This window comes from Pararge aegeria, chromosome 7, assembly GCF_905163445.1.
Source record: "Pararge aegeria chromosome 7, ilParAegt1.1, whole genome shotgun sequence".
NCBI classification, from domain to species: domain Eukaryota; kingdom Metazoa; phylum Arthropoda; class Insecta; order Lepidoptera; family Nymphalidae; genus Pararge; species Pararge aegeria.
Window position 1 is genome coordinate 508,769 of NC_053186.1, and position 277,559 is coordinate 786,327.

Sequence of the window (277,559 nt, forward strand, 5' to 3'; positions counted from 1 at the left end):
CCGAAACAGGCCGTGGCGACGCATCGCCATGCTATATGATGGAATTTATGTACCATACGTAGTTAAGTTGTCGCGATTCCAAATAATTTTTTAAATTTTATTTTTTATGACTGCTCACCCCTTTTTTTTGTACTGTATTATTTATTATACAAAAAACTTTTAAGCCTAAAATTGATAATAATCGCAAAATCATGAAAGCCCGCCAGCCCGCATAGAAGCAGCGTGGATGATCTTAGCCACCTATAAGAACCTCTTATGTATCTAATGAGACTAGTTACCTATATCTTATTTTGCAAATTGAAAAATTTAATAACCTTGTATTTACCTTGTTATTAGTATATCGTCATCGGTCCTCGATATATCTACAAAGTTTGAACGATATCATATAGATTGATGAGATTCAAAATCAAGTCCAAGGAATCGGTTACAAACATACAGGTGAAGCTAATAAAAAGCATGTTAAATCAAAAGGTCTACAGTCACAGTTCCCCCCAGACATTAGTCAATGTCAAACTTCGAAGACAAGTTACAAATGAAAATAACAATTTTAAAGGGTCCCTGTCTCCCTTATATATTGAGAAATACATTAACTTATGTAATACCTACCAAAACCTCTTACTGGTACTTCTCGCTTGATTCTTTTTGTGGCACACAAATATTACATGATTAAGCGAAACTATGCTTTAAAACTAACCCATTGCGTTTGAAATTCAATGAAAATGAATAAGGCACCCTTGGCGCCACCCAGACACTAGTTCGCCAGCGAAAATATCAGTGAAAACGATTTTATGAACAAATCAATTAAAATACTTCTTTGTAGCCCTTTGTTTAAAGCTTAAATTCGTTTGCACTTGTCTTTCAGTAGCCGAAAACGTGTGGATTTGATGAAAAGTCGATACTGAAACTACGGAACGTTTTTTTAACGAAATTGGAACTTTATCAGAATTAGTATAAGGTAGAAGTTTGTTTGATATAGATGGATTGTATGTGACGTTACAAAGGCGCGTTCTGGAAAATTTTGGCGCCCGACATCCCGGCGCCATTTTGTCGTCGTTTCGAGGCAAAGGCATTTTTCTATTCAGCTTCCGCGTTTGGGCCTATTATGGCTAATTTACGGTTATCGCCCAACTTTTACTGTAATCCAGAGATCTTCTTATCCGCAAATGTGTTTATTGTGCAAAACGTATCTACTGCTTGAATTGCCTAATCTTGAAAGATAAAACGTTTTAGATATGAGCCATACCCTGGGGGAGAAGAATGCTGAATTAAGACTTTCTACATAAATATGACATTCTTTAACAGTAGGTTTATTATTTCAAAAAAAATAGTAAAAGTATATACAATACATTGATCGCCACCTAGCCCCAAAATAGGCGTAGCTTGTATTATGGGTTCCAGTATAATTGATGATTAGAAAGTATGTTCGATTTTAACTTCAGTTAACTCAACTATTGTTAGGATTAAGGTCCGTATTAAATAATAAACCAATATCTAACTAAGAACACGGAACACGAAGTATCGGTGAATGTAACATTGAGAAGTCTTTAAGAGAAATTCGACACAACTTTTTTGTATAGTTGAATAATCCGATGCGGCATTTATTGGTGGTTTTGCGAGTAACCGAAAGGAATAAAAATGTGGGTGACTATTGGTTCCTTGGAAACCGATTTGGGGCGATTTGTTTGTCCGTTAAGGAGTTCCAATCTGTCTCCGAAGAACTACCAGCCTAATACCCTAAGCCTAATAATAATAATAATGTCCCACGGCTGGGCACACCCTTCCTTTCATAGTTCTTACAGTTTTGGAACATAAGCCCAGTATGCTGCTGCGGCGAGCTTTGCCCATTATTATCACATGTTGGACTGACGTACACTCGGGGGTGTTTTTAAAAAATCATGTGTTTTCCTAGAAAATAAAATAAACGCAAACCATTAAATTAGTAAATCATTTTGATCGCAATTGTTAGAGCCGTTTAAGCCCAAGGTATCTATCGGTATTTGGGTGTTATAGCGCCATCTAACAAAATGTGATTAATTACATCCATAATTATCGACTGTGTAAATAGCGCAGTTACTTATTACCAAGCACTAAGCAGTTGCATAATGCGTTCTAGAATTTAACAAGGCTGCAAGTACCTACCATACAGATTCAATACAGGGTGACCGGTCAGTTTGGAAAATGTATGTATGTCAAAAATTTAAGTTCCGTGAATTATTACTTATATTTTTAATTTTAGTTGAAAATTTAAGTTAAACTTTTGACTTAAATTTTTAACTTTAGACCAACATTTTCATAACTTTCATCAAAGCTACGAAGCTGATTATTTTATGCATAAAATTACAACACATGAGAATTTAGTTGCAAAAAAAAAACTCTAAAAAAGTATTAGGCTTTTTTTTAGAATTTTTTAAGATGGTCATGTCGAAATCCCTAAAAAATCGAAAAAAAAATCATAACTCCAAAACTATAAATAATCGCGGAACATATTTTTTTTATGACGTCAACTGACTGGCCACCTTGTATAAAATGATTGAATAAAATTCGAGGATCGAGGGGTACATGGACTATGAAGATATCGGCGAGCAGGATTATGGAGAGGAACACGTGAACTATTATGTGGTCGACGGTATGGAGTGCAAGATGTTTTAGAAACGTGTCTTGGTTTTTGGTATGCCTTCTAGAAATCGATTGTGTGTGCCATTCCCCCAATTGATACAGGTTAGCCCGCTATCATCTTATTAAACTGCAACATCACTTACATCCTGGTGATATTGCAATCAAGGGCTAGCTTGTAGTAGGGGGAAAAAGCAAAAATTTTGAAACATTAAACCAGAATCCTCGGTTGTGATCATTATACCGTAGTCCGTATACGAATATACCTACTGGCTCGTAGGTATAAATAAATTCATAAATAAATTAATAAATAAAATTAGCTTCATGGTCTTATTTAAGGTCAACTGCAGACAAAATCGCAGCAATCGTTAAAATCGGATGCTATGATTAATCGCTATGCCTCATTTACTTTGGGACGTGGCATCATAGAAAGCTGAAGAAGGACTTTTAAGTGCGTCTGTGCAGAGAGCTTTAAATGAATTGTTTGGCTAGCGTTTAGTATTTTTTTTAAAAGAAAGCAATGCTTGTACTAACTTACGTGAATACACTCGCCTATCACTTCAGGATTATTTGTAATTGCCTATATTACTCTTCGCCCTCTTATTCTATGCCTTAATTCTTGTTGATTCGTTACTTAGTTAAGGCGTGAAGGAGGTACAAAAAACATACTTTTGCATTTAAAATATTAGTGAAGATTATTCCGGTAAAAACTTTATTCCGTTTGATTTTTTATAACTAACGCAGAACATCCTGTAATGTCATCGGGAGTCGCCAACAATAACCATGATGACGCCATTAACAACAGGATCAGGCGAGAGCAGGATGAGGAGGCGGTAAACCGATACACTCTGAGCCCAGAAGACCTTGTTGAAGTTAAAGGTAAGGGTTCATCATAGTTATCGACATCAGTATCCTTTGCATCCGCATGTCATTCTGGACCCTTTAGAGTTCAATAAGTGCTTTAAAATATAATCCGATTTTAGTCTTAAATAAGTAGTAATCGACTTTTATTTCAGGAGCTTTAAAGAAGATGCTTTCTAGAATTTGACCTGAAAACCCATTTACTCCTCATTCAACTGCTTCCCTAACTTTTAACCCCTATTTAAAAGTTAAAAAGCTTTTCTCTCTACGTCGTGTTCCTCATTGCTGAGGGTCGTGACCCCTTCCACTTACAACCTTTTGGACGATGTTGTGCCAAAAAGCTTTTAGCCTTCCTAAAATGTGAAAGACTTTTCCTATTCGACTTGTAGTTACAAAGATGATTTCAAACAGAAATAATTAATAGTTTAATAAATAAATAAATTTAACTTCTACCTTTTAGTATAGTTTAATTATATGAGCACGTTTTTTTAGTTTTCCTTTAAATATTATTTTTATTAGAGCAATATTAATCGGTAACCCATTCACAAACAAATTTGTTAATATTAGAGAAATCGGCTTAAGATAATGGTTGGAAATTAAAATCATTCCTGCCTTATCGACTATAGATGAAAATTATTTATATTAACAAAAATGTTATTTTGAAAATTGAAAAATGGTATAATCTTATAGAATTAGTGAATTGTCATCGGTCATCGATATATCTACAATGTTTGAACGAAATCAGACCGTTTAAAGAGGGTCAAAATCAAGCTCCAAGAAATCGGTTACAAACATACAAACAATATACAGGTGAAGCTAATAAAAAGCGTGCAAAAAAACTCAGTGTTCAGCTTTGTTTGTGTAGATAACTATAGACATAACTGATTATGAGTAGAAATTAAATATGGCAGACCTTGGCAATGACAGCGCCCGTGTAGTTGGCTACACGGGCGCTGTCATTGCCAAGGTCTGCACCACGGTGCAGGCCACCGTCAGCGATGAGTACGACGTCAGCGGGATGCTGTCGTTCAGCTTGCGCGTCAGATTGGCCTCAAACTCCTTCGCCAGCTCCGCTATGATCTCCAGAAGCTTCTCCGCGTCTATCTGGGGCGTATTCGCCGCTGTGGGGTATTCATTATCACCATCCTTTCAAGCGATAGACGTCCACTGCTGGACATAGGTATTTATAAGAACTTCTACACTTCACGGTGAAGCCTTTGCTGTATGTGCCCAGCGACTGTCTGCAACTCGCTTAATGTCGTCTGTCCATATTATTTGTAACAGATTGTGCTTCCATCGCTTCTCCATTTTAGCTTCAAAACTCAGCTTTGTCTAGCAGCTGTTGCTTTGTACAGCCACTTAGCTACTATCGTCTACTAACTTAACTTAGTCTGTCTGTTTTCCAAAATTTATAATTTGACGGCCGATTGGCGCAGTGGGCAGCTACCCTGCTTTCTGAGTCCAAGGCCGTGGGTTCGATTCCCACAACTGGAAAATGTTTGTGTGAAGAACATGAATGTTTTTCAGTGTCTGGGTGTTTATATGTATATTATAAGTATTTATATATATTATTCATAAAAATATTCATCAGTTATCTTAGTACCCATAACACAAGCTACGCTTACTTTGGGCCTAGATGGCGATGTGTAATGTGACGGCGAAATATATTGTCGTAGTATATTTATTTTATTTATTTATATATTTTTCATAGTTTTGCAAACAGACAGACTAGAGGTTTCACAAAAACGCTTGTGAAGTAAACCTCGAGTGAGATTTTTAATACTGTGGATTTCTGACAGTTGCAACTTTATGACATTGCAGTGGTTTAAAATCTTAGCTTTAAAGTCATAATGAATTTAGAATTTTTTAATTCATTTATTAATTCATTGACTAAACACATGTAAAATAAATCGTGGTACGGTGTGATATGCAGTCTCCAATACGAGTTTTCTAGGCTTGGTTTTTGGTTATGTTTTAGTCTTAATAGTGCTCTTTCAGAAACGAAAGAGTTCTTATCCCTTACCCCTAATCGGTTTGTACGCGACATCGCACCGGAACACTAAGTCGCTTAGCGGCACGTCTTTGTCGGTATGGTGGTAACTAGCCACGGACAAAGCCTCCCACCAGGCAAATTGAAATTTGCTAGTAGCTTTATTTCTGGAACACAGCTAACATGTCATCTCAAGCTCCCAGGTTTTCAGGAATTCCACTCAAAAAGAGCCCGGGCATCCGCTTAAGTCATCCTGAGGTGTACACTACTAATATCCTTTTTTTATATGCAGTTTTTTAACAGTATTTTTTAACTTCGCTTTTATAAATCAGATGTAGTACTAATATTATAGTCAGTATAGAGAGTTATAAATAGTAATTCACTGAACAGATTTTAAGGTGCTTGTAATAGGCGTAGGCGGTTCCGCAGGTTTCATTTGATTTCGGGGCAAATCAAAATTGCATCGAGGACAAAGTTCCGGGCAAAGCTAGTATTGCATATAAGCAATATACAATATGTACAATTGAAATAAATGAATTTTGAATTTAGAGTTTAAATCTAGCACCTTCAAGTAATCGATACGCGACACGGAGCCCGCCTAGCGGGGGGTGTGCCCACCGCGACCAATCCGCAGCGAAGACAACAGGTGGGCGAGACGACACCTTGTGCACACGGCCCCTGGAAATGTGGGGGTGAAGTTTGATTTACAATTTCCACCATTTCCATTTGAAAAGCGTTTCAATATTGGATAAAAGCTACCGGCCGCAGATTCTGCCTAGAAAAATCTGGAGAGTATTAAAATCAAAGGATGAGTCTGGGAAATCATCGGCATCATCAACCCTCTCACGGCTCGGACATGCCGACTTCACCGTTAAAGCTAGTGAAATTAAATTGCTTAAATCGCATATACCTAACCCCGAAAAGTAAAAGGTGCGTGCGTTACAACCGTGTACCTACACTGTCTTGACTTCTTAAATCAAATAAATGTACTTCGATATCAATGTTTTAAGTGATTGACCTTTTGTTAACACATCATCGCGGGGAATAGCTCAATATTTAAAAAAAACAAAATTAAAAAGTCAATTAGGTATTAAAAGTAGGCCCAGTTTATATGCACTTTTGAAACGTCAAGTCAGTCTGTTTGTAGTGACTCTACCACTGGTTCGGAAGGCAGATTCTATCGAAGGAGCCGGCAAGAAACTCAGCACATTGCTCTTTTCCAGCATCATTTCACAGTTTACATTATTTAAAAAATTTTATCTTGTGAGAGATGAGAGCGGAGCCTGCTTCCGAGCAGCCTTATCGTTAAGAAATTCATCAATCGTATAGTATCCATAATTTATTAAATATTTTTAACACATTGTTTAAACTTATGCATTGGTAGGTCCAAAATTAACTTGGGAATCATATTATAAAGTCGTATACCCAATCCCACAAATGACTTCTGCACATTTCTTAAACGATGTGCAGATGTCACTAACCTATCCATACTACAAGCCTAAGAGATCTTAAAATAAGTGAACGATAAAGATATCCGCCCGCTAATTTGATGAAAATGGGCAATAACAGTGGGGTCAATGCGCTGCCCCCTTGACCAGATACTGGCCAATAATTGCGTATCCCCAATTAAAGTTTATGGCCTATCAGATATCTGAGCCTTATCCTAATGGGATCGCAACAATGACTTCAGATTCAATGCGACATGCAACAACGTTAGACAGCAACACACATTTTCTTTGTTTGTCCATCAATTTTATCTTTTAGACTTCGCACTGTTATAAATAGTCATAGATTTTAAAAATCCTATTGAAACTGTTGTTCTTCCTGGTACAACTTATATTTACGTGCATTATTTCTCTGATCAAAGATGAAGTGAAGGTAATCCATGTTTTGTAAGAAATGTAGAAAGTACACACCACACACACACACACACTACAAACTTATAACACCCCTAATGATGGTGATGAATGGCTGATCCTATATGATCATATTGGAAATTAAGAGATTCGTAGAAGACCCAGGGTTACTTTTTTATAGCAATAATTGACGGACCGAGTAGATGGCCCACCTAATAGTAAGTGACGATGCTATAAACAGAGCAACACTTTGAAGGGCATGCAAGGAGCACTTCTTGCAACATGCCGCCCGGTGTCCATCAATTGAGGCGTAGGTGGTAAGCCTCACGCAGCTGTAGTAACACCAGCAACCACGCCCTTCAGACCGGAACACATTGCAACAATGCTGTTTAGCGGCAGAAGTAAGCATGGCGATAGTACTTCCCCGGAGCTCTGTCACAGAAAGCTCTACTACATATACAAAATGGCACAATGTTTACTGTCTCTGAGTCTTATCTGTGAAGCCATAGTCTCTACAGAAAGGAATCAGATACAGCCTTAACATCACATGCAAAATTAAAACTAAGGGACTTCACACATAACAAAGAACATATAAGGATGCACATAGAACCTCCTCCTTTTTAGGGGCCGCTTAAAAATGGGAACGACTAGCCAGAAACTATCCAAATCGGTTAATTTTTGACGCAGCGTCTGTATCATCATAAACTTATTGAGGGTCTTGGATCTTTGAATCACCACGTCGTTGAAATGGTCTTTTTCGGGAGGTAGAAAGGTACTTACTGCAAACCTTTGTTAAATATTTGAACTATCAGTAACAAACATTTTGGTATACCTACTTATTTTGACGTGACAACGTCTTATAAATTGGTTTGCCGGGTGACACTTCAAGAAACTGCGTTACGCTCCGCTCACGTTATGCGCTCACAATGAGAGCGAGTGAGAGGCACGCGTCCCTTCCACTCGGGCATGGTTAGCCCGCCTAAGAGCGAGAGAGACAGACATATAAAGTGAAAGGCACGCGTCCCTTTGTAGTAAACGCTGTTTCATTGTACGCAAATGTATTGCAAGTTATTGTATGTATATTTGTATATAAATACGTATGTATGTGTAAAGGTAAAAATAAAATTTTGTTAATATGAAATTCAGTGCGAGATTCTTTGTATAAATTAATGTTTTAAATATAATTCTTTGTATAAATAAATGTTTTAAATTGTTACTATTATTTCATCCTTCTTCCTACTATACGAATGAATATTCACATTAAAATTATTTTACCACTCAAAGTCGTTGTCACGTAAAACTTTCGCCCGTATACCGACTTTACAGGCAACCAATTTTTTTTATTTAGGGTAAATTCAGGATGCCTCATTAGGAGGAACGAATTGCTGGATGAATGAGTTAAATAAAATATACAGATATTAAAATAAGAAAGCATTTATAAGATTACGTGTAATTTTATTTTTCTTTAAGTATCTTTTTAGTTATCATCCAAGTATAACTCAATGTTTTATAAATTAATTAATAATTAACATAAATTTTTGATATTTTATTTTCTTTTTAATCGACTTACAAAAAAGAAGGATGTTATCAATTCGGTTGTATGATTTTTTATGTTAGTTAGCTCAGAACTCGGTCATTTATAAAAGAAAATATTTTTTTTGGTTTGAGCAGGTATTAGTCCAATTTTCAATAGGTCAGGATCTGCAATATTTTGTGAAAGGTTATGAGCTTGACATTGGGGTATTATAACTTAGATATGATTGCAAATCTACCGACTCAAAAGCGCGAAAACAAAATTACTAATATTTACCTTGCTACTATATATATATACATAGTAACTTCCTAAATTTTACTTGGCACCGACTCAAAAATGTTGTAGAAAATATTTATTTATTTGTTTTAGTTGTATTAACTAAGTCGGTTCTGTTATGTCTAAATTAAGATCCCCAGAATTTTAAATTAAGGATAGAAATTGTAAGAGTTCTAAAAAGTCTACTCTTAAGTATTTATAACTCGTACTGGAGATTTAAGTTTTTAAGTTATTGTATCATAATAAACTTATGTAATTAACGAAATCATTCAAAAGCGCAAAAGTTAAATCGTATAACGTCATCAAGCCGCCATTACGCCATCTGCTCGTTTAGCACAAATCCAATAAAACTAGGAATAAATACGAGTTAGAGCCCCGCGCACTTAGCGACTCACGCTTCACCGGTTTGCGTCCCCCGCCATTAATCCGGGGATGCAATAAAAAGTTTGTCGTTCACTATCTGATAGAGTTTAGCAATAAATTTTATAGTTATGGAGTTTCTGCTCTCAAAATTCTATGTACAGAGCATCGCCTTATACAACTATAGGGTTCTTTTTATGTCATAGCTTTCTGGGAGAGGTCGCTTTATCCAAGAAGACCGCCAAGTCAGTGGCGTGCATAGAGGGTATTCACAGGGTATGCAGCTGATATAAAATCTCCAGTACGAGTTATAAATACTTAAGAGTAGACTTTTTAGAACTCTTACAATTTCTATCCTTAAGTTTTTTATAACTCGTACTGGAGATTTTCTTCATTTCATATCCTGTGCATACCCTCTATGCACTCCACTGCACCAAGTTATACCCTTCGAAAATTCAAAACTTAAAATTAATTTATTTCATATGGTGGGCCCATATAAATAAATGAATTTTTATAAGAACTTTTGAAACGTAAAGTCAGTCTGTTTGTAGTGACTCTACCACCGGTTTGGAAAGCAGATTCGATTTCACCTTTCATACTCTGTTATTTATTACATAAGTGGTAGTAATCAGTAAAGCTTTTTGTGTGATCATATCTGAAGAGCGTGGTTGCCAGTTTTCATTGTAATATTTAGACAGAGTCTAGCTGGTTTTTATAAATAAAAAAAAAAGTCATTTATATAGACCGACTTGGTGAGTATCATTATCTACACCCATGAACACCCAACAATACAATACCATCACAGTAAATAAAAGCTGTTATTTGACAGTTTGACAGTTCAAAAATAGGAGTGCTCCGATCGTCACCAAACTTTACAAGATTACTCGCCAGGTCAATCCGGAGATTCCCTGAAAGTTTCATTGAAATCAGTCCAGCCGTTTCGGAGCCTATACGCAACATACTCTCACACTTTCTCTTTTTTATATATATAAGAGATAAGATAGATAGATAGATAGATAGATATGCCATAATGTTGTCTACCCATATACCAATTAACATCTGTTATATATGTCACGATGTTTGTCCGGGATGAACTCCGAAAGTGATGAACCGATTTTAATGTGAGTTTGGTAGACACAAGAAGAGATAGGACAGTTTATATCTCAATTTATAATTGCAATATAATTGTTTAGTTTTGCGAATTATTTGTTATTATACCAATAAAACCACAGCAACGCGAGGTCGGGTCTACTTGTCCTACTATATAAGAAAATAAGTTTATTTTTGAATAGGTACTTCGACATATAAGTTTTCCAAGGAAGGATTCTGTCAGTATATCTCCCACGCGCAGTGAGCACATACATCGCTCCGACGTATGTAAATGCTGCTCGATGAGCCGTGGCCCCTAATGGAGAGGGAGGGCCTGATTTACGAGCCCCTCTTCTATTTTGAGAGATGTCAAGATTTTCATCGAAGATAGTTGTATAGATGTGATTGGTGTATTTCAGTTTTGTATTTATAACAAACTAGCGGTACTCCGTGACTTAGTCCTTCTTTGTTTTTTTCAAATACAAACCGTTATCCACAATTTTATTATCCATTATACACTATTCTACACCCACCTAGTCGTAATAATTCATGGTTTTCATGACTTTGCTTAGCTTTTGGAATGTTCGTATTGTGTAATGTTACATAGCTTAAAGGATATAGAATAGTTTAAGATAGAGTATGAAAGTTTGTCCATATCTAGAAAGAATTAATAATACGTTGTTTTTTGGTACATGTACATGTCCTCAGATTCGAAACTAATAGTGTGTGCTTAAGACCACATGGCAGAAGTGAAAACAATAACTGTGTTTATAATAATCTTTAATGTTTAAATAAACCGCTTATTAAAACTCTTAAGAAAGGTAAATAATATTTTTTTAACATCACGCTATGATCCTTGACAACCGAGGAAACTTAGTAATACAGAAGGCGGGTAACGCTACGCGGTGGGTCGGGTTGTATTGCAAAACCTGACGTGGCGAGATCCTGAAATTTCACTGTCAATTATTGTCGTTAAAAAATATTTGGAATCGCCAACTTAATAATGTCCAAGTAGGTAACGTTGCAGATTTAAGCTAGTATAGAACTTGCAATTGACATTGTCCGTGAGTCCCGGAAGATGTCAACGGGAGGAAATGTGCCTATACAGTATACATAGATTGAACGACAAAAGTGCAATTCGGCAAAAAACATCTCGGAGCAGATCGCCCAGCATCCGGCGGCGTGCTTCCGGCGTGACGAGCACCAGAGCTGAGGCCAGTGGGGCCAACGGTTTTGACGTAATGGGACGAGTCCGTTTTCTTAATGAAGGGACAGATGATTACTGTTAGTTACAATCAAAGTTACACCGAGAAAGGCTGGAGAATTCTCAATATATAGAAATAAACTAATTCTCTCACTCGTTTTATTTAACTTCGTCCTTTAACTGGAAAAAAGGAGCTGCTGCATAGGTATGCAGCAGGTTTTTTTCTTCAAAAAAAAAATTTGGTAATAACAAAGAGAAGTTTTTTTTAATGTAATAAAGCCCTAAAATCTTTAGAAAAAACTTCTTTTATAGCTACTAATAAATAAATTTGCGCGAACGTCATGAAGATCCAGTTGCAGGCTGACCAAGTAAGATCTGTAAGTAGAATAACGTGGGAAGGAGACATTTCTTCCCAGGGAAGGGACAAAATGTTATCTTCTCCCACAGCTTTATCCACTCGCCGAACACTCTTGGCGCACAAGTGGAAATAATATTCAAATAATTTACGTGTAGAGGGGTTAATTTCTCCTATCCCCGCGTCGCGTTTACGTGCTCTGGCGTCAGGTGGACACGTTAATTGTATTCCTTTTCAATGAATATAATTTTTGTTTCCTGCCTATGTATGCTAGCCGTGTAGGAATGTCTTGCTTCACGCAGCTGCCATTGCCACCGTACCATTGCATCAATTTGTCTGCGCCACGATCCATTGTGCTAGAATCTCGTAAACTTTTATTGTCTACTTTATGTATTATATTTAGGTATATTTATTAATATTTTCTCCACGCTGGGACGCAAGTCATGCCGCCTTTGTAGTTTCGAGTGATTGATTCCACTCTATTGCCAACTTTCCGAGAACATTAGGATATTATTTTTCATAAGAAGAGTGTATATTATATTTCTTACGTAATGAACTGCAAATATGGGTACTTTGTAATTATTTTTAGGTTATCAAAATTTATTTATTTCAAGGAACCCTACTTTAAAAGCACTTTTGAAACATGAAATCTGTTCGTTTAGGAAACAAGGTGTCGTGGTAGAAACAGTCTTCTAACGCATTTCGTAGTTACTCTACGGACACCGGTTGTATTATAGATTATAAACTCAGCAGATACTCTTTTAAAATTTAAATGCCATTCGTTCGCATGTTGGTTACAAGGGTATTCAAAAATCATTGATTTCAAGTCGGCTTACACTATTAGGACTTTTGAAACCAGTCAGTCTGTTTGTAGTGACTCCACCACCGGTACGGAAGGCAGATTCTACCGAGAAGAAGTCGGCAAGAAACTCAGTAACTTACTTAATTGGAGATAAAAACCATTGGAGATAGAATAAGAAATCAATTTACTAACAATTACAAGATCTCTACTACTATATGTTAGGTGGGTACGTTGCAGAGATTTCCCTGCGATACCCTCCCTGAGTAATGCGACAAACACACTTATAGAAGAAGTCACATGTATATATTTCCTACTAGTTGTTTTTCGCGACTTTGTCCGCTTTACATAATTTTTTTAGAGTTCCGAGCGACTCGTTTTTCCGGGCTAAGATTATCGTAAGTAGATATATCCGTCTGAAGGAAACAAGATGACCTGTTTTTATTCAATTTTAGGATAAGAATTTGTATTGTAGACATAGCTTTTCTAGCGGTATAAGAATATTGTACCGCGACCACTCATGGCACTCAAACAAAAATAATTAAGAACTGTTATTTGAGTAGCAGTAGAGCTTCTTGTCGCAGAGCTCATCCGGGGAAGTACCACCATCAGGCTTATTCCTGCAGCATTGTTGTAATGCTGTGTACTGGTCTGGAGGGCGTTGTTGTTGGTGTAATTACAGGCACATGAGATTGGCTCTGCCTCTGTTTAAAGGCGCTGGTTTTCCACTTACCATCAGGTGGGCAATCTGCTTGGTCGGACAACTACTAATGTAAAAAACTACTTAGCGTATAAATATCCACCATGCGTCGGATTCGTAAGTGCTCACTGGCAACACGCACTGCGCACTTGACAGGTACATATACCAGCAGGAATATAGCAATTTCTGTGAATTGTCATTCATTCATTTCATTCGTTCTACATTCGGGAATGACGACTGTCTTTCAGGCATACTTACAGTAGCTTCGCAATATATTTATAACAATTTAATCTTTGTACTACAAAACATCAATCTTTATAAAAAAAAAAGTGCATCAGCATATCCTCTTAGGAAAGCTTAGAAAACCTTTGTGGGGCTGGGACATGCTTTTATAACCTGATACCGAAAGTATATTAGATTGACCATTACATAAGTTTAAAGAATGTATAAAAACACATTTAATACATACTCTTGATGAATTTCTTAATGACAAGGTTGCCTGGAAGCCAGCCGCTCCGCTTTCATCTCACACAAGATAGAAAAAAGATTGTTAGATTGTAAAACGGTGTTGGAAAAGGCTTTCAAAAGTGCTTGTATTATTTAAGTACCTTATCTGTTATTTAAGAGGAATGTAAAGTAAAGTTTGACAAAAAAAAAAAAAAATATATCATATTCTACACAAGTCGACAAGACTTAGTGTAGAATATGATATATTTTATTTCAATAAATAAATAATTACTAATTCACTCCATTATTTCTACAGGGAAGATGTGACCATAAACCCATTAATTGGTGACAGGAAGACAAAAAGACAAATACTAATGCCGACAGAAGGCAAGTCATGTTCGGCACTCCGTTAAAACAATATCCTTTGTGCCCGCTGCATGGTCTGCGGGCCCCGGCCCGGTGACAATTAAAACGCTGTTAATGGTTAAAATAACAAATGTTATTCCTCCCGCGAGGGTGGTTTCGGCAATGGGGGGTGGAGGGTGAACTGGTATTAATGTATGTGGATTCAGCCTAATACAATTGATGCAGTTTTTATATAACGTTTAATAAAACTTTCAATGTATTAAATACCTTTTTTCTATTGTTAGTGTCGTTTTTTTCTACAAACGTAGGATAAGGCGATAGATGTAATTATTTAAATCCGTGGCTTTGTTGCTGTTCTTTTCATTTATTTCAAGTAGGCCTTATTAATAAGTACTTTTGAAACGTCAATTCAGTCTGTTTGTAGTGACTCTACCACAGCATTTAGCATTTAGAATATCAGTATGGATTATACCTTCCTCAAAAAAAAAACACGACTGATGTTTCCAGATCGCTCTCGTTTCTTTAATAATATTAATAGAGGTTTATTATAATCGTATTATAATCGTTTAAAGCCAGCCAACACGTACATTTAGGTAAATCGTGTTGTTCGTAGAATAAGGAAGCATTGAATACTTCAACATTAACGAAACTCTGTTCTCCAAAAACTTTGTATTTTTGCAACTCTATTAAGACATGATCGTTGATGTGGCAATAACAGCTATATTCTAATTAATTTGTAGGGGACAAACGTTATAATATATGGTGAAACAAGGGATGAAACGCCGTCGTAGATAAATGACAAAGGACAATAATTGCGGAATGTTTTTATTGTCTCTACACAATAAAAAAGTTTTGTTCTTCACGCCATCTTATTAGACTAACGGCTGCTGTGGTAAAGAGTAATAATATAAATGGAATGAATAAGAAGAATTAAGACTATTTGAATACCATAGAAATATTGGACTTTGACTCTATTTATTTTTTATATCATGCATACCCTGCAATTAGATACTGGGAATCAATCAATACAGTTACGAGGAGGGCATCCAAGGAACACGTCCAGCAGAGTGCTTCTTTGTTTCCATCAACCTGCGGCGTAGGTGGAAAGTCTCAAGACCGCGCCCTTATGGCTCATTGTGACTGAGCTCTACTACCGCCATTGTTATTTCTGACACCAAGCCGAAATTTACTTGCAATACTGTATTATTTCCGAAAGGTACTGTTTTCTGTTTCTCAACCACGTTGTGTTGTAATAAGAGGCACATAAGGCCTTACGCCTCAGGTTGGGGGGGTACGGGTTGGCACTTTGAAGAGTACCCTAGTGTTGCTCTGTTAAAAGTCGATGGTTTTCCATCGACAAACAGGTGAAAATAACTATCATGGTAATTACAAGGTACTGAGCGCTTTTGTAACCAGATCGTTTGTCTAATCAGCGTTTGGCGAGCCTACAGTTACACATCCAAGAAATCTTATTCACAGCCTGAGAATGGATTTAAAGCTAAATAGTTGTTCATCATAAACAATCGCACAAACCACAGAGCATCGCAGGGTGATTTCGTTGGGTCTCCTCTACGAATGAACAGGGCTCAGGCCGTATTCCACCACGCTGGCCAAGTGCGGATTGGTAACCTCACACGCCGTTGAGAACATTATGGAGAACTCTCTGGCATGCAGGTTTCCTTACGATATTTCCTTCATCTTCGAGGCAAGTGATATCTAATTGTAGCCTCGTAGCTTAATTTTAAGTTTACGAATGTGGTTATCGCCATCAACTCACTACCGTGTAATTCTTATGTACGCATCAAAAGTGCCACCTATGGGCCTACTTGAATAAAGATATATTTTACTTTGACTTTGAAATTGCTTAAATTAGAAACGCACATAACTCCGAAAAGTTTGATGTGCGTGCCGGAACTCCATACTCCGAAAGATAAGCCGAAGCCTTACTCACTAGGCTATCGCCGCTTTAAATATTGTAATAGAATAAAAACAATATCAGTGAGTCATCCTCACTTCTCCCCCATCGATGCGTATTTCGCAAAGTTCCATACACAACTTGCAGATAGATATCTGATAGACGGACCACCCTTGAAGCGGCGAGATTTATAGCCGCGCGTTTCAAATCGATCTGTGTGAGACAATTAAATTACAATGACATCGATGTTTTGTTCATATCTCTATAACATGATAATTTATTGATGTTTTGGTTTTCTTTATCGAAAACGTGGCGTTTGAATTCTACCCTAAAGAATATCAGGCTAACGTTGTTGTGGGCTTCCTCTTAGAGCAAAGCGTTTGATATTTGGATCCTGCGTAAAGTCCTGAACCAAAGTTTCGTAAATAACTAAAACGTTGCGCCCTTTAGTATTTAAAATTTTAACTTACTCACTAATATTATAAATGCGAAAACGAATTCGATATAGCTTCGGGTCAAGACATTGGCCAATGTCTTGACCCGAAGCTATAACTTCGAGGTACCTGCTTCCGTCCTCGGATAGTAGGTACAAAGTTATGTGCGTTTTAAGCAATTTAATATCAGGGAAAACATCGTGTGAAAATCTCTCTATAATGATCTCAAAGGCATGTGACGTCACCAATCGGCACTTGGCCAGCGTACTGTACTACCGCCTGAAAACTTCACCTTCTCATTCAGTGGGTTAGCACGGCTAGCATGGCAGGAGCCAATAATCTCCCCGGGGAATGGATAAAAAATTTTTCTTCTGCCGCAGCTTTATCAACTCTTAGAGCCGCGGTGATAGCGCAGTGGGTAGAAGCTCGAAAACAACATAGAGATAGGCTATCGGTATGGTAGATAGATTGACATATATACTACTTTTTATCCTGAAAAAATATAAGATTCCTATAATATGGAGATCTAAAGCAGACTTTTATTTATTACCTCTCTATGGTGAAGCGACTTAGATCTGGTATTGAGGTTTAAAAATATCTATTCGTAACTTTCCACGCTTTCGCTAATCGGAAATTTAAGTTCAAATACAAAATAAAATTTTTAAATTCAAATTTCTTTATTGCGTTTTGGGTGGTTTGTAATGAATGTGTATCTAGTTGTGTACAGACGAACTAGACGATTTTTTCATTATCCCGCGTAATCTGTACCTAATTTTTAAACTTCGAAGTCGTAAACCCGAATAGTTTTGAATATTTGTACTCCATATTTTGTTTATTTGATGTTTCTAAGTGAACAGCCCTTAGCTATTGACATGACCGAGAGTGCCTGTATGAGAAATATTTGTGCACAGTTTTGTTTCAATCTAGTTAAGTGCCTCGTGTCATTATGACGTATGGAGCTTAGGCTTAGTTTGGTGAGTGGAGTGCAGTGAGCGATGGAATAGGGGATATTGAAGAGTTACAGCTTACTAGGGTCGAGTGACGTAAACACGGAAGTTAATTTTAGTGATCTGAGTTCCAAGTGTGAGATTTCCTTCCTAAGTTTACTTATTCGATAGGGTGAAAGTTAACTATGCTTTATATGGTATCGAAAGAACGCCATATAAACCGTCGATAAGTAAACGTAAATTGAAAATCGCATACTTGACATCCTGTATTTATTTTGCTCGTTGGTCTAGTAAATTTTAAAAACTCCCTACCCTCAATTTACATTCGCATTCTTCTACTAGTCAAGCGCTTTCATTTGACGATACATTCGCCCATGAAAGCGTTTCTATTCTACAGAAAATTTAAAGATCCTACTACCTACTTGTGATATTAAATCGAGTTCGAAATGCCAAAAGTCAACATGTGGGCATGTTGACACGCGTACACTCACCACTCGGGCGAACAAACGTTTTGTTTGCTAGCGTATTAGTGTAGTACTTGTGGAATTCGGTTACAATTGCTTGCTTCTTAAAACGAGAGTTGTTTCACGTTTAAAGAAAAACTGTTTATTGTACCACATTTTCTATTTATTGAATCGGTTATTGTACATTTAGTAACTGTAGTACGATTTTTATTATTAGTAACTAGCTGTGCCCTGTAACTTCGCCCGCGGAGATTACGGGACGCACCGTACTGCTACATAGTCTACAACTTTCCCTACTAATATTATAAATGTCAATGTAAGTTTGTTTGTTACGCTTTCACGCAAAAACTACTGAACCGATCCTCATGAAACTTTGTACACAAATTCTTGGAAGTGTTAGAAGTAATATAGGATACTTATTATCTCGACATTGAGCTCGGTTCCTTTGGGAGAGGGGATGAGTTTTTAACGATTAACACCATAACTCTGTCAAATTATAACCGATTTAAATAATTATTTTTGTTCTATAGAGATTATAATATGTGTATAATTTAGCCCAAACTGTGGTTGGAGATAGAGGACAGAACTCCTCAGCGGACAGCAAACCCCTCATTTAAGGCTTAGCGATACTGAATGCTTTAAATTTTTTTAGATCTACAACTAAATTGAATGCCACATCAAAAAAGAAAATCAAACGCAGACGAAGTCGCGGGCAACAGCTAGTATTCAATAAATCGGATACCCAACGTAAAGATTTTCAAAATATCTTCGGAATTCAACCCGTTACAGTTTTATGATACCTATATATATATATATATAGTATAGATAGATTCTTCGAAGGGTATGCGACGGACACGTCCTTCAATGTCCGCCCCGAGTCCACGAACCGAAGGCGTAGGTGTTAATCCTAATTTGCCTGTAATACCACCGGCAACCACGCCCTGCCGACTGGAACACTGCAAAATCAGCATTGCAGTGCGGCAGAAATAAGCATTAGTATTTCCCCGGACGAGCTTAGTCACGAAAAGCTCTTCTACCACAGTTGTACAGAAACCGATTTGGCATTCATTTATTTGTCATATACCTAACAGGTTATTGGGTATTTTGTATTCTGAAACTTAAGTTTCCAGCTGAGTTCATTACAACTCGGTTAGCAGTTATAATTACGTAAGCAACTTAATCTATACTTCTATACTAACTGTTCCCTGCGACTTCGTCGAAATCGATCGATAATTGAAAAAGTTATTTTTAAAAACTAGAATTTTTTTTTCTTTTTTCTCTCCTTTAAACCTCAAAAGTGGGCCACTCATAGACTTAAAAATGTTGTAAAAAATATTTAACTCATGTTTTTTGGTTGTTTTACAAATCTTTGTCCTGACAAGTTAGTTTAGTTAAGAGATCTGTGCACCGCTATCTGCCTCAATAATCAGAAATGTACGAAATAGGAACACAGTCGTAAACAAAAGCATGGCGGAATGGAGAGGGGTCGGGATTTGTTTCAATTCATTAAAGTGGAGCCATTTGGGGGTGGTTCTGAGTTATGTTATGAATAATATTTTTATTGCCGCGGCTTCGCGCGGGGTCGTTCGAGGCGCTCGTACGCACTGATGCTAACGGCTTATGTCATAACTTACATAACTGTTTATTACCCAAGCAAAGTCCTTAGTTTCCATGTTTGCAATGTAAAAACTTTTTACAATATTTTTAAACCTCCCTGGCGTTGCGATGAGCACTGTGTATTATGGTCTTATGAAGATCCCTGGCGGCCGGCAGGGGCGGTATGGAAATCTTTTATTACAATGGCTTACTTTTAGTAGAATAAAAAAAAGATGCTAATCATAAACTATATAAACTTTTATATTCACTCTATCATGTCCGAAGCCATAACGGTGCCAAATGTCTGTCATTTTGACAACTGACTCGTGTCGTATTGCTCTCATTTCTTCCAGCTATCATAACATCTTAAACATGTCAAATCACATAAACTTCAACGCTCGGAAACGTATAGTACCATGAAAGCGGCATGCATTATCTTGACCATCATCATCTGTGTCGCCATCATGGCGGTCTGCGTGATGGTGAAGTTCGCCACAGATATCACAGTGGACGAGAAAAAGCGGGAGCTCCAGTCCCTTGGCGGGGTCAACCAGGTCGCCAAGTCCATAGTTGTGATAGCTCTGAAGGATAACCAGAGCATACCGATAGCTGAGAGGTTTTTATTTTTTAATCGTAATAACTAGCTGTTTACTGCGTTTTTCGTCCGCGGAACCGGCGACGTATCCGACCACAGAATTAAGGCCATACAGAATCCTCATTCAGCCATTATTGTTTGCAGTGCATTGTGTCTAAAAACAAAGAAAACGCCCTGCGCTCGTCTAATTTTACAGTTACACCCGCAGAATTTAGCTAGGTCACAATTTTTGTGTAGTCACGAGGAGGAGATCCGTGCCTTGTAGTGGGCCGGTAATGGGTTGATATGATGAGGTGACTCTGTCAGCAGTGCATTTAGTGCCGAAGTGCGAGGAATGTGAGATCTAACCCGACACTGTGCCGCGAGACAGAACGGCGAAACATTTGCGTTGCCGACACAGACGTAATTGACAGTAATGACTAGGAGCAGATGAGCGACACAACTTGCTAGGAAGCTCTGGACAGTCTATCCTCCCGGTCAGAATCCCACAAACAGTAACAAGCTGGTCATAAGCTCGTCTTGTTTCCAGTGAGTTGAAGCCCAAATGACCCAGCAGAAATCTTGTAGGATATAGATAAGGACAATATCCTTAGAGGCGCTTGTAAAGGTACCTTAGAATAGCTTTTGGGACTTTTTCCAATAGAAAAGCATATGTACTTTCATAAGGAATTCAAATACAAGTTAAGCTAAGCTTCTTATAAATCTAATATCTTAAGCTATTAATGCCACTTGTTCCAGGTTTCCTTACGTCGCTGCCATCGCGAGGAATTCCTCCAACTCCTGGTCGTTCGCCTGCTTCGCCAGCGTTATCCTGGTCAAATGGGTGGTTACGTCCGCACATTGCAGGAAAAAGGGCGCAACCCACAGAGTTCTATTACTCAACGATTTCGCCCGAAACATAAGTAGAACTTTCCCCATTCTGTACTGGAGAATCCACGAGAAGTTTAACATCAATACCACTGTACCAATGTATGACATTGCGGTTGCCAAATTCAACATGGAGGCCACTCCAATGACAATCAAACCCTCCACGTTTGATGATAGACTTGTCGAAGACTGTGAAGCGAGTATATGGAAGACTGTATCTACAATGGACAGGAAAATATACTTGATCAATGATTTTGACAAGCTCCACGTCCAAATCGCGTCCCCTGGTAGGTGTTATGAGAGTTACGGGATCCAGGCTGATGAAAGCATGATCTGCATTGACCTGAGCGGATACGACGACTGTTTCGTCCACGAGTTCGGCCCGATATACAATAAGGACAAGGTGGTCGGGATACTAGCGGCGAAACCGAAGGACTGCGAAGTCAAATTCGCCGTGTTCACGAACGTCTCTTATTATGCGACGTGGATTTTGAAGTTGACGCACACGACGGCTTATTAATTACACTCTATTTTTTCTCACTTTTTCCTATTGTGTGAACAATCTTCAAATGACTTCTTTGTTTAAATTGTGTTTTAAAAAAATACATTTTTGATGTTCAATTATATTTATATTATTTTAAGGCATTTTTTTTTCTCTTTTTGAAACTATGAATATTTGTGAACAAAGTAACACTACTGGAGGACGCGAGCGCAGTTCAATGTTTGGTGTGACTTGCCCCTTATGGTTCAACGACGGAACCCTCCAAAATGAAGAATCCGCAACAAGAGCGCAAATATTGACAGGCAAATTAATCTGATAAGTGGTAACATATCCCCCATTTGCCATACGAATAGTAGAAGAGGTACAATAGCTATAATAGAATTTACTTATATTAAGAGAAAACTAAATAATCTGATTGTCTAAAATTAAATCGTAATTTTTCTTTTTATCAATTGAAATAAGTAGCTCACAGCTCGAATCGCGTGTAAAAATCGCGAAAAATACTTATTCCTCAAGAGTTGGGTGGGAATGGGGCTATGAATTCACTCTAGATATTTCAAATCCGACTGGTAGTTCTTAAGTTTAGCATGTTCAAAAAAACAATCTCAAAAAATTTATATATAAGTTTTATCTTTTGTCATTTTCATTAACTTCAACATAGATGGCGCGCACACCGGTTTTGGTATCATGCTTTATGAAGCATGCTTTAGGTACCAAATAAGCTCACATCTTGTTAAAATCATTTATGAAAAGAGCAACTACTGAGTTTCTTGCCGGTTCTTGGTAGAATCTGCTTTCCGAAAATGTCACTACAAACAGACATACTGGACGTTTGAAAAGTGCTTATAAAGTAGGCCTACTAGGAATTTTGAATTTGAATTTGAATTAAGTCTGACTTATTAGTGACAATACATCATCGTAAATCTTTAATGGTTTTTTTACGCTATTAAGAATAACAATATGTTCAAAGAATTAAAAAAAAAATCTCATTGAGGATTCTATCTTACATAACGAAAACTGAAGATATCTTCGTGCAATTAAGAATAATAATAATGCTGAGCGGCCTAAACATCGTGGACAAAACTATAAAATCACACTTAAGTAGGAAATGGAAATGAGGTTTAGAACATTTGCTATAACAAATTTGTCAGGCGTTAAGATCAATATATTATTGAAACCACGACCTCTTACTTTGCTTTGTACTGCTCTTAAATGTTTAACTAAGGACAATGGGTTCGGGGTTTGATTTCTGGGTCGGCCCAAATGTTGGTAGTTATTAAGTTTTTCTGTCCAAAATATTTTCAGGAAATTGGCGTTGTTACTAATACGTACCTGTGAGAGCACACAGTCCATATTGTTATCAGATATTGATCGACAGAGCTCGCTAACTTACATCGGCGCATCTTGGAGGGCTTAAGCAACTAGAGCATCTTGAATGGTAGGATTTACTGTAACAATTGTTGTTTATATTACTCGTACTTGTCGACTAAGGGCTGAATTAATGAAGAAAATTATCGAAATATCTATAAATAGAAAAGTTAGAGAGATGGTGCAATTTGTTCGTAATCGCTACATAGCGATCTTTTCTAGGCATCGAAGAGTAATTGGAAATATCTTAAATATGCAAGGATCAAAATAATATTGCAAAAAATGGTAACCCTAGAATTTTGTTAAATATTTTCGGTGTCCCTCGGTTTTCTTGAGCTAATCTTTGGAACGGCTCAACTTATTTTGATACGACTTTCACAAGCAGGAAGGGGATTAAACAGGTGTGATAAAGGCTTTTTTATTCCAGAAATTCATCCTCACGCGGTTACTACCTGTTTTACTTTGGAAATCATTATAAAATCTACAGTTAGGTATATTAATAGTTTTAAACATATGTGATTTAAAAACATTTTTAGAAAATTTTCAACCTACACTCTGGAAGTCGCGGGCAGTAAGTTTAACAATATAGTTTAATAGCCAAAGCGATACGTAAACGCTCCACTAATATAGAGACCAAATGATGTAATAATGATACGCCTTCAATGCGGAATTCAACCCACGGCGCTTCAAGACACTACAATTTGCCAAATCGAGTCATTTACGAAGTAACGATCCATATATGGGAGTATAAGATAGCTTGTTATTATGGAGTTATGTGTGTACATGCCAAGAGTTATACAGATCGTGAACACTGAAATTGTTTCAATCTAAAAGTGTAAAAATAACCATGAGTCAACTATACCATAGCATCTATAACAATAATTTTGCGCGAAATCACATCTGAGTAGTAACTAGTGAGTAGGTGGGTACGATGCGAAACAGTCAGCTGCTGGACATAATCAATACTTGACTTCCCGCATGCAGTTATAACCAAGTTTTAACCCTAAATCTTGAGTCATATACGACCACGCAACCCTAAAATTTATGAAATCCACAATTTATGGTGTAAAACAACCTTGTTTAGTCTCATTTCAGCCAAAATTAACACCAAAACCACTAATTAGAGTGGCAAAAATCAAATTTAAATATACGTGAAGTGAGCTTCAGGTTGTACTTCAGTTGTTTTCACTCGACGCCAGATGTCGCCAGTATACTCGTGATGTTGTTTCATACTGTAAGGGCGTGTGAGTGCTTGTGTAAAAAATTAAGTGTTTCGTGATATTCCAAGCGCCGATGGACAACCAAATTGGTGAGTATACGTCCAGAACTATCCCAGAAACTATACAGAATATTTGCAAAAGCCATCATTGACGAGAAATTCTTAAAAAATTAAGAATCCGTACATCTGTCCGATCAGACGTATTACTCGACCGAATTGAGGTCGCGTCGCTTCTGCAGTGCTTCCTATTGATCCGGTTCAACTCGATTTGGTAGGGTTATATTCCCGCCATCTTGAGTTGTGCTTTCAGGATTTTGTATAAATATATTATTATCGATCGCAAGCTGTAACCTAATTTCCACGTTATTCCTGTTTTTGAGTGATTTATTGGTTGTAAAAAGCATTTTGTGTTAATCACGCATTCATTCAAAGTTCTGGCTATTGCTATGAGTCATTGCTTTGTTGACATTACGAAACTTTTGAATATAAGTTCGACTTTCAAGAGTTTCATGAATGGAATTTACTTAGATCTTGTAAAATAAAAGTCGTAGATTATAGGCCTTGGAAAACAACCAACGCGTAGCAAATTTCAAGCAGATTTTCGTGGTTCACAGTTATACTTAGCGCCTACATGAACTAGTCAGAGGGTGACATCACAAATTTTAAATAGAATCCAAGAATTATGGCAGTTTTATAACCAATAGGTACTCCCTTTAGTCTGTAATGTAAGATATATTGAAAAGAAAATAGGCATTATATAATTTAAGAATAATATAGATAATATGATAAAAAAAACATGATGATAAGTGTTTACTTGACCAAAGTGGTTACTGTTTTTTACAATAGAAAATTCATTAATTAAATTCTCACAATCTTCCATCTAAAAATATATTTTTTAATATTTTACACAACCAGTACAAAAATAGAATGCTTTAAACAATCGATAAATAACCATCAGTAAAAAACTAAGAATAGAATGAACTTCTTCTTGATCTTGTATGGTAGTAAATCCAGCAGATTATTAATTGAGGTAGGTATACAATAACAAAAATTGTGTGATCTTCATGGTCATCATATTTATTGATAAACATCCTAATAACTAGTTTTGCACTGCTTGTGTTCAGCTGAGGCTACCTTGATGCTGTTTGTCCTCTTCTTCTGGCTTTCCAGTGGAGTGTTGTATAGTCTACTATGTCTTCCTATCCCAGGATCCAGTGATTTGGTCCGTTCAGCTTTGTTAATAATCTTCTTCTTCGTTAATAATCTGGTTCTTGTACAATCCAAAATGTCATCAGATGAAATAAGGCAAGAACATTGTTCATGTGTATGACAGCCTACAAATACTCTGATACAACCAATGAAGATACAAAAGAAAACCTTATCTCAGCAACACATTCATAGTGTTGGTCTTATAATTACCGCTAAGCTTTGGAATACTCTTCCTGCATTGTCACTTCATACCATATATATCCTGAATGCCTATAACCCACGTGATTAGGCAAAACTCTCCATCAGGGACGATAGTCATCAAGCGCAAGCCTAAAAAAGTATTAAAAAAAAGTTACGAGGTTCTTAGATGATAGAAAAATGCTTGCAACTTTAAATTAATTAAGAATGTTTACAAACCAGATGAGTTTTGCTGCTTCAATTTATTAAGTATGGGTGTGTAGATTGTAGTTCTAAAACCTAAATAAGTAAACATTGTCAATAAATAATTATTGACAGTATTTAATAGAAGGCTGGTATTTCCTGAGATTACCAACCCATAAACTAAATGAGTAGATACTAACAAGTTGTTTATTCTTGTAGTATTAATTACATTACAATTATTTTTAATACATTAAAATTCAATTTAGATAACATTTACATCACAGGGACATTATCTATGTCCATACAAATTAATGAAAGTATTGTTGTCTGTCTGTCATTAAAAAAAGTAAGTGCTACTTATTCAGCTCATTATTATTGAAAAATGTCTGGTTGTGCAAATCTTTAGAATAGATAAACAAATTTTGGTGGTACTTTCACTAAATTGTAGGGTGGATAGTGGATTACACAGACAGTTGATTGAGCTGAAGAAAGGTTTGTTTGTTTGAATGCTGGTAGTTTTGAAGCAATATATCTGTAACTATCAGGCAGGCTATAGACCATTCAGCATAACACGTTACGCGCTACGTCCATGAGGGGCCGAGCAAACGAAGCAATAGCGCAGGCGGGACGCGATGCGCTGGGTCGTTGTATATTGTGTAGAAGCAGCATATAAAACTTTGTATAACAGTCCACTGCTGCACGAAAGGTCTCTCCCAACGGGAGAGTTTCCATAATGAGGTGGGCAGACGGGTTGGATCGCAGTAGATGCTAGTAGTAGCACAGAGGACGCTGCTGCCCGCTCTCCGTTAAATTCGCTTAGTCCCATTGAACGACACCCGCGGGGTGGTGTCATATGTACTCTGATTGCTGCCGCAACACGGCGCACAATAATTAACTTAGGAGGAGGCGTTTTAAGCGGACGAAGTCTGCAGGAACCACCTGCCTTGGAATATTCATCATATCAACTCTTTACCGGCCCACTACAGGGCATGGGTCTCCTTCGACAATGAGATGGGGTTAAGGCCTTAGTCCACGCCGTCCCAGTGCGGATTGGTGGACTCCACATACCTTTGAGAACATTATGTAGAACTTAAAGATTTTAAACTAAGATTTTCGTGGTTGATCAACATTTAAATATAGATCAACGGGTATAAACCATGATAATATTTTTGGATTTGTCGATATTTCGTCCACGATCCATGCAACTGATCGTGGTCACGACGGGACTGCGTAGGTACGAGATGTCAAGTGGATGTCACGGGCAGAATCTGACTACTCGCTTTCATGTTCTTTTTGTCGGTATTTCACGAACGGGCCGACATACCTACTACACAAAAAAATATTATAGTGGTATATACCCGTTGAAATATTTTTAAGAAATTATGTAGAACTTTTAGGCATGCATCTTTCTACACGATGTTTTCCCTCACCGTCGAAGCAAGTGATATTGTCAATGACTTAAAAATATTACTTATAGGAAAGTAACGCGACGTCGCGGTAAAGCGCTTGTTCATAATTATATGTAAAGGAATGTAGATATCCTCTACACATACTTCCTACATGATCTATATGGGTTGATTATAAGCAACTGTGTGTAAATGAGATCCATGCAGACGTTTGAAGGTTCGGACTAATAAGAGGCGTCGTCAACAGTATCCTATTGGGTAATCTCCATGCTAACATCAGCCTGGAGACGTCTACTGTTGGCCATATACCTTTGTAGTGAGCCAGCCGGTCTCCAGCCTCCACTTCCCATCATCCAATGACCGTATCAATAAACCGACATCAAGTTCCATCTCAAGCAGCACAGAGTTGTGAACCTGTTTTCAGTGTGAGCTTGTGACATAAAGCACTGGCGATTACGTCGGCAGTGAAAGTTTCACGAGCTGGCGAATTTACAAGCAATAAGATATTGAATAGTAGCAGGCGTTACTATGCGGAAATCCATGATATGTTATGAAAATTAAGCTTAATTTGCTATACCTACTCCGCGAAAGGCAGGAGAATCTTTATGTATGGCAACGTAATGCATGGCGGGTCCCATGGCCTGGTCACTGTTGAATCCTCCAGGTACGCGCACTCTACACGGAACGCCGCCTTCTCAGGCCTGTCAATAGTCGGGTGACAAATTTCCCCTCAAATTCGCCACCTGCAGGGCTGGGTGGTTGATTACCCAGCCCTGCAGGTGGTTCTTAAACCTAAGACATTGCTCCTTGTCAAATTTCATGATTCAAGGTCCACCGTATTTATGATTTTTAATTCCCTTGCGAGTTCCTAATTAACGTTTAACACTTGACCTAACTGCTCAAAGGATTTTTTTTAGTTACTGACATTTTCGTCATGTGATCGACCATCATATCCTGTGTCATGTGGTTTGGTAACCCGTCATGAAAAAGTATGTTTACATTTTTATTATTTTTTTTTTGGATTGAGTTCTTTCTGGTAAACTACTTCGAAATATGCGGCATATAAGGTCGCGTATCCTGGCGTTCGAAGGGATACCAGACCAGAGTATTTGATATTTATACCGACCTTTTCATTTCTGAGAAAAAGGTCCTTGTCAAGATAATAACGGATTTACACATAATGGACTTACTGAACCCTAAAAATGATTGGCGCCTGCCTAGCTTTGGCAAGTTCCATGGCCAATTAGCACTTGATCAAACGTTGGGCGCTGGCAGCGTGCCAGGCGGTCGGGGCTCCAGTGCGCACTACAAAAGCGGATGAAAAACCGTGTCATGCCTTCCTGTCTACACGATGCGGATTTTGTTTATCAGCATTCTGGGTTAAAAGTGTTCCTCATTACGGAAAAACTGAAATCTCATAGTGTTCTTCGCGTCTATCTGTCTGTCACAGCCCACTTTGTCCAAAGTTTACGCAAGGAGGTAAAATTTGGTACATGACTACGTGACCTAATGACCACATATAAGCCGACATCATTTATTACTATTTATTATATTAGCAGTAGATAATTAATCTTCCACTGTTGGACACAGAGATAAAAGAGAAAGAGAGTCGGTTTTAAGAGCGTAACACCACTCTTCCACTAAAATACAGGTTGGCGGAACCCAACCCACTGGGTCGTAGCGTCCCTCACACTAGAAATTCAGTTTATTGGCTTCTAAGGGTCGCGTCCTTTAACCTGGTATCATCATATCAACACTTTACCGGCCCACTACAGGGTATGCGTCTCCTCCCACAATGAGAAGAGTTTATTTTGGATTACGGATTGGTGGACTCCACCCACCTTTGAGATCATTATGGAGAGAGAGAACTCTCTCTCATGCAGGGTTCCTAAAGTCGTTTTCTTCACCGTTGAAGCAAGTGATATTTAATTTGTTAAAATACACAAAACTTAGACAAGTTTATTGTTTATTGTTATTAGGTACACAAAACAGGTAATAACTAAAAGTAGATCTAAATATAAGTAATAACAAGTTTTGTTCTAAGCTACAACCCAAAGTATGTGTACACAACTTGGAATTAAATTAAACAGAAAGTAAAGATAAAATTAAAGTTGAAACAAAAAAGAAACACTTAAATAATAATATATATATTATTTCCCTAAAGATTACTGCTAAGAATATTTAAGTGCTGGGAAAGTGAAGTCGAAATCCTACCCACTGGGCTATTACCGCTTTTTTGGTAATCTGGCATCTGGTATAGTTCCAGGAACTATCATATAAAACCTTTTGTTTGAACTAACGTAACACTGCAGCTTTAATGTTAGGTTATAAGTAAGTATAGATGTCTATATAGGTGTACAGTATACGTCTATGTTCCGTTGCATGTAACGGCGTCTTTTTGGGGGATACAATTTTATAGTTTTCATAGTTATTAAAGCCACAAAATTGCATTGATAATATTTGATTTAACGCTAAAGCGTGGTTATAATTAGTCTTAATTTTATCGGCATTATTATGTCTTGCGTTTGTTTAGAAACGGCAAAACTGACGGAACTAGCGAGAAGTTATATTGAGAACTCTGCTTTCAAGCGAAAGCCACATGCGTTTAAAAAGTCAGACCTATCTATACCTTTACTGTTTATGTCCGTGTGGACAAGTGGTTCCGCCTCATATTATGTAAGAACGTTAAAACTGCCGCAAGTTTATTTCTTCAGCACCGGTATCGTTATCCCGAAGCAATCATAAAGAATGGATTCAATATAGGTGGTGTAATGTGTTTGAAGTAATGAAGTGGGTTACGAGGGTGATTTATCTGACCAGTAAATTATGGTTCATATCTATACCAGAATATACAAGAGGCATCTTCTAGGCAAGCGCGCTCCATCTTAGGTCACAGCATCACTTGTAAGCATCATACAAGTAAAACGAGAAGGTTCCATCCGGTGTACATGGCCCAACCAGCGAAAGCGTGTTTGCTCCAGGAGAATGGGTTGATAAGGATGCATATTTCTAGACACGTACACCGACGCAATAAGAATGAATGAATTAAATAATAAGCGATGATCTAATGAGTTAGCAGTAACAGTAAGTGGGTCACGACCGCGGCATGCGAGGACGAAAACCGGTTCGCGTAAACAAATGTGACTAAAAAGCATAACAATTTAACTTTACCTGTTTTAATCTGCGACCCTGTCCGCGCGATATTTTATTGTGCCCCAAGGCATGAGTCGACACGTAAAAATAGGATGTTATAATTGATTCTTCAAAATAATATGAGTATTAGAAGTTCCATTATCATTGTGGTCACGCCATGTAGTGATGGCAGACCAGAATACCGTCGTACGAGGGAATATAAACAACTAGAGCGGGCAGCGGCCTCGTCTGTGCTGCTACTACCATCTACTGCGATCGCAAACCGGTGTGCTGAGTATGGGGAAACCCACACATTGGGTAAGGCTTTTAGTCCAACAGTGAGTTGATGTTGAATTATTGGAGTATTAACTAAGTTTCCTAGATGCTGCCTAACCTAGACGTATTCCTGTTGGTTCGGTATGATGTTGGCTTCTTTATGTTGAAACAATTAATATGCCGACATTTTCAACTTATATAATTCTAAAATTTGAAACACTCCCGCCCTATTTTAAATGTAGTGTGCAGTATTCTACTATCAAAATTTGATACCCATATGGAGGGAGTTATGAAAAATATGTAATCCGGTAAATATTTTGTGGCCGCGGTCATTTTAAACCGATTTTCATCAAACATATCTAAAAACTATCCTTCATGGAAAAAGGTTTAATCACAGTTTATACTTCTTTGACGTAACAAGATAAAAACGCCCTAGTCTACGTTTGTAGAGAAAACGACACTAACAATAGAAAAAAGGTACTAATACTTTGAAAGTTTTATTATAACATATTACCTATCTAGTTATCCCATTACCGTATAACCTTTTTTTGAAAAACTGAAATGTTGTCTATATTAGATATCCCGTGGCTTCGCTTTCGGGAGGAAGTTCGAATCCCGGCACATACTATACTATACTTCTATAGGGGCTTCAAGGTGTCGGTTTTTTGTGATGGTCGTATGGTCGATGGTCAATGGCGCGCGCGTCGTAAAAATTTACTCTCATAATTTTTCCCTTACGCGCCTATAAAGCCGTAGGGCTCTCCTACTACTACAATTGAAGCACTTGTGCCGCGATACAGGCCTAATTACGTATCAACTGTTCGGCCCTTATTAGGGTAACAGCGTGCAGGTCCGCGCCGGCCTCCAAGTGAAGGTGTAGCAGCCCACATGGCACGAGCAACTTTCCCTAAGCCCTTTGCCGCAGTGTGGGCGATCCGCGCCTACACGCCGGAAACTGCAACATTCAAACTCAACTATGGGCTATTTGACCGTTGATTCACCACATCGACCCATTACCGGCCACTAATGGACCCGAGTCTTCTTCTGCAATGGGAAGCGTTTAGGCCGTAGTCACCACTGTAGTCAAATGCGGAATGGTGGACTTCACACGCCTTTAATAAATAAATATACGACGACTTTGGGGCTAGATGGCGGGGTGTAATTTACACACCGCCATCCTTTTTGGGAACTAACATACATAGAAATACTTATAATATACATATACACCAAGACATTGTTCCAGTCGTGGGAATCGAACCCACGGACTCAAAAAGCAGGGTTGCTTCCCACTGTGCCATCGGCCGTCTCCGTAAACTTTGAGAACAATATGTAGAACTCAGGCATGCAGGTTTCCTCACGATGTTTCCTTTCACCGTTATAGCAAGTGTTAAAAGCAATATTTAATTGCTTAAAACGCACATAACATTTGAAAGATAGAGGTGCGTGCCGGGATTTGAAAAAAAAAATGAAACCTTATGGTGCGATTTCGTCAGTCACAACTTCTCCCACTATAGTGACCTTTATGCCTTTAAGTATGAACTTAACACATGTTTAAAATTACAATATGACGTCATAGAAATCCAATACGGTGGATATAAAGAACGAAAAATAAACACAAAGCGAAATGTAACCAGTTATGAATGATCGACACTATCATAAGAGTTTCCTTGTAACTTGTGACGTCACCCTTATGACGAATCTGCATAACGCAACTATGGAGAACAATCAGAGTTTTATTCCTAGAATATTCCAATCAATTCATGTCATTTATCATAAAATATGCATCACTATAAATATACTACATTTTTCTCCTAAGGAAGAAAGTGATCGATTTCTAACGAGTATTTTAAACACACTTGGGTGTTCTGACTTCGGAATCGCATTTTTACCCGAGTAAGTGATACTAGAATTTCAATTTCTGGGCTAGTACTGTGAATTTTCTAACAGAAACCCTCCATTAATTAACATTGGTCCGACACCAGTACCACCGCTGCCAAACATAGCTGCAGGTATTGGATAGAAGCAGGCGTTACTTTGCGGAAATCCATGATATATTATGAAAATGAAGCCTAATTTACTCCGCGAAAAAAGTAATCTTTCCGAGTAAACTTTTCGCAGAGTATAGCAAAAATAAGCTTAATTTTCATAATATAGCAGCAACTGTTATACATGCTGATAAAGCGCAGCGCCTATTTGCCGACGGTTACAAAACAAGCGGAATGTAGGTTAGGCTTAATGTTTACGACGTTGCATGTTCTTATGGTTACCTAATCTAATTTTAGAGTTCACAATGTAAGCTAACAATAGTTTTTACCGACACCGTGAATGATTCGACGATGCACATTGCTTACGTGCCTTTTTTTTTAAGTCCACCACAAGTAAACCCTTGACTGCAATATCACCTGGTGGTTACTGATAATGCAGTCTAAGATAACGGGTTAACCTGTTAGAGTTATAATAATAATTATATTATTATAAATCTAACAGGAACCGAAACTCCTTACTTAGCGGATTCTACGACCCACTGTGTAGCATTACCCGTCCATTTGCTGATTTCAAAGGGTCGTAGAGTGATGTTAAAACGCCTATTTCAAATATCAAATGCATTAAAAGATTTTTCAAACCCGACTGCTTATTTCAAAGATAAGCGCATTCAAACAAACAAACTCTTTATTGTTAGTACGTAACTCAAGTTGTTAAGATCGTTTTATTATTCTGTATTAATATTTTTACACACTTTGTATCATTCGCCTCCTCTCTGACAGGGAGAGATGGTTTTAGAGCAAACGACTGGTTAGGTTTAACTAATGAGGCGGTCTCCACCAAACTAGATGGCGCCACAAGATCCTGGATCGCGCTAGCGAAGTTCTAAAAAATAATGATTTTATAATATACAACTTCCAAAGATGAATGGTCGGACCTCGGTCCCCTAGCACGAACACCCGCTCGTAGGAAGATCTTCCCATTGTTACGGTCGAGAGTAACACATAAACAAAATTAGCGTTTGTTATGGAGCACACAAACAATGCAAATGTAAGCGAATCGTCAGGCGGCGCGTGCTTATGATAACGCGGTACATGTTGGTAATTGGTTTGTCAAGCTACTATGGCGCGTGGTTACCGTATTTATATTCATCACACTTGCTCGCAACTTGGATCTTATTGCTTCGCTTTCACACTTTTTGGGGTTAGATTTCCAAAATAAAAAGTAGCTATGCTAATATCTGTGTTATATCCCTTTCTTGCCTGTGAAACAGCGGCAACTGTTTTTCGCGTTTCGGAACAGAAAGACCGAGAAAATAAATAAAAATAAGATTTAGTGAAAAGCACATTTCACACATCTTTGAGAACACTAAGGAGAACTCTTGGGCATACAGGTTTCCTCACGTTGTTTTCCTTCACCGTTGAAGCAAATGACATTTTAATTGCTTAAATTAAAAACAAAATTCCGAATAATTAGAGGTGCGTGCCGGGGTGCAGACTATGTCCCCCGAAAGCGCAACGAACTAAATCACTATGCTATCACCGCTTCAATAGACTAATAACGTTCGTCAATTCTGAAGTTCTCAGAAGTAATCGGCTAGGCTCTGTCAAATTTCTCTATAGTTTATTGAACACTGAAGGAGTATAAATGTGATATTTTATAGCGATCTACCCACCGCGTTGCGACGTAGCCGGCGCCGAGACGCCGGGCGCCTCTACTGTCTGCTGGCGCCCAACTTGGGACCCTTGGACTTTTCTTGTTATTTATCTCAATAAAACCTTTTTGAAAACATCTAGTCTTTACCATGCTAGACGGCTTAAATTTTCTGCGTTACAAACGTTTGATTTTGAATCTTGACTCAGATTCAAAATCAAATAGTTATAAATAGATCAGAAATCTGAATAGTTTTTTTTTGGGACGCTCTAATATTCTCGTATTTGGATAAATCTTTTTTTTTTATTTATTTTTAATCTTTATATTAGCACTATTTTTATTCTTTGGACGTGCTTATAGACCTAGTAATTTGTAAATCATATCTCAAATAAAGACGCCGAGAGCCGCTAGTACCTCAAACACGTAAGTTAACACAACGTATAGAGAATACCTGTGAAAGTGAACGCACATGTTCAAAGTTACAGAATTCAATAGCGTGAAAACGTGTTTAGCTAAGATACTAATTCGGGTATCGATAATATTTTAAAGCGCTAACAGATCACTACTAGGAGTCTCGAACTAGGAACTGAGAATTCTAGAAAATGGAAGGTGGAGGAAAACTCACAAGTCCAAGTTTTTATAAAAACCGTAGCTAAGGCATCGCGATGCTGTGCACTTTTAGTATGTGTGGGCGCCCAACTTGGGACCCTGTAGGGCTAGTTGAGGTTTTAGCAACTTTTTAATATAGATAACTGAAGTAGGGCTACAATAATCGACATATCGCATAAGCTCTTACGGTGCCAACTTAACATTGCATCAGCGAAGCCACCTGCTCATTGTCTTCCCTGTCTTTAGTGGCGCCCAATATGGGACCTGAACTGGGCGAATCACTTGTAATAAATTTCACAGTGTATAAATCTCTTATCGCGTTAGGGAATTCGCGGCACGACTACGTATGAGGAAAAAGTAGTTGGTACATCTCAGACGCCGGTCCCTCGTTGGGCGCCAATATAATTCACCATCCCGCGGCGCCAGGCGTCTCGGCGCCGTCCTGGCTGTTACACAACACGCCGCCCCGGACCGCGTTACGTGCCCGGAACAAAATCAATCCTCAACTTTCTGGCTGTTCTTAAACGAGGTGCAAACATCATTGACTGTTACTAAATCTGTAGCTGTGATGGGTGAGTGATGCAGACTAGTGGGTATGACTTCGGCTTTACTTTCGGGGTGCGTTCGAAACCCGGCGCGCCCGGAGGGGGGTCTCTTTTATTTTTTCTGAATTATATATCAATTGCTTTAATGGTCAAGGAAACCTGCACGCCTTACAATTTCTCCATATTGTACGTTCACTTGTATCTAGCGCGTAGGTGGAAGATTGCTCTGGGGATTGGCCACCGTGGCCGAAAGGGGTCAGGGAAACGGTTTTATTTTAAAGTTCATCACATTGGAAAAAAAGTGTTATTCTTGTTCATACTTCAGTCATAACGGTAATCCTCTGTACACAGTTTTCGGTAAAATTAGTTAAAGTTAAACACAAACCTGTAGTGAGTTATTGATTAAATATTTGGGATAAAATAAAAAAATACCATATATTACTAATTATTATGATTGTTTAATTTTATTTGGGCATCTAAAAATTGCAAAAAAAAAGTGCACGGAGCTGTCACGCTCTTAACGGCGACGCCAATGAATAATGATGTGACGAAATGAATTTCTTAATGGCAAGGTTGCTTGGAAGCACAACGCTCTCGCAAGAAAGAAAAATGATTGTAAAAATGAAAAATATTGATGTTGAAGGGAATCTACCTTACGAACCGTCGGTAGAAACACTACAACCAAACTGACTTGACGTTTCAAAATAACTTGAATTAAATTGTCAAGATATGGCAGTTATACAGAACCCATCGGTTTGGACGCGGAATCGTAGCGGAACGCTAAACCCGTTTGCGGCACGTTTTAGTCAGTAGTTGTTGCTACCGAATGCACGCAAACAAATTGTTTAACGACGCCTACAAAAATTTTCTTAAAACTTAAAATTCCATAAAGACGTACCTACTTCGATTTCAAATTTCCATTCGAAAGCCCAATTATCAAGATTCATGTGTGACTTAAAAAGTGCCAAGTGTTTGACTTTCATACTAACTTTCTTCCCTTATCCCCATAGAGGAAGAATAAAATGATTATTCGGCCACGCTCAAAGCGTGGGCGGGCGAGTCGACGTGGTGTGTCCGGGTATATTGTGTAACGGAAGATAAACTATCTTGTATGTGACTTATCAGATTTCGTACGCGGACTAATGCCCGTTTACACTAACGAAGACCAAGACAATGCCTAAATAAGCAACGCCTATTCTAAGGAGATTCCTAGCATCAACATTTCGCCGATAGTTGTCACCTAAGAGTTGGTGAAACGTTCTTTTTTCTATAGACGCCTAATTCATTACGCCTATTTAGGCGATGCCTAGGTCTAGCGGAAACGGGCATATGTCGCCGGGGGACTTAGTATTTATTGAAACTCATCTCATGTCTTTCTTTCCAGGTATACGAGTGGAGATGTGAAGGAACGGAAATACAAACACACGCCAAAAGTGCCTTAATATTTAAATACATAGTTACAGATTATTTGCTTAGTGATAGAGTAGAGTACACACGAACGAAGTTTTACCAACGCTTAACGAAATTGTTTGGTGAGTGAATTTTTAAGACTTTATTGAATGTTAAAATCGTCGCCTCATTAGTTTAGTTGTTAGCATTTTCGACTACTCGACGAAATCACGTGCTCCTGAATTTGATTCCTAGATCGATTCAAGTATTGTCAGGTTTGGGGATCAAAACTCTCAGTCGAGTTTGAAAATTGAAGTCACGTTAAGCCGTCGGTCCCGGTTATCATCACAAATACTTGTTAATAGTCGAAGCCCACCAATCCGCATGGGGCAGCATGGTGGGTCAACGCTTGAAATATGAGGAGATCTAAGTCCAGCAGTGAGACATTAAAAGACTGAATGCGAGAATGATAGTTAACTATAATATAACCTATCTATGAGTTCGCGCGTAAAGACTATCCGGTTTCCCGCACTGTATACACCGGTCTGGATCATTGCTGATTCCTATTATATATGAACCCTAAAATTTCCGCCAAATCGGGCCAGTCTTTGCACACAGTAAAACGTCTAGATTACGATACACAACAAGTCAAGGCATTTCATACTACATATATCCATATTGAGGGAGTTGTGAAAAAATGTAATACGCAATTTTCTGGTCGCGGCTATCATGGATTTGAAATTTATCCTTGTGTATGGTATTCTACTAGTAATGCCCTTTCATTCGACACACATATTGAGGGAGTTGTGAAAAATATTTAATCCCCCATTTTGTAGTTGCATCATAGATTTTCATCAAAAAAAAATAACTTTACTTACTATAGTTTCAATTCTTAAATTAATAAAAGGTTACGCGTTACACGGGCAAAGCCGGGCGATCAGCTTGATTGAAAAAGAATAACACTCTTTTTGCTTTGGGGTTCGATAAAATTGTGTGCGAGTAGTTTTTTTATCATCACGCAGAGTAGCGACTTCCCGCTGCGAAGTGGATGCGTCGTAATGCTATTGAATTGCAGTGAAATTATACCTACTGTAGTACTTTGACCCTTGTTCCTCGGTGCGAGTCACTGCGAAGGCCGATTTGGAAAATTCGGATTTCTATAATTCCTAAGACCTGAGTCGTTGGAAGCCAATTGCCAATCGATAAAATATTAAATAACTAGTTTCGGCTCGCAACATTAAACAACTTATTGTACAAACGGTAAACGGTGTGTTTCTAGAATGTACGGTGAATATATAAACTTTTATCACGTGAATCCCTCCGTGAAAAATTTAAGGAAATAAGTTGATATACTTATAACAATCTCGCAATATATTTATAACAATACTAGTTGACCCGCGCAACTTCGTCTGCATCAAATCGTTTTAATATCTTAAAAAAAACCTAGAAACTAATTGCAGCTCTACCTACCAGGTCCAGTTTTATTACCAAACAATGTTATTCGCAGCCCGTGGTCGCCTATTCCCGTCGCAACTTCTTAGCGATAGGTACAAATTGAATAATTTAAAAATGAATTTTCAGGTATATAATCAAACTTAATATTTATTTTATTTTATTTCCCTCGCATTTACAATATTAGTAGGATGGTGCGCATGCATTCGATCGTTGTCCCATATGCCTTGCGAATTGCTGTTATCTGTGAAGAGTTATGTCCTTTATCACCGACAATATTTATCAGATCTCCAATAAAATTAGACAATACATGCTTGATAGTATACACTTTCAAATAAAAAAAGAATTATTAAAATTGGTTCAAATTTAACGGAGCTTTGAAGTAAAATTTATAAAAAATTTAATCCCGTTTCCCGGAGGAACCTTATTTTTTTTTGGGATAAAAAGTATCCTCTATGTTGACCCGAATACCAGCTACCACTATGCCAAATTTTATTTAAATCCGTTCAGTAGTTTTCACGTGATGCCCAGACAGACACACAGACAAAAATTAAACAAAAATCTGTTTTGGACTCAGTATCGTTTATTAAGCATTCCCCGGTTAAAATTTTCATATATTAAATGTACAGAAATCTTCCAGTTACAGTTTTATTATAAGTAAAGATAGTAATTTTAAACCAAAACATTACTCTTTATAAACGAAAATTGGATATAAACAACCGACTTACTCGAAATAGACATAAGTAAGTGACATCTGCATATCATTTGCGAAAGGTGCAGAAGTCATTTCTAGGATTGAGTATATGCTTTTATAATATAATTCCCATGGTACTATTTTGGACATGCCAATTGCACAAGTTTAAGCAATGTGTCAAAACACATTTAATACATCGTGGTTACTATACGATTGATGAATTTCTTAGCGACAAGGCTACTTGGAAGCAGGCTCCGCTCTCATCTCTCACAAGATATAAAATTTGAATGATTGTAAACTGTAAAATTATGTTGAAAAACACTTGAGTGCTGCCGAGTTTAGTGCCGGCTCTTCTCAGTGAAATCTGCCTTCCAAACCGGTGGTAGAGTCACTACAAACAGACAGACTTGACGTTTCAAAAAAGATGTGCTGCCAAGCGACGTAGCGTGCCGCGTAGAAACCAATTTATAAGGGTATATGGGATAAAAAGAACTAACATATAGCTATAGCTCGTACCACCTTAGAATGCATAATCCGGCAACTACCATTACAGGCAGGAGACACAATTTGTACCAGGTGAGATTGTTGTCAAGGACAAGCTGTAGATGTAGTTGAATAGTAAGATTTTGTATTTCATTGTTTTTGATTTTCATTGTATTGCAATCTATTCGTTTGTAGATGCTAATAAGAATATGCTATTTTGTTTTCTTGAATGACATCTTTCTTCGTTTTTTTCATTTCAAATACTAAAACAAATTTGATGAAATTTGTATGGGACAAATCTGAAATTATACCCTTGAAAAAGACTCATTCATTGAGCGATAAAAAATCTACGAAAGCATAAACCTTATTAATTAAACTCTTCCTTTTATAAGTCGGTTCAAAATGTATCTAATAAAGAGCACTTAAATCGAACCGATGCAAAATTGGCTCCAGACCCATTCGATAACCAGCAGTGCTAATAACAATCCTGTTTTCATTACATTAAAGTTCACATTAACGTGTATCAACTTTGTTATATAATTCTAATAAGCACTATAATAAACTAAGTGCAATATGCAAAATAAACTTGTGTCTCGTTGAAGGACTCTTGAAGTGGTAGATCTGACATTTAACCGAGGAGTGTCTTAATGTAATATCCAAAATGTGATCTGCAGTAGTAATTAAAAATAATCTTTATTATACTACGTTGTGAAAAAATATCTAATCCGCTATTTTGTAGCGGTGGCCATCTTGGACCGATTTTCATTAAACATCCGACTCAATAAATTTTCAAATGAAAAAAACATAATTTAAATCGGTTCTTCCGTCCGGGAAATACAATGCAACAGACAGCCAGACACTCACACAGACTCGTCAAACTCATAACACACTCGGTCCTTTTTGCGTCTGGGGTTATTAATAAAATAAGCAGTTTAAACCATGGATTCCCAAAGCGGTTCAGGTGGACCCCCAAGAGTCCAAGGGAGGCTCGATGGTAAATTACAAAAATTTTCACTTGGCTTTACAATGGCCAAAATTAAGGGAGCGATACTGTTTTTTGTCATGAGCCCAATGTTACGACCAAAGATGCAGTTAAGGAGCCAGTTAAAAACATGCAATACACTAAATATACAGTAGTTCCAAATCTTTAACTTGTTAGTTTTCTAGATGAACCTCTTAACCATTTTGACACCCCCGGAGATAGGCAAGCAAGTGTCATAAACAGAGGGCCCCATTTCGTCCTTTGGTTACGGAACCCTAACAAAATATTTATCCATGCCATCGCAGCATCTTCACAACGTTTGCAATTTGCGTCATTGTTAATTTTCATCAAAGGTATAATACGTGGTTATATCGAGAGGGTGCTTATCTCTGGCGCATCAAATTGCTTCAATCGAAATGTCAAATGCTAGCAAAACATCCCCCACGCCGCGTCCTCACCCATTACTTCTGTACCATCGCACAGTTCACTCCGCTGAGTAAATATGCATAATTGTTCCACATTTCAAAACCTACGCCTGTCTCTACCCTTCCACCTTTTGCCAGTTTGGATTTCGTCTCATTTTCTACTCAGTGTGGCGTTGTTTATGCTTTTTGCATCAAGTGGTTAGGTTATGAGGCATTTTATTGTTGTAAGTGGATAAAATCAGCAAAGCTTACTAAAATATTTATTGAAATCTGTACTACAATCTGAAAGAAGGGTCTTTCCAAATTAAAAAGCTAGAGATCTTTTATGTGGTAAGTGGTAAGGGGCAAATAACAATTATGATTTTAGAGTGCACAAAGTTCACTACCTAACAGTTCTTGAATTATTATCAAAATCAATAGGAACTGCAATATTTTCTTTGAGTTAGTGTTGATTTACAGTCTGCTTTATACGTTAAAAAATTAAATTCGTAATCACAGCAAAATATCTATTGATAGTAAAATATTGGAAAAATCAATGACAAAAACATGGAAATAAATTTGGCTGCCCACGAAGCGTAACACCTAATGACTAATGTAATATTTGGATCTATTCCATCCAACTATAAAGTGAATGATCACTTTTTATTGGTCATTTGCCAAAGTTCATCGACACTAAATCAAGTCCTGACATGATAAGGGGATTAATAACTCCCGCGGCAGCCCCTAAGAACGAGTCTTCCCGATACGAATCAATAAACAAAATCACGAACGGAAATCCGAGCGGAGTCCTAGATGCATTTCCATCTTTCACCGTCTCTTCACCCTCCGCATATCATCCCTAAATCGCTCCCTTGCCTACAAGCGCGAGGGAGAAGGAGGATCAGTAAAGCGCATGCGCGGGCCGACCCCTCAGAAGCGTCGGAGAAGGTTGATAGTGGTGAACAAGAGATCCTGGCGTGTTGCCGGGGTCGAAGACATTCCTCCGTGGACCGTCCGCGGAGGCGGAGGTCCCGCTCTCTCAGTCCCGGGATAGATACAACAACTTAAACACTGCACCCGGATAAATCATATCTCGGTGCAACGCAGGGCAGTACACTCGGGTCATACTTCTTTCTCAACTTCATTTTAGATAGCAATCTTCAAATAGAATTATATCCTTCTGATTTTAAAATTGGGTGACCAGGGAGTGAGAGAGCGAGAGAGGAAATAGTATTATTAAAGTGGGAACGAGAAAGAAACATGAATCAACGCTCCCGGCCGAGGTAAGTGCCACTTGTAAGCCACGTGCTCTTTTAGTTTATCATTTCAGGTGGTTGACGATTACCCTTTCGTTTTAAATTGTCCGATCGTTTTTGTGGAATTGTTGGTTGTAGGTTGGGTTACTTTTTATTATAACAAGAGATAAATGGGTTTCTTTTAATTTATCTATTTTTTATAACTTCAACAAATTATTTCCTTTACGAACTGTATTTATATCAAAGTAATTATAAAAGTAAATTATATTGTTGGTTACAGTTAGAATAAAAGATATATTAGAAACTTTTGCTCTACATTTAAAGTACTTTTTAAGGGAAGTATTGCTTTATTTAGAATATTAAAGTAATAACAGTATGTTTAGCTTAAAAGTACGGCTGTCTTAATAATTGTCAAAGAATTACAAGCTCTCGTATTATTGTTTTATTAAAAAAAATATACATATAAAAATATGAATTGCCGTGCGTATGTCCCGCAAAAACTTGAAAATGGCTTTATTTTCTAGTTTACATAATAAAAGAAAATTAGAAGAGCCTAAAAGAAAACTTTTATAGTAGATGATCATTCTTTAGTGGCATTGAAAATCAAAGCGGCAACTAGTTATTTCCTAGATATTTTACTGTCATTCATTAACGTACGTAAAGCTATAAAGCTCTTATCGCCTAGATTATGATTATCATTGCCGATCACGTTGTAAGGTTCGGACATAAATATACACATTGCGAAAGTAGTATTGCTTGTGACCGTAATTGAGCCATTAATGAGTCGGGTGATAATTTATCCATCTTAACGATTTGGACCACCAATTTCCGCCAGTATTCTGATGATTGACGGGTTGTCATTATAGAAGTATTTTGTTTGTCTTTCCATATTTCCCAAAGTTCGATGATTTGTTTTGTCTGATCTAAATGGTGTTTTGACAACAAAAAACCCAAAGAAAATAATTGAATGAATACCCACAATAAACACAATATGATCCTGTTAATACGGTCCCGGGTTGCTTCTTTTGTATAAAAAAATCCTATGACCGCCTCCAGGAGGCTCTCTGTTCCCAATTTTGTCAATATCGGTGTATCTACTGGTTGCGCTGTTCATAAGTAACAAAAAAACACGAAGACTTTTGCATTCATAATATTAGTATAGATATTGTAAGAATTGCGGTGCTTTACATAGTTCATTCTATGGCTGCTGACATCGAGAGATAATAACAGAGCATCAGGTCTGCCGAAAACTAAGACCTCGCACGGTAAGGTGTTTAAAAGTAAAGAACTTTCCATCTATCGATAAATGAACGTATAAAATAATTTTGTATGTCCGCTTATAATTTTTGTATGTTCTTCTACGCTGAGGTTCTCGATTCACTTTTATGTTTCTTTGTATGTTTGCTTCGATTTGAAGCAGTTCACTCGAGCAAATATGTCATCCAACTATATATTTTATCGGTTTTATCAAATCCTATAATTACATATTCGTTAACCATCATCTAAAATAATTCATTACACCGTTTGATTCATTTGAATGAAGTTTAATGAAATCTATCGTAAGTCCTTTATTAGTTCCTCTTGCTGCGCTGAATTAGTCTGTTGATTCACAAACTGGGTCTGCATCCTGTGATTACACGTCGTTAGGGCTCTTTTAAAGGAATATCGCACACGCCTCACAGGGCTGTGTGTTTGAAAACACATTTTGAACTAGCGGCTGCCCGTGACTTTGTCCTAATGGAATACTTATTAAACTCGTAGGAATCATTCGCTTTGCATTGGTAACAAAGGCTACATATTTATATCCCCCGGGAATATCTTTGGTATCTTTGAATCCTCGAATCTTTCCGGGACAAAAAGTATCCTAGGTCCATCTTCACAGTACAAGATACATATTTTTATTTATAGATATATATTTTGATATTTATTTCATCGAGATCGGTGCATAGGTAACAAACAAACAGATACACTTTCGCATGCATAAAATTAGTATGTAATCCATACTAATTTTGTATGGATGGATTCCCGTTTATAAATATGGGCTGGTATTAGTTTTTTTCTATCAGATTTTTGAATTTAGTATCGCTAGAAATCTTGCTTGGAAGATTAGAATTCGCTCCATAAATTTATCAAAGTGACTTAGGTTATTTTAGTATTGCGAATCATTCATTACATAGGCTTTTTCTCCAACAGTGCTGGGGGTCCATTTGTCCCCACGTCGCCTGCGGTGATGATTGGTCTGATGCGATGTTTGCAAATCTGATTGATTAGACCCCACCCCATTTGCCTAGTCGAAATTACCTTGTTTGGATTAAGCTTGACTTGTTTGCTTAACTAGGTATTATATCCTAATTGATCGTCAGCTATTCAATTTGTTCATTGTAAATGGAAATGAATCTTATTGTTAGTTAGGAGTTAGTAATCTTATCGTTAGTAAGTATTCAGTTTCTAATGAATTTCACTTCACATTTTAAATCTTCTATTCTAACGTTAAAATATTGTTGGTAATTAAAAAGCTTTTAACGTATTTTATTTAGATTTCTTAATCTAATTGCCGACTTATGGTCTCCAACTTAAAAAACATAAAACTTATAACCGATACTTATTGTTGTCAATTTGAAAAAAACTTTGATGTGAACGATAAAAACAAACGTACAAAATATTAACGTCTTAATATCTAATAATTTTCTGCACAAAGAAATTTTAACTCCAATTCAATCCTTCAATTTCATCAGTTAATCCTACTCAGTTTTTTCATATTATTCAAAAGGATTCCATTCTTCCACATAAAAACTTCACGCAAGAGGTCTGGTATATATTTGCTGACGGTACACTTTTCTCCCTGTTGCCATGCATCTAACAGCTTTTATCGGCTGTCAGTAAAATTTCCCCGAAATCGTCTCCAAGAGTCACCCCAATATTATAATCCCTGTTATTATGTTAAAATCACTAACATGTTACCACTCGGGCGGGCCCTGACTCAGGGTTGTCACTATCATATATATTATTATATTGTAAGCAAGCCAAGTTACGACGTCGCTTAGTCTTCGGGATAACTACCACTATCCCCTTACTAAAATAAGATAAAACCGTTTTCTTCTAAATTTTTTTTCGCCATGTTGACCGAAAACGTTAGCTGGCTGGCTTATTTACACTAAAATGAAAATAAATGCCTTGTTTGTGTATATAATATTGACAGCCCTAGGGGTCAGCCCCCAAGATCCCCTAATTCGCTAATAGAAAACAGACTATCCGATTTCGCGCGCAGGGCAGCGTGACTACATCCGGCGGTAACCGGAAACGAATATCGATGGATGGTATTTTTCTTTTATTTCTTGCCCATAAGTTACTGCATGTTTATCACTGGTCAATCTGTCTTGGTGTCGGAGATAGCTTGAGCAATAACTTTGAAAATACTTCCTCGAATTCTAATTTCATAGGATAGTCTCGTTTAAATTTTCTTTTTCAAATTCACCGAAGATATATTTAAAACCCACTGTTAAGCGATATACTTTTCAAACTTTCTGTATGAGATATACTCTCATTAAACCTTATAAATATGATAACTTTATAAGGTTTACCATCCATTAAAATACGGGGTTTATTTTTCAATAATAACCTAACTGAGGATTGATTTCTCAACTCAACTTCATCTCACTCAATTATTCCTAAGTTATTGATTATGGATATATACGTGAATGCGAGATAGAGATTTCTTATGATTTCATCGTTGGCACATTTTTCCATTGCAGTGAAGTAATGTTGCTATGCACACGTGTTCTTCAACTTGGAACCAAAATTACGAGAGTTTCAATTATCTCGTAGAGCGTATCCAAGCCCTGTAGGTCTAAGAGGTCCACTACAAACTTAGGCGGGTACATAAGCTTCAATGAGACATCATTGATTTACTGAGTATACAAAATGGGACAGTCATTTCTATTTTCGGCGCCAGACAAGTCGGCGCCGGCGTCTCATCGATTGCTACCCCTCCTCTGTGCGGGGCAGGGAGGGGAGGAAATATATCTTAGTGTTAAAGAAATGTCAACTTGTAGGTATTAAAATTTGATTGTTTGCATTCAAGCAAGAATATATGTTTTCTGCAATTCTTGAGTTTTGATAATACCGTGATGGTGTTTTGTTATTCGCCGCTAGTTACCTGCAGCTTTATCCGAGCAGATTTTCTATTTTCCCGTGCTCCGTACCGTGCGTCCTTTATAAAGTAGTCTAGAAAGTCGACCGCAGTCGAAGTGCAGTTAAAATCGGTTTTGCCATTGCCTGTTAAACTAAATCTCATGTGGTTAGTGTTAAATATTTGGTCTCTTTGTCCCCCGTCATTCTAGTATAAAAGTACTGCTACACAGGACAGTACAGAAAATTAGAAGCAACAGAATATTAAAGGAAATGGTTTTATTTAATCCGTAGTAAGGACTGAGGATTCCTGGTTATTTCTAATAATATCATCCCGTCTTGAGGTCCTAGTGGGTGCCCTTGTTTTCAAACTAGGCGCCAGACTATTCGGCGCCGGCGTCTATCGATTGCTCCCGTCCACTCAGTACGAGAGGACATAATCGACGCATGCGTACCACTTATTTGCGTACATTTCTTGACTGATAATATATTTTCTTTTTGTTAACTGTAATGGGCTTTTAGATTTATTGGTTTGGTCGAGTGATTATTGTATGGCATAATAATATAAGTGATATTATGGCTATTAGTCATTCAAATCTAACCACCAATAAATGGCATACAATGAAATGAGTTCCTCATTTGGTCGGTATTCTTTTTTCAACTCCTGGAGTGGGTCTTTTGTTGAGATTTCTACACTGTAATGTATTGTGCTGCGCTGGCGGTGTGGTAAATCTACCTTGTCTACTATGGTAGATTGTGTTTTCTATTGAGGAGTCGCCATTCGATGGTTTGCCATCGGTTTCATAATACTCTTAAGTTTTATCTTAGGTTCTACTCAGTCTTTAAATAAGCATTTTTCTTTCTTTTTTCTGAAGCAATAGGAGTTCAAATCTTAATTTCCGTGCTCTGCGGTTATGTGCCGCTTTTTTTCAGGAACTGTACAACTGGTTTGATGTCGTAACACCATCTATGAGTATGTGGTCGTCGTTTAGATCTTTACTGTCTTATGGATCCCGTCAATACATGCGTTATTCATTTTGGTAAAGTAGCCGTCAGTAATTCTGACGGCTACTTTACCAAAATCTCTCTCGACACCACCCACTACGTCCAAACAAAAATAGTAAAGGATGTTAGAGTAAGATAAATATTTGAATTTGTAAAAAATTGTTTGCATACATGATAAGTGACGTAGTAAAATTATCTCGGGTGTGAACAAGGCTTCCTAAGACGTAGAACACAGGCTTGCTTTACCTGTCTTAGCTACACAGATTTGTTGTAACAACTTTCCTTTTACGGACTATATACGTTAAGGATTTGTATTTCCTTTTGCCTATTTGACTTATGAGCACAACAATGCTCTCTGACTATGTTTTGATAACCTTTTAATCTAATATATTTATTTAATAGAAATAGGTTTTAAGGGTACACAGGGCAGGTTTACTAGAGACGAGAAGGAAGATGGTTTTTTGGTTTGGACAACACGGCAATTTATTCAGTATCATCCTCATAAATAGCATATGTGTCCTCTTTCTGCATTATACATATCTTCTTTTCATTGACAAATGTGAAGAAAAACGTAACTGAACACCATAATAAATTCCTTAAGATCACATGAAATAGTTACTCTATTTTCCCTTTGTTTATGCTACAAAATATCTCATATCAAAGTCCATTCTTATATGGTCTATTAGTGTATCTCCATTGTGTCTAATTCGCAATATCAAACCATTTGATTGACAAATGAACAAACAAGTAACCGAATACCATAATTGATTCACACACAATAGCCATTAGCCACTATGTCACATAATAGATACTTTATTCCTAAGGACAATGCCGTGCTCCCTGTGACACCCCTTTTGTTTGTGATACAAAACATGTCACGTCAGTGATCATCCTTTTATAGATGGAACTGGATATTTTTAAAAAAATACGGAGGTCGCTAGTTTTCACAGCGGTTTTGTCTGTGAATTCATACCATTAATAACTATGTATGTCCTTCGAAACAGTTAACCATTTGAATGACGTTTATTAAAAAACTTAGTAACGGTACACCATACATAATAGATACCGATACAGTAGCTGTAAGACGTGATATACACGTGATATAACTACTGTACTCCCTGAAAATGACACGTTTAAATCGATGTCCACTTGTTGTATGAACTTGTGTGGATTTTACGTTAGCAAACTTAGCGCTTGAAACATTTTCAATCTTATTCAGGTTTCCATACATTCAAAGAGTTATTAACATGTTCTTTATGTTTACATAAGCTTATGGGAAATACTTCTGTAAAGCAGCATACTATTTTATTTTTATCATAATCGTCCGAACAAAGTAGCTGCTTACAGGTATGTTCTTATTTAAACCATCCTAGGTCTTAGTTTCAAGTGAAGAGTTTTAAACTCTTGTTGATGTTTTATTTTGTTACGTGTTCGGTAATACCTCAACCTACTGATGCGGTCGAAAGGCGCCGCGGCGTCGGCGACGTTGCTAAGCGACGGAAATAGGGCGCGCTCGGATTAGGTCATCCCTACAGCGCGGCATTCTCACTTTGTCCGATCAGTACACACAAAGTATCGGGACTTAATTCAGTTTATCGCGAATGAACCGCGCTGAATTTTTAATGATCCATTTCTGGCGTATTCTTTTCTAATTTGTCTTTGTAGCACTCTTGTCAGAATTAAACTGGTTACAATCAGAATCAAATATCTTCATTGTTATTTACAATATTAGTATGTTAGTATAATGATAATAATAATAATAATCATTTATTTGCAAGAACGTTTGTACAATATAAAGACGTTGGTAAACAATATAGTTATTTTAGAGAGCATAACATTCTACTAAATTAATAGTGTGCAAATTTGGTTCATTGGATATTAAAAAGATCAACCTTAATTAAATGTCAAATAAAACATTACAAACACATGATAAAATTAAAAATAAATAACCAAAGTACATAAATAACATACAGACAGTAAATAAATAAATAAATAAATAACCAAATCGAAATAATAATCCATATTTTATATTTAAAATTAGTTTATAATAAATATTCTTTTACATCATAATAACGTTTTCGAGAAGCTTTTTACTTAATTTATTCTTAAACATATTAAGATTCATGTTTTCGAAATCGGTTGGTAGTTTATTATATATTTTTACAGCCATACCGCAAGCACATTTCATATATGTACTATTGCATCGTTTTGCAGTACAGAGCTTGTTGGGATATCTGACGCTTTATACGTATTATATTCACAATTTCTTTTAAAATAATTTGAATATCTTTTAACAAATATACGTATATCTCTTATATACATACAAGGCAGTGGTAGAATACCTAATTTCCTAAAAAGAGGTTTACAACTTTCTAATGGCCCTACGTTGCAAATAGCCCGTATGCATTTCTTCTGAAGTGTTAATGCCCTTATAAAATCACCGGAGTTTTCCCACAGTATCAAGCCATATGATAACACGGATGATACATATCCGTGGCCATTTAAAGCCGCACTTATTGTTATCGTCTTGACGCATAAATAAATTTGTCTAATTTTACACATACATAATCAATGTGCGCTTTCCAATTACAGTTTTTGTCATACATTATACCTAAAAAATTTAAAGCGTCAACTTCTTGAACTTGCGTATCATCATATTTAATGTTCATTGGCAGAGTTTTAGCGTTATAGTTACTGAATTGTATCATTTTTGTTTTGCTTAAATTTATTTTTAAGTCATAATTACAAAGCCAATTAATTATATTTTCTAAAGCGTAATTGATGTCATTTTCGTATGTCGTTTTATTATAACATTTTATTAATACAGTCGTATCGTCCGCAAATAACACACAAGGATGAGTCGTTGCCTTTGGAATGTCATTAATATAAATTAGAAAAAGTAAAGGCCCTAATATACTTCCCTGTGGTACTCCACGCTTATTGTATTTTAATTGTGATCTATATTGTATCTTGGTATTATTTTCTATTTTAGCGAGTTCAGTGCATGTATATGTGCAGTATAGATAACGGAGACGTTAACAATTCTTATAGTTAGTAGTTACAATTATTCAAATCACTTTAAGAGACTACGAATAACCAATTCTACTCGTATGTGAATTAATCTTCTAGCCCTCGTTCATCAACGATTTGATATACCATAATAGTTCGAAAGTAATGAAATTCAACAAATAAAATTTTAAGAACCTTTATTGAGCAATAACTGAGCCGACTCAACGCGACACTCAGTCATATTGGACCATTAACATTCCACTAGGCTGCATAGTTGTCGACGGAGTACCCTTTTATGCAAAACTTAGTGCTATAAAGGCCAGGGTTATGACCGTGGGGTTTTTTAATGAGTTCTTTCATATGATAGACGTTCATAGTAAGTTCCCAGAATCCTTTTAGGAATATTGTGCAAGGTGGAAGGAATTCCTATAAAAGACGATCGTCACTTTTAAATAATTTAAAAACAAAATTTACAAACTTTTCCCATTATTTTACCTTAGTAAGAGAGAGACAAGGGTTATTAATTACTCAACATTTAAGCTTTTTTATAACTACTACAAAGGCTCTCATTTGAAGACGGTCTACAATACAGGCACTTAATTTAAAAATGCATAGAATGTTTTTGTTTTGTAATATTTATTGTTCCACATGTTAAGCAACCAAAAAAAGTCTTTACTCCAAAATTGTTGGTGACAAAGTGCTCTTGAAGCGAATTTTGAGCTTCATGATAGTAGGTGTTTGAATGAGTTTCTTTAATATTATTGGTACGGCCAATTTCGTACTTGCCTGGTCGCTTGAGCTGTTTTTTTTTATATATTAATGCCACAAACAGTTAGGGTATCACAGTTACGTCGTCTGATTCTCAGAGAGTAAAGGAACTATTTTATGTTTCATATCGTCTTGTCTATTCAGTGGGAATCAATTATGGTGTTCAGTTACTAGTTTGTTCTTAGTTATCAATCTACCGGTTTGTTGGCTTTGCAAATCAAGACACAATAGAGCTATGAAGTCGCGGTCCATAGCTCTCGAACTCCTATGGCGCGTTTGATAAGGCCATACGGCTCAATTCCTCAAAAGCATAAACAAAGATGTGATATATGTATCACAAAAAAACGGGTGTCACCGGGAGGACAACCTTTTCTTAAACAGTAAAGAAGCTATATCGTGTAGCATATTGTTATTAATGATTTCAATACTCACATGAAACTGGAGATAATAGCTAATAGACTTCGTGTTTGTAGATGTAATTTCTACTCCTGCCCGTAAAAGGATCGTCTTAGATGTGACATGTTTTGTATCACAAACAAAAGGGGTGTCACAGGGAGGACGGCATTGTCTTAAAGAGTAAAGCATCTGTATTATGTGACACAGTGGCTAATGGCTATTGTGAGAGAATCAATTATGGTGTTCGGTTACTTATTTGTTCATATTTGTCAATAAAAAGGTTAGGTGGTTATTAGGATTAAGATACAATGGAGGTGGATTGACATTGTAGTCAATAGGCATCAAACTCTTATGAAGAGGTTGTGTTCTTAGAGTTCACTCAAGTCCCTGTAAGATTGGACATATAGTTGACATGTATCTGAGACAAAAGGGTGCCACAGGGTGGAATGCTGTTTCTAAGGAAATAGATTACCTACATTATTTAACATTGCATCTAGAAATCTATTATGAGGTTTCTTTTCTTGTTGGCCCACAAAGGAAAGGATTTTTAGTATTCTAAAATTAAGATACGATAATTTCGATCAATCAATAACTGCCTAATTTACATTTATTATACTGTAATAATTTTCTGTCTTCTGTTTATTTTTTGTTTTAATTATTTTTTTATTGAATTAAGACAAAACTCATTTAAAAAAAAATTACTAGGCTAGGCAATATAACTAGTATATATTTCACGATGTATTAACGAGGGAATGAATGTTGTTCCAGGAATCAGACGAGCATCCACCGCAAGCATTTCCGAGCGCGTGACGCAGCTTGCGTCTTCGCATCGAAGACGCGCTACAGGACAGCTGGAGGCGACTGACCGCGCCCAGACCCGTAAGTAACACTGCACGTCCAGGAGCTTGTCACCAAGCTTCAGAAAGAACGTAGCAACGGGGAGGTCTCAGCTTTATACTCCTTCTCTCGTAACAGAGACCTTTGCGCAATGGAAGGACTTTGAGAGGCCTCGGATCATGGTGGTGAATCAGAAGACTACCGATGGTTATATAGAATCGCGATCATTCTATGATTATCGGTAATACGCCAACAAGACAGTTGGTTCACAAAATGCAAAAACCAGAATAAAAAGTGTCCTTTCAAATTTCAAGAAGACGTGTTGATGACCCCAAATATCCACCGGCAGGGCAAGAATAAGAAGGTTCTTTGACTATTAACTTGATTGGTAAGCATAGTTTAATTAACGATTGAATATTCTATTCCAGGGCTCATTTCAAAGCCGGCCGAGACACCGCTCCTTTAGTCACGAAAGGAGGCCGAAACCTAGAGAGGAACGGAGAAGCAGCTCACACTCATTAGACCTAGAACCCTCGAGCCCACAACGCGTGCAAACTGCTACTATCCATAAGTAAGTCAAGTTTCCGAAAAGTCTCTGAAAATTACAAGTTTATTATTATAAAGTGCTAATTTCTGGTATTATTTTATTTAAAGGACACAATCCCTCACCAAAATGGCAACGCTATCGCTCAAGATATCCCTAGAGGGGGGCAAAGTGGTGAAGACCATTCAGTTCGACCCCTCCACAACTGTTTACGACGCCTGCCGCATTATTCGCGAGAAGATCCTGGAGGCGAATGCTAATGACCGTAAGTAAACTTTTTTGTTGAAATATCTTTTACGAGGCTACTTATGAAATATCCGTTTCCACATAGTAAGTCACCGCACCGAGTATCTAGTCAGTATAATAATTTGCATAACTCTCTCTCGAACAGCGAAAGAATACGGCCTCTTCCTCGCCTCAGAAGAAGACAACAAGAAGGGTATCTGGCTAGAGGCTTCCAGAAGCTTGGACTACTATATGCTCAGGAACGGAGATCTGCTGGAGTACAATAAGAAGACCAGGAATTTGAGGGTCCGGATGTTGGATGGTAATATAATTGAACTGACTTGAGAGTTATTTTGCATGTTTAGAAAACTTTCTTTATGATGGAGATGGATTCATAATAAAAGTTTAAGATTCAAAATTCGATATTACTAATTCTATAATCACAATATTTTTATAACTGATATTTTTTACTGGCCAAACAGATCAGATGTGCACAGAAATGGAATTGTGCATAGTTGAATATTTGTCTCACGAATATATTCATCTAGAATGAATACCAACCCTTTTAATTAAGTTAAACTACTTTGAAGAAACTCCCGATGGTTTATTTAAATAGAGTGGCAGCTTAGAAAATTGTGTGGCGGCCATTTCGGTTATTAGTTATCCACAAGTTGTGATGTGATGATGATGATGATGACCCTTTTGTCCACAGGCACAGTGAAAACCTTGCTCGTAGACGACAGTCAAATTGTAGCTAACCTGATGGTGGTGATCTGCACCAAGATCGGCATCACCAACTATGACGAGTACGGGCTGGTGAGTTGACTTCTGTAATTTGGTTTGTCTTCTAGAGCTAGATTTTGTTAACTCAATCTGTTATCTTAAAGTCAGCCAGACTGAAGTAAGCCACTAGTAGTTAAGCTGATAGAGTTTTTAAGAGTTTACCTGTAATACGAAGAGTGCTAAATTTGAGCTCGAATGTGCAAACTGTACAATCCCCAACTAAAATATCGTAAGATATCCTCGATGGAGGACAAAGCCACCAGTAGTTAAGCCAGCACCGATTTAGTAGTTTCATTGTAATACTAGAAGAGCTCTACTTTAAACTGTTCAATCCCTAACTTAAATGGCGATTTCATCACTCAAGATAGCCTTGTTCTGAGGACCATTACAATTTATCTTTCTGTGTCTTCGCTGACCTGTCACGCTTGTCTGTACTCGTTGGGATTCGTCGCTATTGGAATTGTCCGCAACTCTCCCAGTTTAAGATCTAAAATTCGTGCTAAGGGGTTGCAGTGTCCTTAAAATTTTATTGTCGAATATTGGGTATTGAATTAGTTTTTGCTCCTAGGTCCGTGAGGAACAGAAAGAAGAAGCGGACCCCTGTGAGAAGCCGAACTATGGCACCCTCACCCTTAAACGAAGACACCAGGAGAAAGAACGCGATGCTAAAATGGAGCAGCTGAGGAAGAAGTTGAGAACTGATGATGAGGGTGAGGATTTTTTTCTACAGGTTTCCGACGTCTGTCCTATATAGATTTCTTATGGATTTGAGAGTTGAAATTAATATTATACTCTTAAATCCATGAAACAACGAAGACTGTAAAGAAACCTGACCTCTGAAAAGAATTGTGAATTTATTTTTAATTTTCTATCCCAAGCAAGAATGTTATGCACACACCTGTTTGTAATATGGGAAATAAAGCAAAACTTACGTCAAAGTGATCTTCCAGAAGTACCTAAACGAAAGAATTTACACATATAGCGTTTAAATCTCGCCGTACATTATTTGCCACTTATTTCGCAATAACTTGCTAGGCTTTTTTATTAGAATTCATGTTTCCAGAAACAATAATTACGAAATGATCGTCTTAGCACGTAATGTTTAGTACAAACTTATAGAGAGCGTAGATACTTCTGCAGCCTTAGTACAAGATTTACTCGAGCACAATCGGGGAGTCGTTTTCGAGTATGAAACTCTGAATCGTCTTTTAGAGTCATAATCTTGGAGATACTTATGGTTCGAGTTTCGACAAGCGTTCCGCCAAAAGGCCGAGCCGAAAGTTCGAAGTGTGCGTGCGCAGTGAACTGGGTGGAGCCGGGCGCCACGCTGCGCGAGCAGGGCGTGGAGGCGGCGGAGACGCTGCTGCTGCGGCGGCGGCTGTTCTTCTCGGACCGCAACGTGGACTCGCGCGACCCCGTGCAGCTCACGCTGCTGTACGTGCAGGCGCGCGACGCCATCCTGGCCGGCACGCACCCCATCACGCAGGACAAGGGTGAGCTCACAGGACACGACGCACGCAACGTACAACAATGGCTGAATGAGGATTCTGTATGCTCTTGATTCAATGATATTATCAAAACTTTAGCCGTTTACGCAGCGGAAACTCTCAAAAGAGAAAACTATGGTATTAGTCTTAATAGTCCTCGATAAATGGACTATCCAAAATTGAAAGAATTTTTTAAATCGGTCCAGTAGTTGCTGGAATCAATTAAACAAAGAAACAATTAAACTCTTCAGCTTTATATATTAGTCTAAGATTACCGCGGGCCTCCCCCGCAATGAAAAGAGGTTAAGGCCGTAGTGCTCCGGTGTCGAAGAGAAGCGTCAGCAGAAAGTACTCTAGGGAAGATATGTTTGGTGTGGAGTAAAAAGATTGAAGAATTTATTAATTGATTCCGCGAATTAGGCTTTACTATTCTTTGTAGCCAATAGATTCATAATAACTGTCCGTGTCGTTGCAGCGTGCGAGTTCGCCGGCATCCAGTGTCAGATTCAGTTCGGAGACCACAAGGAGGACAAACATACCATGGGATTTCTGGAGTGAGTTCATTTCACATGTGACTTTTAACACTGTCGGTAGTAAAAAATATGTGCATTAATTTTAAAAATGGCTGCCGCCTAAACTCGGCATTCATACGTTACATTTTATGATTTATTGTGCTAAAGAAATAAATAAATACACTTTGTCACGTCAATACTTACAGAGGGTCGTTTAGAACAATGTGAGATGAGGATTCTAAAAAGAACTAAACAGGGCAGCCTTCTTAGAACAAAGCGCGTCTGGAAACCTCGCTCGAGCTTTCCTCGTAGCCTCGAGCAGATGGCCCAACTGATGTTAAGTTGGAAACCATCGCCTATGCATTAAACAACACTTTGATGGTTATTTCCATTTTGTGGCGGCGGCCATCTTAGACCGATTTTCATGAAACATAGCTAAGAACATTCAAACAAAAAAAACTAAATTAAAATCGCTTTATCCGTTCGTGCGCTACGTGGCTACAGATACTTCAAACTTTATAGCATGTTTTTGCGTCGGGAGTTAAAAAGTAATGTTAACACCACTCTGTCGACAGAGCTTATTACATAGCCTAGCATTGATAGGTCAAGTACATCAATACATGCTAGGCTCAGCGGGAAAGTAATGTTGCGCTGGTGTCCCAAGAGGCTTTTATAATTTGAATAAGGAACATCACACAGTGGGTATCTGAATAAAATATGTTCGTTGTAATGCTTTCTCGCTCTTACGTATGATGGCGTCCCTTTCACTCACCATAGCGTGTGAAGTGCAAACCATACAGTATTAAGTGTATAAAAAAATTCACAAACAACTTTATTGGCTCGTGAGGTGTGAAAAGTATATTATACCACTCAGGCTTAAAGCTGCCTTCGTTTGGCCCCTTAAATCCTCGCCACACTCTGGATAAAATCCCTTAAACACTTTTGGTCTGTCCAGCTTGAAGGAATTCCTGCCGGCTTCGTACATGAAGGTGAAGGGCATCGAGAAGAAGGTGTTCAAGGAGCATCGCCGGCACGCGGGGCTCAGCGAGCTCGACGCCAAGGTGCTCTACACCAAGAGCGCGCGCGACCTCAAGACCTACGGCGTCGCCTTCTTCCTCGTCAAGGTGACTGTAACAGTCCCCTGCTGCCCGCACCACGCGTGCCGGCCGGGTGACCGCGGTAGTAGCACAGAGGACGCTGCACGTACTCAGTTATATTCCCTTATTCTCTCGTTTCATTTCTCAAAAGAAAGAAAAAATCTAAAGATTTAGTCGCCTCTTACGACACCCGCGGGAAGAGAAGGGTTGTTACAACTGTATTCTGATGTGCTATCAACACACGGCCAAACTGCTATACACGGAAAATATTTTTACACACCCAATGTCCATTGCAATAAAATTACGATAATAATTGTCTGGGGGCTTTGGCGGTAGCTAGTTACCAACCTACCATCAAAGATTTGCCGCCAAGCGATTTATCGTTACGGTACGAAGTCGCGTAGTAACCGACTATTCAAAATTCCTAATATAAGCGCTTTTGAAACGTCAAGTCTGTCTGTTTGTAGTGACTCTACCACCGGTTCGGAAGGCAGATTCTACCGACAAGAAGCCGGCAAGAAACTCAGCAGTTGCTCTTTTCCAACATCAACAATTTAAATTTTAACATTCATTTTATTATAAACGATATTGGCATTGATTCCAATTCTGTTGTACATAAACTGAATTAACTGGTGTCTAAAGGCTCTGTCTGAAATGTGTCAATTAGTTTAGAGGTACAACATGTGTATCATTGGTCACATAAAAGAGTCTGCACAGTAAAACGGAATGGAATTTCAAAGTTCATTAGCATATTATAAAACCCGCAGGAAAAAATGAAAGGCAAGAATAAACTAGTGCCGCGACTGCTCGGAGTCACCAAAGACTCCGTGCTGCGTCTGGATGAGAAGACCAAGGAAATCCTGCAGACCTGGCCCCTCACCACGGTGCGACGCTGGTGCGCCAGTCCCAACACCTTCACCCTGGACTTTGGGGACTACAGGTTAGGTTTTTTAAATCGAAAACATATATATATATTCGTGGAAGTCTAAGTCGGTTTAAAAAGAGAGAACAATACTGAAACCGACCGTAATATTTATTATTCCTCTGTACGTGTGCTTGTCGCTCAGCAGGCAGTGATAAGCACACGTACGTGAATATAAACGGCAGATTGGCGTAGTTTGCAGCGACCCTGCTTTCTGAGTCCAAGGCCGTGGGTTCGATTCCCACTACTGGAAAATGTTTGTGTGATTAGCATGAATGTTTGTCTGGGTGTTGCCATTTATTTATGTATATTATTCATAAAAATATTCATCAGGTACTAAGTACCCATAACACAAGCTACGATTACTTTGGGACTAGGTGGCGATGTGTGTATTGTCGTCGTATATTTATTTATTTAAATTCCAAGGTGGGTGTTCAAAGGAAACAAAGAAAAATGTTGATTGTTGCAGCGACCAGTACTACTCGGTGCAGACGACGGAGGCCGAGCAGATCCTGCAAGTGATCGCGGGCTACATCGACATCATCGTGCGCAAGCGCCGCGCGCGCGACCACCTCGGCATCGAGGGCGACGAGGGCTCCGCCATGCTGGAGGACTCCGTGTCGCCATCCAAGTGAGTGGCTGCCACCACGCACACACACAATAGCACGGGCACTCGGCACACGACTAGGGGCACTTGGTTATAGGGGGGGGCGCTCGGTAATCATAAGGGGCGTTTGGTAATAGTAAGGGGCACTCTGTAATAGTACGGCGCACTTGGTAAAAGGGGGGGCACTCGGTAATATTAGGGGTACTTTGTTATAGTGAGGTTTATTGAATGAATATATACTTTAACTAGGTTTATTCCTAGTTAAAGTAGGAGCCATTAGCAAAAGTAGATATCGCACAGTTATACTATGAGTGATTTAATAATGTTATTATCACGCGTTAAAAGTACGTGTATTTTAGTAATGGTAGAAGAACATCATTTAATTGAAGTGGGGGTTAGTAATAATAATTTGGGGCTTGTAATAGAAGATGTTGCTTAATAGTACTATTTAGGAGCGATTTAATAGTCGTTATCGTCCTCGTTAAAAGTGGGGGTAGTTTAGTAATAGTAGGGGACATCTGAAGCTCGTATCGCTGTCAATATTTTCCCTCCGCATATTATTCCTAAACCACAATTTGTTGCAGAGCTAACATAATCCAACACGACACCCTGAAAGCCTCTGGTAAAGTCAACACCTCTTCGGTCGCTAAGCCGGCCGTTTTGAGGCCTGGAGCTGAAGGTGTGTATCTAGAAAAAAGAATTACGAAGATATATTATTATAGTACCTCAAAATATTTTTTTTTGTTATCATTGCCAGCTTAAAATTTATTATTTTGTTTTAATTTTGCAGCTATTTTTGTTTGTACATTCTGCAGTAGGGTTGCAACGTATCTTTTTGATAATACGAACACTCAAAAAATGTTGTATATTTAATTTTATATTATAACAGTTGTTGAATGCAATTGTTATATATATATATGTTTTGTATGTATATATTATGGTATAGTCTAGGAGTCGATTGACTATACTCAAATAGTTTTGAGATCCTTCACGCGCATCCTTCAAAGCAAGTGATATTTAACTGTTAAAACGCACGTAACTAAGAAAAGTTACAGGTGCAGGGGTTCCAGTGGCGTGCACAGGGTTTTTGACCAGGATATGCATATCGAAGGAAGATGGCATGAAGGAAAAATTCTTCTCCTTTAGGAGACATACAAAAATTTTAGGGAAGGCAGTGTTTTTATGCCTATGTGAAGTGCACGCCACTGAGGGGTTCAAACTCGGTGTCCCAAAATGGAAGCCGAAGCCTTACTTACAAGGATGCCACCGTTCACCGCCGATAATTAAACCAAACCTTAACCAATATGTATAGAGTATAGGAAGCTTACTTTGTTGCGGCTAGGTGCGAAGCCGTTTGCGGTGGGTCACGTGACGGGCGCGCAACAGACCACCGTGTCTGGACAAGTGCTCACCGGACACGCGCCGCCCGCTGTTAGTGCTATTTTTTTTATGTTTATGCATGTTGATTTTTTGCTTTGTGGGCTCTTACGCTTTTTTCTTTATCCATCTTATAGATTTACAACCGAAAATAATAATCAATCTAACACAAAATCTTTAGATGCCAGATTGAATTAAGTACTATGCTTTTCCTACCATTTCTTTCTCTTCTCTTTCTCTTTTTATTTTACTCTTTCTTCCCTGCATGGGAAGAAATCTTAAAGAGTATCCTATGCCCATCTTTAGTGGTTAAATAAAAAAATAAATATAGTACGATAATACACATAATGCCATCTAGCCCCAAAGTCAGCATAACAGCTTGTGATATGGGTACTAAGATAGCTGATGAATATTTTTATGAATATAATATACATAAAGAATTATAATATACAGATAAACACCTAGACACTGTAAAACACTAATGTTCATCACGCAAACATTTTCCAGTTGTGGGAATCGAACCATCAGCCTTGACTCGAAAAGCAGGGTCGCTGCCCACTCCGCCAACAGTTTCGCATTTGTAATTATAAGATCAGTACTGTTATAGATAAATGTTAATTCTACAGTAAATTTTGCATTGTTTCACGCTTCCTAACATGGATTCGCAGTCTTCGCAGTTGGTCGTGTAGGTAACTCACTTAACATAGCATACAACGTAATTTCATTAAAGTAACACATTTTAAGTGGTGGTAGTCTGAAGTGGTGCTCACTGCCCGCAGGCGACGCAGGTGCAGCAAACCAAAGTCACTTCCGTAATGACGGAGCCCCAGCGCGCGCTGCTCTCCACCATAACCAGTGGCAAGGAGATCATCAAGCAGACTGAGCAGAGCCTGACCAGGGTAAGTTGTCTCGGACTATCCTTGGAATCGCCTTAATAGGATGCCTAGTGATTCTGGTGATTCCTAGGGCAACAAAAAGGTTCAACAACTCTTATGTGTTATCTAACGACGCTACGAGACCGACCGACTCGACAGATGAAAAAAAAATCAACTCCCTTTTTTTAATAAACTTATATCCATACGAAAAATAAAAAAATTAGAATTATACAATATCATGTCTAAAAAGTCAACTAACTAAGCAAAATTTTGCCAAGATTTGTTACCAAACTTCAAAGCTACTTATAGGTAGCAAATGCTATTTTTATTTAAACACGCGTAAACGATACCCGGGTGCTTTTCCGGGATAAAAATCCATCTCCAGGCAGCTATAATTATATGTGTTACATCGAGAACTGTGCGGCGGTCGAGACAAACAGACACCCTTCCGCATTTTATTCTTTCGGATGTATGAAACCGCGTTCCGTTTGATCAGACCGCCCTGCCGGCGCTGGGCCAGGACGCGGGCTCGGTCAAGTGGATGCGCGCCACCATGGACAGCAGCAAGCAGGTGGTGACGTCGCACATCGCCGCCATGAACGCCGCCACGGCGCAAGTGGTCACTCTCACTGCTGGTGAGTAATGAACTACGAATTATCACATTTGAAATGGCGCCATTCAGCCGCCATATTGAATTTAATAAAAAATAATATAGCTCGGATAGCATCCAAATCTGTTTAGGCATTTATACTTACTTTTTTGGGCACTCGTGCCCGTTTTGAACATTTAAGTTATTTTTTCCTTATGATAAAGTAGCTAAGTTATACACCAAAATTAACATCTTTATGCGTCAAAACACATCGATCCGTTGCTTCGTGATCGTTAACAAATAAGTCAAGGACATCAAAAAAGTGTTTCTCAATTTATAATATGAAGTGCATGACAACCTTGGCGGCACGGTAAGGCGAAAACGGGGTGTTGCGGATTAGGGGAAGTAGGTAGGGGCTTATTATATTAAAGGGGGGAAAGATGTTTCATTTGTTCTTGTAGTATAACTATGAACGACTGTTCCAGGTCCTACAGAAGAAGTGGATCACACCGCGGTCGGAGCAGCCATCACTACCATCACCACCAACCTGCCTGAGATGACCAAGGGTGAGTTGTGGATATGATTCAATTTACAGTTCTGTACGGTGCAAAGTTTATTCAAGTTGGCCACTAGAAAGCCTGCATGAAGCTTTCAAATTAATTATTGTCAGGCGATGGTTATAAATACATTTGTTATCCTAAAACTTAAGCTATCAGGGTTCTTGTGGCGCCCAGTAGGGCTAGCGTGCGCGCAACGAAATAATTATCGTTACTTGTATTTTTTCCATAGAGATAGACGAGATAATGGGTGGACGTAACTCTCTCGTGGCACGCATGCCAACCCTGCAGGTCTAAGAACAAGCTTACCAACGAATGCGATACATTTGAGCACTTTGCCAAGCTTAACTCCTCTTGCTTAAGAGTACAAAACCTTGTAATATTCGGTTTACTTTACTTTATTTTAATTTTAAAAAATTATTGATGTTTTCCCTAAGGTGTTCAAATGATCGCGGCACTAATGGACGACACTCAAAATGGTGATCGATTACTCGATGCCACCCGCAAGCTGTGTTCCGCGTTTTCTGATCTGCTGAAGGCGACCGAACCAGATACCAAGGAGGTAAGAACCAATCGCCAGATTAAAATAAACCGCACATAATTCTTATGTAATGATTTAATTCATACTGTTTTATTATATACCATATAATAATACGGAAAATAGGATAAAACAATACTAACCAAAAAATTCTCCATTCCAGCCACGCCCGAATCTTCTTAACGCAGCCTCAAGAGTTGGAGAAGCTTCCACCAGTATCCTTTACACCATTGGCGAAGAAACTGAAGAAGACAAGGAAACGCAGGTAACAAACACTAGTTACACACGTAAAAAGTCCTACATATACAGAAAACTAAACTATTGCTATGACAATTTCTATAAGGTTTTCTTCGGGAAAGACACTAAGGAATACGGTGCAGATTTCTTACCAGAAGAAAAGGACAAAAAGTATGAGGACGACGGCATATATGAAGACATAGATACTAGTAATTATTTTGGTAAAATGCTAGATATAATCCATGAAGAAACAGATAGTGAATACTATAGAAGTCTAGAATATTGTAATACCATTTTTAAACGTCAATTAGGTAGACCAACAGTAGATGATTTTAGGAATAACGTTAGTACTGATTATGTTACGGACGATGTCAGACGCGGTCGATTAAGTTCAAATGGGGAGTCGGGAGACGGCGATTATGAAGCGATATTGTTTAATTGCGAAGGTTATTTAGAAAAAGATAAAAGTGTTCCTAACAATTTGGCAGTCGATAAGAGTGGCTTAGAAATCGATGGGACTTTAGATAAAGATTATGAAACAGGTGATCAGAATCCAAAATTATACCCAAAAACTATTTCAGACAAAATTTTTGATTTTAAAAAAGACTTCTCTAATCATAATTATCTTAACGTAAACTTTGATAATTCCAAAACTAAAAATGAAAATGACAATAACATTAATCTAGACAGACGTACTAAGAACGAGATATTAAGACAGCAGTTCTTCCTATCGAGCACCAATAAAAATGACGTGAACGACAAATTCAATCGATTTACTGACAAAAACGACCTAAATGATAAATTGAATCGATTAAACGACAAGAAAATCGAATGCCACAGCATAAGAAATGACATTACCAAAACCGGTCCAGACGTAAAAGTAGCCGGTGCCCTTAATATGAAATTATTTAATCTTGACAAATACAATCGCGTTTTGACAACTACGGAAACTTTTATGGAGAAAGCTGAAGCTAGTTTTACTAAGAACGAGCTTAATTTGAAAAGAGACGATTTCGAAAGCTTCATTAAACGTAGCGAGAAATATTTCACCACGGAACATAGAGATAGGGAAACGACAGTTCATTTGAACAATGCTTCTTGTACACCGCCACCGAAAGGCAAAACTGAAGTACGAATAGTTTACAATCCAACATTTTTAGCTACTCAAGAGAACATTAAAGGTTTCTGCCAATTTTGTAACAAAAGATGCCCTCGTACGGATCTGAAATGCTGCCCAAAATGTGTTTGCCTAGAATTGCAACTAAAAGACGTGTGGAAAGATAATTGGTTAAATATTTTGCTGATACTAGCTCTGATTTTCGTTTTGCTGGCCTTTTTTATTCAGTGGTTATTGAAAAATGTTGGTTGTCACGATGAAAACGAAGTAGTTAATGGAACTTGCCTTGATTCGTTCTTGCAGTAGTTTAAAAAGGTCAATTAAATTTCTCATAATGTTAAGGTTAGCATTGATAACATTTCCAAAGTAACCTATCGCCTGATTAAATATTACTTTTCTATCACTTTCGACGACAACTTAATAGTTGTAAAATAAGTGAGCTATTAAAATGTTATTACTAAAATAAATAAAAACTATATTTTATATAAATAAAAGGCGACTAATAATAATTATTCTAAATTCTTAATGTTTTTTAAAGAAGCATGAGTCTCTGCTAGATCTGATAACACACTTACATGCAGCTTTAGGTAGCTGTTATCTTAAAATCTAGGTTTAAATTCCTATTGAGCCTTTAAAGACCGCTTATATAATAAGAATAATCTCAATTAAATTACTAAGTCTAGGGTTTAGGGTAAACTTTAAATAATCTCTAAAGGTAACGGGTTTGACATATTTTTTATTTACACAATTAATAGATATTTTGTATTCAAGTTTTAAAAGATAAACGCTTACAACTGAAACTTGTGATTATATGCATCACATTAAGAAATAATGCAAATATAAGTTCAAGGCTTTATATGCTTAAGTTAAGATAGATACTATCCCATTCTTGATGTCATTGATAATGCAACTGCACATTTCGTGACGTAATATTTGACACCATCACCATCATCATTGGGCCTATAATGATCCATTGTCTTTTCATCGATTAAAAACGATATTAGAAAGAGTTGCTCGCTTGAGCATTTTTAAATTTTCATTCGCAAATTTTTTAAGCTTAGTCCGGCTCGAAACTAATTCTGCAGCTAGTCTGGGTGGAGTTGTATATTATTCTGCAGATAATAACAGACATCTTTGCTGTTCTTTTCTGCAGACTGCAGAAAAGAACATGCTGTTCTTTTCCACTCTTGTTTATATAAAAATTACCATTTCCTCTCTGGTTAATATGACAATTTCTTTTACGATTCTACTGATTTTACAATCGTTACCTAATCCAAGTGGGATACATAAATTTGACAAAAAATACTAAGAATACGTCAAATGCGCATCAATTATATCTAAGCACTTAGTAAAGGATTAATTGACGATCGATAAACCGGCCCTTTAAATTTTACTCTTTGGAAAGTCAAAGCATAAGGAAAAAGACTGCAACATAACTTTGTTTTAGATGATCGACGGTTGCTAGACATTGAATCCTCGTTTGTTTATTAACATCTACTTATGTGCTCAATAATGAATAATTACTAAAAAATATATTTATAATAAAAATCTTTTTACCTATTTAACCAAATAAGTTTCAATCCAAACTGAGAGTTCTTTCAACCCATTGGCGTGCATAGAGGGTATGCAGAAATATTTATTAATTATAAAAAACTTAAGCATAGGCATTGTGAGAGTTATAAAAAGCCTACCCTTAAGTATTTATAACTTGTACTGGAGACTTTCTTCATTTAATATCATCTGCGTACCCTGCGCATACCCTCTATGCACGCCACTGTGAAATTCAACCAACTAAAACCTTTCAAAATCTGAATCCATGACAACAATAGGTATATTGATACGCAAGACCCCAAATAGACAACAGGACCTAACCAGGCCTAAAGAATCCTTTCAATTGTCGATCTTATAAGTTTTTTTTGTTATAATTATATTATGTTTTTGATATATTAATATTACGTCCATAATGTTAAGTAGTCGATCTTATAAGTTTTTTTGTTTAATAATTGGCATTTATTACAAAGTCTGACCAGATTTTTTGGATTTTTTTAAGTTCCTAAAGTTTTTATATTTAGGTTTTTTTTTTATTCATTTTGATAACGGGATACTGTTCGGAAACTTTCTGGTCATTTAGCAATAGGAATATTTGATTATTTTTATTCGGGAGCTACTTTACTTACTTATTTTTAAATTTTAGTTATTTGGTTGTGGGATTTTCAGTATTTTATTTTATTCCTATTGAAGTATTATATTGAAGTATTAACAAAAATATTGTAAATATTTTGCACTTCATCACAACTGTTTGATTTTTTTCAATTTTATTTTTGATGATTAATTTTATTTTCTTCATGTACTTATTATTTTTTATTATTTGGATTTTACTTGTTTTGTCACTGAAAGTCAATTCTGTTATACACAAAAATGAAATAAAATTTATGAAATATTAACTATTTTATTGTAGCCGAAACGTGCAATTCTTACAAGAATGGTTCAATTAGTTGGTTTTTGTATATAACAGATTTGGTACAATACCAGTGTATTCGTGTTTAATAAAAACTGACCGACCAAGCTCAGTAGACTATTTTCACAGTCTGTGAAGTATCTGGTATAGTGAAAGAGAGAGATGTAGAGAAATCTTTGTACACCATTTTAAGCATTTAACATAAAGAAGTTTTCAAAAATATAGATCCCGGGACAAAAACCTTAAATATATACAAATCTCTAAAGGTATTATTAGATATGTATGAAATTCTGGAAAGATATTGATGCAATAATACCTAGGTTAGTTCTAGTTGGCTTGGTCGAGTGGAAATAACTATTTAAAAGAAACTGTATGTACAGAACTTAAAACTTGCCCAACATTAACTAATATATTAATCATTGTAATATTTGTTATGCATCGTCGGTGTAAAGTTACACGTGCCAAAGATTCAAAACGCATAGGTGTAGGATCCTGAACGAAGCGCGTTCCATAAAATATAAACCATAGCTGGGTTAGTTTCTTCGTTTATTTTAACGTACTGATGATATCTGGTACTACCAGTCTGATTTAGAAAATATTCTCTGCATTTGATAGCGTAATTCTTGGGGAAGGTTAAAAATGCTGTAAGGGGGTTAAAACAGGGATAAAAGTTGTATGAAAGTCGTAATTTTTCAAGTTATACTGACGAAAGCGGGTTGCAAAGGGGTTGATAGCACGTTTCATTTATAAAGCACCCTCCAGCGGGTGCAGATTAAAGTTGAATTATTAAGACCAACTAATTTCATTTGATACTTACATAGGATAGTAGTCAAGGGAAAGAAGTAATAGGGAGGGCGGACGACGCGATGCGGTGGGTTAGGGTTTACCAGTTAGTGCTTATCAGTACGCAGTCGCGTAGGACCGCTGTTTATCACAATAAATGGACTATCCAACCCCATTTTTTTTTTTTTCAAATCGGACTTATAGTTTTTGTAATTGACACCATAGCAGTTTCCAGTTTCAATGTAGGCACGAACGATGACAATCTAATATGGCTAACTTACTATCTAAAACATAACTAAAAACTAAAACTAAATTAAATGTGTGATTAATAAAAACACATTTTCATTTATAAATACCAAAGATAAATTGTTCTTTCTTACGAAAAAGTTAGTTATCAACTAACGGCCAAATATAATAAACGTTTTCGTAATCCAAAATAAAAATTAACCACAAGTGTCTTTTACGCCAGATATGAATGATTTTTTTTATTTTAGATGTAGAGATTTCGAATGAGAGAGATTGCAAGTAAACTTTGATTTTATGGAATTGAAAGAGGGCCATCTAGTGGCAATACTTGAAAACAGTTATGTCAATAGAAAGCGCTCTTTGGATAACATACACGCGAACAAACGCACCCGATATTTGAAACAAAAGTTTAAAAATTTGGCCCAAGTTGAAACATCTCCATTTTTAATCGTTCCCGGTGTGTTAGCAACTGTACATAACGATGTTGTATAAATGCATTATTATATGTAATTCGATATCATGGTACCATCATCTGCAAAAGGGTTACAAATACGTACCAACATTTTCTTGTTATATCTGCCTTTGTATTTATGGAAAAATCATTCGGTATCAAAAAAGCCATGTTTACAGGTTGGTTCAAAAACTTATTTTTAACGGACTTCTAAAAATTATCTGCGTATTTTCTTTACGTATAGTTTACGCAGTTTCTTTGGTTGATTTGCGTGTTTTTTATTTTATTTTATAGGGGATTACTTACTCCTAGGTCCCAATTGGTGATGTGGTTTTTTTTACCGACGATTGTTATAATTTTTCTAAAATGTGAAATTCTGGCATAATGCTAATATTTTTTTTTTCTATTTTCTTTCATTACCTTTGCAGCTGAATGTACCTTACCGAGCCTGTATCACAGTATAGCAATGATACAGTTGAGAATAGTTATATTTTTAAACGTTCATTCATTCATTTTAACTTGAATTTGTGAAACGCGTACTGCGTACGACCTGCACTCAAAGCGCACCTGTATGATCGCTTAACTGTGTCTGTGTACTTGCCATACTCTGCCATAATATTATTTTTGTTAATACATTTGCTTTTTACCAACTGTCTGGGTTTTTATTTACGACTAACTGTCTAGAAAAGTGAATGTAGTGGCAAAAATAATGACTTACGCTCAGTTACTAATACATCCCCCGCTTGTAACGATCGTCTAATTAAAAGCTGCATAGCAACTTAGAGGTAACAGTTAAAACGCTGTAATATGATACCACTTGGAGTAAATGAGAGAGCCATTCGCATCATCAACCTCAGCTTATTAATGTCCCTTTCTCGTATGTCTGTTGGTGCTAACACATGCTAGTTATAGTTACCATGACCAACGTTACGTGCTTGGTACTGTGGAGGTCTCCACGAGATCCTACACCGCGCTATCAAAATGAGGGTCCTATACATATCTTTCAAAGACGAATGGTTAAACCTCGGTTCCCGAGCACAACACCAGCATCGAGGAATATCTTCCTATTGCTACGGTCGAGCGCATCGCTATAGCTCCCATACTATACCATTTATATATTTGTATCGACACTAAAATCGAATCTTATACCTCCCGCTTCGAACAAACTAGACCAACGAAGCAGTTATAAAGCTAAAATAGCGTTTTAACTATTAATTGCAACTCTTAGGGATAATTGAGAAATAGCTGTGTGTACTGGGAATAAAAGAAGGTCTGGCGTTCAAATAAGTCGAATAGAAGAATCAGTAAAACATTGTCTTCATTCGATTATGATACTTTTAAAACTTTGTATATGGCTTTAGGCAGGTTTAAATACTGTTGCAAATGGAAGACTTGGACCTTCAGAACCTGTGCCCAGTAGACTTACTAATAAGACGATCAAAACGGGCAGAAGCCTGTATTTTTAATGCTTCAAACAAGGAATGTAATTAATATCAAACTCAAAATAGCGATCAATTTGCTCATGAAGGCGATGAATGAAGATCAAGACTCTTAAAAATGTGCTGACTTCCACCATTAATAGTGTGACTAACGATAGAATGCTGCGGTAATCTGAAGTAGCATGACCTTTAGACAAAAGTGAATGCAAGAAATTACCTTTGAGCAAACCACATGGTAATATGATCCTATTAAACTGCTAAATTGTAAAAAGAAATTAAAATTGTATGACAAACAACCTATGTAACTTAAGAATCTAGTTAACTAATGAAATTGAAAGTTTAAAACGTCAATAAAATTACCTCTTTGGAATAATGTTACATTAACAGCTCTACAAATCGTTTCCACACCACGATGCAGGAATTCAGGTTATTACTCTTTCTCTTTTGTAAATAGGATATCCTCTTATCGCTGGCCAAAGCAGTGGCCAACACTACAGCAGCTTTGGTCCTCAAGGCCAAGAATGTCGCCTCCCAATGCCGGGACGAACAACCTCTGCAGAACAACATCATCGCTGCTGCTACGCACTGTGCCCTCGCTACTAGCCAGCTTGTGGCTTGCGCTAAGGTATGTCACGATGAATTTATTATTTTTCCATTTCCAGAAATATTTCATTATATTCCAGGATTTCTGCTCATAAATATTTCGAGTATATTTCTTGTATGTCCCACATTTGGCCGCTAACAGTTTCTTGTTCTTAAATCTTGCAAATTCTTTACGTTGCTAGGTACCAAATTTGATAGTTTGATTGATTACCTAGAGTTTTATTACATAAATGCATTATCTGCCTTTTGAATAAGCAATGTAAATTATAATGTAACTTTAGGTGGTAGCCCCAACCCTCCACAACCCAGCTTGTCGAGAGCAACTAACCAGCGCGGCGCGTCAAGTGGCCCAAGCTGTGGAGAAACTGGTAGCAGCTTGTCACCAGGCCCCAGAATCTGCTGGTCCAGGCGTCGAACAGCTGACGATAGCTGCACAGAGGGTTTCTGAAGAGCTAGAACGACTACTGGCTCATTGTGACCTTGGTAAGTTTATGCATCATTCATTTGTGGAACGTGTGAGATAATAGCAGGCCTTTGTTCGAGTATATGTGGAAAGAATGTTGGATTTTGTGCTAAAAGTAAAGCTTGCTATGGAAAATATAAAGACATTGTGAGGTGCGCCTATAGCAGTTCTTCCTGCAGTCTTCAGCGACAGAGCCTCTTCTGTCTTTGGATCAAGTTTATTTATGGGATATTTTTGTCTCCAGATCGTCGCGTGCAGCCAACAGTAATGGAGCAGTCGGTGGAGAGTGTGATGTGCGCGTCGGAGCGCGTAACTGACGCCGCCGACGCGCCGGAGATGGTGCGCCGCGCCCGGCTGCTGGGGCAGGCCACGGCGCGACTCATAGCTGATATTAAGGTAAGGGAGCATGGAATGAAAGGTCTGCCCTCGATGGACTATTAATAGCAGAGCAAAAATCATACATAATATAGTGGTTTAAGTTTCTGGGCTAATTGTTTTTAAAGAGATAAAGTATTAAGGACCTGAAATTGCAAGATCTGATCTTCATGTCGTCAGTAGACGTTGGAAAAGGCTCCTACTAATCTGGGCAGTAAGTTAAAATTATTGGGCGATTTTTTTTTAACAGAGTTAACAGCAGTTGAACATTTTGTGGAAATTGTGGGTCAGGTTAATTGAAATTACAGTTAACCTGTAAAAGAATTGTAGTCTAAAGGTTTAAAAAAAAAAAAAAAAAAAAAAGGAAATTAGTGCAGTGGCAGTGGGTTTAAACATCTATTTGTTAATATTAAAAATCTTGTTTTAGACGGAAGCAGAAAAGCAACCATCTGAATCTCAACGCAAACTTTTGGCTGCAGCCAAGCTATTGGCAGATGCAACCGCAAGAATGGTGGAAGCGGCCAGACTGTGCGCATCGCAGCCGCAGGTACAGTTTACCGTAAAGTTGTAGTTATTATCCGAGATGCGAGAAAAAAAAATCGAGTTACGTTTCCATGACCAACAGTAATGGTTTATTTCCCATAGGACCGTGATAAGCAAGAAGCATTACGTCGCGCGGCCGAAGAGCTGCGTTTCATCACGGTAGACTATGCGCAAGGACAGGACATTGTGGGCACACAACTGGCCAGATTATCCGTAAGTACACCAAATACAAGTTACACTCAAAATACAGTTTTTTCCCGGGTAGGCTTTGCTGTTTGCTCTTGATGATAAAATAAAAGTTAGTCTTGGAAATGATCTAAGCTTATAAGTGTGTAACAACGAACCAGGAACCAACTTGGCAGTACAGCCTTTCAAATTCAAAGTTATTTTATTTCAAGTAGGCTTACTTTATAAACAATTTTGAAAAACCAAGCCTGTTAATTGTGACTACTTGCGGTTCAGACATTTACATTTGATTATTTAAATAACAATTCGTCCGCGTACTTTTGCACTGGTAATTATTCGCAACTATACTTAGATTTAATAAAAAAAAATATTATAAAGCATGAAAATAAATTTGAACTGAGCTAAACAATGAACAAAAACACATACATGCTACCAATAACACATTAAAATATAAGTCATTTCTACTGCTTCTAACTTTGTAATTAGCAATCCCATTAATGGAATATCACTATTCCAGGCGGGGTGGCTTGACGTGCCAGGTGGGGTTCAGATGGAGGATTCTGTACCCTACCCATACGCAATACCCATGTGTTCAATCTCGATACATGAACCATCTGATTGATGTGTTTTTACCAATGTTTGACAGGAAAGTGCGCGCCAAGCTGCTTCCAGCGCCACCCAACTGATCACATCTGCGCAGAACGCGACCCAGTACAACACGAATAAGTATTCACAGGTTGGTTATAATGGCTCTTTTTGGACACTTCATGGATTTTTATATCTGAGCTGTTAGTGGGCCTAGTATGGAGTACTCTGCTAGGTGTAATAGCCTTTTTTGTCAAAGGAAAAAATAACAGATACCCGACTTCCTTGGAAGAAATCAGGCTAAAATTCCATCGGTGAACGTTGATGTTGGGAGGGTATGTAATGTTTAAATTCATTTCTACTAAGTTATTGCATACAGCTAAATAATACTTTGAACACAAAAATGTGAAAAACCACACAGATGTGTTCCAAATGATCTTTTTTATATGTTAAAAAATAACTTTGGCGAAAGCTGTAGTATAGAGATGGAATCTTAAATTTATCAGTTAGTATACAGATGTTTATTACGATCTAGAAATGTATATATATTTTAGCCTATTAGTTTTCAAATTTTTAGTGTCCATTTTCTTCCAGGAAACTCTTTTATCGGAATGCGAAGTGCTAAATGAGCAAATACCGCGCATGGCACAAGCGGCCAGGACTGCGCAGGCCAGGCCCGCCGATCCGGCAGCTAACTTAGACCTCATCACCGCGTCCGAAACCTTCCTACAGGTTAGTACTAGGCCAGTTTACAGGTGTAATCTTACTGTACTCTGACTGACATCTTAAAGAGATAGAGAAAGAGATTTTAGGTATTTAACTAAATTTAAACTAACTTGAATAGCAGACAGGTATTTTAGTGTCATAGATCGAGGTTTAGATCTGTTGATTTGCTCTGTTGATTGTAGTGTCCGTTCGTTACAGCCGAGCGGGCACGTGGTGCAGGCGGCCCGCGGCGTGCTCCCCACCGTCAATGACGTCACAGCGGCCAAGCAGCTGGCGGACACCACGCACCAGTTCACCACCAGCTGCGCGGATTTGAGGTAACCTCGTCAGTTTCACTGATCTCCACAAACTTTTTCGTTGAACCGCTGAAATTTGTGATTACAAATCTGAAGTGTCACTGCTCCTTGCCAATAGGTCTGCTGTGAGTCGCGCAAGAGTATCATGCAAGGGTGTGGAGTTAGATGCAGCAGCAGAAATCATCAAGAGCCTTCAAGCTGAGTTGGATGAAGTGGAACAGGCTGCCAGAGACCTGGAGTTGCGCCCACTGCCGGGACAGACGGTAATCTAATCATTATTTTTTCGACACTCTTGACGTATCGACGACCTTGAAGTGGCGTTCTTTCATATACATAGCTTATATTACAAGCAAGCAATAGCTTATATTACAAACGTTATGCCAAGAAAAAATAGGAATATAAGTCTTAAAACAAGGTGCATAAGTACCGCTATACTTTGGTTAGTTTACTCAAAAGGCTCTTAAGATTGTTATGCTAACACCTCTTATATTAAAGATACGGTCTCCAAGACGAGGCGAAGCGTTTCTTATAAGTTACAATAATATCTTACTTTCCTTTTTATAATCTCTTCTCTTTACAAGAATTGTTGCATAATGGCTAAAGTGGCAATGTGTTTATCTCTATCTAATAGTGGTGTAGCCACTAGACTATCTATATATATATATATATATATTTTCGGAAGGATCGAGTTCGATCATGACCTCCTCATTCTGAGGGCAGAGCCGGCAGTGGGTTGTTGATGTTGCTTGTGCCACCAGGCGGAGTGGGCATCAGCGCGCCTCCAGAGCGCCTGCCGCAGTGCGGCGTCGGCGACGGCCCAGCTGGTCAGCAGCGCGCGGCGCCGCGAGAGCCCCGGCTGCTCCCGCGCCGCCGCCGACCTGGCGTCCGCGCTGAGGGACTTCGCCCCGCCACTGCGAGCCACAGTGGCGACTGCGCCACAGCAGTACCAGCGGAGGTGAGTCCGGCTCCTGGGTGCTCCTGCTATCCTGGTACCTTAACCCTTAGAACAGCTATCAGATTCTTACATTATACGTTACCGACTAGCTCTTTAGTTCTCTTAACCTCCTGAAATACTTTACCGTCAACTTCATCCTTCAACTGAACAGATTCTCATGTCATTGTTACTCATTCACCTTCTTAGATCTTACATGTCCCGTCTGTGAACTACTGCAGTGTAAAAACCAAAGTTTCCCTAAATATTTAAACATCCTGAAGATTTCAACTAAATAAATATTCTAGCTTAAAAAAAGACTCGAGTGCGTTCGCACTCGATGCGTTTCAGTCAGCATGCTATATATGCTCACTTAGCCGTTAGAGAACTCGACACACCTTTGTAAAGTTTCCTTTGTTAAAGTGCACTAGATATTATCTCAATGATTGAATCAATGTTTGGGGGCACTGGCCCCTAAGATACGGGATTTCCTAGTTTAGGGGTTAGAATTCCAAAGATTTGTTGTACTGAATTTATCTAATAAATATATTTTTCTATTTCTATTTCTTATCATTTCAGTAATTTGATATTATGTTGTCGGCAGGGTGATCAAGTCGGGTCGTCAAGTGTTATACTCATCGTTGACCCTGGTGGAGACTGTTAAGCATCAGCTGGCAAGCTCGGAAGAACCCGATACATCCAGAATCATGAGCCTAGCCAAGAATATCAGCGAGGTAAGGATATAATCATTACATACTGCTCTGATATGCCACTAATTGTTGATCTGGAAATAATCTTTGTAACCTACAATACGAATACACTAAAATCATTTTGGATATTCTGTACAGAGGTACAGAGCTACGCGTATCGAGAACTACTCTTCTGTAATTTGAATGTTTGTTAATGGTACCGTGAATTTTATAATTTTGTCTCCAGGGCATGGAAGAAGCGATAGGAGCTGTTCCATCTTACGCAGAATTGGACACTGCCATCGAAAACATTGGCCAAACTCTAGATATATTGGACATGGGTGAATTCCCACACACTGACAAGAGCTATGGGTGAGACACGTTACTGTCATAAATTATCAATAATGCGGTATGCCTGTATCACTTAACTGTTTTATGGCTTCATATCCTGCGGTTGCAGGGGTGGAAATGCGGTTGTGCAAAACAATCGTATTTGACCAAAGATTTGTTAAACCATAGTTTCATTTTACAAACAGCTAACTGGACTGGTATTTTTGACATTAGTTCTGAGAAATTCCTGAGGCAATTAATTCCTTATCGTGTTCGACATGTCAACGCTAGAGCTCACCAACGCTTATGTCAAGCTTGCCGCGTTTCGAACCCGTGTTTCTCGTTTCATCAAGTACGGTCTTTTATTCTACGTAGTATTTTATTTCGTCTATTGTTATATTCAGTTAAAAATGATTGAAATGCGTAAAAAAACAAACAAATCTCGTAGATCTAGAATCTCGAGATCATTTAATTTACTCTGCACAGTGAGCTGCAAACGGAGTTAAACTCGGCGGCAGTGGTGCTCAGCAACGCGTCGTCGCACGTGGTGAACAGCGTGGATACGGAAAAGCTGCCCGCGTCCGCCGCAGACTTCCAGGCCTCGTTTGAGCGGCTGGTCACCGTTTGTCTAGAGATGGCCGGACATGCTGAGGTACTGACATCATATCTCTCCTTTTAGGTACATTTAAAGTAGTCTTCGTATTTCGATCCCACTTCTGATAGTAAAGTTTTGTGAAACAATATCTGACGCCTATTTAAATCTCATGTATATTCCAAATTATTGTGCGATGCTAAGTCTACATATACTTTCTTCATTGTTTATCATAGACACCCTTAAATACTGCTTCTATCCAACAGGAAACCGAAAGTCGCACACAAATGGTCAGCTCCCTGAAGACCGTCACAGTTAACTCGTCCAAATTGTTGAGCACCGCCAAATCTGTCAGTCAGGTGAGTGCCAAGAATATCATCATCATGAATCATTGCCCACTTGTAGAGTAGTGGTCAGTTTTATTGGTCTTTTGTAGTGAGTTTTAGTTAGTTTGCCATGGTTTTGTGCAGCTGTCTTAATCTACGCCAACGCCCTATGAGCAAAAAGTGCTTAAATTCGAAAACACTTTTCTCTTTTTTTTTTTGAGATATTCACAACATTTGGTAATAAACAATTTGTCATTGCTAAGGTTTTAAACCTACGATGCATCAAATGTGTATATAATAAAGGTTGAAGTTTCGAAGCACTTGGATTTTATGCAATAATATAAATAAATTATTTTCAAATAACTATTTCTAAATTGCCATCCGCCAGCTTGCCATCGAACCAAATCTGTACAAACTTTTCTCCTTTCTTTTTTTTTTTAATTCATGTTAAAATTCATGTTAATATCACTTAAAAAGATCGTAATGAAACCTGTATGCCTGAGAGTTCTCCATAATATTGTCAAGGGCGTGTGAGATCACCAATCGCCAAATCCTTCTCATATTGAGAGGCGATCCGTATCCTATAATGATGATGTTTATGAATGATTTGACATACAGGACCTGACTCGTCCGAACGCTAAGAACCAACTCGCAGCTGCGGCCCGCGCGGTCACCGAGAGTATCAACCACTTGGTAAGCTAGTAATTCAATAGATATCAGCCGCCATTTGTCTATTTGATTCTAAAATGTAGAGACTTACAAGCGGCGCTCCCCCGCAGGTGGACGTGTGCACGGAGGCGGCGCCGGGCCAGAAGGAATGCGCCGCTGCCATCCGCAACATGGAGAGCAGCCGGCCGCTGCTGTCGGCGCCCACGCAGCCGATCAGCGAGCTGGGCTACTTCGCCTGCCTCGACGCCGTGGTGGACCAGAGCAAACTGTTGAGTGAGTCATTTTTGAACCCAGACACAAACCCGAAATGTTTACGACCCCTGCCGTTGGTGTTTGTCGGTGATTAAACCAAATCATGATTGGAATTTAAAGTGTATTGATTAAAGTTGATTTTCAACCGACTTCCTTCGAAGAGAAGAAAGATTATCAATTCGGTTGTTTTTTTTATGCGCAAAGTTTATACATGTATTTTAAATGTATGGTCGTTCCAGGCGAGGGAATGTCGGGCATGGCGAGTGCTGTGAAAAAGTCTGAAACAGATAAGTTTTCACGCAGCGTTGCCACGGTCGCCACCGCCGTGCAGGGGTTGGTGGAATGCACTGCCCAGGCCGCTTACTTGGTATGTATGGGTAGTATTTAAATCTATTGAATTGATATAAAAAAAAATTACGAGTTGCACTCCGCGACTGCCGATACAAGTGAACACTTATTTGGCGCGTTAGACAATTTTTAGATGGGTACAAGGGTTATGAATTTCATTTTAATCTATGAATTGTATTTTATTAATTTTTAGATACTTTAAAATACCTTTAATATTCTTTTAGGAATTATCGTTAAAAATTTCGGCAGCCCCTTGTATCATTATATTTATCATTAAAATAATTTCAAACTAAAATATGAACTATAGGTTAACAATATTTGTCAATTATCATGACGATGTTTAAATAATATAAATAAGTAAACTTGTACATTGCTGACCGTCGCCACCAACGCATGTTGGCTTGCGCAGGTGGCGGTGTCGGACGAGACCAGCGTGGCGGGGCGGGCGGGCTTGGTGGACCAGGCGCAGTTCGCGCGCGCCGCCGCCGCCATCGAGCACGCGTGCCGCACGCTGTGCGACCCCAACACCGACCAGCACCAGGTACGTGCCACCGACGCCCTCGCCTCCAGTGAATGGGTGAATATACTTTTTCTCAAACATGCTAGGAAATTTGAGATAAATCGAATTTGCCACCAAATTGTACCCTCTCGCTCTATGTTTTCTCTTTGGTGTACAATAAATGAGCATTTATTTATTCGTTCGTGGCCGTACTGGCCGAATACATGCGAGCGGCGGCCGGCAAAAGTTGCATGAAAAATCATATCTTCAGCCAAATAAATAACATTATATTTAAATGTTCTCTGGACTGGCCCGGTGGAAGGCTTCGGCCGCGGCTGGCCGGTCCAGTGAGAGCCCGGATGCGCAGGTGCTGTCGGCGGCCACGGTGGTGGCCAAGCACACGAGCGCGCTGTGCAACGCGTGCCGCGGCGCGTCGGGGCGCTGCGCCGAGCCGCAGAGCAAGCGCCACTTCGTGCAGGCCGCCAAGGACGTGGCCAACTGCACCGCCGCGCTCGTCAAGGAGATCAAGGCGCTCGACGCCGACTACTGCGACGTGAGTGGCCCGCCTCCGCGCACTGTACTGCTCTGGCGTTACAGGATTAAACTCTTGACAACAAATGTATCTTACGCCTTATTCTACGTCTGTAGAAAAAACGACACACACATTTCAAGTTTTATTATAACGCATTATCTAGTTAAATAAAATTTATTTAAATATCAAAATTAAAGATATGGGCAATATACAGAAAATTCAATTTGGAATACTAATAGACTCATTGTCGGACAAACAAGTTCACTCAACATTAAAATTTGAGATTTTTGTACAATTGAATCAATTATATAGCCGGAGTAAGCCCGCAGACAATTAAAAGTGTACACTGTCAAACCTTATAACTTCAGGGTGTCGGTTTTTTGTGACGGTGACGGTTAAGGCATCGTAAAAACTACCTCTCATAACTTTTAACCTAACGCGCCAAAAGAAGTATAAATTCAAAAATTCTTGTCTAACAGCTTTTGCTTGAAGTGAGTTTAGATTGATAACATTACATCTGTTAATGATGCGTAAATGCAAATTTTCTCCCTTCGTAACGTTCCATTCTCCTCTATGATAGATATATTCCTTCGGAAACTTGCCATCATATTTAAAAACTTTATCAGTTGTTAACTAGTTACCAAACTTGCAAGAAGTAGTTACTGCATCGGGCAGCATGCCCATGTTTTTCACCCATTTTTATCCCTGCAGGCGAACCGTGCCCGCTGCGCCGCAGCCACCGGCCCTCTTCAGGAAGCGGTCAGAAGTTTGCGACAGTTTGCCGACAGCCCAGAGTTCGCGGCCGTGCCTGCCAAAATATCCCCACAGGCTAGAGATAACCAGGAGGCGATCCTACATTGCGGCAGGTAAATATCATTATCCTGCACTTTCTCCATCGCACAACATGTTTTTTCATGTGCACAGGATGGTAGGGATTTTATTAAGTCATTAATCATCATATGATTTTGTTAGTATTTTCAATTCAATTAAAGTTCTTGTGCATCTTTATTAAATCAATTATTATGTTATATACCTTTCTTCATCTCAGGGTGTCGAAAGCAGTTCAATCAATCTACTGAAAGTTTATTTTTATATCCCAAATGATAACATCCTTTTCATGTCTCCTCTTTCTCTGTATACATGAGCCTAGTATTTTTATTAGTACTTTTTATTTTACTGAAGTTTCAGGAAATAAATAATTAATATTATTATTATTTTAAATGTAGTGGAAGAGCCGGAGTCTTCTGAAGCATACTACTCTTAAAAGAAGGCTTCAGCGATATATTGATACCACATTGCTTGTTACCGAAATAAACTTTTTTTGTAATATTATCCCTCTCGTCGCACAGGAACATAATCACGGAATCGTGCGCGATGGTGGAGGCCGCGCGCGCGCTGGCCCTGAGCGGCACCGAGCGCGCGCACTGGCACGCGCTGGCGCACCACAGCAAGGCCGTCTCGGACACCATCAAGTCACTGGTCGCCAACATACGGTGCGTAGCGCCGCGTCATGCGAACAGGGCACGGCCGGTTTATTTAAATCCATAAATAAAATAAGCGAATGTTTTTCTAATCTAGGGAGAAGGCGCCAGGCCAGCGCGAGTGCGGCGCGGCGCTGGAAGCCCTAAACAAACAGCTTCGGGAACTGGACCAAGTGGCCTTGCAGGCGGTCGGACAGGAGCTCCCGCCCCGGCAGGCCAACACGCTGCAAGGTGTGTGCTCTATACTTGAAGTGTACATTTCTTTCGACGCGCTGAGCATTTTTAGTGGGAACACAAAAAATGGTCACCGAACACTTTCTATGAGTATATGTCTACTTTTTGCCTAAACAAAAATCGTGAAACTTGCGACTATATCATTGCACGCTACCCATGAGCTATATGTAAACGGCTTTTTACTAATTCTTTCGGAACTAGTTTTCCTGGGATGAATATGTACCAAGTCTTTCAACTAACTTTATGTCAAAATTCAAGTTGAACGTGAAGAACAAACAAACACACTTTCGCATTTATATTATTAGGTAGGATCATAAACCGGCTTACAAAAGGTAAACGTGTAGCATTCAGTTAAAAAAAAAATTAAAGATTTTGTATTTGAATGCGCCAATTTCCTTTGTGCAATGAAAGGATTTCCATTGACTTCTTATTGTTGGTCAGGTTACTCGGAGCAAATGGAAAACAGCGCCGCGGAAATGGTGGAGAGACTGGAACCATTGCGCGTGGCCGCTCGCAGCGAGGCGGAGAACCTGGGCCACGCCGTGGTGAACCTGGTGAGCTTGTACTATTCTTAGATCTTCTGAACTACGCAACAGATTTTAATGCGGTTAGAGTTATTCAAGAGAAAAGGGCTAAAAAATTCAAAGATTTGAAATGTTATGAACATAGAAGAAACAACTTACAATACCAAAAAAGTTCAGAGCTACTTATTTTCCGGGCTGCTTTCGAGACAAACTCACTCCATTGAAGGAACGGTCGTTAACCTTCATACTGTGCTCAGATATCATACGCCGAGCCGCTCGTGCACGGCGCGGCGGGCGCGGCGTCCAACATGACGGACTCGCAGGCGCAGGCCGCGCTGCTGCAGCACAGCAGGACTGTGCTGGAGACGCTCAGCCTGCTGCTGCACGCCGCCAAGCAGGCCGCGGGGAACCCCCGCGCCACTACGGCCCACGCCGAGGTGGACGCTCAGGCGACGCTCGCCCGCTCCGCGCTCAGCGAACTGAGCGCACACACCCGCGAGCTCAGCACTCAGCGCGGAGCCGTCGGGCCTCTGCTGGACAGCGTCGCTAGAGCCGTGGCCCGTCTGACTGAGCATAGGTAAGTCGTCACCCATACATGTCGCGTAACATCAGAAGTGGGATGCACCCAGGATATAAGAGATGACCGCTATGGCCCCTTTTGGGCTTTTCCCAAAAATATTTAATAGGGTACAGAAAAACTAAAACGGGCTTAACGCCGGTTCTTAGATCGATGTAATGTTATTAAAGGCCTCCAGATTGAGATTTTCTGATTGATTGATTAACTTAAGGCGTTCGTTAATCGTTTAAGGCTGCCAACCTTTATTTTAACAGCTTGGAAGGTCTTAGGTCTATACCCCTTTCACCTATAAGTGAGGTCAGCAATGTAATTAATGATGAAGTAGATCGCGACGCGTCGGTGTTTAAGCCTTAATATTAATAAACTGCACTTAACTAACAGAAGCTCGCTAACAGTCTACCGTCTAAATATATCCTGTGGCCTCAGTAACGCTCGCTTAAGGACATCACGAGAGTGTGTACGTATAAGCTACATGTGCCATTCATTCGGAGCTGCGGGTGTTTGTAACTCATGATCAACTATGTTTCACGAGACCTTGATTTAGATTCCTGGAGTTGGGGTTTTCTGGCTCGAAATTCTTGTACCAACAGAAATCGGCGTTGCAAGCAGCTATATTCGAAATCAAAGTCGTGGAATTTTAACAGATTTGTCGATAAAAATATTAAAAAGTTCGTAAAATCATAACTACTGGAATTTACAACTTCTTTTGGTGTCAATATCATATTTTTACAAGCTTTTATTGTAATTTTAACGTATATACGTTCGTTTGCTTAGGCCAAATCGTGCAACTCTAATTTATACCAGTTATGTAGAATTTTACGTAGAATTTTACATACAAGAATCATTTAGAAGATTATATTTTATGGTAGTGACTATAATTCGATTTCCAATTTGGCGGACATCCTCATGAGATGGGTATAAATTTTTTTTTTAATAATTAATTTCTTTGCGTAAAATCGGCTAATCATTAAAAATAAATATTATACAAAAACAAGACTAAGAAAGTTGTGCATTCCTATATAGATATGGTTAAAAGGACCCGCCCCTAATATAAGTATATTTGGATGAGATTCACTTTTAAAACCCTGAATAAACACGTCAGTTTATTGATCAGCCTAGTCTGAAGACGTTGGCACGGCGCCAGCGCGCGGCGTCTCTCAAAGCGATGACCTAAGCGGTCGGTTCTAATATAGATTTATGAACGCTGATGCATATTATCAATTGAATGTCAAGTCTATACTTGCGGGGTGACCACGAATCTTTTTCGAAGAAACTGCAGTTTCTTTCTGTGCGTCGTATAAGCCGCTTGTCGCCTCAACCATCTTAACTGATACAAATCCAAAAGAGACAATTTATGTATACAAACTTTGATGTTATTTGCGTAAAGAAGATATCAACCACTGAAACACTTCTCTTGAATTGATTTACCAAATAAAACAAACGCTTATAAAATACCAACCGTTAATATAAAATCACCGAAAAAACCTCGGTTTGTCCTCGGTAAATGGTTATGTTCATAAGCATATAAACTAAGTTTTAGTTTCAGTGTTCTTTTTGGATATCAAAGTTGGCATACGGACAATCCATCCGCGTTAAGCTTCTGATAAGTTTCCCTTTACAACCTTCATTTGTAACTTAACAATATACCCCAACACACCGCGACGCATAGCCACTCTGGTATTTCGATGCGCGAAAGAAAAATTTTGTCCTCTACCTTTCTTACGTACCTATCGGTTGGTTGCTACTAGCCATAGGTCCAGAATTTTATGACACCTGATAATAAAAATAAAAGCTTACCTTTGGCCTCACCCGCATTGAAGCATGATGGTGAAGCTAAGCTCTATATCTCTCCTACGATATGAATTAGGCTGATGATGACATCAGAGCACTATGATCCAACCAGTCCGAAAATTGCTTGTGCTGTGCTGCGTCAGATATTACAAAGTGCTAATTGTAAACAAATCGCGCCTTACTCAACAATCTATTTTCACTTCTTAACCTCGGAAGTGGTTTAACTAGCTGTGCGAAGTTCGTGGTAATTATATCGGGTACGTTTCACTGCGCATTTTCGTTTTGAAAACGCACCTTTAGCAACATTTGCCCATAAAACAATTAATTGTTTTTGCTCTCCTGTCTACAAGCAGCCATCTTGCCCTTATGTGTCAGCACAAATTGTCTACTTCAAACTTTAAGTGAGACTTGTGGCATTCCTTTTGTCATATATTTTACGACCGACCGCATGTTTGACGTTCTCCCTCCTTAGATATGAATAATGAGAAACAGTACGGTTTGTTTAATGGTGTCAGCAGTCAGTCAGTCAGTCTTTCACTTTTACTCGCACAATATTAAAAGTTAAAATTTTCTATTTCTTCATTTGTAAATAGCGTATCTAATTTGATATTTCTATCCCGGAATAGCACCAGGGTAAAGTCGCCGTTTTACCTATGCACGGTTTTTCTATTAAACCGATCTTAGCAAATATTTCAAAAAGGAATTCATACCGCAAAAAGTAACAGTTAACGCGGCGAAGACGAAGTCGTTGTATATATGTATATTTTGCTAAAAACCTCACAGGTTATTTCGTTTGTCGAGGAATGTAGAAAATTAAGTTTATTGGTTTTATTTAGAAGCAAAGTAACTCTTGCCACTATCCAATGTAAAATATCACTTTGAAAAATGAAGTATCCCAATTAGTTCAGTGACCTCATTATATTAGTGTACGTTGGGCACGGACGCGGCGTGCCCGCATTACGACGCGAGCGCAGTTCGCGAGAGCGCGCGAATCGTGTCAGTGTCAAGCATGGATAAACTGTTTGTATTTTATGTTTATGTTTATTATTTATATTGAACAATCAAAATTATTGGAGTTTGTGCGTAAATAAAGGTTTTTTATTTAATCTGGAAAACTGCGGATGCTTTTGCCCATTAATGTTACTGGCTTAATAATATTATCAATAGTTTGCGGAGTGTTTATGTAGCAGTTGATGAAACGTTGAGTGTTTTTAACCGATAGATGTTCTTAATTTAAAATTCAATCAAATCTGTAATAATCTATGAAGGGTTGATACATTTTTAAATAATTATTTGCTATTATTTCACGGTGTAACAAAACAACTATTTTTATAGAAATAGTGACAAGCTTTATTCCTAAAAGAGCATGCCAGAAAGCTCAATTATGCCAACATTATGTCTTTCAGTGATGCCCAAGATATTTTTTACCCTCAAAAGTTATAAATATTGCAACTACTGTACTAATAAAGTCCAATTATTGCGAACAGATAAATAGAAAACATTGTATAACTAATCACCAGTTTACAACGTTTATTACTCAGGCCGGAAATGTAAAAGTGAGGTTGGTTTGTCCTTCTTTCATGTGGTGCGACATGTGGTTTAACTTTTATAACATAAGTTGGAATTCGCAGAGGCCGGATTTTTTGATGATACGAAATTATAGTGTTGGTTTTTCCGTCAGAATGTCGCTGATCGGCGCCTACGATGAGACGGACTCGTTCGTGGATTACCAGACCAGAATGGTGGGTGCTGCGAAGGAGATCGCGAGACTTGCTACTGATATGGTAAGATATTTCTTTACTGGTATAAGAACTGTAGGAAGTGGAAGGGTGGTGACAACTGTATTCTGAACTGCATCACTCCTTGATTGCATGCGAGCAACTATATGATCGAAGGTCCCGGAGTTTGGTGACTATTTAGCCTTGAAATGTCCAATGTATTGCAGACGGCCAAAGCGGCCACCGAGCCGGCGCGCCTGGTGGAGGTGGGCAGCGACATGTGCGGCAAGTACGAGCGCCTGGCCGCCGACAGCGTGGGCGCCTCCGCCACCACGCCCAACGCCGACATCGCCAACAGGTAGCCCGGGTTCATGCACTTTGGTGACCGTCGATAGAAGGGACAACTCATGGGAAGGCTCATGGGAAGTGTGCGGTGACGATGACGCGAGTTTCGCGCTTTTTTTACACCCAAAAGTGCTCAACGCGCCTATAGAAGTTTTTTTACTTCAATTTTTCAGAACCGGTAGGATTTGAACCTGCGTCTCTCTGGCAATCATGGCCTGAGTGCTTTACCAACTAAGCTACAGTTCTCGTCGATGCCGAAATTAATATATTATGCCTTTTTATCAGTCATAGCCACCACCACAAATTGGTGAAATGCATACTCTCCCTCAATGGGGTTTTCAAAGAAAGGGCTATACTAGTAGCACATTTTATTGGAGGTAGGGGTATTTTCCATCTAAATATATATACTAATATTATAACGAGGATAGATTTTTTTTATTTGTTTGTAAACATTAAGCACCGATAGTACTGAACCGATTTGAACTGAACTGTCACAAAGTAACAAGGTTTGAGAGTTTAATTGCAATAATGTACACCAAAGTAGCAAACAGATAGGTTTGGAAACGTATTCTCTAGACAAATGGTTGTTGCAGAATCCGCCTGGCCGCGGTGGAGCTGGGCGAGGCGGTGTCGGAGCTGGTGCGCGCGGGCGGCCACTGCCGCCTGTCCGCCATCGCGCAGAACCAGAAGGCCGTGGCCGACTCGGCGAGGAGAGTCAATGAAAAGGTAGGAGCTTCTGGAACTTAGCTTAATTTTCATAATCATTAACCGTTTGTCGGCCTCCCCTCAGATACAGAAGGGCTTAGACACAGAATTAAGAACATACAGAACCCTCAATCCCTGTGCCAGGGGTTGAACTCAGCCCTGAGGGCCGGGCCCGGGAGGCCAAAATTCAAAAATCATTTATTTCAAGTAGGCATAGTTAATAAGAGTTGAGACGTCAAGTCAGTTTGTTTGTAGGGTACCACCGGTTCCGAAAACAGATTCCACTGAGAAGAGCCGGCCAAAAAACTCAGCAGATTGCTCTTTTCCAACATAATTTTATAGTTTAACAATCTTTAGAATCTTGTGAGACACGAGAGCGGAACCTGCTTTCAAGCAGCCTTGTTAAGAAATTCATCAAACGTGTAGTAACCATATATATTGTTTAAACTTAGGTAAAGGTGGATCTAATGTGACCTTAGATTTCATGTTATAAAAGCCAAACCCATCTCCACAAAAGATCAAATCACATTTTTTTGCTAAATATGGTACAGTTTTGCTAACACAATTTGTTTGTTTTGTTTTTTAATGCTCACACTCTGCCATAGGAATATGGCGTAGTTGTAATAATATTTATTACAATTTATAATAATTTATTAAAATTACTGAATAAAATTTATTACTAATTATTTCATTAAAATTATGTACGATTTTATAAAAAATAGAATTGAAATAACAAATTTGAATGTCAGATTTCTTTACTTTTTAAGCTTATCTAGTCAGTCGAGTCGATTGTTCATATCGATATTTTGTTTAAAATTACTAGTGTTTTGTTTTATAAAGATTATATTATCATAAATGTATTGCGAAGCTACTATGAGTACACCTATTTCTTTAAATTTGGGCCGAACCCTACCTACTAGTGTATCGCTTCTAGACATGAGTGCAAATGCATATCCGCAGGTGGTGAGCGTGCTGAGCGCGCTGCAGGCGGGGTCGCGCGGCACGCAGGCGTGCATCGACGCGGCCGCCACCATCGCCACCATCCTTGGCGACCTGGACACCACCATCCTGTTCGCCAGCGCCGGTGAGTGGAAGATCCTCAAGGATCCCTCGCCACGGTCTAACTCACCACCTGGTGACTGGGTTACGGGAACGCACACGACCACAGCCCAGTCAGCGAGTGCGTTGAGCCTATCCCAACTTAGGGTAGCCATGAATGAGCATATTAATGTATATTAAAGGTATCGTAATTACTGAATATGGCTAACTAAAATACTTAGTGAGCTTATCTATTGAAGCGACTATAAATATTTTAATTTTCCCACTTTTAGCAAATTATTTTTTTATTTTTACTAAATAATTCCTGTTATGTTTAGTTAATTTTTCAAACATTTTTAAGTATTACGGTATCTTATTGTATCTTTCGTTCGATTTATAATATACCTTATTCACTAGCAGATACCAGCGTCCTTGTCTGCTGTAATTTCTGATATCGCGTGTGGTTTAGAAAACTTTCTGCGGAGCCGTATCTAGAAAGCTAAAGGCAAAGCTATTAAATATTTGAACACGGCATGCGAAAAATTTAACCATGAAGTAGAGAGAACCGCTTTATTTCCTGAAACTAAACAAATCTCTTCCCTAGGTACCCTTCAATCTGACAAGGAAGGCGATACGTTCTCCAACCATCGCGAGAACATCCTCAAGACGGCCAAAACTCTGGTCGAAGACACCAAGACCCTCGTGGGAGGAGCTGCGGGCAGCCAGGAACAGCTGGCGGCTGCTGCTCAAAGTGCTGTATCAACAATCGGTAAGTGCGCAAGAACGTCGTCTCGTTGATGCCTTGAAATTTGCGTAAATGTAAATTAGCCATCCCGTAATACACTTTCACATACTTTCCTTTCTTTACTAATCTACCAATTTTTCTGCACCTTGCCACGATTGAAATGAACATTTCAACTAAAACACAACTCTTCGGGTGACAGTTTGATAAATTACCTGGACGAATATGGTCTCGAAATAAGCCTCCAAGAGGTAGCTCAAAAGGTTTATCTTGGTACTACGTTACCGACAAAGAACAGTCACCAAGCAACTTTGTGGTTTATTTATTTATTTTATTTATTTATGCACTTTATTTGTACACCACAAAAATAAAAAAAAATCACACAACAAGGGATAAAAGTAGGATACAAAAGACGGCCTTATCGTTTGGTAGCGATCTCTTCCAGGCAACCTTAGGATTAGGAAAACCAAATGGTGTAGTACATAGCCGCGTAGAAACTGATTAGGCCTTTGGGCTCTGCCAGACCACATCAGGTGAGGCTTGATGAAGTCAACAGCTAGATTGCAGTATAAACAAAATTGTGATTTTCACATCACGCTACATTTTTTACGTGACAGTAAAAAGAGGTGATCGGTTTTGAGCTTACTTTAGATAAGAACAAATGTTGACGTGCATCTTTATTGTCCCCAGTGCAACTATGCGAAGTAGTCAAAAATGGTGCAACCTCACTGAGCGGTGCAGAACCGCAAGTATTAGTCCTGCATGCGGCCAGAGACGCGGCCGCGGCCTTGAGAGACCTGGCCGCTGCCACTGCCGCGGCGAGTGGCAAAAGCGTTGCACATCCGGATATGCACGCGCTCAAACACGCTGCCAAGGTAAGCAAATCTCATCTTCAACATCTCTGAGACCACATTCTTCCACTTGAAAATTTATTTAATCCAGACCATATACAATACTGAAAGACGCCTTTATAAAAACACTAGCCAATTATACTCGTTCCTAGGAACTCACTACCTTCGTTTAAGGTAGCATTATTTATATTATTAACCCGCTTGTTTCAGAATTATAATCCTTATTTTAGGCATTTCGTTGTATGTCTTATAAAACTGTCTTTTTTTTTATAAGTCTTCCATAAGCGATAGTAAATTGATGTTTTTCTGATACTTATGATATGATAGGATATATCATTTCGAACGACATACCAATGTCAGCGACAAGACGTTAAGTTCCATGGCGAGAAAAATTATGTTTATTGTCAACTTTAAGCTTGGATATTCTTGCCCAAAACAAATTCAAGGGGGTATTTGTAAGCAAACCTATAGCCAACTGATTCCAGTTGTCGAATAACTGGATTGATAGTCCTCTATTCGATGCGAATCGTGAAGCTAATCGAGGGGCATTCCAGTGCACGGACAGTATGTTATGACAAGTTAAAGCTTACTATTCTAACCAAATGGTAAGTGACAAAGCAGTCTTTAATAAACGCTCGCTAACTTAGAAGGGGTTTAGCAGTTAAATCAACACATATCGCCAATAGTTTTGTACCATGCCAGGAGTGTAGTAGCTATAAGACCAAAGGTGATATTGGATAGGTATTAGATCAATTACTGTGTAAGATCATTTCCTATTGAGATCATAATATAAATATAATATCTTATACTTCACGTCCTAATATAGTAAAGGTAAGTGGCGTAATTAACTAGAAAACTGAGTGTTTACTAAATCTTTTTGTCGGGATGAGTGGGGCTAAAAAGATAACCTATATTTTAAATACTTTTGAAATAAAACCTTAATTTTGCAGCCACTAAATTTTGTAAATATTATATTTGTCAATTTAAATGTGCCTTAAATTACTTTCGTTAATATTTGAAACAAGGTTTTGTTTTGTGTGTCCGTGTACATGTCAATATTGGACTTTTTGCTGTTTTGTAGCGACTGTCAGACCCGAAGCGATGGAGCCTCCCCATCAAAACTAACACAGTACCGCGGAGCAAGAGACGGTCTATAACCATAAGAGATTACAACTCGTGTGATTCCGAGACAGATATGTTTCAATCCGATCAGGAAGACGAACTTATCAAGCTCTTAGACTATTCCAGTCATGACGATGACGTTTCTCCAACAATATTCCACGACAGTTGCGAAGAATTAATCGCTTATATTGAAACCCAATTGATCAAACCTCCACCTAGATTTACTAATGATGATGTAAATACTAGATACAATATGGCAGCACGAAACAGCTTATTTGATATGGATTGGCGTGTAGTTAAATATGGAGAAAATATATTTTTATCAGAACTTAAGAAACTTGTTGACTTATTTATAAGCTGTGTCGATAAAGATGAAAATAGGAAAAGGAGACACGCCCGAGAGAAAGATAGAGCTAGCTCAGATCTAGATAGTGAAATGAAAAGATTATCTCAAGTCATGGATGATCTAGATTGGCAAGATGTGCTCAATGAAAACTTTAAAACTACTATAGTGACTACTAGAAGAATTGAAACAGTTCCTAAAAAAGCTAAAATTGAGAAGCCTAAGTTAAAAAGCCCCGAATTCAAAGTAAAAAAGGTCAAACCAATAAATTTGGAAGTTAAATTAGACTTAAAAACCCCAGTGCCGAAAGAAACTCTAAAATCTCCACCAAAAGAAGTAACAGCACCAAAAAAAGACGATATAATCGCAACAAATGTAGAAATAAGTAAAACTGAATTTTGGAATTTGTTTAAAGACGATACAGTGTGGTGGAAAGCGTTGGCTAAAAGAAATTTAGAAAAAATGGAAGAAGCAAGACTTGAATTGGAACGTTTTAGTGGCCACGAGCTTGTTTTAGGAGAAATAAGATCAGAAATAGATAAATATGAAAGAGAAAAGAAGACTCTACAAAGCTTCATTGAAGAAGTAGATAAGTCCAAAGCTATTAACAAAGACTTGGAATACGACAAGAAATATGAAGATATGGTTCTAAAACTTATTGAATTTGCGAAAAAAGATTTTATTTATAAAGGTTTCGATCCCTTGATCGAACAGTTGAAACTCCTTTCTAATATTCAAATAGAAGGTAGAAAGAAACGCGTAGTCAACATTGAAGATATTCTGAACGTTTACACTCAAATAGATATCTCGAGATATACATATGAAGAACTGTGTTTATTGGAGAAATATTATAAAGAAATCATAAGAAAATATAAAAGTAACACGTGCGAAAAAGAAAACGTAATACCTGTGGAGTATGTGGATAGAGAAAAGAAAAATAGATCAGCACCACCATCGTACCATAGAAATGTTATTTTAAATGTCAATTCACAACACAATATAAATAAGAATATCAACCATTACAGCACAACAAACATTAGTAATAGCCATAGTCTAAAAAGATCTAAACACCAAAGACAAATATCAGAGAATAATTTAGAAATTTTCGATTTAACACGCACATATCCTTCAGAATACTACGCCAATAACTGGTGGTCCATTTACGAAGACGTTCTTAAAAATAGGGAACATCAATTCGGCACTATAGATAATTGGTGGAATTTCTACGAAGCAATATTGAATAGAAAAGATATTAGCAATGAAGAATTAAAAAGGATCAGAACCGTCGTGGAACACAGAATGAGGAAATCGAGACCCAATAGTAGAATGGAGGAACAACTGAAAATGTTAGATGAAGTGAAGAACGCAAGGTTTCAGGAATCGGAGGACGTTGCGACCAGCGGGAATGAATCGGTCAGAATTGATAGATTTGTAACATTGCAGTTCATTAACCGCTGTGAACGCACCAACTACATAATAACCAAAGAAGCACGCAATGGATGGCATGGTGTTTTGTATGCTGAAACCATCGTATCATGTCGTTATAACTTGTGGTGTCTGATTATGTCCTAACTATAATTGGCTGTCGCTGTCTAGGTCCCAAACTTTTGTCTCTTGTTTCAATGATTGTTTGATCCTTTACTGAATTAATAAAAGCTTTAAAATAGTGACTCTTATAAGTAACAAAATGCTAACAGTATAGTTTTCTGTGAGTTTGAGAAGACGCTTTTATAAAGTGATCCTAAAAACATCTCAATAGTTTATTCAATTACAATTAATAGGCAGTTTACTGCATAATTCATGAATAGACTTATGGTAAAGGGGTAAAGACATAATTCATTCGGTTTCCATCTGCACATAGAAAAATCTGTGATAGAACCACAACCAAAAAAAAAAAGGATTTGACTTTTCAAAAGTGCCTATACAAGATCTTTTGAATGATCCTAAGGTATATCGGACAGGATTAAACCGACCACTGGTTAAGGATATTTTATCGCTTCATTGGTCAATAAATAAACCCTATATCATGGAAGATTGGCAATTGGAAAATTTTAACATTTCCACAGGCTAGGAATTTTATTAATTGAATAAATTCTAAAACTGTAAGAGATTTTGTTTGGGACTTACACAGTATCTAAATCATTCAAATCTAAGCTTAAGGCACTCTCTTTCTCTCTCTCTTATCAGTTACATCCAGGTTCAATCATGTGTTCAGAAATGTGATAGCAACAATAATATTTCTGTCTTTTGATTTTGTGTGGTAATATCGTATGCAGCATTAAAAACCCTTCAGTACCCATTACCACCCTCGCGTAGCGTATATAATTTAAATTTTCATTCTCCCTGTTTTAATAATATTGCTAATTTTGGTAAAATAACTTAACTTGGGAAACTTTACTTTCGTTTGAATATCATTCAAGGAAAGTATATAAAAAAAAATTCAAAATTAATGTTAAATTGGCACAAAATAGAGTGACGGGAGAGTGGAAACATCTCGCTCTGTCCCTCGCACTTAACGCAAGCAATGGCGTAAGGCTTCGTACTTTTGTTTCTGGGCGGATTAATAATTTCTTCTTTTATTTGAGATTTTGGATAGTTTTGTTATTTAAATTAATAGCAAACAAAGATCTCAAGTATGACAGATTGTGATTATGTTTCTTTAAATTGTAGTCATGAATTATTTAATCTGATACCATTTTAAAACTCTTTGGTTTTCTTCATATTTTTATGTATTCCTATTACAGCCTCGTGTATATTGATTTTTCCCATTCCTTTTTTCCTGATCACATTTGAACTCCATCCATATTATCATTTTCATCATCGGACGATTCATATCACATCAGACGATTGTCATTCGAAACTTTAACGCAATCAAAGTAATAGCGTCCCTTCAGCAAACTTGTACTTTTGTGGTCAATTCAATTTAATTATGCACTAAGCAGAGCATCGGATCAGAAGTTTCTTTCTTCTTTTAGCATCTATGGTGCCAAAGTAAACAGTAGCATCCAATCTTCACTGAACACAGTACCGTAATGTGTGGTTATAATTATTGTATTGCCTTTTTTAGTTAAATTTCAATAACTTTTTTTTTAACAGTAAAGAGTGACTAACCAATTGGAGGAGTTTTAATTGATTGCGTCAAAGTCTCTTAACTCAGGGTCTTAGAGTGTTAACAGCAAAAGCCACAAGCTTTCATTTCACGCGATTTGTCAGGGTCACAGCAAAAGCTTCAAAGGTCCAATATTGACGTTATATTATTATTATTATATACAACGTGCTTTTAAGAGTATTATATTTATGTATTTACGTGTTTTGGGACCATCCATTAGTTGTATCACAACTTGTTAGAAAGAAGAAGAAGAAGAAATGTGTGTATAATATTATGCAATTAAAGAATACACAAGATATGATTTAAGTATTCAAAAATATACATATGGATCACTCAAAATGTAGCAATTTATTAAAATACAAGGGTTACTAACCTTGTTAAAATATTAATTATTCGTTGATTTAACGTCTAAAAATTTACGGCATCATATTGAAAAGATAGAGGTCAGACTAATGTGCAATTACTAAAGGTAGTGAAAAATTGGAAATAAGTGACTAAAGTAATGGATGGATCCTTCTTTATGGTTGAAAGCTTATGGGTTCCCGCTTAGGCATGCTTTTATCGCACTGGGTGTTTTTAATTTTGTTTTTTTTTTACTATTGTTATTTGTCATCGTCAGCCCTAACTCAGTTGGCAACCCAAAGCTTTGTTATTTAAAAAAAAATGTTCTCATTTGTTTTAACTATAGAATTTCTTTAGATAAAAATTTCTTATTTTCTCCCATATGCAAATATGAGGATAAAATTATAGTAATATATGCTTTATCATGATCTATAGAAAACTAAACATAACATTAAGTAGTGTAAAATATCTATACGACAGTCAAGTCTAGATTGAAAAATATTAAAGTTTAAAAATTCTGCAAAAAAAAAAATCTTTTCATATTTGTTCCTGAGATTAGTACAATCTAGTGTAAACATATAGATTACGAATAAAGTGCGACTAATAGTTATAATGTGACAGGTGATGGTGACGAATGTGACGTCACTGCTAAAGACTGTCAAGGCAGTGGAGGACGAACACACGCGCGGCACCCGGGCTCTCGAGTCCACCATTGAAGCTATCTCGCAAGAGATTGAGGTTTGTGAAAAGGGAAATTAATTTATAAACAAACTACACGAATCTTGTTCTTTTTACACAGAATATTTTAAGAAAGGAAACTCACTTCGGCGGTTCTCCTTTCAAACTATTACTGAAGTATATTCAACAAGAGTGAAATTAGGCAAGCGTTAGTCATAACCCATAACTTGTTCCAACCTATGTCAAATCTATGCTTCTTGGGCATCGTTGCCACCAAACGCGTTGTCGTTTCTCAATAGTAGGAAAATGGAAAACTACGTTACGTAGGGCTGTATTGTTTGAAGATCGTGACATCGCACCTGGTGGGCATCTGAGAAGGATAAGAGCCCACTAAAATAAGACATCCATGATATAAGATAGTTTGTTCTCAGAAGTGGGATCTTAATGTGCCAAAGGTGCAAAGAAAAAGGAATGAAGCAGTCACTGCGTCGACTCCTTTGTGTACGTCACTAATTAAAATAAGGCAATGTATGATCGATGGATACGGATCCGGCAGTGGTTGACGCAATGTGAATCGGATATAAACATTAGAATTAATCAAATTCATAGGTTATTTCTCCTACAGGTCCTAATGTCGCCGGCGGCTCCGAAATCAACGGCGTCAGTAGAAGAGCTGATGCGCTCCACCCGCCTGATGACGGCTGCAACCGCCCGAGCGGTGGCCGCATCCGGCCAAGACCAGCTCACTGCTGCCGCTAACCTCGGAAGAAGAACCGTCTTGGATATGCTGGCTGCAGCCAAGGTATGCCCTTAAACCCAGTTTGTAGAGACAGGTGCTGGAGTAATGTTAGGAGGTAAATCTCAAAGAAATGGAGTGCAAGACTGCTTGACCGATGGATGTACAATGATGACAAATGACAAAATGTACAAATGTGATGCTACTCACAGGGAAGATCCTCATCGGGTATTGACCAAACATTGGTAATATCCCATTTTAAATTTCTTTAGTGCAATAATAATTGTCATGTTAGCAGAACCACTAGTTAATATTATAACTAGTGGTTCTGTTTGTTTATTTTTGTGAAGTTAAAATTAATCCAGAAAATTCCTCGGCACCCAGGGAGCAGCGCATTCAGCGGAGACCGAGGAACTGAAAATCCGCACGCTGGAGACCACGCGAGTGGCCGCGGAGGCCTACCGCTCCCTGCTCATATCCCTCCTCAACGCGCCAGCCTCGAGGAGCCAGCTGCCCGAGCTCTCCCGGAGGGTGGCGCAAGCCGTGGCGGACATGCTGGCGGTAGCTGAGCTGCTTAAAGGTAAGATTTAGGTAGCTTGGAGAACGAATGGACGCCGGGCTCCCAAGTTGCTGGAGTGATGACGGCGCACCGGGAAACGAAGCGTTCTTTATTGTACACTATTTTAAATTAGTTAGCAAAAACTTTGGTGAAAATATTGACCCATGCACGGAGTTAGTGATATAATTATAAAAAAATATATAGTTGGAGTAGTAATTTGGCCTACGTTGCGGGGTCGCTACTCCAGCACCTTTGGATCCAATAATTCATTGGAAAGAAGTCATCTAGAATTATAAGTTAAAGTTTATATAAAAAATTTTATCCACCCAAACTTTATTAATATAAAATTTTAACTCAACAGTGACTTTATCTTCACCCTGCAGTTGCACTCATGACTGACTATCATTATAACGCAAACGGACTATAGTAGTGTGTCCCCCCCCCCCTCACACAGGCTCAGAATGGGTGGATCCGGCGGACCCCACGGTGATCGCTGAACAGGAGCTCCTGGGCGCCGCTGCCTCCATCGACGCCGCGGCACGGAAGTTGGATGCCCTGCGACCGCGCGTGCCTAAAACACAGGTCAGTGTAACTGTGATATCGTATCTATTATTTATATGTATACTGTAATGCTTTAAAAGAAATTTCAAAACTGAACGAAAAGAAGAACGAAAAAAGAAGACGAAAAAAGCCACGTGTCGGTAAGATATGTTTGATATTCTTGGTTGTTTTTTGTATCACCCGGGAATCAAACATATTACCTACCGCTCGTGGCGCATTCATCTGAAGACAAGAGAAGAACCGAAGAACAGAAAAATTGAAACATTTTACACCAATGATTTATTTTTGACTAAAATGTGTTTCACATCGTCATATCCTACGAATGAAGGCAAACTTTACGAAAAATCCAAAAAGAAAACTAATTCTCAGAAGCTATTTAAAAAGCCACAAAAGTAAAGCCTTCTTTCGTAAGACAGACGACATATATGTATGTAAATTTAATACAGTTAGTATATTTTAAGTATCATCATATCCTCTTTAATCATGAAGTTCTTTGTCCAAGCGACATAACCGCCTTTGCATACCGTACGCTACGACTAGCTGCTGCCTACGACTATGGCCGCGTTTGTTTTTTATAAATTAAAAATATTTTACTTTCGCATAAAAAATCTGCACAGCCTAAGTATGTTCCGGGTGTTTCAGGAAACGGATGAGAACATGAACTTTGATGAGATGATCCTGGAGGCTGCGAAGTCGATCATCGCCGCCACGTCCGCGCTCGTCAGGGCGGCTTCCGCTGCCCAGAGGGAACTCATAGACCAGGTATGGATGGAGTCGTATTAATATTGACACATATAAAGCATCTCCGATCATAATCATGCCATGTCTATGGTACCAAGACAGAACAATATGTACATAAACCAGACTTTAAACTAAAAGTTGACTTGATATCAAATTCATAATTATCGCTTACGGTGAAGCCGAACGGATATTGTACATCCATCTTCTTATAGCGTCTCGTAAAGGTTAACGAACCAGTGCTAACCATTTGCAGCGAAGAAGTAACAGAACTAATAGAATACACAATATCATTTATTTTAGTACAGAGTATTAAGTTTCAGTTTGTATACAAATTCAAAACATTCCAAGTGTTTACTTATGACAACCTTATTGAAGATAAAATACCGACACGCGCAGAGTACCTACGCTACGCAACGACGTACCAAATAAAGTGACGGGGTTCACATGATTTCATTTTGCTGTATTTCTTTCAGTAAAAACTATTGGTGGTGGTTAACGAGGGAGAGACTACAACATTTACATCCAATGCAAATTTAGTCAGCGACGTCAATCTCCGTCCTTGCAGGGAAAAGTGGCGCGCCGCCCCACTTCGTCCTCGGACGACGGGCAGTGGTCGGAGGGGCTGGTGTCGGCGGCGCGGCTGGTGGCTGCGGCCGCGCACGCCTTGGTGGAGGCTGCCAACGCGCTGGTGCAGGGAGCGGCCTCCGAGGAGAGGCTGATCTCCAGCGCCAGGCAGGTCGCCTCCAGCACCGCCCAGCTGCTGGTGGCTTGCAAGGTGAGTCCCATCAGCAGATTGTGGGCTGAAGTATTCCGTTAAGGATCTCCGTAGCAACTCATGCGCTGCTATTATCGAATGTTTCGGTTGCGGACCCTCGAGATCGGCGGCACAGGGCGGCAATAGTGATTTGGACTCTCAAAACCTGATTGCACGCATGTTGTCCAGTGAAGGGGATTGACATTATGATGAAAGAACATCTAACAGGGTCCGTGCACATCTAGCAGTTTTGAGGGAATTGTTTTAGTCTCTGCTAGTTGGACACGCCCTGTCACTAGGCAGGAGTCCGTTTTCTCTTCAATAGACAAAAAAAGCGTCGGTGGAAACTAGCAATTCGTTGGTTTAATCCTTCAAGGTCATATAGCGTGACATGAAATTCTTTTAACCAGATCTGCATGGTTGACAAAGTAGATCATGCACCGGCACCTACCAATCGGCACCAAGACATTTTGCTTGAGGATCTAATAACAGCTCAAAGAGCGTTATAATAGATTAGTCTTTTCTGAAATATTTTTCTATTAATTTCTAGCATATCTTTATACTGTGTTAAAATAGGGCATTCTAAATAATATTCCACAATAACTGATCCTTTAGGTCTAACCATTGTTTAATTACCCGACAGCATTATTAACAGAATTCGACACGAAATTTTCACAGGTGAAAGCCGACCCAAGTTCCGAGTCCACCCGTCGTCTCCAAGCAGCCGGGGCCGAAGTCATTCGGTCCACGGACAATCTTGTCCGTGCGGCGCGCGATGCCATACACTGTGATGACGAGAGGAGTCTTGTACTCAATCGACGCATGGTGGGCGGAATTGCACAGGAGATTGATGCTAGGTAAAGGGCCTATGTTTTTCCAGGCTTTGGACTCCAGGCAGCTACTACGTGCTTAAAATCATTCATGTTTTAGGAGTTAGGTCTCTTTGGTGATTTTGGTTCTGTAACAACCATTTTTACGTGATAAACAGTAAGTGTGTTGTGTTATTCAAACATATACAGCGTGTCACCGAATTACGAAATAATGTTGAAAGATCCATACGTATATTTAATACGAAATTACCTGTAAAAATATGAAATCAAAAGAAGCCTATTTACTTTTCCATACAAATGAGTTCAAAACATTATAAGTGTTACTTATGACAACCCCATTGAAGATAAAACACCGACACGCGCATAGTACCTACGCTAAGCGTCGCGTACCAAAAAAAATTAAGTGACGGAGCTCACATGATTTTAATTTTGCATGCGGTTAGAACTGTATCTGATTTCTTTCAGTAAAAACTATGGCAGTGGTTAACTCAAAAACTAGGAGGTTTTCGGTTTCACAGCTAAGTCTCAGAGACAGTACAAAATGTACCTCTAAAGCCTGTGGGGTATTATTCACTGTACATTGTCGTTGTCGTGACCAGGTCCGAAGTGCTCCGCATAGAGAAGGAGCTCGAGGAAGCGCGCGGCAGGCTCACGGCCATCCGCCAGGCCAAGTACAAGCTGCGCGACACGTCCGGCGCGTCCGGCGACGAGACGGACACTGACCATCCCGGGTACTCCAGCGACGCGTCGCACACCCCCACGCCGCACAGGTACTGCCAGCTCTTACTTCGAGAACGACTTCCAAACGTTAACTTCGATCTACTTTCTGCTCTACTCTATATATAACGACCCACCGCGTCACATCGCCCGCCCGCTCGGGTAGGGTAGTGTGATGTTAACTGACCTAGCCGCTTATATTTCTTAAGTGTTTTTAACATCTGCAAATTAACTTTACAGATTCAAAGCGCCGACGAGCAGCTTCGCGAACACCACCTACAACCCAAACAGCACCTTCACCACCCAAAACACCACCCAGAACACAACTCAAAACACCACTTTCAACACCACACAAAACATGAGCCAGCACGTCTCGAACCTGTCCCAATCCGTCCACGGGACGCCAACCTCGCCTGGTTACAATCAAAATGGATACGGCCGCGATGAGAAAATCCAAAGCCCGTCGTTCTCAAGCTTTCGACCTCTGGACGAAACCCCGAAACAGAGCTACGAAGGGTTTACTACACGGTAAGTTTATTTAACTAAATAATCTAACCGAAATATTGGTTGAAGTTTAATTTATAGATAAAAATGTTGAAGCCAGTCTGCGCCACGCGTGTTACGTCTAGTCTTTAATTATTATAATCATTTATTTCTAAAATACACCTCAAAAAGTTGTTGAATGCTGTTAGAGAACAGTGTATTGCCAATATATAATTTAGTATGCAATGTTACATAATATAAGGTTATCAACGCTAAATAAATTAATGTCAAATGAAGAAAAAATTCAAAATTGTCAAAAATTCATCTGATTAAGTATTGTAATAATACTTCCTTACGTATTGTAATCACTCAACGCCAGGCGATATTGCTGTCAAGAAGTTATTCGTAGTGGGATGAAAGTTGTATAAAGTCCGTATGTTTGTGTTCATAAAACTTCCCTTTTAATTTCGCTTTGGTTATTTACGAGATGTTCTTAAAAGTCTTATTTTCATTTCTAATTCTTAAGCGAAAAGTTAAAAACATGATTTAAAAAAAAATTAAACTTCAACCAAACAACCATAAACTAAAACAACTTCTACCCATTTCTCTAACATTGTCTAATCGATCTCGCTTTTCCTTACACGCTGCCGGACCAACATGACGTAGATGATAATACCCTTCCGAACACCCTGTATAGTGCCTTCACAAACAACTTATGATATTATGTGCCTTTGATGTTAAGATTTATTGTTACATATATTTTTATAGCGTTTCCAAATTATCTTATGCAATGTCGGGGCATTTAAAATGTATTGCAGTACTATAGATACTACTCGCGACTTCGACCGCGTTTGATTTGAGTTTTTTTTTTTACAAAACCCCCCGGAGTTTTTTTTCTTGGACTCGAATTTTTTTTTGTGCAAGCTATCTATATGGAAAAATTCTTGAAATTGATTTAGCTATCAAACCTCATTTTTTTAATGACGCTGTATCGGGTTGCTTTACAAAATAATGTAAGTTTATCAGTTGTTGAGTTGAATTTAGGTAACAATAAACAAACAAACAGTCTCACTCACGTTTATAGTATTGGCAAGGAGAATTTCTGACGTTTAACTTGACAGTTATTGTATGATACAATGCCGAATCGATGTCGATCGCTAAATTACCCAGAATTAATATTTTGTTAATCGGAGTATTTCAATACATTTTATTCGTCCCAATATTCCTTCCGACGATATGAAAACGCTTTTTACTTATTAAAAAAAAGGTCTTAAAATGTTGAATGTCTCACAAATTATTTGACTGTTGATAAAAGATATTCAATATTTTACAAAGCATTACGAAAGATGGATAGTTTCAAAATTGTTATGCTTAAACTAATTTAATGGTAAAAATGGTATTCTAAACGACTTCAAAGTTATTATTAACTGAAAGCGCATGAGCTTCAGGCTTGAATCATCTAAAAACTGTGAGGAGCAGAAGAAAAAGGTTTTATTGAATTGGTTGTATCTATTTTCAAAATTTACTTTCTTCTCTCAGGACAATTATGTAATTTAGAGCTTTATTACACATGGCAACATTTTTGAATCGCATTCAGACGCAACTTATAAGAGCCATATGTGATGCAGTACATTGTCGTGTCAAACCATCTGAATGCATAGTATAATACAAAAATTATGGTTGACAAATATAGTAGTAGTAGTATAGGTAGCGGTCCCTCGCGACTTCGTCCGCGTATAAGTCAACCTTAAAAGATAGACAAATGCAGTCGCGGACTTCTTTTTAGAACTCTGAAAGGTTAACAACTTTGTCATACATGATTTTATCGAAACTTTAATGGTTTACGTAGCGCACGCAGCGGAAGATCTCAAAAGGAAAAAAAACCCGACTTTGAAACATTCTTAATTGGTGCTATACTCCTTAGCGTGATGATATATAGCCTATAGCCTTCCTCGATAAATGAGTTAATCTACACTGAATGAGTTTTTGTAATCGGACCAGTAGTTCTTGAGACCATCGCGTTCAGGTAAACAAACAGACAAATTCTTCAGCTCTATATATTAGTATAAGATTCGTGATTAGTTTCACGATTAATTAATTTCTTCAATCACTGGCGGTTACTCGGGCGTCTCGTGGGTTTACTACAAAGCCTGCGGTGATGGCCCTATTTCGAACGGTACATACAATTACCGAGTTGTGCGTCAAAGGCGTTCAAAAATGTCGTTATTACAAAGCATTTAGATTTACTGTATACTTTTATTTCTTCATCTGAACTCTAAACTCTCAAAAGGTACTACATACTAAAAATTTAAATAATATTTCCGTTTCCAGAGAAAAAACAACGAATGACAGAACGATGAAAAATAAGTAAGTCGGCATAAGAGCGTTTTCGACACTGACTTATGTACTGTTATACTCTGGATAGAATTTTAAAACCTTTGCTATGTTAATATGTAGAACTCTTTATTTCAATTGAAGATTAATTTAGCTATATCATAATTATTGACTTGATTACCATGTTTAGCAAAACAAAACACATCCCTTTAGAAATAAAAACCATTTTAGAGTTTTTCGTCGAATTCTTATAATTTTATTACCTAAACAAAAAACACAACTCGACTTCAGTATGTTTAGCTTCAGACTAAAATATGGCATCTGATTTGTCTTGAGGAGATCCGCGCTACATCTCCGAGGATTTTCATCAAATCTTTTTGGACGGCTGATTGGCGCAGTGGGCAGCGACCCTGCTTTCTGAGTCCGAGGCCGTGGGTTCGATTCCCACAACTGGAAAATGTTTGTGTGATGAACATGAATGTTTTTCAGTGTCTGTGTGTTTATATGTATATTATAAGTATTTATGTATGTTATTCATAAAACTATTCATCAGTCATCTTAGTACCCATAACACAAGCTACGCTTACTTTAGGGCTAGATGGCGATGTGTGTATCGTCGTAGTATATTTATTTATCTATTATCAAATCTCACCCCAATTCAGATTATACTAAATACTCAGGAATCCACTTGGAAAAAGTAAAACAAAGATATGCTAGTCTATAAAAACGTAATACAAAACTAAAGCTTTAAAATGTGTCTTAAAGTTTGGAACCAACCCTGGTCTGAGAAAGCGAAAACTTAATCGTTCTCGATGGGTTTTCACGGTCATGTGCCGACTTCTGCCCGAAGCATTTCGCGTTAATTTTGTAAACGTTTAAGTATTTTAACTTTGTAATAATCCAAGAAATTCAAAACCTTATTTTAACCTCGTTTATACTGACACTGATCCACATATTCAGCATTATCTAATTATGTCGTCTATCCAGCGTATACAATACGGGTCAGTAGGTCTCGATGAAGCTTGCCTGAACATTTATGTTGCCGTTTTGTTTAAACTCAGTATGTGCCGCTTGTCGCCCGCGTATTTATTGAAAAAAAGAAGCATCGTTCTGTACATATTATGCGCGAATCCTTCCTCCAAAATGTTTTTATGTGTATACAAATAATTCCTGACTTCAATCTTGACGTTTCTCGTATAAAGATGTGTCAAATTTGACGTCATAATGCATATGTTGCAAGTCAGTAATTTGCTTTGTTTATATGAACGTCTCATGCTGATTCTTTATGACAATGTGATGTCAATCTTGACACTTATAGTAAGAAGAGGTGTCTAAAGTCAAGAAACGCCTGTTTCTTGACGTTTAATGTATAATGTAGAAAATCAGTTGGTTTAAAAATATATATCTAGTAAGACGTGTACACATAAAAAGGAGACCCTTTGTTTATTTTCACCCTGTATTTGTATGCTAAACTTTTCTGACTATATATCTAGTGTAGAGTGATCTATACGAACGTATAAGTAAGTCAACTGTGCCTATATGTATTACTGATCTCCAAAATGTAGCTTAATTTATTTTGATAATATTAATAATTGATATTGATGCATGTAATTAGACAAGTATTCTAATTTTAACGTATTTAGTTTAACAATAATTATTTTAACGTTCACAACAAATATCCGACAGTCTTTACAAGGATTTATTACATTTTTTAAAATATAAACACTATGATAAAAATCAAATTAACTGCCATCCGTCCGTCTGAACGTTGCAGCAAAAGGACAAACAGATAGACAAACAGTTAAAGCTATGCAGTTTCAACTTACTGACTTGTAATGTCTACTACGCCAAACATTTCTTTTTATTCAAAATGGCTGCCAAAACAATAATTTGGGGGCAGTTAGGCTGACGGTATATTTGTCATGAATGTTTAATTATAACTCGGTAGTCGGTAACGCCTTGTCTGTTTACACGCTACTCAAATAACGCTGTAGCGTACTAACTCTTCTAATCGTATTTTTTGTTTTCCCCCTTCCCCCCTAACCTGCATGCGGGTGCTAACACACTAGGACAAGCATGACGGAGGAAACGGTTGTCGTCAAGTCGTTGCGATTGCCCGAGGTTCGCACAGCGTACTTGGTAACGGAGGAGGGTGGCACTGAGAAGATCTCCTATCGGAGGGAAAAGCCGCCGCCACCGCCGCCCCGCAGGATATCGCTACTAAAGTACGAAGACAACGCTAGTTCGTGATTCTATTGGGTTCGTTCTAGAAGTTTATTTCACGCACCGGGGGTAGATGCACAAGTCATTGAGTGAAGCTTGGGGTGTAATGTGAAATGGGTATCAAAAACGTAGACCTTCCATTGTTCCAGGCACCTTTCGTCCAAAGTCAATCTTTAAGCTTGGGGTTCAATGTCATGTCAACAATTATAGAACTTTCATCATTCACTGGGTGATCTGGTCCCTGGGAACCTTTGCCAAGGTGTCTAACTTTTAGTGAGACTTGGGGATGTAATTTAAAAATTCTGGGACTTTTATCATATCCATAACAACCCTGTTCCTAAGTACCTTTTGATTACCAAAGCTAATCAAAGCAAGCGGTAATGTAAAAATGGGTATCAAAATTATGACATCCCAAGGTCATCCTGTTCCTAAGAAAGTTGTAGCTATCAAGGTGATCATCTTCAAGTAAAGCGTGGTTCTTAATAAAGATTTCTATCAAAATTCTCCAGCGATCCTGTTTCTGAATACCTTTTATCATAATATAAAATTAGTAACAAAAATTGTGGGCCATTACTTAATATCTCACTCAGTTCTTCATTTTTAAATTAAATTTTAATTAAATTTTCTTCACAAGCATCCTCCAATGTGGGATGCATCATCGCTTACAATCAGTATAATTCTATATATAGAAATGAAAAAAAGAAAGTTAGATGTCCTAAAGTTTCGCGAAACAACCAAAAATCATTAGCCTAAATGTTTTGTTATGTATTCCACATTACATTACCTTGCTGATGGGCCATGATTTATGTTGGTCACCATTGTATAAAAGTGAGAAAACATGTTAATTAGTACTACTTAGACGACAATCAGGGGCATCAGTAGTCTATATTCATAATAGGCATCAATAGTATAATCTCTTGTTAATAATAATCATTAATACATTTTGTGGTTAACAGTTCAAAGCATGGCATGTACAATCTTGGGTGTATGTTTTTGTGTGAGTAAACTTGTCACAGTGTGGACCATTCGTTATAGGGAGAAATATTCTACCCGAAGCCACCCCACCGTTTCGACACCTCACGAATATCGCAAAAACGCACGCGACTCAAAAACCGACTAATCCATTTGTGAATAGCAAGCGTAGCCATGGGATGGTGCTGCCCAGAAACACACTGGTCGACACCCGCCTCCTGTGTCTATCTTTAACAACACAAATCTAGATCGCTGGAATTGACTCATGTAGCGTCGAGGTAAAACATTCCCGCATTCACAAATATTACTATCAAATCAAACAGTGCTTCCATTCGCTTGGTTTTGGTTATGGAAATATAACACGTAAACTTCAATTATTTGATTTCTGGGCTTACCGAAGCACTGTTTGTTTTTAAAGTGATGTTTGATAATGCGGGATAGTATTTTGTGTACAAAAGCACATAATCAATATTCCACAACAGCAAACCCGGTTCAAGTGATCTAGACGGTACCGATAATTGCGTGCTCCGGACAACACTCATTTGTCTTTTACAAAAAGCTGGAGGTGGATATTTGTTTCTACCTTAAATCTATCAATTAATAGACCTAACCATAATGTTTTAGTTCGTCTAAGAAGCAATATTGGCTCGTTCTCACTAGCGCTACTAAAGCCATAAAAAGTAGAATTAAAAAAAATGCTAGGAGAGATTGACATTTATATTATGTGGAGAATAATAAATTATCACATGATATTGAGACAGTAAAATAAGTGACGAGTTTCTAAACATAAATATACACTCGAGACTCCTGTAGTGGTTAACTTTTTTTTTGGTTACGGGATTAACTGTTAAGTTAACCTAACTTTATAAAATAAAAAACAATGAATTTTCAGCTACGAAACCCGATTATACGACACTCCGCGACCAATCAACGAATACTACACGCAGTCATCGAAAACCGATGAACAGCGTCATTTCGAGACATCCTCATCGTATAAAGACCAGAAATATGGTTACGATGCCCCTAAAGCACCTCCGATGAGCCCAAAGTTCAATGCTAGAGATCTGAAATTCGATGAGAAACCTGAACCGATATATTCTACGCTCAAAAAACCATTTGACGGTGTCGGCCAGACGTTCACAGAACACCAGAAATCATCCGAAGCAATTCCAGGAGGAACTAAACAGTCCGAATTCACCATTAAGAGCGAGTCGTACCAGTCGTACCCGAAAACAGAGTTTTTTAAAACTGAAACTCGTCAAGAAACTAAATCGCCTTTCGCGACTTCAACTCCATCTAAAACTCAGACAGATTTTGTAGATTTCTCTAAGAATATGGATATGGTGAAAGCGGTTACTCCTGAATACGAAAGGATTGCGTCCCCATATGGCAAAGACGTCAATAGTTTCGGTGGACCAAACTTCTTTGAGGAAACTACCACGGAAGTCAAAGAAATACCGAATGGCACCCAAAAGATAACCAAAACTACGATATACAGCTCCTCCCCAGTTAATCTAACGACTACGAATACTAAATACGAACCCATAAAACTTGAAGGAATCGATGAGTTATCAAAATTCGACAACGACTCTCGCTACAGCACATTAGACTCTCGTTTTAATACGTTAGAGTCGAAAATGAGTTCCGACACAAGTAGATCCTTTATGAGACCATCTGACTTCCAAACATCCGACTACCAAGCGACCACGAGCGTAACCAAAGTAAAAAAACCGTCTGAACTAATCAAAGAAATCGATTCGATGGACAAGAAGTTCTCTAAACAATCTATAACGTCCGAAACAATTGAGAAGAAATCAATTATGACCAGTTCACATAAATCGGAGAGCAGTTCGACAGTTACCAAGAAATTTGGAAATTTTTAAAGGTTTGATCCTTGCTTGCTTTTTTAGGTTATGTTTTGCTTGATGTTGTGTTTGAGTAGATCTGTTTATTTAGCGGACTGTACTATTGGATTAAGGTGGAAACATACGTGTAACATATGAATCTCCTTTAATGTTGTCCCAAATTATGTGTCATCCTCGCTTGTTTGTCTCCCCAGCCCGCAACGCCGAGCTGTCACCCTAAGTTTGGTACCTATTAAATATTATCCGATAAAGCGTGGAAAAGTATTTAAAAAGTAATTTATTCTGTGGCAGTTTCATTATTGACTAATTTTATTCCTTGACTTTGTCTTTGTTTTAAATCGTAAGCTGCCTCTTTTCGGTTGATTAATTCTATAACAATTTGAACTGCTCCGTTGCTCCTTGTAGAAGGCTCGATCGAAATATATTCTATTGCATTTAATGTTATATTATAGTTTGATTGGATTTATTATTGTTTTTGGAAGTTTCTTATAATTCTCATCATGTAGTCTGTGGAGGCGAAAGCGGGGCATTGCGGACTTGGCTGCGTGTTTGTTAAACAAACTCGATACAATAGGGTTGTTATAGCGACCCCTTAAACAAGCTTCACAGGAGTTAGATATCTTTACTCTTATTAAACTAAAAGTATGTTAAATGTATGTTTGTCCTCGAATGTAGTTGGTGTACTGTGCCTGCGTTTTTTTGATTTTTTATTGAGTTTTTTACTTGTGAGTTTGCAAATTAGCTTTAAAATCCGATTAATAAAATAGGCTTAGGATAATCGAAGGTGCTGTTAGTCTAAAAGTATAAAATTTAGTGCCTAAATCTGAAAACAGTGGTTAGAAGAGTGTTTTAAAAAGTGTATTAAAAAATATATATGTAAAATTTTAGACAAATATTTATTCCTTTTTATAATGTTATACAACTAGGTCGCATTATTAATTCATAAACCGTCTTAAGACATCGGTCTTGCAATGATTTAAAGTATAATACTTTCTAAATATTTATTGTTGATTATATTTCTCCTGCTTTCGTATTTAGTAACTTTAGTGACGGGTTACCGGGCGGTCTTCATGTAATGCTGTTTTATTAAAAAAACGCATTCGACGTAGAATGGAAAGATATCCCATACAACAAATGTACTCGTAGTTTTTGTTGAAAAGTAGATGTTCTTTGTAGCATAATCCAATAATTACGTTTGTTTTATTAAAAGATTAAACACACTATCGTATTTCACAGATTATTTCATGGTTTTTTGATTTCCTTTTTTTATTTCTCTTGCAAACAATTTTTTGTGTGTTTATTCAGTTTTCCAATGATGACCATTGTATGTCAGCATCGGCTAAGGTCTCAAATTTGGCATGAAGATGCCCAGTTAGCAACTTGCTGCAAAGTTATAGAATACGTGGGCAGGCCTTGAATTCACAAAGTGCTAACTAATCCCCTGAGGAACCTTATTTATAAATGACTTTTTAATGAAATATATAATGTTCATATAAAGTAAAATACAAAAAATATATATAAATGATTTTTTAGCAAACAGAGTTTTGAAATAAATTACTGGTGCTTAATTATAATGAAAAAAAATATATATATTCAAACTGTGCCTAAAAGCCGCGTGTGCCGCCAAATTTAAATAAAAAAAGATGCTCTATTCACTTAGAAACTTCCAACTATAAATTTTATACCACAAATTATAGATACAAATTAAAATCTATACAATATACCTAATTATAATTAGTGTCTTTATATATCCTCTTAGAACTGTGGTAATAATGAGATACACAAATAATATTTCAATTATTCCTAGCGAGTGCTACATTAAATACAAACCTCTCAATTTTGAGGCAAAACATTGGCAGCATTACCCCTTTTCATGTACAAACCAAGCTGATTCGTAGTATTTCAGGAAGTTTGTAGTATTATTCAATCATTAGATATACCTATTCCCAATTTGACTGAAATCATCAATCAATCTTATAAGGTTGGTAATATATAGCCGTTTATATTTTAATAAATTATCTAGAATCTACTAGTTAAAACTGTTGCAAAAGATACCACAAGAAATTATAATGTTGGAAATTTCTAAATGAACGGAACAATATACGTTTTATTAGTGCCTTTAAATGATGTAGGATATATTAAAACATTATTCTATGTATTTTCTACTACCTCTTATATATTAAATAGAAGAATGTAGAATTTTGCATTACGGCTCTTTGCATCCAAGTTTTTGCAAGTTTTTTTTACAGTATGAATTTTCAATCTTAAATTAATAATTCAAAATAAAACATGTTTTTCTAGTACTCATAACCTTAAAAACTTTTTGTTTTATAAAATATTATATCTTTCTGTAGTTTGTATTATAGATTAAAACTAGAAAAGTGCCATAGACAAAGCCTTATGTATAAGTGTAAACAAAATGTATAATGTACATAAATTAAATACATAAAACTAAATTTAATGTTATTTACTGCTAGTTTGTAGTGATGTTTGGTGCAATTCTAATAATTATTTTAACTCGAAAGATTTTTATCGACTAACTTGAGTTTATCTTTTTCGACTAATCGACTAAGTATAATCATGTAACAAAGGTTGCATAAGCTTATAAGAAAAATATATTCATTGTCAAACAGATTTATTTAAAAAAAAGCAGCTATGATGATATGAAATCTAAGAAAAAACCGTAGTTTACGTCTAACAATTGCTTATGCAATCTTTAATTACTAAAAATTAAAGCATGTTTTAAAAGTAATATTTATATTAATAACTAAGTATTTTAGCGTTGCTAGTGTTCAGAATATAGCTTTTTTATTGCATTGGAATAGATACAATATTTTTGTTTTTTTTGTAGCATAGAGACAACAACCGAAATCTCGTCGCCTGATTCGACAGATTATTTAAGAAAAAGTATTTTTATTTAACACACTTTTTAATCAGGGCCCTTTTACAAGTAATTTGCGTAACGTAATATAAAAATATGGTATTTAATATTTAATATCGTATGTAATAGTTTATTTAATTTAATAGAAGGGCTCTTTTTAAAACTTGAAGTAAATTTTATTTTTAAGTACTAAAGGTGCCTTTAATCTGCAGGTTATTTTTTTTATATTCTACAAGAGAAAAATATATTTTTAAAATAGTTTTAGAGTAGCGATGCCCGCGTAAGCGAATACGTCCACTGAAGGTATTGAAACACCAATTTAGTAGTTTGTAACATTTATGTATAATCTATAACGGATTATACATTATTTGGCAGTTTTAACTTTAACTTGTGTCTTAGATTAGGTTAAGTGATTTATATGTCTTTTTATTCGACGATTTTGTTATAAAGAAATTGTGCGATAAATGTATAACTTCGTAACGCATTACTTATAAACGGTGATTAAAAATGTATGTAATATGTTACTGGTTACTTCGATTAATCAAAGTTTATAAGTGAAGTCGATGTGTAATATAAGCGCTTTAATTAAATGTGCTTAAAACCATATAATTGTGTATTGTAGTGTCATATTCTAATAGTAACTATAGTTGTGTATCTTCTTTTGATATTTATATGAAATCTATTTTACCTGAGTAAAATAGTAAAATGGCTCGATTTTTCAGTGTTAAAATTACAAATCAATTTATTATTAATAAATCATTTGACTTTCAATTTTGTATGTGAGAAATGTATTGTGAATTTTCTTTTAATTCTATTTATTAACAAAGTTAACACTTGGTAGTTTTTTATTTGTGGTGTCTACTACGACAGAAAAAAGTGATAGTGACAAAATTTCGTTTTTTTTTTTTTTTAATTAAATTAAAATCGAGTCATTACAATAACAATTGTACCTTAGAATAATCTAAAATTTAATCATACCCTTTAATCTCAGTATCAATATGGAAGCCAAATGAATTTTTACTAATTCTTTGTTTTGGTAATAATTTAATCGGTTTGAATTATTTTGTGCACTAAATATTATTATCTATTGATTTGTTACTATTATTTTGAGATTTTATTCTTGGTGTATAACAAGACATGTTCGTATGAAGTCGGTAGCTGGCTTATGTTCGAGCCGGGCATTGTATAACTTACATCGATTTAATAAACTGTAACTAATTAAATCTATTGTTTTATTTTTGCATCATAATTTAAAAATTGGACCGTCCGTTGACGACCTCCTGGCGCAGTGGCAAGCGCTTTAAGTTGAAGTCCGTGCTCCATCCCCGGCCAGGGCACATTGGGACTTTGGGTCAAATTATAAATTTCTGATTTTATCTGGTCTGGTGGGAGGCTTCGGCTTTGGCTAGTTACCATCCTATCGACAAAGCCGTGCCGCCAAGGTGTTCAGCGTTCTGGTATGATATCGTGTAGAAACCGATTAGTGGTATGTGTTTAATATAACTGCCATAACCCTAACAGGTTAGCCCGTGACATTCAAGGGCGGAAATAAATGAAAATAAAATTAAAACGACCGCAAAAAGTCTACGGAACGTGTCCGAGAATTTCGTGCACGTCAAAAAGTTTTTTATTTTTATTCCACGCTTCAAATAAAATTATTGCTAACATGTTCTACATCAGAGATTCCTAAATATACGTACCCACTTCACTACGGAGTTATATTGACTTGCTTTGTGTTATGATAATTTTTGAAGGGAAATTAGAACCGTTGTGATTCTAAAATCGATGTTCCGAAATGCTTCACGATCAAGAAAGAGATAGATTTATACACGAAACATGTATGGGAGGTAATGAGATAGAATACATAATACATTTTGTTTCCTATTCTAGTTGCCATGGAAACTAAATAATAAACCTTACATATTTTATCCTAATAGTTCTGATACTCTACATCCACCTCAATCTCTCGTAGGCTACTTTTCAGAGGTCTCAGACTTCTGCCGTGTGTGAATAAATTGCACAGGATTTTTTTTAAACCGACCGTTTTTGACTCATCAAATTTATCCAACTAGGGGTATTAAAGGATTATGTAGGTAAGTATGACATGTTTTGCAATTATTATTAGAACGTGTTTTCATATAACAATTTAAAAAAGCACAGGGCATCTAATGTCTAAACTTATACATAGATTCACGACTGGTCTGGGGTTGGTCATAGACAGATTTCATACATCATAGATAAAAGATAAATCAACTTCACAGATAAACAATAAAGAAACAGAAGTTAATCAGAAGATTGAGTAAACAAAGTTAAGTTAGATACGTTGACGTTTGGAACCCTCGTAGCTTAAGTTTTCAGTAAAGTATCCCCATCACATCAATCAATCAATCATCATCCATTATCTAATCGAACGATTACCTAAGCAAGTCAGTCTTATAGGACTTAGGACTTTTGTGGGGGGTCCCTTTGACTCCCTCCCTGTGACTTTAATGTTTTCTTTCCATCTAGGGTCTGCCAATGCTGCGCTTAACAGTGGTCGCCATTCCAGCCGCTCACGCTCACGCAGGCTCTCACTGACTAGGTACTCTCACAAAAACTAGGTACCTATACCGCTTCCACTTCACCACCGACGACAAGTGTCCGTGTGACGAATCCACTAGCCAGCCTCTTGTTCATCTTTTCCGGGAATGTCCCCGCTTCGGAAGACTCCGCCTGCACCATGAGTTCCTCTAAACCATGAATCATCGAGGTGATATATCGGCACTGACCTAATATGTCGTTTACTGTTTTATGTGGTAGGTACTAGCTGTAGCCCGCGACTTCCGCGACGTCCGCGTGTTCATAAACTATATAATGAAAGCTAGATGGCACTGTCGCAACATGTTGATATTTTTTGTAAACAAAATTCGTTTTTTTTTTATAACATTAACCCTTGCTACTTCTAATAAGTGCCTCCAAAAATATATTGTGTACAAATTTTCATAACAATCTGTTGAGTACTTTTTTCGTAAAAGCGTAACAACCATCCATACATTCACATTTATAATATAAGTAAGGTAGTATCTCCATCGCCCATAGTTCATATCAACCCATTACCCGCCCACTGCAGGGCACGGATCTCCTGCAATTGATGCAAGGCTTTAAGCCGTAGTTGCCTAAGTTCGGATATGTAGACTTCACATGCCTTTGAAAACATTATGGAGAACTCTCAGGCGAGCCGGTTTCTTCGCGATGTTTTTTTTTCACCGTTAAAGCAAGTGATATGTAATTGCACGAAATGCGCATACATTGAAAAGGTAGAGGTCCTTGCCAGTTGGTTATCGACGCGGCGCTCCAATCAAAAATGCCTTCTATGAATAGGTACACTTACTTGAACCAAAAAGTTAAACACTGAAAAAGGAAACACAACAATTAATACTGCACTGTTTTTTATTGTCAGCAAAATTAGCTTTTTTCGGAATCCAAACTGGCGTCTGTATTGTAATTCTCTATCCTATTATACAATCTTAATTAATATAAAATTAAAATAACAAATGTTCGGGGACTAACTACACTTTATCACACTGCACCGCTTCGTGTGGTCATTGAGGAAAATCTAACTAGGTAATTTTGAGAAAGTGTGTTTAGTCTTACAATAAGAGTCAGCCATTGTCTCCGCTCGCATAGCTACTGCAAAGTTTTTCTCACGGACAACCAAATATCGTCGTCGCTGTGTGGAGGTCATGGATGCCAAATAAGGAAGGAAAAAAACGTTGTGAGTATAGAATTTATTTAATTTCACTATTCATCACTTGTAGACAGATCTTATGCCCGTTTTTAACACATGGTATCTTTATCTGTGTTCCATTCTTGCCTATCTATAAGCGGAATAACGTTAAGGATGATGATAATATTCCGATAACATTATATATTTTTCGTCATCTATAAAGTTCAAGAACTTCCCCAAACGTTCTACGTTCCATGTGTACAGAATTAGTATGCGAGCGTAGTATGTATCACTGGACTTCACATTAGATAAGAAACAGTAGGTTATCGATTGATATAACATAGATTTATTAAAGTACCTTCCCAAAGAAGTAGGTAGTAGTGCACTTAACATGTTTTTTTATGATTTTTACCCAATAAAAGGAAAAAATAAATGTAGGTTACATTTAAAAGTTAATTTTTTTGCATTTTTTTTTATAAATAGCAAGACTAAGATATTTTGCCAGATTCTAAAAGTCGAAATCTGGCATCGACAGTAACCTTCACCTCCATGAGATTAGGTCTTATTATTTTGAGGATAACGTACTTTTCATCGTGTTAACTGAACATTAATAGCCTTGCTCCACACGCGTAAGTTGCGTGTGAGTCCGACTTACATCAATCAGAGATGTAACAACTAATGAAGTTTATCAAAAATTTGATTTTATTAATATTTTCGTTAGGAAAAATTCTATTTTTGTTAATTAGAGGTGGATTGAAAACATTTCTTATTCCGTTATTTTAACAAATTTAAACAATAAAAATATTTGTAACAAATTAATTATATATCTCAAAAAACAAACAATTTTGTAGGAACGTAGGAATAACAAGACAATATTACAATTAAGAAAAAAATTATGTTTAAATTATAACTGTGACAAGAATAATGTTAAAATATTTTTTATACGAACACAGCAAGCGAATAATGTCAAACACATTATAGTCATAATTAATTAAGTGTTGAATAAATTTGACAGTGACAACTAAACTAGATTAAAAGATATTTTTAAAGTGTCTTTGCACAGGCAACATTTTAAAAATCTCTAGTTTAGTTTAGCACTATTGTTGTTATAAAATTACTGATAAAAACTCATAATAACAGTTTTTTAATGTAAGAAAATTATATTTTTATTGCTAATACCAACAAATAATAAAGTTATAGCCACATTTAAGCATTTTGTAATACGTATACGTCAAAACATCGAATTACAACAAAAAATTTAATTTAATAATTATTGATAGTAAATTGAATTAAATAAATACAGGTCGTCATGCTTCAATTTAATTTGGAAGTTATTCCGAAGCTTGCCGATCGGCTTTATTTAATAAATTTTACCGATATTCCCAAATATTTGGAATCTGCTAAAGAGTAACGACTTTTTAACGGCAATCCATTTTATTCATCTTTTTTTATTCAAAATCGTTTACAATTTTCCTCATAACGCAATAACGTTTTACAATTGAGCAAATAAATATATTTGTGTCACATAATGTGCTATTCCGAATATTTGGTATTGCTTTCATATCGAACCATCGAATCACATGTGAAAAAATCAACAAGACAGGTCACAGTGTGTTTTTTAATGAGTTTCGAAATCTGCGTTTTTTTTAAATAAACTCCGATGTAAACAAATATTATAACTTAAAAATGATACAAATTTATATCAACCTTTATATAAATATATCGCCTATTCCGAAACTCTAGCGTAAAGACAACGTCGACTCATCTGGTGTAACGAGTTATTTAAAAGCGGTTATTTTTAGCTTTTTACAGTGAAATAAGTGCAAGGTTAATTAAGTTATTAGGAACAAGATCAATAACGATAACAAGATATTATAATGTCAATGATCCCAAACTTGCGAAACGAACAACGATATTGGTCATAACACCGCTATTATTATTTCTGATTGTTAGTGTTATTGAATTGTTATTTTATAATGATATTAATTTGAAATAGATACATGCTAATAGTTCTCTAGATCCTTAAGTTTAGGTCATTCGCCTCGTGGCATTTACAGGCATATGTCCAATGCAAAGATATGTAAGAAACATTCTAAATAACCTATCAAATTTCATAACAGCTAGTTTTTTTTTCTATGCGTGATATGCAATCGTTAAGTGAGAGATTTTTTAATTGAAGAAAATTTGTATTAAGAAATATATTTTGTCATAAGTTCTTAGTTAACATTTAAAAATAAATGCCAGCATTGTAGTATTGACCCACATTGTAGCAGAATTGTGGGTTACACTTCAAATATTACTTTCCTCTACGAGAGAGAAAGCAGTGGAAAAAAATAGATTGCACTTAGAAATCCATAATACCTAAAACGCTTAGTAATATTTTATTCTGTAAACCACTAATTCGCATTAGAATAGCTAGGTGGATATCCACAGTTCATCTCGCGAGAGTTTAGGCGAATGCCAAAGAGAAAGATTAATTATGACAAAAAATATTTCGTTATTAGGTACATAGCATTCTTACTCTATACAGTAGGTAAATTAAAGCGGAAACGTTATTAATAGAATAGTTAATAAGTTAACAGTTTTTGATATTCAAAATAAACCACTTAAAACACACCACTGCACCTACATAGAACAAGATTTTTCTACGAAACTTATAATGTAAACATATTTGTGGATAAAGTAATCGAATTTCTATTTAAGACCGATACTCTTTGGTGCGTTTTGCGTGGTTTTCTCTTGACTGCGTAAAATAAGATATTGCAAATCTTATTATAAAGAGACTGCAGCGTGAGCGTATCGAGATGTGATTGTATTTTTTTGCCTAATTTTTCGCAGCCAAGATAAGTAAGAAATCATTTACATTGAAAACTATGTAAATAATTAGAAATATATTAGATTTGTACATGTAGGACTGCCAACATTGGTCACTTAAACATAAATATTATCATCCAATTTCAATAAACGTTTCTGGAAATTTAGTATATAATTATATTTATGATATTAGCAGTCCTCTTACAGCAGGTGCCGGATGAAAGGCCAACTACATACGGTGCAGCGATCATGCCAAAATCACCTTTATTACCATTCAGATAAAACTGAACATGCAATGATAATAATAGAACTATATTTAACGATAATAATAACGTTATAACAATAACGTTCTTTTCGGCTAATAACGTAATCCTATTACTTGTTTAGGAAGATATAACGATTTATTATATGTAACTTTCGTCAATATGATATATACACAAAACTATATCTATATATATTTTTTATATACTAAAATTATATATTAAAATGATGGATGACACTTTCACGTAAATAGCGCAGATTGTTATGTTGTTCGTATATTACAAAGCGTAAGGCGTTCAAGATCTCGATAAAAATGTCGATAAATTTTGTAAAGTCCGCGCTCACGTCAGCCTGTTTTTAGCCTAGTCTATAATTTATGATGGGTTAGGTAATTTAATCTATAAATATACCATATACTTATATTCTTCACAATATAATATATCTCATCCATATTAATATAATATAAAAACGGAAACTTAACAATTATCGTTTTATCTACAATATCATAATATTAACGATTAAAATTATTTGGTGTTTATGTTCCTAATTTAATGTTCAATATATTTAACTTTATATTTATGAGGTATGAATAGGGCTGCCAACTTTTGGAATAAAAAAAATAGTATTTTATAATTATTTTTAATAGCTTTTTGTGTAGAGTTTTTACTTAACTACGCTTAAAAGCTGTTAAAATGTGTTTTGTAAATATTTTAAATCTCACGTAACGCACAAAAAAACATTAACAGTTAAATGGTTTGCATCGTCATCTCTGCCTATTTTTAATATCAGGTTTTTCAGTAAAATTAGCGCCAGTTCTCCGGTCACCAGATACTGCGTTTTCTGTACCTTTTTTTGTGCAATGATAAATAGCTGTACCGTTAAAGAATAGAATGTTATACAAGCTCTATTAAATATATTATTCAGGTTCTGGAATAGGTCTATTCTCTAACTATGGACGTGATGACTGACTAACTGACTTAAGTCAGTTAAACTAATAACCTTTTGGTTTCATTATGAGAATTTTTGGGCTATCCTATTCCAGGGGAAGTTTTGTGAAATGTACACAATAAACTACTTGTAGACTGTAGTCCATCCATTGACCGATCGTTCAGGTGTGACACTTGTGTACAAATGAACTCGTATGGTTTTATGTAATTCCCATATTAACACTAAGTACTAGTATCAAGCTTTTGACGGACATTTAAGTTATGTATCAGTAAATAACTTAAATTCGAAGAAAAAAAAAAGTTACCATTGACAGTCCTAGTTTATGAGTAGCCCCACTAAATCTAGCAATTTTATTTTATCTAATCCTATACCTCGTAAACCACACTTTAAACTATTAATAATTCTAATTATAATCCTTTTTAAAATATTACAAAAATTATAATGGATGTTTCTTTCTTTATTGCGTCTAGGAATCGATTTTTCATCGTAAAAGAATTCTATTGTATGCATACAGCGATTTATTCTCGTCTTACAACGGCAGCCTAACGAAGTCTGTATATTTCAGTGGTTTTTAAGGTTTCAATGTTACACTTTTTCTTTTAATTGCTATATATTATATTGCTAATGCAATTTTTTCTTTAACTTTGTTAGAGAAATGAAGAGTAGGTACGTATAAACTCTGAGTTTATGATTTGACAAATTTTATGTTATTTATTCAATCATAGTACAAACATCAATATACAACACATTAATTTAAACTTGTTCTATAAATATTTGCATTTAAGTACGCTTTAAATAAGTAACTCACGTAATGCATAATATTGCGTTGTTTTTCGGTGCGATAGGATACACCCTACAGCAAGTGAGAGCTTTGCGACGTAGCGTTGGCGTTAACTCTTCCAGACTCACTCACTTCACAGACATAGTTACGAAAAAAATAGAGTAGGTAAATTGGTATTTAGACAATTTTAACGGCAGTATGTAGTTAACTAAATACATTTATATTATTACTAAATAAAGAAACATTAAAAGTGCCGCCGTCGTCGTAAGACGATAAATAGAGCGCCGTGAATATGCACTTAATATTAATATCATATAATATAATATACTTAATACTTTGTACTATGTTAGGTACAAAAATGCAGCAATAAATATATTTTATTAATTTAATGAATAATTATACCGCATCTCACTCAAATGGCTATGTTAGAAAACTGGATGTTTCATTAAAGCTAGCAGTCAGTTTCTAAATAATACATTTCTTTTTCAATTTTGGCCATTAGTTTGCTGCGCAATTTATATTTATGGAAAACATTCTGAACACCTCTTTTCAAAAAAAAATATGTTTTATTAATAATGATAACGTACGTAACTTAAGTGCCAAAATTTAAATCTAGATATTATGTTATTTTTTTATTCTATAAATCATGACATGACTATTCAATGATTTATTAAGTTTTTAAGAATTTTATTGTATAGACAATCTTTTTTCGTTTCAATAATAGCGAGTTTAGTATGTTATACCAGTATGTAATGGGTATTTACTTAGGAAAAATTCGGTTTTCTAAAATAATTTAAATTAATTTATAATAAATTTTAATTCAATTTATACGTAAGCGCATTTACCTTAAAAAAAATATAAATACCAACATAATACAGACTGTTATTTTACGATTTAATTTAAAATACAACAGCAAGTGAATCATGCTATCTCACTCCATTGACGCGTACGGATCTACCATTATCAGATGAAGATATTTCGCGCGCAAATAAGATGCGTTATGGTTGGCTAGAATGTTATAACTCTTTATATAATTCACCTAAGCAGGTACATTATATTTCAAGTAAGCCTTTTTATAAGCACTTTGACGCGGCCTGTTTGCGGTGCTTCACCCCAGCCAACTTTGTTACAAATAAAAATGGCAGTTAGAGCTTTAAAAGTAACGAGATATGTGTATGAATTCGTTATTCAAATAATCAAATCCAATCATATTTGTATAATTACTCGTTACTTTAGCAGTTGATTCATATGTAAAATGCATCGTTTACGAATGCGTTATAATAAAGAATAGATGGGGTTATGCAAGGAATTTATTATAAAAAGGTGGTTTAAAAATTGCTTCACGACGTCATTATTTGTTTAAAAATATTTCTATATAACAAGTAATAAAATTCAAAAATAAATATATTATAGCTAGACTGATAAACAAAAATGTAACTGGAAGAGAAGGCTTTAAATTCGCTAATTCTAATACAATTATTATAAAGTATAATTATTATTTTAATGAGCATATACCTGCGCCAAAACGTGAAGTTATTTTGACAGTTGGTGTAGTTTGATTTTTTCGCGGTGGAAGCAAAAAGGGCGGCTGGCGTACCAAAAAGTCCAGTTTTCTTACACATTAATAATTAAAACTCTTATTTGAAATAATAAATGTTAAGCCCCTGGCACAAAATCAATATTGACTATTGTATGCAACCTCAAAATAACTACATATCACTTTTAAAACCTCTCTTAAGACCCTTCATTCGCTATCACATTCAAATGATAAAAATAACTGTAATTTATGACGTCATATTATTAAACATTTAATAATAAATAATTAAATGGGTATATTTCCTTTATTTGTTCGTTTGTTTGTTACAGATACCAAGTTCAAATACTATATTAACCAAAAAGTTTGATACATTTTGGTATTTTAATTAAACCTCATATGATAGTGTTTATTTTTTTACCGTAGATGGATTGGCCTTAAATTTGCACGCCACTTTGTGTACGTTAAGTTTGACGCCTTGGTTTAACGGAGATTAAGAGGATCACTCTGTTTGTCTTTCTGTCTGAACTTCGGTATCTCATAGTTTTTACTGAGTTTATTATCTTCTATGACGTCATAAACCATAGATATTCAGTATAGTATTATTTAAATGTGATAGCCCACTAGCAGGAAGAGTTATCAATAGGATTTAACGTTCTTTCGCGCCTGTGTAATGGCTAAAACGCTGACTACAAGCGCTTTGCAGCCATTATTAAACTTAAATAAAACATCACAGTCGTCGACCTTAACACAATTTTATATCTGGCGATATTTTTTCTATGCGAGTTTTATTACTCACTCACTCACATTAATGAAATTTTTTTGTCTATTTTTTTCTTTTCTTAACTTCTATTTTGATGGAAATTAAGGTTAGTCCGCGATAAAGATTGTTATAAACTAAAAATAAAAAGGCAATATATAGTTCCTGACCTCTGTTATTATTGCTTTTTTATAGGAGTTAACATGAGTCTTAACTCCTATTTTAACTTTAACTCCTATTCCTAACTCTTCATGGCAATTTGACCATAAATATCTATACTCTATTTTACACCTACATCCAACTACATTTATGCGGCAGTTTTCGCTAGTTCCGTCATCAATTGAATTCATTTGTCTACCTAAAAAGTGCTCCACCTCTATGTTTAAGTGCATCTATGAGCAAATTCACTTTGGTCTACAAATTGGACCTATATGTTAAAAGCGTCGGTAAAAGGTGCTCACCCAACTAGCACAAAAAGTCGTAACTGTAGCTGTATAGGCTATAACGATTACTGCAGAATGTCACTGTACAGCTCTCATGAGTTGTAAATGTTACTTAACTAGAGTATAGTCATTAATCAACAGCTAAAAATTTGTCGGGCCAAACGTAGAGTTTATCGCTGAGGAAATTCTCAGTACCAGTCCGGAATCAGAGTATAGGGCGTTTTCCACTCCGTACTCTAAGCCGAATATATGGGCTACGTCCTGAGACTTGAGCGATACCAACTGCTTCAGCTCTTAATGATGGGCAAAGTAGAGGGCAAACGACGCGTTGGAAGAAGGAAGAAGTCGTGGTGGTGCAACATCCGTGACACATCGCCGAGCTGACGGCCAACCTCCAGTAGTGGAAAGGCACAAAAAGAAGAAGAACTCCAAGCCGTCGGTCCCAATTATTGCAACTAACAGTTACAGCAGGGTGGATAGTCTAATCTCCAAATCCTTTAGTCCTTTAAGAGAGGACTTTTTTGGGAAATTAGGTTTTATGGATAAAGAGCTAATAGAGTTTCAACTCATAATGTTAGTTATATGTGCTAGTTGTGGCGGACACTTTGCTGAGCAGCATGACTGGGCATTCGGTTGATATCTTTAACCACTTAAAACTGAAGTTTTTTACAAACTTGACAGTTGTGTCACGTTATAACGTCAACTGGGGGCCCTTATACCAACGTTATCGATAGTCAATCCCATCACTATGCCACCGAGCATTTATGTACACGCTAGAATTAGTTTTCATTCGAATATTGGAGAGCTAGCTATTTTATAACTACCTACTGTTTTATAATTTATCGTCGATTTCCTTAATACATTAGTTTACCCATAACGTCTTTGTAGAAAAAAAATACTTATCAAGCGTTTAGTTTTCACACTATTTTTAATGTTTTAGATTTAGAAAAGACGCCGTTTCTGTACATTTCATTAAATCTCACTGCAAACTGAGAAATCACAAGAGATACGTCAAGACGGTTGCCAGAAAAACGTTATCGTTGACATCGCCAATAATAATTTTAACCCCCCAGTTTTAAGGCCTCAGGTCACATCGCTGCGCCAGTGTTTATTAAACCACTAGAATAAAATACTAAAAAAGCTAGCGATAAGTTTAAGTGACAGCATTAATACGCATCAATATTTCACCCTACCGAACAAGTGAGTAAGAGAGAGCGCGAAACATTTGCTGTTCCGCTCGTACTTCATGTCTCAGTCTGCAGTGAAATTGGTGAATAGAAACAACATAAATTATTAGCAAGGACATACATTTAAAATTCACTCAATTACTTCAAAGATAAAATGTTTTTACATTCTTACCGCGCATTCTTTTTAGAAACCGAAAACTATTTGCTGATAGCACGCGCCTAAATTGTTGCCATTTTGTATTAAGCGAAGCGAATAGTTTACTTAAATTTTTAATAATTTTATGGCTGGACCGTAGCGAGATCATGCTGATATTATGTTAATATTAAAAACTCGAAGTTATCACTCGATCACGAACCGTCATTTCATACAAAACTGGCATGTCAACATTAGGTCGATTAAGTAACTTGTGATGCAATTATTGTGACCGGAAGTACAACCATAGTCGTATAGTCGCTGTCAATAAAGACAATCGTCGTAGTTAACAAGACAGTTTTGAATAAGAGTACGGTGCCCTTAGTGTAAACGCGTTTTCAAGTTAACACAAACGTCTGATCTGCATTAGAGCTATGGCCTTCGTACACCGTATCGACACAACACTGATTCTGCTGAAATTAAAGCAATGCAACGTGAGCTTTTTATTATCTAACATTACAAAGAGGGAATATTTGTTTGTTTATTTATTTACAATCGATTCACTTTGAAACTGAACCGATTTTAATCATTCGCCATTAGGATGTTTTTTTATTAAATCTAAAAGTAACATAGACAGATATTTAATTCTGTAGCAATAAGACCTTAGTCAGAAACAATGGTATTTATAAACCAAGCCCGAAGATAAAACGTTCGCGATCTGGTTTTATCCGCGTGCGCTTTCCAAATGGCTATACAGAAATACTAGGTTCTACAAAAATACTGCTCTTTATTAAATTTAAATAATATAAATAGGTAGTCGATGTCTTATTATCTTAAGCACAACAATATCAAGGACGCATTTAATCTAAAAAAAATGTAATTTTTAATCTCGATTTTTGGGCATAAAATTCTGAATCTTATATAAATAGACCTTGTACAGTGTGCTTATCGACATGTTATATCGTACAGCTTAGGAGATATTGCAAATTGTTATGGGACGTATGCCCAATATAACATTACGTTACGGCCTTTAGTTAGCGCGGGTGAGCCTGGGGGGGAACAGTTACTGTGGCGTAAAGCAAACGCTTCCATTTTCGTGCCAGTAGTATACGATAAGTTAACTACCTGTTGGGCACACATCAATTTAAACAATAATGTCTCATGACATAAAGCTGTGTAAAATGTCTCAATACATTAATTTTATTAGTTCGTGTTATGTCGATATGGTGAAGATGGTCCCAAAGTCAAAAATCTGTCGTTGAGTTCCGACGACCAAAATATTTATAAATTTGCAACATCATCTGAAGATCGCCTGACGGAACGTTTTATAACTTTGTGCTCAAATTGTGAAAACACCGTGGTCCGTTTATACGTTTTTATAATCCTTTGCACAATAACGCTTTTTTTTCTTTATTATATGTGTAATACGATGTAAATGTCATAAAGAGTCTAACTTTCGAGTCTAACATGTCTCATGGTGGCTCATTTTAGTCATTTTAGTCTTTACTCATTTTGTACAGAGGGCGCGAATCGAGGCTGTGCCTAAAAAGTCGCCCGTATTCAATCCTAGTTGCTTACCGTATTTCGTGTGGAGACTATAAATTAAGTTTGATACCTAGTATTAATTGCACAATTGTGTTTATTTTTATAATTTAAAGCGACGGATATTATTCATCCATGTTTTAATACGAAAAATTAATTTTATTAAATGGAATGTGAATGAAAAAGGTTAGTAGAGTTTTTGTCTATTTTTTTTTATATTATTTCAAAATGCGCTGTGAAAACTAAGCACCTTCGAAAACTATGTCTACAGACTACTATTGGACGAAAAATTTAATTAATACTAGAGCTGCGCTGAGTCTGTCGACCGATTGTACCGATATCGATATTTTGATTCGTGCCCAATACTAGCCATGCGTGCATATCGTTAGTCGGTAATAAAAACGGACGCAAATCAAAAATATTTCGATACGGTATCAACTTCTTACAACAAAATTGTATCGAAATAGTGTTGTAAGAGCTGTATCGATCGGTGATTATGTACAGTCGATACCAATCGAATATTTCATAACGTCGATATCGCTTGGGATCTTTGAAAGGATTCTGTGTTGTCGATTTTAAATAATATTTTTAAGCCTATCCAGCGGACGAATGACAAAATATAAACGCGTTTTTAGAATTCCCGATATTATGGTGATTATACCTAGTACCTATCGATAGCGGCAACGTATTTGATCTCTGATCGCTACTCTACACCAATCAATCTACCGATATTACTCTTGGTGAAAGTTGCATGAAGGGTCGTATCACTTCATACAACTTTCATAAATTACGTGTAGAAACCGCTCTAGTATTACGTTGCACATTGCAGCTAATTTCAATGCACCATGAGTTACTAAACAACCATTCAACTTCAAATTTCCTAGCCGTCATCACTTAATTATCCAACTTCCACCCAATTTCTAAAACATATCGAATATCTTTCGATATTCCCGACCGACATCGCTAAGTAATCCAACGCTTAAAAACCCGAATCGTTATGCTAACACATCCAATATCCATTCAATTTCCCAACCGAGATCGCTAAAATTACGAACATTGCAATTTTATATCGTATAACCGAATGCTACAAAGATACCGATTGACAAAACCACGCAATCGATAACACCGACCGACACTCAGCCCTCGCTAGCCGCCTACTTCACCTGCAACATGCGCATGCCAGTAACACTAGTGCCGTCAGCGCCAGCGTGAAGTCGACGGTCGACGCGCCGTTGCACATATCCTCCTCGCAGAAACACATGTGTCCTGTGCCTGTACTTTCCATCATGCAAACGTGGTCGACCATGAACAGGTTTATTTGCAGCTGAGAGGTGCACGTTCGGCGGACCACCTCGTACGCTGGAAGGGAAATGTTTCAATTATAGTTTCATCACAATCGTTATATCAACCCATTTACCGGCCCACTACAGCATACAAGTCACCTTGCGCAGTGCGGATTGGAACACTCCACACACCTTTAAGAACATTATGGAGAACTCAGGTTTCCTCACGATTCGAACTCGGAAGTGAAGTCGAAGTCCTACCCACTGGATAGTTTACAAGTTACAAACAATTTTCGTTTACAAGTTAGATAATTATGACAATCGCTGTGGGATTTTCTCTGGTCTACCAAGTAATATAAGATTTACAATACCAGAGGTAGGTATAAGATTTGCTCGCTCGTAAGTCGCAATCGAGGAGTCGTTTTTAAATATCACAACACTTGAATGTAGGAGTAAAATGGATCTTATTGAAATTGATTTAAAGATCAAATTTGACTAAAAATTATCATCTAGGGCTTTTGGTTTAGTAAAGTTTGTAAAATAACAATCATTTGTAAAGTAACATTAGGTCTATTAGAGTTTAAATACGCAACAACGACTTCGCGGTTGCGTGCGAGAAAATCTTGTGCTAAGGTTACTAATGTGGTGCGACGCGTCGGCCGCACAGTGTAACTAACCCAACTGGGCCCCTATCAAGATATACCATAATATCTTAAATAATACTGGCACATGATCACCCAGAGGCTAAGACCCCAACCTTGTTGTCCCATAATAACTTAAGACTTTGAGAGCGTCAGAAGCAACGAGTTCACAAGACCAGATTTCCCTAAATGGCATAAAAATCTAGATCAACATCATATCTCCCTCACCTCATCATTCAATACATCACAACATATTCAACTTCATCTCCCTACTTCAGGCATTGAAATCTCGATAAACGGCATAGTGGATTCACTATAATGTATCACTCCTTTCTTCTAGTAGAGGAAAAAGTCTTTTATGATACCATTATCTCTTATTGAAATAATGGTAGTTGCGAGCCCCAACACACGCAGCGCAACGGTGGACTCCTACCCGATCTCGGACTAGAAACAGGTTAAAGTTGAGTTGAGACGATTTAAGGAGCTTGATGCTAAACGCAATGAGCTAAAGGCCTGATCACCAGCGGCCGTATCATATTACTACATCGCCGCTGTGTTGACGTATAACGAATGCAGCCGCACGTTAAGCACTAAATCAGGTTATCGAAGAGATCACCAGCGGCGCTCTCAGCCGGAATTCGAAGCAGTCGTTGTGACCGAACACGGTTAGGATTGATTGATTGATTACTATGCATTAATTTGTGAGAGAAATGCAGAGCAATAATAAAACAGCGCATGGTCCCTAGTGAACGCATGGTCACACCTTATAGCAGTGCGTTCGTTAAGATAACTGCCGTATCTTTTCAGGTTAGCTCGCTATCATCTTAAAATGCATCATCACTTACCATTAGATAAGATAGCAGTCAAGGGCTAACTTGTAGTGGCATTAAAAAGACACTCACGGCTCTTGGAGTATCGCACCATCTTCACGCAGCAACCGGCGCAGGTCTGCAGCGGCGGCTGGTCTCGCGGCAGCGCGGTGTAGTTGAAGGGGTCCTTGCAGCGCGAGTCCGTCCAGCTGTCACACTCGTAGCAGTATATCGTGCGGGCTGCGGATATTATTGCGGCTTTAAGATGACAAATGTACTCTACATTTTCGAATTTTATGATTTACTTTAAAATGTTTCCATATTTTTATTTGTTGATTTTTTTCCGATTAGAAATTTTACTAAAAATCCGGCATTATAAAATTTGCGTTATTCGTGTAAACCGTTGTTAACGTTATATTATTTAAAAACGTGCGTGCGTATACGCGCCTTAGAGAGCACGTTAAGATGTCCACTTACCAGAACTCTAACTCCCTCTCTCTTACCAAGGGGAGGTCAGTTTGGTATCTAGTAAATAAATTACTGGTTTGGTATCTTAGTAAATAAATTACTGGTTTACGTCCGAGCTCAGACACATTGTGCCCTAAACTATAAATGAGACTGGCTTAAAAATTGTTGGTTAGATGAACCAACAATTTTATATCATTACTATTTAAAAAAATAAAAATATTCTAGACGAAACTATGATAATGGCATATAACACTATATAAGTACGTATTAGATTGGATATGCTTTGTCAATAGACTTTTGTTTTGTTTTAAAATTTTCTATCGGGGCGAGTATTTAATTACTATATTTTATCGATAACTTTTATTGAATGAACATCACTTTAATTAAAGAGTCGAAAAATAGAAATCCTAAATATAGTGATGGGAAATGAAGGGTTACAAATTACATCGGTATTGTAATTATGATTCGAAGACATATTTCTTTTGACATAGTATGTAAATCAGATAATAGTGATTTATATCGACACAGATAATTATTATTTACAGGACGCAGTTAGTCTCCAATAACGCCTTTTATTGAGTTCAAATTTATCTCAAAGCGTAATAGAAAAGCGGTTATTGCCAAAGAAGTATATCTTCTTACGTGCGTAAATAGATACGTAACTACACAGTTATTTTTATTACATTTAGAATCTTTCACATTACAATAAAGTAAAAAAAATACATTACTTACTTTTACAGACGAAATCTACTGATTTTTAATTAACTCATGTACTTAACGTGACATTCAGTGATAGCATGCTAATTTGCAGTATAAGTAAAGCTGGTGGTCACTTACCGTCTGATGAGCAACTAAAAACAATCAGTTGTAAATTCTAATTAACTGGTATAAATGCACCATAGAATTCAGCCAATTACAGTTTTAGGTAAGTTAAATTTCTTCAACACTACTTGCCTGACAACAAGCGTCAAGCTAGTGCTAGGAGTGGGTGCAGTAGTCCAGAAGTTGGATTTGAACCCAAAGCATTTTGGATGGGCATTTGCAGGGCAGCCAGTAGATATTGGTACCAAGGAAAAGTCTTTTCCATACAATATATATAAAAATACGGTAGGCAGTGATTCGTGCACTCGATACCTGCAAGTGATGCAAGTGATTTTAGGCTTGCAGGTATCAAGTGCACGTAATTAATTTTTTTTTCCAAACATTTACTTGATTTGTAGTTTAAATGCGCTAACCTTGGGAAGTACATAAATATTTTCTGTATATGATACCCCAACTTTTGTAGAACATCAAAGGCTATATAGCATCACAATATGACCTAGAGGATTCGAAAACAATAAAAGTTAGAGTGTACGCCTAACGCCTAGCAGAACCGAATAGCATTAACTGGCGGGAGTTGAATAGTGGATGAAAGTTTGTATGGGAAAATATCAAAAGTGAGTACAAGTACCTACAATAATAAATTTCATATACATTTTTGAGAACAAAAATAAAACTAAAATTCTAATAGTTATTTGCTTAGTACACATAACAGTGAAAAGGTAGTGAAAAATGCAAATCAGCGCTGCATATTCAGTGCACAAGTGCTATTAATTCTAGAATGTTAACTATTTCTTACAGCCCGGGTCATTATATACGCAGTCACGACACCTAGGTCAGAAAGAGTGACCTAGTCACGCTACATGTATGGAAAATACCTATTCAAGTGTTTTCATTCGCTTAATATGAAATTTCGATGTTTAATACTTATTGAAAAAACAATAAGTATTCCTAAAGGAATAACGCATTAACTATAAATGATTTTTTCATCTACATATTTCTACCATGTTTATGTAATTAAAGCTTCTATTTTGCGGACTGATGCTATCTCGTTCACATCCGCGGATGATCAAATCAACAAGTAAAATTAAATATTGGGTAAAATATTTATGTTATAAAAAGGTACATCTTCGCAAATTTGATAGAAGACTTAAATAGCTCGTCAAAAATATACTGATTTTATCGTTATTAGTAATTTTAAGGTCGCGGGTCGCGTCGCCGGTCGCTAATAGGTTTACTCTTGAGTCTAGATGCTAATATGCTAGGCTGCCCGTGATACATCTCTAAGCCAATTATCGACTGCATAAGTATTTATCGCTTTATACTTAATATAATAAACGGCTTAGTTCGCTCGAGAAAAATATATTTACTATTATAATAGATATTGATTTTTAGATGTGAAGGAAACATCTGAGCTGGATAAGATTGTCTAAAGCTTTTGTAAGAGTGGCGACGCCCAGTTGGTGTAAAATCGAACAAACAACCGAAACAATTTGAGTACAACTTGAATAAACTAAATAAGCAGGGTGCCAAGCAGGCAAGTAGCAGTTTCCGATTATCAGATCGGTTTGTGCAGAATGGGCGCCGGCCCTAATCATTTAATCAAACCCAACGGCTTAACCTAATCCCGGCGAGCGCTGGCGAGCAAATTGACAATTAACACCGCAATTTTGCTTAGCGATGTGAACCCATTTTGGCTGTAACGTGATTATAGCTTGCCGATATGATAACCAGTTACCTGTGACTGACTTCGTACATCGATGAAGTAATAGTGACAACTGTCAAAAATATAATATAAAAATATAAAATTTGACGATTATCATTAGAGTACAAAGCGTGTATCGGAAGAGCGCCATCTAGTGGCAGTACGGTTCCCCCGAGTTGTAACTAGATGGTGATCCTTTGATACCATATAAATTGCAGGTAACTTCCACGCGATCAAATAAGGCACTCAGATGTTTCTATCTAGTGAGAGTACCCACGTAGTTTGGGATCTATTAATTCAAACTCAAAAATCTTCGAAAGCTAATTTAGTCAAGTACGAGTCTGCTGATCAACTAGCTAGCAACGATCATCGCTGTTAGTTAAATGGTGCCAGCAGCGTCTCAAGCGCGCCTTTCGTAGTGACTTCTCAGTTACGCGTTGTCAGTAACATCCGCCATTAGTTCAGGCTTACATAAATTTAAGTGAATAAGCGAGGCCATTAATTAATTAAGGATGCTGAAATAAAGTATTTAAGACTCGTGTTCGGGTGAGCAAAGAGTATAGTTTACGTACCACCTTATGATATCATACAACATAGGACCTAAATACTAATTACAAACTGCGTTTAATATATTATGTTAATCTATAACATAAAGTACGTACATGCTAAGCCAGGCCAAGCTATGTAGTGAGTAACATGCATACACGTATAGAACTGACAAATTAGCTGTATACTGGAATATACCCTTCAAGCTTCCGGTCGTCTCGTCACAGGGTAAAAATAATGAAAATTGTATTATGAAGTGACGTTGTCGACTCTAAATACAGTTATTTTGTACGTGCTTTATATACTTATAACGAAATTGGTATATTCAGCCAAGCGATGTGACAGGTCAGGCAAAAGAGGGGCTGATAAAAATAGGTAAATAATATAGATTAAAAAAATAAACATTATTAATAACTGAGTGACAGTTAAAGTAGATAAAAGATCCCAGTCTACGGCATGTAATAATCATTATGTTTGTGATTTTTTTTGTTAATAAACAAGAATTATTAAAAGTTTAAAATATAAATATGAGATTATATTTTAATTTGACTTTTATTAATACACATAAAAAGTAACTTGCGAAGCCTATATGGTTGTTATGAGTTAGCTTAAACATGTGTAGCTTAAATGCTTTCCTAGGCTGCCCTCCCACGAGGATACGAAGCGCATGCCTACTGAATTCACCAATTGGATCGCTTCATTTTACCAGGCATTTTAGCCTAGTAAAAGTTAATAAATATCAAATGTTCTTACAGGGATTTTAATAAAAAACTGGTGCATTATGTGTGCACACTACAGTCTTGCATAGTGACTCAGGCTACTTCTACTTCAATTATTTGATTTGTAACTTGCTGAGTGATAATGCTACCCATCGGGCACTCTCAAATCTCGCTAACCCAATTATTACGGTTATAATTAATCAAATGATATTAGTTTGAGCTTAGTAATACAATAAATAAATTAAATTATAAATCAACCTAATGCGGATTTCTTACTCATGGTGGTGATACTCCATCAAATATTATTCAAACGAGGCAACCGTTTCCTGAGTTGATTGAACGCTCGTGATCGAACTCGCACTTTGCTTTGAGGCGGCGAGTTATTTTGCCCCGTGCAACTAACCGAAGAACAGAGAGTTCAGCAAATTGCTCTAACAAATTCATAATTAAAATAAGTAAAACCGGTATCTCAGATAAACATGACTCGAACCTATTGATAGATTTCTCGCGCATCCCTTCGCACCCTCGGTGGAACGACAGGCTTTCGCTCAGGCTTTTATAATAACGTGATTATAAAGTCAATACTTACTTTGGCATTCCGCCTGTACAATGGGAGTGAGACTTAGAGCCCACAACGCTGAAAATCCATGCTTTAATTAGTAAAAAAGAAAAAAATACAGAAAGAAAAAACACAACTACACAAATATATCAACGGAAGTCGTTTGCCGGGAAAGTGTATTTAATCCAACATCAAAATGTCCTGTAAATAACTGAGCGAGAATAACCGTAGACTGGGTTGATTGTGTCAAAATAAAATACAACATAGAGAGAATTTGGACTATCGCTAAAAAATAATTTAGAAGAAAAAAAAAGAAAGATTTTAAAACACACGAAAATTTGTGATAACTAATGATTAATTTACCAAAGTTGTTAATTTGGCTGTTTACAAATCACTTAATGAACATAAATTGAAAAGCCGTTATGAAGACAACAGTGACTTAACGTAGACGCTCTTGTCAACAGATTGACGAAAAAGGACCGTCCTTACGAATTCATTGAATTCGTCGCGGTGTATAGACCAATAGGCTGCGTACAATGCGTTTACTCTTGAATGTTAGTCGCGATGATACCTTTCTCTGACTTTTTAGGTAATTAAAGAAGAGTTAAAAAATGTATCTGTGCATTTAAAAAAATCTACATAATTTTCAATAATTTACGAGTATGTTTTCAAAATGCTGTGCAATTTTTAGATATTTATTTCAAATCTATCATTTTCGATCATTGGCACAGAATTGGAACCATGGAAACCATTTCATAAAACGACGTCTTAAGATCCTTTAAATTTAGTTAAATATCTAAAGATTTCATCTGTGTAGTCAGTGTTTAATATTTAATAAACACTGACTACATATTAAATAGACCCGTAATTTTTCACAACGTTCCCTGTGAAAAAGGACAGCACTATTTGTAGTCTTCACAATTTAGTGTATTTTGAGATTTGCATACAACAAAATTAGCATAAATACAAAAATAATTGCCAATTTACTTAAAACATATTGTTGTTTATAAACCTCAGGGGTGTGACTAAAATTTTCACTCATGTCCTTACCATTCCAATGTCATCTGTCTTACGATGGTGCTTAGTTAGCTGTACAAAATCTCATATCTAATCTAAATTGATAGGTCTAAAATTAGAGCCGTCTCTTTAGGATAGGATAGCACTATATTTAGACTTATCACTCTATTTTAGTTAAAAGTTTTACGTAAAACCGACTTAGCACCATTGTATTACTAATTAAACGGTTTAAAGAACTGTAAAAAAGGAAATATCAGTTATTCACAGGAAATAAGAGTGACAATATATATATAAATATATAGTATAACAGAGACATTTCGTGTTTTATATATTTCAGTGTCTGGAAGTTTGGAAGAAAAACAAGGTTACATGCAATTTGCTCATTCCTTTCAAAAACATTTAAACACACATTCCTATAAACCGGAACATAAATACAAACTTTCGCTGCGTCATCGATATCAATAAAGAAAAAAACCCCACTCTAATTATTTCTAAATCCATTATCCAAACACAAAACCAAAACTAAAATTTTGTTCTTATCGATATCGATGTAAGCGAGCGGCGCACAACACTTCTAAACACTCTGACAGCTAACGTCACACGTCTGACAGTTTGTCACAGACTAAACACATCGAGAGTTTACCACAGACTAAACACATCGTATTACCAGTCCGAATGCACGAGTTCGCTTTTACTTGCTCCACTCCGAACCAGGACATGAGGAGAACTGGAAAAAGGGATTAGTAACATAAACATACATTTCATTAATAATATATATGAGACAATATAGATGGTCACGAATGATGGCAACCGCTAAGAAATGGTTTCCGAAGAATCCACTTCTAAAATACATTCTAAAATAAAATGGAAGGTATAGGTAAAAGTTACCGAAGTTTAATTGGTGCTTTCATTAACTTAAAATTTAAATAAACCGATTATGAGTTTTTATCTTAAACAATTCTTGTTGGTTGTCTTAATTAAATCTTGCTAACGTATATTATAAAGAGTTAATGACATTGATAAATGATAACAGTGCTAGCCACAGGAAATGAGTAGGAAACTTTATTTCAACTGATCTATCGCTATAACACAATAGCGTGAGTGAAAATAGTTTGCTCCACATTAGCATATGTAATAAAAAAAATGCGTGTATTGCCATTTGCCATGCATGTTTGGCTGAACCACTGCACTAATTCAGATGAAATTTTACGAATAGTGGCTGGCATCCTGTTGGTGAAGAGAAATATAATACTTTTCATCCCGCAAAAACAGCCCGCGAAAAAAAATATCTCCTTTAAAATTTTGCATCTTAGACAGAAAAAATTATTTACCTATAGTTCCAGAGATTACTCTGTGACTATGGCTATAGTTCCTTTTTTTAATTTTCACACAAAATTAAGGACAAGTTTTTATAGAAATCCGTCATTTATCAAATTATATCGATAAAAATATTTAGGTCAACAATATGAATGGTAAATACTATAATTAATAAAACAGGTAATCCTGTATAATTATATCCTGAAACATGTTTTATTATACATGTTTCAGGATTTAAAGAAATCCCACTCTCAATAGGGGATAAAAGTATAATTCTTAGAACGCGCTCAACTCAGGAAATACCAAACTATTGGAAATATCTTTTTTGCATTTGATAGGAAGATTCTTGACGAGGTGGGTCAGGATACATTGTGTAGGATAGCGGAAGAAAGTTTACACGGGAAAGTTATCTGAAGCTAAACACGGACGTAGCCGCGTGGGACCGGTAGTTGTAAGTAACCATAGTGACGGTATAAGCGGTGATAGGCCCACTAGGGGCCGAGTTCGAATACCAACGCGTAGCCGGTTATTTTTTGTTATCACCATCTCAGTTAATATTCCTAGCTATGAAGTTAAAACAATTCATACCCAAGCTTTTTCATACTTTATGTAATTCTTAATATTATAATAGGTTTTTTCTATAAGCTAACGTTTTATATAACATTTATTTTCATTAGGTAATTTGTTACTCTAATTCCCCGCACTAATGTGGTTCTATGCCCAGCAATGGGACATAAATGGATGGGTCAAGCTTGATAATGATCGATTAAGTGATGATACCGTTTTCTAATAGACTATGGTTATAATGGTAGATATCCCAATAATATAATATAATAACATTTAAACGTCAAACAAAAATATCTTTATTTAACTCGCGTCCTAGTTATAAATAATTATTTCGAAACATATTTGTGGTTCTGAAGCATCGAGTGCAAACCCACGTCTTTAGTTTAGAGAAGCGCCATTAATAAAGTGACGTTGTTTTACAAATGGCGCCCAAGTGGGGCCCTAGTGTTGCGAATGTTGGCAGCTCTCGATATCGATAAATCTTGTCACTATTTTATGTCCGCAAGCTGACATAAGTAGACTCGTATGGCCCATACGGAAGATTTTAAGATTTCATTAAAATAGATATCTGGTAAGCACTTTTTTACATTTTGGCACGTTCAACTCTTTTAGCTTTACCAATGCGTATGAAAATGTATCTTACGCTCTAGTGGACCGATTTAAATACGCACGAAATGTATTATGTTCATATCATAATGTCTTTGACGTCGCTTGTGATTGATTCTTTTGTCCGTTGCGACGTTTAGACTTTCTGCTATATACATTGACTGTATCGTAAGTATTATTGTTAAAACTTTCATTGAACTAGCTTCGATCGTAGCCATATTTCTTATAGGTACAAAATTAAATTAAACAATGCATTTTTAAACACAAAACACATCTGTAATGAGCGCTTATTCTATTCACACCCCGTTATGATAAATATTTACTTTATTACGTTTGGCATTGTCAGGTTTCTCAAACTAAAACCTATACATAAAATAACATTTAATAGGCGCCTCTGTACAAGACATAATTTTATAATTTTCTTAAGTTTTACAAATTTCTCGCAAATGGAAACACTACTCAACAAGGACAAAGTCGGCGGCAAGAGGCTAGGAGAACATATAAATTTTACATGACTATCAACAGCTGAACTTAATGAAAGAAAATAGAACAGCCGTCATAAAAACAGATTTATTTGCATTTTACTAGTATTTTATACAGGCTCTAAATGTTCGCGTTTACCAAAGTCGTAAACAGTTTTTGTTTAAATTAACACAAATAATGCTACATACTTCTATTCTTATTTCGAAATACGTCCCATTTGAAAAGAAGTTTTGTGTTTTATACAAACCCTTGAAGGTAGAAGAAGCTAGAGTTTGTATGAGAATGTTCTACAAAACTTATCAGCAGTTATACGCAATCAAGCTGTGAGCAACGCTAGTTCTAAATAATAGATACATTAATTTAATGATTGGAAAAGAAACGGATCTTTTCGGTTCTAAAAAAATATGATCATATAACAGATATCCGAGCAGAGGTATTCATGCTTATGTCAGCTATCTAACTCAAAAGTCACTTTTACCAATGAAAAGCCCAACTAGGATAGGGACTGAAGCGACCAGCATATGTTTTCTTGCTCGTAAATAGTAAATGACCCATCGGTTGGAGTCGTAATTCACAATTGTTTAGTCTTAAGAAATTCCGCGATCAAAGACTCCCGTTAATTACTGACACATCAAACTTTTACGATGAAGATTTACGATTACATTTACATGCTCTCATGTTTTTGGGAGGGTAGTGCAGCCTAGACCCGATATCGTGAATCGTGAAATTGTATCAATAGTTTTATTATGCCAGGCAATCAGAAAATATTGAGATCATCACACAAAATATTGGGATGTTGTTCTACCAAAATTGATACTTAGGAAACTGAGAGACACGGAACTGGGTAGACTTTCGAAGTGACTGTCTTATGGCTGCAGCAGCGTGCTGTGGCAGAGTTTCATTTCCAGCTTAACTCCCGTGAAAGAGTTTTACAACTTAACTTAGCCGGTTACATTCATTTGTGACTATACTGCATCGTACCGAGGATTAATTTAGGGAAGTGCAGCGAGCTATGATTTGAATGCCGTAGAAAACAGGGCCACTGATGCAGCATATTTCCTGAGCTCCACTTGGCATACGTCCAAGTGCCGTTTGCCATCTGTGACGTAGTTATTGCTCGAATGTGAAATAAGAAAAGGGGTGGACGGTGACGTAAGGAGTTATTATATTTTCGTCAAGGTGTATATTTGTCTCCATTATTCTAAATCAAAGCATTTCAATTCTTTAATTTAATTTGAATTATATCATTGGAATTTTATTGGAAAATATTCAGTTATAATACGCTCACATAACTGCCAATTGGCACAGTTGTGAATTGATGTAATTTGAAGATAAATAATAATTATAATGCAACAACATAAATCATCAATGTTAAGTATATGTATTTAGATGTGAAAATTTTAACCAGTCTATGTTTGGTAATTTGCTGACCTTACGAACTACTTCTAAAAGCTATTTTTATGGCCTTTTAAAGTATAAGGCATTGCACTGATGAGGAAATACTACATTTTCCTTTAACTTGTTATCAGCTGACGATTGAGCCTGAGAGTGGGATTCCCATCTCACGGGAAATAAGAAGCTCTACGCAGACAAAGTCTCGGGCAATCATCGAAAAACAAGATATAAATTAACGCGAAAGGTCACTCACTAAACATGAAATCTCGAAAAGAACAAGACATGAGGCGAATGCAACAGAGTGTTAAAGTTTTTATGGAAAAATAATTTTATAAAATATTTTTCACATCCCCATGACTAAATTGTAAATGCTAAATTGTTTTTGTCTGTTTATGGCCACCGTACTCACACTTGAACTGATCAAGCAACAAGGCACTTGCTTGTACATTGATTTCTGGAAATTGGCAAGATTACGGGCATCAGTAAGTATAATACTATAAATATAATATAATTACCTGGAACGGGAAAAATCCAGCGCATTTTGCGACAATTCCGATGGCTCCCGATGTCAACTGAGTCCTGGCTTCAGCTGCACTGCTCCATCGCGACGCGAGGGTTCACATATATTTAACGTTACACACACATGTTCGTTACGACCTTAGCGCCTGCAGATAAACTCAGTGTTAACCTATGAACGCATCAAGGTTTAAAACCGCACCAAAGATAATATAGGACAACGCAACCTCAATTTTAAGTCAATAATGACAATATGATATAGCTAAATGGACCCAAGGATATTATGGGTTAAGAAGCTTTATAGAATGTTGTCACATTGGCCAACGACTCAACTTGATATCTATATCATAGATAGAGACCAAGGAGAAATTGACAATTTAGAACTTTTAGAAAATTTTATAAACTCTGGGCTGGTACTAATAATTTCTTGGCAGAATATTACTCGAAATACTTTGCCATCATCCTCAGTCGGTGAACCTCTGGCAAAAGTCTTAATCGAGAGGGGTGAAGACTTTGAGTTGCGAGTTGGCGGACTAATCTTCGGAGCGCCTAAACTAATTTTGATTGGAGTGGATTTGAGTGGAGGAATTACACTTTCCTTTCCACTTCAGTATTTCAAAGTTGGGACATCCAAGTTAGTTTTTTTAAATTCTCGCTCGCTTTTTTAAATTAAAGGGATGCAATTGGGTTGTTAGATTAAATAAAACTTAAAATCCCGTCCGCATATTCTCTATCTACTTTATGAACAGCCAATTGAGTTTAGAGATTAATTGAAACATATTGAATAAACTTTATTGTCCTTGGTGCGGTTAAAAACGCAGATGAGTTTTTGTTATGAGATTTAGTGCAATTAAAGACTTATCTAGTCTAGTGCGGTTTTATCATCCATGATATTGAAAACGTTACAGAATTCTAACTACAATTTATGACGTCAATCTTGACAAGCTATCTATGTAAAAAAAAATTAAGCGTGGTCGGGTACTGCTAGTACTCTATAAAGCAGTAGGAGTGATTTATGGATGTCTTTGTCTGACAGGCAATGTACAACCCTAACCGTCAGTGATGAATGTGGAGCACGAAGAATACATTTAACGAATATTGAATTCTAAGGGGTTGAAACGGATGATGAAAGTTTGTATTGAGAGGTTCAATTCAGCAACTAGGAAGTGTAGAATATGTTAGATATTTACTACTAACTAGAAATTCTAGACGGACTTAGATTTTTTTAGAGACCTTTTATGCATTCTTATTTACAAATACAATATCAATGCCATAGATGTTCAAGACTTTAATATTATAAAGAAAGGGATATTATGGAAAAGTTAAATAAAAATTCTAGGTAGGTGACCATTAAAAAATCTTCTATTTTAGGTGTTAGTATCACTTTTAGGATGAACTTCTCCTAGAAACTATAAATTTTCTGATCAAAAATTTTTCTGCATCAGTAATTACATAATACGCACTTCAAACTTATGCTTTATTGCAGATGACTGTTTCTTAGCTCTTTAAAGAAAATAATAACTTCGGTTAGTACCTTTTTACTAAATTTCATAACACGTAATTAAGTTTATGATAATATAATGAAAGCGAAAAAAAAGTGTCGATGTCAAAAAGCACATCCCTATCTATTTATTTAGCACGTAGTAAAAAAAAATATCATACGTTCTTGACAGGCGAAATGGCGGGAAGCGCTTTAATTTGTATAACAAAAAATTTTGGTACGTTCGAATTTAAATTTAGTAACAAAATTTATATTAGATGCATGAATTTACAAGCTTTAGAAATATCAGTGAAACAATATTTCGAAATAAACTATTCTTTCACTTGTAAATGTCTTAAATGATAAATCATAAATAAGGTTGTTTACAATGCAGAGTGCATTAAAAATGTTTAAAAGTAAAAAATAATTTTATTAATAGTGAGGTTATTAAAACATGAAAAGCCAGGGACTGCTTAGGTTTCGTGACTTCATAGCGTGAGCGGCAAAGCTATGCGCAGACATTTATTGATTTTAAGAGAAACCCGTCGGAAACAAGCATTGTTTACAACAATTTCACATAAAAAGAACCCATGTTTTCATTCATTACTATTTAATTTATTACGTAAGTCTCAATTTCGTACAGCTATTATTTTATTATTTTGTAGGTTCTGAATAGTATTTATCTCACTATCGCATTAAAAAGCCTTTCTAAATATAAAACAAATAAAATTTAAGAACCAAAGCACAACACATAAGTAAAAAGTAGGATTTTTTTTAAATTTGCACTTCAAATGAGCAAAGTCTTACCGACACATACATTTTAGGGCCTACGTCGAGCAATATCACTAACTAAAAACTAATACTACGTACGCACCGACTGTTATAACGCCACTAACATAGTTTTTAGTTAATAATCTAATAGCTTAGTTAACGTTTCATAATAATTTTTGGTGGATATTGTGGTTGTATCCCATTTTTCGGGACGATTTCACCCTATTCCTCCGCCGCGTTCGAAACGCACTGAGCTAGTGTAGTGTTGCCACACCCGATTTTGAATGACCCCATATTAAATCGGGGAGTTTTACACTATTTTTGTTAACCTCCTCGTGTACATAGTTTGTAGCATGTTTTACTACGGATCCCAGGACGGGCCAGTTAGTTAAAGTCTTTCTGTTAAAGAGTTCTTAGTACCAGCCACCAAGTCAGAGTAATGAAATCGGCATTGCCTACCGTGCGACATTGTGCACGTGCATTTTGTTGGTATCAAGAAAATGTGACAATAATTGCATTTTAGTAACAATAATTAAGAATACAATTAAATTTTGTCTGATGTATTCCATCTTAAACAGTTGGCATACACTCGCATTCGTCGTTGGCATTTGTATTTGGCTAACACTGGCAGAGATCTCATCATAGTGAATAACTTTCATCATCCTCAGTCTTTCAAATTTCTAGCAGCTAGGCTTCAAACTATACAAGAATACAGAAATTAAAACGAATCAAAGACTTTTTACTTCAATTGCATGCTTTTTTAGTAAGCTGTTTCATTTTAAAATCTCCCTACAGAATGGTATTATTTGTAGGATGGCAACACAGCAATACCGGCAATGACTGCGCCATGCCGCTATGCGGACAACCGTGCTCAAATAATAAATGCCCCTTTATCTATTGTTTTTGGTAATATGTAATATAGTTGCCAAGAAAAAAAAAGAAAATGGTCGATAGACAGACAGGTATCTAGCCCGAAAGTAAGCATAGTTTGTGTGCTAAGATGACCGAGGAATATTTCAATGAATAATATACATAAATACTTATAATATACAAATAAAAACACAGACACTGAAAACCATTAAAGTTCATCGTACAAACATTTTTTAGTTGTGGGAATAAAACCCACCGTCTCGGACTCGGACACTGCGCTAATCGGCCGTAGAGTCCAAGCTGCATGTGTGCTTTCATCAAGATCGGTTGAACGGTAGAACATAGGTAACAAACAAACCGAAAGTCACAGTTTCGCATTTATAATATATATAAATATATCTATATATTGAAGTTATACTTCTTTTGGCGCGTTAGGGAAAATGATGAGACTACATTTTTTCGATGCGCGCGCACACCGTCACAAATAACCGACACCCTGAAGTTAGCTATAAAGTTTGACAGTGTATACTTTGAATTGTCAAAGTCTGCGGGCTCATTCCGGTGATTTAATTGTACAAAAATCTCAAATTTTAATGTTGAGTGAAACTTGGTTGTCCGATAAAGAGTCCAATATTAGTGTTCCAAATTTAATTATGTCCATTTCTTTAATTATGTAGAAATATTTTTTTGTGATATTTAAATAAACTTATTTAACTAGATAGTGCTTTATAATAAACTATCAAGGTATGAAATATCTTTTTTCTATTGTTAGTTTCGTTTTTAATTTAATAAGAGGAAAGTTCTTCTTTCTTGTTTCGCCAAAATTTTTATCTCGTACGCGTGTACGTTTTTTATTTCAATGTATGTATTGGTAGGTCCAGAATTACCTTAGGAATCACGTTGTAAAAGCGTATACTCAACAACAGCGTAGGTACTAATTACACCGCCAACCTCGCCCTTCAGACCGGAACACAGCATTGCGACAATGCTTTTTTGATGACCTCCCTGGCGCAACGGTGAGCGCTGTGAATTCAACTGGAAGGTCCCGGGGTCGATTCCCGACAAGGGCAATTTAGGAATTTATAATTTCCGAACTTCCCTGGTCTGGTCTGATGGGAGGCCTCGGCCGTGACTAGCTACCGCCCTACCTACAAACCTCTGTTTCTTTGTTACAATTTCAGGCCTTTATTTCTAACAAGTTTTAGCGGGCCCGTCCGCGTAGATCCCATGGCTTTGCTTCGGAGCCTAGAACTCTTTAAATATAGCTTTGACATTTTTATTAATTTAAAACATCTATAGGCGAGGGTAAAACTGATTGTTGGCGTGGCGATAAAGGCGACATTTCGCCACGATATATTATTGAATTTTTCGTATTTAGTAATAAAAAAGAATATTAATTTTGTATTAAAAAGTTTTGTATGTTATCGATTCGGTTGTTTTTTTTTTATTTGTGGAACAAATTAGTAAATATCTGATTCCTGTCGTAATCTTTTCATATAACTTATAGCAAACAATTTCGACGTTTCACATCTGCCAGTCGTCCCGTGAAGGCTCACATTTTTTTAAATAAGACAGACCAACTTTTACAAATTACTACTGAAACCCTAAGATAGCCCTATGGCGCTAGGACATCATGGCCGCTCGATAGAAACGCTAAAACACATAAGCGTTTCTATCAAATGTAAAAGATGTAAATTCAAAATTTCAACGCGCCATTGTACCGGATCGGTTAGTAGCTTGGCACGTCTCAAACGATAAAGTGATATCTATACCATAACATGCATCATCACTTACCTGGTGAGCTTTGAGATAAAGGCTAAATTGTAGTAGAAAAAAAATATCGAGAAAACGCCATCTAGTTATAACACTGGAAAACTGAATACGTCCTGTCACTAGATGGCGCTCTTCCGGAACCATATAAACGTATAATAGTTAACTTCCTCGCTATCGAATAAGTCAACAAACTTAGAAAATATCACACTTTGCACTCACTTTAGAGCTCAATTATATTATGACCTAGTTGCGCCCTGCTGCTTCACTTGCGTAAACTACAGGTATACTGCTACTTGGTCTATGACCTACAAAAAAATCAGCTACCTAGCAAAGATTGTTCATTTGTGTAATCGAAGTTTATAATGTCAGCATCATATCAACCTATTACCGGCCCACAGGGCACGGGTCACCACTCACAATGAGAAGCGGTTAAGGCCGTAGTCCACCACGCTGGCCCAGTGCGGATTGGTGGAATCCACACAGCTTCGAGAACATTTTTGAGAGCTCTCAGGCATGCATGTTTCCTCACGATGTTTTCCTTCACCGTTGAAGAAAGTGATATTTTAATGACTTAAACGCATATAACTCTGAAAAGTTAAAAGTGGGATGTAGAGCTGGGATTCCATCTCAGCCCCCTGAAAGTTAAGTCGAGCTCCTACGCACTGGGACATCACCGCTACAAACAAACTGTTTAGTTTAATTATATTAGCAGCAAAGATAGCATTGCATCTTCTTTTAAGATAATATATCAAAAGCACTGAGGTGTGCGCGAATATACACCCAGAACCTCGTGTAGTCAAGCATTGTAACCATTTGACTAACTGGATAAATTAAACATTTAAATAAAAATAACAAATAATTTAATTTCAACATCGCGTATGCCATAAATATGCTTAATCTCCGAGAAACACTCCATCCGTTTGTGATACGCGCTTGCAGACACCCAAACGTTGTGGGTAGACTCTCATCTGTTATCAATGGGGGGTAATTCTTACTGCTGGGCAAACACCTCCTCCATCATTAGAGATCGTTTAACCATAGACCCAACACGCTGCCCCAATGCAGATTGGCAGGCACGTAACTATAGTGATAATTTGTGGTGTAACGTTAATTTATATTGTGTAGTACATGGCATTTTTCTTGTAAAGTACCTGCAACAAGAAATAAATCATTTAAACTCAGAAATAGTGTTTGCAAAAAGTGAGATTTTCTCTACCTACGTTTACTTATTCAACCGCGTGAAACTTAACTACAATTTATATGGTACCAGAGCAGCGCCATCTATTGACAATACTGGGAAACCGTTTTGACACGTGAGTGCCACCTCACTCTTTGCGCTGTGCAGATAAATGGAACCGAAGTGCCAAGGATTGCGAAACTTTGCACTCGTTGGTATATTGGTTCGAACCCTGAGTCAGACCGATTAATAGAATTGGGTTTTTCTGTCAAGAAATTCTTATCCCGGAGTTTGAAAATTGGGGATGATACACCCCCCGCGCCTCAGAGAGCACGTTAAGCACAGTAAGTAGGGGATAGAATGCAGCTATGTTCCTGCATAATATTGCGTCTAATAAATATTTAAGCAGGCAACCTTACAAGCAGCCTTGTCATTAAGAAATTCATCTATCGTATAGTAACCACGATATATTAAATGTTTTTTAACACATCGTTTAAACTTATGCATTGGCAGGTCCAAAATTACGACCAAGTAGTTCGGGCGAAACCGCGGGGCACAGCTGGTAGCCATTATAATGTATTACTTACGACTAAGATCCTCCCCGTTTGGACAATGCTTTATATGTTGTGTGATTATCATTTGTAGAACCGCCTTCTCTTCTGCCAGCCTCCGGTTGATCTCCCGCAAATGTTTATTTTCCTCGTTTTGTTTCTGCATTGTTTGTTTTAATCTTACTCTGAAATAATAAATTTAATCAAAAAAGAAAACTTGTGTGTACTTATGAAGAAGTTATACTTCTTTGGCGTAACAAGATAAAAATGTTTTCACAAATTTTATCTTACGCCTTATGCTACGTTTGTAGAGAAAACTACACTAACAATAGAAAAAAGATATTGAAAGTTTATTACAACACACTATCTAGTTAAATAAAGTTTATTTAAATATCACAAAAAAAAATGTCTACATAATTAAAGAAATGGGCATAATAAACATAATTAAATTTGGAACACTAATAGATAGTTAGTTATCGGAAAACCAAGTTTCACTCAACATTAAAATTTGAGATTATTGAACAATTGAATCAATTAAATCACCGGAATGAGCCCGCAGACTTTGACAATTGAAAGTGTCACTTCAAAACTTATAGCTTACTTCAGGGTGTCGGTTTTTGGTGACGGAGTGCGCGCGCATCGTAAAAATTTACTCTCATCATTTTTCCCTAACGCGCCAAAAGAAGCATAACTTCAAAAAATACCGGGTTTAACTAACAACAAAGCGTTCGGTGACGATGATGCGAGTTCCATAATTTTTGTTAACCTAAAAATTGCTCATCCATACAAAATACATGCAAAATTTAAGCTCAATTGGTTGGGATGGGGTTCAAAATTCAGTTGCATTGATCCACCTAGTAAAAGCTTGTAAAAATTTATGAAACTATTGAATCACACTTCTGATATTTGATTAGATGATCTGATAGGTGGATGGCGAGGGGATGAGATGGTGTAACGGATCCCTATTACTAAGACTCCACTGAGCGTATGTGCGTTTGTCTATCTGTCCATCTGTCAGACAGCAGGCAGTATCTCATGGACTATGTAATTAGACTGTTGAAATTTTCACAGATGATGTATTTCTTTTGCTGCTATAATAGCATTGGTCTAAAAAGCAGAATAAGATAAATATAATTAAGTGGGCTTACACAACAGTTAGGCAACTTCATACAAATTTACATACACCAAAAACACTTTTAATGCAGTTTAGTAAAAAAACAAGTTCTCACCGATAACGTCTAGATGCCTCACAACGACTGTCCAAGTTTGCTCTTGAATTAAAATTAACATTATTGGTGCTATGTCTCTCTGTTTCATTGGCATTTTGTTGTACATCTTTACATTTACTATTGCTATTGAGGATTGAAATAGTGTCCATTTCATTTAAGTTTTTTCTCTTAACAGTTTTGAAATTTGTCTTCACCATCGAATGGAGAGGTTGTATCGGTATTTTTGGAATGACGTTTTGCATAATGGGAAATGGTTGATTCATTGTCATATTCTGGCTCATTAATGTCACTGGTATGAGAGTACCAGTAGATATAGGCACTATATTTTGCACTACTGGGTTTAGAAGCGGATTTTGTACAGGCATTCGTATTTTATTTCTTATTGTGCTATTTAGTTTTTCTTTCGCACTGACCGGTTTCTCCGTCTCATCTACAGCTTTCATTTTAACGCGTTTTCCGTTCGGAAGTTTAATAATTACTTCATAATAACCATCTTCACCTAACTTTGGTGTTGTTTTATCATTTTCATTTGAAACTATATTAGTATTATCAAAATTACATTTAGAATGACCTTTCTCTTGTATTTTATCATGTTTATCAATATTGCGTTTTATGTTTTTAGCTAAATTATCATCACGATTTAAATTATCAGTTGTAAGACTGTCTACAACAAAATCTAGTGATTTTTGTGACATTATAGGCGGAACTTTGTCTTTATTCTTATTACTATCTGTTAATTTCACTAATTCATCAATACTAATAGTGTCTTTGGTCACAGAATCTGTGTGGTTAGACACTTTCTTCGTGTCTATGTTTATGTCTTGTCTAATTTCGACGTTGCTATGTATTATGACATTATTTGTATAGGACACAGATGTTTCGTTAAAACTATCTTTATTGGTTGTTGTTTCTGCATGTTTAACTATTGATACATCATCTTTACCTACAATTCGACTGATAGTTGTTACTTCATTAGTTAGTTTAGATATTTTAGTTGTCTCATATTCCTTAACAGCACATATTTCATCGCTTGATGATCTAAAACAATAAAATGATTGGTTATTTTTTATGTAAAAAAAATAGCAGAAATATTTGTTTCTAAAATAGGTATAACAGTTATACCTGCTGATAGTAACATTCCGTTGGAAATCGCCAGATTCCAATGGAAAAACTAAATTTGGTGTGTGTAACACATCCTCATTGGACGATGGGCCTTCTAGGTTGAGCATGCCATGCCTGGAAAGAATGGAAAATCATAAATTAAAAACAAATCAATTCATTAATATACCACAGATGATAACCAGTATGTTATTAATCAAATATGTAAACCCTCTGTTAATGTTTTTACCAAAAAAATGGCAAGCTTATTACTATGAAATGTATAATAATACCATTTCATTTAGTCCCATCATACATACACAACCAAAAGAACTAGCCGTTTGGGTAAAGGTACTTACTGGGATACCTTTCAGTTTTACAAAAGTTATTTCTTAGTTGTTTTTAAGCTATTGAACATGTTGCATACTTTTTTTTTTGCAAAAGCAGTCATAGAAGTTACTCCTAATTGAGTACACCTAATAACAATCTTATTTTATACTAAACACTGCCAAAAAAGTACTTTAATTTATAATAGTTGAAATTTTTAAAGCATTGAGCAGAGCAGTAAGGCAGTAATACCAGTGGAGTGCACTTTATACATACTCGTATAGGAGGAGAATTTTTGCCGTGTTATGCAATTTTCATGCTTTATGCATACCCTGGTAAGAAACCCAGTGCATGCCACTGAATAAAACATAATTATTAAAAACAGCAAGCAAGATAAAGAGATAGTGAAAGATAAGTATGAAGATACATTATAGATATAAACAAAACAGGTCCACTTAAAAGAAATAATTGTTGTATAGTCTCTCATATTTAGTCTCTTACTTACTTTGTCTCCATAGCTCTTTTAAACCCTTCATCAAATGGGTTAACAGTAACATTCTGGAGGTCTTGGAACAGTCCCACTTCCTCACAGTTTCTTATGAACCTGGTCGGTGTAGGAGTTTGATCAGCTGTGGAAATTAAATTTAGTATTATTAAATATTAGGAAAACCTACATAAGGCCATTTGTTACAGGAATTTAAAGTGACAGGTTTTTTTTAATCATTTGAACTAAAGCTATGAGGGTTCCAAAATGCACCCTGGTCTAGGAAACCCATAACGAACACAGATGCGTGCTGTTTGTAGTGTTAAGTGCAAATGACACATACTAGTATTTGTTGCAGATCTATCACTGTTGACGACCAATACAATTCTCGAAAATGATTGTGTGATGAACATGAGTTTTATCTGTTATTATAAGTATTCATCAGTCATCTTAGTACCCATAACACAAGATACGCTTACTTTGGGGCTAGATGGTGTTGCCTGTATTGATGTAGTATATTTATTTATTATTGCTGAAGCAGCAATGAGTGGGCACATAGCTCTGAGAACCAATGGACAATGGGAACCCCAAGGAAGTGGAGTGGCAACACCACACCGGCAGGTGTAGTGTTAATGGACCCCTACTATATGGATAGACAACATAAATTGAGTCACAGGAATTAGCTGGATACAAGTAGCACAAAACCATAGCGAGCTGGATTACCCTGAAAAAGACCTATGTCCAGCACTGGATGTTGATGGTCCACATTAAAAACATGGAAAGCATACATGTGATGGTACAGATCTTGACGGTGACTAGCAGTGTAAAAAGGTGAGGGTGAAAGAATTAGATCTAATAGATTTTGAGCACAATCCGAAGTATATCTTTGATGTTAAGGACTCTAGAAAAGGCACATACCAACAAATACCGCTTTCTGCTCCATCCCCAACTGCAGTACCATATCGTGCTTCTTCGTATGAACATGGAGATGGTCCTCATTGGTAAAGGTCATGCCGCAATCGGGCATAGTACAAGCAAATGGTTTTACAGGCTCCATACCTCCACTTGTACTAGATATTTGTATAAATATTGGCTTATTTGACCAGCTTAGCAGTCAGGAGAAATTAGTTCGGATCTAACAGCGAGTGTAAACCCAACTCGTACCATAAAATCATTTTTTTGTCAATAGTCAATTTTATTAATTGTAATACCTAGCGGACGTACCTAAATCCTTAAACTGTAAAACAACATTTTAAAATTATTTTGGCTTTAAAATTCAATAATTTTAAAGGATATTACACTAATATTTCCTCTACTTTCGAACTTTGGTAAATAAAATTGCAGGTATTTAGTACATACACAACACAACACGAAAATCGAAAATCTGAATTTCAATGTACCTACTCTGTGTCTCACAAAATCTACCTAAGATAAGAACGATGAATATTAAAGAGTACTTTACTCTCTGTGATCTATCAGAACTTCAGAAGTGTCAGATGCTATTTGCGGTTTTGTTGTTTTTTTTTTATCGGTCCTGTTTCCGTGTAATTATGACTAGTAGTAATTATAATTAATAATTAACTAAGATTAGGCAAGTTACAGGTAGTCCTACATACATTTCCCACAGGGAAAAGGCTTGGCTCTTTCTTTCAAAAGGGTGCGTTCCTGTTCAGTTAGAATTGAGTTTGAAGACATTAATCCTCTTTTAATCTAATCTTTTATTTTAAAATACAATAAGAAGTATAACACTATTCACTCAACACTCGCGATTCACTTTTAAATTCTATAGAAAGTGGTATAATAAGAAAATTGACTATTGTACAAATTATTCTAATTCAAGTTTCATTACGAGCCTCTTTCGTCTATCATTAACAGTTGTCATGTGTCTGAGTGATCTCACATGTTAGAAAAAATCTATGGAGGGTAGAGGTAAGGAGAGTCATCTGTGTATATGAAAAAGTGCCGTCAAAATGTATTAAATTAGGATGGCGCCACATTTGCATCAGGGTAACTCTTAAAAGAAGCGCCAAATATAAATATTGTTAGAGTAGGCTTGAAAAATAAACAAGGAAGTATGGAGATACAAGGAAGTAAGGTTATATTTACCACAATATTTTGTACAACGTAAGTTGTTGAAATTCTCAATAATTAACTACTTTAGTCGATAATGACATTAAATTTTTTAACTCGGCATACTTCAATTCATCTACGATTGCTACATTCATACCATACCCTGTGCATCCACCAGCGCCATTGTGGAGGATTTTTGAACTGTTATTTAGCGCATACAACTGGACACTTTTTCAACTTTTCTCCCATATAAGATGACTCTCCTTACCTCTACCCTCCATAAAAAAATCCTCTACTTTTCACTTTTCCCTGACTACTTCACTTTCTCAACTGTTTTAGAACCTATGAGAAATAAAGCAAACATTTTACTAAAAATATTTATTATACAAAGGAAAAATAAAAACAATAAATAAAAGCTACAAACAAACAATAAATAAATAAAAACTACGAATAAACGGAAATAGTGCATTGATGCAATAATAATAATATGGCATATATTATGGTATCACAGACTAAAGGAAAAGGTAGAAGACAACTTGTAAACGTACGAATTTGAAAGTGATATGTAGCCAGCCCATTGATTCTTTCATTGTTTTTACAGATCTCCATTCATTCAAATGAATTGCTTGTCTCGATTTATTAGATCATGATTGCTTGAGTGTGTGCACTGTCATAAAGATAGAATTTGTAAAATTGTGCACTAGTGGAAACTGTATAGTAACCGATGCAAGTTTCAAATGTCAACCGTCCGAAGCCATTTCGTTAATTCTATTATCGTGAAAATCAAAATCGTTTGGCAGCAATGAGATGATGTTGGCATGCGTAACAAATAACATTAATTTGTAATTTTTTCTTTGACCTCTTTTCATACAAAACTATTAACAGAAAGCAATATAAATGATGTCTGGTGTAAGGGACAACAATTCGGCAAAGATTTTACATATACGCTTTTTTACTAGAAATAGCAATAGCAATAGCAACTATCATAAATATTAAAACGTTGCCCTCGGCTATTATATTGGAAATCGACTTTTTCAATGTTTAACAAATTCCTTTAACCTATGATAGCCCATTATAATTATGTATGCGTTTTTATGACATATTTAGATGCAATTTAGTGTTAGACAGAGCTTTCACAGTATATGGAAAATACGAAGTGTATTTTTCAGGTGTATAACCATTGACTTTGGCCTGTGGGTAAGTGCGCCCCTCGCGGATGGTCCCCAGTTCGAACAGGGGGTAGATTGTTGAGCGCTTCTTCCGGGGTGAGTCTTGCATCTGGTTTGGGTAAGGGTCCACGAAGCGCCGTCCGCTAATATCGTTGCCATCCGCTGTCGGGAATATCGTTCGCTATATTTATGAAATTGACTGTTTATTTAAACTTCTTGATACCGTTACACTACGCTAAATAACGTCGTGCTGTTATTTTTTACAGGAACTATTACGAAAGTGACAGCACTATTTATCGATCTCTTCTGCTATTGTAGTACAAGTGATGTACAAGAAGTTTTTGAAAAAACATTGCAGAGTTATATTATCGTCCTTTTGTTAACTTTTTTGTTTGTGAAACTCTCAAATAAAACTATAATTATTGAAAAATCGGTTAAAAACCAAATCAACCATACTTACTATGTGTCACGATATATATTTCAAATGTTTTAGATTTTCACCAAATTAAAATGGGACTATCTAAATGGTACATCCTTTCAAATTAAACAAAAAATGTAAACATTTCAGATTTATAGGCAGCCAAATCGTGTGATGATGCAATAAAAGTACACGTAGAGGCACTTTATTTTCCTTTGTAGTAAATCATTTTGTCAAGGCATGGTTAGCCTTTGGATGTACCTTATCAATTTTGTTTGTTTGACCCACCCTACCAAAGTTTAATAATTACTTGGCTTGCCTGCGCCTCTGCTGTTGAATATGCCGGGTGCAGACTGCGTTTGTGGTTCACCGCTCACCGTGTTCTGTTGCATCCCTTGCATGCCCACTACGGCCGGGCTAGGTTCATTCTGTTGGCCCTTCCAGGGTCTGAATTATAGAACAAGTGAACGAATGAATTATCTAGAATAAAAGAATGACCCTATTATTAATACCTACATTTTTTGTATATCTCTAGAGGCAAATACTAGCTGATTAAGAAAAGTGTTATTTTTGAACTTATTAAAACTAACATATCAAGATTAACGAACTATTATCGAATTGGCCTAAAATAATTATTGTAACGGACTGATTTGGAAATTCATTGACATCTCTGCTAGCTTTAAAGCGATGCCTTCATGTTTCATTAAACAAATGGATATCTCTTGAGAAATAAAATAAAATTTTAAACATTTAGAGCTTAGACTAGAATTAGCTGAGCTGTATTTATTATGGTTTAACGTGTTCTTTTTATCTTACCTTATTTCCTAACTCTGCGCCAGTAACGAAAATTCTTTTAATCAAAACGTAATAACTTATATAAATAGCGAACTCCTTACTTGTCTGGAAACAATTCCCCAGGCTGTCCCCTCGTTTGAACGATTCGTTCACCGTTTACTTCCACGACGCATCTAAGACGGGCGCAACACGTAGGAAATTCTAAAATGTTTAAGAAATCATGAATGAAACATAAAAATATCTCAATATTAAAGAAAATAATTATTTATTCGGTACACTAGGAAACACGAATGCGAGAGGTACGGTGCGGTGGTGCATCAGGTATGCCAATAACTGTTTTGATCAATCTCGTGGTAAAATGAGAGTATTTTGACCGAAACGCTGTTCTGCTTATGAATTCTATAATAATGTTGGTTTTTTACTAATATTGTATAAAGATATTTGAGAGCTGATAGAAAGTGGCTTTTATCCTATTACTATTTATAAATCACCCGTAGTTATAGGTTCATATCATCATGAAAAATTTCGGACATTTCATGACTGCCTGTTACTCTAATGACAAAGACAAATACGACGGGTACAAATATACTCCATATACAAATATACTGCATGAAGTCCATATTTTTGTAGTCTTAATTACTTCGGTGACTTACAAAGTAAAAAATAAACTTTAAAAATGTATACTATACTGACCCACATTCTCATCTTCGATATACTCGTGGCATTCTAAAGCGTTTTCTGGTATTTTCGGCTTTCTACAACTGTGAATTTATTAAAAAATCTGTTAAAAGATTGGAAATATGCCAGTATAACTTATTTGGTATTTTTAGTGAATTTCCCCGATTAAACACAGTCCGAGATTCAGCTTTCGGTGATCAACTTAAGTATAGAAAGTTAAACCTAACTTACCTAGCCTCCTTTGCAGTCCAGTTGTTGGTTTACATTTTTACTATTTACGTTCGTGTGAATATGAAGGTTTCCTAACCGTTTATAAATATATCCTTATAATAATAATAACAAAACGAAATATATTTACCCAACAGCAGCGATGAAATATTTTCCATCGCGTATTTCACATCTGTATCGGTGACAGGTATAATGATCGGACCATTCTTGCCACGGCTGGTAGCCTTTTCTAGAGTACTTATCTACGCAAGCTTGATCTGTGACATATTAAACTTACGTCCACACAAGGATTCAACATACAATTTATATTCAACGTCAAGTAATCCATATCAAGAAGCGTATACATTACGACGCTGTATACAATTGCAATAGCCATTTTCATACTTTTAAGTTTGACTCGCGATATACCTATTATAGCCATTTTATAAGTGTTTTTGGACAGCTGTTATTGATATTCGTATCGTAATATATTTATTATATTATTATTTATTTAGTGCACCCGTGCCATGTAGTGGTGCCGATAATGGGTTGATAAGAATGACGATTTATAAGCATAGCACAACGTTTGATGCTGCCAAATTATTTGTTGTCGCAAATACAGTAAAACTAATTTAAAAAAAAAGTAAAACTTACAGCTCACATCTTCCGCGAATATTGACGGAACGGTCAAGAAAAAGGAAAACAATAAATAGCAGAGCATATTGGTAAGGTAGTAACTTTTTCTCATTAACAGCCTACTGTAACAGAAATCAATGGCAAACTGAATTGCATTCGAATATTCCTGCCAAGAAATACACATGATTATTTTGAAAACATTGTGCGCTAAAATACAATTCATCGGAAAAAACTAAAATATTATGTCAGTTTTAAGGATTTCCTCATTTTGTTTTAATAACAACTGTCTTCCCGCGTTTATACTATTTTTGTCGAGCCGAAAACTAAACATTGGTTTTAGAAAGATAATATGTATAGGTAGCAGTTAGCTTGCCAAATATATACATAAGCAGATATGACATCAAATATTATATGCAACAAAATAGAATAGGGTTTAAATAAATTTAACTTTTAGGGTCTCACATTTAACATGCTTCAAGCAAGTCTTCGAGTTTAACATGCTTTCATTGCAAATCGCAGGCTACGTCTTTAATGGTAAAATAATCATGCAATTTAGAATTAGGCTGGATGCCATTTTCCATATAAATTCCAAATTCTCTTTCCTTATTACTCTTATCTGGTTTATGTCTCAATTAAATGTGTCTTGTTCAACTATTATTATTACAATACTCGAATCAATAATGAGGTTGGGAAATGTTGTAGCACTTTTGACTTTAAATTATTTTTCACTGTGTTTCTAAATATAAGTAGCTATTTACCTATTAAATGTAATATAAAAAGAGAATAGTACTAATCCAGAATGATAATAAACCAAGAATCAATGATTAAACGTACCATTGAAACGTTCAGTATAGAATGCAGAAAAGGATTTGTGGTTTGCAGTGTTTGATTGAAATGTAAATTCTTAGAACATGGACATTGTAATGTTTACCGTATTCATTCAACAGCGATTTCTCGGAAAACTTAGTTTCAGTAAGTACCTAAGATAAAACGGTATTTTGGGTTTCCCAATTCAAAATTTGGAAAAAAGGCTGTTTAATAAAACATTTATATTTTTTCAAATATTTCGGTACCTTAGATACCAACTACTTCCAAATATTTTGTAAATGTCATGACTCTTATGAAAAAGTATTAATACGAGTTTTCGATGAATAATGAGAACTCGTTCAAACATAATATAATCGACTCCTTTGTAAAATATAATACAGACTTTATTTTATACGGTAGTACTAGAAATCAATGTTGCCAAATAATACGTATGTATAATTGAAAAACTTTTAAATTTGAACGCAACTTTAATCAGTATTGTATGTCATAGAATATTTCATTTCCGCAGTTCTGTCAGCAGTCAGTCGAATATAATCAAAGGAGATTGAAAATCTAAGTGTAATGTACAGTCTTGTGCTAAAAAATACGAAACTGCTCGAATTAAATACTAAAATATATATCTTTAGTGCCTATTATAATTTTGTGTTTTATATAGGTGTGTTATTTAAATAAGTGTATGGTTCTAGATTTTAAAACGAATACAAATGAAGTAAGTTTACTTCCTAAATTTGTTTACATATTATTGCTTATATTATATTGTGATTTGTCAGCAATATTGTCTTAAAGTGCTCTTGTAGAGGTTTATATTAATATTTTGTCATACATGCAAATAAAAAGTCTTAAACTGGGTTCAAAAGTACGACGCTAAAAATTTATAGATTTTTTTACCCACCCTCTTTTTAAAAACAATAACTTGTTTTATTGTTGCTAAAATAATTGCGTAGATTTAGTATTTTGATAATTGTTGAGTTTTAATTGGCCTGAATAAATTAAAGGTTTATCTTTAAAGTATTTTCATTGCTTATTTGTATGTATTGGTTATACTTTCATTAAATTATTTTTCGTTAAAAAAAATATAAATATTAAATATACATACATACAAAACTAAAATCTTTCCTCTTTAAATTAGCAAATGTAGATATATCTTTATCTTGCAGCTTCCAAACACCGCGACTTCCGATCGGCGAGGAAGACCTTCTCAGCTCCCCATCCTCAGATGAGAAGATGGATACCGGTTCCGAATCTTTACATTCAACACAAAACACTCCAAACTCCATACTCTCTGATTCCGACGATCGTGAAACTGAAGTCTTGAGATTACAAAACCCTAATGTGTTAAGACTATCAGAACCAGAAAAAATGGACAATAATATTCAATCAGAGCTTAGCGATAGTTTGATATCACGGATGTCAACATTAACACTAGATTCACCAGCTAACAGACTAAAACACCTAGGTATTTCACCGCCTAGACTTAGTTCTACTCTTACTTCAACTACAGACCACCCATTAATGGGCTTAGGGAGTCCGGATGGTAATTTTCCAGATGTTGTACCCAAAAAGATACCTAAAACTGAGGAAGAAAAGGACTTAAGTCTGTCAAGCATAGAAGATGAGCGAGGTGCAACAAATGGGTATGAATTCTATTCCCCTCAACAAAATACTTCAAAAAATAACTTATATTTCACTGAGAATTTTGTAACAGCGGACAGTCAGATTTTAAGTGACTCTTTAAATGTTCCTCCGGATGTCGCAAGGGTTAGAAGGAAGATAGTTGCCAAGTTGTCTCTTTTAGATACACCCCCTAAAACGTCAACACTTAAAGTGAATTTGAACCTTACCCCTGAGATGAATAGAGGTGGAAGTGCCATAAAGATTGAGGAAAATAAGAGGGTGCCTAGTCAAAGGCTATGTTTAGATGTTTCCGAGCAAGAAGAATTTCATTCTGTAAGTAGACTCCAGTTTTAGTTTTTAAAACTCTTCATATGTATATATGTATGTTCTAGTATTGTGAAGTCCCTAATTGGCCAAATTTCATAATTAATATATAATTGCCATCTAGCCTCAAAGTAAGTGTAACTTGTTATGGGACCAAGATGACTGAAGAAAAATAAACACCCAGGCACTGAAAAACATTCTGGTTCATCCCATAAACATTTTCCAGTTGTGGGAATCAAACACACATCCTTGGATTCAGAAAGCAGGGTTGCTGCCCACTGCACCAATTGGCTGTCAAATAATTAGGGTGTCATTGATTTCCCCATAGAAACGTGAATTTGTGTTTGTGGCTATGAAACTTTACAATAAATTCAAATGGCAGATATGACATTCCAAATATGCAAAGAAAAAAAATATATTTGAGAAAAGGTTCAGAGCAAACAAATAAACTTTTTAACTAAATGTTTACTTGTTGGCACAATTTGGCAAATAAATATTATTATTTTACAAGAAGTACAAAATATATTGAAAAAAAACAAGAAGTACAAAACTTTTATCACAGACAAATATGTCTGTGATAAAAGTTTTGTTTTGGGTCTAGATATTCCACTTTTTTAAGTAATTAAAATACAGTGTAAACTCTATGTAACAACACTGAAGGGACTGCATTTTATGGCGTTATAGAGAGTTGTTGTTAAATGGAGAGAAGAAAAATCAGAATTAAAAAGAAAAAAAAAATTTCAGACAAGTGTTAGTAGTTATGTATATATAAAAAAGAATCTTATTTGAATGCTATTGCGTATAGTCTGTTATTTTTGTCTGACGTCTTTTGCTGCACCAGTAATTTTGTTGAATTTTTTTTACTTATTTTATTCATTATCTTGCGATATTGAGGCATCTTGCAAGCAATCCCAATTGGTAAACAAAAAAACGAATTTCTTAGAAAGTTCGTATGGATGTTGCCGACAATCGAGTTTTTTGCGGGCAAGGATAATAAAGCGACAAAAAAAACTTACACAGCTTTGCAGTTTTTAGTAATTTTAGCAACTTAAAAAGTACTTTATTACTCAATTGTTGTCGTTATCGAGGGTGGGTGTAATGCTATGTAGAGTGTATCATTGTATGGAAGACAAGCTAAACCAACCGAAACAAATTTATTTCGACGCTTTAGGGAGTTCGTCGTTAAATCGAGGGAGGTTACAAGGAGTTTACATAGTATCTCTTAATTCAATGGTAATGGAACACATTGTGAGGAAACTCAATCTCATTGTAGGAGTAGACCAATACCCTGTAGTGGGCCGGTATTGGGTTTTTGATGATGATGATGATGATTTCACTTTTTACTTGCTCCTATTGGGCAGATCTCAGTATTCCGAGTGCTATGTGACGTTACAAGCATCGTTGGTCTAGTGGTGATCATGTTCAACTGCAGATAACAAGGTCCTGGGTTTCATTCTCAGGACGGGCACACTAAAAATGTTGGGTTTTTTGAATAAGAAATTCTTAGTACCAGTCTGGAGTTTAGAAATAGGTTTATTCACCCTCTTTTCTCGGAGAGCAAGTTAGTTAAAAAGTCGGTTCTGTCGAAGCTGTGTCGTCTTGGTGCTGCCGTCCTGATGAGAGTGAGGGGAAAGAGAATGCATTTGTGTTTCCGCAACCACTTTTCAACCGACTTCAAAAGGTTTTTTTTCTGTGTGTTACCCGATTACTCGAAGATGCCTGAACCGCTTTGAAAAAATCTTTTTTGTTTTAAAGGGCATACTTTCCAGGTGTATTAAATAATAGCGAAATCGGTCGAGATGTTATTAAAAAATCAACAATAATGTAACCCAAAGTAGCAATTTTTTTTTGCTTTTTAGTTCCTTGAAGTTGCTTTTATTTTAATTTAAAAATAATTTACTAATTTATTGATTGCTGTAATATCTAGTTGTGAACTAAACAGTTGTGTATTCTCGTTTGTGCAGGCGATAGAGTGGTGCGAGTCCCCAACGCACGTACGTGCTGTGCCTAACTTCGAACTGCCCATAGAAATGTCTAGCAATATTGGTATGAATAATGTAAGTATACCTTTATTTATTAATTAAGAGCACTAACAGCATAAATATTACACACACAAAAACAATTACCTAAAATACCTTTAAATGTATTAAGGTATTTTTACAAACCAAGACTGCATGCTGACTAGAAAATGTGAAATATCTATAATTCGTTCTTAATTGAAAATGTTAAAATAGTTTTACCGGGTGTTGCCATAAAAAGGATTGTGTGGTTTTATGAAAACACGGTAAAAACTAACAATTTTCGGAATAATATTCCATTAAGAGAGACTTGTAAAATCAGAATGATAATGTGAAATGATAAAAGTAGACTAGGTCTCCAACTTACATTTTTATTGAACTCTGTATCTTAGAGTACGACAAACATAATACTCGACAATTATTTAGATGATATATACATATTAAAAAAACTGAAAACATTATTTTATAATCGTTGAGTCATTTTGTCCCGTTTTCAATTATTTTCATCATGAGTTTCAATCAGTTTATAAATGTTACCAATATTTAATGGGGCACTGGCACAAATGATAGTCTATACACTACACGGTCAGGTGATGCGAACTATAGGCGTCGGTATATTGGCCTCGGCCGCTCGCCTGCGAGCGCCTGTCACTTTATCTCTCCTCCTCGGTCGACCGTCACGCGACATGCAACACACACACACACACAAACAAAAGTTTCACTTTAATTTTTTTAAGATATATGGCAGCCTGGATTTGTGTAACTGGCCTTCCAAATCCATGCCTCGTCAAGCAGCCTACGTAGGTCCCGGGTATTTTTTTCCAATGCGTGTATCAGTGAAGCCTACCGACTCGCATTAGAGCAGCGTGGTGCGTTTTATACTATAAAAAAGTCCAATATCAACGATAATCGTCATTTCTAGGATCTCGGCTCCCCGGATGTGATATCCACGTCGACGCAAGAAGACAAGTCGCTCTACCAGGCTTTGCTCGATCCGTATACAGGCTCCGTAGCGCTGCGTCACACGCCGCATAGGAAAACCACTACTAGACGGAAGGTGCAACCAGTGAGTATTACTTGTATTTCGAATACTTTATTTCCCGTGATCAATCCTTTCAGAGAAACTCCTTCATAAAAAAATACGCAGTGACAACCAAAACACCATTTTCGAATTCGTGGATTCCATTTAAATTAATTGGTTAACTAACAAATGATGTAAACAATTTTGTCGATCGGCGCTCACTTTAAGCTGAGTACGCCGGACGGAAAAGAACGATATCGCATGTAGGCTGCATAACGCTTTCTCCTTACATGATGATTTATATATCGGATGATCGTCAATACATTCCAAAAATCGTGTATCTGCTCGTCAAAATATGTGCAGTCGTTTCAAAGATGTGTAATGTTGCAATCGTTCATATATACGGGCTGAATAAGAGCGATTTTTTATAAGAATTTTTAGTAGGCATTTTTTTTTAATTGCTGACTTTTCTCTTGTCTGGTCTGGTGGGAGGATTCGGCAATGGCTAGTGAACACCCTACCAAGAAAGTCATGCCACCAAGCGTTTCGCCTACCCATGCCGCGTGGACCGATTAGGGTTATAGCTACCATCTTAAACTCCATTATCACTTATCGAGAGATTGAATAAGATTATTCTACTAAATCGCAGACTGACATACTTTATTCGTATACATTACCGATTGTTTAAATAGCATTAGCGAAGTGTCGATTACGCAAGCAGTCTGCAAGTATAATCGTAATTAATGTTATAATGTCAAATTCAAAGGTCATTTTCGTCCAAAAACCAGTTTTATTTCGACTGCAGTCTGCAGTGATGTCACACTATGAATAGAGTTTTATTTATATTTCATCAGACATGCCTTTTTGTAGTAATAATTGACGGACAAAGCGGAACATCTGATGGGAACACACACATCACACACACACACACAACAACACACACACACACACAACAACACACACACACACACACAACACACACACAGAGAGAGAGACACACGCGCAAGTCATACAAACATGCACAAACACACACACACACACACACACACACTCACACACACACACACAATATATTGCTTAAAACGCACAAAACTTAGAAAAGTTAGAGGTACGTGCTAGGATTAAAACTCGCCCCCCCAAAAGTGAAGTCGAAGTCCTACCCATAGTATTATCACCGCTTCTCTCACCGGGTACGGTACGGAATTCTAATAAAAGTATGTTTTCCCATGCGTTTCCTTGTGTAACAATAATTGTTTTGTCAGTGCGTGTGACTTCATTGTTTGAAAGTACCTCGCCTTACGTCATTCTTTCATTCGTCAGTTGCACAATGTACCACTTTGTAGGTGAAGTATTGACTTTCAAGGTGCTGTGGTCTAAATCAGCATCGTTTCGTCTTCCTCCCTGGCGCTGTGGTAAGAGTTGTGGTCTTAGAAGTGGGAGGTCCCAGGTTGGTGATCAAATTCAAACAAAATCAAATTCAAAAATGTTTTATTCATGTAAACCTCATCACAGGCACTTATGAAGCGTTCATACATTTAACATGTTACACTAATGTTAGTGATGGTGATAAATGCATTCGTAACTTAAAACTAAAGCTAGGAGGGTTCCAAGTGCGCCCTGCTCGAATAAGAGTCCACAACAAACTTAGCCAGGTTTTTTCAGTAGGGTTTTTTATTTATTTATTAAAATTATGAAATATAATTTTAATGAAAAAAAAAAATGAAAATAAAAACATGAATTTCAATGTCGTGTACATTATTTTACTAGTCAAGCCCTTTCATTTTATTTTTGAGGGCCGATTGGCGCAGTGGGCAGCGACCGTGCTTTTTGTGATAGTTAATAGTATTCTCCACCTTTTAAACGAAAAACCAAAATAAAAGAATATGGTTAAATTCGGTCGAGAAGGTTCAGGGCCTATTGGGTACAAACACACAATCAAAATCTTACCTCCTTATAATATTAGTATTAGCAGAGAGGTGGGCGGTGACTTTGATCCGCGCAAAATTGCGTACCTGCAAAAAACCCATTTATTTATACGGATGTTCTGATTCTGTTCCCAGCCTCCGGAAGACGATGATGATTGCTGCAGCTTGGAGAGCTTAAGCGGCTGTTCGATGGAGTCTGAAGATGAGCCGCCCCCACTGCTGTCCGCGCCTGAACCGCCCAGCGAAGAAGATAATACTAAACGGTAATGGGAGACCTAAGCCGAACTCAGAGCACGTGTTCCGATCACTTTTGTTTGGCTATATATCACTTGTGGTAATAGTCGTTGAAGACCACCAAGCCGCATTGGAGCAGCGTGGTGGGTCTATGCTCTAAAACCGTCTCCCTTATGAGGCCTGTTCCCAGCAGTGAAGCGTTAATAAATAAATAAATAAATAACGGCATTAAGCCCCAAAGTGAGCGTAGCTTGTGTTAAGGGTACCTAGATAACCGATGAATAGTCTACAAAATACTTATAATCGATATAAATATAATAAAAATGTTACAAGCCGTGTCTGTACATTAAACGTGATTTCTGTAAAAAAATAACGTAAAAATGCAAACTTTTGTCCGTTTTTCGGTATGTCTGTTGGTTTTTGCGTGCATCGCTCAAAAACGACTGAACGTATTTAAATGTAATTTGGTAAATTTATAGCTGATACTCCGGATTATGGTACTTTTCATCCCGAAAATCAATAGGGTTCGTTCGGGATACAAGATGAAGGTATTTGTTATTTTAATCTACAACTCTTGACTTTCTTAACCGATTATTATAATTTGTCTTTGACTGGAAAAGTTTTATTATTAGTTTGATTACTGTGCACATTTTGTAAGGCGTCCTGTAACTCCGACAACATTAATTTTGTCGGAGTTACAGGACTGAATCCCACTTGAGACGTAATAAATGCATGCAAACATGCTCGGTGAATAACGGTTACAATTGTCATGGTAGAAGCATTAAATTTTGGTCACGCGCGCTAGGCAAGCAATGTTGTCTCAAGTGTTATAAATTTATAAATTGCGTAAAAAATTAAAGTTTATAATTCAAGATAACTATAATTTCATATTTACCAGATATTCAATTAAATTGATTACGATTTTGACATTCTGTTGGTGGGTAAGACCTCGGGAGGTATCTTTGCATCGTTCGAGGTGCATCGATAATGCAGACGTATTTATATCAAAATACCCAACTCAATGTCATGAACTTTGGTTGTTAATCTAATATAATTTTAATTGTTTCTTAAAAACTATCAATTAACTATTTAATAAATAGTTAATTGATATATTGAATTTATATGTATCAAAAGTTTAATTATTTACCCACTTTATAAATTTACTGTAACATAAGTCAGTAAATGGATGGGTGGGCCACTTGTACATCAGGTGCTTAGCGGGCACTACTACTTGTTGTACAACTAATTTTGAATTTTGGGAATTTAAAAAAAAACGTAACCAGAATATTGTTTCCTTTAGGGCTTCTTTGGTGATTCTCCTCACCTCTGATTCCTCGGATCCTTCCACAGATCAAAGTCAACGAACACTGTGAGCGAATGCAGCGACCCCATTCCTGAGTATTCCGCGGCGGACGAGTTCCGAGACGAGCGCTCGTGGCTCTCTGTCGCGGTCCAGCATAGCGGGGGACGGGTCACGTGCGATATGAAGGTGATATTCCATTTGGAACTACATTGTTCTTAGCACTCTTAAGAAATAACTATTTATTTATAACTTAAAAAGTTTCTTTTTGAGTTGGAATTTTATTCCTGCTGAACTACATGTTTTTCCTACGGGTAACATGCTTAATACACAATAGAGAACGTGTTGCTACGTAATAGAAATCGCGTTGCTACATAATAGAGAACTTGTTCCTACATAATAGAGAACTTGTTCCTACATAATAGAGAACTTGTTTCTACATAATAGAGAACTTGTTCCTACATAATAGAGAACTTGTTCCTACATAATAGAGAACTTGTTCCTACATAATAGAGAACTTGTTCCTACATAATAGAGAACTTGTTCCTACATAATAGAGAACTTCTCGCTACATAATAGAGAATTTGTTCCTACATAATAGAGAACTTGTTCCTACATAATAGAGAACTTGTTGCTACATACTAGATAACTTGGTTCTTTCTTAATATAGAACTTGGTTTTTTCTTAATATAGAATTTGTTTCACATGAAAGAGGACTTGTTTTTATATTTTATGTTCATGTACCTGTGTAATAGAGCACTGGTTCCTACATTAAATCAACTTGTTCCTACATAAAATATATTATTTCCTACATAATAGAGAACTGCTTATAACCGTACTGTAATACCTGTGTATTGCAGGTGATCGAGCCGTTCAAGCGGGTGGTGTCCCACGGGGGCTACTCCGCGGACGGCGCGGCGCTCATCGTGTTTAGCGCGTGCCACTTGCCGGACAACGCGCGCCCCGACTACAAATACGTCATGGACAACTTGTTCCTGTGAGTCTTCTTTTGCATTATCCTGTCCATAGGAAGTGCTCCAGTCGTATAGACTATTCCGCGACGGGGGAAGCCGCATTGATCGTTGGGACGTAGACTATTAGTGATAAGAATTTGCAAAGACAATCGATAGCATGCGGCAGCAGTGTTACAGAGCATTCGCGATGGGGCGAAGTCGCACAGACGACAGGAGGTGAGGGGAAACTAATAAATAACAAACAGTCGCATAGGCTATTGGGATAATGAGGGCAGTTGCATACATCATAAGGATAGGGGTGGTAGTCGCATTGTAGGAAAGGGGTGATTGCATAGAGCATTAAGACTGGGGTGGCGGACCAATAGACCATTGGGAAAATTGGGGCAGTTGCATACATCATCAGGATAGCGGTTGCAGTCGCATAGAACATTTGGGAAATCAAGGCAGTCGCATACAAAATCAGGATAGGGGTGGCAGTCGCGTTGGGGAAAAATGGCAGTTGCATAGTTCATTGGGAAAAGGGCAGAAAGATCAAAAGTGGTGGGAGGGGTTGTACTCGCAAATGTATTTGGACGAAGAGGGCGGATCATGGTGGTACGAAAGCGGTGGTTCTGTGGCAGCTACGTGATGTGGAGCCTGGAGCGGCTGGTGACGGACGAGTACGTGCTGGTGTACCTGCACGGCAGCGCGGGCCGGCGCCGCTTGCCGTCGTGCGCCTGGCTGCACGAGTGCTACAAGCTGGTCGACCGCAGGTGAGCGCCGAGTGCGACGTCGTCCACTGCATCACATCGACCCATACCCAGGGTCGGGTATGCTCCCGCAATTACAAAATCGCATCTCTAAGTCATGTGCTATTGCACCGTTTCTACTACTTTCTACCTACGATAACAACATATTGCCTACGATTTATAATTAAAAAAAAATTTACATAAGTATATCATTACTATTTTTTTTGGTAAATATTTTTAAAGTTATACTTCTTTCGGCGCGTTAGGGAATCAATATGAGTGTAAATAGTTACGATGCGCGCGCACGCCGTCACAAAAAACCGACACCATGCTTAGCTATAGTCAAAATTTTAGTTTTTCAAAAAAAGCTTCGACAGTACAGTACACTTTCAATTGTCAAAGTCTGCGGGCTCATTCCGGTGATTTAATTGTACCAAAATCTTAATTTGAATGTTCAGTGGTACGATAATGAGATAACTATATACGCGTTATAATAAAACTTTCAATGTATTAAATACCTTTTTTCTATAGACGAAAGATGAAATTTTTAGAAAGGTATTTATCCAAAGAGTTATAACTTCTAACGCGTGTACATAATGTAACATAATGTACACACGTTTTATTTTATTTATTTTTAAAATATTATGTAATACACGGGAAAATCCCTTTATGGAGCACTGGGTTAGTACACATTCATACAGCAAATGCTCAAAAGGGTATTTACCTTAATTAGGAGATTAGTTTGTCCAATTTTAATTTATAAAATAGTTAATAAGACATTTTTTAAGAATTTTATCCGAAATAAACGTTATTATTATTTATATGCTATCGATAGAACACGATCCTTCGATACCATATAAATCGAAGTTAACATTCACACGATTAAATATATAAACGTGGGTAGAAAAACTTACAGGAGGCACACTGTATTTTTAACAAAAAAAACCGACTTGTATAACTATATACGTTGGTATAAAACGCAAATAAAATGTGTATAATCAATTTTGAAAACTAGATATCAGTTGCGAAAAAGTTCTATTAACTTTGCTAGAATATGTCGGTTTAACTGCGATTAAAAGTTAACCCTTTCGAGTTCACAGGCGTGATGTTATGTTGTACAATTGTGTAAACATTTGCTCTATTTTTTTTAAGGAGTTTTTCGCCTTCCTCCGAATCTCTTCATATCTTCTATATAAGATTGAAATGGGGCCAAGTGTTGAGATTTTATGCCTACGTTTACTTATTCCATCGCGTGCCAGAATGCCAGCGCCATCTAGTTAAAATACTGGGAGACCGTACTGTCACTAGATGGCGCTATTCAAATACCATATAAATCGTAGTTTTCCGCAATCGAGTAGTAAAACGTCTGTAGAAAATGTCACACTTTGTATTCTGATATAACTAGAACAGCTTCGAGGTGAGAGAGAGAAGGCATTGTAGGGGCGCCCGAAACTCATTCAATGTTGAACGTCTGACTTATCATCTTTGATAGCTCTAACCATCACCCGTTTCAGTCGGTGGCTTGCTCAAACACTTAGAAAACCCGTTAGAACTTTACAGAACTCAATATTGCTGTTTCTGTCAATATTTTTACTTCGTCGTAGAACAAAAGTCATACTAAAATAAAACGATAAAATAGTTTTCTGACCGATTTCGCCCACGGTATTAACTTGAGCGATATTACACAGGTGTGCGCCAACACAGGAGCACTCTGTGTACCCTCACTCTCATAGCCCGATGGGACGGCAGATTCGACACGACCGGAAAGAGATCGGGCGTATGACCGACTGCCTCACGTGCTCTCCAAGGCACGGGAGTGATTCACCGAAAATTTCTAGAATTTGATACTAAGAATTTGTTGATAGAAAATCCCAATACATCAGCTGTGATCCAACGACGCATCGAGCCAACATGAGTTACTACAACTAATAGTACTGACGCTAGGTTGATGTTGGTTTTTGTCAATGTCCTTGCGACTCTGAACAAAATATTGTATTCTATTTGCAGGTTAAGAAAAAGTCTGAAACATTTGTACCTGGTCCATCCCACCTTCTGGTTGAAATCATTCGTCATCATCACCAAGCCATTTGTTAGGTGAGAACATCAAATAAAAGCTGTTTTACAAAAAAACGGACTTCCTAATGTCACATAGTAAAAAATATATTTTTACGTTTCATGTTCTCTGAAATTGCTTGCTAAATTTAAACTCTTGTGCAAAGAATAGCCTAAAGCAGGGCTTCCAAACATGGGCGCCGCGGCGCCCTGGTGCGCTGTAAAAAGTACAGAGGTGTGCCGCCGCTAAAAAAACCAACAATAATAATTCAATTCCAACGCCTTGATTTTTTGATTTGTCTGGCTTGTATGGAGATCATCAACCTCACCCATCACATTGATGGGATGGGCTCAGGTAGTTTTATTCTCCTTCATTCTTTTCAAAAAAGAAAAATAAATAAATTTAAAATAAATTTTTTTCATGAAAAAAAGTGAATGTTTTATTTTTGTGCCTACCTGCCTGACTTACCAGTAGCTAACCAGGTTAAGGCTTGGACGCATTGACAAATGTTTAAAGTTTTTAGTGTGCCATGGGCTTAAAAAGGTTGGGAACCCCTGATTTAAAGGAAACAAAAAGCATGTTTCCTTAGTAAAGATTAAAAAAAAAGTTTTTTATAAAATATCACAGTTACGTTTCCTCTCAATCGAATAGAGAAGCGGATTGTATAAAACTGCAATACAGAAAATACAGAAAAAGAAGTGGTATTGGAAGTCCGTTTTTGTAAATAATTTTTATTTCCGAATTTTAATGGCACATCTTGCACTTGTTATTGAACGTAAATTTTAAACTTACCATATATTGACCTAGTCAAATTACAAACACACTGACTCCCAAGAAAATTTTTAAAAACGCTGCTTGCACCATTAACGAACAAACTTTTAATTTGTGACTTAAAATTTACATTGTTATAATACGAATTTGCGAAAAACTTATTAAAATACTTAAATATTTTTCAGCTCGAAATTTTTCCGAAAACTTACCTACATCAAAAGTCTGAACGAGCTATTGGAGAAAGTTCCGGTCGAACCAAATGCCATACCGGATATCGTGAAAAATTTCGACGCGCACAGGCGATAGGAAAGATAAACACGTCGCTCTAGTCGAAGAAAGGATGTGACTGACAGAAAATTATCACTAAATTCTCATTATTTCATAGTTTAAAAAAAATTGGTTGGTATTAGTAATCTTAATGTGAACTAATCGGAGTCATAAGACATATTTAAAAGAGTTAATTCAGACAAATTGAGAAATTATGATATTGTTAACGCGGGTAAAACCACGGGACACAGCTAGGTAAAATAAATAAAAGTGTACCAACATAATTTTTCTATTGAATCGTGAAAGCAAGAATTTTATAAAAAAATGTCAGTTACTATTTTTTTCAACTGGGTAGACGATACAATACGTACCTTCATTTTATAACTATTATATATACATATATAAGATTAAATTAATGTAATTTCTCACAAATAGAAGGCATTAGTTCAAAAATAAGCTACAAAGTACCACACGCACAGGTTTTTTAATGACTTTTGAAAAATTGTTTTTGTACTCTGGCGATGTCATAATAGCTTTACATTAAATATATTTATTTTTTAATAATTAGGTAACCATTAACCAACAATTATTCTTTGAGATATGAATAGATCTCGTCGGTGACAGGATTCTTCTCTAATAGGGGAAAGCATTTAGAGCTGTCGCCCACCCCTCTGCTCTAAAACGGGTTGGTTATACGTTTTTTGCAATTGTAGTGGTTTTTAGTAGTATTTTTAAAAAGAGGCAGAGTAATGTGTACCTTATTAATCTTTCACTTAAAGCGCGTCTGCAGCTCTGGCGGGACATTTGCAAAAAAAACAATCGCACACAGTTTATTACTTTTAATATTCAATTCATTTCTAGTTTGCTTACTCTACTTGAAACGTCAAGTCAGTCTATTTGTAGTGACTCTACCACCGGTTCGGAAGGCAGATTCTACCGAGAAGATGCGGCAAGAAACTCAGTTTCCAACTTTTCCAACATTAAGAATTATTTTTCATCTTCCATTTGTTATTTTAATAGCATAAGGTACATTTTACTTTGGCGTTCGAAGATGACTCAACAGGCGTGACGGTAAAAATCCATAACTTACCCTAAGTTATGGATTTTTACTTTTCTATTCTAATTAGGTATAACCTATTCTAATTAGCTATCAAAGAATAGCGGTATAAAAGGCTGTTGTTTACTATCTCATTCGCACAATATTCGCTTCGCTTTCGCTTGGTTGTCACCGTGTATTTTGTTTGTTTAAACTTTTGAGAGAGAATTTCTTTAAATGTTGATTTAATAAATAAGTTAATGAATGCTGAAATATCGCACGGACACAGTATCCGCTTTCTAACTAGTCAAGTATACGGCATCGTATCCGAACGTTACAACGCTTAATAGTAATGCGGCGCGACCGAAACCGAACATCAGATAAATCAGAGTTTAAACAAGATAATGTCTTAAAAATAACAAAAATGTCTTAGACCCATGACAAGAATACAAAGGTTTAAAAACTCAAAGAATATTGATTGGTGAATGGTTTTTAAATAAATTTAAAAAATGCAATAATAGCTATTTTGTAAGAATGTCACTGTTAACATGATAATATGCTACTAATTGTTGATGAAATATTGTATTAGTGCAAAAAATTCTCAATAATTTATTTTTAAAATATCTTTGTTAAATCACTCAGTAAGTTCAAAATGTTTACTAAACATATAGTTATAGACATAACATAACAATATAAAACCTTCGTGTCCACACGAAGGTTTTATAAACATAAAGTCCACATAAAGGAACATTTTTTTTTTTTTAGTTGATTAATATTTTGAGAATAAACGTTTTTTTTTTTTTTTTTATAAATACAATTAGTAGTATAACATCATTTAATAAGGCTTGAGTGATTAGAATAAATAATGTGAGTTTTTGTAATAGCTTTTATAAGTTTTTTGCACATTTTGAAAAAAAAACGAAAAACTAATTTTAGTGGTAGGTGTAAAAGTATTGCAGTAACATTAGTTATATGAATGTTAGTTAAACAATATAGAGAAAGTAGTACATTCCATAGGGCATTTGAATTGATATGATACTATTTTTTTAGATTATAAAAAAAAACCTAGAATCTCTATTTTTTTCCACCTTAAATCTCTGCTAGAAAAATATCTATTTTTATTATTAAGTTAATTTTAAATTTATAATAGAATATTAATATTCATACAAGTGATGCCATATCAAAATAAATAAATTCTATTTACAGTATTAGAGCTTTTATGAGTTACAGCGACTGAAAACATTTATTGGCCATTGATATATAGATGTTTGTTTACCTTTACATTTAAAATATAACCAAAGGAGACTGCTATCTCTCACACCAATATGACATATACTCAACAACCAATAGAGATGTTTCCTGCGTTAATAAGGAGCGCTTTGATTGGCTAAAATATTTGTGTAGTTGAAACTATAAAAGCGCTAGTACATAATTAATTTTTAATGAAAAAAGTATTTTGTTGTATTAAAGAAAAAAATTAAGATATATTTTTTTTAATGCAAATCGTTTTAAGTTTTTTTGGAAATATTCCAGTTATTCAGTAAACCCATTCCAGTGCTGGAATGAAATGAATGCAGAATTAATTAATTGATAATTTTTTAGTTAATGGTTAACGGCAGTCTTCTGAATCCAAGCATTCCGCAAACTTTATTGAATAATCCTTAATTAATATTAATAATGCGAAAGTACGTTTTATTTGTTAGTTTGTCTGTCGTAAAATTAGAAAACAGGTCGGAGAGTAACATAGATTGCTTTTTATCCTTATTAATTGAGATTGATTGCATCAACATATCTCCAGATTTTTATTCACATATATATATCATATTATTAGATTACAAGAAAAACATAAGTTTAAAAGAATTATTTACTATTTGTATATTATAAATTGATTATAATTGCTGAAGAAAAAAAATCTATATATTAAACGTTAATTTAAATTAAGTATTTAAACTTGAAACTGTGGAATGGGATTTTACAGATTTTTTTAATTTAATGCTTGATATACAAGTGTGTACACGACGTAGCACTGTCAGCGACTGACTGAATTCTGGGCAGTCACCTTGTTTTAATATCGCACACTTGTATAACTTGTGTATCGCACACTTGTACTTTAAACACTAGCCATAAACAAAGTATCTTTATTTTATTTAGTACTATTTTTAAACACGACTTGTTCCCCCTATACCCTCCAACTAGTAAGAGTTTTTTTTGCCAGGAATGAGTAGTCTTAGGAATAATAAGAAATAAGTTTAATTTTGCCATAACTATGCCGATATTATTATAATTAATTTAAGAACATTTGGTGCTTTTATTTTTGATTATTTCCTTCAATAATAAATAGGATCTCACAAATTAATATTTGATTGTGTCGATTTTAAGAAATACATATGTATGATAAACTTTCTGGACCAATAAGATGTTTCGATAATCAAAAAAAAGATTTTAGTGATATGATATTAACATTTTGTCTGCGCCATTAAGTTTCATATACATATATATATATATATATATATAGTTATAGTTATATATATAACTATATATATGTATATATATATATATAGTTATAGTTATATATATAACTATATATATATATATATAGAGGCGACACACAATGTTATGCTCGTGTTGGGTTTTCTTGTACTGTAAGTACATATTTTTAGCGCACACCACGGTCTATTCAATAAATTTGAACATGTTTTCGGTATCTTAAGAGACTGCATGAACCTTAGATACAAGCAACTGGATGGAACACGGTAGTGATGGCTGGTGTCTTCTCTATTAATATAACTCAATGGACCACGCACGAAATATAATTTGTGACGTAAGTTTGGATACATATTGGATTTTTACGTCACAAATTTTCAATTTGAATATCTTCCTGTTTAGGTTATCTTACTGAAAAATCCCTGACGTTTTTTTGTATCTATTGCTAAACCAAGTCTAGATGCTTTGTCAACGTAACAATGTGAAGGCTCTTATGCAGTTTTTGTATAATTTCCACAAATTAAGAGACTTTAAAATAAAATTATACATATTAAGGTAATTTGGAGTTCATATGTATTTCTTTAAGTTTTTTTTATATACAGAATGATAGGAGATATTTTTTTTTATAAATACCTACATATCAACATATTTTGGAAACTGACGTGACAGACATCGGTGAAGAATTTGTAAAGACGTCATATAGTATAAATAACCAATGCAATGGTTGTATACGCCAAGAAGATCGTATTTCATTGTCATTATTAAAAGTCAATAATATGTAACATATTTTTTTAACGATATTTCCCAACATCCTGTATATATGACAAGTATTTTATGTTAAAAAAACGAATATAATTATAACAGATGTGTGCGTAAAAGTGTAATTATGTGTGTAGTTATATGTATGTAACAAGTGGTTGAAATGAAAAAGAAATAAAGCAGTTTTATTATATAGAAAAGTTTCATTATTTGACCCAACTTATTAGAATAATAATCCACGTAATAAAGATGACGTCACAAAGCATGTTTCCGCGCAACATTTTGCGGTCACCTGGGCTGCAATTGACAAGTGCAATTAATTGGATAATGCATACACTTTTATTTTTTCCCGACAAAATTAATACGTCTGCGTTACCCTTTCGAGTTTACAGGCGTGATGATCTTCGAAACTCTTCATCAAATCTATATGAAATTTGTATAGACACTATGTTATCATGTATTAGAATAAATTGCTTTCGATCAAAAAATTTTGCAAGTGAGTTATGCCCGCCCGATATGCGTAACAAAACAACCGAATTGAATTCCATTGATGATTGACCATTTCCTTTTTGAAGAAAGTCTGTTAAAAAACTTTTAAGCGCTTTTTCAGTCACTCACCGAATATACGACTATCCGCGTGCTCTGGTGTCTTTCACATTAGCCTTCTCCTGTATGCTGACAGCCTGGTATAATTATGCAGGACACTGCTCACAAATGATTTGATTTCTTCAAAACATTGTGTGTGACCTTCCCCGAATTAGTGTCTTTTACATCTCTGGAGTATATCGTCGGGAGAAATACCTATCCGAAGAATTCCAGGTTTGAATTTTTACCTCGAAAGACGTTCTTGACTCAGAGTTGGTGCATAATACGCCTTCAGTACATACATCTTAAGATCCGTAGCTATAAGCAGCTGAAAACAGTTTTGCAATTGATCCACACGAATGCCACAAGGGCAGTAATGAGGCTCGCATACCTTAATTCCCAAGCGTAAACATACGGCCACACGAAGTGATGTCCAGTCGAGTATCGTCCCTAAGCTGTGAGATGGCAAAGCGTGTAGCCAGTGACCTGACTCTTTTTCGGATACCGCTATAATTCGCGCCTTCTCCGATGCCGACGTGCATTGTGCGACGAGACCCCGCGTGTGCTAAGATAACACGCGGTTTATCCCAAAGGCCTTGACATTCCACAGCCGAAGGAAAGCTCTCACCAGGACAAGAAGCACTCCATGCTGACCTCGCATCCACAATACTGCACCAGAACATCAGACGGACATGATAGATTAAGGATCTGACTGATGAGTGGGGCAGAACCAGAAGCGGAAGATAGGAATGCTGGGAGTGCTACGCTTGTAATGGAGCGTATGCCTAAGCCCCCGTATTTAACAGGAAGGCTGGCTTGAGTCCAAGCGCGGTCATCGAAATGTAAATTTAAAATTTTGCATAGTGTCCTTAAGAGAAGCATCTAAAATGGATGTCAAAACAGGATATTTCCAAAAGGGACAGCAACGTAAGAGGTACATAAATTTTGGGGCAAAATTCATTGATTGATTTAAAAAAAAATATATTCATTCAACCAACGAGTCACGAGGTTTTGGGTTCAATTCTAGATCGGGTCAAAAGTTGTGTCCCAAGGGCTTGGGTGAGTGCTCGGGTATGCCCGCCAAATCTCATTTGGAACAGTGCGGACATTAAAAGTAGGTATACCTAAGAGAAGCGTTATGTGCCCAGTGTTGGTAGGTACTCTAATAGTCCCAAGCCCAATTAATAGGGTGATAATAAAACAACGTATCACATACAATAATAGGTTTATTTGATGCTGTATAATGACATTACATGAAAATAATTTCTCTATTTTTTTTTCAATTGTTTTAAATACACTTTGTGATTATAATAGCTATACCTTCAATTTATATATTAACTTGAGTAATTCTGCAATTAAACAAATGAACCTACAGTATGCACAATTTATATTCCCTAGGTAGGTTTTAATTTTAGGTCCCTAGAGTCGAGAAGTAGCCACAAAAACCCTGTGTGCTGCACAAATAAGGATAGTTTTGAAGTTATACTTTTTTTGGCGCGTTAGTGAAAATATATTGAGAGTTAATTTATATTATGCACGCGCACACCGTCACAAAAAACCGACACCCTGAAGTTAGCTGTAAGGTTTGACAGTGTACTTACACTTTCAATTGTCAAAGTCTGCGGACTCATTCTGGTGACTTCATTGATTCAGTTGTACAAAAATCTCAAATTATGATGTTGAGTGAAACTTGGTTGTCCGATAATGAGTCTATTAGTATTTCAAATATAATTACGTTTATTATGCCCATTTCTTTAATTTTAAGGATTTTTTTTATTGTGATATTTAAATAAACTTTATTTTACTAATATAATTATCAATGCGTTATAATAAAATTATCAATGTATTAAATACCTTTTTTCTATTGTTAGTGTAGTTTTTCCTACAAACGTAGAATAAGGCGAAATATTTTTATCTTGTTACGCCAAAGAAGTATAACTTCTAACGCGTGTACATAAGTACACACTCGGTTGTTTTTAGGAGTTAGGTAAATACGTCTTGGACGACAACAACTACTTCAGACCGGTCAAGTAAGATTGTGCGATCCTTAGCGGCCTTGGGAGAAACTGTTAGAGTATCGTATAATTGCAAGACAGTGGTACACATTATGAATTTTACGAATCTCTAACTTGAATTGGAACTAAAAGGAGTGCTATCTTTACCCCAAGATTGTCTATAGCAAAGAAAACAACCACTTTCAGTCCGGCCAATTTAGTTCACGCAGGACCAATGATGTTTGATCTTAGGTTCATTAAAATTTAATTTAGCGTCCGCTCAGACAGAACATTGAACTGAAAAATTCTCGGGCTTACTGGCTCCATTTGGACTGAATATACAAGTGAATTGTGTGAATATCGATTCTGTCACACGCAACGTAAATATCTGAAATGACCCTCACGCGTAACATTTGCAACGTTTGTATACTACACAAAACCACATCTACTGTAGGTAAAAGTTTACCCGCAGGCGCTTGCGCAGAAGTGTAACTTCTTTGATTTAGGAAATCTTTTAGCTATGATTTTTTCAATGTAACTGGAAATATAGTGTATCTCTCGGTCATAAAACCCAGTTTCTTGAATTATATACCCTCGTTTACACAATTTAGATAAAACTGCTTTTATTGGATCTAAGCTAATCTCTGTGCCCAAAATTTATAACGATTGGTTCAGTGTTTAAGCCGGTAATGGGTTACAAAGATACAGACACGCGTTTGCGCATATTAGCACATACGTTATCCTATATACAGTACAATATCCAGTCGTAGTAGAGCTTCTCAGGGGAAGTACTACGCCATGTTTATTTCTGCCGCCAAACAGCATCGTTGCAATCCTTGTTCCGGTCTGCAGGGCGTGGGTGCCGCTGTAATTACAGGCAAATGACGCTTGACTGGCTACATACTTGACGTTTCAAAAGTGCTTATAAAGTAGGCCTACTTGAAATAAATGAATTTAAATTTGAATTTAACACCTACGCCTTAGGTTGATGGACACAGGGCGACAGTTTGTATGAAGTGTTGCTGCGTTAATAAGCGATGGATTTCCATTTTTTCCAGTCGGGCCGTTTGACTAGGTACGTCAATAATTATTATTAAAAAACAAATATCACATCTTATATTCAACATACAATTGTTTTAATACATGCTATCGAGAAAACGTTTACTAGTTATAGAAGGCCAGGTATAATGTTTATCGCAAGAAACGCATTTTTCGCGGTAAGTTTACAATAGATACGATAAAATGCGTTGCCTACGGCGCGGTCTTCGCGTGCCTTTGAAAATGTATATGCTGAATTAGGTTATATATAATAATTTTATAGTTACAGTGTACCAATTTGATTGGTTAAACATTGTTAAATACAATAAATAGTACTTCCCGCTTTCTTATTATCTTACAACCGTTAAAATCTCCATACGTATGCGTTTCAAAAAAAACAATTTAAATACGGAACATTTTATTTAAGTTACTAAAAAGAATTATTAAAAACTTGGTGCATTCAGAAACACCCTATAGCAAGTGTCACTGACGCTGAAACAGGGATCTCTAGTGAAAATTAAATATATTATTATTCGATCAGCTGTTTCAAAACTGCTATTAGGCAAGAGTTGTCTAACTTCAGATAACCTAGATGGTAATTTTGACTGATATACAATTGTCGAAAGTCAAGATTTCATCCATCAGTTGTTAAAGGTTGTGTAACGATAGAAATATCGCACCTATGTTTTAATTAATGTAACATTAGTATAGTTAACTGAACGTCATTTGAATTTTGCTCAGTTAAGGGAGGTTGGCGATGTAAGATGATAAAAAAGTTTCAGTATAAATAAACATTAACTTCGTAAGGCTATATCCAATTCACAGGTACATTGCCGAAGATCTGTTTGGTATGGAGAATAAGGATTGAAGAAAAAAATTACACCCTACAGATTCTGCTGCTTTCGAGGGGTAAGTAGGAAATTAATGCAAAAAGTAACGTATCGTTAGATCCGATGCTTGCAAATACCTTATATGCTTTCCTTTAATGTTGATTTATAGCCTCTGGTCCTATTCTTAAGAAAGCATTCTTCCAATTTAATCAAACCCTAGTTATCTCGGAGAATACTGTCGCAATCAATTATATAGCAGATAACAGAATTAGGAAAATACAGACATTATTGAGTGCATTGGATTTAAAAACAGTGGAAACCCCCAGCGTAAGTCTCACTTGACACCCGCAGAATGTTGTTAGCTCACAAACTTTTTCCCATTTTGTGGTAAATGCAAAAAGTTAAAAACCTTTAGAACATTAGAGGTAAATTAATTACTGTCAACAGTTAAATGTTAACCGACTAAGTTTGTTGTGGGCTCTTCTTAGACCAGGGCGCGTTTGCACCCTCTTAGCTTTAGGTTTAAGTTGGCGTACGAAGTTATCACCATCCCCGTACAATTATGTAAACATATATGTATGAACGCTTCATAAGTGCCTGTGATAGGCCTACATGAATAAAGAAATTTTAAATTGAAATTTGAATGGTATGAAGTGACTAACCGCCTGTTCGAGAAACAACTCTAAAGTGGCGTGGTTTTTGATGCTTCAATATAAGTCTTGTACACGGTTTCTGTATAGCATAATTCTGGGTAACAGATCATGCAAATGCATCAACAGATGCAGATCAAAATGATGACAATTCGAAAGGTGCTTCTATCGAAATAGTAAGGGTCGACGATATAAAACGAAAACTGAGAGAGAGAGAGAGAGAGAGAGGGGGGGGGAGAGGGAGAGAGAGGGAGATATTTATATAGAGAGAGGGAGAGATAGAGAGAAGAGATATATAGGGTGGATAACTTTGGATCTATGCTTGCCAAGAAACGATTTCATCATTTCTAGAGTTCACACCCGACATTCGAGATTTCCACTCGTCGCCTCCTCTGATGACACTGTAAAGTCTGCCCGTCATCAATACTCTATAACAGTCCACAACTTAACCTTTCTCAACGGGAGGGTTTCCCTAATGATCGCAGTAGATGGTAGTAGTAGCACAGAATGCTGCCGTCGGTTCTGTTATATTTCCTTAGTCGCCTCGTACCGATACACACGAGAAGAGGAGGGGTGGTTACAACTGTATTCTTATCTGCCGTATAGCCTTACGAGGTTAACTATATAAGTTAATATTAACTAGGCATAGTTAAAAAAGAGTAAACTAGTGAACAATGAACACGAAACGTGGTTACTTAGTCTATATTTGGACGAAGGCAACCCAAAAAAATACCTTTCTTTATATACAGGGTGATCATTTGAAATGGATCAGTATGTCCAGCTTTTTTTTCGTAAAAATGTAGCAGTGTCGTTGGAATCGTCAGTCTCGTACATCTTTAGGGTATCCTAAATTAGCTGCCATAGACCATCTTAAAAAATCACCCTTTATATGTGTATTTAATACATATTACATCAAATGCTTGAGTTAAAGCTACAATCACATGAATTTAAAGTACATTTATAGATATACACTTACCTTGTTAGTTATATATTGAAACTACCCCACATACGTTCTCACCAAACACGAATAGAAAAAAATATATATTGAATCAAAAAAATTGAATTATAGTTCTCGTTTTATGTTGAAAACAAAATAAAGACTTAGTCTTTATTTTGTTTTTTAAGATTCATCTGAAGAACAGCGCCATTAGTATATAGTAAAATTACTAATTAAGAAACATTCAAGTTACAACATAAATACAAATATCTAGAAACATACACAAGTTTTTTTAAAAAGAATTACAAAACAATGTTAAAGGATGCATAAGTATACTTCATAACGGATCATCCTGTAAAAATATTAAAAAAGAAGCATATATATTTTTCCATACAAACGAATTCAAAACATTCCAAGTGTTTACTTATGGCAACCCTAGTGAAGCTAAAAGACCGACACGCGCATAGTTCCTAATAAAGTCACAGGAGTCCCATGATTTTAATTTTGCATGAGATATTAGGGCTGTATCTGATTTTTTTCAGTAAAAACTGTGGCAGTGGTTTACTCAAAAGTATTAGGTTTTCGGTTTCACAGATAAGTCTAAGAGACAGTACTTCGGTTTTCGTACACACGTTGTATATAAAAATAACATATAACATCAGTGGAATTAGTAAACCAATAAATAAAATAAAAATGAATGCACAAAGAAGCGGAAAATAAAATAAAACAAAAATAAAAAAAAACGCATCAGCTTTATTGAATGCAAGTCTTGTAATATTTTTTGTATGTAACAGTAGAATTCATATTAATATTCCTTATCGTCATTTTAATATACAATACATTAATTAAATAATTCATAGTTAATAGTGTTAATTAATAATGCAAAGTGGCCATTTTAAGCGAATAATAATTATGATTTTTTGTATCAGTTCCACTAATAATTAACCAAGAGATATTTGTAGTGAAAAAATAGATTAAAATTTATTCCGCACATTATAATATGAGCGTTTTTAAACAGACAGATGTTTTAGTTTACACTCGCGTTTAAAGAAAAATTAAGCGTAGAACTAGCGCGAGCTCATCAAAACAGAAGAATCTTTAATTTTTCAAGATGTAATGGTATTATTTTAAACCTTTACTTAATAGTCCATTCATATTTTTATGAAGTATTGTTTAACAACAGGTTATTACTGAATTTATACTTAAGTTACAGTCCTGAGACAAAGCCATTTTTTGAGAGAGATTCCGGGGCAAAATACTATAACAACAGTAAATTTGTCAACCTTAAGGTGAACTGTATTGGGCTGTGCTTAGAATTTAACTACCCCTAATTTCTTATGTGAGAGCTTTCCTCAACTTAGTTTCGGTTTTAGGTTGCAGATTTTAATATTAAACATGAATTTGAAATTACTAGTTTCCTTAACGTAAAAGGTGTAGGGTTCTGACAGACAGACTGACGGACGGATGGACGTAAAAAAATCACCACAGGAATCTTTCTTTGCTCAATCAATTTGCAACAAAAAATAATTGTTAAATTAAAAAAAATATATAAAAAACAAAAGCTATTTACAACTTTTACTCGATGTTTAATGATAGTAACACATACCCGACACGTCTGGTGCAACATTTGGTCGAGTCGTTCATGTGATACCAGCCTTATATGAAGTTTTCAAACTACAGGCCACGAGACTAAACTTAGTTTAGTTCATTCTGTTCCAATATTGTCGCCTAAACCTTAAACTAACTAATATTAAAGCGTCACATAATTACGTCGGTCACAGTATACACACTAGCGACAGTTGCTCGACAAAAAAGTCGGTATACTTGAATTTGTATAAAGAAATATGAAGTCGCTAAGACCTCATTACAAACACGACAAGTTCAATTCAGGAAAGACACGACAATTAGACAAAATATTGTCATAAGTAACATTTAAGATATAAACATACTAATAACACGCCATGTAACCAGATGAGACGTTACCTTTTTATGATATAACATAATTTCTACAACCAGTCGCGTTTATGGGTTGTATCTCATACTGTGTCAGACTGCCTACGTTTTGACTCGCGTGGCTTGTTATAAATCTGTATCCTCCTTTACAAATAGCAATACGTTATCGTTAATGTGTCTTTGTCGTGTGCATGAAGAAATTCGACAGACAATTTTGAAACAACAAGTCGTAAGTTAGTTCTTAACCTAATCGCGAATTCATCACTCATTATTTAAAAATGCCATTACTAAAATGATAAATTAAAACAGTTTACCACATAAGTTTGTCAATTCCTGAGCCGATGGACGTTGGACTCTCAAGTTGTTGGGCTACCTGAAAGACAGCGTTGGCGAACCTTCCAAAAAATGGAACGTCGTGACACAGTACAAAAGACATTTGTCCAGCAACGTCCATCGGTTCGGGCTAAGGTTAGTTAAAAATTAGTTTTCATCACATTTCTAACATATATTTATGTCTATTAAACTACGTTAACATATAATAATCCTTACACGAGTCGATTAAATAATCGATTTAATATAAAATCGATTTTTAAGTTTAAGGCTGTTTGATACACATTAGTTATATTTAAGCGTATATTCTAAACGCATTAGTTTAATAGAACAAGGAAAAGTACGTGCAACGTTTGTGTACACGCAAAATACATCATGTCTCTGTGTACACGCCAAATATATCGTGTCAGCGTGTACACGCAACAGGCATTGTGCAGATGTGTGCACGTAAAAAAAACTTTAAAATTGCTCATTCACAAGACCTTCTTATTTTATGTCGGGCTGCAGATATATAACTTATCTATTTTACAGGATTTTTTTATGAAAAATAATAATCACTGTGACATTGTATTACTTAACTTAATGTTAAAAAAATATATATTATGAAGTCTAGATAAATAGGAGTAGTGCAGTATATTATATATCTAAGAAATTTCATTTACAATACAATACTCTACTCCCAATATGTAAATATATATTATGAAGTCTAGAGTCATACAAGTAGTGTACAATACTGGATATTTAAGACGTGAAGTTTACAATAAACTTTACTACACTACTCATAAAATTTTACAGCACGTCTTTGTGTCGTCTATTTTTTTTATTCTTTAAGGTGTCAAATTTGACGGCACAAAACGCAGTTGCAATATCACAAATCAGAGCTCTGCAATACTCTTATCTTTACTTTCAACGGTATTTTTACATATACCAATGATTTCTCAAATTCTCGGTTGTCACCAAACCCCGACTTGTCTTGCTTTACCCCGAGTATTATATTTGTTGTCACCATCTCGCGATTTCACTCAAAAGTAAGATAGTTTAGGCATTTCGTTATATCACTAGATCTTTCGCAGTTTGAGATTTTCAAGTTTGCAATCGTTACGTTGTTTTAGAGCCTCGGAACACTAAAACGTTAATGTAAAATGACCTTAATGCCTCTCAGTTTAGAGTGGATAATTCTGTACTGGCGATTATTATTTTACAAACGGTTCTAGTAATGTGAATAAATTTGAGCTTTTATTGTATCGTTATGACTATACGAATATATCTATTGCGAAGATCCAATTCGGTATGAAGCCGGTTGGTGTAAGGGAGGTTAAATTTTGTCCTTTTTACCCCTCTTGCCTCGGAGAGCACGTTAGGCAACGGTTTATCCAATTACAAGGAAATTCTTGAAATAACTGCATGTCTCGTTTTTCTGCGCCCTAAACGTATCATGTCGAGTGTAAAAGTTGTGAGAATGTCCGATATAACGTCTACTATAGTTTGCCCGCTTTCCTGACATGTTTTAATCAAATGGACGAGGTAACATTTAATTTATAAATGCGAAAAAAGTACTGTTTGTTTATTTTTACTCTTAACTTTGTTCGGTTCATTCAATGCACCGACCTTCATGAAATAGCATGGTGATGAAAGCGGGATACTAAGTATCCCAAAAAAGGTACAAGGTGACGTTCTTCACAGGATCTTGCAGATATTTGCATTGGGCATCTCGGACACAGACGGAGATACTCTTTATCTCGGGATAACTTACGAGGATTTTTAAAAAGTCGAGATAAACGCGGACTAAGTCACTCGTGTCAAATAAATAGTGCGGGTGGATAGTGTTAATAATAATAAGAGAATAATATATTTTTTTAAAACCATACTGCGGTCTTACGAAGTTCGGTCAAATATTTGTTACAAAGTTATGAGACCAAGAGAGATGTCAGGAAAACATACTTTCAACGGGCGGACTTTAATATCGGACATGCACAGTAACATGTACACAGAACATACAATGTACCTATGTATTATGTCTAGTGTATATATACATATACAGGGTCTACACGCCTCATATAATGTTGCAACATCGGCAGTACCTCGGCCTGGCGCCGCCGCCAGTGACGGGCGGCGTCACGGGCGCGAAGTAGGCGTGCACTTTTATGTTCGGGAGGTGGTTCTGTGACAGATAAACAAATTATTTATTTCTTGGGTGCTGGAATATACAGAAACAAGCACAAAATTACTTACTCATTCTCTCCAAGCATTCTAGCATGTACGCACGTTCGCACGCATTTACACTAACACGCACTAGCAGTCATAAACGCTGTCTCGCACGCACGCATTGTACGAATTAATAAATACCCTTTTATTGCAAATCAAACACAAGTCTAAATAAGAAAAAAAAACAAAACACAGCGTATACATTTTGGCGGCCTTATCGCTACTTAGCGATCTCTTCCCAAAAAATATATACGTGGCGCATGTACACGTATAGATTATGCTTTAACACATACACGCACATACGTACTATTAAATGCACTTTCGCACGCACCTCTACACGGACAGGCAACACTCACAATCACACTACCGTAAGAAAGTGCGCACTCTTGCACCCACGCACATTCTCACACGCATTAAGTTTAAATACAGTGCCGTAATTTTCAAAATGAGCCTTGTGGAAAAGGATAGTTAGATGTACATGTAATAAAATAAATATTTTAAAGTGTACGACATTTTGTGTAGTAGGCCATTTTGGATTTTAAATTTATCCTAGTTTATGGAACTCTACTATAAGTTTTATAAGAGGAAGACGTGAATAACTATATAATCCGCCATTTTGTGGCTGCGGCAATCTTTGACCGACTTTCGTCAAAAATAGCTAAGAACACTCCTGACATTACCACTGATGCCACAGACAGGCGTACACACACAGACACTTGAAACACCCCGTCTTTTTTGCATCGGGGGATAAAAATACAAATGTCCAATTGCAGAGCAGCAGTGGTCCAGCCGTGGGGAGGAGCCAGCTCGTCGTGGTGAGCGTGTACGTACCCTCAGCTTGCGTATCGCGTTCCGGGTGACCATCTGGCAGTCGTACAGCTCGATGAGCTGCAGGTTGTGGCACGAGATGAGGTGCTCGAGCGCGCCGTCCGTCACCAGCGGGCAGTTGTCCAGCCCTGGGGAGGAACCGGCTCATCATTCCAACGAGGACAGTACACAGGAGTTTCACCCCTCAAGCGCCATTAAAACAACTTTGAATGCACAAGATGAACATCAGGGAATCGAAACCGAATTCTTGACAGCAGTAGTTGACGCTAAAACAAGCCTTTAAGCGTTATATAAAAACAAAACACAAAAGTAGATAAGGGAATCCAAGTTTGTATGTGAAAAAACTATTATTAAGTTTATATCAAGACTTTAATCAGGACAATAAAGGATTGTATTGTTTTTTTATGCCAATATTTGTAGTTGAAAACTATGGTCTATAAACAGAGCAAAACTTCGCAGGGCATGCAAGGAAAACGTAAATACAAAGTGTCGCCCTGGGTCCATTAAACGAGGTGTCACCAGCCTCATGCGCCGGTAATTACACCGGCAACTTGGCGACAGAAATAAGAATGCGGTAGTAATATTAAATGAAAGGTCTTACCAAGTACGGTGAGGTGCTCAGCCGCACACGGTGACATTGACAACTGCTTGATGCCGAAGTCCGTGATGAGTTCGCAGTGGGATAGCGTCTGCGACAGAGCACCAGCTTATACAAGGTCATTAAGGAAGGCGGTCCTAGGGCACCAGCCATAAAAAATATCATGAAAATGAAGCCTAATAAACACACAAAACAGGGCGTTGCTGGAGTGTTGTTGCGTTGTTACTACTCACCAATTTTTCTAGTCTAGGACAGCCCATCGCGAGGTGCACTAGGGTGGCGTCAGTTATTAACACGCACTCTTCTAGATCCATACGCTCCAGCATTCGGCAGCTCTGTCGACGAACATTTTTTATTGATTCGTGTGAAGTACTAAATTGAGCGAAGCGAGCGCGAAATTTATGACATATCTGTCAGTTCATACCGGATAATTTTTGAAACGGCTAAGCTGATTCAGAAAGGGACCTAAACTGGTGCGTAGAGACTACTTTTTTCACTCTTGTGCATATTCGTTTCCATCCTTAACACACATCTGTCTTCCAGCTTCGTCGATCGCGTTTCCACCAGTGCTAAGTAAGGTAGACTATGAAAATCATCATCAATATATGTCTATAGCAGTTCACTGCTGGCCTATTGGCCTGTCCCAACATGAGGGTTTTCCCATAATCACCACGCTGGGCAGGCAGTTTAGTGATCGTAGCAGATGCTTATAGTAATACAGACGACGCTGCTGCCCGTTTTCCGTTACATTTCTTAATCACCTCGTACGATACCCGCGGGAAAAGGAAGGGTTATGACAACTGTATACTGACCGGCCGTCAGCACACGGCAAGTTACCATAAAAATAAAAAAATCGTTCCATATGCCACTTATATATCTTTGGGCTACACGCCCTAGCACAGTACAAGTGGAAAAATTGCCTAAATGTAAGTTTTGACTTTGACCTTGAAACACGTAACTTTCTCACCCTAGGTAAGGCCCGGAAGCCCGAATCCGTGAGGTGCGCACACTTCAGCGCCATCAGATATCAGCCGAGGTCAAGATTCGAGGTCGAGATAGTAAGGTGGAGGCGAGGCGGGGAAGCTGACCGGTGACACCGGGCCAGCTTCAGAGTCGGCAGTCAGAATGGGCGAAGTGTAAGTTTTGACTTTGACCTTGAAACACATTTGCACGCGAGTCTCACCCTGGCCAAGGCCTGGAAGCCGGCGTCCGTGAGGCGCGCGCACTGCGCCAGCTCCAGCGTCACCAGGTCGGGGCAGGCGCCGGCCAGCGCCGCCAGCGCCGCGTCGCTCAGCAGCGCGCAGCCCGACACGCACAGCCGCCGCACGGCGTCCCCCAGCCTCGAGATGGACTCGTCCGTGAGGTTCTGTGCGCCGCAAGTTATGAGGTCACTCTCCCTGCTACTTGGCTAAGTTCGTTGCGGGCTCTTCTCAGACCGGGCCGCGTTTGGAACCCTCCGAGCTTCAGTTTGAAGTTAAGGAATGCGGCACGTTTACGACATATTTTATAAGTATAGGTATTTAATTATAAAATTTGGCGGCTTCAAAGGTAACGGATTTTTTACCATAATTTGTTCACGTTCTAGGTAAGGTGAGGAAACTGGCTCGAAGGGTTTCATTTTTCTTTTTTGTGAAAGTGATATTAGTGTGGATTGTTTTGTTTATTGATTTTCTAATAAAGATGCACGTGCTATATAATTGATGAATGTTCATTATTTTAGTATCACTATAGATTTTTTTGGTGGAAGTTCGAAAAGGATATTGGAAAAGAGTTTTTATTGATCATTGAATGAGTAGATAATAGTAAAATTGAATTTAGTTTAGTCTAATGGCGAAGTGTATTAATTTATTATAGAAAACTAAGTTTCCTATGTAAGTGACTTAGGTCTTTTTATGGGAATAAATGTCTTTAAACCTAAACCTAGCTATCAACCATCACTAACATTAGTGTAACGTGTTCAATGTGTCAACGCTTCACAAGTAGCTGTGATATTTATTTATTTGAATTTTGATATTCTTGCAATTCTTTATGACATACTACAGTATTTATTACGCGACATGTCGAGATGACAATTTCCTAGTTATTTTGTGAGACAAGGTAATTACGTTAAATATTATATTTATTACGCAACAAAATAAGAGAAAATTTATTACCACCTTTTAACACACATTTCTAGTACTTTGCGTTACTTTGAAGAATTATAATGTTGGATTGGTTTTTTAGGGTTCATACGGCGGTCGTCGTCATAAACCGTCATATTTAAACAGTTGAAATACTCACAGATGATGTATTTCTGTTGCCTCTATAAAAACAAATACTAAAAACGAATGCTCGTTTTGCTGTAGACGCTTAAAATAGTCACAGAACATTTAGTTATATATTAAATTTCACTTTAAAAATAAATTATTGAAATAAAATAAAACAAATATTTTAGGTGAATTCTCATGCAACAAACGCGATTTTTTTGCCGTTTTCATAGATAATGGTACGCAACCCTTCGTGCGCGAGTCCAGTCCAGTCGCACTTAGCCGGGTTTTTTCAGTTACATTAGCCAATATAAGTGTACCTGCACACAGCTATTAACTAAAAGGCTAATAGTAATTAAGCAAGGATGATGGTTTATGGGTGAGAATGATGGTTTATGGGTGAGGATGATATTAATTGGGTGAGGATGATATTGAATGGGTGAAGATGAATGGATTAGAATGATGATGGATGGTTGAGGACGAGGACGAAAGAATGATGATGCTGAAGTCAGAACTACGGTAAAAGGGACTTACTTCACAACCTTGCACATTCAGTACTTCTAAATCAGGGCAGTACGTGGCGAGACAGGATACTGCCTTGTCGTTCACATTTTTACAACCTGCCAACAAGAAAAATACAAATTACACGACAGAAATCGGTCTGTCTGTAATTTTAAAATAAATGAGTCCTCTTAATAGGCTTAGGAAGATGGAGACCTTATAATAACAATATCATATATTTCCTTCGTTTAAGCGAAAATTGAAGGAATTCTGAATGAATACAAGTTCCTATGCAATTAATGACTATCTCATAGATAAGGTGTGACATTAATTTCACATGTTTTTAATTATTACTAAGATTTTGTCAAATCAAATCGTTTATTTGCAGATTGGTATTACATTGTTGGTAGGTACACAAAATATAGGGACAAACAATCCGCCTTAGATGGCATGCAAAAAATATATATGATCGTACACTAATTCCTACTTACTATAATAATACTATCCTAAGTCAATCCACATTATTGAAATAAGAATTTAAGAGAGCCTTGCAATTAAACAGAGATTATAACCTTACCCCTTTTGAATCAAAAGGTGACCGTTATAATATCAAAAAACATTCCCGAGGGGGTTAGAATAAACGCAAGTATGTCGTAAAGAATATGCCACAAAAAATCTCTCATCAAATTTTCAGGATATCTGCTATGCACACCTTTATTGTCTTTTGGTTATTGAAAAATCCAACAATTGCGAGTTCCGTACGATTATCTAATAAAACGCCAAAAAATCACGTTTGTGGGCCCCCTTAAATATTTATTTTATTCAGATTTTTGTGATAACTCTGTAGTTTCAACTATCGAGTGATGTGAAATGAACGATGAACTATCGATGAAATTGTCTTACTATCGAGGTTCATGAGATACAGCCTGGTGACAGTCGGACAGACAGACAGACAGGCTGACTGACAACGGAGTCTTAGTAATAAGGTCCCGTTATACCCTTTGGGTACGGAATCCTAAAAAAGGAATGTGTACCGCAGAGTACATAATGCCAATTGACCAACTAAACATGTCAAAATAGTTAGTATTTACACAGAAAACATTTGTTTTTCTTGTCCAGGATAAGGTAAGTCCACTCCCCATCCCCCAAATAAATAAATATACTACGACAGTACACACATCGCCATCTAGCCCCAAAGTAAGCATAGCTTGTGTTATGAGCACTAAGAAGACCGATGAAATGTTTATGAATAATGTACATAAATACTTTTAATATACAGAAAAACACCCAGACACTGAAAACCATTTATGTTCATCACACAAACATTTTCCAATTGTGGGAATCGAACCCACAGCATTGACTCAGAAAGCAGGGTCGCTGTCCACTCCGCCAACCCGACAAAGGAAAGGGAGAAAAAAACACGTACACTTTAGGGTTACGTTGTACACAAGAAGTTACCAAATTTAAAAAAAAATTATACATATATATATCAATTATTATATCATACAAAGTATAAGCCTACAACACAAAAGAAAATGACTCAGAAGCAAAATAAAAAACTAATTAGGGTGGCATAAAATGATTTATCAAAAAGTACTATGTGGACGGACGACATCACACGAGTCTAGAGAGTCGAGAGAGTATTTGGGAATCACTATAGAATACCTATATCCAGCAGTGAGCATAGGGTGATAAGATGATGATTTTAAAGGTGATGATGCTGTAACTCACCCCTGCATATAAAACTTTTGAGTTTGGGACAGCCTCGCGCCAGAGCCTCCACGCCATTCTCCGTGATGGACTGACACCATGACACGTTCACGTGAGTTAAAAGCTGCAAAATATTAACACGTCAAGTTTGTAACTAGTGTTTATATAAGCGATTTGATCAAAATTCATTTTTCACGCCTCATAAGCGAAGCGTTGAGGTGATACTCCCAGTCCCGATATATGAAAGTCAAGGACTTTTCGAAACTAAAAATGACTTAGTCTGTAGTGTGTCTCTTATGAAAATTGGGTTCGTTCGAATGCTTGCGAGTTGCGAGCGAGAGTGTTGCTTTACGTCGAGAATGACGCGAAATGCTGAAAGTATTTTTTTTTTATTTCTTTTTATTTTGGTAAAAATAGTCATTACACGGAAGTAACTTAATATTATAATAACACTCTTATAAAATAGACTAAAGATTTCCGAAAAAATACAGTTAATTTACAATAGTAGCAAATTTTAAAAGCTTTGAACAGAGAAGTAACGCAATAAGTGGTGGAAAAAAAGGATAGGTACCTACATGATTAATTAAAAACATCAAGAAAGAAATAGATATAGTTGAAGATAAAGATATATTAAAAGAATTTTTTAAAAGATGCAGTTTTAATTTTCTTTAAGGAGCTAAAAATCAGGTCCACGTCAATAAATTCATAGTTATATAGTCTCACAGCACGAGAAACGTAACAGTTGCATGTGTATTTTTTATGGAAAATTGGCGTCGAATACAAGTTTAGTTTACGATTGAGGCGAATAGGAAGTTTTAATCATTTTTTTTAATCGGAAAAATTAAAAAATACAGCTGAAAAGTTTAAGGTACTTTTTTTTAGGGAAAAACGAGATTATGAGACGTGCACTTTTGGATTTTCCAATTTATATCACAAGTAGGCCTAGTTTATAAGCTCATTTAGAATGTTAAGTATGTCTGTTTGTAGTGACTACCACCGGTTCGGAAAGCAAATTCTACCGAGAGGAAGCCGGTAAGAATCTCAAGTAGTTACTCTTCCAACATCAATATTTAGAATCATTTTTAAATTTTGACACAAAAAAGTTGCCGTGTTATAAGTTTCACGTGTCTGTGTGTATGTGTGTATGTGTGTGGGCGTGTGTCTGTGGCATCGTATTTCCCGTTCGAATTAACCGATTATAACCGACTGTTACTATAGTAATCTTTAACCCAGTTTGACCTTAAATTTAAACACAGTTTTTTCTTACCGGACATCCATCCGAGAGGGCTTTTAACGATATGTCTGTTATACTAGGACAAGAGTCCAAGTTTATTCTGAAAAAAAAAAAAACAATTAGAGGTCAGTATACTTTTGTAATTTTTATTAGTTTTTGTTGTTTCCTACACTTGGAGGAATTATCAATTTGATAAATTTAAAATGCTTATAAAAATTTTCGGAACCGACAGGATATGAACCTGCGGATCTTTGGCAATCGCGGCCTGAGCTCTTAAACCAATTTTTAACAACCGCTGATGCCGAAATCAGTATATGCCTTTTATATCAGTCTTATAGCGACTGTAGCGCCATCTAGTAGCAAACATTGCAGTTTCGATCTACTTTTTCTTTTTTTATTACAATGAGATACGTTGGAAACAAGAGATGACACAAAGCTTTTTTTATACTTAAATAAATATACTTATTTTTTATATGCACTTGAAAATAAATATCATTCAGTGGTCAAGCATCATCACCTCACCACCGTAACCTATGTCATCACCATAACCTTGCCTAAGAGGCGTCTCTTAAGCACTTACTTACTTCTGTAGTTTGCTGCATTTCCTCCCCAAAGCCTGGCAGGACTGGTCTGTTACCTTTTTACATTTGTTTAAATTCAATTCTTCTATGTTCGGACATGACTGCAAGAAAAAAAAACTATGTGTACTTTATGTACTCTGTCGCACGTATGTAGATATCCTTTTTTTGTTGTAATAACAGTAAAAGATTGAGCTACAAGGGCAAAAAACAGTCTTATTTCCCTTGTAGCATAATCTAATATTTCATGTTATGTGTTTAGGCGGACTAAAACTTAATTTTATGCACTTATGTATCAAATTTAAAGTAATAATTGACTTTCCGGCCCTTGGTTCTAGTTTAGTTGATCTAACCTTTAGGAGAGGATTATTTTTTGTTACAAAGAGTATATAAACACTACGATGTTTGTTTTTAAATTTCTTTTTTTTTCTAGTTTATTAAAACGTTTTCCATATGTACACCGACAAAAATAAATATACTCGTATATATTTTTTTTTATAAAACATACAAACTATGTATATATTATATTATAGTACTTTTTTTGTCGGTTTATAATGAACGCACTATACGTATATAAAAATATATATGTCCGTTCGATTATTTACTCGACATGTGATCATCTTAGTCTGTTCTGAGGAGAAGAGCTGGACTTAAATTTGAGTGATATTTGTATGGAAAATTAAATAAAAGCTTTATAAAATCAAGATCACTTAAAATTAGAAATACGATACACAGAAGAGGGATATAATAGAGAAGAATACCTGTGCTAGTGTTTTAATGGAGCCGTCCGCTATGCTCTCGCAGCCCCGCAGCGACAGCTGTCGCAGGAAGCCCCCACAGCGCTGGGATATGTTTTCTATTACTGGACCCTGCAACGTCGTATATAATGATATATTTTTCATAGCAGATAATGTAATTGACGGACTTAGCAGATGACCCACGGCTAGCTCCTTCCATAGCTTTATCGTCTCTTCCAGCACTGGCGCACGGTTGGAAATATTATCCAAAAGATATACGTGTGAATTCTGGGTGTTGGGAGGAGGTGTATGAGTGTGTATATGTGTATATGTGGGTATGTGTGTGTGTGTGTGTGTGTGTGTGTGTGTGTGTGTGTGTGTGTGTGTGTGTGTGTGTGTGTGTGTCTGTATGTACGTGTGTGGGAATGTGTATTGCTCGCAAATATATGTGTATTGCTGCTCGGAATGTATATAGCTCGTATAGGAGAAATTTGCCATTTTATGCAATATTCCTGCTGTATGCACACCCTGGTAAGAAACCCAGTGCACGCCACTGAGTGTTTGTATGTGTTAGTGTTTGTTTGTGTGCGTGTGTGTGAGCAAGAAGAGAAGGGTAAGAATAAATGGGAGCAAGAAACACGTCCTGCAACATGCCGCATCAACCCTGAGGTTTATACTAAGGCTACAGAAATGACAAGAACTCACCTCTACATCAGTCTGAAAGTCAAATAAATCTATTCGTTGCCAGTTTGAGCCGTCTAGTGCTAATATGTTCCATAGTTTTGATACCTGACAGCAAAAACATAATATATTAATGGACATATATCATTTATCAGCAACCTTATAATTTTTTTGTCCCGCACAAGTTAACCCTTGACTGAAATTTCAATTTACGAGGTTAATGCTGTCTAAGATAGTAGCGGGCTAACCTGTTAGGGCTACGCATTTATATTAAACCCATACCTCAATTTAGTTTTTATGCTGCAACGTACATTAGCACAGTACAAAGAACAAAGCACCTTTGATTGCGACCTCCGGCACAGTGGTGAGCGCTGTAGTTTTATAAGTTCCAGGTCCCGGGTTCAATCCCCCTGCCGGGGATCAGCAATAAGAATCTAATTTCTTAATTTTCTCTGTCTCAAGTGGTGGGAAACTTTGGCTCCGAACTACCAACCGATACCCGTTACCGGTAAAGTCTTGACGCCTAGCGTTTCAGCGTTCCAGTACGATGCTGCATAGAAACCGAATAAGGTATAAGGTATCATATCAAAGTTTAGCTTGATACAGTAAAAATGTGTAAATTAGAGGGTAGGGGAGCTTTATACAGTAAATTTGTGTATCCATTAAATGTGTAATGTAATCATATTATTATTTATGTGACATTGTGTTTAGTAAATTCAAATTTTAACTGACCGAATTATTTTTATAATGACATTATAAGTAATTACTATCCTGACTGCTGTAAATAATTATTTGTATGTTTGCATGCCGAAATAGTAGAATATATTGAAACTAGAAAAGTTATTGTGAATTACATTTTCTACACATATTCAAGCAAATAAATACTATTTTTATCTCAAGGGGGGTAAAAAAAAGGGTAAAAAAAATTTGAACTATATTCATATGATAAAAATGGTTACTGTCGCAGGTCTAAGATTTAATTCTCTCTCACAATAACAATGTTTCCAGAAGCTTCCTATAACAGATTGAGAACGATGACACATTGATATCGTTCACATTCCATCAGGGTACAGTCGTATTAGTTTCGGCCAGTATCTAAGTTACCTGTGCGCATCTACATAGTGACACTACATCCAAGTATGACAGTATCCTTAGAAGTAACTCTTTTGGCAGCTTTTTGTTTATATGGTTGTCATCCTCGCCCGAAAACCGAGCGATCTGAAATCAACAAGAAATAATATATTACTTTTTCACATAAGTACGTAGAAGAAGAAGAAGAAGAAGAAGAAGAAGAAATACGTTATTGCACACAAACATCAAAATATACATAAAATATAGAATACGCAAAAGAACAAGAATTGTATGCATGCAAAGGCGGCCTTATTGCTGCAAGCAATCTCATACTATTACTCTTAGAAAAATCCTGTTATAATGATAACGATATAAAGCTTTATAGCTAAATATTAACTCGACTGTGAGATGGTGATAACAAAAAAACCTGGCGAAGTTTGTTTTGGGCTCTTCTTAGACCACAGCGTGTTTGGAACCCTCCTAGCTTTAGTTTTAAGTTAACGAATGCAGTTATAACCTAACATTAGTGGTAACATGTTAAATGTATTAACATGTTATGTTCACTTTAAATCTTTATAGTTATGTTATCCTCTGGTCATTCATATTTTATATTTATTGGTGGTCACCATAAAAAGTATATGTTTATGAGTGTATTAATTAATAAATAACTAAATAATAAAAAATATTTATACTATGACAATACACACATTGCCATCTAGCCCTATAGTAAGTGTAGCTTGTGTTATACATAGTAAGATGACTGATGAAATTTTTTATGAATAATGTCCATAAATACTATAATAAACAGATAAACACCCAGTCACTGAGAAATATTCATGTTCATCACACAAACATTTTCCAATTGTGGGAATCTAACCCACCTACACTTTTACTTATGCATCCAAGTGCGAGCGCTTACGGGGCACTGTGGGCTTAACAGGCACATGTTCAACCTAAAGCTGCAGGACACAGATCTATGTAGACTCTGCGGAGACGCCGCTGCATTTATTTAATCTGTTCCTGCCCCGCGTTGATGCAAAAACGCAGCATTCTTTTGGGGAAGCATATAATACAACCAGAGGATGCTAAATTTCTTTCAACACGGACAGTGCTACTTTTCCTGACGGCGACAAATGCTTGCTGGGAGATCTAGACAGCGGCGTCACAATAGATTGTAGCCGGTCGGCGTGACATCAGGGACCAGGCGAACCTGAGCCGCAAGCAGAAGAAGAAGAAGAATCTAACCCACGGCCATGGACTCAGAAAGCAGGGTTGCTGCCAACTGCGCCAGATAGCCGTAAAGATATACTGATGGTTTTCAAATACTTTGTCAATGATCCACAAAAATCTCTGCATGTGACCATGCAATATCTATGAAGACTTACTATTACTCTTGTATGAAAGCTGTAGTCCATACAGAAGTGTTGTCATCTATCAGAGTCTCAAATATAACGCTAAATATTTGTCTTGATGTTACTTATAATGACAGTCTGTCATGTTATTCACAGACAACTAGATTACCTCTCTAAACAATCATAAAAACATGTTGTAAATGAAATGTGATAAATAAACATTTATCAGTTCATTCAAATATTCATATATTCATTAGAATATATTTATAAGCAATTACTGTTAATTGATATTATGGACACAAGTATTATAAATCAATTATATATCAATGTTAAAAGAGAATAAATGTGTATGTTATTATCTGACATAGAATCAATATTTAAATGGCTGTGTTTTAATTTAAATGTATGTCTAGTGGTTGGCATGCCAAGTAGGCCTGGATTCAATTTCCAGATTGGGACTAAAATTGTTAGGGATGGATTAATAAAATCTACATTCCAAGTGTGGGGTTTTAGACTTATTTAAAGTTAGGCTGGTCTAAGAAGCGCCCACAACAAACTTATGCATTATTTAGTGCTCAACTAGTGGAAGCACCAGGGTACCACTTTGCATAAGATGTTGCAATGTGGGGATTATTTATTAATAATGATAATTATATTTTCTTTCTTTCTTTCTTTCTGTTGCCTCAGGTCAGAAGAGTGGTGTCATTTTTGTTTAGATAAATAACAATCTACCTGGCTGTTCAGTGCATATTCTTGGCAAAATTCCAGGCTATAGTACTAGTATATCATTATTTGTATACAATTTGTATTGTGTTATACAACTATTCTTCACTTTATTTACATATAATTATAAGTTAGTTTTAAGCTAAATTAAATCTTTAAACTTGAAAATTATAATAAACTTAGCATAATTATCATTAAAATTGTATTTGCAAAACTAGGTATTTTATTACTAATTCTAGTTATTAAATGATAAGATCGGAAAATTAAAGTGTAACCGCAAATTCCGCGTAGTTCTTACATACTACTGTACTGTACATACATAACGGTAAATAATCATTGGAGTTGAGTGAACCAGCAAAGGTCAATACACTTGACGAGTTTAATTCCTTATAATTAATACCTAAGCTATAATGCGATAATACGCGCTGACCTTTATATCAAAAAAAACATAACAAGCAGACAGAAACAAGCAAGAAAAAAAAACAACAGTTTTAAAAATAGAACGAATTGTTTATCGTAACGACACAGCTATAATATAAGTTAACAGATTGAAAAATAATTGTTTTAGCAGATTTGCAGTTGAATCCGATACGTTAGGAACATTAAATTTATCAAAACGCATGTTAGAACAAAGAGACTGGTCTTCAAAGTACGTAGAGCTTACTGTCAGCTGTTTTTGAAAAATACAAACAAAGTGTTCGATCGATTGTATTGCACTTACTTCGAACTTATTCCTTGCGGAATAAGACATACTCGGGAACGGCGTCACCTTAGCCACTGTTATATTTCACTGGCACGGCAAACGTAAATAAAATGTAGCGCTGGGTAATTTTCACAGCAAATATGGTGGAAATTTTGGATTTTTCGCCGACCGACGATAGAACTCCGTTGTTCCGACTTGCAGTGCGTTCGGAAACTGTTGTCACTGACAGGCGACAGTCACCCTTAAGTTTGACGTTTCTATACAAAAACTTAATCAAGGAAACAAAATGATCTACCATCCATTGTATCACCTATATAAGCATTTATAGTAAATAAATATTTTCATATGATGGGAATGATGATGATATTCATGTTATATTTTTAATTTACTATTTAAGTTCTGTTTCAGAACGGCTGACTGGCAATGACTGTGACAACTGACACAGACAGTCTAATTGGCACAGTGCTTCAAGGCTCAGCTTTATGGCAAGCAGTTGGAAGCGCGAGGTTTAAATGTTTTTAATGGGCTAAAGAAGTTGAAACGCTATTCTTTACAAACTCATTCTGCCCGCGCGGTTCAAACATCGTTTAGAAGCATTCAATTAAACTAGAAATCGACATGCATTTCTCGTGTTCGGCTTTTGGGTCAAGCCGCAGTTCAGAATTATTTACTAGGTTGGTTTTTTATAATCAATGCGATCAGACTTCTGTGGTATTACAATACTAAAATACAATATTAAAAAGAATTCAGACCTACTGTAAAACTATGGTTAAAATAAAAACATGGATCAACAGCGATCTAACACATAATTATCGCACACACATAGTTTAGATTATAAAGTATTTTCACATTTTTATGCTTAGGTCCTTCACTTAATTTAAATTGATGGAGTTATAGGAATAGGTAGGTGAATAAAAAAGTTATCTTTACTAATAATTAGCTATATTGCAGCCAGTCTAAAAGTAAATTTATTTTTTATTTATTTAAGCCTTATAAGTTTTCTTAACTTAACTTTCACAACTACAATTAACTATGTACCTACTGCTTAGGTCTATAATAACTATAATTATGTATCAGGATTCCAGGAACTCTCTCCGGTGAAGGCCTCCTCCAAGGCTTGCCATCTTTTTCTATCCTGGTGTAATTTGATCCATTGTGGACCCCCGATTTTCTTCATATAATCGTACCATCGAGTGCATGGTCTGCCTCTGTAGGGCTTGCCTGGTGGACCACTACACGTGGTTACTGTTTTGATCCACCTGTAATCTTTTAGGCACGCCGCGTGATCCACCAATTTCCAGTTGTCTTACTTGACGTAGTGCATCGATTGCTTTCATCTCTGATCTTAAATTTGTGTGTCTTATCTTATGTAGCTTTTTAATATTTAGCATGCTCAGTTCCATTTCTCTTTGACATGTATTGATATTGTTTTTTTTGAAATTTCCGTATCTCAGGCATGGAATAAGATATGAATCCATAACTCTTAAATATCTCTTCGTTACTCCAATACCTGCTCCACGTATTTTTTACTCTTTTCTCAATTTCTTGATCGTTTCTGTATCTGTTGAATTCAATTTGTTTACCAAAGTAAATATACTGATCGACATATTCTAATTCATCATTTCCAATTTTTACAGCTGGTTTTATATCGTTAGTCATGGCTTATGTTTTTGTTAAATTTCTATCATATTTTGAAATTGGTTGCTCGTTTCTGATAGCAAACCTACGTCGGTCGTCTGCAAACTCAAACTCAGTGGTTCAAATATTTTCCTTAGATGTACAAGCCTTGTTTTTTTCCAATCTAGCTTACTTATGTTGGATTTTAGTTTTGCAATAAACTTTGTTGGAGAGATATGGTTCTTTGTCTAGCTCCTCTACTCTCTGGAAAGCTTGGTCCAATGGATTCTAGCTTTACTCGACTAGTGCTGTTTTCATATATATGTTTTTGTATCGTTTGGATCTCTACATTTTGTGGTTTTATTGTTTCCCATATACATTCGTGCGAGACAGTATTGAAGGCTCTTTGGTTGTCAATAAATGCAATGTAGAGAGGTCTACGCCGCTCTTGATATTTTTCTATTACTAACTCTAAAATATGTATATGGTCCACATGTGAGATTTTTTTCTAAATGAGTAGAGTTTTAATCACTGTGAAAGAATACAATGGTATGCCTATTTAATAAAGAATAAATTGTAAACAAAGCTATTTTACTACACATATAGATAATATCTAATTCTACACGTATTTATATTACCGATCGTTGCCCGGTTTCAAAATAAAGTAAGTACCTACCTACCATATTCTACCTACACAATAGCAATAAGTTGTAAACATTTAATGTACTTCATCTACAATCATCTTTTTTAATTTATTAGAAAGTTATAAATCTACAACAGAAGCTTCTTGGTCGGAGACATACTTAAATGAATAATTTTGGTTATACAAGTAGGTTTTTTGTCCAATGGATTGCGACATCTATGATATCAATCAAGGTTTTTTGAAAAGATTTATTCTTTTATGACCTACTAAACGGATTAGGTATGGGATTATCAACTTTCTCGAAAGGGTAATAACGGTGAGATTGCCAGAAGGAAGGTATGGTGTATCTAGTTTCGTCGTCAAATTCGTTTATCTTCTGTATTTCCTCTTTGGTCAACTCGAAGTCGAAAATATTTATGTTTTCTTTTAGACGCGAGTACTTCACTGTCTTTGGTATCGGTATGATGTTTCTATCCACCTGTAAAATTAGTGAAATTGCATTTAAGATTGGTTGGGATCGAGTGATAGACCATATGAAGCGGTGATAGATCAGTGGGTAGGAGCTCGACTTCACTTTCAGGGGGCCGAATCCCTACCCCGCATCGCCAACTTTTGCAAGTTATGTGCGTTTCAAAAAATTCAAATATCACTTGCTTCAACGGTGAAGGAAAACATCGTGAGGAAACCTGCATCTCTGAGAGTTCTACATAACGTTTTCAAAGCTGTGAGGAGTCCACCAATCCGCATTGAGCCAGCGTGGTGGTCTACGGCATTATCCCATTTTCATTGTGGGGGCAGACCCGTGCCCTGATGATAACGACGGGACTGAATTCGATCTGCGATATGCACCGCTTATTGTTCTTAACAAGCGTGAGGAAACCTGCATGCCTGGGAGTTTCTTATAGCGTTCTCAAAAGGCGTGTGGAGTCTGCCAACCGCTATTGTTCAACTTGCCTTAACCTTGCCTTCTCGGTCCAAGTTGTCCCTGTAGTGGACCCGAGGATCTGTAATGATAGTTTCTAACCGCGGAAGCGAGCTGCCTGTCCTTCATCAACATCAATAAGCGTTTAAACGGAGCTTTAAACGTAGGTTTAGTTTTAAGTAGACGAATTTAGTTATCGAATCGAATATCGAATTTAGGTATAGTTTTAATGATTGTATATGGCAGGTAAGCAATTTATGCTCGTCACATTAAAGGAACTGATGGTGAAGGCCGGGAAAACTACTCAAACATTAACGTCCCGGCTTCGAAACTAGCAATATTCGACGTCAAATCAAAGAATGAGGTGAAAAGACGGAGATTAGCATAAACTACTTTTTATTCCAGGACGTTGAACGCTTCCTACGGGATTTCTAAAAAACCGTTATAAACGCGGTCGACGAACGCGGGCGACAGCTGATCTAAAATATATAATGGACAGTCAAAAAAGGTTTTCTAGAATAGTCCATGTATGTAAAACTTACGAGCCATCTGAGAACGACTTGTGGGGTAGTCTTGGAGTATTTCGTCGCTATTTCCAGCAGGGTGGGGTTATCGATCTTGGGCCCGGGGAAGTCGATGCCGTATCTCATCACCAGCGAGCCGAAGGGGCTGTAGCCCATGACCACGACGCCTTGAGACTGTGCGTAGCTCACCAGCTCTGTCTGGATGATCTGAGGATGAATCTGGAAGGAGGTAACCTTGGTAAAATTTCAAGAAATTTAAGGTAATCATTAATTATTATGCTTTTTACGAGTCTCTTTTTGATGTGAAACTTCTTTAGAATCGTTGTGGTTTCAGCCGGCCAAGGGATAGAATACATTACACATTTTGTTTCCTATTTAAGTTACAAGGAAATCGAATAATATCTAGATAAAGAAACAAACACATATATGTATGGGACAGAGTGAGATAGAAAACATTATACATTTTTATACCTATTCTAGTTACCATAGAAACTAAATAATAAACCTTACATTTATCCTAATAATTCTGATACTCTACATCCACCTCAATCTCTCGTAAGTTACTTTCCAGAAGTTACACATCTTCCGTGTGTAAATAAATTACACAGGATTTTTTTTTCTTTACAAATTATTCCTTAACCGATGATAAAGGGATGATCCCCTTGATTATCTTAGCCGTTGGTAAGCGAAAATGCAGTCTAAGATGATAGCAGGCTAACCTGTTGTATGCAACTATCTAAGATGGCGGGCTAACTAATAGGCGTATGTTAGTTACAGAACTAAGCTAACCTAAGCCAAACTCCTAATAGATTTTTTTATCCTAAGCGTTCTTACGATTAAAAATTCGAAATTATGCGTAAAGTCTTGCCTAGTGGGAGGGTCATGGCTAAATACCACCCTACAGGGTAAGACGCGCCGTCAAGTGATGTAGCGTTCCGGTGCGATTTCGCGAAGGAACAAATCTTAGACTGAACCATCATCACATTACACCAGGTGACAGTGTCATTTCTCATGGGCAAACTTGTAGTAAAGTAATAAAATGTTTAAAACTGAAATCCGACAGTCATATTCGCTATATTGAATTTATTGTGATGTCATATAGGCACTCGGGCTGCTGAAACAATGACACCCAAATTATTAAAATCGGCCCAATATTGGCTTAAAAAAAGTGGAACATCTATAAATACCTACATAGGCACATGGATTTTAAACACATTAAAATCCTGTAATGTCGAATAATAAATGCCCTTCAGTCTAGTTCTTTCATGAATCACATTCTGATTTGATCACGTAAATATTAAGTGCAAGGTGAATACCTCAATTTGTAATACAGCTGGTTTAACACGGCCCTCCTTAATAAGTCTCTCAAGCTGCTGCTTATTAAAGTTGGAGACGCCTATGGACTTCACCAGGCCCAGTTTCTGAGCGTCTTCCAACCCTCGCCAGGTCTCCAGGTAGTCCACATCTGAGTATGAGTAGTCTTCCTGAAATGTACAAAGAATCGTATATGTTGCCCGGCAGAGATCGCTACTAAGCGATAGTCTTTATGTGCCCGGAATGGATCTCGGTCTCCTCCGAAAGGGAAGCTAGATTAGCGATGTTGTTGTGAAGAGGCACGAGGTCGCAAAGGAAGAGGAAATAAATATATGCGGGCGCCCAGGATCAGTGAGAGGGTATTTTGGTGGCAGTCGTAGCATTAAGTACTCTTACTTGTAGTTAACTTACACTAAGTCCAATAGGCCAATGCATGAGGTAGAGGTCAATATAGTTTAGTTCAAACTTGCTTAGAGATTCCCTCAGAGCTTTTAAAACGTCTTCCCGTCTATGATGAGTGTTCCATAACTAAAACAGAAGGTACATATAAAAAAAAGCGTGAAAAAGTGTGCGTACACGCGTAAGAAGTTATACTTCTTTGGCGTAACAAGATAAGAATCTTTTCATAATTTTATCTTTCGTCTTATTCTGCGTTTGTAGAAAAAACGACACTAACAATGGAAAAAATGTATTTAATAAATTGAAATTTTTATTATAACGCATTATCTCATTATAGGACAACCAAGTTCAAGTCACTCAACATTAAAATTTGAGATTTTTGTACAATTGAATCAATTAAATCACCGGTATGAGCCCGCAGACTTTGACAACACCGAAAGGTACACCGTCAAACCTTATAGCTAACTTCAGGGTGTCTGTTTTTTGTGACGGTGTGCGGGCGCATTTAAAAAATTTACTCTCATAATTTTTTCCTTACTTGCCAAAAGAAGTGTAACTTCAAATAACGTGGTATACTTATGTACACGCGTTAGAAGTTATACTTCTTTGGCGTTACAAGATAAATTTCTTTTCAAAAATACTTGCTACTTACCTTGGTAGTAATAAATATGTCCTCCCGTTTAACTGCCCCTTCTGCAACCTTGATCCGCACCGCTTGCCCTATTTCCTCCTCGGTGTTGTAAATCGTCGCAGTGTCGAAATGTCGATATCCCACATCTATAGCTTGCAGGATAACATCTCTGACGAGGTTATTCTGAGGTATCACCGCTCCATTCTGTAAATCCATAATTTGAATTTGAATATTAGGTAAAGTAGAAACTTCTTACTCTTAGTTTACAGCACCGACGCAATGTTGTCTGTTTATCGGTTTCTACGCGCTTTTTATTAGCTTTACCTATATGTTTGTTTGTATGATTTTTACCGACTCTTTTAGACACATTTTGTATATAATCAACGCATCAAAAGTCCCATCTATGTGCTTATTTGAATAAAAAAATATTTGACATTGACTTTGACTTTGAGACTTGATTTTGACCCTCTTCAAAAATAATAGTTTAAAAAAACAAGTTTTTATAAATGAACTAAACGAGAAGGTAGAAATTTGTTTGCTTTTTTATACCAAGCGTGTTTTTTAGTTTACCGGATACCGGATATGCTTCGGTGAGTGTGCTCAGGAACTTCTGGAACTTGTTCCTCTGTCCATGTTTTACGAAAGAACTGCGAGACACCGTGAGCGGTGGCATCCTTATATGGTTGATATTCCATAAACACGTACGAAACGTTATCATTCACGTTTGTGATACGTACCGCTAGAATGTGGAACGCCCTCCCAGCAACTGTGTTTCCTGCCGCGTATAACTTTAGTACCTTCAGCAAGAGTGAATAAGCTTTTTCTAGGCAAGCGGGCTCCAACCCAGACCTCGTCATTGCTTTCCAAGAGGCATGACTGTCGTCAAGGCCTGCTGGCCGGTATCGTTAATAAAAAATTGAAAAAACGTGTGTGTACTTATGTACACGCGTCAGAAGTTATACTTCTTTGGCTAACAATATAAAATCATTTAAAAAAAATAATCTATCGCAATATTCTACGTTTGTAGAAAAAACTACACTAACAATAGAAAAAAGGTGTTTAATACATTGAAAGTTTAATTATAACGCATTATTATCTAGTTAAATAAAGTTTAATTAAATATCAAAAATAAATAAGTACATATCGAGAATATAGTTGTTAGTTTTCACGCAAACATACGTAGAATGGCTATAGCTAACTTCGGGGTGTCCGTTTTTTGTGACGGGGTGCACGCGCATTGTAAAAAAAATACTCTCATAATATTTCCCCAACGCGCCAAAAGAAGTAAGTATAACTTCAAAAGGTAGTAGAGCTGTATGTGACAGATCTCGTCCGGTGAAGTACAACCTGCCGTAAAGCTTTGTTGCAATGCTGTGTTCCGGTCTGAAGGGCGTGGTTGCAGGTGTAATTACAGCACATGAGGCTCGGGTTGATGGGTTTGCAGGACGTCTTCCTTGCATGCCCTGCGAAGGGTCGCTCCATTTATAGCCGATGGTTTTTCTCTCCATCTGAGCCATCTGCCTGGTGTGTCAATTACTACAAAACTGTATATATAACAGTAACCTTTCAGTGTGTCTGTTATTTAAATTGTTTGTTTTTTTTCTTTATTCGTTTATTGACACTAACTAAGTAGGTATCTTTTACCTTATCATACCCAAGGTAGGTTCCCAAAGCTAAAGATGGTATTCTCCTTCCATCGTTCAGTTGGTATTTTGGCACATTCGCGAAACATAAATTCATCTGAAAACTCAAATTATATATATCAAAACGTCACACTGAACCTTTGAGATTTTTTATTGAACTTCGTTATGATTAAGCCACATTCTTCATACAAATTTTATCGGCAGGTACTTTAAATTGTTATTTATTCCTCTATAAGATTGGCGCGGTGGGCAGCGACCCTGCTGTTAAAGTCAAGACTGTGGGTTCAATTCCCATTACTGGAAAATGTTTGTGTGGTAAACGTGAATGATTTTCAGTGTCTGGGTGTCTATTTGTATAATATTCATCAGTTAATTAAGTACCCATAACACTGATGGGGCTAGATGGCGATATGTGTATTATCATAATAAAAAAAAAGGTGATGAAAAATTTTTCCCCGACACTTAGAACTTTTTTCCGAATTAGTCACAATAATAACATCAGCATTAAATTTACGTTCAAATTTAACGTTACTATGCTCGTGAAGTGTATCAAAATAATAAATCACACACGCACACACATATACGTGTCAATGTGATTACAACTCGTCAATTACATAAGGTATTTAATAAAAACTGAAACCGTTCTGAAACTGAAATCGTTATTAGCATTATTACTTTTTTTGTTTTATTATTCAAATTATAATCACTGAGCTAAAAACAAAGGTAGGTGTCGCTTTGTTTGAGCCGTAACCTATGATCTTATCTAAACTACTTTAATATTGTTCGGTTAAGCTAGGATCTTAAAACATCTCAATTTTAGGCAAACATTTAGACCACCTTAAGAGTGAGAGAGAATAAATGTAAGAATATATTTGTAAGAAATATAAAATTTAGTCGAGAATTAAGATAAATAGGTTCGGTGGTTTAAGTAAAATTCAGTTACAATTAAATTAACAAGTTTTGCATTTGTATTAGCAGTATAATCTTTATTAGAATAGATTAAAAAATCATTTGTTGAGATTTAATTTTAGGATGCATACCTCGAAATTTGATTTTATTTACATATCCATTCTAAAATAAAATTTTGCAGTAACTGGTAAATATTTTCGAAAGTAAAATATAAAAGGTTGGGAAAAACGTACCGCTGAAAAGCAAAAAATACTCACCAGTGTAAAAAGTAATAAGCAGTTTGTAGCCACGTCCATACTCTATCCCGATGTCAATAAAACTGAATGTGCGAGCTTTAATTCAAGCACTGTTACAAATAATAATAAATTCTTGATATCACTTGAAGTGTACATCCAGACATATCAGGTCAGGGCACTGTCCATTAAGGCTCCGCACGTCAGGGCCACATAAAGTTTGTCGTCGCCTGTAAAAAGTGATTGTAGATTAACTACCAGTTTTCAGCGATTATGTCCTCGTACCTCTCATGAGTGTTCTTAATTTAATATTTCAGATTTTATTGTGTAGAACGTAACACTTCGCTAAAATCTTCCAACCCCGAATGCACCTCTTTAGGGGTAACCAATATTGGTTCAGCTGTTCCGAAGACAGATAGACAGAAAGTTAGAAAAATCCTCTTTGGGTTATTCTTCCAGTCAGTCGGCTGACGATAAGTTTGGATTTACATACAGGCGCGACAGTAACATTTGTTTGGTTTAACAAACAATGAAATCATATCAATCAATCCATCAATTTTTTAATTTTGCTTGAATATGGTACATGCAACATGTTTACATAGGTGTTAATTAAATTTTATAAGTATCACATATCCTGCCAAGATTGGCGTGCAAAAATTATTCGTTAATGATTATATAAATTTTCTACATCAAATAAATAGTTACAATACTACTTAATAAGCAGTTTGTGTTGAGTTGATTAGCAATAATTATAAATGTAGCTTTGTTTAGAATAGTAAATTGACTTCATCTGACAGCACCTTTCAAATGTCAGCACGTGGCAAAAAAACCTGCGTACATACCCCAACACTACACCACGCTTATTGATAAAAAAGAAGCTATATCAACAATGATTAATACATTGTTTTTAGGATTAAAATGTACGCTAATACAGTCACGTTAAATGCTTTATTTGGTAATTCAGAAGGGCTTAGTTACTGTGCAAAGTATTGGCTTTGGCTAACGGTGATGTTAACATATCAAATCAGCCCTGACAGTGATAGGTGTGAAGAGACACTAACTTTTATTTAAATCACTTACTTATCAAGTACACATATGAAGTTTCACTTACTTATCTACACGCTTAGTTTTTTATATATATATTTCCGTTAGTCTCGTTATGAGTTCAAGCACAATTTCGAGATCTTTATCCGCCGGAACAGGTCTCCTTTCTCTCTCACTCTCTCTCTCACAGCGGAGTACGGGATTCTGAGTTAAGTCCCACCAAGACTGTTAGTAATGACAACCGGGAATGCTCTCATGCTCCCTGGAGCACGGCACAATGCCAGTTTCCTAACTCCAACGTCAAGAACTCCTTGTCAGAAAAGCCCAACATTTTTTGTTAGTAGGCAGTTGCTTTCTGTGACAGAGCTCGTCCGCGGAAGTAGGTAATGCCGCCATGCTTATTTCTGCGGCTAAGCAGCATTGCTGTGTTCCGGTCTGAAGAGTGTTGTCGCCGGTGTAATTACAGGCACAGGGCGGCAATTAAGTCTAAGTGTTTCTTACTATAAAATTTCTACCAAGTAATCGAATAAATGAATGTGCGAATAACATTGAAATGACAGTTTATTGCAAACAAACACTTCAGTTTTGTTTGTTAGTGTGGGACATGGATTAACAATTACACAGTATTTACTCAGGCGTATCAGTTTACTATCCAAATACCTACTGGGTTTTTAGCCGCGAAAGCATCTTGTTTCTTGGTATAAATACATCAAATACCGCTCCTTGTTTTATGACACCAATTCGTTCCCAATAAATTCACCGATTGTCTTTGAACGGTTAACATAGATTTTGACAGCCGACTGGCGCAGTGGGCAGCGACCCTGCTTTCTGAGTCCAAGGCCGTGGGTTCGATTCCCACAACTGGAACATGTTTGTGTGACGACCACGAATGTTTTTCAGTGACTGGGTGTATATTTGTATTTATGTAGATAGTATTCATTACAAAGCCACGCTTACATTACTCGTAGTATATTTATTTATTATTTATTTAATTGAAAAAGTAATATCTTTTTTAAATTTTTGACCGACACCAAGGCAAGACACAGACACGTCAAAATTATAGCCTCCTGGTTATAAATTTTACGTGTCTGAGTGTGGCATCGTACCTCCCGAACAAGTGAACCGATTTCGATTTTGTGTTGAATTATTTTTAATGATAATCGGTCCAAGATGGACGGGCCACGGGACCTCAAAATGGCGGGTTACATATTTATCACAATTCCGTCAATCTGGGTATCGTAGGTATGTGGGTGGTATTGCTGTCTAAGTTGGTAACGGGCTAACCTGTCGGGGTAATGGCAGTTATATGAAACCCATAATAGGTTTATTAGCAACGTATCGGAACGCTCAATCGCTCGGCGGCCCAACTTTGTCGCTAGAATGGTAAGTAGCCACAGTGGAAGCCAGTATATTATGGAAAACTCGCAAGAATATCTTTATTTAATCAAAAAAAAAACTTTTACATCACGCGTCACGTTTAACTTGAGTACCTTCAAGGTAAGAGGGAGAGAGGCTTTGTCTAGGCAAGCGTGCTCCAATGTAGACCTCATCATTGCTCTTTACCAGGCATGATTGTCGGGAAGCGCTGGCCTGCCATTAATAAAAAAAGGGTAGTAGAGACCTGTCATTTCCCGCGTAATATTTAAATAAAAAACACACATTACTCCAAAATCTTAGTGGAGCATGCCGGGGATCGTTTTCGGTCCCCCCGAAACGAAAGCCAAACTATGGGGCTATCACCGCTCGACTGGGAATAATTTGAGGTAAATTGGCCCCGGGTCTTGTTGGGAATTGAACCCGGGGAGGTCGGATTACTCACCACTGAACCAGAAGCGGCCAAGTTTCTCTACATGGGTGCCATAAAGATTACTATAATCTTAATGGCACCCATGCGAACAGATAAAAAAATATTTTTATTGTTTAGAATACACTCGAGTTATGGGTTTGATAAAACAGTTGATTTATCGTTTAATGACCAATGTCAAGTGGCAGGGTCGAATCAGTAAAATTACAAGTCCTTAATATAATCTCCGCAACAAGTAGGTATGCCTCTCTCCGAGATTTTTTATTTGGACTGAGTCGGTGCGGTGATAGCCCAGTGGATAATGATTTCTGCTTGACCTTTGGGGGGACAAGTTTGCATCCCAGCACGCTCTAAATCAGTTTAAAATATCGCTTGCCTGACAGTTCTACATGTCCCTAATGGCAAAAGCCCTGTAGTGGGCCAATAATATATATAGATATATAAAAATGTTATGTCGGTTTGTGTACGCTTCAAAAACTCAAAAAGTTCTGCACAGATCTTGAATCTTGATAAGAATTGTTTTTATCTATTTTTTGCATCAGTCACATATCCGCGACCGCGAAACTACAGTTTTTTTAACGATTGATGTACCAGTGACCACGCCATGTGCCGAAAGCGAGAAAAACACTCGCTGACATATGAAATGTATTCAGTTCAGTTTGTCATTTCTCAACCATTCCATAAAAATCTGCCACAGCGAAGCGTGGCAGGGTACAACTAGTGGTTTGATATAATGGCGATAATGAGAGTGTGAGTAGAAATGGTTTTCTGTGAGACTAGACCTCCGCCTAAGCATTTAACTTAAGCATGCCTGAAGTAAGTAATATACAACGTGTAACGGAATTACGAAATAATATTGAAGGGTGCATAAGTATATTTCATTAGGCATCACCCTGTAAAAATATTAAACCAAAAGAAGCATGTTTATTTTTCGATACAAACTAATTCAAAACATTCTAAATGTTTATTTATGACAACCCTGTTGGAGATAGCCGACGCGCACCCAATAAAGTGACAGGAGTCACATGATTTTAATTTTGCATATGATGTTAGGGCTGCATCTGATTGCTTTCAGTAAAAACTATGGCAGTGTTTTACTCCAAAACTATTGGGTTTTCGGTTTCACAGATAAGTCTCACAGACAGTACATAATGTAACTCTAAAGCCTGTGAAGTATTATTTCGGTTTTCATTTATACGTTGTTTAATCAATCGTATTAATTAAATTCTTTATATCAAAATATAATGGTAGAGACTTATCAACTAGGTAGGTAAAGGATAGCATTACTAAATTAAGGCTGCAACCGGAACATTTCGGATTACTTAGATTATTTATTCATTTCGTGACTTATTCAGTAGTGTGGGGTTTTCTTGGGAGAATAATAATACGGCGGGCTCCCAGATCCTTCCGCATCAGTCTTTGAAGTGAATTTAATTCCACGTGGCCACTGGAAACCACCTTTTGTTTCGGGATATTTAGCTGCCACCCGAGATCCGTCATTGCGGCACGAAATCGCCCAAAAGGTTGCAAGTAATAAATAAATAAATATAAATATACTATGACAATACACACATTGCCATCTAGCCCCAAAATAACCGTAGCTCTTGTCATGGGTACTAAGATAGCTGATGAATATTTTTATGAATATAATACACATAAATACTCATAATAGACAGATGCTGATAAACACCCAGACACTGACAAACATTTTTCGTTTGTGGGAGTTGTGGGAATCGAACCAATGGCCTTGGCCTTGGACTGCGCCAACCGGCTAAGTCAGTAAGTGGAAGGGGTCCTGACCCCCAGCAATGAGGAACAAGAGAGAATTATTCAGCAATACAACACTATTTCAACCGATTCCATTGCATGATCTTTTCTCCGTTTGACTTAACAATTATTCAATGTAAAGTCAACATCTCCTGAGGATGCTCCGGTGTCGGAGCAAAACGTGCTTACAGGGTACATTGCCGAAGATCAAACAGATTATGTGTGGAGTATAAAGATTGAAGTAATTATAAATTACACCATACAGATTCTCCTGATTGTGAGTATAGCAAATTAACCTTCATTCGCTTCGTTGAATCCCAAGCCACTGTCCACTTCCACTACAAAGCTGAAGAGTTTGTTTGGTTGAATGCGTTTATCTTAGGAACTACCGGTTTGAATGAGAAGAATATTTTAGTGTTGGATATTTCATTTATTGAGGAAGGCTATAATATCAGGTTCCGAACAATAGGAGCGGAGCATCAATAATTTTTTTCCTTTGAGTAAAGACATGCCAAAAAAATGTACTTATTACGGAAATGTTCTTCTTTTTTTTTATTCCACTACAGGTTAGCCCGTGTCGATGATGCAGTCTAAGATGGTAGCGGGCTAACCTGTTAGGGAGTATGGTAGTCTTACCCCTAATCGGTTTTCACGCGACACCGCACCGGAACACTTAATCGCTTAGCGACACGTATTTGTGGATAGGGTAGTAACTAGCCACGGACAAAGCCCCTCTCTCACGGCTATACTCCCACCAGACCAGACCAGAGAAAATTCAGAAATTATAAATTCCCAAATTCCCCTGCCGGGTATCGAACTCCTACTCAGCGCTACTACTAAATGCACAGCTTTCAACGTTGCGCCAGGGAGGTCGTCAAAAAAGTTCGTAGTCTTTAAAAGTTCTAAAAACGTCCGCAACAGCATAAGTCTATCTTATATCGTTGACTCATACGCGGACAAAGTCGCGGGAAGACTGCCACTCAATATAATAAGACGTGTGTTAATTAGGCACCTTGTAACCTTGTAAAAGTTTGTTTTGAGTTCCAAGACCTTTTTCCTTTAAAAAAAAAGATGAAAACACATTAACTTTTGGTCTTCTTTTGAGTAATAACTGAAAAAACGGATGCACACTCGCAGGTTGTTTGTAAACAAACCGCTTTGTATAGGCCGGGGTACTGTCGCGAGGAACGTTGCTTACATAGATTAATATGATACTACAAGATTACTTATTCTTTTACATTTTTTAACTCTCTATTGTATTTGTAATTTTATGAATTTTCTCTGTGGTGTACAATAAAAGTGTATTCTATCTCGGAGATAGTTCTTAGCTATAATTTATGTTAACAGTTTCATTACAAGTATAGATTATGTTTGGATTTAAATTAACTTACGTTAGAATTTCCACTTGTTCGTTATTTTTTGAATTTAATCCTATTGAACGGTCGGTTGTCATTCTCCGATTGGTTAGCACCGGTAGACGCATAACGGCGGGAACCAATCAAATTGATGGGATCCTACCTGGACGGCTGTGAGTTTTGGCAGGAGATTGGGTTTTTCTTCTTGGCTGGTTGGATCGTTCTCTGTAGCGTCAGGGAATCAAATGGTTGCGGTTGTAAACAATAAGTTCATATTGTAATAGTTTATAAAGTAAATTAGTAAAGTGATAATTGTATGCTATGTTTATATCCATCTTTTCGTGGCCTCATCGCTATCCTACAACAATTCTAATAATTAGAACCGAACATAAATGTTTAAAATTTTACTAGCCATAAGATACAGTGTTTTATAGCATATACCCATTACGCTACTTTAAAAATGGTTGGAGACCATTATGATCTTATGTTCGTGGTCATAGCCGGGAACGACCCATAAACCTGTTCTCTACTCTAACGCACGTGGCAAACAAAAGCTGTTTCCTGACTTCGAGTGATTACTTACAAACCGTTATTTACTAATTTACTAACGATTGCCCACGACTTTGTCCGCCTATTATGCAGCATGTGTCCTATACAATATTTTATCTCTATGCAACATTCTTGAGGGTTGAGAACCCCTATGATTTCCTCAACCAGCCTGTGGAAGGCGCGTCAAAATCGATCCAACCGTTTCAGACATTAGCAGAAACCGACAGACAGACAAAAAAAAAATTATTATAAGTACTGTACTTTCTTTACTTAGTAAAAAGCTGTCACTTGGAATTACTAACGGACCCTTCTATTTTATTTCCATGTTTATTTGTCGAGTAACCGTTTTCTCTGTCACTGTACCTAGTCGTAAACATAACATTGTGTTGAAAGTTTAGATTCCTTCTCATTCCTAACACATTTGTGACTTTAACCAGTTTGTTTATTAAAGAGTTAAATAGTTAAAAATGTGTTACGTTTACATTTTATTGAGTTTAATTACCGCGGTGGTGGGCGCAGCTACAGATAATTATAAAGATCAATGTGAGTATTAACGGTCTTCGATTTATGGAGATACTAATGCCATCGACTTGGAACAATTATGTTTGATCAACACTATAGAACGCTATAGAAAAATAAGTTACAAGTAGGTATGTTATGTTGAAGCGGTGATAGCCCAGTGGCAGGAGCTCGACTTTAGTTTCGTGGGGCTGTGTTCGAATCCTAGCACGCACTTCCGACTTTTAAATTTTGTGCGTTTTCAGTAATTAAAATATAATTGCTTCAACGGTGAAGGAAAACGTGTATGCCTGAGAGTTCTACATAATGTTCTCAAAGGTGTATGTAGTCCAGCAATCCGCACTGGAATATTGTATAGAAGCAGGCGTTACTTTGCGGAAATCCATAATATATTATGAAAATTAAGCTTAATTTGCTATACTCCGCGAACAACAGGAGAATCTGAATGGTGTAACTAATAATTTCTTCAATCCGTATTCTCCACACCAAACAGATCCTCGGCAATGTACCCTCTACGCATGTTTCGCTTCAGATGTTGACTTTACAATGAATAATAGTTGTGTCTTAATATCTGATGGTGTGGAGTATACGGATTGAAGAAATTATAAATTACACCATATAGATTCTCCTGAATTTCGCGGAGTATAGCAAATTGAGCTTAATTTTCATAATAATCCGCACTGGGCCAGTGTGGTGGACTACGGCCTTAACCGCTTCCCATTGTGGGAGGAGCCCCGTGCCCTGTAGTGGGCCGGTAATGGGTTGGTATGACGATGATGATGATGATGTTAAATTGCATTTTGATAGCTCCTGCGAGGAGTCGATTCCGGGACCTACCGCTTATAAGATCACAGTGTGTTCCGACGTTGAACATCGGATTATATTTCTCACACTAAGCAAGCATATCTCCAAGCAAAACGCATTATTGAATAACGTAAAATTATGTTTTACCTCCAGTCTGCACCGATCCCCGCACCATGAAGAGACACGCAGCGTACTCAGAGTGGCCGGACTCGTACTCGTGCACCAGGCACCGGTGTCAGCCCGGGGGGCGGAACCTAGCTATATACACCGTGGGGTATGGCGACCATGAATTATTTCTTAGTGACAAGGTTGCTTGGAAGCAGCCGCCTCCGCTTTCATCTGTCACAAGATAGAAAAACGAATGTTCAATCTCAAATTGTTGATGTTGGAAAAGAGCAACTGCTGGGTTTCTTGCCATGTTATTTTCGGTAGAATCTGCCTTCCGAACCGATGATAGATTCACTACAAAAAGACAGACTTCTTCGTTTCAAAAGTGCTTATAGAGTAAGCCTACTTGCCTATAATTTTAAGAATAAAATCTCACATAATTCAGTACCTGATATAAACATCCTTTTTTTTATTTTATCTTCGCACACCGTTGTCCCAGGGAGGTCGTCAAAAACACTTTACAGGGAGTCTACTTGACAATTGTTTTTTTTAAAACCTTCTCCTGGGAAATCTTGCAGAAAATGCATGAGCAAACATTAAATAATTTCACAAAACAGCCGAGGAAAACATTTCACTTTCCCATCCCTAGACCAGAAGTTGGGTACTCCCATGCATTTAGGTAGGGAAAGTACCTAGTTATATAACATAGGAAAATTTTGAGAGTAGGTACAACCGTACAACGATATATTGCAATGCGCCATCTTCCTTCGCGGCAAATAGGTGTAAACCAATAATTACCGTAACAGAGAAAGAGAAAAGAGTAGAAAATATTTTAGGAACTAACTACGAATAAAACAGTAGTTTTTTATTAGGTTTTGACTCCTAAATTTCCTTAGTTGTACTATTTCTAGGTACTAAATGATGAACCAAATACTGAGATGTTTAGTAGTACCGAGATGTTTTAGATTAGTTTTAGTTTATAGCGATGGCTTAGTGGCGAGGGCTTCGGACCTTCATTTCGAGGATTGATTATTGATGATAATTATGAGATACTAGATGAATTAAACCATATTGTATTGTAATAATATATACCAGGTGTAAACGAGTTGAGGCTCCAGAATCGGCCATCGAGTGTGAGGAGGTGGTGGAAGACACCAACATGCAATTCCCATTTTGCTGTACAAGGCTACGGTGAGTAGTTACGAGTAAGAATTGTTCGATGGGACGTTAAACTATTTGAAAAAAATCAACGTGTGGTTCTTTAGAGCTTTCGAAAAAGAAAACAAAAACAAACTTTTCAGGTTTATAACTATATATAGATAGATAAATAGATGATGGATCGAATGAATTAAACTAAAACAAATGAATGAACGGCCGGTATCATCGAATGAAGTGAGACATTTTCTTGTATATCGTTCAAAAATCCGTCCTTTCATTGTTTAGGAGTGAATAATTATACAAATCCGTTTTTTATGACGGAGTCATGCTCGAACATATTATAAAAAATATCCGAATCGAGGACCTACTCTTTTCTGAAGGAAGTCGATTAAAAACTACGATATACCTACTTACTTTGTATACTGAAAGAAGTCGGTTAAAAACTACATAATATACCGTTCGCTATTTTATTGTACCTAGTATTTTTTTCCATTTTACTGGGCTGTAGGCACCGAGTTAAATTAGTTGTAGAAGATATGTATTGGACAGATGAAGGAGCTATTATGATACGAGAGTTATTTATCTTAAGCCTTTTTGTTGAATGTGCCAGATGTCTCGTGGTGGTGCGCGGCGAGGTGTGGACGCGGGTGCTGGGACAGCCGTGGGAGACGCTGCCCGCCGCGCCCTGGAGCCACATGTACAAGATGAAGAAGCCGCCGCCCGGAGAGAACGTCTTCGGCAATAAGTAAGGATATTTACATCTAGCCTTACTTTTTTTCTACACCCCCAAGTGAACTCGTAGACTGTGCTTCGCTCAGGCAAAAATTAAATTTACGTGTCGGACGTGTGTCACGACTCAAAAGTTACGGTATTTATTTATTTATTAAGGACACTAACAATATACATATTTACCACATACAGTAAAAAACTTGTACAATATTAAACACATTCCCTTACATCTATAACAAGTGACCATGACATTCACAAAAATTAATAATAATAATGACATGTAAACACAGCAAAAATAAAAATAATCATAAAGATAGGAAGGAATAGGTGTTCTGTATGTAATATCTATCTTAAGGGAGGGCTCACCGATAGGTAAACATGTTTAATTAATATCATCAATTTCATTAAAACTATAAAAAAAATAATTAACAAGTCATTCAAATATATCTATAAGTATACCCAATAACAATTATTTCTAACGTCTGATTGGCGCAAAGGCAGCTCTCACAACTGGAAAATGTTTGTGTTATAAACTTGAATGTTTTTCAGTGTCTGGGTGTTTATTTGTATATTATAAGTATTAATGTATATTATTAATAAAAATATTCATCAGTCATCTCAGTACCCATAACACAAGCTACGCTTACTTTGGGGCTAGATGGCGATGAGTGTATTGCCGTAGTTTGTTTTTTTTTTTATGTCATCGTTCCTAGTTACTTCTATGTCAATACATACTATGTATACATGTGTCATAATTTTAAGATACAGACGGGTTCGTGATCGCAGTAGTTGCTAGTAGTACAAAAGACGCTGCTGTCCGTTCTCTGATATATTCCCTAAGTCGCCTCGTACGACACCCGCGGGCAGAGGTGGGGTGGTGACAACTGTATTCTAATCTCAAAGTCAAAGTCAAATATTTATTTATTCAAATAGGCACATAGATGGCACTTTTGATGCGTACATTACATACAAAATGTGTACATAGCAGTGAGTAGTGATGGCGATAACTACATTCGTAAACTTAGAACTAAAGCTACGAGAGTTCCAAACGTGTAAGAGTCTATCGTCACAACACTGTACTTTTCGGAAGTAGGTATGTGCGTTTATCACTTGCTTTAACGGCGAAGAGAAACATCGTGAGGAAACCTACATTACTGGGAGTTCTCCAGAATGTTCTTTAGGGCGTGTGAAGTCTAGCACTCTACACTTAACTAGTACAACGGCCTATACCCTTCTCATTCTGATGAAAGGATACCCGTGGACCGGTAGTGGGTTGATAATACTATAATGGGATGATGAATCAAGGTAAATAGATAAATTGTGTCACAGGAACGCAGATCAAGGGCCCATTTACGAGCTGCAGTCAGACCATGAGAACGAGCGGGACAAAGTCGTCAGGGCGTCCAAGAAGTCCGCATCAAGCTCGGACTGCGATGAACCAGTTGCCCGCGCAGTGCCGTCGCCTGACATAGTGGTAAGATTCTTTACTTTAGAAATTGAAGTTATTTATTTTATATTTATTAACTTTTCTTTGTTCCATCAAATTCTACCATTTCGGCATGCATAAGATGATAAGGTACAGTCATATAAAATGGCGGGAAAAATAGAGGTACAGAAATTTATGTTTGAGTTTATAATGTACTAAGTTGTAATTAGATCTCCAATTACAACTTAGCACATCATTTATAAGAAACTAAGACGACTAAACGTCGTAAGATATGAATAAGTACCTACTGCCCCGTACGTGTGACAAAATGTAAGTAGGTACTATCGCCATGCTTTTTTCTGTCGCTATGCTGTGTTCTTGTCTATATAAATAATTTAAAAAGTAGCAGTAATATTATATTAAATAAGTAGAATTAAATATTATTGTTTTAGATAGCACTAGCGACACCTAATGATGAGAAGAAAAATGAAAAATCCAGGTAAGTAATTATAGTTCGTAACAATTTAAAATGTCCATATCTACATTTCCACTGTTCATATTTCTTTTATTAGTCTGTAATACGTAAAATTTTCGCACTTCTATTCTTACACCTACCTATGTTGTAGAATCAGAATCTCGAATATGATTGAACTTAAATTGTCGACAATGTGACTTGTAGGGCTAGCATGCTTGCCACGAGATTATTCCCATTACTAGCAGGTTTTTTTTCTATAGCGAAAGACGAGATAATGGGAAGACATAATTTTTTCCCGGTGACTTAAGTCAATGTCCCGAAAAATTTCTGCCGATTTCATTAATGCATGCACTGAATACTGATGCATGTTGGAAAAAATACTAGACTATACCGATAACCTAATATAAATAAGGAGTTTGTGATGTCATACAAAAATATGTTTGATTTTTTTCTACCTAGACACAAGAAGTCAAGATATCCAGCCAATGGTAACGAAGTCGATGAAGAGAGTGACAAGGAACGTATCGAAATCGAGCTTGATGATACGCCTACGAATGAAAAGGTCAGTCACAGTTCGCACAATCTTGCACCGTATTGCATGTACTTACTATTTTTTTTTAAAGTAACGACAAGAGAAAACTGTCAACTGACTGTGTCTTCAGACAAACAATTAGTTTTTGAAATTAAACTCCTTTATTTTTGAATCTCAGCTGGAAACCGAAGGATCACAAAAAAGATTTGACCGATTGGAATTTACGAACCGAAGAAACGAGCGTTTTTCATCTATATTCGATAAAAGATTTCTATAGAGTTTAAGTTAGGATATACAACTTTATAACGAAGTATTTTGTGCAGGCAACATGGACGGAAATACCTCAAAGCCAGTGGAATGAACACGACCCATCTATGGACATTGAAGGCCCAAGAGTAAGTTATAATTTCAGTAGGTAACTAAGTAAACACTAACGCACGGAGTGCATGAACGTAGCGGAGCTTCAATAACGTACCTACCATTTTTTCACAGTGAGTGAGTGATGATGCAGTCAGTAAGATCGTATCAGCCTAACCTGTTAGGGATATGGTAGTCACACTCCCTTTCGTGATTTATTTTTCTAAAAAACTGAAATACATTTTCATGAATCCAAAAAACCGTTTAAATTCTTGCTTGTAGATGTAAATATAACAGGACGATATTATTGCAAAATTTCATCACCCTTTCCCCCATAACAAGTTTCTTAGGCAACTCTGTAACTCTTTGAGGAAACGATGACATGATTACAAATTAACTATTTTTTTTTTTCAAAAGGCTCATGCAGATAAAAGCGAGAGGCCATCGGGTCTTCAAGCACTAGTAGATGCTATTGGCACCAGAATGAGAGACATAGAGAGCGTGGTGCAGAAGATGAGTGAGAAAGTACATATAAAGCCAGAAACTGAACTTAGCAGTGGAGAAAGAAGGTGAGACTTTTCAAAATGAAATATGGTTGCCCTCGACTTCGTTCGCGTCTGTTTTGGTTTTTTTTTAAATCATGATGAATAACGTATTTATTTCGCTAATAATGATTAATAAAGCTTATAAAAACACCTTCGACACTGCTCACACCCACGCTCATTCCCACTCCCACTCCTACGCCCAGTACCAAGCCTACACCCACGCTCGGGCCACGCCCTCTCCCATGCACATTCGTTTCCTCGCCCATACCCACTACTCCCAAGTCTACGTCCAGTCCCAAGCCCGCGTCAGTCCCACGTCTAATTCCACGCCCACACGTAGGCCCTATTCCACATCCAGGCATTTGGCCAGAGAGTCCAATCGGGCGTGGGTGTCATCTTATCCCAAAATCGAATCATTTAAAGTAAAAAGAGTAAGGGTAAGCTTCATAATAGCTATACCTACTTTTGTTCACCTCCAAAAACGTTATCATTCTTATTTTAACTCATCATGCAGCCTGGTAGCCGAAGTTTTTTTCTTGGAAAGCCTTGGTTTTTCCCAGAAACATAGTACGATGAAGATAAAAATAATGAGAAAGCTGCAATCTTAAATCTTTAGATCTGACAGCGAGGCGTCCGCTAATCATCAGAAGTCAGATGATATGGCACAAGGTAAAGAAGAATTAGGAAAATTAAAGAAACATCCCGACATTGAACACTACAAAAGGTAATAAAATGTTTTAGTATCTTATTTATTTAATTCGTTGGCTCAGTGCAGCGCGACCGCTTAAAAACTAGTGCCCTGCTGCATCACTGACAAAGGGCGAGGGATGAAATTCAGGAAGCTTTGTGATTACTTATATGAATTTGCTGTTCTGCTCTCCGTACTTTCAAGTAACTCTATGCCAAAAAACGAAGTTGATTGGTTTGGTAACAAACATACTGTCGCTGTTTTGGCCCGAAATCATAGTTTTAGTTTGGTAGCTTTTTTTGAACTTGGCTTCGTCGTCGCCTTCAACTGACAGCTGTCAGACACTTAACCTTTACCGGTGCTTTTTTCCCGGTCCGATCGCGCGCATGGAGTCTTTTTTGTTTCTTCCTGCCTTTTTGTTGCGCTCAATTAGTTAAGTAATTGTGAATCCCTCTTTTGAATTGATAACGTTGGTAGGAAAGTAAGTATGGAATGATCATGATCATCATCAGCCAATATGCATCTCACTGCTCGATATGGCCTCTTTGAAGCAGCACCAATTATTTTTACTCCCTTCGGCAGACAATAGATGTATAATCTGAGGTTCAACTACGAGTAACAGCAGTGCAGTGACGGCGTTGATCATACTTCATACATACTAATATTATAAATACGAAAGTTATAAGGATGGATGGATGTTTGATACTCTTTCACAAAAATTTTTGCAATGGAGCTAGATTGTACACTGTGTTAACACATAGGCTGCTTTTTATCCCGGGAAAATGAAAGGTTCCCGCAGGACCAGTGGCGTGTACTTCATACATGCACAAACGCACTGCATACCCTAACATTTTCATATAACCGGCAACGGAGGAGGATTTTGCCATTTTATGCCATTTTACTTCGTTATGCTTACCCTGGTCAAAGTTCCACGCCACTGCGCAGGACTCATGCAATATTCGGGCAACAGCTGGTACTTCATACATTCTTTTGTATTTCGTAATCGCATTGTCTAGCTAGAGTTCCCTTGGCAACACTTTTGGAACTGTCAGTTAAATTAAGGATATGTTACAACTAAATGTTTTCTGCCGTCAATCAAGTCTAATGACTAAGGAAGCTCAATTGATCGAGCTTCAATGGAAAATTGATTGCTTCTTCGCGGAATCATTCCTAAGAAACAACCAATGATAATGGCAAGGAACACTGCTGATGCTATTGGATAGGAGCAGGCGTTACTTTGCGGAAATGCATGATATAGGTATAGGTACTGCTGATGCTGTCCATTGTTTTACTGAGTAATAAAATTTGTGTGTGTACTTATGTACACGCGTTAAAAGCTATACCTAAGTACTTTTTGCGTAACGAGATTTATTACAACAAATTATCTAGACAAGCGCGCTTCTAGGCAAGCGCGCTTCATCTTAGGCTGCATCATCATTTACCATCAGGTGTGATTGCAGTCAAGCACTTGTCTATATACTTAAAAAAAAAAAAATCTAGTTAAAAAAAGTTTATCTAAATATCACAAAAAAAATCCTTCATAATTAAAGAAACGGACATAATAACTTTGGAATACTAATAGACTAATTATCGGGCATCCAGGTTTTACGCAACATTACAGTTTGAGCTTTTTGTACAATTGAATCAATTAAATCACCGGAATGCCCGCAGACTTTGACAATTGAAAGTGTACACTGTCAAACCTTGTAGCTAACTTAAGGGTGTCGGTTTTTTGTGACGGTGTGCGCGCGCATCGTAAATATTTACTCTCGCCATTTTCCCATAACGCGCCAAAAGAAGTACTTATAACTTCAAAAATAATTCATAAAACAAGTACATGTACTACTGGATGTGCTACAACAGCCTGTCTAATTTTATAATTCTTATTTTCTAATGTTAGCCTGGTGGGCATCGGCATTCCGCTCGTGGAGTCCATGTTCAAGCCCCGGCACGTATCACTGACTTTTCGGAGTTATGTGCGTTTTAAACTTAAATATCACTTGCTTTAAACGATGAAGGAAAATAACGTGGGGAAAACTGCATGCCTGAGAGTTCTCCATAATGTTTTCAAAGGCGTGTGAAGTCTACAAATTCGCACTTGGCCAGCGTGGACTACGACCTAAACCTATACATAAATAAATAAATATACTACGACAATCCACACATCGCCAACTAGCCCCAAAGTAAGCGTAGCTTGTGTTATGGGTACTAAGATGACTGTTGAAAATTTTATGAACAATATACATAAATACTTATAGTATACAGATAAACACCCAGACACTAAAAAACATTCATGTTCATCACACAAACATTTTCCAGTTGTGGGAATCGCACCCACGACCTTAGACTCAGAAAGCAGGGTCGCTGCCCACTGTGCCAATCGGCTGTCAAAGTAATGATGATGAATGATTCTGATGATTTTCTTTACGCAGGTTTACTGTCAAGAGCCGAGGCAGCAAGTACCTCAGCAACAGTGACGTCACCAGCGAGCAACCAGTGTTCGTCGAGGACACCAATCCGAACGGCTACTTCAGTGATGCGAGCAACAGTGTTATGAGAAGGAACAATATGCCCAAGGTATTTACCGGAAGCCAAAAGAGTTGTGCTTGTTTACAGATCGATTTAACAAGCGTCATTCTGTCGTAAAATTGTTAGGCAGTGGATTATTACACCGACCAAAAAAATTTGAAATCTAGTTTGTAGTATTTATGTATATATATACGTATATATGCAAATATATATCTTTATTTATATGCACCACCTACCTCTCTTCTTGAGCTGTGTTTTACGCCGGAAGAGATCGCTATGTAGCGATAAGGCCGCTAAATTGTAAAATTGTATACTTTGCGTTAAATATTTATTTTCAATTTTTCAATATGTTTATGTGGTGTACAAGAAAAGTGTATTCATTCATTATTTCATTGTTCTCTTCCTATGCCGTCTAGTAAAGTACGACCTATCGATCCTGGTTAAGATAATTAAAAATGAGATAGTACCTATCAGTGGCGTGCACTGGGTTTCTTACCAGGGTATGCATACAGCAAGAAAATTACATAAATTGCCAAAATCCTCCTCCTACAAGAGTTATATATATCAATTTTAGATTAAGCAATGCTTTTGTGCACGTATGAAGTGCACACCACTATCATTAAGCTGATGACAATTTTACTATCAGATCATCTGGTTCATGGCCAGCAGTTAAGTTGTTTGGCATTTTCTTAAGATCTACAAGTTATTTTTACATCGTAATTATGGTTTGCCTCTTTTCAATGTTAAGGATTAGATGTATGATAAAAAAGCTTGGGTATGTATTGCTCTAACTTCATAGCTAAATATTAAATTGTCTGTAAGATGGTGATAACAAAAAAAAACCCTGCTTAGTTTGTTGTGGGCTCTTTTTAGGTCAGAGCGCGTTTGGAACCCTCCTAGCTTACTAAGTTAACAAATTTAGTTATCACATAATATAAGTGGCAACATGTTATATTTATGAACGCTTCATAAGTGACTGTGATAAGGTCTACATGAACAAAACCTTTTTTGAATTTGTCGGCCAAGACTTGCTCATACCGGCGGGCTTTGTAATTAGTCCCAAATCATCGCTCCGCTGCGTACACGGCTTGGCTTCCGCTTTACCACTTGCTTTTAACGTTATCTATTACTAGGAGCCGGGTGCAGCACTAACGTATGTGGCTCCAGTCGAGAACCGACGCAAATCCCACTACGTGTCGCAGGAAGATGATAAGAAACACAAAAAACACACCCATAAGAGGAAGCGAAAGGTAATGTATCCGAACTATGTTTACTTTCATCATCATATCGACCCACAGAGCACAGGTCTCCTCCCACAATGAGAAGGGGTTAAGGCCGTAGTCCACCACGCTGGCCCAGTGCGGATTGGTGGAATTTTACTTTTATCATTATCATCATCATCATGTACAACGATAGACGCCCACTGCTGGACATAGGTATTTTGTAGGGAGTTCCATAATTCACAGTTTTGTGCCGCTCGAATTCAGCGGCTACCTGCAACGCGTTTAATGTCGTCTGTCCACCTCGTTAGAGGTCGACCAACGCTGCGCTTACCAGTGCGGGGCTGCTATTCGAACACCTTGGGAACCCAACGTTCATCCTCTCTCCGAGCTATGTGCCCCGCCCATTGACACTTCAGCTTCGCGACTCTTTGAGCTATATCGGTTACTCCGGCTCTTCTACAAATCTCCACATTTCTGACTTGCGCACGTAGAGATACTCCGAGCATAGCTCTCTCCATCGCCCGCTAAGTGACTCTGAGCCTTCTTATGAGGCCCATAGTTAACGACCATGGGTCACTGTTCGAATTTTACTTTAGTAGGATAAAATTGGAATAAAAATCATTTCGCTCTCACAACGCTGCAAGTTGATCGACATTCGTAAACACGCACCATATCCATACCGTGCCACTCGCAATCACTATTATAGAATTCTTATTAGACACCAAATCTGATTTTTTTTAAATGAAATAGAGCTTAGGTTTCGTGGACATTGGACAGCTGCGGCTGGCTAACCAGCTGGATCGCCGTAGTAAGACGAAAGAGTCATAATATTATCGGTAGTTCGTGAAAGAGACGCTCATCAATGCAGCGATGTACGATGTGGGGTTTTTGAGAGGGAGATACGATATACATTATACATCTTATATACGAGTATATTTGGGAATTCATAGTATCAAAATGTATAGCAATAAAACACAAAATCATCGACAAAACAAACACGATGTATACTTTGTGTCGCCTAGTAGTTGCTGACATCAGTATGTATATAAGTGAGCAGAGAATTAGTGAATAAGTGTTAAGGAAAGTGAAATTAGTAGTATAAAAATGTGGTGCTTTAAAATTGGCACCATTATCACACAACAAAATGGTAGACATTCCCCATTTTTCTGTATTAAAAATACATATTTGATGATGAGCATTACTTAACACTTATGAGTCTTAATTTGCAGGGAAAGGGTCACAAGAAGCACCACAAGGAAGAGAAGAAGAAACACATAAACAGACTCGTATCAGCTGAGCTGGACAAGAATGTACTGTCGCTGGAGGACAGTGATGCCATTGTGTAAATTAGAATGCTAGTGGCTATAAGTACTATTTTTTTTACAACTTTATACGTACCTAGTACTTAAAGTATCAATATGTAGGTATGCATTGAAACTTTTAAAGTACCTATAATAATTAAGTGTGTACAAGAAATGTTTTTTTCCCTAGAAATACGTACATAATGACAAACAAAACGTTTTGTCAACAATTGGCTGAGATCTAATGGCTCGTAGTTTGACTTTGCTTAGTTAGCCTAAGATCGGATTTATGTCCAACACATGAGTTGGTCTGTATTCCTAAAAATAAGCCTTAGAAGAACTTCCTTGTAAAAATCGTGAATATTATAATTGATTTCGTTTGAAATTAGGTAGGCACTTTAATATGACTTTAGCCTCCCTTTGGGGGGGACTGAGTTCAAACAACGGCATGCACCTTCAACTTTTCGGAGCTTTGTGGGGTTTAAAAACTTAAATACCAATTGGTTTAACGGTGAAGGAAAACATCGTGAGGAAACCTGCGTGCCTAAGATGCGAAATCCGGCCCTGCGTGCCAAAAAATTTAGTTTAAACTTTTATTTATTCCTCTACAAATTAGCCCTATACTGCAATCTATCCTGGTGGTAAGTGCTGATGCAGTCTAAAATGATAGCAGGCTAACCTGTTAGGGAGTAGGGCAGTTTTAAACTCGATATAACTAATCGGATTCTACGCGACATCGACAAATTACATTCAATGACATTTTCTCCCCTCAATATGGGTATTAATTTATTGTATTGGTTTTAAATTTTAATTATGCTGTAGCGATATATCGCCGCAACTTTGCCCTTTGTCGTATACGACAAAGGGCAAAGTTGCGGTAACCGCTAGTCAATTATACTAATATCTATAAAAAAAAACGGAAGCGTATCTGGTCATCTGTTGCCTACGTTCAGCTCAATATATTAACTAGGAAATTTGATACTTATTTTGATGAATAGCTTTGCATTTTATAATTATATACCAAATAAGTGACGTAGGTATCCAAATAAATTGCTGTTATTCGTAGAACCTTATAAATAAAAGATATTTTTAAAGAAAGTTAAAGAAGAGTTTTATTTCATTTACTACTGTTAATTGCCTCCTAGTCTGTTGTCTAGTTGCCTGGTCGACAACGGAATACGAGGATTTGGGTTTGATGAGACAGAAGAAACTCTGAGAGATTTGTCGTCGTTCAAGCCCGTCAACCTACATTGAAGCTGCGTGGTGGGTCAACGCTCTGAAATCCTCTACTGAGTATGGTACCGTGCCAAGAATTGGTACATTAACGGGATAGTGCTGATGGTTATGATGGAAACATGGCTAAGGAAATGAGAAATAAAACGAGAAAGGATTTTCGTGAGATTAACATTTAATACTATTTTATTTATGCACCTACTCGTACAATCAAAATTAAAGAGAAGAGGTATATATTTTTAATATTAAACAATAAAATAAAGCAAAACACTGGTACAACACACAATGGCAGTGCATACCTAAAATAATAACGTTAACATACTTATAATCTGTGTATCTGGACATGAAATACCATCGCTTACAATCCAATTTCAAATAGCCTTTGTTCACCACTATATCAAACGGCTGCTTCGTGGCCAAATATATTTAAAAAAATACAAGCGCGATGCCAGTTTTGCTGAGAGATCAACCACAAGCTATCTGTCAACGTATTTTACGCTCACAAAAGAAAACCTCTCATTAAGCGGTTAATGGATTTCGTTCCTTTATTGTTTTCTGAATTATTAATTTATTTATTTCTTTGCAAATTTATACAGGTCTTAAATATTATGGTTACCTCTTAACCAAATTCCGCTTAACAGCATGCAAATCATGTTTGTATAATAGTAAAAATCATGTCAAATAAATGTCACACCTTATCTATGAGATAGTCATTCATTGCAAATAACTTTTTTGCATTCATTCAGAATTCCTTAAATTTGCGCTTAAACTAAGGCAATTCGCGCGTCTCAATTATGTGTAAGTGATTATATAAAAGTGGACTGGTGCAGAAAAAGCTCGAAAAGAGCTGTTTTGCTGTATGGGTTGCGTAGTTTATACATACGTGACGTTTACTGCTACAGTTTACAAATGAATCCAACCGACTGATGCCCTTCACACACCTGACTTGACGCCAACTCAACTCGAATTAAAGCATTTAAATGCGCTTCATGTCAAATGAAATTAAGTGCCGTATGAAGTGTGTGACGCGACGAGTATAGCTTGTTTAATACACAGTTGCAAGATTTAGCCCATACTAACATAGCAAGTTAATTATATGCTTATTTGTTGTGGCATAAACCGGTTCCTTATTACTAACTTAAAATTTTCCACAAGCTGTTATCCTCCTAAGTTCCCGCTATTACGAAGTGGGGGGCTACCAACGTAGAACTGTGTAACTTTCGTAGTTCAAATTATTGATTTTAATATGTATAAATGTTTTTTTTATTTCATTTAACATGAACTTGGCGTAAACTGTTTTTATGTGTTTCTACCATAAACATATATTTTACATAGTTTTTTTAACAAATCATATCACTATCATAACATTATATTCATAAATATTGTAACATTTTTGCAACAATTGCGGCCAAAATTTTAAATCTTCCTAAATCTGATATAAGTTACACCATACCTGCAAACGCATTTTTTAGTTTAAATATGTTTTAGCCAATGGTCACGCAGAACATTTAGGAGCGAATATCAACAATTTTTTTGCCAGGGTTAGAATACCCTTTTGTGCACTAAAGAATATTGTCAGTGTAGTTTACTTAAGTTGCATACTGCATGCTTACATCTGGGACATATGGTATGAATGTATACTTATCAAGTTGTCTTGCTCACAATAAATTTCGCTTATGGAGCAGCATCGCAAGAGAGTAACTGATATGTATTATGATGGTGTGTCTCAAATAATTGCTTTAGTATTGTACTATGACAGTGCCACATTTAATCTGGGTGTATGGCTGTTGGCTAGTGCTGATAATGTTATTGGCATGTCTAAGGTGCTAGCATCAGTACATTTTGTCTTTTGCAGCAATGTGTCATAACCTTTGAATTGAAACATGCAGATCAGCAAGATAAGAACACAACTAGATGCAACAATATATTACAACTTATACCATACTCAAAATTGTTTGTGTATTTTATTATAATCCTGTATCAAAATATTCCTATCGTACATTCTCTATCACAAGTTTCTCGGTCTGGTACATGTTTCCGACAACCACCTGAAATATATAAAAATGACAATATTAACAAAGATGTTATACTAGGCCAAGAATAGATATTTGCCAAAAACTTAATCATTTGTTGAAATATGTGGAAAGAAGTAACTATCTGTGATTAAAAATAAAGCATAACAGAGTTTGTTGTAGATTTATATATTTGGAACTAACAGTACGATTGAAAAATTTATCTTTTCCCTGATTTATTGAAGAAGGTGGTAGACAATGAAGATGCTGCTGCTTTATGTAGTTCCAGCTGGTTTATCTTGTTATATATAAAGCTTGGACCCGGTATGCTTCTTCCATCGGCATTCCCTATCCTAATATAGTATCCCTTTAACCTATTAGGGAGGATGACACTGATGATAGTGAATTTTAATCTCTGTCATAAAATTACTTAAGTATTATAGAAGGTAACTTTATATGGATGGTCATATTTAATAGGCTTAGACCCAACAGGCTGCGTGCTGATGCTTAATAGCCTAGCAACTCTTAGGAAAAGATAATAACTATCAGAGATAAGTTGCTTTGAAAATAATGCGGCTCCTGGTGAAAAAGGGCATTGGTTGCAAGCCATAGACCAGGGCATGTAAACAAGTAAAAATGCCATACCAGTTATTAACAATGGCATTATTTAAGTTTATTTCAGAAGAAGGTTATGAATACTTTATGTTACCTGACGTTGGATTATCTCCAGATTCTGTTTCCCATATTCAAATTCTTTCTTTATTAATTTAGGGTCTGTTAATAATTTACTTTCTTTGAATGCATCTCGAATGCGCCTTAATGCGTACAACCTACAATTAAGAGAGAAAATAATTAAGAATAGATATTGTTAAGCATGAAAAAAATTATAACTGAATAAGTGATACCAGCGCAAAAAAATAATTGCTCCCAAAATGTAGCTCCTCAGTATATTTCGTTGGTTGGGTACAATTCCCAGGTTCAGACAAGCAATTAGTTGATTACCTCACTGGCACAGCTGGGAGCAATGTGGTTTTAAACAGGAGGTCTTGGGTTTGACAGGGGCATATTGGAACTTTATAATTTATGAATTTTCTCTTGTTTGTCCTAGTGGGAGGCTTCGGCCATGGCTAGTTACTACCCTACCACAAAGATGTGCCACTTAGTGATGTAGTGTTCTGGTTCAATGTTGCGTAGAAATTGATCAGGGGTATGGATTGAATGTAAATGCCATATCCCTAACTGTTTAGCCTGTTACCATCGTAGACTGCGTCATGACATACCAGCAGTTGAGATTGTAGTCAAAAGCTAACTTATTTTGTAACAAGCAGAAAAATCATGTTTTTCTTAGTAAAAGTCCATTTCTCAGAGAGCACATTGGGAGGAGCTGTCAATACCAATCATTTGATAGCAATCGTTATATCCTGCCAACCTCATCAAAGCAGCTCAATGGGTCTAGGCTCTGAAACCCTGTCTGCTATGAGAGATGATGCTTGTGCTGCACTATAGGACATATTTAAAGTACACATAGTAACTAACCATTTTAAACATGTACCAATAATAAAAAAACTGTCATTTGAGACTGCTACCTGTTTCAAATGGCAGTTTTTCATCAGTGATGTAAAAAAAAAACGAAGAGGGTGAAATAACTCAGTTCAAAGCAACGAAATAGCTGTTCTATTCCAGTATGTTTTAAGCTCGGCAAATCTTGGTAAAAATCACTAATCTTACCAAACGCAGTTACTTAATCAAATAAAAATTAATAAGTTCTACCCGAGATTTTAAACGATTTTTAGGTTATGTAATTATTTTGGAAAATTGTGCAATAAATACCTGAAATTATAGTTGGAGAACTTTTTAGATTCCTTCATTAGCGATTTGTACAGCGACAAAACTTGGATTTTTGGTATTGCTGATGCCATTTTGTTAATATTACGAAGGTTTTTAGAACATTAGAATACTAAGATTTGGAAACGTCAAACGATAGTAAATAAAAGCAAGTGCTGCCAAGTCTTAAAATTGTTTACCGCTAGAAATATTATAATATACTTTTTATTAATATGTTTTGATAACTACCAAAACATTAGTTGTATTAAAACTCGAGTGAATCGTTTGTTTTCCAAAATAAAGAAATCATCGGCATCTCGAAATGTAAACCGAGGATATAGGTATATACCAACCAAACAGACATATTTTCTCATCACAAATCTTGGAATTTTTTGAAATTACGAAGCACAACACGGATCCTTGTTTAGTTTTAAACGACTAGTTAACTAAATCTACTTCTTGTCGATAAGCCAAAATTATAATTTATACAAAAAGATTTTGGTCCAAAATAAAACTCGCACGTTTTTCAGAATACACACTTAAAGATAACAAAACAAACATTTTAGATGTAAAAAAAGGAAACAGTACATTTTACTTTCGAAATATATTATATTTAAGCGTTTTCATTATGTACTATACATATATATGTTATTTTTGATGATGAGTATACAAGCATTTGACACGAATATCAATATAAAATGAGCTAATTTGTTTTTTTAATATAGTAACCCAAAAAATCCGCATCACGACTTGCAATTAACTGGAAACCCCAATCTGCAGTCAAATGCTGTTATTGAACGGGGAGCTGTCGTCATTTTTGTTTTTAAATTTATTAAATTATTTAAGTTTTAAGCTCAGATCCCAATTTAAAGTTATGAAATAGTGTACACTGGACTCGTCATCTGTATTATTTTTTTCTTACAACCATAAAACGTGAGTAAATATATTTTACAACCTGTACTATTTAGTTGTTTACATATTTTGTGCATACATTTAAACTGTTTTACTTTCGTGTTTTGCTTTGACATCCAATTAGTGAGTTTAATTTAGCAATAAATAACTGTAGGATATGATATAACATCTAGAATACACATAAGTATGTTATTGTGTAAGAGATGCTAAGAAACCGGATTTTGATGTCTTCTTTTTAAGTTTTCTTTTTAAACTTACACGTCCTTGACATGAGTCGTTTTAAGAGTCATACATACTTAGAAAGCATTGTTGCATTTTAAACGTGACAGATCATGCGGCACTCTTATTAGCGTAAGAACTACTGAAGTGCGTCTCACAACACACTTAAAGTAGAGTTTCGTAATCATAATAAAGAAAACTAAATACTCATTAGGCTTATTTTTAAATAAATAATTTATCGAATATTTGACTCATCGTCTAGTTTTAGGCTTAACTGAAAATAATTGAATCAAAGCTTTAGTTCCAATCTCATTCATCAGTATCAACAAACCATTAGCTACATGAGATTGGTCCAGCATGCAGGTTTCCTAACAATGTTTTTTTTTTATCCCTAAAGCAAGTGATTTTTATTTGTGTAAATTAAATCACACATAACTCTTAAGTCAAAGCCATTGCTTTTAAATTTCATTAGATTTATGAATCCTAGGATTATTAGATTCATTATTTACAGCTAATCAAGTCCAACCCATGGTCCTGGTGAATTGTTGAGAGCTCAGGATCCTCTACAGATTTAACTGATAATAGTGGCAATTCTCTTGTACACTAATATCTAAAGATAACTAACACCTAAAATTAATAATCAATTGTATCCAAAATCTTTAGATGGTTGATTTAATTGAGAAGTGCTATACTATTATTATACAGGAGAGCAGTGGTGTGCATACAAAATAGGGGGAGATGATAAATCTCTGGTACAAGTTATAAAAACTTATTGATGGCCTTTTATAACTCATAATATGCCTACCCCCTGCCTACATTTAAGTTTATATCATCTGCCTGCTAAGTGCATAGCTTGTATGCACGCCACTGCTCACCTGTATAGAATAAAAGGATAGCACTATTTTCTAAATTAAATCTGCTTTCTATTTTGGATCAGAATCAAAATTAACTTTGGCTGTAAGGTGAAAAGTCTATAAGTGTACCTTCCCTTTAATTGTTTTACTTGTGGAAAAGGAAAACACTATATAGATGTTTCAATATAGTTTAATTTATGGGATTAGCACCAGGCTTGTTTGCAACAGGGTGTGGTAACAAAGAAGTTGGTGCAAAAAAAATGCCTCCGTAACTTTTGCAGGTACTTCTGGTATACATTTTGTTGGTAAGACCGTAATCGCCTACCATCTTTTTTTTAGTTTAAGAGTTTAGACACAGCATCTTGGTGGTGTACAACCCAGTACTCAATACCTCCAATCGCCCACCAACTTCACGGTTATATGGGCCGAATCGCGGGAGGGTGCGATACTTGCTATTTGCGTGTTGCCGGGCCGCCTTTCTGACTTCCTACGAATTCTTTAATATTCGCTCTTGTCCATTCTGCCATTCTTTGCATTCTGGGGCTCGACTCCACATCTACGGGCTTGCCGCGTTCTGCAACGACTCAAGCCGATACCTCGCCGGCCAATAATAATGGCTCCGGGCTTATTCCTTCTTGCGTGACAACTATGCGCAAATTTCCGCAGCCTAATGAAGTTTTCAGCTATACAGTAAGAAACTTTGACGAGTTTGTACGACTTATGCGAGTGCACTTGCTAGTAAAAACGCCCTTACCTTATGGCATGCAGTCTCCGAAATTGACTTCGATTTAGATATATGGACATTACGTTCGAATCCGCTTGCGATATCACTTTTGATGGATTACAAATGTGTGTTACGGATTGTGGAATAATGTTAACCTTTATTTATTAATATCTATTTATTTATTTAAATAACTTTATCGCATAATATAGGAAACACACACACACAGGAACACTTACTTAAACAAAATATGTGCAAAAGGCGGCCTTATCACTAAAAGTGGTCTCTTCCAGGCTACCTAATGGAATAAGGCAATGAGTGACGGGAAATCGCAGTAAAGGACTCCGAATAACTGCGAGAGTTACATTTTACAATTCTTAGAATATTTGAAGCTGGGCAGACAGTCCTTCCCGTTGAGAGCGGCCTGTAGTCCAAAAGGACTTTTATAATCTATTGATTGATAGTGAAAAAAGGAACAAAAATTCGTTGAACAAATTATTCAGAACCCCATTTTATGCGATAAAGTACGTTGCCTGATTAAATCACCTACCGCTATAGTCAGTGTTTACCCGAGTGAGTGTTGTCATCCCGTCTTTACACTACGGATCCCTGGCAAAGAAAAACTCAGCTACAGTAATTGGTTAATCTACCTAGTGTTGTAAGTTATTCATCATTGTTACAGTTAGTTCAACGCGAACTTAGCGGAAATCTTCAACAGTAATCTGTTAAGGACAACGAGACAATGGGCATTTAATTAACTCAAGTATTCACGGGGTAGTTTAGACGAGTGTATGTAACCGTGCGTTTTTTCATAATCACCTATACATTTTCCATAATCGCCGCGCTGGACAGACGGATTGGTGATCTCAGTAGATGTTAATGGTAGCACGGAGAAGGCTGCTACCCGTTCTCCGTTGTATTCCCCTCGTACGGCACCCGAGGGAAGAAAAGGGATGCCGGCAACTACTCGTATGTTCTAATCTGCCTGACCCACATGGCACAATATTCTTAATTGCTGCGGCTAATTTCAATACGTCCACAGCGACTATTGAGTTTTTCAGTAGATTCTCGGAGGAGTCTCAGATGCTGTAGATGTTCCTGGCCGACCGTAATCTCTTTAAAATCAAGTGAACCACCGCGCCTGCTCGCTTTATTTCTGACAATTTAAAGAAAATTTGGCTATCAATTACTCTTTGTTGTTTTTTCCCTACCTTTTTACTATCGAGTCATCAGTAATCGAGCATCGTCAGGATTTGCACCGTCGCATATTTGATATCTTCTTTCATTTTGCTTCCTCGTTTTTAATACGTACATGGATCTAGAATGCCCTTCTAGCCTTTTGCCCTTCACATTGAATCTTAACACCTTCCGATCAACAGTGAGGTAGAGTAGAGTATATAACAAGATATTTACGTAGCGTAACTGCTAGACCTGCTCGACCCCATAATACCATTGGTTATGAAGGAATTAATAACTACAGTTTTACTGCACACCACAGAAAAATTTACAAACGTGAAAATCAATAGAGCGATACAATTTGATCGACTTATCGCTACATACAACCAAAAGCTCTAAAAGAAAACATATGGCTATCGATAGCATATAGACATATGGTAGGTGGTGAATGTATTATGCTCAGTGATTTAGTTTATTATGTGTTTTTTATAATTTGTCGTCTACCGTTTGGTTGCAATCACACTCGGGGATAAAACAGCCTAAGGTTAAATGAAGGGTTTGCATAAAACAAGCCTTTTAACTCTTGATGTGGAGGTAGATATGTAAAACAAAAGCCGGAAGGGCTTTCGAAACCTTTGCGGGACGTATTGCAGCTCTCCCAACTAGATTATGCGTTCCGTGAGAATACGTCAGTTTGCCACGCTTTTGAGACATATATATGTAAGCCCTGTATATATATACAGGGCTTGTAACCGTGCCGTTTATGGTTTCTGTCTGAACTAGCTTTACAGTTACATTATTTTTTATTTCTGATTGTAGATGTAGATCATACTTATAATATGTCTTGATCTATTAGTAACCTATTTAAAGCTAGCGACTTTGTCCGCGTAGTGCTTTTTGCTCAAACGAAATTTTGTTTCGCTAAAAAGTACCCAGAGAGACACGGAACATTTCCCTGTAGCTTTCTTTCTGTCTACTGTGTCTTCCTGGCGCGTTGGTAAGCGCTGTGTGGTCTCATATATGGAAGTACCGGGTTCGATTCCCGGCAGGGCAATTTAGAATTTTCTCTGGTCTGGCTAAACGCCTCCCACCGGGCGGTGGGAGGCTTAGTCCTTGATTAGTTAGCCAATTTAGCCAACCGATAAAGACGTGCCGCCAAGCACTTTAGCATTCTGATGCAGCCTTGAAACCGATTAGGGGTTAGCCGGCTTCAACCGTAAATTATCTATTATCATCAGTTATAACTTATCACCAGCGTGAATTGATAAAAAAAGAAAAATTGCTTTAAATATTGTATTCCAAAAGAACCGTACATTTTTCTGGGATAAAAAAATGTCCCCGGCAAATAAAAATCTCTGCGGAAAAATAAACGTCAATCCGTTGCTTCGTTGCTGCGTGAGATATATACAAACGAACAAATACACTCTCGCAATTATAACATTAGCAAGTATGAATTCTTATTACTACAGATTATAAAGTTACCAGTGTTTTGTTCTATTCATAAGTATTTCATTGCGGTGACAACTGCGTTAACTGTGGAAAGTACATTTTAGAAATGAAGTAGTTTCTTGATTTCATTTGTGTTATTAACTCTCAAGACTTAGTGTACGATGTATGAAACAGAAGAAATACAGATGGTAAAGTAAATGCTTTGAAAACCCAATAAATTATTTGCATGTTGAATTTACAATGCAAATTAAAATCCCTATCCCTACTTCCCTACTTAATATAATAAATGTCAATGTAAGTTTGTTTGTTAACCTTTCACGCAAAAACTACTTAACCGATCCTCATGAAACTTTGTACACATATTCTTAGAAGTGTTAGAAGTAATATAGGATACTTTTTATCCCGATATTAAGCTCGGTTCCTTTGGGAGAGGGGATGAAAGTGTTTGACGATTTTACACCATAACTCCGACAAATTATAACCGATTTAAATAATTATTTTTGTACCTATATCTATATATAGGTTTTAATATGTGTTCAATTTTGCCCAAACTTTGTGTAGATCTCATGAATGCGGTTGGAGATAGAGGACTGAACTCCTCAGCGGACAGCAGGAAACTGCTCATTTAAGGCTTAGCGATACTGAATACTTTATTTTTTTTTAGAACTACAACTGAATTGAATTCTACATAAAAAAACAAAATCAAACGCAGACAAAGTCGCGGGCAACAGCTAGTAATATATAAAATGAAATAAAAAACCCGGACTCTCAATGTAGTGTACATTATTCGTTGAGATGGCGGATTGAAGCGGTTATAGCGCAGCGGGTAGAAGCTCACTTTCGGAGGGCCGAGTTCGAATCCCAGCACGCACCTCTAACTTTTCTAAGTTATGTGCGTTTTAAGTAGTAAAAATATCATTTGCTTCGACTGTGAAGTAAAACATCGTGAGGAAACCAGCATACCTGAGAGTTCTACATAATGTTCTCAAAAGTATGTGGAGTCCATCTATCAGCACTGAACTAACGTGGTGTCCACCACGTTGGTTTAGTACGGTACGGCCTTAACCCCTTCTCATTGTGGGAGGAGATCCGTGCCCTGTTGTGGGCCGGTAACGGGTTGATATGATAAGACCGAAAAAACGCGTGCGAAATCGCGGGCAACAGCTGATTAGTACCAACTATAATTATAAAAATGAAAGGCACTTTTGAAAGTACCTCATATCGACTTGATTGTCCTTTCGTGAATGCGACCTTGTCATTTAAATTTAAATGTTAAAAACCTACGTATTGTTCTTTTTGTTTATACCACTACAAGTTCGCCCTTGTCTGCAATGTCACCTGCTAAGTGATGATGCAGGCTAACCTGTATGGGTTATATTAAAGGGCAGTTTTGTTAAACCCATACCCCTAATCGAGGAACGCTACATCGGTGATGATAATCCACGTCCGAAGCCTCCCAGACTCGAGAAATTCAGAAATTATAAATTCCCGAATTTCCCCTGCCGGGGATCGAACCCGGGGCTTCCAAATTAAACCACAACGCTTAGAGGGAGGTCGTCGTCAAAGACAAACTTGCCCGCGACTTCGTCCGCGTTTGTTTTTGTTTTTTAAGCATTCAAAAATAACTTTTCTTTATAATGTAAACAAATTACGATTTGTTTACATTCTTTAAATCCGCGATAACTTCTACATTAAATGACCGATTGGAATTCATTGAAAAGTATTTTACTGCTATACAACGTGTAACGGAATTATGAAATACTGTTGAAGGGTGCATAAGTATATTTCATGAGGAATCACTATGTAACATATTAAATCAAAAGAAGTATATTTATTTTTACGTACTAATTCTAGTCATTCTAAGTGTTTACTTATGACAACCCTATTGAAGATAGAAAACCGACACGTACATAGTACCTACGCTACGCGGCGCGTACCAAATAAAATGTCAGGAATCACTTGATTTTACTTTTGCATGTGATGTTAGGGCTGTATCTGGTTGCTTTCAGTAAAAACTATGGCAGTGGTTTACTGAAAAAATATTAGGTTCTCGGTTTCACATATAAGTCTCAGTAAATAATGTAGCTCTAAAGCCTCTGAATTATTATTTCGGTCTTAATTTACACGTTATATAAATAACCTTGTTGGATAAAACTATTTTTGTTAAACCCACTTTTGTTTCTACCGGCGATCTAATCAAATTTTAAAACACAAAAGCTTTTATTGCGACTTTAACTATGATAATTAGATATATTTCCTCGTGGACTATTTGTAGGTAATAACACTTTAATCATGAAGTACATAAGTTATATGTATCATCAATAGTTTTCTCAGCGCGCGTCAAATTATGAATTTTATAAAGGACATTTTACTACTTCGGTTTAAATTATTGCCATTTTCTCCAATTTTTAGATAATAAATTGTAGCCTATGTTAATTCCTAATATTAAGCATTCTACTGGTACAAAAACTGTTAAAATCGATCCAGTAGTTTTGGAGCCTATTCGGTTAAAGCAAAAAATCTTTACTCTTAATAATAGAGTCAAACCGCGACGCGACGTTGATCAAGTGATAAAGTTAAAAACAAAATTATATTTGAATTCTGTTTCTGAAATAATGTATACAGTAGCGAGTATTATTAATATAATAATTAATTATTAATACTGACTACTTGGAGGTACTTAGTACGATTGCTTGCCAATTGGGACGTCGAATGGATATATTAGTTTCATACGCGGCTCAGTATATTAAATGCATTATACATTATCAAGTCTATTGCCCAAGTATTAAGACTCCAATTGTAGTGTTATGTTATTATGTAATGTTTGCATTGATGATTCAAAATGCGTGCAATTCTGCGAAACGTTAATTTGGTCACTACGTCAAACTAGTTTAGTCCCTCGTCTTGGCCGCGTGGATGACAGTAGCCTGTATCACTTTGATGCGTGAAATAAAGACAGAGCAAATAATTTGCAGAATTTTAAAATGTCAATAAGGGCGGAATTTTGTGAGTTTCTATATCGCATATCAACATAATATGTTCAGGAAGTCAGACCTGCGAGATATTATAGTTGTTGGCAATTTATTTATTTTAACATCCGTTGGTATAAGTATAAGTGGTTCCCACGCATCATTCCACTTCAAAAAATTCAAAATTCATTTATTTCAAGTAGGCCTAATACAAGCACTTTTGAAACGTCAAGTCTGTCCGTGTGTAGTGACTCTACCACCGGTTCGGAAGGCAGATTCTACCGAGAAGAAGCCGGCAAGAAACTCAGCAGTTGCTCTTTTCCAACATCAAAAATTTACATTTTATATTTTAACATTCATTTTTCTATCTTGTGAGAGGTGAAAGCGGAGCCGGATGCTTCCAAGCAACCTTGTCATTAAGAAACTCATCAATTGTATAATAACCTCGCTGTAATAAATGTGTTTTAACACATTCTTTAAACTTATGGATTGGTAGGTCCAAAATTACCTTAGGAATCATATTATAAAAGCGTATACTCAATCCCACAAATGACTTCTGCACCTTTCGCAGACGATATGCAGATGTCACTAATTTATGACCATTTCTTGTAAGTCGACTGTTTATATCCACTTTTTGTTTATAAAGACTAATATGTTGTCTTACAAATACTATATTGTTATAAATGTATTGTGAGGCTACCGTAAGTATACCAATTTCTTTAAATTTTTCACGGAGGGATTCACGTGATTTAAGTTTATATATTGACCGTACAGCTCTTTTCTGCAATATGAATATAGTTTCAATATCAGCAGCTTTGCCCCATAATAAGATCCCGTAAGACATCACACTATGAAAGTACGCGAAGTAAACAAGTCTTGCTGTTTCTACGTCAGTAATCTGTCTAATTTTCCTGACGGCGTAGGCAGCCGAGCTTAGTTTACCTGCTAGTGTATCTATATGGGTACCCCACTGAAGCTTACAATCCAAGGTCATGCCCAGAAAAACTGTGGAATCTTCCATTTTTAGTGATTCTCCATTTATTATTATATTTTTATTAACTTTCTTTACATTTGGTAAAATAAATTCCACACACTTAGTTTTTTTTGCATTTAAAAGTAAATTATTGACAGTAAACCAGTGCGACACATGCGACATAGCACGGCTTACATCGTCAGAGTTGTCTCTACCTCTACCACTGCCCCGTACCTAACATGGTGGGCGGAAACCACAATTCGTTATATTGGATTAACTGCAGATAATATACCCACGTAATGTGTAACGTAATATTTAACTTAATTATATTATGAACGATCGACGTGTCTTGGCGCAAATAACTTTATAACCGCGACTCCGGCCGGTTAGGCCGCGTTTTTTTTTTTTTTAAATCCCTAGTATGATTTTTCGGGCTTGAATCATTCTATGTCCATGTCCGGATTCAAGCTCTATGGAAAAGTTCGTATTTTCGGTGTGCATGAATAAAATATGTAGTTTTTTAATCTCGCGGGAACCCTTTTTTACACGCTTTATATTAGCTTCACTTGTATGTTTGTTTGTAACTAGTGTTGCCCAAATTCAGTCTTGGTCTTGCAGTCTTGGTCTTGTTCTTGCGTTTTTGCAAGACCAAGACCAAGAACAAGACCGCGTATTTTTAGCAAGACCAAGACCAAGACTGACCGTGCAAGACTTGAGCAAGAACAAGACATAGCCTGCAAGACTCTTGCGTCTTGCAGCTAGGACTTAGCGCTATTTCACGGAGTAGTTAGGTGTAACAGTTCGGTGTATAGGTAGGTAGGTACGCTTAGGAATTCTATGAGACGCAAAAAACTATATCAAAGAATATGAAAAACTGGACCTATGCGCATTACGACTAATACCATAAACATAGCGAATAAAAAAATATCTATTAAAATCAAACTGAGTGCATGCATAGTTATGTTTTAACCATCGGCACTTTGATAATGCGGCATCAAAGGTTTTGTACTTACTTCTCAAAGAAATTTGCCGCTTTTCGGAAGTACATGGTTATGATACACGCGCCGGCGGCTTCTTTTGAAATCTAAAACAATCGTTGCCGCCGCGCCGAAATCATAACATTTGACACTATTCATGCAAAATAATTTCGAATTTTAAGAGTACCTACAGGTGTTCCAAAGAATAAATAAGTTTCAGAGTGCTTAGAATGAAAATGAATACATTATACTGATCACGCAAGTAGTATTATGATTAGGATAAAATGGTGAGGATAGGTAGTAGATGTCATAATAATTCATTCTAGTAAGTAATTATAATATTGATTACTTATATGGTTTTAAACTAATTACTTAGGTACTATTATTGTACATTTAGTCATTATATTTCTTAAGTTTTTACAAGAAAAAATAGCAAAAAAGTGTTCGAATATCTCTGAGAGAGATGATGAGAGTAAGTATTTACTAGCTGTGCCCGCGACTTCGTCCACGAGGAATAGTAACTTTGGAGGTATAGTGACGTTCAGGATTTATTTATTTATTTTAAAACTTCTGTCATCAAACATACAAACGAACTCTTCAGCTTTATTCAAATAAATGATAAATCGTAAAACTCTTTTATTAAATTTCTTATAAGTTGAGGGTTCAATCTCTTTCTAGACAGATAAGTATTGTTCTTTAAAATACAGTCAAGTTATTGTAATTAATTTGTTTTTTTACATGTTTTAGCAAATGTAAGCTTATAAATCATAAATGTTTATTAAGAAACAGTTACTTCCATGGAAAACGACATATAGGTCAGTTGATTTTTCGAATTTCTTATCAAATCTTCAGTTATTTATTAATCTGCTTGATCTTTACTATGGCTATGTTAATTCAAGCTCACAATGTTCCAATTCTAATACGTTTTTCTAAGATTTAAAGTAAACTTTAATAAATAGTAATAGACTAATAGGTAATTGCAAGACTTGCAAGACTCTTGCTGCAAGACCAAGACCAAGACCAAGACTGGGAGCGCAAGACCAAGACCAAGACCAAGACCAGGTGTATTGGCGCAAGACCAAGACCAAGACTGGCTAAGTCTCGTCTTGTTCTTGCATTTGGGCAACACTATTTGTAACCGACTTCTTTGGGCGCGATTTTGACCCACTTTAAACGGTCAGATTTCTTTCAAACTTTGTAGACATATCGAGGACCGATGACAATACACTAATCTGAAAAGATTATTCCAATTTTCACCATAAAAAATAAGATTTTTTACTAATTACTACAGCGCCATCTAGACCCAAATGTAAAAAACCTATGGCGTTCGCGTACCTAACAAATTCCACAGAAAACATTTAGCTACTAGATGGTAGAGGGCGTTAGCTATTACTTTTTAATGGGCTGTTTTAAATAATAATTAGAACTTGCATTTCAAGAGACGGGCACACTGAATAAAAAAAAAATATTTTATCTCTTTAATGGTGGATGGGTTACCGATTAATTTTGCTCTAATAAAAATAATAGATCAAGAAAAACTAAAAAAAAATCGCTATTATGAATAAACTAAAAGAAAGAAATTAGTTTAGTTTTTTATACCAAGCGTGTTTTTTTAGTTTGTTTGAACTATTTAATTATTATTCCTTGGCTAAAACGTATACTGTGCCGATCTCCAGAATGCAAGCTTTATAGCTGTTAAACATTGAATTTACTAGTGAATATAATTTTATTTTATACCAAACAAGAAAACCGGCCAACTGCGAGTCGGACTCGCATAGCCCCTTAAATTGATTTCATTCTGTTTTTTTTTGTATTTGTCGTTAAGTACAACAACAAAAATACATCACTCATATTGCTTTATCATATTAACCCATTATCGGGCCACTGGCCCAGGCCCATTGGTGCACTCTACACGCCTTGAGAACTTTGTGGAGAGCTCTGGATCCATCATCATCTGTGGAAATTTTAATAGAATACTATTGAAATACTATTACTTCTATGCTAAGCGACTAAGACACCGGCAGGTATCTTTGTATCGTTCGAGTCCATGTAGGATGAGTGTATCGATAATGCAGTCGTATTTATATCGAAATACCCACCAACTCAATGTCATGAACATTGGTTGTTAATCAAATATAATTTTAACTGTTTCTTGAATACTAATTTCTAATTAAATAATAATAATTGGCGTATTTGTAAAAAACCTAATCAAATTAATAAAACATCTGGCTAATATGATTTTATATTTAACAAAAGTTAAATTATTTACCCACTTTATAAAATTACTGTAATAACTGCTACTCCTAATGTAGTTTGGTGAAATAAATGAAAAATTCAAAAGGGATAAGTATACTCTAAGCCTTTATTATTTTTTTAATATCATGAAAACTATCTTTACACTAAAAAAAAAAGAAGTTTGGTTAATTATGTTAATTTAAATTGCTTTGTTTGGTGGATATCATTAGTTGTTACTTTATTTATAAAGTTGTGATAGACAGCCATATAGCATCCTGTCGATAAAGATAGCGGCTTGAGCTCACACATAAATTATGCACACCAACTAGCTGATGACGCGTTATTCGTCGGCGTTTATCAGGGTTCTATACAATTCTCCCTGGAACCGTTTGTTTTCCTGGGATAAGAAGTAGCGTATGCTACTCTCCGTCCTTTCAACTAACTCTATGCCAAAATATCAAGTTGATCGTTTGTTTAGTTAGGGTGTAATAGAAGGACAAAAAAACAAACACCGTCTTGTATTTTTAATATTAGCAAGCATTGTAAACTAACGGTTTCCCGCGACTTCGTCCCTGAATAGTTGTACACAACTTCTGCAAAGTTTAACCGTACAACTTTCCTATACAACGTGTAACAGAATTGTGTAATAATGTTGAAGGTATAGGTATAGGCATAGACATAGGTATATTTCATAAGGAATCACCCTGTAAAAATATTAAATCAAAGCAAGCATATTCTTTTTTTTTATAGAAACGAATTTAAAACGTTCTAATTGTTTACTTATGACAACGCTATTGAACATGAAAGACCGACACGCGCATAGTACCTAGGCTTGGCGAAGCGTAACTAATAAAGTGACAGGAGTAACATGATTTCATTTTACATGTGATGTTAGTGCTCTATCTGAGTTCTTTCAGTAAAAACCAGTGGTTTCAGAGACATAACATAATGTACCTCTAAAGCCTGAGAAGTATTATTTCGGTTTTCATTTATACGTTGTATACAGCACAATATACCAAATATACCCCAACCTACCGCGTAGTCTCGCTCATCTGCTTTCCTCAGGAATTGGGTTCTCAAATGCAAAAAAGATATGTTGAATCGGACTGATATCTCTAGTTTTCAAGCGTTCTGAGTTCTGACCAATGAATATTTATCCCCTGTTTAACCTCTTCGAGTATAAAAAATGTAACGATGTTCACTCTCGAATCGGGTTTCAAACGTTTAATTAATAGAAATCGGCCGACACCCATATTAATTTAAGATTTCAATCATCTTATTCTGTGACTAGCGGACCCGCGCGTCTTCGTCCACGAATGAGGCACTTAAAAAATTAGTCGCATGTTGTCGCGGACTGTTTTATAGAACTTTGGACTCGGTATCGATTGTAAAGCATCCCACGGTCAAAATTTTAAAAATATATTAAATGTACAGAAATCTTCCAGTTACAGATTTATTTGGGTATAGATTTCAATGGCCCCGACATAAGGTAGACTTTTTTAATCACATTGAAGTAATACAACTCATTAATGCAATTATAATAAGTCTAAACTATATCTGTTTTAAGTTACGGTTGCGGTTGGATAACTAATAACTAAATAAAACATAAATAGCGATTCATGCTTTGGGAACACTCCTCTTTTCCCGTCGTAGGTTAAACAATAAATAGAAAACATATAAATCGCCTACATAAGATATAACATACGTGCCAATTAACATATAGCTCAGAGGATGTCCATAATTTAACACTTGTCGCCCCCAATAGCTCACCACAGTGTTAAATGTATATGGAAATAGGTTCATCTGTCCGTATCTATCTATTTGTACTTATAATAGAGCTGTAGAACTGGCTCGTTGGTCTATTGGTGAGTATGTTCCACTGCGTTCCACGAGGTCCTGAGGTCGGGCCAATGTATGGTATCTATTGGATTCCTCTATTAAGAAATTAATAAAAAGTACCAGCCCGGAGCTTGAAAATCGACGGTGATTTCCCCCGTGCCTCGGAGAGCACGTTCAGCTATCGGTCCTGCGTCTCATATCTTTTTTTTTTTTTTTTTTTAGAATACTTTATTGCACAAACTTAGAAAAAATACAAGAAAAACACAAGAAGACAAAAAAATAAGTAAAATTAAAAACAATTAAAAAAAAATAATAGTAGACTTTTGTAGTGGAATAGAGAGTACACCTCTATTTGCTCTCGTGCACTATAACTTCTCCCGCGTAGGTGGAAAATCTTCGACCGAGATTGACAAACGTGGCCGAAATCGATCAGGAAAACTGTTAAAGCTAAGGAGTTCACTTTTAACACGCTCGTGCTATGTCAAGTCATATATACATTGTATAGGGTTCCTATTAAGGTATTAAGGACTACGTCAAAGATAAAACTGCTTGGGTGTAAATTATCAGCTTGCTTCTTTAATAGTGTTAAATGACAATGTGAGATGGTAATAACACAAAAAAAACAACTGGCTAAGTTTGTTGTGGGCTTCTTTGGGGACCAGGGCGCGTTTGGAAGTTTTAGAAGGGACATATAAACGAGTCCCCGAGTAGGTAGTCCACCAGCTCTGAGGAAGATCTTCCTATTGCTACTGTCGAGGGTATCTCCGTAGCTTTCGTACAGATTCGAATTACAATACATTGAGCTAATGCGATGAAATGTGATTTCAGTACACTGTACATCATTGCAACGGGCAACCCCGCTAAGCGTAATGTAATGACGTACTTTACCTATAGAAAACAGGTCTAGTTATTAGGCATTGCCGAACGAGCGGTGTGGAAATTAACATTGCTTGTTTGTTCCAGCATCACATGGCACGGGATGTGCACCTGCAATGGGATGATGAAGACAGGTACACCACAGACCGAGACAGCGACGACAGCCCCATACTCAACTACAGGTAAACCCACGATCTCTATTAACGTCCCATAGCTGGCACATGCCTCCCAGGCCTAAGAGAGAGACTTCTAGAGCAAGGACCCACCAAGCAGTAGAAGTTATTATCACAAGCTTGTGACATTGACCACGTCAAGCCGATAAACCTGTGTGTGGTGTGGGGCAGACCAGCTAGTGGCTTGGCGACGCACAGTGGGCGTAAATTCCACCTTCCGCCAAGCAGGATTTTATCTTTAAAAGAATATAATGATTATGTTTTTGTTTACGTAAGCCATATTTATTTCTATGCAACTATTAAAATGTACCTAACAATGTCAGTGCAAAATAGTTTCGAAGCTGGCACACGTCTCGCATGACATTTTGATTTTGTCGTGAAACATATATTTGCGCGCCTCGGCAGCAAATTGACCTGCATGCCGTCACAAAAAACGGCATGACGCTCTCTTATGCTGTTATAGCTCATTTACGCCATCGCTTACCTTTTTTTTTAAATTTATTATTTTATCATTATTTATTAAAGTCCCACTGCTGGACACATGTCTTTTCTCTCATAGGAGATACGGCTTTAGAATGCTGCAATACAGGTTGGTGGGCTGTAACGATTATTGTCGCAAGTTAACCACTAGACCAACGAGGCAGTTTGTTTTATACGATCGAATAATAACTAGTTTCCTTCCATTATACGGAACCCACAGTGCACGAGTCTGATTCGCCCTTGGCCGATTTTTATTACTATTTATCAAGTGCAATAATTATAATATTTTTATTGGCCTAATAATAAATCCAGATTGATCCATTAATTTGGATAATATAATCAATTTAGGTTACGGATACACTATTTTATTTCACTCTAATCTTTAGGGTTTATTTCCTTTTATGTATCACCGGCAATGACGTCGCAATTATACTTCGTTAACTAACTTCCACCCGCTGTTTTACACGCATTAACTCAATCTTATACTAATATAACAACCCGAAGAGTTTTTTCGTTTGTTTGTTCCCTTGAACGTGAACGATCTCAGCAACTACTGGTCCGAATTGTGTTAGATAGCCCATTTATCGAAGAAAGCTATAGACTATATATCATCAAGCTAAGGCCAATAGGAGCATAGCACCAATAAATAATGTTTCAAAATCGTGGGTTTTTGTTTCTATTTGAGAGCTTTTGCTGCGTGCGCTGCGTAAAGTTTTCATGAAATCTTGTATGACATAGTTGCTCCCTGCATATGTCTTTCTTTTAGGGTTGAATTATGAGACGACTAAATCACGCGGGACCGCTATTCTATATAAATATATATTTATATATAAAAATGAATAGATGTTCGTTAGTCTCACCAAAACTCGAGAACGGCGAGATTTGTATTCCATTAACTACCTTAAGTATTCAAATTTTGATAGTATACTTTCACTGAAATTTCTGTCCACTTTGAAGTTTAAAGTTTGAACTAACTAACTTTAACTTCTACTTACTGCGCGTCGCAAGTCTGGCGCAACACCTCACTAGCATGTCGCATGCCGGTGACGTTTAGCCGCTAACAAAAATAGCTCAATGCTGCATTTGACTTTAGATATGCATGCACGCAACTATTTTTCACTACAAAACTTTTACTAAGAATCTACCCTAAAGTTACAGTAATAAAATCGCTCCTTTGGTCAAAAAATTTTTTTTTTTTATGTTGCGCCTGACATTACAATATCAGCAACACCACGTATGTTATGTGTGGCCCGACCTAGAAAAAAGGTGCCAGCTCAGCATTGTGCTGCATTCGCCAGTGGAGCATACAGCGCTGATTTTCAGTTTGCGAAAGAGATAAAACTTATAACGCCCGGTTTGGGTTGAGGGTTAAAAAGGTAATTAGATACCGCTTAACGCATGATATAGCACTTTTCGCGCTATTGTGGCCATAATGCGATGACATAATGAATGGTGAAAGTCTTACTCGAAGCGTATATTTTATGTTGCAGCCAAAATGTGATAGCTCACGCAATATGGTCGCTTTCTATTTCTTTTTATCGCAGATCGGAATAAAGTTGCCACCACCCACAGCAATCCCCTTCCCGCGGCTGTCGTACGAGGCGACTTAGGGGATTTTATTTTATTTTATTATTATATCTTTAACCGAGCAATTCTTGTATATATATATATATATATAATTGGAATCTCGGAAACGGCTTCAACGATTTTCATAAAATTTAGTATACAGGGGGTTTCGGGGGCGATGAATCGATCTAGCTAGGATTCATTTATATTGGAATCTCGGGCAAAAACTGTAAAAAATATCCTTTTGAGAGATTCTGATGCGTGCGATGCGTGAACGGTAAACGTTACGCTAAACGTTACGCGTAAACGTAAACGTAAAGTTTATCGGAATTGTTTCTTTAAAGTTCTATAAAACAGGCTCATTCGCGGACGAAGGCGCGCGGGTCCGCTAGTTTTATTTATTTGGGAGAAAACACATGTACATATAACAATATAGCTCTTTAAATAAGTGTGGGTTAATATGTAATACACAACACTACCCGCATAATATTGTAAGGAGCGGTTTGGCGATACGATGTATATACAAGTAACACTTAACTATGACAGATATATTAAATAAATATACTACGACAATACACACATCGCCATCTAGGTCCAAAGTAAGCATAGCTTGTGTTATGTGTACTAAGATAGCTGGTGACCATTTTTTATGATTATAATACACATAAATACTTATAATATACAGATAAACACGCTAAAAAACATTCATGTTCGTCACACAAACATTTTCCAGTTGTAGGAATCGAACCCATGGTCTTGGACTCATAAAGCAGATATTGGAAAACCTTTGTGTATTAATAATTTTCTGGTATCCATATTTTTAGGGAACAACACAGCTGTCATGATGAAATACGCTGTGACAACCACACAACCATTTCCGAATAAATCTCTTTCGAACCAAGAAATAATTTTGCCCTCCTTCTATAAATGAAGGAATTATGATCGTAACATAGATATATAAAAAATTTACCGGCTTAGTAGCCGGGTGTTATATATTAAAACGGCAAAAAAATTATGTCTGTTATATGAGAGCCCCCATGTTGTGAGCCCCAAAGCGGCAACGAAGGTACATCATCAGTAAAAATTTAAAATGTCTAACTATCACAGTTCATGAGATACAGCCTGGTGACAGACAGACGGACGGACAGACAGGCACGGGCGGTGCCGTTATACCCTTCGCGGAACCCCAAAAATCCGAATTTACAATCTTCTTTTTGAAGGAAGTTCGTTAAAATTTATTGTCTGTTTCCAGATACGACAAACACCGCCGCTACGAGTACAATATCCGCGAGATCAAGCCAGAAAGAGAGAGAAGATGGGCGGTGACCCTCGCCGCCAAGTGCTCTCTTTTCAGCACTGCGATGATACTGTTCTGCGTGCTTCTCTACATCCCCGTGTACAACCGGGCCAACGACCAGCTGCCCAAAGGTGGGTTGTGAAGCTCTCCATTATTGCTTTTAAGTAGAAGGTCCCAGTTTCTATACCCGGAAGAAGTTATAATATCTAAATTACCTCTGGTCTGGTCTGGTAGCGTCGGCCGTGGCTAGTTACTACCCTATCGAAAAAGACAAGAAACCGATTAGAAAAAAATAAAAAAAAAGGAAGTTTTTTTTAAACTACCATAACTATTTAGGCATCTTAGGCTGTACCACCAGTTACCACCAGGTGAGATAGCAGTCAAGGGCTAACTTTTAGTGGAATAAAAAAAAAAGTATTTTTATTTTATTTCCACCCAGTGCGGATTGGTGGACTTTTTTTTCAAATTCAAATTCAAATCTTTATTTGCGTGATTGCAGGTTAACAAATTTGATGTTATACTAAAACATAACAAGTTACGTGCTACAATCTGCCATTCTATGGCATGCAAATTATAATAACACCTTAATTATAAAATTATTTTTCCAATTTATACAAAATGTCAGAATATTAAGGTATCAAAAATTATGAAATTAAATTACAATGTCAACTTAAAATTAAATAATGTAAAGTAAACCAAAATATAAACCTAGAAATACAATAATTTAAGCCTTTGATTTTAGATATTCGTCTACTGAATAAAATTGATGAAGCATAAGCCATTCAATAATTTTAATCTTAAATTTAGGAAGAGGTATGTCAATTAAAGTATTTGGTAATTTGTTATAAATTGTTATTGCCATACAATAAACATTTCTTTTATATAAAGAAAGGTTTATTGTATGTTGTGTATTGTATGGTCTTTGAGAACATTATGTAGAACTCTCACAGACATGCAGGTTTTCTCACGACGTTTTTCTTCACCATCGAAGCGAGTGATATTTTTAAGTTTAAAACGCTATGTGCGTTAATGAGAAAAGTTGGAGATGCGTGCTGGGATTCGTACTCCGCCCCCCGAAAGTTAAGTCGAGCTTTTACCCACTGCGCTATCACCGCACAATTGTATTTAGTGTAGCAGCATGTACTTGTTTCGGCATGCCTTTTTTTTGCATGCCAGTTATTTTTTGACTAAATTGGTTATTACGTGGTTTAAAAGTAATCTCTTATCTTAATTAGTTGATAGGAAACAGTAATTAAGCTAATTATATTTAAAAAAAAAAACAAAATTGATTGTTCTATAAAAATTACAACATATATAGTAGGTTTGACCACCATACTCGATCAACTCTATTTAAAATAGAATATTAATTGATTCTCACGAGAATGACATCATTCTCGTGAGTACATTTCTCAATAATGCCATATTTTCCTCCTTCCCAAAAAACTTGAATGCTCTACATATCAATGCGCAGAGTATTCCTGCCCATTTTCCCGATTTTCTTTCCCCATTTGATAGAGAAAAAAAATACGGGTTTCACTCCGGTGTGTCGAAACAAGTGTAAACTTATATTGGCGCGTTAGAGATATTAAGATGGGTTATTGGGTCTCCCGTTGAACCTTTATTTATCAATTGTATTTTATTAATTATTAGAAACTTTAAAATGCATTATTATTTCGAAAACTCTGGTATCATCATCGTTATCATTAAAATGATTACAATCTAAAATATAAACTATAGGTTCATGGCAACTAAAGTAGGAAATAAACAATTTTGATTCGAAGCTGTTACATATCTCGTGAATACAGCATCAATTGTACTTTTATATCTCGTTGTGCTAACATTGTAATGATTCGACACAGTAAAATCGAATTATGTATTTAAAAATTCAAATAGCTGCGTCTCGTAACGGTTTTTTTTTTACTCTAATAGACTAGCGCTTGACCACAATCTCACCTGATGGAAAGTGTATATGTGGCCTAAGAATTGACGCTCTTGCCTTGAAGATGTCTATTCATTCTTTTTTAAAAGATATCCAGGTTGTAAGAATTAGGAAACACAGAACTCGGAAGGGTGTTCCGAACCCCAGCCATGCGTATAAGAAAAGAAGATTCAAATCGCTTCGTGCAAGTTTCTGGGATATTAATAACATAAGGATGGAACACGGTGTTTTGCAGTGCGATGGTAGAATGGTGTCGCGAGTCCAGAGATATTGGATAGAAACAGGCGTTTGCGGAAATCCATGATATATTATGAAAATTAACCTTAATTTGCTATAGTCCGCGAAAAGCAGGAGAATCTGTATGGTGTAATTTATAATTGATTCAATCCTTATACTCCACACCAAAAAGATCTTCGGCAATGTACCCTTTACGCACGTTTCGATCCGAAACGGGAGCATCGTCAGGATGAATAATTGTTAAGGAAATAGATGGATCTCTCTCTGAACTAACATTCCGTTTACTGTCTTTTATTAATATCCTTCAGTGCACTCAGAATCTGCCAAACATCTGTTTGTTTTTTTTTGGCCCTTTCAAGGTTACTTGAGAGATTCTCTACTTTCACTGACCACACAATTATCATGGGAGACTTAAAAACTTGTCTCATTAAAGATTACCATCTCGCTAGAAAACTTAAAAATATATTCAACAAACTCCATTTAAAAATATTAATAAACTAATGCAACACATTATTTTCCATAACTGCACGCCCTCACTCTAAGATTTAACGTTAGTGTCCTTCCCTAATGATGTTCATCATGGTCAATTTCCTACAGAAGCATTTTACTATAACGACTGTTCGTACGTAACGCAGTTAAAACTTGTTTTTTTTAAATTGTCTGGACTAAGTAGTAATAATATTAATAGATATAAATATTTTGACTGCGGAAACTATAGATGACAAGTTAAATATTTTCAAATCTCTTCTCACAGAACTTATAGATGTGCACGCTCCTTTGAAAACCGTAGAATTAAAACATGTTCCTGCGCCCTGGGTAACTCCTGAGATTAAAGATCTCATGAGCAAACGCAATACGGCCGAAAGTAAGTACAAGCTCCGTCCGACAGAGCAGAATCTCACAAAATATGAACACCTCCACAACCGGTGTAGTAAAATCCGTCGCTCATCGAAATTTTATTTCAACTTCTTCTGGTAAGGATTTCTGATTAAAGGCGTTACTAAAGTTCAGAAGAACAAGAATGGTAGCCAATTTGTTGTATATACATTTCCGGACGTCATCGCAGACTTATAGATATCTAAGGCGTTGGAGGAATCTTCTGCTGATTAAGACAATGATTGCGTTAGTAAATATCCATTGACTACCTACAATTCAATAACGCTCCTTAAAAAACTATCAAGAAATGGCAGAGTACTTTAAAGAACATTTGCATTAGATTTATATTATATTATATTATGTGAAAGTTCGACCATATATAACAGTTTCGAGTAGAGCTGGAGTGGTTATCAGCCTGCCGACGCGAATACTATGCACATATATACATGCTTTGTTGTTTCTATCGTGTACTCTTCTTTCCTCGAACACCATTTTATTTGAAGGAACGATTTACCTTTTACGGAACGGATGGCCAGATCTTGCTTCGTTCCTACACCGACAACAAAATCAGTAACTTTTTTACGTTTAACGCCGGGCTTAATCCTTGAAGATATTCAAGAAACGTTTAAAAAAAAAATTCTGATTTATGTACGTACATAGTACGTAGTATATATACTGTATCCTAAAGTGAGAGGTGTGCTGATGCTTAACCATACTGAATACCTTAAATGTTGCCACATATAATATGAGGGCTTCGCGGGTACGACTGGATAATAAATAATAGAAATTCTCTTATTTATCTTTTTGCATTAGAGCTTCACTGTCTTTAACGATCACCTTTCTTTAGTTAATAACCTCAAAAACACGATAGCTGACTGATTTCTTTCTAGAGAGTCATCCATATTAATTTGCATGCATGTATTTGGGGACAACAATCAGTGTAGTGACCATGTAGAGCGCATACGAGCATGTTTTAGGCCAATAAAGATCAATTTAAAAGTTTTTATTTTTGTATACTGCACAGTAGGAAGTTATCATTGTAAAACCTGGAAGAGATCGCTTAAGCGATAAGACCGCCTTTGCACGCCCCATTTTATATTCTGTTCCTTCTGTATTATATGTACATTGCACACAAACATTTTATACAAAGAAAACACTTTGTATAAAATGTATGAATGCAAGTTTTATAATACGCGTGTAGTAATTATTTGTTTTAATGTTGATTACGTGTTATGTTTGCAGTTGCTGTAGCAGGCTGGTCAGTTCACACAAACCGGGACACAAAAATATACGTCCAGCCAGACAATGTGACCACAGTACACGAACCAAAATACATTTGTCCGAAAGCTACCAGAAGCAAAACCAATAATCTATTCCTCTTAATAGTAGTATGCTCTTCCACAAGCAACTTTGAGAAACGGGTAGCTATAAGAGAAACGTGGGGAAGTTATAAAAACTACCTGAAATCGGGGAAAATTTTCCACTTGATCAGGGAAAAATACGAGAAATATAATTACACTTACGACCTGTACAGAGAATCTATAAATCCAAGGCTTAACGTAAATTTAAGTGTAAATAAATTAGTTAGGAGGAAACGTGACATATCTGTGATTGGACGAGTGTTGCCAGAATTGGCGAAGGCTTTGCAAAGCAATTTGGCCAACGGTGATAATGAGGTGCAAGAAAAGAGATTCGAGGACGAGAAAGAGGAAGAAGCGATGCCGGAGTTCGATATGGAGAAAGAGTTGAATGAGAATGAGGACTTAAACATGGACTATGATTATCCTTCTAACGTTATGAAAATACCTCCGAAAGGTAAGTACTGCAACTATCCTTAATATTTTAATTTCCTACAGCTAGGACTAAATATTTCGACGGCCGACTAGCGCAGTGGGCAGAGACCCTGCTTTCTGATTCCATGGCCGTGGGATCGATTCTCATAGACTGGAAAATGTTTTTGTGATGAGCATGAATTGTTTTCAGTGTCTGAGTGTTTCTATGTATATTCTAAGTATTTATGTATATTATTCATAAAAATATTCATCAGTCATCTTAGTACCCATAACACAAGCTACGCTTACTTTGGGGCTAGATGTGTGTGTTGTCGTAATATATTTATTATTATTACTATTATTATTAATTTTATTTTATTTATAGGTTACGAAGACAACCCCGACCTAGACGAAGTTTTGTCTATGTTAAAAAAGTCAAAAGATTTCCCTAAGGAGGAGATTTTGGAAGAGGAAACTGGCAGCACTGTCGATTTTAAACTGGTCTTCCTCCTGGGGTTGCCATCCCAAGAGAACGACACATCAATCCAGGATAAAATAGAGGAAGAGGTGGAGAAATATGGGGATGTCATCCAGGAGGGTTTCGTTGATTCATACAACAATTTGACGTTGAAATCTATTATGATGCTAAAATGGGTCACTAACAATTGTAATGAGAGCGGTAAGTAAAGATAAATTAATCAATCTTCATAACAAACTAGAGTTGCCCTGTAACTTCGACCGCGTATATGAATTGCTTAAAAGATAGACATCTGCTGTCACAGAAAAATAGGACATACAAACCCCTCATTCAGCCATTATTGCATGCAGTTCATTGTGTCCAAAAACAAGAAAAAAGGCCCCGCGCACGTCTCATCACGTCGCGCACGAATCATATTAGTTTTTAAGCTGTTACTTTATTATACTAAAGTCGAGTGGTTTTTTATGCTTCAATATTAGTCGTGTACACGGTTTCTTTATGTTCTGAATGCGGTTGTTTTCACGGACTTTTTGGAACTTTGAAAGAGTAACAATTCCATCGTATGGAATGTATGTACCTATGTACGTTTCATAGGTTTGATAGGCCCCCATAAATTAGAATTTTTGAATTGAAATTTGAATTTGATTACAACCGAGACTGACGACTTCATTGCACTCATTGAAGCACGTGGGTGAATAATGACAATTTCCTAACCTTGACCTGGTACCTTAGTAACTGACATATCTCAAGAAACTAAAGTGTTAAAGGATGGGGCACATAGGTCGGAGAACAAATCGACGTTGGTGCTCTAGGTATTTGAATGGCGACCTCGTACCTGTAAACTCAGTGTTGTCAGACCTTCCTAGAGTTTCCTAGACTCTGTTATGTTATATGGTGCACCAATATGGGTAAACACATTAAAGATGGATAAGTATAAAAAAATGCTGACAAGAATTCAGAGGCTGCTTGCCATAAGAATATGTGGTGCCTATAGAACTATCTCTTTAGAAGCCGTGCAGGTAATAGCTGGACTAATACCCATAGAGCGACTGGCTTTGGAACGTACCAGAAGATACAGAAAAGACAAAAATACACCTGAAGAGGAAAGAAAAAGAACGTTGATAGAATGGGAGGCAGAATGGAGAAGCCGTGGAAAAGGAGCATGGACCAGGGAACTTATACCGAACCTTAAAGAGTGGATGGAACGCAAACATGGAGAAGTAGACAGATGGCTAACACAGGTTTTGAGTGGGCATGGTGTCTTCAACACGTACCTGCATACCATAGGTAAAGCCATAAGTGACGAGTGCCCCTATTGTGGCGAAAATGATACTCCACAGCATGCCATCTTTGAGTGCCGTATGTTTGAACGAGAAAGAAATATGACTTTAGGAAAAGGAAGCAAGTTAACGCCTAAAAACTTTATACCCAGAATGCTTGCGAATAAGGATGAATGGGAAAAAGTTGCTAAATTGGTAAAGCTCATTATGAAAACTCGGGAAGATGACGAATGGGATAGGCAGAACATCGAAGCCTGAATTAAACAGCTGCCTTTCTGATGGAATACTTAGTGTAATACCGGAAAGTACAGTGGAGGATGGAGGAAGTTTTTAGTCCGCAGGTCACCCCATAATTATAGGTGAAGTCGGGCATGCCAGTTAGTGGTATCCATGAGGATTTTCCTCCTCCATATATAAAAAAAAAAAAAAAAAAAAAAAAAAAAAAAGACCTTCCTAGAGGTGGACAGATTATATTAAACGAGTCCCCAGGAGTTGGACCCAAACGGTACAAGACCGTGGTCCGTACCGTGGTCTGCAAAATACCTCTGTACTGTTGGCGTCCATTGGTTGACGTGATGATGATGAGCTGGTACCGCAAAAAATTACTGACGGAAATATTTAATTTCTTAACTAAAAGGTTTGCTCAGAAGAATGTGTAAAATAAAACGACGTAACTCAAATGGGTATATGTTACGAACACATCATATAACTCAGTATATATTTGAACCAAAAACATTCTACCGGCTTGATTTTTGACTTAAATTCAAATTCTTTATTTGGAAAATGGTAGGCACTTACTTATATATATATGTTATCATTTTGTGTTTCACGCATATTTTGTCGTTTACATCGACGTCCAAATTTTGAGGTAAATTAAGAAGCATAATATTAAGTGTAATGTCAGTACAGCTAATTAGGTATATATATATATATATATATATAGTAAAATATTTTTGTGCACTAAAAATAATTTTATTTACATCCATAAATGTATGTCTGTCTTTCCAGTCCGCTATTTTCTCAAAACGGATGACGATGTGTACGTCAATGTGCCAAATCTGGTTCTCAATCTCCAAAATCGATCTCAAGTCCACGACAGCACCAAGGGTCAAGAGAAGGAGTATCTTCTGATTGGAGACCTCATATGCGGCGCGAGGCCCGTGCAAGACGTTAGTAATAAGTGGTGAGTGCTGTTTATTTCACACGCACACACATACACGTGGTAATGTTATTTAAATATATACTAATTAAGAGTTCTACACTTTATTTTAGGTTACTTTTAAATGGAAACTGAAATATACGTTATGTATAAATTATATTAATTTATCTTACTGAGTACTTGTGATACTATTAATTATGGGTGGTATCCAATAGCGAGTGTTTCATACGTGCATAAAAGCACTACATACCTTGTAGTGTTCAGAAGATGATAAACTATAATATTCATTAGAGTCAGAAACCATTTAATTTTTTTTTTCATTCCACGACATATAACCCTTGACTGCAAATCTTGACGGCCGATTTGCGCAGTTTGCAGCGACCCTGCTTTCTGAATCCGAGGCCGTGGGTTCGATTCCCACAACTGGAAAATGTTTGTGTGATGAGCATGAATGTTTTTCAGTGTCTGGGTGTTTATATGTATATAAGTATTTATGTATATTATTAATAAAAAATATTCATCAGTCATCTTAGTACCCATAACACAAGCTACGCTTAAATTGGGGCTAGTTGGCGATGTGTGTATTGTCGTAGTATATTTATTTATTTATTTATTTATTTATACCCCTAATTGGTTTCTACGCGACATCGCACCGGAACACTAAACCGCTTTCTTTGTCGGTAGGGTGGTAACTGGCCACGGCCAAAGCCTCTCACCAGACCAGACCAGAGAAAATTCAAATCTGTTTTATTGCACCAGGTACAGTCCGCGGTACATGTACGGTGGAAGGGTGTACCCGCGGTACCTCTCCGGTACGGGGTACGTGCTCTCGTCCCATACCGCGATGGCGCTGTACGAGGCAGCTCTGCGTACCAGCTACTTCCATTTAGAAGATATTTATATCACAGGTAAGTCGCAATCATATTTCGCATGATATGATTCAACATGCGAAATATGAATATCTATATAATATGTATAGTGCAATGTACTAGACTACATAAAATAAGTAATTCATTCAAAGGAAATTGTATACCATTTTACAATAAATTACCAGTTGATATCTTGGAGATGTCTCTGAAAAAGTTCAAAGTTTGTATTAAACTTAAGCTTATAGAAAAGTCCTATTATTATTTATTTATATAAAAAAAAATGCTTGAGTGTAAATTATTGCTCTAACCAGTTTGCTTCTTTAATAGTTTTAAATGACAATGTGAGATGGTGATAACAAAAAAAATAACAACCGGCTAAGTTTGCTGTGGGCTTCTTCTTAGACCAGGGCGCGTTTGGAACCCCCGTAGCTTTAGTTTTATGTTGACGAATTTAGTTATCACCATCAACTCACTTCTATGTCATGTTTAACATGTAATGTACGCATCAAAAGTGCCATCTATGTGCCTATCTGAATAAAGAAATATTTGACTTTGACTTATTGAAATGAATGAAAAAAAAACTGATATATCTATATATTTATGCTAAGTTTTTTTTTTTCAATTTTGTTGTTCTTTTTTTTTTAATATGTGTAGTTGGCTTCTAGCCGTTCTAATTAATAATAAAAAAAAAACTAAAAAGTCAACTTATTACCGGCCCTCACTTACAAGTCATGGGTTGCCTCTTCGTATAAGAAGGGTTAAGGATGGAGTTAACTGATGAGCGATCTTTTTTTCCAAGGCATGTGTGCGGTGCGAGCCAAGCCACGCATAGTGCCTCGCGACGAGCCCGGCTTCTCGTACACCGCCGTGGGGAACAACGCGTGCGCCGCGCACTCGCACCTCACCGCGCACCGCGTGGAGCCCGCGCACATGCGACACATCGCCACCAGGCTGGCGGACACGCGCATTGTCGACAAGTGAGTAGTCGCCATCACATGTTCGCGACACAACGTGACGCGACAGTCGGTGACAGATCGCGACGCGTCAGGCCGACCCAAACAATCCACATTGATGAAAAGTGAATAGTCTTCGTAACACGTGTGCGACACAAAGAGACGCGACAGTCGGAGACGGAACGCGACGCATCAATCCGACACGAGGTTTCTTGACAGATGAATAGTCTTCCTTGCAAGTTTGTGGCACAACGCGATGAGACAGTCGGCGACAGATCGCAACACATCAGTCCGACCGCAACGAACCGCGTTGAGGACGTGTGAATAGTCCTCATCACATGTGTGTGACACAACAAGACGCGACAGTCGGTGACAAAAGTGACGCAACTGTCAGACACACTGTTTATTGACAAGTGACTAGTCCCCGCGATCGAGACGCGACATTAAGTAAGACATCGCGACGCGTTTGGTCGACCAGTGAGTAGTCCGACTTTCCCCTTTAGCCTGGTCAAATATAGTTTGCAACAGTCGGTAACACAGAAGTTGGCATCAGGTTTCCTGGTCTCACTGGCCTCGTGTCTCCGAGAGTACGTTCGGTCGTTTGTTATCAATAACATGCGCTAAACATCGTTATCGTTAGCACTCACACCCGCAGTACCACACTACCGACAAAGACGTGCCGCTAAGCGGTTTAGTGTTCCGATGCGATGTCGCGTACAAACCGATTAGGGGTATGACTACCATATTACCTAACAGGTGCATCATCACTTACCACCAGGTGAGATTGCTGTTAAGGGCTAACTTGTAGTGAAATAGAAAAAAAAAAATTAAAAAAAAACTTTGTTTCAGATGCGAGAGAATACGACTAACGCAGGTAAGAAAGGACCGTTTGAAACCAAAGACTTCTTTGAAAAAACTTCCGAAAAACCTACAAATCACCTAAACGGATAACTCTTTTCTAGAAAAGTAAATTTGCCAAAACTTTTATATCGAACAAAAAAATTGTATAAAAAAAAAAAAAACAGCCTGAGCTTAAATAATTATATATTAATTGTAAAACACGTTTTGTAGGTAGCTAAAATTGCACCAATGTGCGCCCAGCCTTAAATATAAGATGAACAATTCTCTTAGTCCGAAATACAATTTACTTTTAATTAATACTCATAAGTGATATTATATCAGTAACTTAAAGCGTTTCGACTTTTTCTCTCTTTACGACATTTTTTTAGCTTAGAACTTTTTTTCTTAGGATTTTTGCCTTAATACTTTTTTTTATCGGATACTTTTACATAATGAATAGGAAATTTAGTAAATTGTGATGTAAGTGACATTCCAAATAGGGCATTTGACTTTTTTTACAAAACAAGTAGTTAGTTTTGAAATCCTTCCCTTGTTTGATTGGTAGTAAGGACAATAATTATACAAAAAGAATTTTAGTAATAATTTTGTTATATATTTTATTATTTATCATATTTTTTTATTGATCTAGTCTGAATATATTAATGTAGTTTTGAGGTATTGAATGAAGAAATTTATTTACAAGCTTTTTTAAATGGCATATAAATTATTGTTTTTTTTTGGTTTTAAAAGTTCTCGAAGGTGTCTAATATATTTATGATATGTTTACGTTTTGTATTATACTTATTTTTTCTTATTATTTATATTTCATTGTTTTATTTCTTAAAAGTTGTATTTGCAACGCCATCTAACGGTGATAAACTAATATATGCAAAATAAACTTCTTTATCTTCTCTTTCTTTCTTTTATTTAACGTTTTTTTTTCTTTTATTTGGTCAATTATATATTTTTTTCATGATATCATTCAACTTCCCATGTGGGTCTAAAATTTTAAAGCTTGGTAGCAAAAGTATATTTTAAATAATCTTACCGAATAGGGCAAGCCGAATAAGTTTTTTATATTTTTTTTTCAAATTACTTTTTTATACTAACCTATGATCTGGGTATCAGAAGAATGACGAAAAAAATGACGTCACACGTTTATTTTTAATGCATTAGCGACATTTTATCCAGAGGCATTTGCATTAAACGTCCGTTGCGCACGTGAGATTACTACCATCGCATGTAATGTATTATAAAGAATTGTCAGTTTTAAAATATATGAAATTATATTTTAGAAATAGAGTTCCTATTTGTATGATCGCTATTTTGAGACGTTATTTTATTTAATTTTTATTTTATTGTTACACTATTCAAACTAATTGATTGGAACACAATATAAATTAAAATTAATCAATTTATTTTATTTTATGCATATTCATTTACGTTAACTCAATTTACAACAGAACTGGTTTATTTTAGTGCTAAATCTGTTGTGCACAAATCTCTAAACTTAACTAAATTGACAAGTGTAGAAATAGTGTCATCCTTTTACCAAATGACAGAGGTAATTGTAAACGTGTTATTTTAGTTTCGCTTGGAGATTTGTACAACAGTATTGGCATAATTATAAAGCTGAAAATTGTGCTCGTTAATTAACATTTTTTATAGCCCATGAAAACCGTTCGTTTTTTCTGGGCTAAAAAGTAGCCTAGCCCCCATCCGTTCAATTAATTCTATGTAAAAAATCAAGACGATTGTTTCTTAAATAGGGCGTAAAGTAAGGTCAAACCAACATACAACCGCATTAAATATATTAGTATGTAATAACATTAAAATCAGTTTTAAGCTCACATAATCTTTTTACATTTCCCCCATAACTTTCGGGAACAGTCAAATGCCCTGTTTTTATTAGTTTAGACTGCAGACACACCGACAGGTGGTAAGTGTCAGTGTAGTTTAAGGTCTAAAGTGTTAGCCACGCGCGGCCGAAGCCTCTACACCTAACCACATACCCTCAGGCACTTGCCACAATTAAAAGAATAATCTCGTGTTATGACATCTGTTACATGACATTTTTTATATAAATATTCGTGTCATATTGTCGTAGAAACTCTATTTGTATCAATTATGTCAATTAGCTTACGACGAATTGCCATTATTATTCTCCCTCTCTCTCTTGTTTTTTCTCTTTTATGTTATAATTATGCCTTAGTTACAAAACGATAGGTACAATAAATCAGAAAATAAACTTTTAAGTATATCTAATATCTCTCTCTATTGTTCTCTACTCTTTTTATTGTATGAATACTTTCTATTGAATATAAATTAAAGTTATTATTACAAATATACAGAGAAAAAAAAACTTTGTTATATTTCAGTACTCTTCGATTGTTTTCTACTCTTTTTTATTATATTATTAACTATATTGAAGTAGAAGTTTAGTATCTTTTCTTTAGATATAGTCGCTGTTCTACCATATAAGGATTTATGAGTTGTATTAAAACTAGTTGATGGATAGGCGAAATGTAAAAATTACCCTCTTTATTTTAGTGTTTATTTTGTAATAAAACCTTACTTACCTACTTGATTACTCAGGATCAATTTGACTTTGCTCACTAGTTATTCTGTTCATCGCAATTATCGTAGCATAGACGTGTGTTTTGGTACTCTAGGACTAAACTACCACCGCGGTGGTAGAGTGAGCCCGACAATACACACATGCAACCTAGCCCCAAAGTAAGCGTAGCTTTTGTTATGGGTACTTAGATGACTGATGAATATTTTTATGTATAATACACATAAATACTTATAAAATACAGATAATACACCCAGACACTGCAAAACATTCCTGTTCATCACACAAACATTTTCCAGGTGTGGGAATCGAACGCCTTGAACTCGGAAAGCCCTGCCTTACTAACTTAATACAAGAGTACTGAAAAGTTTCTGATAGTTGCTTCCCTGTACAAGACTGAACGATAACGTTCCCTTCTAACTAATAAGGTCATTGTGTATTAAAGTCTGGCGTGAGTAAAGTCGAATTATCCCGTAAACACGTCCTGTAAAATAAAATTGTAAAAAAACATTAAACAACTTGTCAATGAAAACCGAAATATTACTTCACATGCTTTAGAGGTACAGTGTTCACTGTCTCTGAGACTTGTCTGTGAAACCGAAACGCTATTAGTTTATGATTAAACCACTGCCATAGTTTTACTGAAATAAATCAGATCCAGCTCTAACCTCACATGCAAAATTAACATCAAGCGACTATTATAAATACGCGTCGCGCTGCGTCGGTACGATGCGCGTGGCGGTCTTTTATCTGCTATAGGGTTGTCATAAGTGAAAACTGAGAATGTTTTGAATTAGTTTGTATGGAATAATAAATAGGCTTCTTTTGATTTAATATATTTACAGGGCGGTTCCTTATAAAATATACTTATGCATCCTTAACATTTTTTCGTAATTCGGTTACACCTTGTATACTTACCTAAATACTTTCTTTATTCAGTTTGGCTAATTGTTAAAAAAAAATTTGAAAAAGTCTCTCATAATTCAATTTATCTTGTAAATAATACTACCCTACAAAAACGTGGGCTTAGAAAATAAGAGAGTAATCTTCCATAGTATAATTCATAAAATGAAAAAAAAATACGAAATACTACGCTGTGTTATCAATAATTATTATTGAAGTCATCGAAATAGGGTATTTCACTAACTGTAAAGTCTTGAAATGTAACGTTGGAATTCAATGGAAATAGGATTTAAATGGTTTTATTTTTGGTATCCATTAATGGATAAGTCATTGTTCACACCACTGGTTTAATTAACAATGACTGACCTGCTACTTTCTTTTCATCGTTATCACGTCAAAAAACGAATTATGTTTATCTTGAATACCTTACTGTAAGTCCTAAGTTAAGCTTATTTTATAATTACGTCATAAAACTATAGTGTGTAAATTACCCTGTAAAATAAAGACTTTGTTCGTCTTACACGGCAGTTTTGCTAACGTATCCAATATTTGTAAATTATTGAGACAATAAGATAAATAATATGTCAAGCAATATTTGCATAAATCAATATTGAAGAAAATACTTTTACTTTCGGGAAAACCCTACAGTGCCTGCGAAAGAGACGGTGCGGCGGTGTAAACCGCGGTTTTTTTTAACAAAATAGTACTTAATTCGATCAGCTGTTTAAATGCTGCTTTTTATCGTATTTTGAATACTGCCTGGAGACACTGTACGTCAATAGGTTTAACAGGTCGCTGTTGTAAGACGATAAAAAGTCATATATATATATTCCTCAATATCGCGTGGCTTCTAGCGGAAAGTGTGTGATATGCGAAGTGCAAAAATAGATCTTCTGTCGTAGGCAATAAGTTTTATTTAGTTTTTAAGACGGTGTGATAGTACTCCTGCCAGGGGAATAGTGACGTTGTGGGTGCCTTTCTAATGCGTACTTTTCTTAGGGTTCACGATAAAATGCCACGTAATGCCACAGTCTAGAACAATAAAAATGTACAGTAACCACCTATTATATAATATAAATATCGTATGCTATCATTTTGTAAAAAAGAAACATTTATTTACGATAAATTTGTTATTTTGGTGAAGTCCATATACTTTCTTTGTTATATTAGGCGAAAAACAGACAGATTTCATTTTAATGAATACTGTATTACCCCATCAGCTTAGTACCTACTTCCTTAAAACTCTTGTAAAAAGAACTCCTGCGAAAAAAATGCTTCTTATGCCAAAGTTAGTTACGCCTAATCGAAGAAGATTCCTTACATACATTTATTTACCTTTCACTAATGTTTTTCATTTTTCCTAAAGATTTAAGGTGTTTAAGAAAAACCAAATTTATTCTTTTTCATCTGTGAAGTGTCAGTTTACGGGTCTCATGAGCTCTAGGACTTGCCGAATCGGTGTCATAACTTTAGATGGCGCCTAACTCCGTTAATCATCTTGTAAGCTTTAGTAAGTAGTTATTTTCTCCGCGCATCACGCAAATCATTAGGCATCCGACTTAAGAGTTTCCTAGGTTTAGTGGAAACGGCCATAAAAACCAATTGTTTAAGTTCTACGTTATCTGTCAGTCATATTGCTATCCGTCTTCAATTTCCTTCAATAAATAGATTCAAAATCCATTATGGACAACGGCCCATGTTACCTGTCCACCAATTGCTCAAGGTCACCGTCGGGCTGGAAGTCCATATGTGCACTCAGTTGTTGTGGCAAAAAATAAATAAAAAGTGATGTAATAAAAAGCACCTTATAGCTAATGCGTTCAACGAAGCACGGCGGCGCGGCGTTGTACATCGCTGTTTCTTCTGAACTCACCGAACTGACTGAATTTGTCATATACTCTATCGAAAAATTGCGCCTTTCGTGTGTACATTTATGGTTGTGCCATAAAGTTAAGAACTAATTCATTTAAGTATTACCTATAGATACGTACCTAATTGTCATATCAAAGTAGCCGCCATATCATGATAAAACCTCAGCCGGATTTTCGCTATATAACTGCTTTATGTATTTAGGTACAAATCGCTTTTTATTAGAGTTATTTTTTAGTTTTTTTTTTTTGTATGGCAGTAATTATAAAGCGTAAAATCTGTAACGCCGATCACTTGAATGAAGTTTTCATATTATAAGCCATTTTGTGACGTCACATCCGTATTACACGTTCGTAACGTTATAATAATCTTGACAGTGAATCACATGTAAAATCATGAATTTAAAGTTTTCTCCGTCATAATATTAGAATGTTATCCGTCATTTTGTATCGTCACAACCGCATTTGCAATTAGCATGTTTTATTTTTTTTCTATTCACCCACACAGTAAGGTCTTCCATTAAAAGTGTCCTAATACCAATAATTAAAAAAAAAAAAGTAATCACCATCACAAACAATAATTATAAAAAAAATATTACTCTTATGTTTTGCGATTTTTCTCTATATATATCCGTCAAATCAGAACCAATTTGGATGATTGATTTTGTATTTCAAATGAGTTAACTCATCATCTGTACACATACAGGACTAATATCTTAAACAATTTGTTAATCATTTGCTACGCAATAAGTTCAATACTTGAAAAAGCAGTATACTTTCAAATTTTTATTCAACTCATTCAATTCAATCGATATATTTTCTTGTATTTATAGTAAGAAAAGTTGAGCCCAGACAAAACATCACTGTAACAATGTCCCACTGCTAGATGCTGACTTAGAGTCACCAAGCTGCACCGGAAAAAAAAATACATTGGTTTACAGAAAATTGGACAAATAATGGAAGATCATATACACGGTGACTTATTTTTCGTCTGCAACGATCCTCATAATCCTTTGTAGTCTGAAATAAATGCAATACATACATAATCTGAACCTGCAATGCATTATATTTGTTGTACGTTATATTTTATGATCATAATTATAAATTCGAGTGTGTGAAAGCAGTATCGATGTTCCAATCATTGTGGAAAAAATCAAGTGGAACAGTAGGTACTGTACATTTAAATTCAGAAACAGAAAATATTGCAAATATCAACAACTTAAACCAGGTATACTTTCGATTGAATAGTTTAAAAGAGCTGCTGTTGTGAGACGATAAAAAAGTCGCCGTTTATCAAATCATGCACATAATTACTGTAGAGAATCTTTTGTTTTTTTTTATGTTGATTCGCCCCTTTCTTCGCCTTTTCAGGTGAAAAAAACACAAAGCCGAATGTATGTTATATACAAATACCTCCAGTTACTCGTCTCGAACGTCTGCTGAGGAACGTCTGTTTACAGCTATAGCCAGGTAAATGGTAAAGCGGGCAGACTATAGCGGCGTGGAGTGTTGAGATTGGTACACTTGTGAGAAAAAAAAAACTGTACTCGTTCAGTTTCATTCGGGCAATATAAATACAAGATTTTAATGGTAACCCCTAATTTATTCTCAATGGTTCAATACTGTGATTAAGATAAGAAATTTCTATTGTTCACCATTTTATTTAAAAGACTTGATATTGACAATTTTTTTTAACCAAAATTGATAACTAAATATAAGAATTCGTTTATGGATTCCATATATGCGCACGTGTTTTGGTCATCACAAAATTTTATTGTAATCTTATTGGTATTTTTTTCTCACAAATGTATGCCTTAAAGGCTTTAAAGTAAAAGACTTGTATTATATAAACACACCTTTTTGGTGGTCGTCCTATATAACGCTCAAAAAATGTTTATCTTTTTTTTTGTTTATAAAATATTTATATGAATTTGCTCTAAGTAATATACATTTTTTTAATATTAATAATTAATTACAGCAATTATTGTATTCAATTGCTATATACCTATTTATAACGAAGGAAAAATAACTTTTATTAGACTAGATAATGGATTGGATATTATTATGTTTTATTTTTGATGAATTTAATAGTACGGAGAAGGTATCGTTATTTATACAAGTTTTAATTAATAAATTTTATATACCTTTACCTGGTTATGATTTTAAACAGTATGTGCATTTTAGAATTAAATTTTTAATGCACTTCAAAAATAGAGGTTACGAAAATATAAATCGAACCGAAATTATAGGGTAATAGAAAACTATTGTCATAATTATTTTCTGGTAAAAGATGGCAATAAGTCAATACTTTTTTTTTGATGATAGCTACATTCGTAACTTAAAGTCGTACGTAAACGTACTTAAGCTACGAATTTTTCAAATTCACCTTGTAAAACTATACCACTTTTTCATCTCATCTCCATGAAAAAAGACTAGAAAATTGGTAAAAATAACTATTTTTCGTATACCGTCACTAAAAACTTGTCGTTACATAAGTGCTTCAATTAGTTTCACTTCGAATAAATGGATTTTGAATTGAATTGAATTATCTCGTGGTGTGCATGGATACTAGACTTAAAAGAAGCTTAGCCGGGTATTCATATTTTTATCACCATCTATAACCATTATAAAGGTCAAACTTACATCATATGCTTAATCATTCTCATATACCATTCTACTGTATGATGGCTTACTACCACCGCTTAGAGTAGTATTGTTTGAAAATTAATTTAACATAACTTGCCGTCTTAATATTATGGATTCACAAATCTCGCAGGAACCGTCAGTTTTCATAAGCAGTTCCGGAGTCACAGAAAAATCTAAATGATATCTTATTGCATTACAATTGAATTGTAAAATGAGTAGGTACGTTATTATTGAACCGTGAACGGACTGCCATAGCTTTGATTGGCTTACATGGCGGATTTCTTTATACTTTTAGCATTTTTATACTCGTAACTTGTAAACGATAGGACTTTAAAGGTACATAATCAATTTTAATTTTAAAACCAATTATAAAGATAAAGATTAATATCATGATTGATGACAGTTAGACATATAGGGTCGCGGACTTTTTTGTAGGTAATAAATCGTAACTTTAAACCTGTAGTACATTATTTAAGCCAATTTATGGAAAACCATAATAAAATATATCTACACTAAAACCTTCCGCACAAGTTACTCTGTTCATTTGTGAAAACCGTATCAAAATCACGGACAAGACGCGGCGGGAGACGTTGTTTTATAATTTGTGATTATAAAGATAAATTTAGAAACAAAACGTCGACATCATTTAAATAATACTACTTTACTAGATGGTAGTAAGACCATTGAACTAAAAAACGTGAAAACAAAAAACCAAAAGTTTGTTGGTTTTAAATCTTTATTGCACACACAAGTTTTATAAAAAACTTAAGACCAGAAATTGATAATCGTGTTGTTGCTGTTTCCCTTTTGGTTTAATACTGACATAAATAGAAAAAGTTTGTTTGTAAACATATATTATAACTTTTTTTTCAAAAGTAAACTAGTGGTACATTCGGGAAACACACACGTACACTGCGGCCCCTTTAAAACTTTTGTGTGGACATTGGTCAAACGCGGTCTTCGTGGAAAAATTACTTAAAAATTCAAATTCAAAATTCATTTATTTCAAGTAGGCCTAATATAAGCACTTTTGAAACGTCAAGTCTGTCTGTTTGTAGTGATTCTACCACCGGTTCGGAAGGCAGATTCTACCGAGAAGAAGCCGGCAAGAAACTCAGCAGTTGCTCTTTTCCAACATCAACAATTTACATTTTGTATTTTAACATTCATTTTTCTATCTTGTGAGAGCTGAAAGCGGAGCCGGATGCTTCCAAGCAACCTTGTCATTAAAAAATTCATCAATTGTATAGTAACCTCGCTCTAATAAATGTGTTTTAACAAATTCTTTAAACTTGTGCATTGGCAGGTCCAAAATCACCTTAGGAATCATATTATAAAAGCTTAATCTTTGATATGGAAAAATATCGGATATCATCTTTCATTCATTACTAACTTACGTATACTAAACTATGACTCGTTGGATTTAGGATTATTTCGTATCTAATAATTTATTTATTTATTTATAAATTTTGAATTCGTATTTACTCAAATTATTCTTAAATTATGATGGCATTCCATGCTTTTGAAATTTATATTTTTGAATTTATTATTAATTTTTTATAGTTATTAAATGAAGAAAATACCTAAAGGTGTATGATATATTGGCGTTTATGTTTTTAAAACAATCTGTTATTATTACTCTAAAAATAAGCATTATTTGCTCAAAACATTAAACATTCCAAGTCATATTATTTTTTATTTTGCTTACTTTTATTTTAATTACAGTTATGGTACAAAAAACGTGCGTGTACTTATGTACACGAGTTAAAAGTGACTTATTTGACATAACAAGATGAGAATCTTTTTAAAATGTTTATCTTACGCCTTATTTTACGTTTGGAGAGAAAACGACACTATCAAGAGAAAAAAGATTTAATACATTGAAAGTTTAATTATAACGCTTTATTTAGTAATCTCGTTATCGGACCACAAAGTTTCACTGAATATTAAAATTTGAGATTTCTCGCACAATTGAATTAATAAAATCACCGGAATGAGCCGGCAGACTCTGACAATTGAAAGTGTACACTGTCAAACCTTTTTTTGAAAATAAAATGTCGGCTATTTCACAAAAACTGAGCTATCGGACGATGTATTACCCTCTCACTCGGTTTCGCAACCACCTTCATCCTGTTAAAATCGTGTAACCATGTGCGCGCGCATTTCGTTACATCGTAAAATTTCACTCCCATGATTTTTTCCTATCGCCGCTAAACCATATAATATACAATTTATATACATAAAAATACCTTTTGGAAGTATAACTTCAAAAAGGTATTACTGATTTTGCGAAATTGCGATTCGGTTGAGGTTGATTCTCCGCCTTGTTGGGAGACTGCTATAGTTGCGTTATCTAGTGCGGGGTTGCCGATCTAGTATTGATTATCTAATCCGTTCTTTGCAATATCTTTGCAAAAACTATGAATCTCCACATTTCTGATTCGAACATACAACATTGATCTTTAAAGTGTAATATAACTATTTTTCGCGGCTGACAGTTTGCATGTTATACTAATATTTTGACATAAGTACATGTGGTTGCTCTAACGGCATCTTTACTGAATATTTTATTGAGTTTAATGAAGTAACAAATTTAGAATGTGTGGCCCAACTCATATGAATGCAGTATGCAGTTGTCACTTGTCATTATTCTGTGGCCTAGTATTTTTCAATTATTTTATGGACTTCTAGTTCGAGTGTAAGTTAATATAGAATAGAGATATATAATAAAATGACGTATATAAACGTCTGGTGGTCCCAAACAAATGTTTTAAAATATTTTATAACACTGAAAACGAAAATCTTTTTCCAATTGTTACATGTTCACTTTATTACGTTATATATAAAGCAAAACATTGTTAGATTTAAATATATTTCAGTTAAATACATATATATTTAATTATTTCACGAACAGCAAATACGAAAAAAAGAAGATAATAGTTTATTACTGACTTTTGTCAGTATATAATTTTTGAGTATATAACCCTCACAGATAGTTAAACGATATAACGTAAAGTTTTTATTGACCAAGTAGAACGCTGAACTTAGATGAATAACAAAATATGTTATAATAGATTTTAAAACGTCTGTGTGTTATTCCACCATATATAATATGTATTATTAATTATATTTATCGGAAACATAGTTTCCTAGTAACCTATGTGAGGGACCTGATCGAGTGAAATTACATAATTGTATAATAATTCGGCCATTTTAGATCTATCTCAATTGTTGTATAAGTATAGATATTAGATTATACTTCGAATATATTATTATACATAGACAACCTAAATAATAAGGTAAGAGAAATGATTGAAAAGCTGCAAAGTGCAAAGGTTTATGATTGTGGATTGTTGCTTTTAACAATTGTCATCGTAACTCTGGTCAAATACAAAAAAATGTGGCAAAACTACTTTTTTCATATTTCAGTTGAATAAGTAACGGTTTTTCATCGAAGAATTTGACTAAAATTTATAGTTTACCGTTCAGTTTAGGGGGCGTCCATAAATTACATGAGGTGTTTTTTTAAATTTTCTGCCCCTCCCTCCCCCCTGGTGAGATGTCGTGAGATTTCATTCAACCCCCTCCCCCATCCCCCAATCTCACGTGAGATTTTTCAAAATGTGAGTTTCTTACGTAAACGCGTTGGATTGTTATTGTAATAAGAAAAAAACTAATTTGCTTCATGCTTTTATTTACGACTATTCAAGACTAGTAATCAATATTGCTGAGAGTTTAATTATAAGTGTAATAAAAATTTAACAATAGAATACTTAAATCGTAACTACTGTGATTAAAAAAAGAATATCTACTCTAAAACGTCGAAGTATGAATGAAATTATTTTCTTTCGAACGAATTAATAAATGATCTTAATCGTATTACGATTACGCTTAAGATAAAATCTTAAGCATGTACAATCTGGATTAAATGGGCCAAAATAGTATAATTTTTTTTTGTTTCAATCAGAAAAAAAATTGCGTGATATTTGCCAAGACCGGGGGGGTCTTGGTCTCTCCAACGTAAGATTAGATGAGATTTGACTCGACCCCCTCCCCCCTTACAGCTAAACATATGGTGCCAATTATTTTGTAAAGAAGTTTGTAGTAAAGAAATAGTAGCGTCCTACGCAATGTTTTCTAGAAAGAGATAACACAGTAGTTTGCACCTGTTCTATAAAATGTAATAGACTCCTGCATATAAAGGTCTTAAAAAATATATGTAATGTTGCAAATTAATATTATTTCTGTAAGAGATGATATTAATGTAATTAAGTTCTCAGTAAACAATAACATATTTGATCTTTATATCAGTTTTCAAGAACAATTGTTTCAGTTTTTAACGAAAGTCCTTTTCACAATATTTATCGTGGAACGTAGCACAATTTGCACCGGCCAGTTTAAAGCACCCAACTTCGCGAAACAATACCTTAAAGCGAAGAAGCAAAAAGAAGCTTCCTACGTGGAAACAAAGTCACGCTGCTTTTCGTACTTCTACTACCGTATATTATTTAGATTTCTGATGAATAATATTATGAAATCAGCCATTTACTTGCTAAATTATGTAGATCTCAATCATAATAATTGGTAACAATAATGAAATCTCAAAAAAAAATTGTTGAATATCAATTATGAAATCTCAATAAAATATATTAAATCTCTACATAAAATTTAATTGATATCTGCATATAAACTCTCGTATACGTCTCAGAAAACATCTAGTAGTAGTATTACAAATTGTTATTATTTATCCCTGGAAACCTGATATTTGTAATTAATAATTCTCGTTTAAATATAGTAAAAGAAAATATGTACAAAATCTCAATAAATATAATGAATCTGTGTAAGTCTCAATAAATTAATCTCTGAGTTAGAAATCATTTTTTTTAGTTAGTTTTTTTTCAAGTTATGCCACTTTATTTGGGATAGTATTTTATAATTTTATCTTCCTACTCTTTATGAAGCAAAATTAATCCTTAGATTTAATTTAAAACCTATTTATTGATTTTACGATCCTTTTGCCTATTTATATATCCGTATGTATGTTTGTTTTATCGGTATAATATTGTAAGGCGCACGAAACTTCTACCACCATGTACATGTGTGTGTTTATGTATTTTCGATAACGTTTATCCGGAATCGTATCAACATTAAAGATTGGTCTCTGCTATGGTCCTCCGATACCGCATAATCTAAGAACCTTAGCTTCTTGAATGCTGCAACTCAATGTCGTAGTATTTGTAAAGATGATGATTAAATACCATTAATCTAATAAAACATTAATACGTTTTTATTTCAATTTGAAATTAGGGATAGTTTCTTACATTTATTATTTCAAATCTCTTTACGAAAAAAGTTTGACGTTTTTATAGTACCTAAGCATTGTTTCTAACTCATCTTTAAAGGTTTTATTTAATTTTATGGATGGCCATTTCTAAATAATCCCATATTGTATAATCGTTAAAGAGTTGGTGGCAGTGACAGCATTAGTTTATTCGTTGTTAGTCAGAGGTTATAAATAACCCTCACGAACTTTGATAATCTAACCTTTATGCCAGTTTTCAATAAGTGTCGTGACATTTATGTCAGTTTTCTAGGACAGTGACATTTGTGTTAGTTTTCAAGAACAGTGTCATTTATGTAAGTTTGCAAAATCATTAACAATTGTGTCAATTTTTATGTAAATGAACTTACAGCAACATTACTTGGCTAATTGAGCAAATGCTGAATTTCTTGACGTCTTCTTATTTTTAATAGATTGTGCAAAAATTTGCCTTCTGAAACAGTAATAGAATCTGAATGTATTATAGATGGGCTAAGATTAGAAAATAAAAAGTAAAGTTTAAGTCGGTCATATAATAACAGTTTTCAGTTGAGAGGTCATGATTTTGAAATAATGCAGCTCAGATATATAATATACTATAACGAATTATTATTTTATGACGAAATCACGAAGCAACGAAAATTGGAAGAACGAAAACATATACAACGATTGCGCATGACAACGATAAACTTCTCGCGAAATTCGTTGCTTCGTGCTTTCGTCGGATTCAATGGGTTATAAAACGGACATTATTTTATCAGCCACCATCTCTCTAGCTATAAGATTAAACGAGAAAGCATATTGTGTGATAGATATATTTTAATGTCTTAAAAGAGTTTAAATGTTGCAATGTTTGGAGATATAAAATAGCTTTTGCCTTATACGAGAGTCCCTAAACGCATAGTGTACCGAAGTTGTGATGGTTTTTATGAATAAAAGTACAGAAATATGTTTGATTTCGTTTTATTTTCCATACCCATATAGTACAGATTTAACAATATAAAGAAGAGGGACATTTGTTCGACGTATTAGATCTCTGGAAACAAGTAGGCTCCTATACGACACACGAGCTCCTCGCTGTCGCTTTGTTGACTTTGAGATTGAACACGAGAGGTCAATTAACCCAGTCAACGCTTACATATACATATATACAAGGACCCCGCTCGTTAAACAGTTAATTAATGGATATTTTTCCCGGATATCATTCTCGGAATTTGAGTTCTCAAAACTTGATACATACCAATTTAATTTTCTTCTGACGGCTAATAGTAATAGTACCTAAATGAAATATCCTCATTTATCACTCACCAGAAATAATCTATTATAATGACTAGCTGCAGCACGCGTTCTTCATTAACGTTTACGGTTTCTTACAAAATCCGTGAGAACCGTTTGTTTTTCTGTGATAAAATGTATCCTATACAGGCTACCGCTAAACCACCTCCCTTCTACCTCTGCGTCCTTTCAACTAACTCTTTGCCAAAGATCAAATTAAGTAGTTGATTAGTTAGGGCGTGAAGGCCAAACCAACAAACAAACAAAAACACTCACATTTATAATATGCCTAATAGCTGTTGCCTGCGACATCGTTCGCGCTTATTTCGTTTTTTTTTAAATATATTGGGATATAAAATAAATAAAAAAATTTTTAGGGGTGTGTAAACCTTATAATTTAACGGTAAAAAATTAGATTGCGATCGATTCATAGACCTACGGAATATGCAAAAAAAATCATAACAATCGGTGAAACCGTTTCGGAGGAGAATTCTCGTCGAAAGACAGTTTTTTAAGAAGCAATGAATATAATAGACTAAAATAGAGGTGGAGGATCAGTGTCATTTCTATTTCTTCTTGACAAAACATTTAGACATTCTTCTGCCATGAAACTAAAAATATCATTTTGGTTTTTATTCGAAAAATTCTATTGCAAAATTCAGTCAACATTTAATATGTTTTAGGTTAAGCTGATTTAAAGGTCATTTGGTAAAAAAGTTAAATTTTTTATGAATATATAATGTAAGTAGGTAAACTGTTGCTACCTTATTTATTTTTATCATCATCATCCTGTTGATGTCCCACTGCTAACCACTAGACCAAGGCAGCTAATGGTACCTTTATTTAACTCATAAGTACTAGGGCTCCAGAAAAACAAGAAGCTAAGCACAGGCAGCGTTATAGGAAAGAGGATTTGAGAGCATAGACCCACCACACTGTTCCAGAGTAGGTTGTAGGCGGTTTTTTTTTAATTATATAATTCATTTATTTCATATAGTTTGCTATTGTGTAGGTACATGAGACTCTGCCAGGGCGTTGCAAACAATTATTTACTTTCTTTATTTATTGTTACACTAAAAGATTACAATATTATAATATTAAATAAAAACATGTTTTACAAAATAGAATTATTAAATTAAATTAAAATTAAAATGTCAGTCAGATAGTAATATTGGAGATAGGTATTTAATTTTATATAACACATAAATTAAGGATAATGTATATAATAAAGATTAATAATTATTATAAATACTTATAGCTTGGTTTAAACGATCATTATTACATGTTAGTGGTAAGCTTAATGTTCTCTCCAGGGTGAACATCGCCGACTTTCTTAGCCTAGGCTGGTACTAAAAATATTTGAAAGAAAATCCCAACTCGAATAATTCTTTGCCCCATCAGAGAATCGATCCCAGGACCTTGCCATAACACGGCTTACTTATACCAAATAATTGGATGTTTGGTTTATCCGTCATGACTGTTCCAGGACCCATTGTGACGATTGTAGATTCTGCTTTCGACCAGATTTGTGTCGCTTCGTCTTCCGTTTACTCAGTAGGAACGTGAGTAAATTTGCATTTTCAGGATAAAAAGACTGACCAGTCAATCGTAGTTTTGTAAAAATAGGGTTCCGTATCCCAAAAAGTCCTAACGGGACCCTATTGCTCCGCCCGTGCGTCTGTCCATCAGTCCGATTGTAATGGGCAAAAAATAATTGAAATTTTCACTGAACCTGTAATTCTATTGCCGCCTTACATATAACCAAGTAGGTAAAAATATAATGAGCGGTATTTTTCAGCCATTATTGCATGCAGTTATAGTGGAGCAGTACTATCGCCATGCTTATTTCTGCCGCTAAGCAGCATTCCGGTCTGAAGGGCGTGGTTGTGGTGTAATTACAGGCACCTGAGGGCGCCTCTAATCGATGGACACGTCACACGGGGCGGCATGTTACAGGACTTGCTCTGTTTAAAGGCGATGGTTTTCCATTTACCAAATAGTAGCCATCCCACCGCAGACAAAGCACCTTCACTCAATTGCCCTACCGTTAACGCCAAAATATGAATATTTCAGACAACTTGGTAGTGATGGAGGTTGACGAGGGCATGGTAGCCATCGTGCAAAGCTCGAAGCACGCCGGGCTCACCGTCACACTGCTGCCGGTGAGGCACGCGACCTGCGGGAACCGTGTTCTGAATGCCACGGGTGACTATTGCCTTGATATGGCAGCCCACATTGAAATGTTTCATTGTCTAGTATTTGATACCCATAGAGGGAGTTGACATAGGACAGACACACAAACACACACACACACACGCACACTCGCACATGCACATAGACAAACATTCACAAAGATACAAAAAAATGTAATGCCTACGGCACTATGCTACAGAAAGAAAGACTGACAGACAAAAGCACACACACACATACACACACAGACACTTCACATTTATAACACCCCGCTCGTTCTTTAAAACGATGGTTATGTTATTTCCATCCCAGGTATGAAAACAACTCGCGGGAGTAAGTCCAATGTTGAAACGACTACAGAAAGAATATCCAAAAACTCCATCGCACCGGTGTGGGACATCAGACATGATAGTGGATATCAGGTAATTTCTTTTATACTATTACAAGTTAGCCCTTGACTGCAATCTCACCAGATGGTAAGTGATGATGCAGGCACGTCTTTGTCGGCAGGGTGGTAACTAGCCACGGCCAAAGCACGGTCAGTTTAAGAATAGACTTGATAAACATCAAAAACACAAAGAGCACAAGAAATGATATAGACGCATCAGCGAAAGCTGTTTAGTCTATTACAAGACCAGACCAGAGAAATTTCAGAAATGATAAACTTCCAAAATACCTCTACCGGGAATCGAAACCGGGATCTCCTACTTAAATTCAAAGCGCGCATTGCCAGGGAGGTCGGCAAAATGTGTGTCCGTATACATCGTGTAAATGAAAACCGAAATAATACTTCACAGGCTTTAGAGGTACATTATGTACTGTCTGTGACACTTGTCTGTGAAACCGAACACCTAATAGTTTTGGAGTCTGCCATCGTTTTTATTGAAAGAAATCAGATACAGCCCTAACCCATGCAAAAAGTGACTCCTGTCACTTTACTAGGTACGCGTCGCATAGCGAACGTAGGTACAACGCGCGTTTCGATCAGTAAACACTTAGAATGTTTTGAACTTGTTTGTATGGAAAAATAAATATGCTTGTTTTGATATATTTTTACAGGGCGATCCCTCATGACATATACTTATACGTCCTTTAATATTGTTTCGTAATTCGTATACAATAACGTGTATAACTCTTTGTTTATAAACCGATATCACCTTATTCCTTTGTCTGTGATTTAGCGTCAGTAGAGAAAAAGTGGGTATCATCATCGTCATCTTTAACTTATTAATATTATAATATGGAATAATAGAAATAGAGATTTATAGCTTAGAATTTCCACTCTGATCCAATGCCGGGTGCTTTCATGATCATCACAATAAGTTAGTGATATAACTCTTTGAAGTAATTTCCTAACTCTACATTGGTATTGAGAAAAACTAAATTTCTAATCATGTTTCCCTTCATTTTTCGGATTGACACTTGCCGATAACCACCTGAGGGGTTGCTATGGCGTCACCGGGGGAGTTGGGCGAGCGCGAGAGCTCGCTATGGTAAGAGCCCCAGGGCTCAAAGACGTCGGGGGGAAGTGGGGGACGTCGACCCGAGGGTGCCTCCTTCGAGGACTCGGACCTCGGGTCGTTTCGACGTTAATCTGACTGTAATGTTTGGCTTGGAATTCAGAAGCGAGTCGAGTCGCTTTGTGGTCCACAGTCCAACAAGTTTATGAGCTAAGAACGCCTCGTGTTTCTAACAGAGAATTAGAAACACGAGGCGTTTTTAAATCATAAACAACATTGGAGCTTTTTTATTATTCCAGTTTGCAAACTGCCTCCGAGTGCCATCACATCGGCAAAGAGGTAAGTAAACCTTTTACATTTACCTATCTACAATAATAAAAATAAATCATGACTGCCGAACGGAATTGAATTTATGCTTCTCTAGCTCAAATTAGAATATAAAAGTATATAAAAGTATGTATTTAAGGCTAAAGCACAGCCTTCGCACGATAGCACAGCTCAGAAATCGAGAATTTTGAGTTATCATTGGATTCGAATGCAGGGCGATCATATGAAACAGTCCATCGTAACAGATTTAGTAAAGGTGTTAAAGATTCTCTCCTAGATGGCGTCAGCTTTCTTTTGTTGAATCAAAGTATGTCAGCCCCTCACGTCGAAACATGTGTACCTATTGTTAGTTGTCCATCGCTCGTCTAGGGAGTGGATGAACCGTGAACGAAATTTTGAATTGTTACATTTTATATCCAGGTGAGCGTTATAATTGTGATTGCGTAGATCGGAACCGAGCAATCTATCTAATCTAGCGCATTTCCCTTGCAAATACGTACCTACCATTTTGCATAAGTCACATTATTATCTTCGGGCGTAAAACATTTTTAAACACTGGTTGCAATTCCTGCTTAAAAAGAACTTATTTTTGAGAATAAGTGTTACAGTAATTTTATAAAGTGGGTAAACCAAACTTTTGATAAATAATTATAAATTTGCCAGATATTTTATGAAATGGATTTTACAAATACCCTAATAATTATTAATTAGTTGATAGATAGTTTTCAAGAAACAATTTAAATTATATTTGATTAATAACCAATGTTCATGACATTGAGTTGGTGGGTATTATGATATAATATAATTCTATATATAGCACTAAGTATGATAAAGATAAATTATTTAGGAAGCCAGTGCCGTTTACAGAATCATGAAAGGTGGGGTGGAAATTTTTTTATACGCATTTCCCCAAAAGGTGTCGTAAATGTAAAATTTAAAAAAAAAGAACGGCTTCCAAATTTGAACTGTTTGAAACTGACATTTAGATTTTTGAGGATGGATGGCGCGCTTCAGAGGTTAATTTACCTATCTACCTTGTTTTAGAATTCCAATTTCTCGTTTACGATGGATTTTTGGGCAATGGCAGCGGCGAAATGGAGCAGCCTCCCTGCGGAGGTACCAGATCAGATCGCTTCATGTACCACAGAAGAAGTAAGAATGTGACTTTGACTGTATTTATTATTATGATTATTTATTATTATTTATACTTTGTATTCCAAAGGTTCTCGATTCAGCCACGGCCCTTCGCTACCCATGGGCCACTTCATGCAGTCTCTACGGCAGTATCCTCACGCCAGCAGCTCGGCGGAACTCGTCCAGCGGCTTCTGGACTATACGCATTCTAAGCATCGTTGGTACCATTTTAGTCATTATTTTTTTATGGGTAACTGGGTTCTCTGCTAAGAGTTATTGTTTTTTTAAGTTGTACTTCCTCAGCGGCTTTAGGAAAAAATCACGGGAGTGAAATTTTACCTTGTAACGAAATGCGCGCGCACATGGTTACGCGATTTTAACATGAAGCGCGCACACCGTCACAAAAAACCGACACCCTGAAGTTAACTATAGGGTTTGTGTACACTTTCAATTGTCGAAGTCTGCGGGCTCATTCCGGTGATTTAATTGTACAAATATCTCAAATTTTAATGCTCAGTGAAACTTTGTTGTCCGATAATGAGATAACTAGATAATGCGTTATAATAAAACTTTCAATGTATTAAATACCTTTTTTCTATTGTTAGTGTTGTTTTGTGTACAAAAGTAGAATAAGGCGTAAGATAACATTTTTGAAAAGACCTTTATCTTATTACGCCGAAGAACTTCTAACGCGTGTAGGTACATAAGTACACACATGGTTTTTATTTTTTAATTCACTAAAGAGCTTTTTGTGTTAGAGGTAGTCCGTGTAGTACTATCGCCATGCTTATTTCTGCCGCTAAGCAGCATTGTTGCGATGCTGTGTTCCGGTCTGAAGGGCGTGGTTGCTGGTGTAATTACAGGCACGTGAGGCTAACTACGGCTCAAATTGACGGACTCAGGGTGGTGGCTGCATGCTCCCTGTGAAGCATTGTTCTTTTTGTAGACGATAGTTTTCCACTTACCATCAGGTGGCCCATCTACTTGGTTAATCAATTATTTCTATATAGCGCGTTAAACTGGAAGGGATAAGACTATAACTACTGTGGCAGTGGCCGCTGCCGAAATCACCAGCTTCCTACTTTACTTATTACACTTTTATTTGTAAGGCACCAAGAAACATAATTTGAGGAGCATAAAATCCTTGCTGCGGAAGTCATCGAGCCAACAGACGAACCGGGTTGATAAGAAACGACAGAAAATAGTAACGAACGGAAGCAACTGCACATCGAAACCATTCGATCGACCCGTGCCTGCCGTCGCCAAGAAATGTTCCAGGTAAACTTTAAAAAAACCTGTCAGATGTGAAACACCGAAATTATACAAGTAACAGGCAGAAAGTTACAGATTATGTATGGAGGGTAGAGGTAAGGAGAGTCATCTTATATGGGAGAAAAGTTGAAAAAGTGTCCAG

General features: G+C 36.4%; 11 protein-coding genes and 1 long non-coding RNA gene across 28 annotated transcripts; 6 read left to right on the top strand and 6 right to left on the bottom strand.

Moving 5' to 3' along the window:
• Positions 1–20,191: 20,191 nt before the first annotated feature.
• On the top strand, positions 20,192–21,788 carry LOC120624998 (kallikrein-11-like). The gene is made up of 2 exons (XM_039891907.1): positions 20,192–20,422; positions 21,140–21,788. The coding sequence occupies exons 1-2, from the start codon at positions 20,223–20,225 to the stop codon at positions 21,786–21,788; spliced, it is 849 nt and encodes a 282-aa protein (XP_039747841.1). The 5' UTR covers positions 20,192–20,222.
• Positions 21,789–24,075: 2,287 nt separating this feature from the next.
• On the top strand, positions 24,076–110,622 carry LOC120624897 (talin-1). Of its 9 annotated transcripts, XM_039891667.1 has the most exons (63): positions 24,079–24,447; positions 36,936–37,083; positions 52,286–52,396; positions 52,783–52,925; positions 53,009–53,163; positions 53,290–53,445; positions 53,836–53,939; positions 54,475–54,616; positions 55,208–55,399; positions 55,869–55,947; positions 56,861–57,029; positions 57,770–57,942; positions 58,394–58,555; positions 59,116–59,210; positions 59,874–59,962; positions 60,688–60,807; positions 61,280–61,418; positions 61,858–61,938; positions 62,367–62,491; positions 62,631–62,732; positions 69,653–69,823; positions 70,083–70,284; positions 70,509–70,660; positions 71,067–71,186; positions 71,285–71,395; positions 72,015–72,104; positions 72,548–72,685; positions 72,878–72,996; positions 73,094–73,238; positions 73,734–73,930; positions 74,511–74,640; positions 74,843–74,967; positions 75,412–75,577; positions 75,784–75,876; positions 76,462–76,536; positions 76,623–76,785; positions 77,004–77,131; positions 77,522–77,653; positions 77,979–78,164; positions 78,855–79,009; positions 79,493–79,636; positions 79,722–79,855; positions 80,300–80,412; positions 80,640–80,959; positions 84,432–84,534; positions 84,696–84,826; positions 85,407–85,539; positions 86,479–86,602; positions 87,161–87,325; positions 87,989–88,173; positions 89,231–91,027; positions 93,687–93,803; positions 94,369–94,545; positions 94,864–95,059; positions 95,493–95,620; positions 96,242–96,361; positions 96,906–97,115; positions 97,773–97,951; positions 98,524–98,694; positions 98,882–99,169; positions 103,528–103,683; positions 105,546–106,538; positions 109,370–110,622. In XM_039891667.1, exons 5-62 carry the CDS (start codon positions 53,028–53,030, stop codon positions 106,534–106,536), a joined length of 10,944 nt encoding a protein of 3,647 aa, XP_039747601.1. In that variant the 5' UTR covers positions 24,079–24,447; positions 36,936–37,083; positions 52,286–52,396; positions 52,783–52,925; positions 53,009–53,027; the 3' UTR covers positions 106,537–106,538; positions 109,370–110,622. The 9 variants fall into 9 exon arrangements, with proteins under 9 accessions (XP_039747604.1, XP_039747605.1, XP_039747601.1 ...); XM_039891670.1 differs by lacking the exon at positions 109,370–110,622 and having other exon boundaries at positions 24,076–24,447; positions 103,528–103,717; positions 105,546–105,674; XM_039891668.1 differs by lacking the exon at positions 103,528–103,683 and adding an exon at positions 101,456–101,491 and having other exon boundaries at positions 105,546–110,622.
• An 11,925-nt stretch (positions 110,623–122,547) lies between these two features.
• On the bottom strand, positions 122,548–139,445 carry LOC120625216 (protein quiver). 4 transcript variants are annotated; one of them, XM_039892204.1, is made up of 6 exons: positions 139,313–139,445; positions 136,958–137,107; positions 132,742–132,801; positions 131,088–131,135; positions 126,335–126,481; positions 122,548–124,867 (listed from the first exon to the last, which is right to left on the bottom strand). In XM_039892204.1, the coding sequence occupies exons 2-6, from the start codon at positions 136,980–136,982 to the stop codon at positions 124,668–124,670; spliced, it is 480 nt and encodes a 159-aa protein (XP_039748138.1). In that variant the 5' UTR covers positions 136,983–137,107; positions 139,313–139,445; the 3' UTR covers positions 122,548–124,667. The 4 variants fall into 4 exon arrangements, with proteins under 4 accessions (XP_039748138.1, XP_039748139.1, XP_039748137.1 ...); XM_039892205.1 differs by having other exon boundaries at positions 139,256–139,445; XM_039892203.1 differs by having other exon boundaries at positions 139,246–139,445.
• A 3,250-nt stretch (positions 139,446–142,695) lies between these two features.
• On the bottom strand, positions 142,696–148,123 carry LOC120625327. The gene is made up of 6 exons (XM_039892362.1): positions 147,637–148,123; positions 146,740–146,863; positions 145,932–146,045; positions 144,810–145,847; positions 143,617–143,765; positions 142,696–143,003 (listed from the first exon to the last, which is right to left on the bottom strand). Exons 1-6 carry the CDS (start codon positions 147,773–147,775, stop codon positions 142,960–142,962), a joined length of 1,608 nt encoding a protein of 535 aa, XP_039748296.1. The 5' UTR covers positions 147,776–148,123; the 3' UTR covers positions 142,696–142,959.
• Positions 148,124–149,213: 1,090 nt separating this feature from the next.
• Positions 149,214–153,789, bottom strand: LOC120625415. 5 transcript variants are annotated; one of them, XM_039892475.1, is made up of 7 exons: positions 153,623–153,789; positions 152,710–152,813; positions 152,207–152,333; positions 151,864–151,931; positions 151,272–151,371; positions 150,686–150,822; positions 149,214–150,119 (listed from the first exon to the last, which is right to left on the bottom strand). In XM_039892475.1, the coding sequence occupies exons 2-7, from the start codon at positions 152,801–152,803 to the stop codon at positions 149,881–149,883; spliced, it is 765 nt and encodes a 254-aa protein (XP_039748409.1). In that variant the 5' UTR covers positions 152,804–152,813; positions 153,623–153,789; the 3' UTR covers positions 149,214–149,880. The 5 variants fall into 5 exon arrangements, with proteins under 5 accessions (XP_039748409.1, XP_039748410.1, XP_039748406.1 ...); XM_039892476.1 differs by having other exon boundaries at positions 150,695–150,822; positions 153,526–153,789; XM_039892472.1 differs by having other exon boundaries at positions 153,526–153,789.
• A 251-nt stretch (positions 153,790–154,040) lies between these two features.
• Positions 154,041–170,290, top strand: LOC120625181 (protein prune homolog 2). Its single transcript, XM_039892164.1, has 10 exons — positions 154,041–154,228; positions 154,677–155,466; positions 157,422–157,514; positions 158,398–158,541; positions 160,557–160,684; positions 162,006–162,144; positions 162,816–162,952; positions 163,550–163,681; positions 165,665–165,751; positions 166,667–170,290. The coding sequence occupies exons 1-10, from the start codon at positions 154,224–154,226 to the stop codon at positions 166,785–166,787; spliced, it is 1,776 nt and encodes a 591-aa protein (XP_039748098.1). The 5' UTR covers positions 154,041–154,223; the 3' UTR covers positions 166,788–170,290.
• Positions 170,291–178,974: 8,684 nt separating this feature from the next.
• LOC120625048 (F-box/LRR-repeat protein 20) lies at positions 178,975–194,706 on the bottom strand. Its single transcript, XM_039891958.1, has 13 exons — positions 194,530–194,706; positions 191,767–191,880; positions 190,687–190,770; positions 190,006–190,113; positions 189,251–189,348; positions 188,700–188,766; positions 187,454–187,556; positions 185,756–185,841; positions 184,159–184,341; positions 183,209–183,310; positions 182,979–183,066; positions 182,381–182,505; positions 178,975–181,505 (listed from the first exon to the last, which is right to left on the bottom strand). The coding sequence occupies exons 1-13, from the start codon at positions 194,557–194,559 to the stop codon at positions 181,398–181,400; spliced, it is 1,296 nt and encodes a 431-aa protein (XP_039747892.1). The 5' UTR covers positions 194,560–194,706; the 3' UTR covers positions 178,975–181,397.
• Positions 194,707–195,464: 758 nt separating this feature from the next.
• Positions 195,465–203,433, bottom strand: LOC120625330 (aldo-keto reductase AKR2E4-like). The gene is made up of 7 exons (XM_039892364.1): positions 203,371–203,433; positions 202,206–202,301; positions 200,583–200,765; positions 199,943–200,059; positions 199,534–199,701; positions 198,236–198,436; positions 195,465–197,249 (listed from the first exon to the last, which is right to left on the bottom strand). Exons 1-7 carry the CDS (start codon positions 203,407–203,409, stop codon positions 197,028–197,030), a joined length of 1,026 nt encoding a protein of 341 aa, XP_039748298.1. The 5' UTR covers positions 203,410–203,433; the 3' UTR covers positions 195,465–197,027.
• A 6,869-nt stretch (positions 203,434–210,302) lies between these two features.
• On the top strand, positions 210,303–222,304 carry LOC120624999. Its single transcript, XM_039891908.1, has 13 exons — positions 210,303–210,408; positions 211,342–211,462; positions 212,392–212,487; positions 213,065–213,199; positions 214,513–214,657; positions 215,062–215,108; positions 215,544–215,646; positions 215,940–216,011; positions 216,391–216,542; positions 217,135–217,242; positions 219,639–219,783; positions 220,869–220,985; positions 222,188–222,304. Exons 1-13 carry the CDS (start codon positions 210,333–210,335, stop codon positions 222,302–222,304), a joined length of 1,434 nt encoding a protein of 477 aa, XP_039747842.1. The 5' UTR covers positions 210,303–210,332.
• A 1,351-nt stretch (positions 222,305–223,655) lies between these two features.
• LOC120625304 (LYR motif-containing protein 4B) lies at positions 223,656–227,505 on the bottom strand. The gene is made up of 3 exons (XM_039892328.1): positions 227,335–227,505; positions 226,214–226,334; positions 223,656–225,540 (listed from the first exon to the last, which is right to left on the bottom strand). The coding sequence occupies exons 1-3, from the start codon at positions 227,421–227,423 to the stop codon at positions 225,484–225,486; spliced, it is 267 nt and encodes an 88-aa protein (XP_039748262.1). The 5' UTR covers positions 227,424–227,505; the 3' UTR covers positions 223,656–225,483.
• Positions 227,506–228,126: 621 nt separating this feature from the next.
• Positions 228,127–263,670, top strand: LOC120625116. Of its 2 annotated transcripts, XM_039892051.1 has the most exons (11): positions 228,127–228,261; positions 242,616–242,710; positions 246,000–246,175; positions 248,975–249,085; positions 250,339–250,911; positions 251,254–251,547; positions 253,635–253,809; positions 254,545–254,693; positions 255,454–255,631; positions 256,457–256,481; positions 263,165–263,670. In XM_039892051.1, the coding sequence occupies exons 2-11, from the start codon at positions 242,622–242,624 to the stop codon at positions 263,234–263,236; spliced, it is 1,842 nt and encodes a 613-aa protein (XP_039747985.1). In that variant the 5' UTR covers positions 228,127–228,261; positions 242,616–242,621; the 3' UTR covers positions 263,237–263,670. The 2 variants fall into 2 exon arrangements, with proteins under 2 accessions (XP_039747985.1, XP_039747986.1); XM_039892052.1 differs by lacking the exon at positions 248,975–249,085.
• An 8,866-nt stretch (positions 263,671–272,536) lies between these two features.
• On the top strand, positions 272,537–275,021 carry LOC120624846. The gene is made up of 4 exons (XR_005658783.1): positions 272,537–272,596; positions 273,108–273,239; positions 273,537–273,646; positions 274,984–275,021. It is a non-coding gene; the product is annotated as an uncharacterized LOC120624846 (long non-coding RNA).
• Positions 275,022–277,559: the final 2,538 nt, after the last annotated feature.

Bases quoted from the DNA above. Each gene is read 5' to 3' on its own strand.
- LOC120625415 (XM_039892475.1), bottom strand. From the start codon at position 152,803: ATGAGAAAAAGTTACTACCTTACCAATATGCTCTGCTATTTATTGTTT. The intron at 151,372-151,863 runs GTCAGTATAGTA...TAAACATTTTAG, and splicing joins TATCGAAGATGAGAATGTGG to AATTTCCTACGTGTTGCGCC. The intron at 150,120-150,685 runs GTAATTATTAAA...TATTCCCGACAG, and splicing joins CAGAGGCGCAGGCAAGCCAA to CGGATGGCAACGATATTAGC.
- LOC120625048 (XM_039891958.1), bottom strand. From the start codon at position 194,559: ATGTCTTATTCCGCAAGGAATAAGTTCGAA. The intron at 185,842-187,453 runs GTGAGTTACAGC...TCTTGTTGGCAG, and splicing joins CAAAAGTTTTATATGCAGGG to GTTGTAAAAATGTGAACGAC. The intron at 181,506-182,380 runs GTACGTACACGC...TATCTGTCACAG, and splicing joins ACGCGATACGCAAGCTGAGG to AACCACCTCCCGAACATAAA.
- LOC120624998 (XM_039891907.1), top strand. From the start codon at position 20,223: ATGAAAGCGGCATGCATTATCTTGACCATCATCATCTGTGTCGCCATC. The intron at 20,423-21,139 runs GTTTTTATTTTT...CACTTGTTCCAG, and splicing joins AGCATACCGATAGCTGAGAG to GTTTCCTTACGTCGCTGCCA.
- LOC120624897 (XM_039891674.1), top strand. From the start codon at position 53,028: ATGGCAACGCTATCGCTCAAGATATCCCTAGAGGGGGGCAAAGTGGTG. The intron at 77,654-77,978 runs GTACGTGCCACC...CCGGATGCGCAG, and splicing joins CCAACACCGACCAGCACCAG to GTGCTGTCGGCGGCCACGGT. The intron at 84,535-84,695 runs GTAAGATATTTC...AATGTATTGCAG, and splicing joins CGAGACTTGCTACTGATATG to ACGGCCAAAGCGGCCACCGA.
- LOC120625216 (XM_039892204.1), bottom strand. From the start codon at position 136,982: ATGCGCTGGATTTTTCCCGTTCCAG. The intron at 132,802-136,957 runs GTAATTATATTA...CCCTTTTTCCAG, and splicing joins CTGGATTTTTCCCGTTCCAG to TTCTCCTCATGTCCTGGTTC. The intron at 131,136-132,741 runs GTAATACGATGT...ATGGATTTTCAG, and splicing joins GAACTCGTGCATTCGGACTG to CGTTGTGGGCTCTAAGTCTC.
- LOC120625304 (XM_039892328.1), bottom strand. From the start codon at position 227,423: ATGGCATCAGCAATACCAAAAATCCAAGTTTTGTCGCTGTACAAATCG. The intron at 226,335-227,334 runs GTATTTATTGCA...TCTTAATTGTAG, and splicing joins TTCTCCAACTATAATTTCAG to GTTGTACGCATTAAGGCGCA. The intron at 225,541-226,213 runs GTAACATAAAGT...TATATATTTCAG, and splicing joins TGGAGATAATCCAACGTCAG to GTGGTTGTCGGAAACATGTA.
- LOC120625116 (XM_039892051.1), top strand. From the start codon at position 242,622: ATGGCACGGGATGTGCACCTGCAATGGGATGATGAAGACAGGTACACC. The intron at 251,548-253,634 runs GTAAGTAAAGAT...CTGTCTTTCCAG, and splicing joins TAACAATTGTAATGAGAGCG to TCCGCTATTTTCTCAAAACG. The intron at 255,632-256,456 runs GTGAGTAGTCGC...ACTTTGTTTCAG, and splicing joins GACACGCGCATTGTCGACAA to ATGCGAGAGAATACGACTAA.
- LOC120625330 (XM_039892364.1), bottom strand. From the start codon at position 203,409: ATGGACGTGGCTACAAACTGCTTATTACTTTTTACACTG. The intron at 200,060-200,582 runs GTAAGTAGCAAG...CTTCTGTTTTAG, and splicing joins ACATATTTATTACTACCAAG to TTATGGAACACTCATCATAG. The intron at 198,437-199,533 runs GTATTCACCTTG...ACCTCCTTCCAG, and splicing joins CAGCTGTATTACAAATTGAG to ATTCATCCTCAGATCATCCA.
- LOC120624999 (XM_039891908.1), top strand. From the start codon at position 210,333: ATGTGTTACGTTTACATTTTATTGAGTTTAATTACCGCGGTGGTGGGC. The intron at 211,463-212,391 runs GTATGGCGACCA...AATATATACCAG, and splicing joins CTAGCTATATACACCGTGGG to GTGTAAACGAGTTGAGGCTC. The intron at 215,109-215,543 runs GTAAGTAATTAT...TTTTCTACCTAG, and splicing joins AAGAAAAATGAAAAATCCAG to ACACAAGAAGTCAAGATATC.
- LOC120625327 (XM_039892362.1), bottom strand. From the start codon at position 147,775: ATGGAGCCTGTAAAACCATTTGCTTGTACTATGCCCGATTGCGGCATG. The intron at 146,046-146,739 runs GTAAGTAAGAGA...CATTCTTTCCAG, and splicing joins AAAAGAGCTATGGAGACAAA to GCATGGCATGCTCAACCTAG. The intron at 145,848-145,931 runs GTATAACTGTTA...TTATTGTTTTAG, and splicing joins CGGAATGTTACTATCAGCAG to ATCATCAAGCGATGAAATAT.
- LOC120625181 (XM_039892164.1), top strand. The intron at 155,467-157,421 runs GTAAGTAGACTC...TCGTTTGTGCAG, and splicing joins AGCAAGAAGAATTTCATTCT to GCGATAGAGTGGTGCGAGTC. The intron at 157,515-158,397 runs GTAAGTATACCT...CGTCATTTCTAG, and splicing joins GCAATATTGGTATGAATAAT to GATCTCGGCTCCCCGGATGT.